Here is a 246238-nt window from a genome sequence, read left to right as displayed (position 1 = left end):
GGGCTGTGAAAAATATCACTGGGGATAAGAATAGGCAATGGGAATAAAACAATAACAGGAAAAGAATTAAGGAGAAATAAATCTTTGCTCCTTCAGCCTAATTCAGGTTACTATTTATTCTGGTGGGTTTTATAATCCACCTCCTTAAATGACGCACGTGTTTTTAGGTCAGGAACATTTCCTTTGGTGTATTAAAAATCTTCACAGTAGTCTAATGTTGGCTCACAGGAGCAAAGCTGCTATAAATAAAGTCCTGACTGACTACGCTCAAATGAGTCGGAAGAGGGCAGAGTGATAGTAGGAGGGCTTTTTCCTTCTCTCTCCCTCTCCTTTGAACGGGGCCATCTCACTCCAGCATTCATCCCGCTTCCACCAATAAGCCCAATGAGCTGAGTGCGCACCGCCCACTGTCGGTGTGTGTATTTTTTCTCCTCCTTTCCCTGCTTTTTTTTTTTATCTACACCAGAGCTGGATGTGTACTTCGTCACATGTTGTTTCCCCTCCTCAGTCCGGACACTAGCAGACATGTGTTATTTATTGCTCAGCTGTGGGAGAAGACGAACGCACGCACAGCCGGCTCTTGAAATAGAGGATTAAAATAACGCGCGTCGTTTCTTTAGCAACTCGAGGGAAAGGAAAAGCATTGTGTCTGATAGCGAAGGACACGAGAATGGCGAGTCCGCCAAACACTGGAGATCAGCCGATATTGCCCAGCAATACGACAGCGAGCAACAATGTCAAGAAATGCGGATATCTGAAGAAGCAGAAGCACGGACACAAGCGCTTTTTCGTTTTAAAAGAGCCGAGCGAAGGTTTCCCTGCCCGGCTGGAGTACTACGAGAGCGAGAAGAAATGGAAAAACAAATCGGCCGCGAAGAGAGTTATTCCTCTGGACTGCTGTCTCAATATCAACAAGAGAGCGGACGCAAAACACAAATATCTTATTGCTCTTTATACCAAGGACGAGTATTTCGCCGTAGCGGCAGAAAACGAGCAGGAGCAGGAGAGCTGGTACCGGGTGCTGACGGATTTAATGGCAGAGGGGAAAGTGTACGACGGCTCAGCGTCCAACTCTGCGTCCTCGCTGGTTGGCTTCGACGAAGCGAGCTACGGTGTAATAACGCCGGTCACTGCCGCCTACAAGGAGGTATGGCAAGTCAATCTGAAATCCAAAGGTTTGGGACAAAGCAGAAATTTGACCGGGGTATACAGACTGTGCCTCTCCAGCCGGACTATCAGCTTTGTGAAGCTGAACTCGGAGGTTGCCTCGGTCATTTTGCAGCTGATGAATATCCGGAGGTGCGGCCATTCTGACAGCTTTTTCTTCATTGAGGTCGGTCGATCTGCAGCCACGGGACCGGGGGAGTTCTGGATGCAGGCTGATGACTCGGTGGTGGCGCAAAATATCCACGAAACTATCCTCGAGGCAATGAAAGCCATGAAGGAGCTGTCGGAATTCCGACCGCGCAGCAAAAGCCAGTCATCTGGTACAAACCCCATCTCTGTGCCGACACGGAGGCACCTGAACAATCTCCCCCCCAGTCAGACCGGGCTTCCCCGGCGGTCACGCACCGACAGCATGGCTATGACCTCTCCTGTGAGCAAATTTTCCTCCTGTCGAATACGCACAGCCAGCGAGGGCGATGGCACCATGGCACGCCCCATGTCAGTGAGCGGCAGCCCCCTCAGCCCAGGCGTCCACAGGACCCTGCTGAGCAGATCTCACACCATTTCAATGCGCCCTTGTCGGACATTTGAATCCTCCTCCCTTCAGCACAGTAAGTCCATGTCTATGCCTCTGTCTCCCTCCCCACCCATAGCCACCCCGAGCCTGGGAAATCTGTCATCCTGCCCAGACAGCAGTGCTCCTCGCCCCTCCAGCTGCAGTGCCTCTTTCTCAGGCTCCCCCAGTGATGCTGGTTTCATATCATGTGAGGAGTATGGCTCCAGCCCTGCGGACGCACGAGACCTGAGGCTACCTCTCACTCTCCGTAGCAACACTCCTGAGTCTCTCAAAGCTGACACTCCCCCCTCCCGGGATGGCAGCGAGCTTGATGGCTACATGGTGATGGAACGGCAGAATGGTTACCGCAGGTTACCAGAGCTGGACAAGGCTTATCGAAAGCGCACATATTCCCTCACCACTCCCCGCCAGCAGAGGGGTCCCCCCCAGGTATCCTCAGCCTCCCTGGATGAATATACTCTTATGAGGGCCACGTACACCAGTGGAAGCCAGCCTTCTCGCAGGTGCCACACTGCCTCCCCTAAAGGGATCTATCCTGAGGATTACAGGGATGTTCAGATCGGCGTTAGCAGTCTCCAAGGTGACAGTGGCTATATGCCCATGATGCCAGGTGTTGCACCACAGACACCAGGGTCCAAGCATGACCTTTACATGCCCATGAGCCCCATGTGTGTTTCTGCTCCAAAACAGATCATCAACCCCCGTACGCACACTTCAGCTGGGCTGGCCCAACACACAGAATCCCCTGGGAGTGTTTCTCTGGAGGACAATGGCTATATGCGGATGTGGTGTGGAACCAAGATGTCAGTGGAGAGCACTGATGGAAAGCACACCAATGGAGAGTACCTGAATATGTCCCCCGTTGACCCTCTGGTGTCTCTCACACCCCCAGACTACATCCTCAGTTCTCCGGGGGGAGATCCACATCCCCAGCAACATCACAGACAGCCTTATTCTTACAGCTCGCTACCACGCTCACTTAAAGGCCAGTTGCAGCGCAATGGGTCCACAGACAAAGACCAGTATGTGGTGATGAGCTTACAGAAACAGCGGATAGAAGAGGAATCCAACAATTGTCCTGTCTCTCCAGGAGACTCTGTGGCGAGCAGCTCTCCGGGGACACCAAGCACCCCTTCCTCTGTCCTATCTCCTCTCAGAGTGGCTCGGGTTGATGGAGGTCTGGTACACCGGAGTAGGGTGTGTCGGCCCACCCGCCTGGCTCTGGAATCCCTCAGAACACTACCATGTATGAATGAACACCCACTTCCCTCAGAGCCACGCAGCCCTGGAGAGTACATCAACATAGACTTTAGTAGTGCTGCTCGTGACCCGCTGTCATCTACAGTGTCAGAGAGCTCTGAGTCTTCTGTGAGTTTAATGTGTGCAGAGAAGGGATCCTTGCCACTTTCAGACTATGCTAATGTCGACGTCAGCTCCACGGGTCACCTTGGCTCACACCAGCCTGGGGGTTCCCCCCCTGCAGGGTGCCTAAAACACAAGCCTGAAGTCTTATCTTGTCCTAGTCTGGTGAGCGCCCAGCAGAACATGCAGGGAGGCAAGGAGAAAGAAGAGATAAAAAGCTTAGAGAGACAGGCAGAGGAGAGGGGGATGGTTGATGAATATCCTCTCCAACAGCAGGTGAGCCTGGTCTGTCAGCCTGCACCGGTCAAGGATGACTACACTGAGATGACTTTCAGTCCCCCTGCCCCTCTACCTGCTCTCTGCACCACTGATGCTGCTCCCCTTCCCACCAGCCCCACTGCCTGCATCCAGAGACTCAGCCTTGACAGCACCATTGTGGACGGGGTGCCCCCTGTGCCAGTGGACTCTTTTCTCCTCGGGGGTCCTTCGTTATCTGTCACCCTCTTGGATCCACACAGGGGTGCCAAAGTGATCCGAGCTGACCCTCAGGGGCGCCGGCGGCACAGTTCTGAGACCTTCTCCTCCACCACCACTGTCACACCAGTGTGCCCATCCTTTGCTCATGACACCAAACGGCACAGCTCTGCCTCTGTAGAGAATGTATCCCACACTGTTTGCAGCTCTGAGGGCTCTGACGAGGACTATGGCAGCAACAGCCCCATGTGCAGGGAGATGTCAGCTGGTTATCAAAACGGACTCAACTACATTGCCTTAAACTTGATGGAGGGAAACCTCGGAGGGTGCCGGTTAGGAGGTTGTGATGGACTGCTGAGGTTCAAGAACGCCTGTGGCTGCAAAGGGGGCATGAATGGTTTCAACACTAGCCCCTACGCCAGCATGGGATTCAAGGAGACTGCTGCTGCTGTGAAAGGTGAGTGTTTTCATGTATGTCACACACTCATTCATTCAGTAGGTTTTCATTCATGAAGGGAGTGGTGTCAGGGTTAGGAGTAGGATAGAGATCCGCCTCAGGGCTACTGTGTACCCTGCAGAGGTAGGCTGCTCGTTGCTAAGCAGCACCTCCGAGCTCATTTTCATTCTAAAGTTGAGAATCATGATCATGATGATCATGATTAAGGGAACACGCTGAAACCAAACAGTTTCGTTTGTGTGTCTGCAGCTGAGTGTGTGTCTTTAACACTGACTGTGAATTCAACCCCCTGACTGTTTATACTGATACAGAGTGTTTGTTGTTTTCCTGGAGAGCAATATTACATCCTTGTCCACATTAGTTTAAATATCACACTACTTGTTTATGTCTTTGCAGTTAAAATTAGACATGAAGCCACTGGCCATAGTCGTTACAAATAACGACCCATAGTGTTACATAATCAAAAGAAGGAACCTACTTCCTCTTTACATCACCAGTGGTTACATACCGACACATGCTGTGTGTTAGAATGGCAGTTTTTTAGTCTGTAAACGCAGGCTACGGGAGCCGAGGGAAGTGAAGTTGTTATGAACATTGCTGTTGGGTGTAGGCTGCGATGTTTAGATAGGATTAGTCACCTACTCGTCACACCCATGACACATCGACAAATCGCAAGGCTGCTTGATACTGAGGAGGGCTGTTTACTTGGTCTTTGATCTGCTACATATTGCAGAGAGATATTAGAGCAGAAGCACCGGAATACCAGGATGTTTCCTTCCAAATTAAAGCTTAGACATAAAAAGCAAAGTGTGAAAAACAGCAAAAATACATCCACATTCTCTGGAGCATTATGCTTTTGCACTCTATGGGTGTCAATCTTCCTTTAGGGGGTCGTTTTTCAATTTTAAGTCAGGAATCACTTGATATATATAGATGCTTCTGCAATCTTATTTTGAAATCTATGGCCAGAGTTGTTCTATTTTACTCTGACTGACTTGCTTGATGCTGCTGCTGTGTGTTTGTGTGAATGGTCTGCACTGGTCTTCCCTCAGTGACGCAGTTTTATTCCACGTCAGTATATCAAAAAACATGTAGTCTGAGCCAGTGACGCATGCAGTGCTACACATGATGCGCACATGGAAGAAGCTAGAACAGGCAGAAAAAACCAACTTTAGTTTTGATTGTATAACAGTAGATTGTAGCTTTTATAAGACTGGTATGTGTGTGTGAATAAGCCATGAAATCCTTATGACTAAGTGTCTTTGTGGGGAGGAACAGTTGCCATCTAAATGTTACCTTTCACCTCATTTTGTTCAGAGATGCATCGGTGGCTTTTCATGTATCTGTAAACAGCAGGGGTTATTTACAGGGATAGATGACCTAGCAGGGGCATGTCAGAAGTTGCTGTTGTTTGAAAAGAAAACACTCAGTGTCAGGATCATCGTGAGTCAGGAGGCAGTGTTCCTGATGGTGAAATACAAGAGTTTAATTGCTGTTTGTGGTTTCACAACGAAGTTGTCTCTCTTTGTCTCTGTCTCCGCTGGCTCTCATGCTGTGAGTACAGCCAGCGTGGGGCTTGGTGCAAGTCATCGGGTTCCCCAGAAAAACAAGTGAGTCAGTTGTTTATCAATTGTCAGGTACTGGGTTTCAGGACTGGAATGCGGGCAGTGTGCAAAGGTTGCTGGGAGAGGTGAATGCTCACTTGTTTTTCTAACCTGGAGGGATGGACTCAGAGGGGGGGTGGAGGATTCTTCTTCTTCTTCTTTTTTTTTTTTTTTTTAAAGCATGAGCAACTTCACAAACACACTAATGAAACAGTTTTACACAGGAGGGGGTAGTGACTAATGTTTGTATGTATACATGACTTTTACCAGGCACATGCACATACTGGTGAGCCATACCTACAACTTATTGTCCAATTGTGTCCCGGCACTCCTGTGTGTTAGAGGACAGGACCCAGGTATTGAACTTCTGTACCCCAGTGGGGATGTTTGTCCAAGGTTACAAGAGCAGGGGAGGAGGAAGGTGAGGGAACAACAGTGAAGGATGGATGACTTGTTTTGTTTTTCACGTACAACAAAATAGACAATTGAGCTGTTGAGAGGGAGGGAGTGAGTGAGGGGGAGGAATGGAGGAGTAGCAAGGAGAGGAAGAAAAGAAACACAGTAAGAGATAGAGATCAGTGTCGTTCCGGTAAGAACTGGCCTTTGCTACTGTATCTTGGTTACATAAGCCCTTCGTAACAAACAAATACCCTTGTACATAATAGTGAATGACTCGGCTCTCTGATCAGGGATGTGACCAGGGTGGCTGGTCATTGATGCTCTCACTGAAACACAAAAACCCCTCTGTTGCTTAAGTGTGTGAGAGGAAAAAGAGGGCATGACTGTTCATTACAAGATGACAGGCTGTACCGCATTCTCTTGTCATCACTGAGTGAACTATAGTTTGCATTCCCGGCAGTACATCAATTTGACATGGGTAGATTAAGGAAATCAAATCACCTGTCCTCATTTGACATCTGAAGTTGTCCAGGGGAGGCAGAGAGGGAGGGAGACATTGCTCCTCAGCTCCTAAGCAGATTTTGCCTTCTGGAGGTTTTTTCATGTGGCTCAGTTGGGTGTGTTAGTTGAGAGTTTATACTGTTGTTGTTTGGGTTTTGGCCCTGACATGACGTGCAGGGAGAGGGGCTGTGATGGGGCAGAGGAGAGGGGCTGTTTAGCTTTCAGTGCACGCCTCCTGGCCCTGTCGACAATGTCAGTTTCTTGACCTTTGAACTAGCGCTGCGTGTGTGAGAGACTCTGAGCGGGGGGAGGGCTATCGCAAGAGGGACATTTCCAGAAATCCACACACCTCTATCTCTGCTGCGAAAACAAAACCGGGAGTTTACAACTTTTCACTCCCATTCTTTAGCTGTCCTCATCCTTTTAGAGTAAATCTCTCCCGCGACTTCTCTTTTCTCCATTTAAGCTGCCTTATCATCCTCCTGTCACCTCCTATTCCCACCTCTGTCCTCATCTATCTATGTTTCTCTCTCTCTGGCTAAAAGCGTGGGTGCAGACAGGGGAGACTGACTCACACTCTCCATGCCTTTCATTTGTGGACCCAGACTGCCCCACCACCACCACCAAAACACACACACACATTTCCACTTTGTCTGTGTGTCTTCCTCTCCTGTGTGCGTACATGTACGCAGGCATCAGCAGATGGTAGAGGGGTGGGGGGGGTCAGGGGTTTTTTGCACCTGCCCTGCCAAGCAGTGCTCACTGGTTATCTGGCCCTTCAGAGGAGAGTGACAATACGCTAATGGCTGGCCACCATCTGCCACAACAACAACAGGGGAGAAGGTGGGGGTGTGGCAAGGCAGCTTCAAGAAGCCATACACCAACCCAACCCAACCCCCCCCCCCCCCCCCCCCGCGTCCCCCTCCCCCATTTCTCCCCTTCTCTCCAGGCATTGGTTTCTGTTTTTCCGAAATCATGTGATCCAACTCCCTCCCCCCAAACACACACACACACACCTTCTCCACACCGGTGTGTTTGAGCCCTGTGTTTTTCCTGTTGTAATCTGACCTCAGTGGACTGTCTCAGATTGGCTTTTCACACCAGAGGCCACAGAGGATTGTCTAACGATGCATTAAACAATTAGCTAATCATATCTGATCAGAGCCACTAACAAGACTCTCACGCATCTTGCTGCTTTGTTTATTTGACACTGCTAACAACAATAACTCACAGCTAATTGCAAACTGGTTTGAAAGATTGATTTGCGATGTCAAGACCTGCAATGATTAATGGATAAGTCAAGTGACAGAAAATTAATCGGCAGCTATTTTCATAACTGATTTATCATTTAAGGCATTTGTCAAGTAAGGCTTAAAACTTTCTCCGCTTTCTTCCACCTTCACAAATATCAGGGTAAGTTTCTTGTCTTTGGTTTTTATCATTGAATTGTTTTGGACAGTCGATCTGATAATGTCACTTTGATTTTTTTCGTAATTTTGTGGTATTTCTTTAGACAACATTTGTCGGAGAATCCAAAAAACAATCATCAGATTAATCGAAAATCAAAATAATACCAATAGTTGCAGCCATCTAAATCTTTTGTTGTGATGTGTTCATGGGCTGACGAGAAGGTCTGACAATCAAGAGCGGGCTGCTAAACAATAGTAATGCAAGAAGAAACTGAAGTGACATGATTGTCTTCTTGGTTTGATATTTTTTGGCAGCCATGAATGCAGCAAGTTTGTGCACATATCATTATCGTAAATACCGCATGTCACATAGAAAGCGCTCTTTCTGGTGAACCTGTTATGCAAGTAATAGGTTTTCATTTTGCAGCCAAAGACTCTATTTTAAGCCGAGAACATTTGATTCTGCCAACAGTGCCGCTACTCGATTATTTGATCATGTACTGTATTTTAAAGAACATACAGTCTTTGTCCTCACCTGTCCCGTACACCCCTACCCTGCAGGCACACACACATAGCGCTCCCGGTCGTCTGATACATAACTCTTGGGAGTAAAGTAGGGCGGGATGTTCCAGCGCTAGATAAAAACAAAGTCAACCTACCATATCCTCAATTTAGCTTGGAGGTAAGACGGATTACATTCACTTCAGGATTAGACATTGTTGAGTAGCTTGTTTTGTCTAGAGGATGAGGAAGAGATAGAGCTATGTAGTGCTTACACACAAAACACACACGCACACAGCAGGTAAGCTCAGTCTAATGACATCTGGCAGATTTGTTTTTCATTCATAAATAGTCCAGCTCGTCAAACGCCTCGCAATCTCACAGGTTCCAGATACTCTACTAATGAATCTCCATAGAGGTGTAGTATATTGTTGAGCATATGATTAGCTCTCAGCTGTGAGGACTTTCTGCTTGTCTTTGTTGTATGTGATAGTCAAATTAAATTATTTGGGTTTTACACTGTTGGCAAGACATTTCAATTACTGCACTCTCAAACAGCTTGTGCAGTATAATTCAAGTCATACTTCCATGAAACACATTCATTTTCACTACAAACGTAACAGTATCAAGCACTTCCACCTGGGAGTAGTGTGCCCTGAGTGTGCCTGAGCATGCATCCACCTATGAGCACCACTTGAGCTCAAATTGCACCCAATTTAGCCGTACATGAGTCTTAAGTTACAATGTTTCAGGAAAACTGCATGTGTTTGGGAAGTACTGTGCATGCAACTGGATAGGTGAGCCTTGGCTTATACTGCACAAGTTGTGTGCATGTTGGTAAAGACATGTTTTGATATAGTTTTGCTGTTATAATATGCGGACCCCATTCACTTCAATTCACAAAGAATGTTCACCTTTTTTGGATTCTCCGTTCACCATGGAGGCATGCAGGAAAAGCAAAGTTTTCTTCATTATTTCAGGGTAACAGGCAGTGGGTAATTGATTTACAATTGGTCATATTTTTGGTGAAGCGTTCCTTTAAAAAAAAAAATTCACAATAATTAAATGGAATGTATGTAGTAATGAGTCATCAGGATAATAGAGTTGTGTTTGTGGGAGGTCAGAGGTGAAGAGTCAGTCACTGTTTGTTTGGTGGAGCGCTGCTGTAGATCAGGGAGGAGCCAGCAGGGCAGGAATGTAAACAGAGCAGATCTGAGCCTGCTGATGTGTAGGAGGAAACCTGCTCGTAACATCAGTTTCATTGTTTGCAGAGTTCCCAGCGTACCTGCAATAAAAAACGGTTGACGATCCCCTTCCTCGCTGCTCAGAAACCAGAAACACAGTTGGAGCGGTTCCCTTAAAAGCTCATTCATTAAGCTTAGCAGCAACACAGAGCTACTCGAGCAGGCGATGCATCAACAGACATGGGGACGTGTTTACTCTGCTTCTGAAGCACCAGAGAGGAGGCTGCTAATACATGCCTGTGTGTGTGTGTGTGTGTGTGTGTGTGTGTGTCCTAGTCCTGAATGGAGCATGGCTAAATTTAGCCTGTGAGAACTAAATAAATAATGAACAGAGCTTGAGTGTGTGTGTGTGTGTGTGTGTGTGTGTGTGTGTGTGTGTGTGTGTGGGTTGGGACAGGGGGCACAGACGTGGGTTGTTGGGAGGGGTGTGTGTGTGCTCCAAAAAAGAGGAGGGGTTGAAGCCATTGGGTTCATTCCCCCGCTGGACCACTGTCCCCTTCTCTCAATAACACCCCCTCCCCAAATCTCCCTGCCCACCCACACTTTTCTCCGATCAGCATGTGTTTGAATAGCAGTGTGTGTGTGTGTGTGTATGGCGAGTCTGCATACGCCACATTGTGCGATTGCGCCATTGTTCATACAGTAATAATAATATTTTTGAGCACTCATGTACACGGCTACACCTGGTTGCTAATCTGAGCTGTTAGTGATTCAGCTCTCCTTCCCGGCAGATCTCAGTCATTCTCACCCAAGTGTCTGCCTCTACAGGCCACTGACTGGCCCAGCCCCTCCAGAAACACACTCACACACCCACACACACCCCCCCACACACACACACACACGGATTGTTATGGACCGTCGGTCCCATGACCTCACTGCATTCCCGTTCCTCTCTGTCAGGTTGATTCTGTTACTGTGGTTTTTCCACCACTTCCAACCCCAGTGTTTCTATTTTCTTCTGTCTCTGATACCCATGGCAGCGTGTAGACAGAGCTCAGCCAGCACAGGTGGCCTCGGGAGGAAAATCAATTATTTTGTCGTTGAAATTAACTCTGTGGCTCCATTTTTACATCTCAGACATCCCTTAACATCTGTGGAAATGCATCTTCAACTTGTTGTTTTTCTCGCTCTGATGTTTTGATTTTGTGTCAACTGTCCATAAAGCTTTGACATTAGCTTCTGATTTTCCCCTACAGCATGTATGTATAGGCCACAGAGAGAGAACAGACGTGTGTGTGTGTGTGTTTATGGTGGGAGTAGTTGAGGAGGGGGTAACAGTGAGGACTCTGAATGAAAGGTTTGTTTTCGAGAATGACGGTCACATCCAGCTTTGTGAAAACAGCTCTTGTTCATGGCTGGGGAAGAGGGAGAGGAGACAGCGAGTGAGGGAAGAAATGCAGTCGTCGAGAGGGGCTTTGTGCGTGTGTGTGTGTGTGTGTGTGTGTGTGTGTGTGTGTGTGTGTGTGTGTGTGTGTGTCAGCCAAGACTTCCGCTCCCATTTGATAGCTCTGCATGCAAATGAAACCTCACAAACAAGTACACCAGGGCAAGGGTCAACACAGCTTTCCACTGGGAGAAAAGTGACACTGTGAAGACCCAGGGTTTTCAGAGTATTTGAGAATATACAGCTGTAGTGTGTGTGTGTGTGTGTGTGTGTGTGTGTGTGTGGGAGTGAACCTGGAGGTTTTTTTCTGTTTATTTGACTTCTGTAGGTATGCAGTCAGGAATACCTGGGTGTGTGTTTGTCGGCGCGTGGGAGTGTTGTTGCTGTCTATTTTGCCATCACTGGAGACTGCTCTGTGTCAGCTGCACAGTGCTAAATGCCACTCTGTTTTTCCCCTGCCGTGAAAGCACCTGCCACTCCAGTGTCTACCAGCTGAGGAATACAGACACACTCACACGCACACACATATACACACAAAGGCAGGCCACTTGGAGAGCACTTATTCCTTACTTGGTAACAGAGTGGGGTTATCCATTGGAACTCCACCTCTGCCTCCATTACTCCATCCTACGTAATAAATCACATATACTGTGTGTACACACACTTAAATTAAGTTTCTGAAGGGAGTATTAAACAAGAAATTTCATTCAGTTAGATTAAACTTCATGTCTGTAACTCACTTTTGTTTTTTTCTTCTTCTTTCAGAATGAGGGCTGACGGGCCCTCCCTCTCCCCCCACCTTTTCCTGTGAACGTAGGGTTTCGCTGCAGCCAAGTGACGAGGTCGCCACAGCGACAGCTGGACCATGCGCTGCAGTCGATGTCCTTTGACCTCTTTGCCGCCTTCGAGGGTCATGGGGATGGCCATCACCATGGCAACACGGACACTTGACCCTTACCCCAAATCTTCCCTCCGCTTTCCTCGGCACCAAAACATTCAGGCACCATCGCTGCTGCTGTACTAGATTACTTAAAAGAATAACAAGAACTTAAACGGACTATTAACTCTAACTATAGATAGGTACTATTTATCTCTGTGCATAGGCCTGCAAAATTATTCTGCAGTATATTGTTATTTTACTTATTGATTATTATTGTTATTATTGCCATTCACACACTTTCAGCTGGTCTTTTGGCTTCAGCCAATAGTTGCCGGATACTCTCACCTGAAAAACCTGTGAACCAAACCTGGAGAGCAAAGTGTGCACACACATACAAGCAAAAAAGAAACAAACCCTTTCATGCATACAGATTACATATATTTATTTATTTATCATGTATGTATGCATTCAATGAAGTGTGTGTGTGAATTTGTACACAGATTGTACTGCAAAAAGAGGTGGCATTTATGAACATATTTAAAAATCAAAGTTAACATTTGCTCAAAACAAACAAAAAAAAGAAAACCCTACCTCAGCAAAACCCAGGTTGGTACCAATTCACACAGTACAAATATATATAAAATATTTATTTTCAGAGGTGAATGTTTTTTAAAAATCACCAATCCAAAGCCTTACTCGAGCCATCAGCCCCCGTCTGATGGACCTTTTTAAGTTTGGACCTACAAACACGCAGTATATCAAAGATTTAACCGATCATCTTGTAGACTGAATGTTCATCAGAGCCGAATGAGAGGCAGCCTCTCTGAGATTAAGTTCCTTCTTTCTCCACCTTACATTTATGACAAGATTATGTATAAAAGATCCAGAGTAATATATTTATTAATATGCCTGAGATGGAGGATTCATACACCCCAACAGAATACTCAGAGGACTTTAGAGGAACGCCTGACATTGCATGCAGGCGTCACACATACAAACACTGCAGCATGGACCAGGTCTAACTGGACCTGAGCACCAGATCTGTGGCCTATCTGAGCCCAAGTCTCAGCACATTTACACACTTTACCTACTCAGCCACTGTTCACCTGTGATACCCTGCACAACTACACAGCCTGCAGGATGTTATGACCTGCCAGGAAAAGGGACATGAATGTTTGAAGTTATTTAAGTAACTGGACAGCGTAGAATCGTACGTTTTTCTCACCTGATGCCTCATTGCGGAGCTCTGTCACACAGCGCTGAACAATGTGGCAAATGCATCGAGCCGCTCGGTAGCTTGAATCCACTTTGAGCTGAGAGAGAGCCAGACGGGACACGCCGGAGCTAATGCATGGTCTTGCACTTACAAACTTTCTAGATTGTAACACAAGACACATTGAATGTAGTACACGCTGTGTTCCGAGCTTGGGAACACACAAGCCAACAAACACTACAGCAACTGCAACACCAACAATGAAACATGCAGAGGTACTGAATCAAAACTATGACACAGATACAAGCCGAATACAAGAAACAAAGCAGGGGAAGTATCTCTTTATTTATCTGAATTCACTGGTACTTAACCGTTGCCTATATACTGTAAATAGTGCGGTGTTACAGAGAATTACATTTACGCAAACGCTGAGAAACTTTGAGAGATGTTAAGTTAAATAACTTATGTTGTTTGTACTGTACATAGTATGTGTTTGAGTGAACTTTCTGATACAACAAAAGCACTAATTAAGTTATATGCTAACCAGTATGGTTTTGCTTTGACTTTTTTTTTTTTTTACTGTCATGGGATAGTCTTGTGAAATGGATGCCACTATGAGGACATTTTCTAATGCTGTAATTCTGAAAAAAAGATTTTAAAGAAAAATCATTAATACTTGACATAATTAATTCTTGTTATTTAGGTACAACACAAATGGCATATATGCAATATTTACACTTTTGAAAATTAGTTTACAAAGACGTACCAAATGTATAAATACTGTTAATAATGTTTGTTAAACCATAAAAATCAGATTTTTGCTGTTTGTACATTTTTTTCCTCCAAATTTGAAATGAAAAACTTTTTTTGTGTTTGTTTTTTGCTAATCGAGCCTCTTGGTGTTTTGAGCAGTGTTTTGCATTTGGATAATGTTTCAAGTTTTTATTCAGCATCTAAAGGTTACGATATGGGCTTCTCTTTGCTGTGTCTTTCATTGTAAATATTTCATATCTTGCATATTGTAATGCTAATAAGAGATGATAATTTAAACTTAGTTCATTGCTTTAGATTGTATTGATTCTTTATAGACACATGCAATAAATAATGATGTTATTTAAGAAAGCCACTCGCCTCTTGTGTTTCCGTTCCCCTCCCTCTCCTCCTCCTCCTCCCCGTCACATCACAAACAAGCACTAGCTTTTCATCTTTCATTTGAATGGGCACACTCGCCGGAGCAGATGTTTCAGTTCAGTTTCCTGCCTCTTTCATTAAGAAAACACTCATTAGGAAAGAGAGGACATATCTTGATTCTCTTTCATTTCCCATATCCCTCCTTGTTTTTTAAAGCCCTGCTCCCTATTGAGAAAGAGTTTAAGAATTGGGTGTAGGCCTAACCTTGCGTTGCCTCCAGCATTAGCATTGTTATTGTTTTTCTGCGCTTGGCTCCCAGTCCCCACCCCCAGCAATAGTAATTAGACCAGCATGTTGAAACAGCCCCTGGAACTGGGAGAGAATAAATAACACTGTGATAGGATTATGATTTTGCACCCTTAGCCATATGCTGTCAGATTATTCATTCTCACAGCCTTACTAATTAAAATGGTAATTAATGCTAAGAAAAAGGTCTAATTGTCTACTATATGGGCAGTGGTATGTGTTTGGAGAGGGAGGGAGGGGTTATGTCTGTGTACATGTGCAGGGCGAGGGGGACTTGACATGTTTGTACGTAAATCCTAAGTATGCGAGCAGTAAAGACAGAGCAAGTCAAAGAGGAGTGGACGAGAACAGCTGGAAAGGAGTAGCAGGTTATGGGGAAATGTGCAGGTTGGCCGACGGAGGCAGGGCAGAATGATAGCCTGAAGGTAGATCCCTTCCATTAGGAGGATCTGTCCCTGCAGCATACGTAGGAGCGAGGAGACTAATGAGAGAGCAAAATCCTAGAGAGCAAAGTGTGACATATTCTCTGTAAACCAAATGTCATCCATCACTGGTCTCTTCATTGCTCCTGTTCTGCCTCCTGCTCCTGAAGTTTAATTAAAGACTCTAATTTATCTCATTAAATCGTAAAGGAGGGATAGGGAGTAAGCTGCAGGCCATTTAGTGAGCCTGTCTCCTCTGTTCTTTGCTACTCAGTGTGAAAGGACGGATCAGGAGGAGAGGAAAATAATACTTCCGTTACTGTATGCTCAAAGAGTCACACAGACGATAACACCTGAGCCTCTATGTACCATGCAAATTGCTATTACAGAGATATAAGGCCAACTCAGTGAGATAGCTTGACCGTGAATATCGTCTACGTGTCAGCTGGTGTGTGAGTCCCTGTGTGTGCACGTGGCAATGTGTGTGTGTTTGTCAGGGGGGCGGGTCGTGCAACAGCAGAGCAGCGTAAAGTAGCGAGATGCCCCAGGGAGTCATCAGCCTTATGGACAGAGACCTCCAGTAGCTCCACAGGAAATGGCATGTTTCCGGAAAGCTGTCTGGGACACCGCCACTACATTAGTGGCCACGTGTGTGTGTGCCGGTGTGTGTGTGTGTGTGTGTGTGTGTGTGAGTACTTTTAAAAAGGTTTATGGATGTCCCCCACAACAATCTGTCTTCAGCGCAACATCTTTTCTGCATTACAGGCTGAGAGCACAGAGAAAGGGAGGTTACCTTGAACACAAACACACTGTAAACATACACAAACTGATGTATTCTTCCTCATAACAAGTGACTAAAAATATAAAATGACATCACCATTCTAATCTCCATGAGAATTTAGACCCCTGCGCCTTGTGTGATAACCGCAATCTTGTAGGTTCATGGCATGTCACACTGTGTGAGATTGCTTTAATAAAACCTTGGCTGTAATCTACGGCAAACTGTAAAATATAATAAGAGTCATGTCAGCTTATGTGACAAATGCTCAGAGTATCTTTATGCTACAATTTAAATAGAACAGAATTTGTTAAACCTTTCTGACACTGAATTTTGATGCTGTTTTAGTTGCTAAAGCTCTAAATCAGCCGATGGCAGATGTTTCTTGGAGTGAGATCTAGGACCTTTGTTTGTAGTGAAGACGAAAGACTTTGTCGTCCTTACAATTGTTTCGCTGATTGATTGGATAGCCTAAAAATCACAATGTATAGAGACTTTTTGCCTTGGATTCAGTACTAGACCTTCATCAGGCAAAGATTTGCCTGATGAAGGTCTAGTACCGAAACGACGCAAATAAATTATACAATGCACGTTAGACAGCGTGTGGGAGTCCTTTAGTCCTTTGTTCTAAGTGTCGTTAGGTAAAAAGTAAAAAAACTGGCTCAAAAATTCAAAACTGACCAATCAAATTTGAGTGACCTGTATCTTGTTTTTTGAAGTTCTGAAACTTGGATTTTTGGATCTGAATTTGTGAAAATTGAATAGCAAATCAAGAAATTTCATATTTCAGTTTCAAAGAGGTCAATTGGTTTTCAGAGTTGAAGTACGCTGCACATACAGTTGGTGAAAATGTAGTTACCTACCATAGCTAACGTTAGCTATCTTGTTTTTCCCGGTAATATTAATGTTGATATTAATACTGATGTTATGATAATGACATTAACTTGTCTCTAGTGGTCTGCCAGGCTTTTAAATTCATGAATCCTCATTATAAGTGGTAAGTGTCATTAATTTATTAAAAATATTAAAGGCTCAGTGTGTAGGATTTAGGGGCAGCTATTGGTAGCAATGGTATATGAAATTCATAACTGTGTTTTCATTACTTTATAATAAGATTCAGTGTGTTTTCCTTACCTTAGAATGAGCTGTTTAAATCTTCACATGGACATATGGAGCAGGAGCTCTTCTAGGGAGTCCGCCATGTTGATTCTACCATAGCCAAGAACAAACAAACCAAACACTGGCTCTAGATAGGGCTACTTGTGTTTTTGCATTTTCACATTGACCACTGTACTTCTCCTACTTTCACCTGAGTATAGATTATTAGAACTCCACCTACCACTACCTGTAAGTAATGCCTTTGAGATCTGCATGGATCTTTCCATCAGGTTTTCCATCAGCCTTTTACAAAGGAACCCTGCTGTGGATGGTAATGCTGTCAGTATTTGATTTACCTAGCCTTCTGAAGTCATTCATGATGACAAAGTTAATGATCTTGTTTGCTGGAGATGGACTTGGCTGAAATCCACGCAGGTGATACCACAATAGGTGCCTAACGCAGGATGGAACATGTTCCTCCCCTGATCACAAGCCAAATATTTGGATTCCGTCAAACTCTGTGACGCTAGCTTGTAGATGACATATGTGTTCAGGTTCCCAGTTTGTTCCCGCAGATCCTACAAGCAGGAATGCAAACACTTCTGCATACAGGAATGTTTTCACCAAATTTGTAGATATAATGCACGAAGGAGAGGAAAGAGACACAGAGAGAGAGAGCATACCCTGAGGCACACCCATTTTACCTGTGTGTGTGTGTGTGTGTGTGTGTGTGTGTGTGTGTGTGTGTGTGTGTAACAGATCCCTCTTTAACCGTGGGAACCTACACAAATAGCACTTTCTATAATGTGTGTGAGTTTCCACCATGATCAGTGACTAACGACAGCATCTCTCTCTGTCTCTCTGTCTCTCTGTCTCTCTGTCTCACCCTCACACACACATACTGTAAACATGCAGTGCTGGAACACACGTGTCATCTTTTCGGTGTTGCGTAATCGACGAGCAAAAGTGAAGTAAACAAGAGTTAACTTCCTCTTTCCAGTGTAATCTGAGAACACACAAACTGTTTCTTCCCATCCACTTTTACAGACACAAACACGCATACACACATGCACACACACACACATGCACATACAATCACACTGTGTGCATACTAAAGTGAACCTCTGTCAGTGTCTGAATCAATCAATCAATCAATCAATCAATCAATCAGTCAATCAATCAATCAATCAATCAATCAGTCAATCAGTCAATCAATCAATCAATCAATCAATCAATCAATCAATCAATCAATCAATCAGTCATTTATTTATCATGTGGAATTATATTAGTCATTTTTTGCATCTTCCATTGTTGGCTACTGCTTCATAATTGTCCATGTTTTCCAAATGGCTCTCATAATCCATGGTTTCTGATTGTGGAATGATTTAAAACAGTCCAAACTGTCCAAACAGCAAGATGGCCGCATGGTTGTTCCTCCTGAACATGGGCAGCATTGCTCTGAACTGCTATGGCAGTGATCCACAGCAGGAGCGGGACAGCATCTCTCATTCCAATCGTCACATCAGTCCCTATCACCGTAAAGCACACAGTGCCCTCCGCTCTGTGAGATGGGCATATAGAAGAAGATCTTCCTGGTTGAATGGTGCTGCCAGGAATTTGGATTTCAGGAAGTTAAGATAAATTTAGAGGATATTACAGTCCCTGATATTACAGTTGGAAAGTGATGCAGCATGGAGTTTGTCCAGTTGATTTTCATTCACCTGTACGATGGCTAGCAGGATGCTAGTCCAACAAGCACCTGTCTTGTCCATCTTTTCTTCGATGTTTACTGATGTTCACATTTGAAAACCTTGATCTGGCTAGCCAGCAGAATTCGGCAGTAGGAGAGCTTACAGACTGAGTTGGTTTCCTCATTCACTTGCCACCACTATCTAAAGCCAGCCATTAAAAGCATCATCAACACTTCCAAAATAGACATAAGAGCATAGATTTAGCACAAATTTAGCGGTGCTGACCAAGGCAACTGCAAACGTCCTCGCCTACATCATACATACTATGTATTATACATTGGTGAAGACAGGATGTGGTGATGCGGGTTGGGGTTACAATGTTCTGCAAAGTCATGTTTAATTACTGTGTCACATTTGATTAAAAGTCGAAAGCATGAAATGAAGGAATCTAACTCTTCTGTTATCCACAAGTTCCCAGACCATGAAACTATGATTCTTGAGAAATGAGTCAGTATGGAAGTCCCAACTGGGTCTGACCCAGCATGTATTTTACAGGAATGCGTGTGTAGGAGTGCCTATTGCTCACTTGCATGTATCACTGTGTGTGTGTGCGTGTCTCTGTGTGTGTGTGTGCATGTGTTTCTAAGTATATGCATGTGTGTTTGGTCAGCCTGTTCAACAGACATTCCCAGCTGTTTTCCAGGTAGTGTTCTCACGCTTCTTGTGCATCTCCTGTTTCTCACGCTGGCTGCTTTGACTGTAATCCCTACCAACATGCACACATACACACACACACACTCACACACACACTGCCCCGCCTCTTTACCTGGCCACCAGGTGAACAAAAACCCACCTCACACACTCACAAACGCACCCCTTCCTGCTTCTGATGATAGAGCGGCAGCCACAACAAAGACTCCCAAACAAACACACACACACACACACACACACACACACACACACACACACACACAATGGAGGAGGGAATAGGACGAGTAAGAGGTGAAGAGGGAGAAACAGGAAGAGGCAGGTAAGAGAGATGGGGAGACAAAGACAGAGGGAACAGGGGGAGGCGGAGATGAGATGTGGGAATGTGCGGGAACCAACATGATGAGCTCATGCTCTCTCTGCTGGCCCTGCCCACCGTACTGTGACTCATACTTGGCAGGTGCGTCTGCATGTGTGTTTACAGCTGCAGGTCAGCTCAGGGTGTGTCCTCATTACACTGCTGGGGAACATGTTTCCTCAAGCACAGGTACAGCTATTCATCACACCAGTGTTCCAACAGTTTTGCTTCTTTATTACCGCTCTGTGTGGCCTAATCAAAGTGAGCGTGAGCAACAGAAAGAGAGGCTTTCAAAAACTTTCTGGAACATACATTCAGAGAACAGTAGCCACGCAGAGTGTATGATGTAAGGATTCCAAATTTGGAAACCCCATTGAAAGTAACCGCATCCCCAAGAGCACATTATGAGGGAGTGGGTCAGCCGCTACAAGTCTCCTGCTCCCCTCCCTGCTTTCGCCTCAGACTGATGGATGTGGTTGGTGGAGATGGCACACGACCTGCAGACGGCCACCAGCTCCTTAGAAGAAAACACCATCTGCTTCTTTGGCTGCTGAGTGTCAATGAGCCGCATGTGTGTATTTTATTCTGTGATCATGTATTCAAGGAAAACTCAGGTATTACCTGTGTCAAACTCACTAGCAAATAAATATGCATCGCCCTTTTTGGTTCAGCTGATGCTTCTCTGCTTTGAAAAACAAAAATCCTTGTGTGTTGAAACATGCAAGCCCATTTGCTTCTGAATAGTAAAAAAAGAAGACAGCACACTATGTCATGGACATCCTAACCTGCCACCAATTCACTCTTCCAACACAAGGTCAACCTTGGTGAAATTCCAGTTGACAGACATTGTGATTATACCAGCCTTTACAAGCCTGTTAAACAGTTCATTCTGAATGTCTGTCAGTATGAAAATATCTTTATTTATCTTTAGTATCCTGTAAAGCAGAGAACAAAAGGTCAGATAAGTGTGTACATGCCAGCTCTCACTCAAGATTGCAATCTCAGTGCTGTCTGGTTCACTTAGTGTTTGGATCGCAGAGTGGTTTAGGAAGTGCGTGGCGACAACCATTACCCAAAATTACAAACACAACGTTGCACCGTAGTCAGGTATGCACACCTGACTTAAATGGGGGGGGACTTGGAATTCCTCTTAATTTGTCTTCGTTCTGTAATGAGACACTGGGAGACATCATCACACTTATTCTCGAGTACTGTACAGTTAAAATTGTGGGCAGCTGTGGATCAGAGGCTCAGAGGTGTATGTGAGTGTATGAATGGTTACTGAGTAGCAGGTGTCACCTTATATAACCTCAGCCACTAGTGTGTGACTGGGGGAATGGGACTCAGTGGTGTAAAAGTGAGTGGTCGGAAGACTAGAAAGGAGCTATACAAGTGCAGTCCATTTACCAAAATCAAGATGAAATTGTAATTTGGCCCAACATAGACCATCAGCTTCCTAGAGTCATTTCAAACTGACAGAGGATATGATGATTAGTGATTTAAGTGACAATTCCCATTTCATAAATGCATACAGTCTTTCAGAATGACACCTGCTCCAATGATTTCTGTCATGTCTTTACAAAGAATTAATGTGAGACAATATAACTTTTGCTGAACTGTGACCACAGGATGATGGCACATTGGATTTCCCCATATTTCCCATGATTCCCTGGAGTCAGTTGCTTTAAAGACGCTGGGTATCATGACAGAGAGAGAGCTGAATGGCACAACAAACAGGAAACCACAAACATGTCTTCTGCTGAGGTACAGTGTGTTTTCTTTTTGTTTGACTTTTGTGAAAATTCCAATGAAATGTTTATCTGTGTAGCAGGAGCACAGGAAGGTCAGTAACATAGCAGTCATATCTCTGTAAAATTAGCTAAACTTAGCTAACACTAGTCATCATAAGCTACTGGTCATACCAGATCAAGTGCAGCTATAGTGGGAAACTTCCTTAGTGTATTAAAATGGGCAAGTGCATGGTTTATAGCTTATGAATTTCACTTGTTGTTTATAAAAGAAATAGATAATGTACGTTACATATTCTTGCTTTAAATGTCAACAAACACAAACCTGTGGCAAGAAAAAAACACAGAGATCCCACCATCACTTGCTTCATTGCCACTGCATGGGTCAGCTCAACTCGACTCGACTCACTCTTGGTATCAGGTTTGTGCAATGACAACTCTAGTTACAATTATCTCTGACCAATCAGTGGTCTGCAGCGCTTTAGGTTGCTTTCACACCTGCCCTGTTTGGTTTGGTTCAATCCAACTTAAGTTTGTTTGCCCCCCAGTTGCGGTTTGTTTGGGCAGGTGTGAACACAGCAATCACACTTGGGTCCGCACCAAAACAACGGTTGCATACTAAATCTGCGGTTCATTTGTGGTGAGAACGTGTTCCAACCTGGATCTGAACCAACTGCAGTCACATGACACATTGTTTGGGTTAAACATGAGCATGTTACAGTCCTGGAGGATTATTAATGTGCACCTCCTCCTGTACTGCCTTAATATGCACATTCAGCACATCCAATGCATCAAAACATTGTTTTCTAGTTGGAGCCGTGCCTCGTTTTCAAACTGTATGGTTTGACTAAAATGAACAATGACAGCAATATAGTCCACGATGAGCAGCGCTAAAATCAACCTGCGTAGTTGTCCCTCCATTGTGACATTAGAAAGTGTCACATTTATCTTGCAAGTGTACTCTTCTTCAACATTTTGTTTGCTTCCTGGATTTTTCCCACATGGAAATTCTGACCAATCAAGAGCAGCTTTCTCGTGCAGGCATTTTATCAGGTTCACTTGTAAATGCTGCCATGAGAACACGAACCAACTCTAGGCAATTATGCACCTTTGTAACAACGTTAGTCCCCGATTTGGACCAAAGCAAGACAACTCTAGGTCTGAAAGCACCCTTAAATCCACTTTCTAGTATCAGCTCAGCTCACTTGGAACCTTGACCAAGATGGCACCAATAAAAGAACCAGACACTAACCACAACCTTTGCATATGGAAACCAAGAAAGAGCTAGTCGGGTTGAGTGGAGCTGAGCCATACATGCAATGGAAGTGAAGCATTAGAGACACAAGAGACACCATTTATGGTTCTACCATTTCAGTACCATGACAACTTCTCCACAGAACCACTAATGATCTCTTGCCTCTACACACATGTTCTTCAAATTACAGTTAAGAGTTGGATGATGTTCACACTGTCAAACAGTCCAGGAAGCAACAGTGAGGTAATTGCCATTGTAGTTAAGGTCTGACAGCTGCATGGCCAACCATGAAGCAGAGCCGAGCTAGAGCACTGTAGTGTCTTTGTTGTTGTTAATGTCACATCACTGTACCTGTAACAGTTTGCCATTATTATCAGTCACAAGTTTCACAATCTTAAAGCAAACTAAGGCCATGACATTAATGTTACATATATTTAGAAGGATGAATGGTTACACTGTGTCGTGGAACATTTATGTACATGTCCAAATGAACCTCAGAGGCTCAAATTTGTTCCTCGTATTCCTGAATAATGACTTTTAGACTATTTGTCTGCTTGAAGGTCCAGCGTGTAGCATTTAGTGGCATCCAGTGGTTAAACTAAAGCTTCTCCCATTTACCAAGCATGTAGGAGAACTATGGGGGGTGACGCGAACAAGTAAATGGCCCTATCTAGAGCTATTGTTTCATTTGTCCGTCCTGGTCTACCGTAGAACAACATGGCGGATTCACTAGGACTGGCTTTGTATGTAAATAAGTGACTCATTCTGAGGTAACAAAAACACAACATTTGTTATTTTCAGTTGATTATGAACGTATAAAAATGTAATCATGAATAAATATTTGATTTCTCCCAATAGATGTGACTAAATCCTACACACTGGACCTTTAACTGATGAAAACAAATGCTTAGTTCCTTTAATTTCTGTCTCCTTTCTCTAAATACTGTCACTTTATCTTTATATACAGTACTTACTGTTAACAGCCATCTGTTTGAACATTTATTTTCTCTCATTATGCATATACGTTTACTCCATTCCTGTTTACATTCAGTTTAATAATTTGCAATACAGTCTATACGATTAGCCCTATATTTTAACATGCACTTTTTTATGTAGTGGATTCAGATTTAGCTTTTACTTGCATTGTTGGAGGGAGCCCGAGACCTCAGATTTTCATCTCCAGCGATCGCTTCTCTGTAATTGTTGCGCATATAATAAGAATAAAGAACTTGAACTTGAACTATCTCCATTTATAAAAAAAAAACCCATCTTTGATAATGTTCTGAGTTATCAAGGCTCACGTTTTTATCTCTGCTGCTCTTCATATGACGCACAGAGCAGAGCAAGGACATGCAGTTCACTTAGACAATATCGTCGAAGCACCATCTCAGACCGACTCTTTTCAAATGTTGCTATATTTGAGAGTAACAGGCAGAGCGGAAAAGAGATAGAACGTGAATGAAAGCTGAAGGGCAATGCTGTCATTGTTTAGATTTACATTTTAAGCTATAACACCTCTGGTCACAAAAGACATATTCAGCCTGTGCACTGACCCCTGTATGGGGTCATTTATGTGTGTGTGTGTGTGTGAGTGAGAGAGAGCGATAGAGAGAGAGAGAGAGAGAGAGAGAGAGAGAGTCACACAAAAATACACAAGAAAGTGATAAACAGGGAAGGTGGATGGGAGCAGAAAGCAGGGCTCGTGAAGAGTGGGAGGAGAAGTGAGGGGGGATGGGAGCCTCATTTGGGAATTACCACATTATTATATGAATGATGGAGGCTGGTGGTGGTGAAGAGAAGATAAATAAATAATCAGGGAAACACACAATTGAAGACCTTTTCTTTACACAACTAAGTAAGACAAAACAGAGAAGAAGAAAAAAAAGGAGCAAAATCATTCATAAAACAGGCTTGGATTGATTTCCCCACTTGACTATTCATTTCAGTGACAACAATAACAAAATGGGATTCGAGACACTAAAGATTTGGTTGTTTGGCTTCTCCTGTATCACTGTAATGAAAGCTGGGTTCCATCATTGAGATCACACAGCGGGTCTACTGAGCACCGCAAAGACATTGACACTGTCTGGAAGTGAGCCATCAGTTTCCTTCAATCACCCTAATGTGGAGGTCCGTGAGGCTGACAGCCATCCATAGGCGAGTGATACCCCTCCCCCGAGCGCTAATAAACAAACACACAGCCTCCCCTGGAGTCCCCCAGGTGGTCTCAGTCAACAGATTGAATGGAGCATCACTCAATGATGGATCAAAAGAAAGACTGTCCACCCATCGCTCATCTTCTCTTCCCCCATCCTACCAGCTATCCTCTCCACCGCTCCTCTTCTCTCCCACTCTCGTTGATCCACCTTTTCTCGTTTAGCCCCCCTCTCATCCATCTTGGGTGTTCCTGCCCTGCTCTGAGCTCCAGACAGGCCGAGGAGCTGTAGACCTCATCCCTCACCCGCCTCTCCCTGCTGGGACAAATAGGTCCCTGAGTGCCCCTGGTGAAGGATGAGCCTGTTACACATACACTTTTTTTTTTTTTTTTGCTAATTCATCTTTGCTCTCTCATGCATGCACTCACACGTTCAGATAACATCAAACTCAGCTCATGTATTCCATGCAAATGCGTGAATGGGGTCCATTACTAAGCAATTTGTTAGAGATATAGCTGATGTCCTCAATGTATGTTACATTTATGTGGGCTAAACAACCCATAACATCCTCAACTGATAGCTTCACATGGTAAGTCATGTTTTCCTGCAGTTATACACACCGATGAAATGATTTTAAACGTGACCCTATTTGCTGTTTACTTTACAAAGCAGTATATGAGGTGTAGATGATCCTGTGTGTCTCTGACATTTAGAAAAATCTTGGAAGACAAATTCTGTGGAGTTACAATCACAACTAGTGCATTTGTCTTCATTTTTGTGGCAGTGAGCATCAGGCAGAATGCTGCACAGCACCATTTCTGTCAGACAGGTACATGTCACTATCAGCGCAACAAAAGGACTGTACCTTGCTTCAAAGAACATCACCTAACTACATGTTATGTCACCTCACATATCCTCATGTTGCTTAATGAGGCTGGTGATATTCTACATTTTTCTGATTGGCCACAAATCCCATCCAAAGACCAGAACTGGCAATACCTTAGTCTGTTTTTCAGCCCTCTGATATCCCTGGCTTGTCTGCCCCTTTTACACTGCCTGTTCAAGGAGGGAATGTTGCACTATTAAATCACCTCGCCATTCTGTATTAAAGATATGACTGTGGAATGGGTAGTTACAGAGCCAAATCGACATCTGTGTAAAGTGGGATTTATACTTGTGCATCAGCTCTATGCAGAGACTATGCCATAGTCTACCCTGTTGCAAGCATTTATACTTGTGCGGTGGTGTGTCTGTGACACTCTGCAGTTACACCTCCAAAACAGTAGTTGGCAGTGGGGATTCTGTGAAGTGTTGTAAAGTTCATTTGATTCAAAACACACATTAAACACACATTAAACATTGCTTAAATATATAATACAAACAATATAAAAACAACTACACAAATCAACAAGACAAAGCATTTGTCTTTTGCTCGACGTATTTTCCCCACCAATACAACATGCTAATGTTTTTAGCATAAGCCAGTGGCATTTAACATTATATAAATTAGCCTAGCAGCTAGCAGACTTTTCCTTAACCCATATGAAGACAGGGACAACAGCAACATTTAACAAAGGTTACAAAATTTGGCTCCATTACAACTCACAAGGTTCACCGACAAAACTACTATCTTAAACTAAACATGTTTTCCAAACAAATATAACATGCTAATGTTATTAGCACAAGCCTATGGCATTTTACAGTGTATAAATTAGCCTAGCGACGAGTAGAGATTTGTTTTGCTCATATAAAGCTAGGATAAATCTTGAAGTATAAATCCCTGAAGGATAAATCACACACAAGTCCTAAAATATAATTTTGTGGAAGCTTTATTGTCTTCACAATTTATTGTTTCTTATCTGTGAAATAAAAGTCAATAAAAGCTTTGTCTCCACTGAGGGAAATGGTTTCAGCTTACAAAAATTAGACTGGAGGTCTGCGTCGCCGCAGCGTGTAGTTACATTTCTAGGGAGGTGCACGTCAGGCTACAGCATAAGGTATGGCCTCGATTCGACTTAGAACTATAAATCTCACATAAAAGGGACAGCTGACAGAACGTGATGGGTGTAGCTTTTTGATGCTGTGTTACGGGTGCTACCCACCACTAGGAGATTTAAAAGCACCTAACTGCAGTTAGCAGCTAACTTGAAGAAAAACAGCAGCCAAAAATGTCCACAAATTGGACAAACAATTAAGAGCTCATTACCCTATAGGAGCAGAAAATGAGATCAGCAACCATATAACAAGGATGGAAACCGATTGTTTTTGCCATGGTATTCCATTGTTATCATTTAGAAAGTGCTGCCCGGTGCTTATATATGTCACACTAAAGGCAGACGTTGTTGTGTTTCACATCAGGCACGTCACGCCTCTTTTACTTCTGGAATGCCAGCATGCTATCTAAAATAAAACTGCTGTTGCATTATGCCTACTCTGTCTGGTTCTGTATAAAAAAGCAAAGGCAGTGTAATGAAGAGTCTTCATTGCAGCCCTGCTGTGGGATCTCTGTGTAAAAGGGGCTTGGGGCTGAGTGCCGCAGGCCCATTATTTTTCCTTCTCAAGATGTCAAGCAGGTCATGAATATATACTCTGTTAAACAGCCAACAGTTAACTGTCTGCATGTGCATTCTGTACCTGCATGAGAAGAAATAACTAGCAGAGTCTGTATTTGTGCTCAGAGAAAACATCATGAAGAAGTGAACAAGACAAACAAGCCAACCATTTTCACAGCACAGTGGATCTGATCTCATCACATGCATGCTTCTTGACTTTGCACTGGCATTCTCAATCTCTGACTTTTGCTTGATGAAGACAAAGCAGTGGATACAAAACGAAGGGACAAAATACAGTGAATTTGATCGATGTCTCAACTGATCAGCCAACCATTTACCTCTTTCTCCCCACCTTTTCAAGAAACTGAATTGTCAGCTAAAGAGGGACGGTTAGAACCAGCCAGGCTGGACACGGGTCTGCCCCACAAGATTTGCTTTTGTCTCACTCAAGGAGTGGAATGGGAGGAGTAGTGTGTGTCAGTATGCTTTCACCAAAGTGCTTGTCGGATGGTTGGACAGCATCTGACACCCCCTCCCTTCACACCTATCTAGCATCGGAGTAGAGAGGGCCGTGTCCATTAATTTTGACACAGACAGTAGCCACTTTAACACAGAGAATCTGCAATGCTGCCATAAAGAAGATCCGCCATTACGCCGGCATTGCTTTTTACACTAAATAAAACAATGCCAGCATAACGCCGCTCCAGTGTTTGATTTTAGACAGCATGCTGGTGTCCTGGGAGCAAAGGAGGCATGATGTTTAACACAACAGCATTGCTGTCCAGAGTGTGTACATGTAGTTCCACCATGCAAGCTGTCCCTTTCAAGGCTCATTTAATCTACCTTTGTGCACAAAAATAGATATTTTCATTTCAAATGTTGTAACCATCACTGCCCATATACTTCCATGTGTACTTTTTGTTGGCATAGATACATCTAACACCCCTTTTCAACAGTCATGGGCTGGCTTGGCTTGGCTACGTTTGGGCCATCAGCCCAGCACAACACAGCAGGGCTTTGCATTTCCATTACAACAGCGCTACCTTCTTGAAGGTGTGTCTTAACATGATGATGGCTTGTCTTGAGTGATGACGTTTAAAAGCAGCAAGCTAAAGTTCCGTTATTTTTGTTGCATTTGTTTTTCCACAACAGGTCAGGTAAAAGAGGTTTACCTGTTGGAGGTGAGCTGTTTGCAGAGGTGCAGTAAGAGCCTGTTGTCTGCAGCTCTTCATCAACATCTCACTGTGGTTGTTTCCGATTTTACTTTCCTCCCTGCTGCACTATTAGACTTGTCTTAATTGAAGAGAAGCTGCTAACAAAGTTCCACTGATTCAGTAATAACATATTTCATTTCCTATAGATTCTTCACAATAAGAATCTCTATTTTGTCATGTATAAACTTTATTGTGAAGCATCAAAATAAGGAAATTTGAGTTTCGAGCAACTTCTAATACTGCTGAACATGAACATGAAACAGTAAAATAAAGCAGATATGGAAAGTAAAAACAGGATGCAGGAGAGAAAATAATCTCCAAACCACAAAGAACAGGGGTCACTGGGGGTTGGCTGTGGTTGGCAAGACATTACCGCTACCCGCTTGAGGGTGGGCGACCCAGCTCTTGGACCTACTCCAGAGAAGGTCCATCTCTGGCCATCTTGGAGTGGCACGGTGCGTCTACACTGACAATGGAAACATCAGTTTTGTTCGTGTCTGGAAGCTTACAGAAAATGTGCACAAATATGGACGAAATAAAAGCAGAGTAAGGACAGAAGGTTTATATACGTATGTAAAAATGCCTCAGCTTATTTTTTCTTTGAACAGGCAGTGTGAAAGCAGCTGTAGATGGGCCAGGCTTGCACGGGTAAGAAAGTAAAGAGAGGTTAAACTTATTCTCAAGCTGTCTTTATTAATTCTTCACACATTTCTATCTCTTTTTGTATGTGCAAAGTGCAACACCACGAATGCCTCTGAGGAACGACTGTCTGTCTGGATTCCATGCAGGGCTGTTGAAATGGTAAAGAACATCAGAACTGTACATTAAAAAAAGCCAGAGAGAGCAGCACAGTTTACACTAGCAGGCCAATAACAGGCAGGCTGTTATGCAAGTGTTGGCCTGGCCTGAGCACGGAGCATCATAACAGCTGTAATGAAAACCAGAGACACAGAGAGCGAAAGTAGACCAGCAAAAAGCAGCAGAGCTCCCATCACAACTCCAACCGCACCGGGGAGAATTCACTACTCCTGGTTTACCCTTAACAATAATAGGCTGTTTTTCTGCAACTACTTTTGGCCTGAGCCACTTTTACTCTCTTTTTACATCACTCCCCCCACTTCTCTTTAAATGGCTACTTCACTCTCTCCTCTTTCTCCTGCCTTCCTCTCTTCTTTTTTCCTCGAGCATGATAGCATGATAGGTTTTTCTCCCTCTGAGCGCTAACAGAGCAACAACACATTCCTGTCCGCATTCCAGCCTCAGGAAAAACAGTGTCCGGAACATAATAAAAGGCCAAGCACGTCATTTGTTTTTAAACCCACTTGCTCGCTGGAACAAAGCTGTGCTGAGGGCAGGCTCAGGCAAATGTGTTTGTGCACAGGAGAAAGAGACAGTGAGAGGGATGTGTTTGTGTTTACATGAATCTGTGTGCATGTGTGTTTTCTGTTTTTCTCTGTGGTAATGACAGTCTGATGAGCTTACCCCTCCACCACCAACAATATATCGCACGGCCTCCGCCCCAGCCACACGACCTGAAATACAAATGAGTGGAGAAAAAAAAAAAAACAGCATGGCAGACAGACTCTGATAAGCTCATATCTCCAGTCATACAGCCTGTCAGCACTTTGTATGCTCTCATTTGTGCCATTTCTCTCCTCTGCCTGTTGTTATTGGCATTTTGTCTTGTTTATTTTCTGCACTCCAGGTCACAGGAAAATCCCCAGGTACACTGTGACCTTGTTTGGGCTACCTGCACTCTAAGGTGTCTGCTGTTCAAACATACGCACTGGACAACGGCACACAAAGAGGGATAGATACACGCACATATTTGGCTGTACACACAATAATTATCATCAGACAGCTGATAAGAGGAGCGCTGGACATTTTGGCGCTGTCCGGGTTAGGGGCAGAGTTGGGAGAGGCTTCTCAGGCCGTAGCTTCAAAATGTTTTTTTTTTAAAAGCCCTGAATCTATGCTACTCCCCCCAGAAATCTAATATAATTGAGTAAACATTTCTCTGTTGGACTAATATTCAACTGAGAGTTTTGAAGACCACATTTTTCTAGGCATTGTTTTGGATCTTTTGTCAGCTAAACATTCATTCTGTGAACTCCACTTCAATACAGTGCAACAAAAATAGGTTTTTGCATTTTTTTAGGCAGGAATGAAAATTAGTAATTTGACAAGAGATGTGCAGAATTTTAGGCATTCTATTATGACTTGAATTTTTAGTAGTTCAAACAGTGCATACGGGTTGGTGCAGGTATGCAAAAAATTGTTAGCATTTTAGCGCTCCAAGCTCCCTCACCTTAAAGGAGCAATAAGCGAAATTCATCATTTCTAGATTGAAGGAATTAAAAAATTGCTATGTGAAGAACTAGAGATGTAATTTCATCTGGAGTATAGCATGACCTCACACACCCTCTCTCTGTGTTGATCTCCAGCCCATTGTTTACAAGCTGGTCCGGCTGCGCGTTCATGTACGTTCATGTGAAACCCCCCCCCTCCCCCCTCCTCTCGGAGCCCTTGGCCCTCCCTCCCTATAAAAGGCTACAGCCAGTGAGCAATGACAGCGTTTATTTTCAAAATGAAATGGCAGAGAGCGGAACGTCCACCTGAAGATGACCAGGACTCACAGGCTCACGGAGAAGAGTTGGAACGTTAGCATGGCAGCAGACTAGTGCTAACGCTAACGTCCCCATGCTTAAGTAGGCTCCGGGAACGTTAGCGTGGCAGCCGAGTAGTGCTAACGCTAACAGGAAAGCAGGGAAATAGCTAAACACAGCAGAGACCCAGAGTGAGTGAAAGACATTGCTAACTGCTAAACTAAGTTGGCTGTTTAGATTTTATTTCCTCGCCCCTGTGGAGCACCGAGCCCTGGTTTGTTATTCAGGTTAATGTGGGAAGAAGCAGCGGGTATATTGGGCAGCTGAGTGAAGCTGAGTGAAGCGGAGCCTGCGGAAGAAACACCAGGTCCGTCTGGATGTGATAGTCCGTGGAGATGCTGCGGTACTCGCCGGCACAGAAGAGACGAGTGGGGGGTGTTGGAGAGCAGAGGTAGAGGGAGGAGTGGCTCATGACACGCTTTGTTTTGCTCTACAGGCAGTGCACAACAGCGAACCTAGCAGTGAAACGATTTCGCTTATTGCTCCTTTAAGTGTCACTGGCTGAAATAAGGTCTGTGGTTAGCATAAGCTTAAAAGACCTTCACGTTTTGTTCTAAGAGATGATAATCAGTAAATACCCCACTGATGAATTCTGTTGCCTTTAGGTGTCTTAAAAAAGATGCTTACTAACAAGTGGCTAAATGGGATTACAGCCTTGTTGTGATGGCAACGTTAAGTCATGCGACCGTTGTGTAGTACATTCATAGCCTAACATTAGTTCTTTTACGTCTGGCAATGGCATTTACACTTCAAATATCATAAAAGGAAGTTCATTCATCGATTCAGCAATTTCATGCGTGTATGATGCAAGTTATTCACGCCTATGAAGTCAACACAAAATATTCTAGCATTCAAACTCGCACAAGTAACAGTAACAAGAAAATTTACAACGTGTTTGGTGTGAGCACAACATAAGTGTCAAAAAGTCTGGCTTGCAACAGAGCTTATTTTCTGCAATCATTCAAAGTCCAGTGGAAAAATACAATTGGCTTTTTGTCAAGGGAACCAGGGTGATGTTAACTTGTGCAAAAAAAAATGTCATCCCTTGCTGCCATATTTGGAGGGAAAAAATCTTCCTGGGAAGCACGCCTCCAGACCCCCTTAGGTCTGGGCTAAGCCCCAGTTGTTTACAACGTCTGGCTCCACCCCTGGACCAAGTCTCTCTTACAGTGGTGGCAGGTTGAAGGTCAGGCCAATTTTAATGGAGTGTTGTGGCCGTGGTGTATCCTTGGTCAGAGAGCCTCTTGACCTCCACTTCCTGCCTGGAACAATATCACTTTCACTCTCCTTCCTCTGAGCCAGCCATTATTCTCCAAGAATGACTGTGACTGATTTCAGTGCCAAAGCCTCAGTGTTGATATTTCCCATCATTCATCCCTGATATGTCTTTAATCCACCCAGTCCACTACACATTCACTGCAACCCCCTCAAACTCTCAATATCTAAATGTCTCGAAGGTTGTGCGGTAACTGATACCGAGAGCTTCCGACTAGCCAATCCATAACACTGCTGACCTCATCCAGTCCTCCTCATTGTCATTGTCTGTTAATAATCACCTTCCTGTATTTGTCACAGAACGTGGTGGCTGGTGGAGTCGATGCCTTAAGGAGGTGCATGTCTGAGTGTAGTGTGTGTGAGGTGAGTCTTACTTTTCCATCTTCACCTTATCGTATCAACCTTGACTCACTTTAGAAAACTGTCTGTACACTTCGGCTCAAGTATGCATACATTCCCACAGAACATTTTGTTTTTATGAAAACTATTTTACATTTGGGAAATGGCATGTGCATGGTTTTATAGGGCTTTGACACCCATGGAAGAAAAGCCATTTTCAGAAATAAAAGTATGTGCAAGTAAGTGAAATATTATAACATGCATATCTCCAGAAGGGACGAAAGTTGACTTGCTTTGTTGGTTGACATCAAGCAAAATATAGAATAACACCAGCCTTATCTTTTATCCTCCTGGTAGCAGCTTTAATACGCATGAAATTGTAACAGCAAAGGTACGGCCACTATCTTTGTCCAATTTTAAGTGATCTCACACAGGAAACATCAAAAGGCCAAGGTTTAACAACCTACCAATAAACCAGCAGTTCCTACAGCCCGTTTTCATATGACCCAATGTCACACTACCACTCCGTTAGGACTTTAGGGACCAATAACTTGTGTCATTAATGACCACTGTTTATCCTGCCTCTTGACCTGGACATCTCTTGTAAAAGAGGAAGAAAAAAAGTGAGCTCCACCCATTTTCCCCTCCCTCTCTACTGTTTAAGCCAATGCCTGTACCAACCGTCCTCTTTTCCACGCTTTACCACACACACAGATTAGTTTACAGTAGTCTACATGTTGCTAGGCAGCTTCATCTCTTCATTTTTATTGTTAATGCCTTGGTTACAAATAGTGCTATTTCACGGAGACAACAAGGGAATATGAGGTGTTACGCAAAGGAGTGATAAATTCTGTCTTGCTCTTTCTGAGCCTGTCGCTTTCTCTCGCTACTCCTCCGTCTCACCCCGCTTCTTGTTTTCCCTGTAGTGGTCTTGATGTTGTAATCCACACCTGGACAGGCGCCAAGCATGTCTGCAGACACCTGCGTCAGACTGACTGAGAAAAACAAGAGTGAAAAGAACAGATCCCACCCCTTCATCCCTCTGCTCTCTGAGTCTCCCTCTGTGTTAGTGTGTGTTTCTCCACCCTTTACTCTCTGTGAGTTTCAATGGGTCATGTGACTTCCTTCCTGTTGTTTTGACCCTGGGGTCAGTCTGCCTCAGGGTTAGTGTATCCACCCCCCCACTCCCTTTTGCTTATTAAACACAATCTTAAAATCTCTGTCTTTTTGCCCCCCCCGGGCTGCCTCTTTGTCACGCACACATACAGCCATGAATGTGCAGACTTAGAGCAGGGCAGAGAGGGAGAGGGAGAGTGGTGGGCCTCTGCTGAATCTGATTGAACTTTAGGGGAACTCAATGACCACGCTTTACTCCTCTTTATGGTGCTCTCCAGTTGACCTTTCTGTCTGTAGAGGACGGCAGACGGTTGGGGGGTTGGGCGCTGGCCTCTTGTTATGGCTAACTCAAATAGAGAACACAATGTTTTGGGTCCAAACATTAACTACTATTAACATCCGTCAGCCACAGTAGATACATCACATTCCAGCAGCGTTGCATGAATGTTCTGCACACCGCTCTGTATTTCATACAGCTTTTCATCTCATCAGCCAGGGCAACCATTGTTTTTGTTTTTGAGGAGAAGGTGCTGAGGTCAGTATGAACAATCCAATCCAAGGTCATCGGAGCATAAAGTGCACCCAGAATACTTCTGGATTTTAACATTATCAAAGGTGCTGCTATCTCACAGTTTTCCCACAGCAGCAGGCTTCTGTTCCTATCTGAACACCATTGGCGACACTTTGCCGATTCAGAACAGGCGTCAGAGGGCCCACAGTGAATCCAGCGTGTTGTCATGGTTACAGATAAGGCTGTGCGTTATCACTCTCTTCAGCCATGGAAAGCACATGACTATGAATTGTAGTACAATTGGCTTATTTGCGCATGTGTGTGTGTGATTATGGGTACTCATGCATGTGTGTGTACACAGTTGCAGCGTCACAGGCTGCACGGACTGAATTCTTGAGGAGGAAAAAAAGGGCAATCATGCAATGAGAATTACGCTCACTGAACTTATCACTAAGCTCATAGTTTTCTCTATGAAGTAATCAGCATGTATGAACAACATATCTTCACTTCTGCAGAAACTTTGTCACTTGTCAGTGATGAACCTGTATTTGCAGGAACATTCTGTCTTGCTCTATGTTTAATCTTTCTGTGCGTGTTTGCATGTGTGTGTATGTGTGCGTGTGCGTAATGGCAAATGCTTCACTCCATGTACTTGAGCTGACTGAGAGAAAGGGGTGTTCTCCACACTGCTTTGACAGCCCGGGGGAACGCAAGGTGCTAAGGAGTCCAAATTAAACCTGCCTTCAGCTGCGTAACGTTCTGTTCCCAGCCTGGGAACGGTAAGCAAACATAAGTTTGAGTACCACTCAACACCTTATTCAAGCAGAGCAAGGTGACCTTCCAGTGTCAGGTCAGCCATTTGTGCAACAAGAAGAGTTGAGAGGATGACTTTGTTCTTGTGAATGCTAAGGTTGTGTGCTACCACTCATGAGGGAGACAGATATAGAGACAGAGAGAGAGAGAGAGAGAAACAAACAAACAGAAAAGCCTTTTTTCATAAATATCTAACACTGCTGAATTCATCTGTCTATAAAACTAATGGCTTTTGGGCTTTGAAATCTGTTACGGTGCTCTGTAATAGCTTTATGCACACATGGCAGGACCTAGATAGCTAACTTGCTGTAGTATTAAATAAGCAACATTTGACACAACATAATAATAAAACACTTTTTTGATTACAAAAAAAAAAAAAAATAGAAACCCTGATACCAGATGATCCACATGTGGTAAATTCCTTGACAGTCATGTTGGTGAGCAGTCAACCCAATCACCAGAATACATGTTGTTTACATTTCAGTGTTTCTAACCTATTCTGGTTGTTGTTGGTTATTTCCTTAAAAACTATGACTTTATTCTCATAATATTATGACTTTTTTCTAATTAAATTATGACTTTATTCTCATAATATTATGACTTTTTTCTCAGTTACGACTTTATTCTCAAAATCTCCAATTTTTTTTTTTCTTCAATGCGGCCCTAATACTCCATTTTACTCTTCTGCTGCTGTCAGCCGTCAATTGATTTAGAACTGTAGTGCCCTCCTCCACCCTGTTCACCTCCAGCCGATGTATCCAGAGTCCAGGACAAGCTCAAGCAAAGGCTCATTCCTCTACTCATCCAGATCATCAGCACTTCTCCATCTTCCTCACATTTCATCTTCACCACCTTTACCACCACCACCGTCTAGACCTCTTGGGGGTTCCCTATTATGTCATCAAAATATCATAAAAAAACTCATAGTATAATATGTTGTCAAAATATCATACAAGTCATAGTATAGTATGTCGTCAAAATGTCATTAAAAACGTCATTGTATAGTATGTCAACAAAATGTCATTAAAAACGTCATCGTATAGTATGTCGACAAAATGTCATTAAAAACATCATAGTATAGTACTAGTGCAATAAGTAAGCATATTTAACTTGGTTATGGTTAGAAAAAGATCATACCTGGTTTAGTTGCACAAACATGACTGCAAATGTCCCAAAATCTTGTTAAAAATACCCAATTTGGCACCACAAACACGACTGGAAATGTCCTGATGTCACGTTAAAAATACCTGCATTTGTTGCCACAAACATGGCTGGAAACGTCCTGACGACATGTTTAAAATACCTGCTTTTGTTGCCACAAACCCGACTGAAAATGACCTGATGTCTTGTTAAAAGTCCCCAGTTTTGTCACCATAAGCATTGTTGGAAATGTCCTGATGAATATCTAGTTTAGTTACCACAAATGCAGCGGGAAATCTCTTGAAGCCTGGTTTAAAGTACCCAATACTGTCACCTCAAACATGACTGGAAATGTCCTGATGTCTTTTTGAAAATACTTGCTTTTGTTGCCACATACATGGCTGGAAATGTCTTGACATCATGTTAAAAGTCACCAGTCGTGTCACCTCAAACACGGTTGGAAATGTCCTATTGTCTTGTTAAAAATACCTGCTTTTGCTGGCACAAACATGGCTGGAAATGTCTTGACATCATGTTAAAAATATCCGGTTTTGTTGTCACAAATGCTGCTGGAAATGTCTTGAAGTCTGGTTAAAAGTACCCAATACTGTCACCTCAAACATGACTGAAAATGTCCTGAAGCTGAAATTATATGTATGAAACATGCAAATGTAATGTATTGGTGGTTTGCTGTAAACAACAATGCCAACATTTTCCTCTGGCTGGAACAGCTGAATTCTGTTGAGGGCAGTGGAGGAGTTAATTCAATACAGAAACAATCCAGTAAAAGTGAAATCTTACAGGTCTGATCTCAAACTGTCATTGTGACTTTCACAAAAAAGTTAATCAGTCATTTATTCAAGCATGAGACCAACATGTACAATTGTCAGCACATTTACGTAACAAAGTGCGTGTCTGAGAGGGGCTATACATAAACAGAGAGTACTGCATGCAAACACAGCAAACATTTTAATGCTTTTAGGAATGTGGCTTTGGGCCCAGAAACTAGCCACAATGTTTTTACTGCAAATGGGAGCTCAGCCTATTATTGCCATGCTAGTTATGCAGTTGAATGTGGAGGAGCTGCTGTGTGAGTGGTGGGGCTCTCTTAGGTGAGAGCAGGCCTCTGTTAGCATTGCATACACACTGTACAGTCAGGAGCCAGCAAACACTAACCTCCTGTCAGTCTCTCTTCATACTCACCTTCAAGCTTCCAGGACAGGAGGTGATTTGTTTCCTCGTTATATGACCACTATGACTTCTTCATTCTGAACGACGGGCAGGTGTCCATTCATTCCTGGTAACTGGAAAATAAAAATGTGCACCTCTGATGCAGGTGTTTCTCTCAGGCGGTTTTCTCAATTTCAGGAGTATCAGGTCCAGACATTGTCCAGAGTTGCCTTTTCTCACCAGGCTGTTCTCATACACTGTTTGTATGTTTTTTTTACGAAAAGTTATGCACAAAAATGTTATTTATATCCCACGTATTCACAAACCAGTTGGGATGGTGGATGGGTCACAAAATATAGGACTTTCACCCAGGAGACTGGTGTTTGGAACCATATGAAACCAAGTGAACTTTCAGTCATAAACCTAATCTACTTAAAACTCTGCAGAGAAAGGCTCCACCACCCGGGTTCATATCAGGAACCCTCTTGTTGTAAGGTGACAATGCTTACCACTGCACCACCGTGCCACCCCTGTGTGGAGTTCGCATGTTCTCTCTGTGTCTCTGTCTCTGTGTGAGTTTTCAGCTTCCTCCCACAATCCAAAGAGATGCAGGTTAGGTTAACTGGAGACTCTAAATTGTCCATAGGTGTGAATGTGAGTGTGAATGGTTGTCTAACCCTAATCCTGTCTATGAGTCAGCTCTGTGATAGTCTGGTGACCTGTCCAGGGTGTACCCACCTCTTGCCCAATGTCAGCTGGGATAGGCTCCAGCAACCCTCCAACACTTAACAGGAAAAGCAGTTACAGAAAATGAATAAATAATCTACTTAACTTGCCTAACCCTAAAGATGCTTAACCATGTTTCTTTTCCTAAATCCAACCAAAGTAGCTCTACTTTCATGAACCTAAATTTCTTAACTTAAGTACGTAACTTTATGTTAAATATGTAATGTCATTCATAGGGTGCTAATGCGTTTGATATACAAATGTTGTGTGTGCATTTTTGTAAGATATCATTTAAACTATTATAACTTGGTCATAAAACACACCTACGCATTAGCACGCTATTTCATCACTATAAAAAGATGTAAGGAAAACATTTGTCTGTGCATTGCCAAGGAAAACCTTGAGAGAGGACAGGTGCTACTCCTCAAGCCATTCAGCATTATGCAGACCTTTATGCTCATTACGCAAACCAAGGACACATGTTGTACAGAAAGTCAGTGTCATAATTCCAGAAATCCCCCATCAAACAAACATGGGTAAATTCTCTATACTGACATGAGACATCGCTATTTACTTCTTGTTTCCCACGGAGAGTCAGTATTGGCTTCTTTTAACCATGACTGCAAACTTCCCCCTGACATTAACCATGTAGTTTTTGTGCCTCAGCTAAACAAATAATGTTGTCTTGACAACAGGGGTTGTTCGTCACAAAACGCTTACATTGGTTGTTTTGGAAGGCGATGACAAAAAACAGATTTAATTGTTTAGTTTGAAGGACCTAATTAGCCTCTATATTGAAAACAGTAACAGCGTAATAGTTAAATTGTGACCACCTGCTTGTTGCACAGTTTAGGTCCCCTAACGACCATTGTTGCTATACTACTCTTTTGTGTTCCCTGTAAACATGACACCAATTACATGATGGTGCTATCCTTACCACTCAACACTCGACGCGGGTGGTGGCTATGGCAAAGCACGGACATAGACAAGTCATTGTAGACCTTGTTTGAACCCGCAGTTGGATTCACAAAATACATGTTTGATACGCTGTCTTGTGCACTGTGGAGCAGAAGTTGTTAAAAAGTCTGGCTTGCAAAACAAAGAGACACTCATGCTAATTGCCACTGCAAGTGAGCATTCACACAACTGCCAACTGTGATGTTTAACAATTATTTTATTGTGTCTTTCTGAGCAATTTCACACATAAGTGGAAGCCTCCGAGCTGCAGATATTTAATATTTCACTTAAACTAGAAGAGAAGCTCTCAAAGGTTTTAAAATGCTTGCACATTTACTGTAGATCTGAAATGTGCTTTTCAGATTTTCATTCCTCTCCAACCCCCCGTCATCTTGTATGATCCCCACCAGATGGGTTGTAACCTCTATAAAGTGCAACAGTTTCATTCAAGCTCACTCATTAATGCTTAGCGCTAGCAGATCTATCTTTGTGTTACGTTTTTTAATAATTCTTATATGCAGATAATACCACAAATCCAACACAAGTATTTAATCCTAATGCTTTTTTCCTATGCCAATACCCTAAAGAGCAGGCATCACAATGTGACAGAAATCAGATGAGGATTGGGAAGACTAGGTAGAGCTTGAATGTGTGTGTGTGTGTGTGTGTGTGTGTGTGTGTGTGTGTGTGTGTGTGTGTGTGTGTGTGTGTCTGCATGTGACACCTGCCTGAGCCTTGTGCTATGCCGGCTGTATACTAATACGTAGATCTAGAGGGGATATGCTGATTAGGATCAGACCACTGTGATAGGAGGAGGATTTGAGAACCCTCAACTGGGAGGACTTGCACTGGAAAAGTACCAGTACCCATACACTCGCAAAGACAGTGACTGAATGTTTGACTGGATGACTGGACACGGACAAGCATTTTTAGTACATGCCTGCTATGCTGCATTGTATGCAAATATTGTGCCAATGCCGCAAACGTGTCGAGGGAGTTGTGAACACATGCAGCAATGTGTAAATGTGGGCAGCGACATTTGTTAATGTGTTCTCAGTCTTGTAAACACAGCGAGTTCTACATGTACATGTAGAAAAGTCTGTTCTGGTGGCCTTGCAGTCTTAAGATTCTTGCACTGCAAATCTCAAATTATCTAGACTTTACCCAGAGGAGCTTTATGTGAGAATGCAAATGTCCAAATCAGTTGGATTGGGCATAATAGACTTTATCATGCCAACTCCCTGGTACAAAAACCGTGTAATGTCCACTTGAGCCCATGTGTGAATACAACAGGTAATTATCAGGACACAAGTCCCAGTGAATACTGGGATTTGTGTCAGTAAGGGTTGAAGATGAAATTATCAGACAAATTTAAGGAACAGCCAAATGTTTTTGACCAAATCAAGAACTGGCTATGGGCCATGGTGTAATCCCCATCATGTCCTGCCTTACTCTCATTGAAAGCGAGCACTTGGGCAGTGAATTGCGGCGTCAGACACTGATGAAGAAAGCCATCCTTTAACGTCTGCATGACATGTGGCTGGTCACCGCCATGATACTTTAAAGGCACTCGGCAGCATCAGGGGGAAACGCGGCTGGACAAGAACAAAAGTTAAGGCAGTGAAAGTTCAAGTAGGGTGTGTGGGACAGGTGGGACAGGTGGTGGATGGGTCCAACAAACACTGACCTTCACATAAGAGAGTGGTGTTCGTGTCTTGTGAGATTCCAAACCCTGTTCTTTTTTCCTAAACCCAACCACATGCGTTAGTTGTTGGAGGCAAAAAAAACCCCCATCAATTCGTATTGTTGTACTGACGTAGTGCTTTTATTTTGAAAGAGACTGTATGTAAACGTTAAATTTCCAGTGAAAATGGAAGTGTATTTTGAAAGAAGACAATGCAGGTAACAGAAAGAACTTGACACGGTGTCCCAAGACGTCAACAATCAACACACCCAGGGTACCTTTCACGTCATATCTGGACGTTGAAAGTCCATGACCAAGCATAACAATATGTGGCAAGGTCGGAGTGAGGATAACCCTAACCCTAACCCTTCCCAGGTGTCACCCTTCGCCTGAACGAAATTTCCAGTTGGTGACGGCGCTTCTGACGCAGACAATTTTCTGTTGTGTGTTCCAAATGTGAAAGAGAACTCTGGACTTGATTCTCTGGACATTGTCTGCAGTTCATATGAGAAAATGGCTTAAGATTCAACTTCAGCATCCCCAATTAAAATTCAGTCTGCTGCATGTCGACACCTTGTCTGTCTCCTATTACAATTACAAATTTGGATCAAATAAAAACAATCAGTCTCATTTCCAAAGTAGCACCCTCAGGCCGTTAATTGCCTCTAAGCAGCTACACCCATTAACAACATGTTTTATTTAAATAATATCTATAATTTAAACCAGTCACCCAAAATGTTCCATAATTATGGAGCTACATATTAAAATTGGATATACAACCATGCATACCCCCCCAAACACACACACACAAACACAGAACCAACAATACTGATTAGCGTGTATGCATACACATGTGTCTTTGTGCAGTTGTCAGGTCTTAACCCTTAATTTTCTTGACAGGCAATAAATGCAGATGGCCTGTGGGTGACTCAAAGGTAAATCAGGATGGACCGAGCGTCTCATTGTAGCACCTCCTTTTTCACCCATACAGAAGTGCCAGCCGTGCTAATTAAATTACTCATACCTCTTAAAGTAGGGCAATTATGAGATTTAATTGGTTGGCGAGTGGTTGATTAGATAGTTAACCAATGCTTGATTAAAAAAGTGCTACAGCACTACACAATGCTGCTCATTCACTCTGGGGGGAGGGTCAGCGTGAGTGGTAGGCAGATCTTTTAGAATAAACACAGGTCTATGTATATATGTAGGATCAAAAGAAAATGGCAGGGTGGTTTCCTCTCTCCATTTGTCACTGTTTCTTCCTCAGATGTTAAGTGTATAAATTGTCTGGGGTTTGCTCTAATCTTTCATTTTACCGCAGACAGCAGAGACAAATGAGGGAAGAAAGCCTGGCTACCACACAAAGGCAAGGCTCAGGAGAGGAAGCCGAGAAACTTCGGACACTTTCCCTCTTGACCAGACTGTGTTACTCGCTGAGCATTTACATTTTCCTGAGATTTTTACTGCATAAATGTCTCTTTCTTCTGAATTCAAAGAATGCATAATTAATCTTACCTCCAAATGCACAGATCCAGGGAATCGATCTGTATTTCCACACGCCAACACTGAGTACACATACAAGCTGGGACTGGGCATATGGAATTCTCTTTTACTACGCTCTTCAAAGGCATGTAGACCACGGTATAGAGTACCATATGTTTGCTACTGGGAGCTGCGTGGGTTGTTAATGTAAACATGACATACAGCAAAGAGAGATCCTTGGAGAGCCGGCCCGGGGGAGGAAAGCAGCATTGCAGCACAATGGTTACGCTGCACTGACAAGGCCTCCCGTTGCCAAGGAAACGATAGAGGTTATTGACATAATTTCCAGAGAGTTCCCAGGAATCCTACAGTGGCATAATTTTGTCAATTTCCTTGATGCCTCTGTGGTGTAGACAGGCAACAAAGGCACCTGATGTACGGAAGCAAAAAAAAAAAAAAAAAAAAAAAAAAGATAAAAGTATTAGAACTGTTACAGCCACTGGATACTTGATAATGAAATTTAAACAACACTGAATTCATCTGAATTCATAGCACTGAAATATTTGGACTTGAAAACCATTTCTGCTCTTTAAAAATAAAATCTGAAATTTCCAAATTTTCATTTTTTATAGCTGAATTTAAATATATAATTTTTCAAGGTTCACAAATTCAGATCCAAAATTTCAAGTGGCAAATTAAAAAAAAATACAAATACAAATAATAATAATAATAAATAAATAATATAATGAGGTTGCTTATATTTGAATGGTCAAATTCAGATCCAAAAATTCAAGTTTCAGAATTAAAGAAAAAAAAATCAGGTCGCTAAGATTCAATTGGTCAAATTCAGATCCAAAAATTCAAGTTGAAAAATTTTAAATAGCAACATTTGGACTACGCAGCCTATCCTGTCCTTTGTAGCCAGATGTTGCTACTTTAAAAAAATTTCTATGTAAATTTTTGGATTAGAATTCAGGGTTCAAGGTTTTTTTTTTAAATTGCAAATCAAAATTTTTCATGTTTTGATTTTAAAGAGGCGAATTGGTCGTCAAAGTGAAATATTTCCATGCTATAAATTCATTGGTATTTAAATTCAAATATTATAAGTATGATTTATATATTCATATTTTAAGGATAATGTAAGTATCCAGTGGTTGTTACGATTTAAATTCCTTTGTCCCTTATTTGCTTCAATACTGATGCTATATGTATACCTATATCTTTTATCATTATATATAACATATAGAAGCACTGTCAGATGGGTAGTTGAGGTCTGTCTTTTGTACCACACAGGTCTGTCATATGTCTGTAGCTACATTACAGACAGGCACAATTACACCTAATTACTGTTTCCCCATGATCCCCTATGAGTACCCTACCCGACAGTAATGTATGTGTATATGTGCACGCCCCCATCTATGTGGGTGAAAAAGTGCGTCTCGGTCCGTCTGACCCTGTCAGCAATATGGAGCCTTGTTAATTGCCATGTTAATTAGCTTTATCATCAAAGACCGCCTCAGTGTCTGCTGATCTGCTGACTGTTGGGTAAAAGGGGAATGTAAAGAGGATGATTTCAGTGGCTGTCGGCTGGATTCAAGGAGGGTGGAACAGACGAGATTCATCTTCTGTTACTGATCTGCTGTCAATGATTTATCACTTTGTTTTCCTTTTCTAAAAGCATATGAGCACGGCATCATTGTGGTTCTACATCAAGACAGATAGCAAGAGGGTTTACTGGTTGTTTATCAAGTTCAGATGGGGGAAGGAATTTTGATGGCGGGTATGTCGGGAGTGCATGTTTGCTGAACTATTGACACAATACTTACCTCTGTATGGAGCCTGATGAGAACGGTGTTTGTCAGGGGTTTGGTCAGAGGGGTAAGTAATGAAGTATCTCAAATACCATACACTGCAGAGGGAAATGTACTCCTTTACCCATACAATTATCTTTGGTTACAAGGTTGTTTTTCGGTGATTTGAAGGCAGTGGAGCATGCTGAAAAACACAACAGACCTATTATTAACCTTATAACCTATAGACCTTATAGAGTGACATGCCATTGTTCCGTCGACACAAAGTTTCAAAGCCCCATTAATCAGAAAAATTTCGCATTAGACCAATATCCCGTTTCACCAACAGCTCATTATCCCCAAAACAAATGCCCACTGCTCCTAAGTCCTGTTTCTCTTAAAATACACACTCCCTGCAATTAGTTTTAGTTTCCACAGCAGTGTTTCAGCCACCGAACCCCAGTGTTTTTCACCAACTCGTCCCTGCTTTTCCAGCAGCATTTTTGCCACCAATTGTGGGTATTTTAAGCCAAAACATGATCCTTTTCGAACCATCGCCATGTGTCTTTGTGCCTAAATCTAACCACACCTTCACCACAGCCTTGTAACATATCTGTGGTTTAGAGAAATGTACAGTATGAACATTTTTTCTGATGATTGGGTTGTCCAACAGTGGAGCAGTAGCTTTGGGGAAACGGCAGTTCAGAGCAGTGAGAGTTTGTTCTTTGGGTAATCGGCTGTAGGAGAAATGGGGCATTTTTTATAGTAACTGGGCTTCTGAATTTTGGGCCATTTGCAGCCCTGTAACATTGTTTTGGCAAAAAGGTTTGCCAACAGTTTCCTGTTCATGCATCCAGCAGACACCAAGAAACATGAGCATTTATTTAAAGTTGTTGTCCACCTGAAAACTAAGTCCAATATGCATTATTCAATACTCATCCTATCTCTGCTTAGGTCTTCATTAACTCCATGAGAAAAATATCTGGCATTTAGCAGCTAGTCATTGTTCCACTATGTTTACCTGCTGGTTGCCAACTTTGTTTGGTGCTGGGCAGGTAGAGTTTATCACAGCTTTTTTTGTTGCCAAAAACACCTTCCTGTTGTGGTTGGAAACAAGGTTGATGAGAGCAAAAACAAAACAATGAAAACACTTAGAGCTGAGAAGAAATACAAAGTTGGATGATAATGCTCTGTTACTACTATTGATTCTTTTCATATCACACATAGTCTTGAGCCATTGTTTGTATGTTATATTGAGCAGCTTTAAAAATATTCGGCCACGTTCACCAATATCTTTCTAAGATTTTTCTTAAATTTTTTTTCCATGACGTGTTCTTAAACTGCATGATTGTTCACACCTGTCATTGTATAACGATGAATCCCATTGTTCTTGTAAGTTGAAAATGCCCCATACAAGGGCATACAACTACAGGGCCATGCGCACACACAGAAACTGAAACAGAAGAAGAAACGTTGAGATTACATTAAAGTCATGAGTACCCAAACAAAAGTCTGAAAAACAAAAAAAACTTCAACAGTTCAAAAGTGGAGGCACTCCTGCCAAAAGTGAACGCAAAATGAGCTCACATATTTAGTCGCGTCAGTAGTGGATATAAGATATTACGAAACATGCATTGGATGCCAGAAATACATGTTAATTGATCACCAGACTTCCCAGGACTGAGGACAGTGATGAATGCCACGGTGCTTTTAAAAGGCCAGTGTGTAATATTTGGCATGGTTTATTGTCAATCTGAATCTGAATCTGAATATTCTACCCATTAATATGGTTATACAAGTGTATAATCGCAATAAAATAAAATCTGTTTGGTTTTCATAGCCTTATAATTATGCTTTTATATATATACATACATATATATATATATATATATATGTATATAGCAAGGGCCTTGCTTTAGAGAGGTCGCCATCTTGCGCCGCCATGTATTTACGGCAGACCGAGCAGACAATCCAGCCAGCCAGAGAATGCGTTTCGCGTGTAATAAATAAACCAACGAAGACAGTGGAAGGAAGGCAGAAGGAGGAGGAAACAGCAGAGAGTGTTAGTAGTTCGTCGATAGAGAGTAGTGAAAAGTGTTTTTAGTTATAAAGTTTGCGAATGGACCACACTTACCACGCAACAGGAGAGAATGAACCCGAACCGTCACCTGCGAGGAAAAGAAGACGCAACTTCACTCCTTGTGATGCACTCTCTGCGGCGCTTTTCCTCCTGATGATATATCTCCCCAAAGATGGCAGCAGTAGCAGTGAACCCCATTCTGTGCATTCAGCCTCTCTTCTCGCCTGCTCAGCATTAAACACATGGAGTTTCTCATCTGTATGCTCCGGCTCAAACAGGTATGGCTCTGGGTCTGTGTCCGCTACAAGAAACTCTTCAAAATTGCGTTCAAAGTCGTCCATTGCAGCTACTATAGTCCGGAGATATCGCTAGGCTAAACAGCTGAGCTCTGTTTACCGGCTACGCTGTCAGTCAGTGTGCGGGCTGGAGATTGGTGGAGCAGAGAGGGGAGGGGGGTCCCCACTTAGTATGGTAAACGAGTATGTGTGTATGAAGTGTGTCTGTTACGCTTGAAGAGTCAGAGTTTGGGACGGAGTCTTTTACCCTCTGGAGTGTTACCGGAGTTTTTGGAGTGCTCAAATAAACTGGCCTTTTTCCCGAACGCTCCTCTGGTCTCCTGCTCGTTAGGGATTCATTACAATATCGTAACATGGTTTAGATTTCTAAATAAATATTCACCTCATTGCTAGATAGACCTAATCCTGAAAAACTTGTGCGCAAGGCTCTTTGTCTCTACGAGGCCACCGTCATTTACCCGACAGGAGGGGTGAGCGAGTGAGCCCTGCAATCTAGAATTTGACCACTGATGTCACTGTTTTCAACCCATTTTACACACTGGCCCTTTAAAGAAGTGCATGTGTGTTTGAGAGAGAAGGTGGAAGGTGGACTATTGCACATGTTTTTGTAAGTTAATAATAATTCATGGAGCCCCTAAAGTTTTGGGAAGTGATTTCTTTTAAATAATTAAGATTTTAAAAATATTATTAAACATGGCGGGACAAAATGTGCTTAAGAGTGCTTTTTAGTGTGCTTAGATTCTGTTCTAACCCATGGACAAATTCCAGAGTCTTTGTAAGAACTGCATAAGAGGGTTTTAAGAAGAAACTTCTTTTTCAGTAAAGTTAGCAATTTCACCACTGAGAGTGTGTTTATCAGCTGTCTGGGTGCAAGAGTCTCTGCCTGTGTGAGTTTATGTCTAATCTGGTGCTTCAAAGGCTGATCGGATGTGATGGATGTGTCTGAAGAGACAGACCTCAAAGTCGTTAATTGAAAATTGAGACAGTTGTGAGATGATGTTATTGATTTTCACACTCTCAGCAAGGAGTATACGGAAGTCCGTGCCATTGCAAGAAATGGGTGAAGAGGTGATGAGGGAACAACAGTAGGGTCAAAGGAGGATAGAGAAAATGGGATCGTGGGTGGAGGACGAGGAGCAGAGCAGGCAAAAGAAGCAGAGATGGGGATCATGAGGTTAGGGTAGGCAGTAAAATGGGGTAGAAAGACAGACATTATGTGGCCTTTAAATGCTTGGAAAAGAGCTACCATCTTTGCAGCTCAATATATGTTATGAGCATAACCCTAAACCTCTGGCTACCGTAAAGCAGATGAAGGCTCACAGCAACCCTTCTAACATGAGCCTTTTCTTCACAGCATCGATCAGGTTCGAGCAAGCCAGTCCCCAGGCTGTTTATAAGTCAACATAAACCCACAAACCTACAACCAGTGCTCAAGGAATCAATAGAGGTGGGAATTGTGTTTACTCCTGTGTTTCATGGCCTTTGAAATGTCTCAGATGGAGGGGCTCTCGCAGCTTTCATCTTCTTCCTCTCTCTCGCTGTTCTCTCTTTGTCAAACACACACAAACATATGGACACAAAGACAAACAGTACTATATGTCAGTCTGTCTCTGGTGACTTTGTAAAGGCGGTTTGTAGTCCAAAACCAGCACATGTGATCAATACTTTGCCTTTTCATTCTCATTGTGTATGCCACATACAGTACTTCCCTCTTTCCCAACACCCCCACCCACTCTGTTGGGCAACCAGTCTGTGCTCCAGAGGAACAATAACAAGCTGGGTTTAATCCAGCATGAGATGATGCAAACATTTTATGCAAACACTGACCAATAGCCTACATTTGTCAGAATGGCAAGGCTCCAGAATGCTGTGAATGGGAACTTTGTGTTCCGTTCAAATGAACACAGACATGTAAGCACAACCAAAAAAACACCTCTTGTTACAAAGGCACCCTTCTTCTTATGGCCATACACAGCAAAAACAGAAGCTGCTTTTACACTGCCTGTTCAAGGCGGGAATTTCGCACCATTTTTCCACCTCACCGTTCCTCATAAAAGGTACAATCGCAGAATGGGGGGACAAATTTATCTTGCCTTTTTAGCCTGCAGCGGAGGTACAGCGGCAAATCTGCACCTGTGTAAAGGGAATGCCTGCAGGATCAGGAACATGGCGGGTCAGGTGTGATGTACCATTGCAGAACTTCACAGTTTAAAAATTCTATATTTACGCATTATAGTCTATACACCCCACAAAATGTTATGCTAACTCTCTGCCTCAGTAGTTAGCCAGGCATGCTAACGTTTACAGCCTGTGTTAGAGCAAATAGATACCCTATTTAATCAATTCACACATCATAGATCCAAAGCTTGGCTGTCTATGCCTAGTTACAGTTGCTAAGCTATGAGTAGACAATTGCTGTTTGGGGGAGGGGTTTAGTAAATGGTCAGCTCAAGGAAAGGTGCTTTCTGCTGTCTGCTGCTATTATACTGAAGGGTGTCTGCCACCATCTCCTTTAGCTTCTTTCACAGCTTTCGTCTTGACCGTCCGCCCTTCAGCCAAACACAAACACTGTTTACATAGTCACAGTACACACCTGGGTGCAAACTGCTCCCTAAAGTGGCCCTGAGGGAGTGATGGAGACCAAAGAGAATCAGGAGAAAACGGGGATGTATGGCAAAGGTGACCACAGTTAGTGCCGTAAATGGAGGGCTGAAAGGAAGGGGATGTGTGTTTGATTCAGGCCTTATTGCTGTAGCATCGGGGGGCAGCTTGGTTCAAATTACCTCTGGCCATTTACCCCCTCCTTCTGTGTAATGGCGGACCTTTTCAACCTAGAAGGAATGACAGAGTGGCCCCTTTGCTATAGTGGTGGGAATGAATTAGGTGGTGGTGGTGGCGGCGGGTTGGATTTAGATTAATGGTCGACACATGTAAGGGAACGCCATCACTGTCCCTGTGTTAACACCTTTGAGGGGACTTTTATAAAAATATGTAAATAAATAAATAGAAGTTGTTTGAATGGAAGCATTGTGAGTACTCTACAACAATGCAGATGAATAATGGGAAAACTCACACACCCTCACCACAGTCTTTTAAATTTGTTATTCGCATTACAGAAAATGTGCAAAAATACACACACTGATGGTTATCCTGCAGCTATGTTGGAAAGCTATTGGAAAATACTTTAATTCTGAGAATATCAGGGGTTTTAGCAAAGATATATTGCAGAAAAGTTTCGATTTGATCAGCAAAAATCAGTCAAGGAAAGGAAACCACACTGTACTGTGATGGGACACACAACATTTATGTTGATATGAGGTTATATCATCATGCTGCACCTGCACCTTTTATTAGATCTAAACAAACAGTGTTTTACAAAAGAAATAAACACAAAATGTGATAGATAGCTGCATCTGTAGTGCAAGTAGGACATGGATGGTAGATGACTGAGTAAAAAAAAAAAAAGTGTAAATAGCTTATAAAACCAAAGCAAACTAGACGATGTGCAGCCCAGGAGAGCGACCTGGAAGAAGCACAGGTTGAAACAGCCCTGGGGGACGCCTTGCAGGTGCCAACACATTAGACTAACGACCCCCACCTCTGTCTGCAGACTCATGCCAACGGCAAGAGGGGATTACGTTTTCCTCCTCCCAGTATGTTACACACTGAATCTGGTGAAATATAAATGAATCCCTTGGAGGTGTAGTTTTCAAAAAACATTAAAATGGTGGAAAAGTAGAAATGATAGTAGAAGTAAAATAAGTGAAAGATAGGTGTGGCCTGTGTAGATAGACATGGTGGATCAAATAATCCAGGGAAAAAAAGAACATAACCTCTCTGATGATAATTACATTGGATGAGATTGTTTCTCTCTGCAGCACTTCAGCCATCCATATATTCATCTGCATTCATAAACCACGTTTCTGCTAGAGCTGTGCAATGTCAGTGGCTCATCTGTGAGTCTCACACGTGTGCAACATGCACAAAATATTTATTGTGATATGTTTTTGAGCTTGTACAGAACAAATTGCACCCAGTGAGTCTCCCTCATTGTATTACCCAACCAGTTTTACTGCTACAGCCTGAAGCACATTCTTTCAAACATGCACTGATGGTATTAGTAATAAATATTCACACTTGCTGAGCTCTTCTGGTGCCTATGATCAGTGTGCTGATGGATGAGCTCACATATAGTAAATGTATGTTTATCACAGAGAGGAGCTACATGTTGTTCAGTGCTTTAAACATCTGAGTTTCATAAGGAGTCTTAGAGATTCACTTAAGGTTGAGAAGCTGCACAGTCTGTTTGTTGATAGTATTAGATTACTTATTTTTGGAAGCGTATGTTGCATGAGTATGGTATTTTATGAAAGAATATACTGGAAGAGCTACACCTAAAATTCCTTGAATATACCCTGTGTAAATTGCGTGAACATTTTTAGCTTTTTAATTTAGGGATGCAAGAATCCCCAACACGACTAGAAGACATGGAAGTCTTGATGAAATGAGATGAACTGTAGCTTTATGCACCAGATGATGATCACATTTTGTTTAAATGGCAAGAATGTGTATGAGGTGATTCATGCTGGTGCAATGCTTTAATTTGTCAGTATTGTGTGTTGTTTATTTTATACTATGTGAACACATCCATCCATCCATTTGCATCTGCTTATCAGGGGTTGGGTCACGGGGGCAGCAGGCCAAGCAAAGCACCCCAGACGTCCCTCTCCCCAGCAACGCTTTCCAGCTCCTCCTGGGGGAACGTCAAAGCGTGTAGGCCAGATGAGATATGTAATCCCTCCGGCGTGTCTTGGGTCTGCCCCAGGGCTTTCTACCAGTGGGACGTGCCCAGAACACCTCTAACAGGAGGCGCCCAGGAAGCATCCTGAACAACCTCAACTGACCCCTTTCAACGCAAAGAAGCAGCAGCTCTACTCCGAGCTCCCTCTGGATGTCTGAGCTCTTTACCCTATCTCTAAGGCTGAGCCCAGCCATGACCATAGGTGAGGGTTGGGACGTAGATGGACCAGTAAATCGAAAGCTTTGCATTCTGGCTCAACTCCCTCTTCACCATCACTGCAGATGCCGTACCAAACCGCCAATCCTTCTCACGCTCCATTCTACCTTCACTCGTGAACAAGACCCTGAGATACTTGAACTCCCTCACTTGTGGCAGTAGCTCTCTCAAGAAGACCTTGATGGAACCGCATATTTGGACTTTGAACACCTCGCCCGGTATGGGGACATTGGGGCACCCCCCAGAGCTAGAATTGGAGGGGGATCTCGCCAGCAAGCATCTGGTGGCCGGGCCTGAATACAGAAAATGGAGCCATTGCCCAGTGGGCACACCACCTGCAAGGACAGGAATCAGGGTTCAGTGCATTGTGTGCCAGGCGGCAGGCGGGGGCGGGTGTGCTGATCTCTGGTGTCGTGGTTGTAACAGTGAATCTGAAACTGAAAAACAAAAAAACAAAAACGTTTTGGTACTTGCAGTTTCATGAGAAAGTTCAGTAATATTCTCATCTTTCCTCTTTATCACTTCTTTAACATATCTATCCATAACAAAGTCTGTCCATCTTCACACTTTTTTTTTTTTTTTTTTTTTAAATCTCTGATCAAACAGTGACGACTGCTCGGAGGAAACATTTCTCTAACTTACTACAGCAGATTATTAATGTGGGAAGACACTGTTCAGTTGTTCCAGCTGACATGACTTGTGCTTGTCTTGACCTGATTCTGAAAAGAAACCACAACAGGTTAGTAAATAGCTGGAGGGGCAGCCTCTTCATCCTGGGTCACTCCACACTGACATCATTATTGGGACCTGAAAACATATTAAACCTCTTAAAGGTTTGCTTCACTTAAATTACAAAATTTTCTTCATTACTACTTTCTAGCTGTATCTAGCTATATCTAGAAATCAAATAGACAGGTATATAAAACGTGAACAAATGAAACCAAAACTGTCTATCATGGCTAGTTACCACTGTGGGAATTCACACGTAGCCTGTCACCTGTTCTGCTGCTTTCCATCATTTTAAAGCATCTCTCACTATGTTGTAAAACATTCACGTCTGTGACGATGGTGCTCAGCAAATGCCAGTCTTCACTTGCAGGATTTTATACTTTATGCAAATACAGAGATACTTAAAGTGACACACACATACTGAACCACTGGCTTGTCAAGCCTCCACCAACCAGTCAAGTTACAGTTTACATCCATGCCTGCTGAGACTCATATGTAGCCATGACAACTGACAATACTTCAAACATGGATGTTGCAGCAAAGAATCTGACCAAATGTCTGACCCTCTGTTCCTTTGTTTTTTCACTGAATAATGGCCAGAGAGGCATTTTTGCAGAACGTTATGATGTCATCGTGAAGTTAACCTTTGACTTTTTGGACATAAAATTGTCATTACTTTATCATTATTATTCTATTAGACATTTGTTTGAAATTTTGTCGTAATTAGAGCATGAATCGTTGATTTTGTGAGGTCTGAACAACTTGAAAACATAATGCCTCCAGTGACGGCTGTCATCAGCGTGGAGACATAAAAATGGATCAAAACTGGAGCAGAACTTGATATATCTTTATTTATTCCATATTTATTCTTCTTCGTCAAAACATGACACCTGAATTACCCACAATGCAACTCCACCGCTGACTGTTCGATTGGAGATTAAGGTGTGTTACGCTAGCAGCACCTCAAACAGAGATGAGCAGCTACAGAGGTCTAGTAAACTCACTTCTTTGAACAAAAATAATAAGACTGAGTTAATGAAAAGATCTGATATCTGCTACCACTGCACAAAGCATACAGACCCACATACGGTGTCCATTTTAGGACATCTTCAGGTGTCAGATTTTGGTGTCAGACCTTAGATGAAAAAGCATCAGGTCTCAGGAAACCCTCTGTCAGACTTCAGATGAAACTACCTCAGATGGAATGGCCTCAGACAACAAAATCTCAGGCGAAACGGGCCTCAGAAAAAAAGGTCTCAGATTATAATGTAATTGTTTCCCCTTCTGACGCTGTCTTGTCTGGATGATGTTTCATGTATTCCCTGCTGATAGATCAATAAATAAATAAGCCATTGTTTTGAGTCTGTTCTGTCTGTGGCCGTTTTGTCTGAGGTCTGACAGATGTTTTCCAGAGACCCGATGATTTTCATTTAAGGTCTGACACCAAACTCTGACACCTGAAGATGTCCTAAAATGGACACCGTACCCACAGTATCTCAGCAGGCCACCAATGTCGTGAGACACTGATATTTGGTTTAATTTAGGTTGTAGGCCTACCGTGTCAGGACAACGTCTAATGCCAACGTCAATTTGACGTAGCATACTGACGACAGACGACATTGACATTTTGTTAGTTTTAAGTTCTGTTGTTACGTAACCAAAATCCAGCGTCTTCCAAACACTTTATGCCAACGTCATCTTGACATTTAGTCATTAGGTATGAGGGCCAAAACCCAACTTCTGCAAAACGTCATAATAAACGTCTACACAACATGAAATTCAAACATCATTAAACATTCAAAATATAGTCAACCTGAGTCAAATGTCGTTCTCATGTCATACTGATGTAAGACTCTTATAACTACATCTGAGTCCTGGAATTGACATGCCTTATAGAGTGCCCCAGGAATGAGTCCGAAAAACCACAAGAGAGTTAGCATTTTAGCACTCACGGTTCCATCGTCTCCAGGTCAGTGGGTTTTCTAAATCTATTTTTGATGCCTGAAATAAGGTCTGTAGTTAAAACAAACTTAAAGAGACTTTCACGTTTTGTTCTATGACATAAAATACGTCAGTAAATACCTGACACATTGCATTTCGAAGCTTCTGTTCTTGCCAACAAGTGGTAAAATGAATCGTTAATAGCCTATTATTAGCATTTTGCTTCTGGTGATTGCATTTAGGCTTCAGCAATCATGAGTGGTGTTCTTTTGTGAAGATTATCTTGCTGAACAAAACATGTAAGTCTTATAAATGTTGGTTTGCCACAGAGCTTAAGCAATAATTCAAAAACCCAATGGAAAAATCCCATAGGCCTTTTATCAAGAGAACCAGGGTGATGCTAACTACAGCAGTACGTGATCCCTGGGGCACTCTATTGTCACACGTGCACACACACATACATTAAGACTGGCATTGACACAATTGTGCTTTATTGCTGTACAGGTACAGTACTTATAAAACATTGGGAACATAATAATTATGAAATATCACATACAATCTTTTTTCTTTTCACAAACACATATGTATGCAGGTTAAAATATACTGTATGTCATGTACAAAAGAAAGACTACAATAAAAAAAAAAACAACACTATGAAAGGCAGTGAGATACCCCTGTTTAGGTGCTAAAATATTGTGTCTCTCCGGACAACTATACATGGACTGGGGACAGTAAAATGGCCATTCTGCACTGGCTGTAGCACCAGAGAGCTGATCTCAGAGCAGAGGATTTTTAGATTCCTGACAAACAACAATGACTGGCCGTAACCTGGCTGCCAGAGTTTGGTAATGCTTGCGACGGACTGAGCGAGGTCATTGGGGATTGTGTGTGATGGAGCCGATGTGTGTGCGATCGGTCCAGTTAGAGGTGGATGTCAATGTGTGGCGAGTGTTTGGATGGGAGACAGGGGACAGTGCAGCGATTCACAGTGCAGTGGGAAGCAGTTCTTCACATTGGACAACCTTTTTTTTTTTTTTTTTTTAATCTTTTCAGCATGAGCACGTTATAAAGGGCCAGGCCCAACATGTGGTCATGCAAGGTAAAAAGCACTGATATGCTTTAAGAGACAATAAAAAACAATCCATCTCCTCATTTCATGATTCCATTGAACATGATTATACACAAACCGTAACGCACATGACTAACCAGGACCCTGATCATAGTGAAGGACCAATACAGAGGCTATAAATTCTGGTTCATTGGCATTGGCAAAGTTTAGTAGCTCGATCTTTGTTCTTCTGTTTGATCACAGATATGTTTATATCCTTGTGTAAATGAGCTGAACCATACTATGATGAAAATGTTTGACACAGTTCTGCATTGCAGTGCTACTCATGCAACCCCAATCGCAGCACACAAGGTGTGAATCATGGAGCAAATCAATAGCTTATCAGAAATGCTGCATCGTTATTAACTTGCTCTTAAAAAAAAGGAGTGCATACATAACTTCTGAAGACGATAATCACATTAAGCAGTCAGGTACACTGTTTAGATACAGGCGCATGTTCCAGTAATAAGTTACACAGGGTTTCAGGCAGTGAAAGAAAACTTTGCATTTATACATTCAGTCACACAGTCAGTCAAAAAATGCAGCTCAGCTGATTCGCCGTCTCTGTTGTGAGTATCAGTGATCTCCTCTGATTCCTCTTGAATATCCGTGCACCTTCGCGCACTGACAGCAGCTGAGATTGATCCTGTGATGGTGCTGCTAATTCGTAAGGCTGAATCAATCAGACACATTGTGGGTGATCAGTGGGAATGAGAAATCAATTAGAGCTATTGATACTTTGTGGCTCTAACAATCTGGACCAATCTCCGTAGATCAAACAGCTTGTCGAGACACACCCAGCCCATTACAGAAGTCAACACGACACCACATAAACATTGTGCAATAAAACATCCATATACAATGAAAAACATCTGCCTTGCATCATAGGAACAGAACAACAGGGTCAAGAGGGGACAAAACAAATATTATTAAATAGAGTATAAAGAATTTCATAGCCATAGACAATCATTCTGAAAAAAAGATATTCACATTTTAAAATAAACCTCTTCTCTTTACCTCAGTCATTGCATCTAACCCAAGACATTCTTAAATCTCAGTTTCACCATCATAGACAGTATTATCTCATCTCTTCCTTGTCTTTCTATTCAAGTTCTGTGCTTCTCTGCTATAGTAAAAGATAAAACATACAACACTGGTCACTATTTACAAAGTGGTTGCCATGGAAACACCCGTAGAGCCGGTTTGATCCATTAGGAAGGTGGGGGGAGGGGTCAAAGAGCAGGAGGGGGGAGAGGGGGGTCTGTTTGTTTGGGTCAAGAGGGGAAAGGAGATGAAGGGAGCATGTGGAAAGGTGACGGGAGTCTGTGCGGACGCACCCACGGTGGAGGAATCTGTACAATAATCGAGTTCATCTGTGCGTGAGTTCCTGAGCTCTGCACAGTCTCCTGGACAACACCGAACACGTCACACTGTTCAGGTGTTGATGAGACACAATGAGAGTTAAAGTCGCTACTTTTCAAGTGTAGACCTCTTTTTTTTCTTCTTTTTGCCATGTTCTTCTGATCTATTGAGAAATGGTCCATTAAATCACCACTGAATCAAAGTAACAGCTATGATTTGGTCGTTTATGTCGATCTGTACATATAAGGGGACTACTGTATACATCAGTTTTTATAACTATGCTTGTTAGTTTAGACGTATCTTTCACAAGTTGTGTCACTTTGGCACGGAGGTTCATGTTCACAACATGAACTATAATCCTGTCAGCTAAAGCTTTTTGATTTTAGCTTTACCTTTAAACCTTTTTCTGTTGGATCCTCTTTTCCTTGTAAAGGTTAGTGCAGTAGTTTGCATTCTGGCCAGAGGTTTTTGTCCCTCAAAGGCTGGTGGTAACAATGGGGAAGAGAAGTGCACCTTGGGATATTACTGAGGTTACCCTGACCCCTGGTTGCTTGTTGCCAGGGCCACAGTAGCACTTAAGAGCCCAAATGTGAGAGGCTAAGTGAGAGCTGTACCTGAAAAGGTCCCATGTCTAAGCCAGTACACTGATGCTAAAAACTGGAGGTGGTATGAAGGCGTCGGTTGACTTGTAAACTTCAGAGAGGTCTGAGACTCAGGGGTGCACACGCAAGCATTCATGGGAACATCACAGGGCAGCACGTCAAGTATAATCAGCACCATGTTTGGGGTGGAGCTCCTTTGTGTGCAGCAGAACAACATGATAGGCTAGTATACGGACAGACTGAAAGGGCCGTTCAATATCTGACTACTATGGAAACACTGCCAGCCTCTGATTGATGGACATCATACATTTTGTCTCAGAACTAAAAATAAATAATAATCTCACTTTCCTTTTCTTAATAAAATCTTTGATCACAAAAAAACGTTCCTCGTGAACCTCTACTGTTTCTGCATTCCATCATTTTTATATACATAAAACTTGTTACAGAGTGCTGAGCTTCTATCATACAGGTTGGGGGATCCTCCCACAGTCGAGGTCAAAGGCGCAGAGGCAGGACCTTCAGCCCAGGGACGAGGCTCACGCTTTGGGGCTTGGAGCTGTAACCTAGCCCCTGGGCACTGAGGTTACTTGGTCCACATTTAAAAACAAAAAGAGCACGAGAGGGAGGAACTTCATAGCCAATACATGTGACTGCATCACACAACCTCTGTCACGGAGAGGCCTTCCTGTTGGTCCAGAGCAGCGTGGGGGGCAGAGGTGGCGACTGAGGTGGACGGTGCTTCCAGTCACCCCGCCCCTCACACTGCGCTCGCCGCCATCGCAGAAGCTCCCCAAGGGCGGCACTCTCATCCCCGTTGGACAGACGTAACCGCTGGAACACCTGGAGTGGAGATGGGGGGAGGAGAGGCGGGGCAAGCAGAGAGCAGAGTTTACATTCAAATCCCACACTAGAGTTTCCTGAATGGATTAACAGGTAGATGACAGGAAGCTGAAATGACCAGGCTGTGATTGGAGGGGAGTGTGAATGACAAGCAGTGGTTTTATATAAAGAAAAAAAAAAAATTGTCCCTGCAAAGGTATCCTACAGTAGACCCAAGAGGTTTAGAGTGTCCTCTAATCATGTCCCCATCAGAGATTACCACCTACAGTGCAAGAAAAATAGGACAGTTTTGTCTGATCCATCATCTTGAAAGAGGCGGTGATTACAGCGCCGGGCTCCTGTTCTTAAAGTAGGACAGTTTTTCTCATGAATCATTCTAATAAACAACACAAGAGATGAATCTGGCGCTGGCACCGAGCCATCTCATGGCATAGCTGATACGCAGGGAAGCAGCGGGGGGAATCCCTTCTCCGACTGACAGCTTTAACAGCGGCTCATTTCCATATTCTGCCTCTGGAATCTCTTTACCTCACCTCAAAGATGATCTTGTGAATAACGGTAGGGGGGACTGTGCAGGGAGGACATCAAGCGGCACGTGTTCTTTCAAATGCTCAGGTCAGAAAAATACAGAAAGGTGCGCGCACACACACACACACACACACACACATTATTCTGTGTAAAGCACAGCATCAGTCATCTGCCAGCAAATACCCAGGAAAATCAATCAGACAGGGATTCCAATCTGCCTCGGACAGTGACACCAGCAACAGGAGCCAGAAACATAAAGATCAGAATAGAAGCTGGGGGTTGTGATGGTGGCAGCTGATGGACTGTTGAAGTGCAAAAAACTGCATGTTTAGAGATGAGATCTAAAGGATAAGGCTGGCAAAACTATACTCGGTATAGTCTATACTATACTTGATAGTATAGTCAGTCCCATGAAAACACTAAGACCACAACCACACTGATATGTTGTCGTTTTATCTCCATACTCTCAAGCATTTTATCACTGTATCAGATTTAAACTCCGTCCAAACTAACAGGCCAGAAAACACATATCATATGACCATTCACGTGCACCGAGCATGAGTGTGCCGATGTAAACAGGAAGCAGATTGTCTACTCTACGATTTGTTTGTCAGTCATAGAAAATACTACGAAGATGGCGAAATGTAAGACCTGAAATTTCTTTGCTTGGTCTGCTGCGGACGTGGAATTGTCACTCAAGGTAACACATAAGGTGTTAAAGGCAGTGGAAGCAGTACCAGATGCATTTGCAATATCTATCCCAGGGAGGGAAAGGAAACGGAAAAATACAAGATAGATACAAGAAGGATAAAAACACAAAAGGTATCATAATGTTTTGTTTTCATCAGTCGTGACTGACAAGACCCAATTGGGGAAAAAACTGCGGGTGTCTGCGTCATTGTTTTCAAAAGCCTCCGCAGTCCAGACTAAAACATAACCTCTGAGTTTTCAAACTAAAACAGGTCTCCGTTTTTAGTGTGGACGTAGCTACAGTTATGCATCTTAAAACTAAAACATACAAGTGTGGGTGTAGCCTAAAAGCAAAAATGTCTCGTTTTGTCTCACAGTGCTTTCTGACCTCCCTCCCCTGCTATAGCACTCAGCCCCAAGCCCAGTGATTCCTACTAAACATGCATATCTTGACAGAGGCCTCAGAAATATTTAGTTTCTTACATTTGTCTGGGACTATTTTCATCTGTGGATTAATACACATTTGTTACACAGGCCAGTATTTACAGTAACATGACTGCGCATGTGGGACTGAGTCAAAATAAACTGAAGTGCTCATGTTGATCATAATGAAGGAACATGTCACTGAGTGTAAAAGTGTGACTCATTGATGTGGTTTTAATAGTTTCTGGACAACGATGGAGCTTCATGGCACAGAGGAATAAGCTACATCAGGCTTTGGCTTGTTAATAGGATCAGTTCATTGTTGGTTTTAGCCTTTTCACAGGATTTATTGATTAAATAAATCTACTGTAGGGAATATATGGTCAGCCCCGTCTTTTAACATTCTCATAAAACAGATTAAAACTTGGTTTAATGCTGTTTTCCTTCGTGATTTGTTTCCTGCAACAGTCGTTCCCTCTGCCTCCTCCCCCGCTTTTCATCTCTGCTGGAGCTGAAGCTGTGAGCTAAATCAAGTTAGCAGTACATATAATGTAACATTTTCTCTGCATATTGCCAAGCATACAGTACATTTAGTGACGCATTCCACACAGACATTGCCACAGAGCCACAGGCACACACACGCGCACACACACGCACATTGCACACATCGCATACTTCGACATACACACGTAGCCAGGATCACATGCACATATCTTGAGAACCGCACACCTGTGAGTGTCCATATGCACACGCACTCAAACACACATACACATTGATTGCCTGCACGAGCACAATGCTTAGCGACCTAATCCATAATTTACACCTCCCTGCCAGGCTATTCTCTGCACTGGCGCCAGCCAAGAACACCGGCTACTGGAACAGTAGACAAGTAGGAACACCATGTCCTTCTGCAGTGCATGACTGTACATGGACACACACACACACACACACACACACACACACACACACGCACACGCACACGCATACATACACAATCCAGTAATTGTGAGGGAAGACCACTTTGAGAGTTTTATAGTTTGTGGTCTCGATATCTGAAATAAATGGAATACTCATCTTCAGAGTGTCAAGGTGAGACGGTATGGCTGCTTTTGCAAATTACATTCATTTGTACTTAAAACTTTATCCAATGGCAAGTATGTGTGTGTTGAACATCTCATTTCAAAATCACAGGCACTATTATGCTGCTGTAACAACGTCTTGGTACCTGGCTGCAGGGATTTGCTCTCATTCAGCCAGAGGAGCTTTCGTCAGGCCAATCAAAGTTCTTCCACACCTAAGTCAGTAAAACCACGTCTTTATGGACCTCACTTTGTGCACAGGGGCGAAAGTTAATTTACAAAAGGACAGGAGCTTCCCTAGAGTGTTAAAGGTGAGATTTATTGTACAGTATACTGTGGCATTAAGATTTTATCCAATGGAAACAAACCATTAAAGGCTGTCCCACGCTGTCATAGTGTACTTTACAATTTACAAAAGGTCTGTGTTTCAAATAAAAATGTTTTAAGTGATGGCTTGTGTAGAAGTTTGAGTTGATGGAATTAATCTGTAAGTGAGTGAGAGAGCAGCAGTGCCCCCTCTTCATTTTAATGGTACCACTGAGTTGAGTGGGGATGCCAATGCAAGGCCATCTGGCAGGCTAAATGGCCAATGTGACCTCATCTGACTTCATCTCTTAAGATCATTTCCAGGTTCATACTTGCATGTTGGGTTTCTACTATAGTACCCTTACATTCACCAATGCACCCATTGCATTTTTTTTGTTGTTTAAACTCCCACTTGTATTCCTTAATATGATCTGAGTGGTATACAATAATATAAAAATGACGTAACATTTCCACAGCTTTTTCTGATTGAGGACAGCCAGACTCTACTCCTCCACTGTAGCATGCTAAATCATCTGAAATTTTAACCACGTCTCACAGGGCTCACCCAGGCATGTGGGGGAAGGAGCCAATATCCAAATCAACATGTTAATGGATTGGTAATGTTATGGTAATCATATGGTAATGTAAGATGACTAGTGGTCACTCACAGGCTGAATGTCCTGAAGCCACGTAGTGTGACAATAACCTCTGAGCTGCTCCTCAGAAAACATACACAATCTCCTGCCAAAGACCTACAGTATATATATATATACTGTGCTTGTAAGCTTTTTTTAAATTGATTCTTTCAAATGTACGTCACATATACACCCTCAGCACATAATATACATTTATAACAGTGTTAACCACAGGACTGAAATATACATGAGGTGGTAGCTGGCGGACAAGGGTACAAAAATGGTCGTGTGACAAACAATAAAAAGGTGTGACATTTAACACAATATTTATTAGGGCTGTAACGGTACGTGCATTTGTGTTGCACCGTTCGGTACGCGACTTTGAGTTCGGCACGACCCTGTACCGAATTATTGGGCACAGGATATTATTTTATTTTATTTTGTTTTATTTTAATTCCGTTTTTGCGAGCTGAACCATTTAAAATATCTAGTTCCCCGACGGACATAATTGAGTGACAGACTGAATCCCGTAAATCTCCGCTTTCACTTTGTGCAGCGCATTCTCGCATTTTCACAACATGGCAAGTGAGCCTGACGAACCTGAAGACCCACCCGTTTGGAAACACTTTGGTTTCAGGGTAAAATACGAAGATGGAAATAAACAAGTGGACAAGACAAAAGCAGTGTGCCAACACTGCAGAACAGCAGTCGGGTACGTACTTGGAAACACGTCTAACATGCTAACGCATCTAAAGCGACACCACCCGAGTTTGAACGTTAACCGGCACGACTAGGAAAAAGCAATCTGGTGCAAACTACGATATTGTCGTCGTTTAAAAAGAAAGAGCGTTTCCCTGACCATCGCGCTAAAGAAATAACCAACGCCATTGGAGCTGAGTAAAATTGTTTAAGCTGCACTTTAGATATAAGCATGTTTTGTTTACTGCACTTTAACAAGTGGGAAAGCTAAGTAAGTTCCTAGTAAAACTGAATCTGAGCAGGCTTTAAAGCTGACCAGCTGCACTATACTTTTTATTTTAATTGAGTAAAACTGTTAAAGCAGAAATGTATATTTATATTTTTCATTCAAAAAATGTGTTAAAAAAACAGCAGGATTTTATTTTTCACTTTTAGATTTCTATTTTCATTCAAACAATGTGAAAAAGCAGGATTTTATATATATTTTTTTCATTCAAAAATTGTGTAAAAAGAGTTAACTGCTGTGGCGGTATGTTTTAATAAGGTTACCAATAAGTAAAAAATATTTAATAGTTGTCTATTTTTTTCATTACTGTACCCAAAAAAACCGAACCGTGACTTGTGTACCGAGGTACGTACCGAACTGAGATTTTTGTGTACCGTTACACCCCTAATATTTAGATGTTTTTAATAACCCTATTTATTTTATAAAGCCATACAGCCATACATTGAATCATAATGTTCTTATCTAATACTAATTGCCCGTGTTAAGCCCGTGTCAAGATCTGCAGCAATAATTCCGTGGGTCGCGAGTCAATCTAGCAAGAAAACACACTTAAAAAGTACTGTAAACGTGTACATTAGAGTGTGTGTACATTAAATATGAAATAAATGATCTATGATAAGTGATAGAATGTGCATCCCATGCTTCCACATAGCCACACACACCTACAATCACACACACACACATACAGACGCGAGCAGACAGAGACAGACCTCTACATGTGATTTAAACAGAGCAGAGAACAGAATCACATGCTGACCATTATCTTCTGCCTTCTGAATCAACAGCTCATAGAAACTTCATATGATACAGTCTCAGGCTTTTGTTTAATATCTAGTGTCTGATTTCCAATCCATCGTTAGCACCGTTACTTTGTTCACTATATTACGTGAATGTCACTGTCACTGTCCTGCTGAACCCCGTTCACACTCTCAAACTCAAACTACCGCTGCAGACCATTAGCTGGTGTAACAATGAATTCTGTGACACTTCAGAATCTGTGACCTTAAAAGTCCTTAAACCCTGGCCCTAACTACTCAACAACTCACAAAACTCAGTGATGTTTTTAAAGGATCAACAGGAAGAGCCAACATGTTTCGACCACTGCAGGTCTTCGTCAGGGCTTTCCAAACAAAGACCTGCAGTGGTCGAATCATGTTGGCTCTTTTAAAGATTTAGCCACTACAGTAAAGGCTTCTTAATATCTGCTTCCTCGTTTGTCTATATTTTTACAGAATGCCTGGATTGCCTTTTTGTTGATCCTAGTTTCCCATTTTTCGTGAGCACCTGACACGAGATTTTGATCTACATTTTCATATAGAGAGCAACCAGTCGTCTCTCTCTTTTTCTGACTTTTTAAGGAGTCTGGTACTGGGTCATGGAATCTGACGGGTCACAAATTCCAGTGTTACACCCCCACTGGCAATTTGTGTTTTAGTGCTATATTTAATTACAAAGTCACTGCTTTTGATCTATGTGTGTGTGTGTGTGTGTGTGTGTGTGTGTGTATTGGGAGGGGGATTATTTTACTATATGAAGCACTTTGTGTTACTTACTGTTAAGTCTGACTGACTGATTTGGAGCATTTTCACCTCAGGTGTTGTTGCAAAACAAACGAGGTAGGTAAGTTCATTAGTTGATCAATCGTGGATGGTGTCGTTCTCTCAGTCAGATAAAAGATAAAAGTAACAATGGAAAAAAGCTAAAATGGGTAGCCAGAGATACTTTGGTGGTCGTTAATATACCTGGGCGGCCCCCAAAGTAAAGTCTATGTGTGGAAAAACACTTACTTGGTGCTTCTATTAAACTAGGTGCTATAATTTCAGTCATTAACAACATAAAAAAAACGCAATACCTGTTACAAATCTTTTCAAACAAGCTAAAAAAGAGAGGTCTCCAAACAGCTTGCTATATCCAGATCCACTTTACTCAGACAGGTTAATGGGAGGACAGAAAGCAGTGGGTGGCAAAACAGAGGGACTGATTAGAGGGAGAGATGTTGGTGGCCGCTGATGAACTACGTGTGGGCTCTTTACTGGAAATTTCACCAGATGAGTTAGGTCATGTGAGGATTTCAGAGAAACTAGCACGATACCTTTATTCACTCATTCGCTTTAACCCTGCCAAACATGGAGGAGATTCATACAGAGACACCAAGGCTCTCTGTCTCCGCCTGTCCTTCTCATCCTTTGAGTGCTGTTACTCTGAAGAGTAAACATGTGGCGCAGTCCTTCTCCCACTTTGAACATCATTACTTGTGCCTACACTTCGTCTGAAGGGAACAACAAAGAATATTAATCTCTGTACCATCCAATCATTTAGTTGGTAAAACAGACAGTCTGCCTTTTCTTTGTATGATTAGTCTAGACTGCTGTTGACTACTAACTACAGGAACCAAAACAAGCCAGTCCATTCATTCCTGACTGAGTTATCCGTCCCCCTCTTCTTCCTTCATCCTTTCCTTTTCATTTATCCCATTAGATCTGCTAATCCTACATAAACACGGTCTGGAATGCAGCTAATTGAAAGGCATTCTGGGTCACGGAGTTGTTCCCATCTCTTGAATGAACTCATGGTAATGAACCTGATCCAGACAACAAACCAGATCAGTCAAGTGAGGAACCGAGATAAAAGTGTCAAACAGTGAGAAGTCACACTTTGACAGACCAGTTCTTGTACAGAGACAGCGACACAAGAGGATGTGGAGTGACTTCTGAGGTTATACAACTCTTAGAAACATGTAACACCAGTGACAACAAAGAATCTGGAAAAAAAGATTTTTAGAAAGGTATAAAGAGGGAGTCATGTGATGGATTTAGCAACTTAAAGTCCCAGCAGATGAATAAGAAGCAATAAAAACTGCAGCTCTCCTTTGGTGCACAGACTTAATAAAAGTTTGAATGTCTGTGAGCATTTAAATCCATGTGTGTCAGTGTTGGTATGCATGCTCATTTGCATGTGCATCAGCATATGCTAATCCAAGAACAGCCTCAAAGGAAACAAAGATGCCTACTGTCCACTACAAGATGCATTTACTTAACACTGATCACCTCTCAGGTTTAGGAATGCACTCTATAATTTTTTTGCAATGTCCAATAGCCTAGATTTTCCATGGACATTGTAAGACCAGTTCAGACTAATGATTCGCGACAAGATGACACCATTTTAGAACGCTGCAGAGAAATGTTGCAGCGGTGTGAACTGGCCATCTGAGCTCGACTCAAGCCGGCTGATGGTGTCACCTGACAACTCAGCTCATGAAATCGCCGGCGGCTATATATAATAATAATATAATAATACTTTAAAGATTTATTCAGATATATGCTGACTGATCATGTGCAAATTTTTCTCGCTTAGACTGAAAGATTATAGTGTGGTTAGAATATCTTTGGCAGTGATGATGAGCAGGTGTACAGATGCAGAGAGCTGGCCTCAAGAGCTGCAGTTTCCTTTGAGAAATAAGGGATAAAAAAGGCCGGGGGAGGGGAAGAAGCAGCAGCACCAATTAGGATCAGACTTTTTGCACCCCACAGGAAAAGGACAAAGAGCACAGTAAACAAGGGGAGCAGGTAAAGCTACATGATGTCCTGGAAAAGCAGTGGTTTTCAAGACTTTCAGAAGATTTGAATGTTTGGATGAAAAGCACCAGGAATTTTGTAATTGTCCTGCTTTAAATATTGTTTTTCGCTGGAATTAATCTAGGATTATCGTCCGTTCTCCACGAAGGAGCAAACTAAAAATTCTTTTAAACCACCTTTCAAGTCTATCATTCATTCATAATCTACAAATAGACTTTGGGTGGAATATTACTTTGAACTCAGACAAAACTTCTGAGACTGAGAGGATCATTACTGTCATGATCTCACACTGGGTCTATGAAAAACACTGCTATTTAGGGTGGAGAGCAGCGAGGTTTGACACTCACCACATCCCTAAATGTGAACAGGGCTTCCACTGAACCCCCTTGCCCCCCCCTCGCTGTTTTAGAGGGCAGCCCCCGCACCGAACGGAGAAAAGTTGAGATGACCCCTCTGGAAGATAAAGGAGGGAGTGAGAGGAACAGCCAAGCTCATTAGAATCAAAGGAAGAGAGAGAAAGAGACAAAAAGAGAGTCATTTCTCCGCAGCCCAACAGTTCACATATTCTGAGAAAGACCTTGGAAACTCTATTATATTAGCGGCAGGAATGTGCTTCAAACTTTCTTGAAGGCTGTAAGAGAGCGGCTTTAAACAGGTGAGTTCCCCCCTGATGTTTAGTCAACCTGATGCCTGTGAAGTGGGTACACACAGTGACTTTGCATCTCTATTGGCAGCGTCTCGTGAATGGTGTGTCCTTTGCTTCCCTGAAAGTGGGACACTATGTGCTTTGCTCATTCTTGTGCTTCATGCACCGCTGACAGTGACACTCCATCATTGAATGCAGTCTGTGATGAATCTGAATCAGTCCTCATGTGGGGAAACTTTTTTATGACTGCGGACTGAGACAAACGGTTGCATCCTTGAGGACACGACTCAGTGACACTGAATTCTGAGAGCATTTACAATGTGGATGCCGTTATACAAGACTTTCACCTTGTATGTAACCTTTATTGCTTTAAAATGACTTACAGATGAAACCAATAGAGTGGGGAAAACAACAGCGCAGTAAAGGCTACAATGGCAACATCTGTAGATCGATCACTGTTATGACAGCTGGTGTCTTAAATAAATCTAATTTCCTGTTGGAGTGGGTTCAGTGCTCAGCCTGTGGACATGATCTGAGCAACAGCAGAGGGAAAAAAACATTTGTGTATGTGTGTATTTGAGTACACACAGACTCCATTTCTTATATTGTTTAAAGTTGTTTTGCTCACATTTTAAATGTTTTACAAGCATATCTGGGGTGGAAATCACCAGAGCCCCTACAATAAGATAATATCACAGTACTTAAATCAAGATACAGTTTTAATGCATTTTATTTTATTTGCGACATGCTGAGTAAAGACCCTTTTAGGGCCGATGTCACGATGACGTCAGTTTGTTAGCTGGAGGAAGAACATGCCTCGTCACAACAGGACCGTAGGCTACGTAGGAGTCTTAAATGTCATCTTGTTGCGTTATTGGGACCTAGAATAGGAGTCATGGCTGATGACTTAAATTTGAACACATACCAGCATACTGCCTGTCAACACAAACGAACACAACTAGGGCAATCATCAGAAATACTAGTCTCTGCAGCGCACACTTCATATCTTGTTAAGGAAAAAGTATTTCCTGTTGTAAGGATGAATAACATTATGTGTATCAAGGGTTATCATGTCCACCTCATCAGAAATTGGGGAGGTATTAAAAGGAATACTGGATTTCTCTGTATGCTAACTTTTTAGGGCGTTAGCTAACGTTAACTTGAATGGCAAAACAAACTGGAGGAAACTGCTCAAGTATCGTCCTCCTTTGTAAGATTGACATAGTAATCAACCACAAACCCAGCCATCCCACCTTCAGCATGTCTGTCCTCCTCTGTGTGCTCCCAATGGCATTTGCAAGAATCCACCACACGTAAATGAAAACAACCAATCAGAACCGAGGTCTCTAACGAAGCTGCTAGTGAACTGGGCTCAAACTGTGAAATTAATATTGAATCAAGACTCACATTAGTGTACTGTGAAGCTGTAACATGAGAAAGTCTGTGACTGGCCGCCATGTTGGACACTGTCGAGGGAGAACTAAGCAACGCCCGCTGGCCAGGTCACAAACTCTCATTTTACAGCTAAACAGTACATTAAAATATGTTTATGAAAACATCTGAGGAGGGAAATAGGCAAAGCAGTGACAGAATCTTGATTTATATTTGATCAGCGCTGCCGACAGTCTGACCACAGTCCATGAGCAGTGATTGACATGGTTGACAGCTGCATTAGAGGCTCCTCAGCTCTGACTGGCTGTTTTTCAAAAGCCATGGTAGATTCTAGCATATGCCATCAGAAGCACTAGGAGGAGGAGGAGGAGGAGGAGGAAGAGGGGCATGGTGTTCTCACAGACTGTCTCATATAATACTGTGTGTATGAAATTCAGCAAATTTGACAAAAGTTATCCTCATACAAGTTGGCAACTGTAGCTTTGTACAAGTGTTTTTTTTTGGTCTCCAGATGATGTCATGAGTATAAAATAATGATTTTATCTGCAGCTCAGCCGGTCGTTGAGGAATGCTGGCCAACATAATATTTATGAGCTGCAATCAAATGTTATACTCTTTAAGAAAGTGGTTCCCAACTGGTGCAACCATGGGGTCCAGATTTCTTCTTCGTCATTAGTTCAAGGTCCACAGAGTTTAATGTATTCGGTGTCACACTTGTGTTTGGCCATGTAATTGGGCTAGTAGCTGTCTTTGTCATGTAGCTGTCCGTTAGTCACTCACTCTACAGCAAGGAATAGCACTTCAAAGTAAAAGCTCTGTAGCAGAAATAAAACGTACTTCAAAATATAGTATGTGGTATGCGGTCCACTCAGAATGGACTTGGGACACACTTTTGGCATGGGATCCACCAGTTGGGAACCACTGCTTTAAGATGTTCAACAAGAGAAACCAAAAAACAGTCGTGAACAGGCCGTCTTCCTGCCTCACTTTTCTCCTTCTCACTAACAAACATGGAAACCTAAACTAAACATTTACAGACATTCACGAATAGATTTCACGCTTCAGAGATGCAATCTGTTCCGGCAAAAATAAATCTAGAGCGGGGAAGAGAGCTGGCTGGAATGGCAGCGGATCGTCTCTGGCAGCAGTCGGATCCTGTGTACTGGAGTGGTGAATGTATTATTTGTAACTAGATCTTGTCTTTTCTCTCCCAGTACATACTTGTCAGGTTGTAACCATTCAACTCCACTGGGATGAAATGATCTGAAGTGGAAACTGTAGGAAGCTATGAGTCCACTATAAAATTATTTGGCCAGTGAGCTACTTCTTCAGGGTGGGTTTATGATTTAGTGGCTTAAGTGTTGTTGTAATATTACATCTAGATCTTTTTAAGTTGAATGATTGATTAATAAGACAAAAGACAGCACAAGTCAAAAGAGAATCTGATGCTGGTCTTTGTTAATAAAAGACAAATCCTGTTCGTGTTTTGCCTGAGGTGAAGGTACAGCGCAGGATCGTCTTCATGAGAGCTTTATGTGTCTGTGTTGTGACTGGCTGTCCCTGTGGAGGTCTTGTAAGCTGTGCTGGTCATGTGAGTGGGATCAAGCTGCTAAGCCTCTATATATTTATGTCTTTAAATTATTTAAGCTTTCTAAAATCTATGCATTCATCAGTTTGTGTCTCAGTTATCCAACAGCTCTTTCCACTTCGTCATCAGAGTTTTATCAATTGCATACATCAAAGGCTGTGTGTGTGTTCCCACACGAGAGCATGTGTGTGAGCTTGTGTGTAAGCGTGCCGGACATTAAATTCAATCCTGTAACCATACACCTGTCTACGGAGCCAGAGAAAGCTCACATGTCAGGAGTGATGCATGTTGTTCAAAGGAGGCCACTTTCCTGTCCACTCAAAATGTCAACAAACCCACAACAGAATACAGGCCTGATACACTCAGTGTTGTCATTGTCCGTGTGTTAGCGGGAGATTGTGCTGTTAAGTGCCCGTGTTTACCTGAGTGTGATGGCTGTCCATGTGTCTGTGCAGAGAGGTGGAGGTGGAGGAGTTTGACTTGCTGTGACTCTCATCCTCCAGCGAGCCTGAACACAGAAATATCAAAGGCACATTATCAGTGCTGTAAAGTAACTAAGTACAATTACTTAAAGGAACACTTCACCAGCAAAATGACCATTTGTGTATCAGGTAGTCATGCCGTGTTACCCTTAATTCATGGAGAGAACTTTCTCTCGTAGGCCTCTATGGAAAGTTGTAAACATATAGATTCATTGATTGATTGAGGACCACATTTAACAACAGCAAAACTTTATCAATACGTAATTTTAGAAACTCTCGCATAACTCATTATCCAGTCATATACACAGCACTTCTCACACACATGTACTTCCTTTAAAACCTTCTTATTTACAACTGAACTGAAAGCAAAACTTATCTATGCTCCCTTCAAAGCCATAAAAGTCCATAAAAAAAAAAATAAATTCAAATATATACACACCTATCTTAACCCATAGGCTATGAGGAAAAATGGCGAAGCTTTTAGAGAATAATGACAAATCACAAAAAAAGCATGCGAAGTCTATATCCTCATTAAGCCCAGGATACTTAAAACATCCACTTGATGGATCCAAAAACTTCTGATTAAGTTTCTGTATTCTATCACGCCCCTCGACCACCCCTGATAATTTGCTGTTGTGAAATGCGGTCCTCAATCAATCCATGAATCAATAAATCAGTATGTTCTCCCTTTTTCATGGAGGCATGTGAGAGGAGCAATGTTTTCTTCACAAATTCAAGGAAACACTGCCTGACTAACTGATATATAGTCACATTTGTGGGTAAAGTATCCCTTTAAGTACAATTTTCAGATACCTATTCTTTATTTGAGTGTTTCCATTTTATGCGACTTTAATCTTTTACTCGACAACATCTCAAAAACAAATATTGTACTTTTTACTGAACTGCATTTGTCTGACAGCTTTAGTTTTTCATTCCCTTCCTGTCCAGTGATAAACAATGTATCTCCAGATGTGTTGATTTTACATTCTTGCGGTAAACTGAAGGATTAAGTGTTCCTTTATGTGTTGAGAAAATTCTCCTACTTCTCAAGCTAAATAAACATTTAAAAAAACCTTCTTGGAGCAGCTGGAAAATGTATCATCACAAAGCTGAACACAGGGCTGTTTTTCTGAGCTGAGAAAAGTCGACCTTATAGAAATACGTGGTTCTTACAGGACTGCCATGCTACAATACAGCAGTAACATAAATCCAAAAACATCTGATGTAACAGTCAACTATGGATAGGGAACATTTCACTGTCCAATGAGTACTTTTCATACTTGAAGAGATGAGACTTACACACTCTAACTTAAGGAAGGTTTCCAATGCATGACTTTTACTTGGAGTATTTTCACAGTGTGGAATTAGTACTTTAAGATAAGCGATGGGTCTGAATACTTCTTCCCCCAGTGCACAATACACGGCATAAACATCTGAGTGCAAGTCCTCCCACACACACTGGTACAGGCTGAAGGACAACTTACCTTTCAAACACAAGCAGGGTTTGAAAGAGCTTTTCTCACACAAACGGAAATGTTAGAAAAAGACACAGCGTTTAAGATACACTGTGATCGCTCTCTGGCTGCGGCTGAAAAAAATAGGGTCCTCTTTCAAAATAACTGTGGATTTCTGTCCTTATTTGTGAGTTCATGTCATTATGTCATGTAATTTTCCCCCTCCCTTCCTTCAATGTGTGTGTGCAGAGCTTGTATTTCAGGCAAGATGATTTTAAGTGATTATGTGACCTTGTCGTGACATGGACACAAGGGTAAAAGGGGAGTTAACGGCTTAGTCTGGCCTGCAAGATTACTTTCTTCACTTCATGGGTCAGTGGTGTCAGTCTTATTGTAGGACATTTTAGGACATTACAGCAGTAGCTTATTCTTTATTTAGAATCACATGGACTATATGGAGCCAGATATCCATCGCTTTGTCTCTGCTCATCTAGCTGCACACCTACACACCAACTTGACACTTAGATATTTTTGTAAAGACACTCACACTGTTTTCAGCCTGGACTTGATAATGCCTTCTGTCGCTCCACAGGTTAAGTTCAACAATTGTATTTGCTCAAGTATGCATTATCTGTTTCACCAAATACCCATGTCCCTTGACCCCAATCTGTATGTGAAATAAAAAGATTCAAATTATCTTTGCAAATGTATACATGTATAATACATGGGCTGTTACCGTTGGAGATCTGGTTGCCGTTCTCTACGGGGGCAGGGCTTGGGGAGTGAGGATGTGTGTGGTTGTTGGCGTTCTTGTCCTGTAGCTGCAGAGATGGCGAGGTGGGGGCAGAGCCACATTCTTCCCTCCCTGGCAGATTGATGTTAGAATTGAATCCTGGGAAAAATATAGCCAAAGGACAACACATTACATGTCAGTGCATGTCATAAAAAGCAGACAGTAGGCACAGTTGAATATCATTAAATTAAAGCTGGGGTGGGCAATTTAATTTTGACATCTTTGGACAAGAATCCCATAACAAACTTTCAGCATATTGTAATTTAAGTGCTCTGAGAGAAAACCTGCACATTATCTTGGCTTTTTTTTTAGGCTTTAGTAAATCTAGCCAGTGACGGGAGACTTTGGCCAATCAACAAAAGAGGGCGTTCTTATTGGCTATTATACAAATTCAGATGTGTGTGCACTTTCCTTCGGTAAAAGCCTGATTCAATGGCGGACTATCTTGCAGAAAAAGTTGATAATCCAGCAGTGGCAACACCTGCCTAGACTGCAAAGCAACCCAGATAAAGGAAGAAGGACTTATCAAAAAGTGAGTCTAAAAGAGAATCTGACCATAGACGGAACAAATGTGTGAATGATGGCGAAGTGTTTCAGAGATGGAGAGAAAATATTGTTCGCAGTTTAACTTTCTGCTAACAGAAGATCAAGGATGGCAGATGCAGCTTCAAGTTCATGTAGCTAACATTAGCTAGAGCCACGATCACGGCATCCGCCTCACTCCACACCGCTGCAGACCACCTCGCTGGGAGGAGAGTGGGCAGCAGCTCCGGAGATGGACTCCCAATCAGTAGCTGCAGTAACCCAAATCCAGCCAGCTCAGAGGGACTGGACAACACCAACTTCCCGCCAAATCAGCAAACTTTCTGTTGCTGCCATTACACAGGTTAGACTTGTCACTGCTGCTGTGACACCTGGCACTGGGGTGGTTTACGCTGGCCGAATTTAAGCCAATACAGCCCCTGACCAAAGGTCTGTCTATGGAGCTGCTGCCCGCTCTACTCCAGACCAAGTTTAGCAGTTTAGCTTTTTGCCTTTTTCAGGTTTCTTTCTACCCCAACTTTAAACCATACATATGTTTCATCACACAGGTAGCAGAACAAAATCCAAAACAATGCAGGGAGTCTGCTGTTTTGACTCGTAATACTGCAAAATATTCTATTTCTTGCAAATATATTTCATTTAGATATTACATATTTAGCATTCAGTAAATTGTGTGTTCATTCCTAGTATCTTCTCTCCACTTAATCCCATCCCTCCTATCACAATTAAGCCTTTTAAAAAGTATTAATCCCCTCTGTCTGGTCGGAAGGTGACTCCACATGACCTATCTCTGCCCCTGCTGCTGCTCTTGGGCCTCACATGCTCTCCCACACTAAATGAGTAAGTGACTGTGGGTGCATATGTGCATGGGAGTGTGAATGGGAATTCGTCAGCTGCCGTCCCACGCTGAGAATGTTTGCCTCCTGATCGCCCCATGGTCACAAGATGCCTAAATATAAACTTAGCAGACCCTACTATAGGTCCCACGGGGCAGGTGTGTGTTTCTAAGGGACAAAAGGCCAGGTAGAGGGAGGGAAGGGCTCAATGTGACGGCTGCATGTTTGTGAAGAGTCACAGTGAGTATGTGAATTTGTATAATGAAGACTATAATGAGGGAGAATTGGACTTTTATCCAATTTGGGGAAATTTTTATTTTGCTGTTAAGGCGTGAGGTGTCTTATGACAGTGATTTCCTGAAGCCTGGCAGGACCACCTGCCCTCTTCCCCTGGCATTCCTGTGGTTTTCTCATTCCCTGAGGATGACGAAGGGGAGGAGGAGGAGGAAGAGGCAGCTGCTCTTCACAGAGATGTCTGGAATAGCAACTGTAACCCCTGGCCACTCCCACAGCGTCAGGTATCACACTCAGTCATTTAACAGCCGGGGGGAACGGAAGTAGGCCATCCCGATAAGCCCATCGGCATCTCGCTGCGCTCTGATCTAAGAGGACCGCCTTGCTTTGCCCACTCAAAATAACAGCAAGGTTGTGAACCCAAATTTCAGGTTCCACTGTCACATACACTGTTTCCATGATGCTTTTCCTGCGCAGGTCCAGGTGCTGACAGAGTCAAGCGCAAGACGTCACGTGAGGCTTGTGCGTCATCCTGTGCACTTGCTCTCATACCGTCTCTTATAAGGAGTTCAGCTTCATGCCCCTTGAACTTGTTATGTTAATAGATGTATGACACAACTGTGTCTCATATAAATCATGCAGCTCCACAATGATATGAGCCTCTAGCAGGATGAGTGATTATTGACACCAACTTTCACTTCATTGTAATTTTTCACCTGTTTCGGGTGTCCTATTTGCTGCTGCTGGGCAGTCACACCGACTTCAGTAGAACATGAATGAGCTGTTTAATATTTGATAGCCATCCTCATCATTCTTCTGCTCATAAATTATTAACCCAGCCACAACTAATACACTTGGAGGAAACAGAGACTCCGATAAAAACACAGTGGGACGACACAATTTCTACCTTCTCTCAAGTGCCTGTGCTTTCTCAAGCTGCAGCGTCAATGGTAAATTCGCTCTCATAGAAGCACAACAAAGTAATTTCTTTGCTGGTTTGAAACCTCTGACCTGAGCACCCTCCCTTTTTATTGACTAAGCCTGACAAATACATTTGGCCTCTTTTTGCAAAGGTCAACCTTTGCATCAGTGTCACAGAGCCTATATGTGCTCTGCATGTACAAACACAGCTAGAACATACTTTCAGTGCAGTGTGATGCTAAGTGGGCTACACCAGCTAGCTCATTAGATAACATGTTAGAAGGCAGCTGCAGGAGCCAAAGGGCACCACACTGGAGACTGTAACAAATGGGCTGCCTCAAGTGGGCCAACGAGGGTGGCTGGCTACAACACCTGAATCAATGTAAGGAGTTTCTAAATGTAGAAAAGGGGGATTTATGAGGAAGGCTGTTGGGTGCTGGTCCATCTCACCTCCCTAGCACTCAGAGTACACGTGTAAATCCACATGCACACCGACCCACAACTCACACAAAAACAAGGGGGTTATTACTTACCTACAACACTACACTACTTCTGCTGTACAAGAGGTAATCACCCAGCACCCAATAAATCATGTGGCACAGAGCCGGCTGAGACTTTGATCATGAACTCATCACAGTAGATAGAACACATAATGGACACATGCACTCCCGCACAAACGTGTACATGAGCAAGCACATGTAGGCGCGCGCACACACACACACACACACACACACACACACACACACACACACACACACATACATTCAGGTTGGCTGGGACACAGCATGAAAAATTACAACAAAGCAAAGGTTAACTGAACCCCACCATACATATAACCACACACCAATAGGTTCACATATGTTGGTTTGGCCTAGTGTGGCCAAAGATGGCAAATGGAACATTTACCCATGACTGCAGATGCATTTAAAGGGATAACTCACTCCTAAATCAAAAATGCACATTTTTCCTCTTACCTGTAGTGCTATTTATCAATCTATATTGTTTTGGTGTGAGTTATCGAGTGTTGTATTGACTGCAGAGATGTCTGCCTTCTCTCTAATATGATAGAACTAGATGGCATTTGGCCTGTGGTGCTCAAAGCCCCCCGAAAATACATTTGAAAAACTCAGCTCCTTCTACTGAACTACACCCAAATGTGTCATCGCGCATCTGCTGCTAGCTCACCTAGCACCACTGAGCTGGCTAATGTTACAGCTCAGCCAAGGAGGATGTTATTTATTTTTACATCTTTTGCTGTCATGAGCACAAGCCTCTCGACTAAGAATAGATGAACCCAAACTACACACGCCAATCGTGTCACTGCACACATTTTTGCCACATTAAGCACCACAAGCTGAATGCGATCTAGTCGGTGAAGATTCTCAGTCATCCAGGTCATGGTGATCATACGTGCTATATCGTAGGCAACGCAAGCATGTCCAGTTGTCCAGTTCCACTATATTGGATAGAAGGCATCTCTAAGGACGATATCATCAACACTTGGTGACTCGAACCAAAACAATCTAGACTGATAAAATAGCACTACATGTACGAGGAATGATGAGAGGAAAAGGGAAAGACAGAAGGAGAAACAATTATTTTAGTCTCTGGTGTTCAAAACCATATGTGCTGTGATCTTCTCTCTGCTTGTGTTTCAGATATGTGTAACTGTGTGTGAGTGTGGGTGTTTTACTGACAGACCTCCATCCCTCATTTTGCGGCCAGAGGTGGACTTCCTCAGCAGGCTGCGTCCTGAGCTGAACAGCGTGTTGAGCTCATCCAGGGGGCTGGTCAGGGGTCTACCATTGGCTGGGTTGAATAGCAGGGGCGAGGAGGAGCATGAGTGTGCTCTCCGTGGCTCAGGGCGAGACATCTTCACTGGAGAGTAGGGAGGTGGCTTCCCCAGTGGTTCCCCAGATGGCCTCTGAGTGGATGAGGTTTTGGGGGAGTCTGAGCTCCCTGTGACAGATGCCGCCCGGGTCAGAGCCAGGAAGTTAGCCTCAGGCGGGAAGGGGAAGTGTGAAGGTGGTCTGTAGGGAGGAGGTGGGGCATTTGGGGGAGGAGGTGGAGGTGGAGGGGTGAGTGGAGGTGTGGACTTCTTCTCTGGCATGAGGACGGTGAGGCTGGGGGAGGAATCAGCCCTCTGGCGAGCATACTGTGGGGAGAGGGGGCTGTCTGGGCCAGTGGCATAGTTCAGGTTCGTCTCAAACACAGGCAGCTTCTTTACCTCGAGTGGGGTGAGAGGTGACTCGTCTGAGGCAGGAGAGCAGGTGACAGGGGAGGGGGGGAACACCAGGAGAGGTGGACGGTGGGGAAGCAGGTTGGGGAAGGGAGCAGGGATCTCACAGCTGCCATCTTTGCCATGTTGAGTCTTGGGAGCGCCGCTGTTGGACGTGCTCTGTGAGTGACTGATGTCTACAGTAGCGCTCACCCCGGCTGCCATCCGTTTGGTCTCCCCGCTCTGAGGGGGAGATACCCCCACCCCCACTAATCCCACCAGGCCCAAGCCTAGAGCCTCCAGTTTAGCTGCCTTGCTAACCACAGTGGCAGTAGTCGTACCATCTTCATGAGGGAAATACTTCATCTCCTCATAGACAGCCTCAGAGTCAGCCAGCTCTGGGCTATCAGGGGGCTCCTGGAGGCTCCGAGCCCGGGGCTGGGAGCCCAACATCTCTATGTACACGTCCTCTTCGTCTTGGCCCTGGTACAGACTTAGTCCGACCCCGTGTGGGGCATCTATGGAGGCTGCTCTCTGCATCAAACCACCAAATCCAAATCCCCCAGCACGGGACAGCAAGGCCAGCTTTACATCAGCGGGACGCAGCTGGTGGATTTGGGGTGCTGCAGCATTGATTTCCTCATACGAGCCTGTCAGTTTAGTGTTCGGACTGCGTTTAGGTTTGGGGGGTGGCACCTTCCTCATGGTTGTGTAGTCATCACTGTGGGGACGGGGCTTGGACAAAGCTGAGGAAATTGGAAAAGAAGCAATTAAATACAGAAAAAGTCAAGGCATTAGGCAACAGCATCAAGGCACAAAAAACACCATCTGTTGTATCTTCTAAAGAGTAGAAGCGATATATACCTGCAGGGTCTGTGGGGGACAGCTGGGATTTAGGAGGGCTTCCAGCTGGCGAACCGTACCCCTCTGGAGTGGGGCTCTCTTTGACTGCCATCGCCAACCCCGCACTAACGGCTTCATAAGATGCACTCAAACGAGTGTTGGGGTCCCTCTTTGGTTTGGGAGGAGGTTGCTTACGAGGAGAGGAAAGGCCTCCCCCGCCTGCAACGTCCTCGTTGGTGTGAGCCACCTGCTGCAGGGCTGGTTTGATGGATGGACTGGCAGAGGAATGGACCATGTTCTCCATGGCGAGGGGGATGGGTACTGAGCTGGACCGAAAGTGGCGAATAACTCGACTGCCCCCGTTAACAGAACCCTCATAGACTTTCCCACTTTTCTCCACAACCCTGCAAATGGGAAGAAAAACAACACTCAGATTTTAATGGATGAAAGAAAAAACAGATTGTTTGCACTGAGTCATGCGTTTAACAAAAAAAGCATGACAGTTTTAGGCACAGCTTTTTCCCATACAATAGTTCCGTGATCCAGATTGAATTAATGACATAAGTTGCATCACCAAAATACTCAAACTCAATGTATGCCTGCCTCAACTGTCACTCCTCAAATATGAGCTAAGGAGGCCACTTGGAGGATAAAGACCACAGAGATTACGCTTTAAATCTAATCTCCTTGCAGTAATTTGATAACATCCAGTTTGATATTTCCTTTGCTAATCTGCGCGAGCCATCTGTTGGTTCCAGGACTGCACTCGGGGGGTGGCCTAGCATGTGCGTAGGTGATGGAGGGAGGCATTTTAAAAGAGAAATCAGGTGAGTTTGGGTGAATACTAATCCCCTCTACAATATGACGCTGGCGACTCCTCTCCCAGTCCGCCCACTGACACCCCTCCTCCTGTTCGATGCATCCCTGTGCTCCTGTTTTCTGTCCAGGCAGCAGATGTTACATGTGCAAGGACACACAGAGGACACAGAAATCATGTGTGTATGTTTCTTTTCATCTTTCATTTTATTGCTTTATCCTAATATTAAAACACAATGGTTATTTTTTTTTAAAAAAAGTGTTAAAAATTGCTGTTGCAGTCAGTCTTGTATGGTGACCTTTTACATTTTTGTGTATCAACTGTGGTTATTTCTCATTAAAACGATATGCGATAGTGTTTTTTTCCCCACTGTATTGACTTTTACTTCACTTTGTCAGGGTTTTTAAAGCTGTATGTTAGTCTGTGATGATGTTTAGAAGCAAAACACTTAAATATGTCTGTGAGTTAAACTGCAGTCTTAAAAAAAATGTACTTACATGTACAGTATTTTGTCATTTTGAGAGACAGCCTAGTGACATTAGCATATTAAGCCCTGTTTCCAGCGAGCACTACGTTACAGGTCAGTTCAAGCTGCTTTTTCTCTACTGCTACTGTGAAAAGTTGTGGATGGTACCAATGGAACCGTCCCGTACTGCAGCAGCTGAAGTCTGAGAAAAAATAACTTACTCGGCCAACTGCCGGCAACTTTTAAGGTGGAATGTTAACTAATAATGTTACTCAACGCAGGAGTTGAAGACGTGAATCCATCAGCACACCTTAAATTTCACTGTGACAACTCTGACCATTACTTTAGTTTTTATATGACATACACTTTAAGTAATGAGTGGATCTTCAAGTGTTATATATATTACTTTAGACTGGGACAGCATATATCCCAATCTTCACTCAGGGAGATAAAAAAACAAACACCGGCGAACGTCGTTCTTGTGGGTTCTGGCAACATTAAACCCCTGAGCTTGCCTGAGAAGGACTAAATGCACAAACCCACTATTTTAAAATACCTTATCAACAGAGACTCTCACTGCAGCTTGTTTTGTTTTGTTCAGAAAATGTCTGCGTGCAGCCTCGCTCTGTGGATGATAAATGAGGTGCAGACTTCCATCTGTGTCATTGGTAATGAGGAAATACAGTGAGTGCTGGACGGAGCAGTGAGTGACGACATTCCAGAGTACTTCTTGCTGTGGAAATGCTAGGGTCTAGGTACCATGTCTGAAAGGTTACTTTTGGTTCCAGGGATACCATACTGAAAGTGTTTGGTGGAAACGGGGCTTTTGTAACCAGTCATTGTGAGGCTGACAGTCATTATCATTTAACAGTGGCAATGATCAACTAAACAGTAATGCTTCCTCTGCAGGGAGAAAAAGATGCTATTAAAATAATAAATGCATTTATTATTCAGCATACCATGGAAAGCCTAATATATATCACATGTACACATTTACAGGTTTAGCTGAAATGAAAAAACTGTCTTTTTTTTACCCCCCTCCCCCCACACCCCCCCCTCCTCACCCCCCCAAAAGCTGCCTCTTTTTTTTCTTTTTCTTTTTCAATTTACCCTTTCTCACTCAGTGCGAAAGGGTCATTCAATTTACTCTTGGCCTGATATGCTATATTAGAATGAGGTGAGGTGGCGATGAGGATAGCTTTCCATAGGTGCAACACAATACTAATACAATCTGATAAGGCAACTCATTATCTGACTATCCATCATGACACTTACAATTAAAAGCCTACAGCGCGCAGGGATACAATGACATCATTAATGAGAAAACGCATCACACAGACATAGGCACACACATGCAGACGCACGCACACACACACACACACACACACACACACACACACATTTAGAAAGGCAAATGATTGCCTCATACAATCATACATTCTGTGAATGACAGTAGCTGCAGACTGCTTATTTCAAGGCAAAATGATCCCGCAGTCACTACGAGGCCATCACACTGAGTGTTATGAATTATATTGTAGTGAGCAATAAAAACCATGTTTAAGTGAGATATTCTTGATTGGTTGCAATAATGTGAAGTATTCTGTAGCAAGGTACAACTCTATTATCCAAGCAACTCTTTAATCAAATGAATATTTATATTATAACTGCACATCGACGTTGCATCAATAGTCACGTATCTTTGCCTTTGTATAAGTTGCGAGGGTGTTTGCTAATTTACCTCCTGACAGGCTGATCCTCCTCCTTCCCAACCGGCTCAGGCCTCTCACCAAGCGGTGGGCTGCTGCCGAGGGTGTTGAGAAGGCTGTTGCCATGGCAGCGCAGGCGGTCGCTCTCTCGCGCGATGTCGGATGCGTTCTGGATGACCAACTGGTCGTAGGTTCGCAGCCCCATGTCTTCTGCCCCCTGCAGAAAACGCTGCACGCTGCACTCCTCTTTCTGCTGCAGTGACAGCCTGCGGTGAATGCGCTGTCTGGCCAGCCAGCCGCGCACCACTGAGACACAAAGGAAGAGGAGTAGAAGAGGATGGAGATATCAGAGGTGTCAGAGAAAAAAGGAGAGATGAACACTGAAAGAACAATGTGGTTTGTTGGTTCATTATTTTGGGTATTACCTTTCTGACAAGTGATGATCTTTTTATGGAGCTGGTAGCATCGGTCGTTGAGCTGGTCTGCCTGCCAGTATCTTAAAAACACTTTACTGCTGCCCATCTACACACACACACAACACAAGTCATCTGATCAAACACACATGTAAAAGCTTTGTTGTGCACTATACCACCATCATCATCAGCTTCTGGAGTCTGCTTGCTTCTGTTGGAAACCTCAGAAGAGTGTGGACTTGATAGGAAAGCAGTGATGTAGCAATGATGTATGGTAATAGGTGGGTGTGGAGTGTGGGGAAGACAATGAGTTTGCATGTTGACACTGCATTCACTTCCTGGATTTAGAGGGCATTTGGGGAGCAACAGAGGTCACCCTATACCAGGTGCATAGAGCTGTGGGGGTGACATACTTCCACAGACACTATTCATTCCAACACACGCTACTTGTAGGAGTGGTGTGTGTGAATATGTTGAGCAGGGCTGTTTGAAAAGGTGTCTGCGAGGCATTGTGGAGGAGTGTGCATGCGCGTGTGAGGCGGGAGCTGATGTGACCTGTGGGGTCACACACTCAGACACAACAGCAGTCTGGCAGACAGGACAGAGAGGGGGGCGGACGGGTCCATGCTGCTGCTGCTGTGTGTGTGTGTGTGTGCGTGTGTGTGTGTGTGTGTATATGTGAGGAGAATGATGATGAGGTGGGACAGCTGGAACGAGTTGTCAAAGATTCCATTGGATCTTTCAAACAGAGGGTCAGGGATTAAGTCATTTGGCAAATCTTTTGTTGCTGATGGACACAGAAAACAAGAATAAAGATATAGACACACAAACACACACACACACCTGCCATCCCTGCAGTTTGGACTGCTGCAGAACTGAGCGACATCTCTCTTCTGGTGACAGTTTCTTCTTGTCTCCCAAAGTCGGGACAACGAGGTCTTTATATCTGAGACACACAAAGAAAAACAGAAACATTAGAGCTGAAGTGCTGAAGTTAAAAATTTAGGCATGACACAGTAACTCCTCCTCTTTCCAGAAACAATGGGTTCAAAGGTCAGTGAGGTCATATGGCAGACCAGCCAAACAGCATCTGTTCCTATTGGTGTTGCCCTGGGCAACCGTTGCTATAAATGGTCAGCTGGATGGAGACAGTGGTTTGTTTGTGCCTGGGACGGTGGGGGTGAAAGGGAAAGAGAGCAGGAGAAATGTTGACACTGAATCCAATCACAGAAAATACATGGCTCTTAACATGCACATATTTGTAGATGTTTTTGTATGTGGCATGAAAGAATAAGTAGTGTAAGACAGAAGCTTCCTCATTAAGTGAAACTTATCAATTTAAATACCCATAACTTTCCGACAGAAGACTGGTGACATTTTTTTCTTATAAAGTGACCTCTTTAATCTCAGAGAATATCCTAAATTGGCTTTTACTATCCCTAACCTAACCTCTTTATCAAATCCTAACCACTTATAACCTCAACACCTCAATGTTACTAGCCAATCCATAATAAGGCGTCGTAGGGATGGGTGTAAATAGCCGAATAGCTGCTGTGTGACTATCCCCACCCAGGTGCAAATTGACGCTCATAAAAATGAAGCTCAGCATAAGTTCAATCAGGAAGACTTTCTTTGTGCTCATCCATTCACAGTTCTCTCCCTCCCACTCCCACTGCTTCCTCTAATCAGCTGACTATGGGTGTTCACTCTTCTGGCTATCCAATCAAACTTTGTCATGATCTCTCTCAGCGAATCAGGGTGCCACTGCAAGATTTTAAATCTGCTCCCTCCTCTGCTGCTGTCAGCTGTCATTTCAGGCAGAATCTTCGCGCCCTCCTCCACCCCGTTCACCTCCAGCATCGTATCCAGAGTCCAGGATGAGCTCAACAAAGGCTCACTCCTCTACTCATCCAGATCATCAGCACTTCTCCATCTTCTTCTCATCTCATCTTCACCACCTCTACCACCACCAGTGTCTAGTTCCCTTTTTGACTATGGATTCATCTCCCTCTTTAAATAATACTATCTCTACGGGGTCTAATCGCCAAAGACTTTTCATTCTTATGTGCATGTTAATCGATATTCTCTCCTGATTGAAAGATAAAGGCAAAGATTTCTCCCACTCAAATGCAATTACTTCCAAAGGGCCCTTTTCAGCCCCTTTCCACTTGCTCCAGGAAGACTCAGCAGCCACACACCACGTTAGTGTGACCATAATTGTACCAAAAACAGAAGACAACGTGAATGCAGTTAAAACTGGCTGTCACTAATATTAGACTTTTATGAAAAAATATACACTCACAGGTGAAAAGCTACAACAGAAAATATGTTACTATATCCACCTTATTCCTGAGGGCCCTACTATAGAAATGATTGTAGGTGCAACTTCAGGTGAGAAAGTGAAAGTAGCAGTTGAATGTCCATGGTTTGTCCGAGTGGCTAATCTTGGTAGTTAACTGCCAGTGATGGTTCTTTTCTAAAGTAATGTACCTTTAATTCAGCAAACACTGCTTTGTTTATTTAACCGATTTTTAAATAATGTTAAAGTAGCGTTTTCTAAAATGTCCTCATGGACAGGTGCCTGTTGTGCTGTCTGAGACTACAACGTTACTATCAACCAGAATGAGCTAAATTTGTATCTTTAACCACAATATGTTGAATATGCACCCAGAACAAAAAGGGATTATTCTCATAACAAGCAGTACAGTTTCCATGGCTTACCTACACTATTCCTCTGCACCTACAGAGAGGAATAAGTTGCCAGCTGTATTGTATAATACTGGATTGTCTCGTATTGAAACAGAAAATGCACTGTCCCTTACTGAATCAATACAGGACAGGACTTGTCCCATATTTTCATGTACACCCTACTCCCACTCACTCCTCACAAACTTGGAACAAGATAAGAAATAATAAAACCAAGAGTTTTGACAGTGGAGAAGCATTAAATCTGAATTTGCTGGAAAAAAGATGTCTAGAATGACAGGCCTACATTAAAACATTGCCTGTCGTAAAACACACCCAGCAGCATACCTTGAATTATGTGTTTAGTCATGTGGTTCTGATTTTTCTTTCATAATATATTAAATGAATGCCAAAGGTTATTTATTTTGCCACTTTATCTCTATCTGATACTACTGACATCTGCTGCACCTTGTTTCACTCAGTACAACTCCCATTAATAAATCAGCAGTTATAAATATGTGTAAACTGTGTCATCACGGCAGACGAGCAGAGCATTATCTGGGAAGCATGTTAATTCACTTAACGTGGAGCTAAAATTAACAGCTTTATGTCAGAAGTTCACTGAATGGGTTAGTGTCTGTAAGGAATCATAAATCACCTTTTAAAAGGATTAGATGTTCATCGTAAACTAGCTTGGGCTACATTAAATATAACAATATGTCAACGTAGCAAGGCAAGCTAATCGTTAGCCTTCTGTTAGCGTTATTACCATTGGTAAAAGTCGTGCACATAACTCATGCAAGCTATCATGGGGTCGAGGAAAAAGGTGGGTAAAATGACTACTGTGTACTCCTACTGTGATATGTCAAAACACTTTTTATGTCAAAGTCTTATGTTATACTAACTGCACATCAACAGCTACCTTACAAATGTTTCACATGTTAATCACACAGTATAGAACCATATTTTCTATGAGTCCTGCTGTTTAATGTAATGCATCTCTTGCTGCTTTAATGACAGAAATGTAACAATAGGCATAATCAACAAAAGCTTTCCCATATAGTTATTTTGTGTGCACAAGAACTGGTTAAACACAGTAAGTAAATGAAAATACTAACGTTGACACGCAGGAAACACAATTAATTTTAAGACAACAGCCTGAGGGTTTACCCTCGTGTTTCTGTGCTGAGCTGAATATGATTTTTTTTTTTAATCTGGAAACTCAGTGTTTCCCTGACATTTTACAAATCTCAAATAAATCTATGATAAACTGTGGTGAGGTTCATGATATCACCACCTGACATGGCTAGTACAGGAGCGACCCACACAGATCACTGTCATAGGTGCTAGTATTGACGAGCTAATACACAAAAAACCTCAAATTCATATTGGTTGGACAGTGCTTTTTGTCTGTAAGTGTTCGCCCCGAGCCAGCAGCTGATGATGTCACACATATGATGAGGAAAATATAACAAGCAGATGGCTGAGAGCATAAACCACTTGTGTTGTCAATAGTGAGTAAGTAAGTGCACGTGAATGTGGGATGTGCTTGATTTGCAGGAGTGGGGTCTGTCTGAACTCTCCCTCACCCTCTCTCTGTATGGTAATACTGGTCCTGCAGACAGCACACGCTGTCCCCCTGGGCCCATAAAACACAAAGGAACTCTGTAAACCCATGACCTCCCCTGTGAGGATATGAAAACCATCGATGGTCCCCGCTTTTACAAGACCCAAGGGGGCTTCATGTGGAGTCAGAGAAGTGAAATAACGCCTTTGATAAGAGTTTAAATGGAGGGCTACGGGGCACTAACGTGGTTCTGTGTGACCAACAGGCCATCAGATCACTGTTAGCAAATGTCACAGAAGTGGTAAAGGTAACGCAGCTGGAATTTAAACCACTCACTTCCTCTCTGAGGCTGCTCTTATCCATCAGACAAACGTTTAGTTGCCACAAGCTCGTCTGCTTTGTTTAGTCACGGGTTTTACTTAATAACCTACAAATGTGTGTTTTTATCTATCAGTCAGAGGTAATGGGACCCACTTGGAGTCAACCATATAGAAAATACTGTATGACCAACATGCTTGTGCATCATTTGTAACATGCTCTATGAATACTGATGTCTCTTTCTCTGAAGAACTGAGGCAAGAAACAGGTTCAAGTGGTAGTATTTGACCTTACACATCGGTAGAAAATAAATCCGGCCACAAAACACATAGTGTATCATAAAAGACAAATAAAAGCAACAGTAAAATAGATTTCCTCATAAATCACCCCGGTTACCAGGGCAATAATGTAATTTGCTTCAGGCGGCCACCATGACTTCGTGAAGTGACCTACGTGGTTCCAGAGTGCGAGTGTGTGTTTGTGTGTACACACTGGTGGGTTTGTGTTCGCGAGAAAATAGCAGCCTCGAGATTAATGGTTGATTTATTGTCCTGTCACTTTGATTAGTCAAGGGCCGCGGCCTGTTTTGAAAGAGTGACAGACGGAAAAAGAAAAAATAAGAGACGGGACAGAATTGCAAAAAGTGTGTGTGTGTGCACATGAGAGAAACGAGCTGCAGGAAAGAAAGGAAAGATGATGACTGAAATGAAGAAACTGAAAGGATGAAAGACATAAAAAATGTTTGGGTCAGATAAAAAGGCAGGAAGAGGAAAGAAAAAAGGAAAATGGCGGTTCAGAGGAGACAGCATGTGAGGAAAGGATAAGAAATCGAGTGAGAAAGAGCTGTGTGCAGACAGTGGTGTTGTCCACCCCCACCCCGCTGCAGCTCCCTCTTTGGCCAAGGCTGTGTTCATTCATTGGCCATGTCTGTGCTGAACCCAGTGGAGGAGAGAGGGAGAGAGATATGAATGGCACTTGGGCTGGGCTGACTGGTGTCTTTGTGAGTGGCAGCCACTCAAATTAAGCATGGCCATAATGTATAAACAGCAGAACGGGGACACACGTCAGACAAAGGCACACTTAAAAGGTCTATTTGTATGAACACAAAACACTCGCATGCAATGCGCTCAGACCAGTGCTCGCCTTACTGAGCAGAGCATAACAGTAATTTGATTACTTTTTATGTAATGTGTAGGATAACAATGTGAAATTCAGTAATCAAACTACATTGTCTTATTTCAAAAATACTGTTATTTCAACATTTTGAGGATTCAGCTTGTTTGCCCTTTTTCCAGTGGATGGATAGACTCACAAGTCAGTCTTTAGACGCTTTGCTTAACTAAAGACTGATGACTTTCTCCCTGATTTTGTGTTTAGATGGGCGGATACAATTTGAGTTTAAAAAAAACTCCCTACGTTGCAGAACCAGTAGTAAATCTGCAGGGCGGTCCTTCGGTGGCTCGCTGAACTCTTGTGCTTGTAAACGTAGTCCCACTAGAAACACGTGTAGCGGTACAAAATGGCTCAGCTGTGCTCGCAGAAAACGCCGTCAAAGTTAGTGGGTGTTTGTCGCGTTTGCGGCGACACATTCTCGCCAACTAAAAGAAACAAACATAATCTTTTACAAGGCCATGACTCATCCGTCCAGCCGGACTATAGAGGGAATCGCCTTGTTGTTTACAAATACTTCCGGGTAGAAAACCAGCAGAGCTTTTAGCTATATATATATATATATATATATATATATATATATATATAAATCACATTTTTCACATCACTGTATCACCGTTTGGACTAATCCGATGTTTGTAAAGTCTAGAAACACAATGATTGAACAAACATTACTATTTCTGCGTGCACGTTTAGCTGGGCTAACCGTTAGCTGTTAGCCCTGTTAGCCGTTAGCAGTGTCTGTAATAGGTAATAACTCATTAAACGGTCCATGAAAAAAAATATTTTTTCCAGCGGATATCTTAGTTACAACATGATTGAGCTAGCAAAGCAGTTTTGTGTTGCTATGTGTGGTATTTATTCAGTTTTGGGAAATCATGATGTCTAGATAGCATCAGTGGCTGCAGCTGACAGGGACAGCTAACAGCAGCAGCAAAGCTAACATCAGGACATCATCTGTTAAAAGCCTCCCGTTGTCGGAAACGACATGAAACTACTCCAGTTAGCTCAGTCATGTTGTAACTAAGACATCCGCTGGAAAAAATATTTTCTTCACGGATGAGCACACGTTTGATAAAACGGAGTTTAATCTCTCAGCATCCATTTTCAAGCTCTCTGTGTGTTTGTTTCCTTGCGGATGAGAAAAGGGGGAGCGCACATTTCCAAGAAGGCGTGTCCTTTTCAAAAATGCAAGAGGCTTTGCTTTGTTGACGGCCGTTTTCGCCAGTGTGTTAAACACACTTTAGAAAGGAGTGTCCGCAGACTATCAGAAGGCGGAGATCTCTGATTGTCTGGTGGCGAGACTAGTGGATGGAGTGTTGAGGCTTCACTATAATAACATTTTCCGTGAGCAATTACTAATTTATAAAGAACATTCTTGAAGTAGCTTGCCCAACATCAACAGTTTCTGTATTGTATTGCCTTGTGTCGTACATCCGAAACATGAAACAATCATTTACTGCTCTCTGGTTAAAGGAGCTCTTTATGATCTATGATTCAGAGGTCGTCTACACACGGCTCTCAACATGGAGGTGGTTGAGCCAGGGGCTAGCAGCTAACAGAGCTAACAATGGTAACAGAGCTAGCAGTGTTAACCTGGGGGGAACTGGAGGTTTTGTGATGACACCATCAGCAATAATTGGCTGTGTGAGCACAGTGCAGAGTGGCAGTGGCGACAAGTTAGCATGTGGTATACACAAAGTTGGGGTCGGACTGAAACAACTGTATAGGTGTATGAACTATATGTAGGGTCAGGCTGTATACTGTACAATCCTCACACTGACTGGACAGCTGGTAAAACAGGGGAATTGAGGCCTATGTGTCAACTAACCTGCCACGAGTCTTAGCCATGATACTTTTCATAATGTGTTTGTTGCTCTGTCACACCATGTCAACCTGTCTAGTGTTACACTTTACTGTAAAAACCTGCAGGAAGTGTCTGAATACACCAAAGACACTCTCATCATGGGGCTTTTTTTAATATAAATATTATGGTTCTCTGGCCCATGTACTGACTACCATCCTGTATATGATATCACCAAACTCCTACCTTATGTTAGCTTCAGATTTTCAACACCTCTGGGATGCTACCATTTGGGAGAGAGATGAGTGGAAGTCGTTTTTAATTACTCATGATGGACAAATGCTAGTCCATGATTCTATTCTACCCAGGGACCTTTGATGCATGTCGTACCTCTCTCCATCCTCTTGTTTCCTGTCTGCTTCTATATTGTCAGGTTCAAAAATGACGAAAATGTTTACCACACCTGATAACTGCGAGTTTAATGCCACCTTTCTGACTCTGCTGGTTAAGCTGTGGTGAACTAAGCTTTAAAAAATAACAGAGGCGATACTACACTTGTGCCTGAGTTTAAACACACCCAGACCCTTCTCAACTATTTATTCTGGAATTGGATACGTCAGATGTGGGGATTGGAGCGGTCCCATCTTCCTGCTCTTCCACTGACAATAAACTCTATCCATGCATGATGCAAAGAAACAACTTACAATACAACTGTACATCAAAAGTTGTAGAAACCAGCCTGCAGTCTAAGATAAGCTGCTTAGGAGTCACATCAAAAGCACCTCAACCTATGTCTCACCAGTTCACTGGAAATACACACATGCTCTCACACAGTTTGGTTTTAATCCAGCATAGCAATGGTTAAGTTTCCGCTTTTTGGCGACCAGCTGGTCCGTGTGATGCTTAGTTATCTGCCAGTCACACCCATTGCTAACACAGATTATCATACACACACACACGGCTTACGAAACCGCTTTCACAAAACCCTCACAAGGAATCTTTCAATTACAGCTTGAACAATGACAACGCTGGCTCTACAAGGTATATCCATCAAAAACACAAGCAAGCTGGCGGCAGCTTATGGACGGGCAACACTACAATCTATATTGGATTCATTTCACCATTTGACATGGTTCTCCACATCCAATTCCCTGTTCAGGTTTTCTCACATGAATACCTATTATATATATGATTTTTGATTATCTATTTCACTTGGTGTATGTTTTACCAGAAAATATTAAGTGTCAGACAATAAATGTAGCACAATTCAACCTCATGGGTTTTCATTTTACACATGTTCTTCATTCCGTGAACAATTTCCCATTGTTCAGTCAATTCTTTGCACATTCCATCCTCTTCATTTTAAATACAGTATAGCTCTTTTAATTTCAAAACAGATATATTTTACATATTATTTATTTTAAATTTCTGTGTTATATTTATGATTTTGTCTTTTGAATTACTTGTATTGTGACCAAATACTACGGCAATATCCTCAAATATGAAAACCTACTTGGCAATAAATGTTTCAGATTCAGCAGACTTCCCTTTCTTTTTTACCTCCCTCTGTATCATTTCTGTTCTTTTTTCAGTATGCCTGATGTTCTGCTGCTCCAGCTGTGCCAAGAGTGTGCTCTGTTCTCCCAAAGTGTGGTGTGATGAATAACCAAACAGTATACATGTATTCTAATAGCGCTCCTGATGAATGGTCGTGCTCCAAACTTTAAAAAGAATCGATACTTGGCGGCAGATGTTATCGTGGCGGGCTCACACTAATAAATGAATGTGTGGGAAACCCTGAAGCTACATGCTAACATCAGTGAAACACGTAATCTGGTTGTCGATGTTGTAAATTTCTCCCTGATTTAGGACCACATTACTGCTGCAACATGTCTGGTTGTGTTTAAAAGCTTATAATGGTAATTTTTTAACATGAGAATGTGCTGCCATACACAGTCATTGCCCAGCTCCAAGCACACTGCTACATGCAGCTACATGCTAATGTCAGGAAAACATAAATCTTGGTTGCCAATGTTTTGTAATTTCACCCTGATGTTGAATCATATTCCTGCTGGAACATGTCTGGTTGTCTTTAGAAGCTTTTGTCAGGGACAGTAGCTTTTCTCCATTACAGTCATTCCCAGGCTGTAATGATGGTGCAGAGACACTGAGATACAGAGGAACTGTAAACGCTGACCATCGCTTAAAGAGACAGGTGCTAAAATAAAGCATTTCAGACAGTGGGTGAATAACGGTGTTACAGCACAGACAGTATGAGGAAAAGAAAGTGTTTTTGACCATTAACGCATTTAAAAATGTTCCAGTATAATGCTGCGTTCCAGGCAAGTTTCTGAGCCCGTAAGTCACCACTTCAAGTCACGACTCACGATTTCATAGCGTTCCAGACAAGTCAAACTCTTAAAGCAACATGGCAGATCGTGCGGGGTTTATGTTTGTTTATGATCACTTCTGTCACCAGAGGTGCCGGTTCCTTCCTCATTTGAGCGCAACGGAGGAGGAGAAACGGCGCATAAGGTCACAGATGCTATTATACTTTTTATTTTACGTTATCCGTGAGTTTGGAAACGTATTTTGTATTGATTTATTCTTGCACTAGAAACCAGCTGTTAGAGGGGCTGCCAATAATGCGTTAACATTAGGGTTATTTTTTGTCTGTTTCTCAACGTGTATCGCCTGCATCAACACAGCATCCATGGGGGCGCCATTGTTGTTTAGAGGAGTAAGGTAATTGGTTTAGAGGGCTGTGTGACGTCAGAAAGCGTAACTGGGAGTACATCGATCTGGTACGAGTTCACAGGTGGTAAGTTACAGGTTTGACTGCCGTTCCAGTGCACTTTCACAGGTAGAAGGTTGTAAAAACACGAGTTGCAGGTTGCCTGGAATGCGCCATAAACCTAAAATAGAGTATGAACCTGAAAATGATTGTAATAGGTCACCTTTAATTTCACAGAATAAGAGCCACGGCCTTTGTTTTTTCTCAGCAGCAAAATGTTTCATTGTCTATGATTAACGCACAATAAGGAGAAGCCTTCATGCTTATGTCAGTTACAAAAATAAATACGATCTTAATTTATCACATTTTCCTTTTTGGGACATTTGGGGACACACACATCTACACTCTGTGTGTGTGTGTGTGTGTGTGTGTGTGTGTGTGTGTGTGTGTGTGGAGGGGGAGGGTATTATGAACGATGTTTACAGCGGGGTAGTGGAAACTTTTGGGGAGTCATGTGACCAGCTTTGTCCTCTCTTATTATCTGGCAGGAATGTTCATGTTAATCCCTTTATCCTCAAAAAGAGCAAGAGAGAGGCTGGGAGACAGACTGAGGACAGGAACGAGGGAGAGAAAGAGAGCGAGGGATAGAGAGAGAGAGAGAGAGAGAGAGAGAGAGAGAGAGAGAGAGAGAGACAGACAGACAGGCAGACAGACAGGCAGACAGACTTAGAGCTAAATCCTCTCCTCTCAGTATTCCACCGGTTCTCAGAATTAGAGGAACAGGAAGAGAAAGATCGAGACAACAGCCAAACTGAGAGGGATAGAAAGTAAGAAGAGTAAAGAAGTGGTGTGACAGAAACACATTCTGTCCGAGTCTTAAAAAGATGGAGAGAAAAAAAAAAGGCCAGTGAGATGGAGTCAAGGAGCGGTTTAAGTAGCGAACAGGGATGTTCCACTTTGCAGGCAACCCAGGAACATAGTAAAAGAGAGTTAAAAAGGGAGGTGATGGGGAGAAATAATGACGAGCATTCAAGCGTGGGGGCACGGAGACCTTACACACAACTGACTGGTTAATGTGTGTGTGTTGGGCTGACATGGGAAATGTGATAGTAGCATTCATCAGCTGCAGTAGACTCCCATCATACTCTAAAAAAGCCATTCGAGGTCACTTTGTCCTTCTGACAGTACGGGTTGCTTTAACAATGTGTGTCAATGCTAATGTGCCGGTCCGCATGTGAGCGCTTGATCCTGTATATTATATGCCCTCTCATTCATTTGCAGAAGTAGAGAAGACATCATGCTGTCAAGCTTTCGGTGTACTTTGACCTGCTCGCCCTGTTAACTGACAGAGATCACGGTGACCTGCTGGGAGCGTAACGTATCTGAACAACTAAGATCAGAGAGAGGAAGCAGAGCAATCCATCATCTTTAAGACCTCTCCCTTTGAGCTGAAAGAGAACAGAAGGCTGTGAAGTGAATGAATCAGCATACAGAGAGTGAACAATAACTTCAGTTGACGAGTTATGACAGTTACAGTGCTCTCAATTATGCAACATGATCTGGCACCGACCTGCTGAGGAAGCCTGGGAAGGACAGGCGAACAGGGTATCCATAACGGATCATGCGCACCATCTCAAGCACCCCGATGTACTGCAGCTGGGTGGACACATGGAAGCTGTCAAAACTGTCTGGCTGACCACTGGCGTTGGGGCGCACACACTCCACAAAGTGAGGAGTGCAAGCGTGCAGCTTACTGATGACTTCTGACAGCGAGTTCTGAGAGAGTGAAAAGGAGAGGAGATACAATCAAATGCAATCACTGGTAATCATAACAGAACAGGCGATATCTTGTGCTTTTATTAACAACATTTATTGTGCTGTCTGTGCACATTAAGAACTAGCCAAGGGAAGGAAGGGCTCTTTGTCTTCCTCCTTTTGATGTTGTAGCTCGATTTGTGAACCACAGTGACTGGAGTGAGATCACAAAGTGTTTGAGACAAAGTGGTCTGATTTTTGGGGGTGTGTTTTGCCTCTGGAGGAAGCAAAAACACAAAGAGCTCTTTGCTCTTTCAGAGGGTGTGTGAGAGAGCTTTTCTCCAAGCCCTGAATTCACAGATGCTGCATCCAAGGTCACACAGACACACACATATGCCCACATGTCTGCATTCACGTAAACGCTTGCATCTGTGTTTCTACCACTTTTCTAACTGACGTCAGTCTATGCTCTGCACTCCCTTAGGTACAATGATCAACACCTCGCCCCTCATCTTTGAACGTCACTGCCAGCATTTAGCATGCTGTCGTCCCCTCCAAACATGCGCATGCACACACACAAATGGGTGTGCGCACGGCACACAGTGGTTGTTGTTCATTGTTCATTCATTCATGTGGAGGGCTTCATGCTTGGCTTGGTACAGCATCATTCTTCAGCCCACTCTCTCCTTCCCTGCCATTCCCTGAGGGACTCGTCCACCACAAGCCCACAACTCTGATTGTGCAACACACTGCCTTCATTCAAGCCAAAGGTACTGCTTCTCTGCGCCACATTTCAGCCCCCTTGCGTCACCAGCAGACAGCGAACTATTTTTCCTCTAACTGAATATTATTGTTGCTTTATATAGTTATTAAAATCACAGTGCCTTGCAGAGATTTCTTAAAGCCAAGACTTTATTCACACAAAACCTGAAGTTTCATTAACAAATTCCTGCATTCATTTGAGATCTGATCCACACATTTGCAGGCACTCTATGAAGGGAGCAGGTATCCAGTAAAATAAAGACAAAGATACAATGAACTAAGCTACACTTGTATATACTGACTTTTTCCTAACAGCTGAGGGCTGATAATGTCAAACACTGTTTCAGTGGTTTGCTTGGCAAGATGTAGCTTAATTCTTCTGTGCATATTTCTTTACTATTTTGCAGAGGGACTGTGAGACTTCAATAAACTCACTGCATCCATGCATTGGGCAAGAGGCAGGGCACAGTGTGGGCCAGGCGCTAGGCTATTACAGGGCTAAAACATTCTGACAGACAAACACATTCGACCTGCACGCCTTTGCACTGTGAGAGGAAACTAGTGTGAGAGAAAAAACCCATGCAGAAGACATTCATACTTCGCACAGGCAGAGTCCTGCACCCTGCAGATTAGGACCTTCTTGCTCTGAAGTGCTAACGAATGAGTCAACATGCTCGTTAGACACAAATCACTCTATTGAGCTTGACTAAAGCCTGATTTATGGTAGGGCGCTCAACAGTTTTGATGAATGTCTCTCAACAGAAATTCAACGGTTGCGCATCATTTTCAATTTCAGCTTCAGCAAAAGCTTTGAAGTTGTCTCCTTGGTAAAACACCCTGCATTTTTTTTTACAGTCCGAGACTATTTCTGTCGCCTACAGTCAGTAAGATGGGAAATAAAATCAATGAAGAATAATTACGAACAATGTTGATTTCTTCCAGTGGAGCTGATTTGAATTTTGGTTCAGTGAATGTGTCCTGTCGGTCAACCTGGTGAAGGCAGTTTGGTTGGCCTCTGTACTCTCAACTCCAGAGTAGCTGCGGTTGACACACGGCTGCTTCTGCTGACAAAGAAGCTGATTGCAGGTCGGAGTCAATGTGAACTTAAGACTATAATCTCCATGATATAACAAAAATCTCCAGGTGTACAACACTTTTTCTCTTGGATATACGTCATTTCTGTCGAGTGAACATCATCAAAAGTGTCAAGCACTCTACCATTTATCAGGCCTAACCTGGCTAAGCGGGCTAAACTGACTAGCATGCTACTGCTGATAGACAACAACTACTGTGTTGCAGAAACTTTGCAGATAAAACTCATGTTCCAGAATGTTGTTCCGCATATCTACATAAATAGTCTGAATAAAGAGACTACTCAGATTGTTGGGGTCACAGGATGTAATCTAATGTATGCTACATACAAATTGAACGTCCAGTACCAAACACTAACTGACTGCTATGGAAAATAAAACCAAGCATGATGGTTTATGTCTCAGAGACCGAGAATTAGACCTGACCCTGTCATACACTAGGGAATGGACGGGAGTGGTTCTTACCCTCAGCTGGACAGCCACTGTGATGGGCCCACAGCGCTCCAGTCGTTGGAGGAAGGAGCTCGAGCCTTTCTTCTTCAAGATCTGAAAGAGAAAACACAGAAAGGAAAAATTATGAGATAGCTCCGCATCTTACTTCAAGTGGCCACTGAGGAATATGGAATCATTACGACATAATCATTACATATTAACATCAAATTAGGCTGTGTGGTTTGACTATAGATCAAAACATGAGACTTGAAAAACCCTTTTGTCTTGATTCTGTGGACGATGTTTGCAAAGCACACTAAAGAGTCCCATTAGACCACTTCTCTATCAGTCCCATTTATTCTGTTTCATGTGCTTTTCAGCCCAACCCGTCCCACGGCATCTATTGTCTTCTATTGTCTTTATTTATTGTCTTACACCCAGTATAGCACTGCAATATTACCTAATGTTACCGTATAAGGCTGCTGGGACAGATCTGGGAGGTGAAAGGGGTCTTATGTAAGCCTGTTCTCTCGATGGCTAATGAGCCACAGAGACAGCAAGCTGGACCCCCAGGAGGTTACACAACCAGCAGGCCTTTCCAGTCACATGTGCACCACCAGTACAACATGATTTCTAAAACATTAAATTAAATGGAGACGGAGATAGAGAGAGGGGGGAGGAGGGACTGAAAAAAGAATATTTAGAATATCTTTATCAGTTGTGTGATTTGTGGTTTTATGATTGTGTGTCATAAAAAAAAGTATGTGATCACATGACTGTGCGTGCATGCATGCTTGTGAAGTCTCTATCTGAAGCAAATCCAATTCCCAGAGGTTTATATATAGCACTGTGGTGGGAAGTAGCTTAAATTAGACTTTTTTTTTTGTGCCAAAAATACCATCCCTGTTTTTTCATTGATCAGCACAGCAGTCAGTTGTTCTGTTGGAACAAAGAGCTTGTGACTGATTGTCACTGATTGTGTTTGTTCAGCTCATTAATTCCTATATTTTATTACCCAGTTTTAAAAGCTTGTATGAGCAATGCACCTTTTGAGCATCAATTGCAAAATGATAATATATTTAATAGCCAGAAAATTAACATGGTCTTCAACATCCTTTGATGCTTGCGTGTATTTTTATGTTGCTATAAATTCATGAATCAGTACAACTGCAAAATATCCAATGTATTTATTTTAATTTGCTTGTTATTATTATGTGTTTTATACACCCTGCGTACGAACGGAAACAAAGGAAGAAAAACCTACTGCTACAAACATTTATATACATCAGAATATATTCACTCATGCATGCACACGCAAATACTAACATCCACATAGGCTATAAATTAACTTAAAGGGGCGTTAGGGGGTTTTGTGTGTTTCTGTTTCTCATTGAAGATGTGGGCGATAGGCTATGTTTATTTGTTTTCCCAAGCTCTGTCTCTGTTCATTTGCAGCTTATTTTGTCATCTGAGTTTAAGTAATTTCATGAATTAATTAATGGCTTCCTATGTCATTCATCTGTGTAAACAAATGTCTTTTATACTTGGTCTCTTCGTTTCTAACTATATGTGTTATCCTCTTCATTTCTGAGATTTCCCGTATGGTCTTCCGTTTTTGAACTAATGGGCCTACGGAGTTTCAGCCTACTCCTTGTGATTTGCATCAGGGCCTTGACTGTCTCAAGGTCTTGTTCAGACTGCCAGCCCAAATAGCTTCTTTTTGGCATATCTAGATTGTATCCAGAGTGATTTTAGGAAATCTGGACAGCAAAAAACGATGCGAGATGCGCTTTTTGCAAATCTGATCCACACCACATTTGGAGGTGGATTGAAATGTGATTCCAATCGGATTTCTACAGATGTGTCTCAGTCTGGATGCTCTGGATGCTTGAATTGGATCTCAAAGTGTCTTTGAACACAGCACAAAAAAACAACATCAAATCCAGAGTGATAGAAGTGCTGATCTGATCCATGCTACTACCAGCAAAGTGCTAAAGAGGACAACATGAGCAACAACAGTTTGTGGACAGACGGAAAACTAAATTGTATCGGAGGACCTTTTGTTCTCATGCTTCCACGTTGGAAAGCTGTATCACCAGTGTTGCTATGTAGATGCTGTGATGACGCCTGCGTTGTCATCATAGTAAGCAGATAGGTTGATGTCTGGACACACAAATCCAATCTGACTGCTTCCAAATAACAGAGTGGACAGTCCGTCTTCACAAAACACAGGCATTCCACTGGGACTCTTCCAAGGAGACAGGTGTTTGGAACTGTGTGAACTTTAAGTGAAGTTATTTTAAGGTATGTCATCACCATTTTTCTTTTCCCTAACCCTAACCACAGTAACTTTACTTGCCTAAATTAACCTCTGTAACTTTACAGTGAGGACGTAAAGGACGCTAATTCGTAGGATATCTTATGAACTGTTGTATGAGGGTATGTTGACTATTGAGTTGGCCATAGCTATTGCAACAGCAGACTTGCATGTGTGGCTCATGCACTCACCCCTCTGTGAACAGCGTACTATACCTTGGTAAGGTCATGGTACCTCCGGGGCTGTTGGTGAACAGTGTTGGCAGTGACAAAAAAGGCTGATGGCATCCTGTGGAGCAACAGGGCAGCTTTAGGCCCCCTTAACCCAGCACGGCTCTGGGCTGCTGGCACCAGGGAGCCAGTCTGAGTCAGCTTGGACTGGAAGAGCTGCTGGAGTAACACACTCTCGCTGGCTGCCGGGCACAAAGCACATACAGAGGAAGAAAGAGAGAGAGAAAAGAAGGAAAATGACGATGAAAGAAGCAACAGCATTGGTGGAAATAAGGGGGTGGAGGGGAGTAAGGAAAGGTGGAATGAACAGATAGACAGAAAGAAAGGAAGGAAGAACAGTAAGGAGGATGTAAACAAGGACGGAAAGAGGCATCAGAGGAGGAGTGAGGGAGGGGAGAAGGAATAAAGTTGGGCTCCATGTAAACAATCAGTCAGGCAACAAGAGGGGGTGGACCATGCCACTCGACAACACGTGGAGCGGTCCACAACAACAATGAGCTCATTCAGAAAGCCAAACAACATGTGTGTGAACGTGGGCGTGTGGCTTTCATCTGAAAGGCTGGGAGAGAGGGAGAGAAAGACAGAGAGAGTGAAAGGGGAAAGGATGATGGCAGGTAGGCGTACCGAGCAAAGGAAAACAAACACGAGTCCTGGACTCATTTAAGGACTTAATTACACACAGCTTCGAGGGCAATTGTCTTTTCATTTAAAGCAATCACTGCCACCACCTGAATATAGACTTACATAGATCCCCCTGCACTCCGGTTAGCTTAAAGGCTTAAAATTAAAGTGGGGAGGGGATGACATCCGTAAGAAGTGACCACGCGGTGCGTATGCCAGTGTGTGGGGCTGAATGGCAGCGACGCATCGACTTGGTCAGATGGAGGGACAACAGCCAAGTGTGAGTGAAGGGCTAGCCTTCAGAAGATTAGCCTCATCATGGAAATTATAGCAATTAGGCTGCTGGATGGGAGGCTAGCCTGGCAGCCACACAACGACTGCCTGTGTCCTTCTAACCACAACACCCCACATCTGGCACCTTCTATAGACAATATACACACAGACGGTGCTGTCTGCTGCATATGGGATGAAACACACACGCATACAAACACCACCACACTTAGACAAAGAGTGGTTCTGTGTGCTGTTGGTTTAAACAAGAGTGCATCTTTGTGATCAAGTGTGCTCTGACGCCACAATGTGCTCATGCCCGTGTTATTCATTGGGTACTTACACTTCATCGTAAACAGGAGATTCTGAGGGAGGGAGTCCTTGTTTCTTGTGAGCGATCCTGTGAGGTCATATGAAATCTGAGGGAAAAACAAATCATACATTTATACAGTGTGTTTAATCACATAGGCAACAGAAAATTAAAAAAAAAAAATACTAGTTAGATTGACCTTTTTAAAAGCACCAAACTAACTTTTGTTGCTATAAAATGTAGTGGCATAAAACAGGAGGGTTCCCACACCTTCTTAAAAATCAAATTCAAGGACTTTTCATGGACTTTTCAGGCCCAGCTTCCTCAAATCAAGGACCTGACACATCACAGTTTGGTGTCATGGATCAAGGTTACTGATACAAAAGAGAATATTTAAGTAGCAGGCTTTACAGAATCTAACATTCTTGCACAAAATATATAAATTCAAGCACTTTCACTTACTTAGAAAAACTTCTCAGGCCTTGTTTTTTTCAAGGAGCCTTGGTAACCTCAATAAAAAAATATTTTGCTGAAAAACCTTCATCTTCTTGTATGTGGTGACAGAATATCTTTTTTTTTTTTTATAATGTCACATTGAGCGTGGACAATCGCCACATTGTCTTCTAAAGAAAATCATTATTCAAATTATGGCAACAATTGCAGCTCAATTTTCCCCCGCGCAGTGCTTGTTAGGAACGATAAATGGAACTATTATAGCAGGTTTTTTAAATCAAGTGTCGCCTATTTTTTCAATCTCAATAAAAGACATTTTTATTTTTGTCACTGGTTAACTGGCTTTAGAAAAGTCAGGAGGTTTCTGATGTAGACATGTGACAGCCTACAGTCACATGTTTGCCACCTTTGCACAAGCACGATATAATCTATAGCAAATCTTATATTTTAATCATTTCTTACCTGTAGGGAAAATTAATTTGCTACATAGACAAGTTTAGACACAATGTTGATTGAATAAGCCAGTTTAATGTTAATTAATAATTTTAGATAAAAGATGATGGATCTAATTTAGATTGCACAGCGTTCCTACACAGTATGGAAAAATATTAAAATTTGATCTGAAGTAATTTTCAGGTTTGAATAAGTATGCAATATGCAGTATTTGTGTTTTCAGACTATTGCCCCCATTCTGTATTTTTTTTTTAACAAATAATTCCAATTTTCCAAAAATGAACTAATCATACAAGCACAACACAGCCAGTGCAGCCAAAATGTTTACCACTGTGTAAGACAGTGTGGGCTAGAGCAGATAATTGAAAGAGGAACGGTGTCCATCTCAGCGGAGAGGTGTGGACTCAATGGTCGCAATGGGAAATGCAAGTTTTCCGAGGGATAATGGATATATGGTCTGAAAACTCTACAGAGAAGTGTGGAAATTTGAGTCTGAAAAGTATGGAATTTTAAAATGGAAAATATGTAGGAACCCTAATTTTAGCAGTGGAGCACAGGGGGTCAGCTTGATAACTTCTTCTGTGTATTATCTGGCAGTTTGTTGAGGCTCTGTTGACTGAGATCTGCAGTAAACTGCATTATTGTTACATTAAGTTGTCATTAAAGTTCACAATTTTCAGTACTCTGTGCTGTAACATGGTGGTTGATCCACTGACCAGTTGCCTTTTAGAGGTCATGATATAGTTTTTATGTTATTCTGCCCAGCCCCACCAACTCTAAATACACAGATACATGTTTCTGTAATACACACAGACCTGTCCAGCATAGTGGCTGACAGTGAATGCTGGTCCCTGGTCTTTGGGTGGGGGATTTCCGTTGCCATCCTTCGTCGTGAGCGAGAGACCGTGAGTTGGATTGGAGTCCAGCTGGGTCGACAGCCTCTTGTACAGGGTCTGCTCTGATGGCCGCAGGCTCTGGCTCTCCTCATCTAACACACACAGCAGTCCCTGAGGCCTCTGGAGGAGGAACAAGCAGAAGCTCTCGTGTTATTTAGGGTCAGTCGTGTTTACAAAGCACTTTTGATAATAACACTACTAAATTGTTTTGATTGTGACATTTTTGTTGATCCCTATAGGGTAGAGTTGTCCCTCTGATATCAAATAACTTCAGTCATCTTCCTCTGTTTAGATGTTTTGGGCATTTTGTTCATTATTGAAAGAGAGTAAAGACAGAGAGGGAACACGGGATGAAAGGGTAACATGCAATTAAGGTCAAGGGGTGTTCCCAACTCAGAATTTATATTGTTGAATCTTATTGGTCAGGATTTATGGATTTATTTTTCAATTGGAAGCGCGGTTTGTTGTGTGTAGGTGGTTTGAGTGTAGGTGCGGCACTGCCCATAGTAACTGAAACGTAAAGGAGGAGATTGATAGACAGACGTAGAGAGAACGCGTCACATAGGTCAGTTTCTTAACCTGCTTGCTTTTTGTGGTTTTAAATGCAACTTTTGGCCCTGTGAGAGGCAAGCAGCTGTTTCTATGCACCTCTCCCTGCTGATTTTGAGAATCATTCATACATTTAAAAAAAGATTTAGCGCTCTGCTAGTTCTATCCTCTCATGAATTATCTGATTAATACATTTACACATAAAAAGGCTATATATCATGGTTTATAGAGCAAAACCAAGCAGTTCTATTTTAAATCAGAAATTTGGCACCCGGTCTGAATTCGACTGGTAGGCTCCTTAGATCGAACTGTAGGACTAATGGTGGTCACCCCTACGAGTCTGTAACGCAGCTGTCGATCATGTAGTTGGATGTAGTTACCGTGACGTCACCCATGGGTTTGTGGACTGCTGTTTTGAAGCCTTGAGTTTAGCATTTCAGCTGTTGCTCTCTTGTTTTTTTGGAGTCAGAAGTCACCATTTATGGGGGAGAGGTTGGAGCTGTAGAGGAGCAGCCCCACCCTTAAATTTACTAACTTTGGTCCTAATAAATTGTGAAAAAAAAAAAAAAAAAAAAAAAAACACCCCCTGTGCATTTATCATGAAGGGGAAATGAGCTATAGGGACGAAAACCTGTTTTTGTACCAGGCCAATCATATGTTTCTTTCTGCTGTAAAGTTGGGCACTTCAACATAGATGTCTATGGGAATGTTTCAGATATTTCTTAGGGCTTTTTTGCCTTTAAATGATAGGACAATTGCTAGTGTGAGGGGAGAAGGAGAGGAGGTTCAGCATGCAGCAGGGGGCAAGCAGAGGGCTACAGGCCAGAATTGAACCCATGGCCAATGCGGTAAGGACAAGGCCTTTGTACATGGGCCAAGTGCTCTCCTAGGTGAGCTAATAAGTGCCCCAGGAAATTTACCCTATTTTGGAGCCAGCCTCAAGTGGTCATTCGATGAACTGCTGTTTTTTGCTTCATTTTTCATCCCCAGAGGTTGCTGCTTGAGTGAAGCAGTCAAACTAGGCAAAGGTGATTAAAAATGAATCAACATTCTGTTACTGCATAGCTTATTTTTCCCCTTAAATGTTTTCAGAAATGTACAGTACAGGCCAAAAGTTTGGACACACCTTCTCATTCAATGCGTTTTCTTTATTTTCATGACTATTTACATTGTAGATTCTCACTGAAGGCATCAAAACTATGAATGAACACATGTGGAGTTATGTACTTAACAAAAAAGGTGAAATAACTGAAAACATGTTTTATATTCTAGTTTCTTCAAAATAGCCACCCTTTGCTCTGATTACTGCTTTGCACACTCTTGGCATTCTCTCCATGAGCTTCAAGAGGTAGTCACCTGAAATGGTTTCCACTTCACAGGTGTGCCTTATCAGGGTTAATTAGTGGAATTTCTTGCTTTATCAATGGGGTTGTGACCATCAGTTGTGTTGTGCAGAAGTCAGGTTAATACACAGCCGACAGCCCTATTGGACAACTGTTAAAATTCATATTATGGCAAGAACCAATCAGCTAACTAAAGAAAAACGAGTGGCCATCATTACTTTAAGAAATGAAGGTCAGTCAGTCTGGAAAATTGCAAAAACTTTAAATGTGTCCCCAAGTGGAGTCGCAAAAACCATCAAGCGCTAACTCCACATGTGTTCATTCATAGTTTTGATGCCTTCAGTGAGAATCTACAATGTAAATAGTCATGAAAATAAAGAAAACGCATTGAATGAGAAGGTGTGTCCAAACTTTTGGCCTGTACTGTATTTTAGTGTACTGTTTAGCTGTAAAATGATGAGCAGTGATTGACAGCTGCTCTAGAGACTCTGATTTTGTTCACGTTTATTGAAATCCTGCTAAGGCCATTAGAAGCACAAGGAGAAGGCAAAGGACTTATGATTTTTGAAATAGACTCTCTGCCTCTTGTACTACTGTCAGGATAAAGTGACAGGTTCAGCAAATATGACTAAAAGTTTTTTTTTTAACAAAAGTTAACTTCTACATCTTTAAAGATCATTTACATTACCAAGCGGGGACAACTTCCGCCTTTCTGCTCCACCACTGACTAACAGCTGACTCCACTCATTCACAGTCACCACTGCCCCAGGGCCGCTACAATATGCTATTTACAGAGATAGCACTGGCGATCTGAACCGGTCAGTGGCGAAAAAAAGCACTTTTATACGGGACGCATTTGCCCCCATTACCGTTTTAGCTCGTTTCGCGGCTCAATACTGAACCAATTTTAGAACGAGTGGTACCCATGAATCATACGCACACATACACCTGGGGAAATAGGGCCCAGGTTGAAAAATACTGAAGTTGTCCTTTAAGCCATGTGATTTTAATGCTTTTGTCAAAGCTCTGTGTGGGCCTTGCAATGTTGAAATACATCATGACACATCAAACTGGACTGGTCCAGACCAGCAACACACAGCACCTGAAGAAAGAAGTCCAAAACAGCTGGCTGGTTGCCGGGGGAGCATGGGGTCTCCATGGCGATGCCCTCCTGCAGACACTCAGCCTGCTCCTGCTGGAATAGCACCTCAGAGACGTATTGCCTCAGCTGCTCGTTGGTCATGTTCACGCACAGCTGGAATGTACACAACACACAAACACATTCGACCTGTAAACACACACTTTAGTGCACGTCATGAAATTCCTCCTCAGAGACGGGCGGCGCTGTGTGTTTGTTTTGAAAGCAAACAAATGTACTCAAATACAAATCAAACACACGCTGCTGTGGCACCAACGGTGAGGTCAATGGGGCATGAATGAACCGACTACTCGTATAACACACCTGACCCCAAAATGATGAAAGCTGTTTACAGGGACACCTCATGCATGGTATACAAAATAATGGATGTCCCTATGTAGGGTCTTTATCTATCCCAATATAATACGGACAAAGTGTTCCTGCTGGGACACATGAACTCTTCCTAACCCAGAAATCACAGCGAAGCAAATGGGTTTGCCTGGCATGTAGAGCTCTGGAGGGGAGGCTCAAGTGTGACTTGTCACATTGATGTAGTGAGAACGAACACAGAATATGAAGAGGAACAACACAGGACAGCAGACTTGTTTAAACTTCTCCTGAACCCAAATGTGTCACAGAGCAGAATACAAAAAAAGTCTTAAAGTGTTGTAGTCTAGGAATGAACTTGTCATTCTTGTACTGTGTCCCTCTTTTCAACCCGAGATCTGATGCTTCTATCTTTTGTAGTCTTAACGTCATGGCATCTTACACGAGAATAGATGCCAGACAGATGTAGCCATGTGATAAAAACATGAATCTTGTAGGCTGACAAATAAATTGAAAGTGAAAGTACTGATGCTGTGCTCAAATAAAGCCCGCAGCCCTTAGCTTCGGGGTGATGTTGTTTATCCAGTCACAGAAGGAACTGAATGTTCATTTGGTGGTGTGGAAATAAATAAACAGTTTTTCTCTTTGGGCGCTGTCATGTGATTGTGCCGGAACAATGCCATGACCCACATTTTCTTGCAGCCCGCTGATTGAGAAGTGCTGATCTAGAGGTGTGTTGTGCTGCGGTGCCGTTGGCTGTGGTCCTGTTTTTCTTTCATCCGTGTTTGTCTTTTCTTTGTCTTCAAGCTAGTTGAGTATATTAAAGGCTTAGTCCCAGCAGGTGGTTGATTGAGTTAGCTCATTAGCAAAGTGCTGAGCAGGTACAACACACCCCTGACAAACACAGCTCTAATTAACAAGCACTAATGACCCTGATCTTGCTGCGCATGTGGAGCCTGTCTATGTACGTGTCTGAACGTGTGTACAAACATATCAAAAGTGTGAGGGCTCGTTTGTCACTGACGTGCCACATCTACTGTAAGAGATCATCGAGTTTGTTTATCCAGACCTCGCTCCTCCTCTTCTCTCGTCTGTGGGTGGCGGGTAATGTGTGTGATTTGAACGGGCTGATTATTAATAGGCAGCTCAGACAGCAGCAACAATGGGGAAGATGTCTGGGGGACAGAGGCGAGCGATGCCACCGCCTGCCAGAGACAGCGTCGCCTTTTTTTTTTCCCCTTCCCAGTTTTGTTAGCCTCCTCCCCTCTCTTCCCCTACTGGCACTTGCACTCTCCGTGACCCGAAGGAGAAAAGGTCACGCAATCCCTCGCTTCCACTTGGATTAGAGGCCATCCAGGGGAAGACTAACTCCACGGACATCTCATCGCCACACACACACGCAAACCAAAGTCACACACAGGCACGCAAGCAAAGACAAACGCACACTGGCCTTAATAAAAGCTGGGGGGAGATTTGGAGTTCAACATGGGGGAAACATAAGCTCTGGGTAGCAGAAATAAGCATTTAGCCTCCTGAGTACCATGACTTAAACCCCAAGACACCCTACACACACACACACACACACACACACACACTGATAGTGATATACAGACTTGTCATCCTGGTCCCTGCTGGTCTTACAAAGGTTTAGCCTATTAACAGTGAATGCTTGATGAGCACATGATTTACAGATTTACAGCCCATAACAGGTGAGCTACAGGTTGTACTCTGTACACTACGCAGTGTAATCACATACACTGACATAACGAAAACAACCAAGCACCACAGACACCCTGATCCATCTGTGTGCATAGTACATACAAAAGCACACAGCAAAATACACAAACATCTACACATGAGGGGTGGAGGAAAAGACAACAGAAGAAAGAACAGAAAAACAGAAAATCCAGACTCCTATTTTTTATGAATCAAATCAAATTCCCACATTTGAAAGATCAATTCCTGTAAAAATGTCACTGCTTCTCAGTAAACACACTATTTTGTGCAGTCACATGTAGATGTTGTATGATTTGTATGATGCTTTGGAGAAGGAAAAACTATGTTAGCCAGTGTGAAACTTGTTAGATGCAGGATTTCACAGCCTCTCTTGGAAGAAGGAGCGATTAGTGTGCTACTGTCAGGCTCACACTTTAGTGCACTGAGCTGTAATACAAGATGGATTTACTGATGAATATTAAACACTTCTACCAAAACAGTGACAAAGACTTTCTTTACTTTGAAAAATGTAGGTAATTTCATTGATGCCAGTAGTTTTAAGTGATAATATGAACAATGCAGCCCAATGTGACAAATGTTTAAGGGACAATTCACTCCAAAATCCTTCTTATCTGAAGTGTTATTTATCAATTTACATTATTTTGGTGTGAGCTACCAAGTGTAAGAGATACAGTAACGGCCACAGATATGTCTGCCTTCCCTCAATTATCATGGAACTAGATGGCTCTTTCCAGAAACCATGTGCTGATTACTTAGGATAACCCACAGACCTTGTTGTGAGCAGTTTCGTGTCGGAACTATTTTCCTTCTACTGAACTACACCCACAAACCGCATCACAGCGCGGAAGGAAGTGTCCATCTACTGCTAGCTCACCTAGCATCACTGAGCTAGCTAACATTACAACTCAGCCAAGGAGGACGCCATTATCTCCCGCTGTCACAAACACGAGCCTCTCGTTCATGAGTAGATGCATGACCTCCTGCGCTGTGATACGGTTGGTGGTTGTAGTTTAGTGGAAGGAAAACAGTTCCTACATGGAACTGCTCACAACATCAAGTTTCATCTAGTTCCGTAATATTCAACAGAAGGCAGACATCTCTACAGCTGATATCTCCAACACTTGGCAACTCACACCAAAATAATGTACACTGACAAACAGCACTACAGGTAAGAGGAATAAAATATAGTTTTGATTTTGGGGTGAACTGTCCCTTTAATTATTCTTCAAACAAAAACAGTTTGGAGCAACTTTATTTGAAGATTTGATTTCGAAAGAAGAACAAACTGTGATTTGTATCATGACCCCAAAAATCTTAACCAAAACTCTTTCATCTAAAAATAAGATTTTCACATACATGCTCACACACACTCAAACACACACACACACACACACACACACACACACACACACGGGTCTGAAGGTCCCCATTACTCCAACATCTCACACACAGAGCAGTCATTGTGTCAGCCGTCAGTTCATTTGAGGACAGCTGAAAATCACGCCACAGTCAGCCACAGACCTCATCTCATTCATTACAAGTACAGACTAAAACGTCCGGGCTAAAATAGAGAACAGTGACAGTCCCAAATATTTTCGCAATTTGATTAAGATCTGTTTGAAACTACAATATCACATAGTGTTCAGAGGGATTTCTATTGCCCCAGGATGGCCTTCTGAGCCAATGACGTTAAACAGGGAATGCCTTAAATGCATTTGGCTTGATTAGGAGAAGTAACCTGTGGGCTTCAAGGGAAGATGAACACAGGGGGGACTCATGGAGTTGATGAGAATCTAATCAAATAAGCATATTCCCACCTGCTCAAATCCATTCCTCTGAAATTCTTCAAACCCAAAGACGTCTAAGATCCCAATTTCCAAGGCAGGATCACTGAAAGAGAATAACAGACAGACAGCATACATTACGTTACACCACTTTTACTCCAGCATCAGTGAGAGAACTTGTTTGCTTGCTTGCGTCACTGACAGGAATTATGTTTGCGTGTGTCTGAAGGAGGTGTGCCAGCATAGTGAGTACTATGGCTGACAAATTTATTATGTCCTGTGGTTGGTGTGTCAACAAGGCAAAGCACAAACACATTCCAGAAGATGGAGCATGGGTTATCTGACAGACTGCGATAAGACTTCACAACATCAACAACACCAAGGATTCCATTGGCCTCCACCTAAGAGAGTGCGTGAGTGTGTATTTAAGATTTTTGTGTGCGCAACCTTCACATAAACCTTGGGTGTGTCCTCCATCTCTACCTTGTTGCTGAGTATTTTCCATTTCGTGCATGCCATGCAATGTAAACTATTACAAACCTCTACTCTAAGCTATGCGTCATGTCACGACATCAGTGTTGTCACTCCGGAGGCCCTGAATGAGAGACTGCACTCGTGTGATGACAGACACGCCACATTGGTAGTGTTTGTGAACAGTTATCAATGCCTTGGGCTACCACAGAAAGTCATCTGCCGGTTAACATTGACAAAAAAAAAAAACAAAACAAAACAAAAAAAACCTCCTTGGAACACACACATGCACACACACACAGCTGTACCCTATGCTGTCATCCTGTCCCTGTAGGTAGTCGTTGGCGCTGTTGACCAGATAGCTGAAGAGGCGTCCGTAGATGGCCTTGGCGAGCTGGTCTTTGTACTGTTCCGACATCTCCACTGTGTGGCGCCGAGTGATCACGTCACCTGACACACAAGGGACATGGCAACACGATTTCTTAACATGTCAACCGATAGCACAGTGATAGTACAGTATTTATATGGTTTATTTTTTGGATATGTCCCAGTGCATGCAAAAGATTGATACATTCCCATTTTTAGCTTATCTCAGCATCTGTACACATATTGACTGAGAATTTGCAGTACCAATACTATCCAGTGATGCTTATTCCACTATAATTATTGATGTAATCTAAAAAATAAATGCTGTACTGTTGCCATTGTATCAGTTGTCTACCAGACAGCATCTATGAAACTATAAAATGTCTTACACTGTACAACCCTAGTCACAACAAGGGGTCCTTTAAACACATGTTTATGTTAAAGGGACATTTCACCTCCAAATCAAATGTATATACTGAGTTGCAGAGTATTGGAGATATCAGCCATTGAGATGTCTGCCTTCTCTTAAATATAATGGAACTAGATGGCACTCAGCTTGTGGTGCTTAAAGCACCAGCAAACATTTGTAAAGCTCAACATAAGTGTCTCTTTCAAGGAATCATAACCGAGTTGCTAAAGATAATCTATGGACTTTGTTGTGAGCAGTTTCATGTAGGAACTATTTTTCTTCTACTAAACTACAACCGCCAACCGTATCACCACACAGAATAAAGCGTGCACCTACTAATTGGGAGGCTCACTCTTCTTGGTTGAGCGGTAACTTCAGCTAGCTCAGTGGTGCTAGGTGGGCTAGTAGTACTGTAGATGCATGCTTCCTTCTGTGCGGTGAGACAGTTGGTGGGTGTAGTTCGGCGGAAAGAAAGTAGTTCCAGCATGAAACTTCTCATAAGCAGGTCTGTGGATTAGAGCTTAGATCGGGCCCAAAAAACATCCAGCCCGACCCCACCCAAGTCCGTGCATGTTCTGTCCAAGCCTGGCCCATCCCGTCCCTTTAACCGTAATTATGAGGCCGAGCCCGGTTTAAACCTGACATCTTTTTTAAGGATACAAACGTGGACACTGAAGGCTGACTCTCGTCTTTCTTTCGGTGGCAAGCCATCATCATGTACTTCGTAACTGTTGAGGTCCCCGTCTTTTTGCTGTCATATACCAGCATCGCGCTGCACTTGATACACTCGACGAAGCCAACACACACTTTGTCACCACTGACAGCACACCCACCGCCCCCCCCCCCCCCCAAGCTGTGATAAGTAGTTGGTTCCATAGCCTAGGTCTATTATGAGGAGCTCATCCCGTTCAAGCCTGAGGATAGTGGCAGGAGATTACGGCCCGACCTGGCCCACGGGTTTGGGCTTGGGCAGAAAATCTAAGCTCTGCTGTACATTATCTTGAGGAACCGAATTATAATGTTTGTAAAGAGACTTTGCTGTAAAGTATTTCTTTGAGCACCACAAGCCGAGTGACATCTAGTTCTATTAATAAGAGGCAAACATCTCTAGGGCTGAGATCTCCGATACTCAGCAACTCACACTAAAACAATCTAGATTGATACAGCACTACAGGTATGAGGAAAATATGTATTTCTGATTTGGGGGTGAACTGTCCCTTTAAAAATATAAATATAAGCCAATATATTGTGTACAGTTTTTTTAACCCCTTCAATATATATATATATCTTTATCAGCCTCAAAAAGTCCTTCCTCCTGACCATCTGCAGCTATTATTGTTACAGAAAATACATTTTTTCCCCAATGCGACTTTTCCCCATCTACAAGTCTTTGCATTGGAAATCACTCCAGTGGTAATCTGGTGAATCTGCTTATGTGTTTGGAGTATGTAAGGCCAAGTGATGGCGAAGGCTGGTGAGTGGATACCTTTGAAGTACTGGACGTCAGAGGTGAGGGCGGTGCTTAAGTCACTAGAGCACACCTGCAACAATCCAGCAACTGTGCCAGTGAAGATAGAAGAGGAAGAGGCGGGGGAAAATAACAGGCAGAATTACTGACAGTGACATCAAACATCAAAATAACAGCATTAATCATGACATGTGAGGATGTGCGTGTCAGAGAGGTAGCGCTGATAACATTCCAAAAATAGATGTGTTCTGTCTTGCTCTGACGATGATATCATGCTGCCAGCACAACAAGCTCTGCTTCAGATCACTCCTGCTTAATCGATCAGTAGGGCTGGCAGCAATTAGTCATCAGTGGATTTCTGAGCAGAACACATAAACAAGCAGCAGAAACAAGGTGACAGCGGCCCAGAATCCCTCTGCTGACATCACTAGCCATGACATCACATCCCCCTGACAACGACTGTCTCTTTCCCGTTCAGGCGCTGCCGTCATTTGTTTACCATCTCACTAAGGTCAGGGGTCACAGGAGCAAATGTAGCAGTTGCATAATGAGGGAGCGAGAGAAGGAGAGAAACACTAGTAGTGGGAAAGTGGGTGTTAAAGAGGACTCTTTTCTCACCGTGGCAGAAAATGCAGCTTACCAAACAGGTGACTGTCTGGCCTTTAGCTAATGCTGGCAAGAAGCCAAAAAAGGGAAACGGAGGAGTGATGACGACAAGGTAAACAAGAACGGTGGGTGTGATGCACCCCTCCTTCCTGATTCCACCTCCACGCAGGGTGGAAATGTGACCGTGGTCATGTGACGGGAGGCACTGACCTCTCTCCAGCAGCTGCAAGTCAGAGGGGAAGGCTGTATCGGCATCTGTCAATGCAGTAAAACGTAGGTCCCCAATATGGAGCACAGCGGATAGCAGCACAAACACTGAGTCAACCTCCTGGCAGACAACAAGAGAGCAAGAGAGAGAGAGAGAGAAAGAGGAAATAAATATTATCCACCAGCAGTTGGAAATGAGTAAAATAGTGGTGCAATCAAAAACATGAATTTCTCTTGCTGAGGAAATTGTTCATGATCCTAACCTCTTTAAAAAAAGAACAGGACTGGGGATATTCATATCTATTCATGTTAACAAATCCCATTAAAACAGATAATAAATGCACAAATAGAAAATCCAAATGATGCATCAACCCTCCTCCCTTCATTCACACACTTCTCCTACTCCGTCCCACTCTCCCTTCCTCTCTGCCCTTGAGTAGAGGGCGCTTAATGGAATACCCCATTACCCACTGCTCTGAATCTCTGAGAGGGGGATGTTCGTGTTTGAGGGTATGTGTTTGTACGTGTGTGTGTGTGTGTGTGTGTGTGTGTGTGTGTGTGTATGAATATGTCTGCGTGTGCACTCTCGCAAGGCAGGATATTGGAGCTGATATCTGGGAGATAAACACAAGCATTAGTCTCTGTCTGACACTCTATACACAGAGAGACTCCCCCCCCCCCCGCTTAGGAAGGAGAAGAAAGGGAGCGAGGGAGAGAAAAGGAGCGATAGGGAGCGTTAATGACGATTGACCTTTGGGTCTGGACTGGGAGTCTTCCCCTGATTAGACTTAGACAGAGACCAATGGGTGGTCTATCACTTCCACTCCGACTCCCCCTCTCCTCCATTTTCGGTCCCTTGGAGTCTCTCTCTCTTATCCAGTGGACACCGGTGCCCTCTGATATAAGACTATCTATCGCTCTCTCTCCTTGTCTCCATCCCTGAGGCCTTGCCTGCGTGTATTGACTGCTGCTGGATTAAAAGGTGAGATGTTGGTCACTCACTGCTGACAGATGCTGACTGGGAATCTAAGAATAGAACGATTATGGGCTGGGAACACGGCTGGTGGCGCACAGGACGGACTGTACCACACACTGTAGCACCCTACATGCACACAGCATGTATAAATCAAGGTCCTTGTCTTCTGCATTGGTTCACACATTTCATTTGGTCTGTAGATTGTTAATTGGAACACATGATGAGTCCCAATCCAAGAAATCCACACATGACCGGCTGAATAAAAGCCACATTTTACCATCATCATCACTTTACCGTTTATAGACTGTCACTTACTGTGTTACAGCTGTGACCTCTACATATTTATACTTATCGTTATGCACATACATTTACTAATTTCCTGTGTACATTCAATTTATTCATTTTCAATGATTGTCTTATTTGTGTCATTTTCTTTTATATTTTATATTTTATTTGTTATACTGTATCCCTTATTTTAACTGTTTTATGTTTAGGTTCCCATTTACTTTTTACTTGCAGATCTTCATTTTCCTTTTACACATATTTAATTAGCACTGTTGGAGGGCAGTGGGGACTTGGGCCGGATCAGGCTCCCTGGAAGGATGCTGGACTTTGAAGCCAATTTTGCATAGTGGCCAAACGGTGAAAATACGACTTCCAAGTCAGTCACGTGATGCCATTGGGCCAAAAAAAGACTTTTCCCATAGACTTTCATTGCGAAAGAGATGTCTGTAAATCAGTGGATACATTTTTTTGAGTGTCAGTTGGATAATGCACAATTAAATTATGTTACTCCCTTTCAAGTTAGCTAAATGCTAAACTGGAGGTAGCTGGCTCAGCTGGCAGAGGTCTCTACTGCACTCGCTGTATGGGCCCACTGGTGTGGAAGCAGTGCTGATCATCCAGGTAATTTTATACACGGCATTTGAATGTTGTTTTTGGCTTCATGCGACACTGAGCAACTTTCCCATGAATGAACGGGGTACTGTACTTTATCCAGTTCTCTTTATACATCCATGGGTGGGATGGTCTTCACACAGATACAGAAACTGATGTCAGCAGTAACTGCCATATGAGCCCAGTGCACAAACTAGCTGGTGGGATACACTTACAGGGACTCACATGTACTAACAGGCACGTGCAGTTCTACATAACATCAAGAGACAGGTAGTGTGACATCATTCTGTGCTCTGGACGCTATAACTCCACTTTATCTTTCCATAGCATGATGGTTTGCTGAGCTGCTCTGAAAGATGAATACAGAAACTTTACATACGGAACAACAGACCGAAGATGCTCGTCTCATTTCAAATACGTCTTGTGTCTGGACTGGGAGGACACACTGTTGTGTCCTTTGCATCCCTCAGTATCCCACAATCCATTATGCAGCAGTCAATTGTTTAATGGAGCGTGGTTTAGCCTCCTCAACTTGGAAATTACTTGTGACCATGCCATTGTTTACCAGGTGTTACTGGGTCATACATTTTGTTATATTTGACTTTAGAAATTGAACAGCCTATAAAATTCAACATTAGATTTGCTCTCTGTGAAGTGAGAGACACATCCTCTGGAAGATCCAGCCCTGTGACTTAGACACACTTACACACTAACCTTGGGTAAAATCTCATCAGTGACCTCATATGTGGCGACTTCAAAATCTGTGACATCAACACTTTAAATGATCCCAGCTGTCAATATCATTTGAATAAACAGGCTCTACAGAAGCCATATGCGGTGCCGATCAATACCTGCTTGTTGAATCCCAGGGCTCGCAAGGCTTGTTTGACTGCTGCGAGGCGTTCCCTGCTTTGGGTAGAGGCTGTAGCTACTGGAGGTTTCTCCCCTGGAAGTCCCCCACTTAGATACCTAGAGTAAGGACAGACAACCACAAAAACAATATAAACATAAAAGGCAATGTGTGTCTTCTGATGAGTGTACAGGTGCACCGGTCCCAAACATCTACCCGTGTACTCAGCAGGAATTTATGTGCATATCTTTGGATGAGAGAGACCTAGAACCAAAAGATTTACGAGGTGGTTTTGTGCATATGGTCCTGGTCACACTGTGCTGAGAGCTGTGTTTGGGAGGTAGGGAAAGAGCAAACAGGGTTTTAAATCTGCAGAACTGGATCGTGCACACCCAGCAAAGACACATGGAGACACAATGGGTTGGAATGATGCCAGAGAGCTCAGTGTACTTTCAGGCTTAAGAACAGTGCAGCTCAGGTCAGTGGTTATCACTCTGGTGGTGTATGGTGGATAACAGAACAGTAAGAGTAACCCACAATCACACTGTCACTCTACACGTAAGGACACACATGAGTAAAGATGTGCAACACAAACACAAACAAAAATATGATAAAGTAAGAGATGCACACGCATATAAATGAGCACATATGGACATGCAAATACACACTCTCTCTCTGAGGATTTCAAATATGAATGTATATCATCAGTATATTTAATATATATCACCTGTGATTTTATTAACCATTTATATACAGCCACGTACCTATGAGCCAGGACATTGTTGAGGTAAAGTGAGCTGTTCTCCTCTGCCGACTGGCCTTCCGCCATCAGATAGAAGATGTTGAAGTTGTGTTGGTGAGGAGGCAGGTGGACCAGGCGAGACTTCTCCAGCATGTGGGCGTAAACTCGAGCTTAAACATCAGATGCGTTTTATGCTTCAATAACAGGTGTGTCAATTGCATTTCAACAGTGCTAATGATGGTACTGAACATTCAGTCTGTGGCCTCGGCTCAATGGCCAGTGCTCACTGATCAAATTAAAGTGGGGTAAAATGAGGTGAACAGGGCTGTAAAAATGGAGCACAAATACAGACACTGCGACAGTGGACTCATGTTATTTTACTGCCCCCTGCAGGTCTTCCACTGTTCTACATCATCATACAGTAGTAGTGTGTACTGTATATTTGAACTCTTTATGTCTGATCTTTTTACTATCATCATAAAGTAGAGATCCACACGGTAAAAACAACAACTATTTGCTCAGGTATCTTGGCAATAAATATTTCATATATTTAAATCAAATTTTCAATTGTTTTTAGCCACACACCCCTGACAAGATACAGAATACACCGGGGACCACCTTATTTATGTCTGTTGGAATAATTTGACATAGCCTATTTTTTGCAACTTCTGTAGTCTTAGTTATATGAAGCACAAATCTAAACACAAGGGAAATGTATTAAATACAGTATATTATACATGTATTAAAATATTTGCACCATCTCAACACAGAGTGCCCGTTAAATAATAATGCAGCTGACACTGTACTGCAGCTGACACTGTACTTAAACTTCCATCGGTATCAAATCAGCTACATCAGTTTAAAAAGCTTTTAAAAACACACCTGTACAGACAGGCATTTCTATATTATATAGTATACATATATATATATTTTTTAACTGAATGTTGTGCTTTGTTTAATCTCTCATTTTATTGCATTTTCTGTGTATGATGTTCTTTTAATTTTTTTGTTTTTCTTATGTTGTGTGGTATTGTCTTTTGTGAAGCACATTGCAATTGAAAAGCAGTATTGATATAAAGGTCATCATTATTATAATCATTAATAATGATGACCTTGCAGGGGGGGGCTGGAGCCTATCCCTGCCGACACTGGGTGAGAGGCGGGGTACACCCTGGACAGGTCGCTAACAGTCTGTGGTTAGTCTACAGTCTATGGCTAAAGACAACCATTCATGCTCACACTAGCACATGGGCAATTTAGGGTCACCAATTAACCTAACCTGCATGTTTTTGGATTGGGAGGAACCAGTACCCAGACAAGGCCTACACTGACACAGGGAGAGCAAGCAGGCTCCACACAGAATGGCTTCCCAATCCTGGGTTTGAACCAGGAACCCTCTTGCTGTGAGGCGGCAATGCAAACCACTACACCGCCATGCCGCCATCATCATTATGGTTAATGAAACATCAGAGGAAAATCAAGAGAAAAGGGCTTATCTGTAATGCATTTAAGAACATACACACCCACACATATAGAGAGAAATGTGAAATGTTCTACTCTTAGTGCATACAGGCAAAATAAAATGCAGTTTCTGATTCAGTTTCTGACAATTTGTTACATTAGAATGGAAACTACAAACTATTCTAGATTTAAAGATTAGAGTGCTATCTGTTGAACTATGAAAGCTTTTGTTAAAAAAATACATCACGATAATTAAAATGAATGACAAAGAACAACAGATGCCTTTAGGTCCCCAGACCCCACTTTGAGATCACCAATTTGAATAATAAAGCATAAATTGTGTGTATTTAAAAAAATGAAGCAAATATTTTATGTTAGTTGTAGCAAAACTAAACCAGATTATAGACTTTAAGTGAATGATTCAGTGATTAGAATGAATGTTCTGACACTTATCAGCTTTTCATTCAACTGCTGTCTCTCATGTGAAATAAAGACAACACTTTATGAAAGTGAAAGTACAATAAGTTTCCACTGGCAGACATGTATGTTACCTCTGAGTAGTGTCCTCCTCTTGTCACAGTATTGGATGGTCAACAGCTTAATAAAGCGGCTTGAGTTGTTGTTCCTTGGAGTCTTCGCATGACCGAAGGCCTCCAGGATACAGTTAACCTGAATATTTTACCAAAATAAAGGAAACATTACCAGTGAGTCAGAATATCCTATGCACATCTTTTTCATTCTACAATTAATGAATGGAGTTCTGCTCCCATTCCACTCTCCGCCACTAGATGTCAATATGCATCCGTTATGTGGGACCTCAGTAATTTTTGTGTCCTCTGGATGATCAGAGAGTGAGCTGACCCAGATATCGACTACACAACGATGACTTCATCAGAACACAGCACTTGCAATCCCAGGCTACCCACTGCAACTGACAGACTGAGTGCAGAGCAGTGAATCATGTGTTAAGCACCACCAACATCTCACAATCTGAAACACAAGGGGAATGTAACAAGAAGCAGTAATGAAAGTGCGTCCCTTTCTTTTCATATGCAAAACAAGGAAGGATAATAAATTCTGATCTTGCCTAAATGCTTAAACAAAAAATTAGAAACTACTACTGTTTTTAAAACCAATACTCCCTCAGCAGGCTGTAAGGTGTAAGGAAAATGGACTGCCACCTGAGAATAATGCCCAAACAATCTTCTCTCTCTGTCCCAAAGAAACAACAACGTAAGAAACACAGTCATCTTAATGGAAATCTTGATGATGCAATCAAACACATGCTCAAATGGTGTCTTTGACAAATGAACAGCTATCAAGCAGAGAAGAAAACACCACCAGCAAAAGCCCCATTTTCTGGTGTATTAATCCATACACCTATTCCCTCCCCCAGCGCAGGGACAGAGGAACAGCGGGGTACATTTACACAGTTATGACTGCCGCCTCACCACACTGCTATCTGATTTTTGATCACAGATGACATGAGAGAAGGAACAAAAAGCGCAGGGAGAAATGGATGTAAGATTCAGTCAGTGCCTCGCTTTGAAGAACACACAAATATTCATGAGTTTCTCGATGAGGGCTGATTGCGGAGAGCAGAAAATTTGAAATGAAAAACAGCACAGATGTCTGCTGTAAGATAATTTTTGGGTGTTTCGCCTTTTTTACAAATCCAAGTAAAGGCACAATGGCATGAAAGTAACAAGGATTCAAGAGTCATGCCAAAGACACTGCGGTTACATCACGTGCTCCTCAGCCATATAAGCCCCCAGGACGCTCAGCCTGACGACTGCTTCAAGTGTAAAATAAAAGAGTATCTTAAACACTGACAGGTCCAGACTTACGTGTTTCATTCTGGGCTCCAGCACAAAGCCTTTGGGGCTGGAGCGGGCTGTCAGGTGTCTCACTATATGCTTACAGGCCTCTGTCTTCCCAGAACCACTTTCACCACTGGAGAGATGGAAAAATACAGATTTAATGTCATTCATTCCTCAGGTGATGTGTCACTGTCACTCTTTATACATGAACTCTTTCCAACATTGAACTGCAAAAGCTTTATAAATAATTATTATATTATATTATTATAATTAATAATTATTATAAATAATAAAATTTTGAATAAATAAAGGTCTATATTAGTTCTTAAATGAATAGCCAGGGAATAGAGCCCGAAAATGGCCAGGCAAAAATAATACAATTAAAGGGACAGTTCACTCCCAAATTAGATTAGATACTTTATTTGTCATTGTAAAAGAATTTATAACGAAATGTAATTGCACAATCAGGATGCGGCCTCATAGCTAAAAAGAAAGTAATAATAAATATAAAAGAATACGTCCTTCCATACATTCCAACACACATTCATACAGTCAACCAATCAGTCAAATCAAAACAAATCAAAATTCAAAAGTGACATTTGCAGTGCCATTGTGTGCATAGAGGTAGGTTTCATTTAAAAAAAGTAACCATTTACTTTTAGAAATAGTAATAAATAGTAATATTTATATCTAAAAAACATGAAAGTGCTGTATTATCTATATTGATGGGCAGGGTGGAAAGAGTCTTTGAAGATGTTGTGTGACTTCTGCAGACAATGTAAGGTGAAGAATCAAATCAAATGTGCACATTTTTCCCTCTTACCTTTAGTGCTATTTATGAATCTTGATTGTTTTGGTGTGAGTTGCAGAGTGTTGGAGATATCGACCATCAAGATGTCAGCCTTCTCTCTAATAAAATGGAACCTAAAGGCACGCGGCTCGTGGTGCTCAACCCCCCCAACCCCTAAAATAATCCACAGACCTTGTTGTGAGCATTTTCAAGTAAAACTATTTTGTTTCTACTACACCCACCAACTGTGTCACTGTGCAATTGAGAAGAGGCAGACACCTCTGCGGCCGATGTTAAGCCATCTAGACTGATAAATAGCACTACAGGTAAAAGGACAAATGTGCATTTTTTATTTGAGAGTGAACTGTCCCTTTAACAGGCTGCTATTAAAGGAAAGTAGACATCAAGAGTGAAAGACAGGGATGCACCTATCTAACGGTCACACATCAGTATCGGCTGATTGGATCGGTTTATCATCAAATAATTTGCTAGTCACTAATAGCAGTGGCTGATGTTTTTCCGTTTCCATCAATTTGGTGCAGGTTAAAAAGCAGGACTCCAGTCTAATGGCGTCCCATTGTTCCAGGGACAAAAGAAAATGTGTCTGGGATGAACAGAAATCTTCTCCATTACACCAGTGGGACAAAAAGACCCAGTAAACTCACTATCGATGCACCAGGGGATGCAGCCTATTGTTCCCCTGATACAGCTTCATTGTAAGGAGGAGCGCTAGTTAACGTTAGCTGGAGCTAACTGCTGATGGAGGTTGCATTGAATTACATTGTATGTTCAAGCTCTATTTCGTAAAAGTGAGTATTGGGCGTAAATTACAACGTTATCATGATGTGTTCAAATGCAATCATGTAAAATTTTGGTTTTGGCGAGTGGTTTAAAGGAGAATTTGTTTGTGTTTTCACAGCAATATAATATAAATATTAGTAAGGGAATATGATATATATATAGTAAAATGTCTTTTGAAGCAATTTTTAAAAAATGATTTCATGTGATAGAATATTATTTTTACGGTTGTTCCAAGTTCCAAAGTTGACGTTATAAAGGGCTGAATGACTTTAAAACAGTTCATATATCTTTTTACAATGATTTCTTTGTTTTTCTGGCACAAAAGGGGGAATAAATAACAACAAAAACACAATAAACAACAACAACAGTAACAAAAATCACTGGTATCCATAGCAGCCGAATTGTTAGTTAAACATCAGTGTCTATATCGGCATCCCAAGTAAAAGGCAAATTGAGCAGTGCAAAGATCAAGCATCTGTGTGTTACACTTCTCTGGAAGTGTCTCACAAGAATAGGTGTTATGCATTAGTCATCGGGGTGTTCCCCACATCTGTCACCTCAGTTGTATGTCTCCACCTACTTGACATCACCCCTTCAGGGACCTCCACCCATCAAATTCATAATCTATTCCTTCTTTCTAACACGACTAACATTGCTCTGTCCAAATGTTGTTGCTGCCACAACTTCTCTGGCAGTAGCCGCTTGTTTTTTAATTTGGCGTTGAGCGGATATTAAATCTGACATAAGGTACCTCTACAGTACATGCTCTGACACTCACCGACACGCAGAGAGTTGAGACAAGCATAGTAACATCAAACAGATGGCTTCGGAAGGTCAGAAGCCCTTGCTAATGACCGCAGTGTGCTGTGGTGAGCTGTTTGTCCGTGTGTATGTGTGTAGCTATATTTCCTACTAACAGCCCTGCTGGAGTGTGAAGTCCAAAGGCCTTTCCACTGTCTTTTCATTTACCAGTTTTTATTAGATTTCAAGGGCATTTTGTTAGAGCACTCGCCTCGGGGGATCATGGCTGCTGATTGCCTGTAAATGTGTAGGTGTGCGTGTGTGTTTATGTGTATGTGTGAGGAAATATGGAGTGAAACAGGAAGCTTGAACGTAAAGAGAAACACGAAAAGGAAGAATAAAGTGCAGTGGGGAAAGAGTGAAAACAAGTGTGTGTATGTGAGAATGCACAGTGCAATGTCCTTGCATGTGTGTGTGAGTGAGATGGATCGCCTCTGGCCAGGACATATTAACTCTCTGCCAGATTGGTTACAACTCAGCGGGAATGTCACTGGAGAGCCGGAACGGGATTTAATTGCAATCAGGGAGCTGCCACCGTCCAGCCGAGGACAAAGAGCGAGACGCCGCAACTCTCCCAGCAAACCTCCATCTCTGCATGAACAGGTCCACCGCTCAGCTCAGGCTGAGAGCTATTAATCTCTCAGGGAGTGTTTAACAGGTGTGCGGCGGAGGGCGTGGACGAACCAGGTGGCCAGCTGAACGTCACTATTATTCTCACAATTATTCCGCTCTGTTGAGATTTTTGTCTCAACCACCCGAGGCACACGGTGTTAGTGAGAGAGTGTATGTGTGTATGTGTCTTAAAGGGGGCCGGTGTACCTCAGGATGAAACACTGCGGGCGTCTCTCCTGCAGCATCATGTGGTAAGCTCGTTCTGCTGAGGAGAAGATGTGAGGTGGCAGAGAGGAGCACAGACGACCCGTGGAGCTCAGGTACAGCTGACTCACCTGGGAGAGAAAGAGAGGCAAGACATTGGATAACAACCTTATGTAACATGCATGCACACGTGGGCTGAGCAACACAGAGGATACAGTTTCAACAAAACAGTGAAACCATGCTGGGTATAACTTTCTATACCTGTGTGAGTGTGTGTATGTTCAGCTCACTAACAAGGTGTGGTTTACCACTCAGTGTAACCATGTAATTCAACCCAAAGTGACTAAGACAGCACTTAGGCGTTGACTGAAAACTGTCATCATTTTAAACACACACTTAAACAAAGTTTTCCTCCTGAATTCAATGTAACATGGGGTGAGTAATTGATATACATAATTTATCTCGCATGACTCCAGCGAACAAAGAACTAAAACAAGTAAAAACCTCTCAATAAATTGATGCTATAAGGGAACAAATTATCAAAACATCTGTTGAAAACTCAAACACACGTCATGCAGTATAATCCAAGTCTCATTTATCCAGTCATATGCTCAGTGTTGGAGCCATTTCTAGCAAGTCCTAGTTTCCTATTATTTTTTGTGTCACTCTCATGCGCCACCTGACCTGGCATCTAGGGAATGAGTGCGGAGCGGAGGATGCCATGGGATTACAGTCTAGAATCGCTGTGTTTTTGGTTAATCTTAGTTTTTATTGTTTGATGAAGTCGTTTAATACCCCATTGATTTGAACTTTGTTTTGTATAGGCCTGTTTATTTGGGGAATGTTTGTTTGGGGATTTTGGTTCATAGCGTCATCTTGCAACTCTTAATATATCATGCAAATCAGTCATCTGTAAAAACCAACCGAAGCACCTGGATCATCAAGCAGTGAGTAAAACTAAACCAAAGACAGTGAGTTTGTCATATCTCCCGTTATGGCGTCTGTCGGCGGCAATTTTTGAATTTATTTGTAAGCTGCAATACTCAGCATTTCCAGAACAGACAGCCCTTTCCTACAAAAAAACTAAACTAAAAGTGAAACATATCTATGCTCTCTTCAAAGCCAGACTCCATTTACAAAAACAGTAATTTTACCTCACTGAACACAGAAGCCACCACTGTCTCAATGAGTTTGTTTAGGTTATTGTGTGACTTTGGTGTTTGAAAGGGTTAGTTCAAACTCACCAGTGTCACACAATAACACAAACTAACTGATCGAGGCAGTGGTGGATCAGCAGCTCCCTTGTTAAACAAGGAAAAATTACTGCTTTTGTCAGTGGAGTCTGGCTTCTGGATTCTTCGTCACTGAGGAGGCGTGTGAAAAAAAACTAATGTTTTTCTTTTCACAAATTCAATGTAATATAGTGTGAGTAACTAACATATAAAGGGTCGTTTGCAGGGTGAGGTATTTCTTTAATGCCACGCCATGTTGCTGTAATAGAGAAAAGTACCAAGAATCTTTCTTCCTCTATCGTTTTAAGCGAAATAGTGTATTGGAGCATAATGTCTTGCAACACAAATTGCTAAATATAAACATGGAGAAAAAACAGGACCAAAGTATTAACCATCTCTGAGCAGCTGTCTAGTTTTTGTTTGCACATATGAGACTTTTTGTTTTTTTTTTAAGGAAACAATCTGTAACTGGTGTCTTGAAAAGTAATATTGCTAATGGAGGACCAAAACTTAAAAATATCCATTAAAACTTTGAACAATTAGACTCAACAATGGCCTAAAAGTGTTGACTTTTAGCTTTTAGTACAGATATGAAAACAGTTTTGAAGATGTTTTCTTTGGGGCCTCTGAGCAACTGAGGTGTTGAAGAATGTTACTCAGATGTTTGCTCTTTATCTTGATAAGGAGGTTATCATCTAGATATTTCTGTTTAGTTTAGTTGAGTCTTACATAGAAGACTTCAAATGTAAGTGATTCTAAAACCTGCACTTTCCACTTCAGCCAGTAACAGAAACTATAGTTTAAATGTTGCTCAACTTATGACGAAGGATAAATAAAATAAGAAATTATGAACAATCGCAATCCAACTTTATTGAAAACAGTGACCCCTCCACTGTCTGTCATACTGAACTGTGATACGACTGCACTGTAACACCCCCATTTGTCCCGGGTCCAGAGGATGTGTGCCAGTGCTGTATTTGTGGCTGTGGAAAAGCGAAGGAGGATGGGCTGTGAACCACCAGACCAGAGGGGGTGACAGACGGCCAGCAGATCACACATGTTGTGACATATGTCCTTCTCACACCGGCTCCTCCCTACTCGTCCACATACCCTGTCAGTTGGGTATGGATGCCTGGAGTGAATCCAGACGCGGGCAGGAATGGGACAGCCAAAGGGGGCTTGGCTCCATTCTGTCATGGCAGCGGAAGATGTCTCCTCCTCCATCCAACCCCCCCTCTGGGCCCACATGGGCAAGCAGCACTATACTGGCATTACTTCAGCTATTTCAGAATGAGTTATCTGCTGTTTAAAATAAGGTGACACACTGTTGTTGATTGATATCACAACAATAAACAAATAATTATGTGTAAAGAATAAGAGCCTGTCAGTTATTAGCTGACGGTCTCCTCCGGCTGTTGCATATGTTAAATATGATGCTTTTCACCAGCAGAGATAGTGTTTTAAAAATAATTCTTTACAGTGGAGACGTAGAGTAATAAAGTCTGTGTGATGATGTGTGTATGTGTGTGTGCTTAACTGAATCCATCTCTTCCCTCGCTGATGCCGAGCCAGCCTAGCGCTGTGTATCACTGACAGGAAGACTGCATTATTTATCAACCACAAGGTCCATTTCATCTGTTCATGCCCTGCTTATTATACAGCAACCGTGCCTCCTTTATAGTATGCTTCTGCATGTAAATCGTGTAGCCCATCAAATGTAAAGCCATGTGTTTTAGGCATGAATCATAGTACACAGAATTGCAAACTCAACATTAACAGAGCTCAGCGCAGCATATATCGTAAGCCTATGTCAGTCCCTCCAGGATTTAACTGGCTTTTTTTGGGATTGCAGCCTTAAATGCTTGATTTCATGGCAGCTTTTCTTGGATGTTTTATTGCAGTGAAATTGCCAGGGTAAATGAAAATTGCAAAAATAGTTGTTGTTTTTTGTTGTTGTATTATTCATTAGAAACTGAAGGCAACTAATTCCAGTGAGAACAAAACCGCACTGTTCTGAGTGTTCAAAAAGGTTCAAACATTTTATTGAATACTTATTATTCCTACACTATTTTCTTTATTACACTTACACACAACCAGGCAGGCACGCCTCTATGCCTTTGTGATTTATACAGCACTAACGTTACCACTAACCATCCATTTTCATCCGCTTATGTGGGGCCGGGGCACAGGGGCAGCAGGCCAAGCAAAGCATCCCAGACATCCCTCTCCCCAACAACACTTTCCAGCTCCTCCTGGAGGACCCCAAGTTGTTCCCAGGCCAGACGAGATATGTAATCCCTCCAGCGTGCCCCAGGAACACCTTTAATGGAAGGAGCCCGGAAGCATCCTGATCAGATGTATGAACCACCTCAACTGACCCCTTGCAGCGCAAAGGAGCAGCAGCTCTACTCCGAGCTCCCTCTGGATGTCCGAGCTCCTTACCTTATCTCTAAGGCTGAAATTACAAGGTTGTCCAATACAAGTGGGCAGAATTTGCGTTGAATTCTTACGATCCCAACAATGCGACATCCTGGAGGGGCTGCTGTGTGAAACAGAGGTCATTTAAATGTATGCTTACCAAAGTGGAGTAGATGGGCAGCTCTTTGTTTGGATTGACTAGCAGGAGGATGTGTCCGATGTAAGTCTACAAAACAGAGAAAAAGAAACACACCTGACTTATCTTTTACTCGTGAATCTAATTATGTTAAACACTTATCTTTTGGGTGTGAGGTTGACCGCTTTGACATACAAACAGGCTGAAGCTGGGTTTTAATTACTTACAGAGCGCCTGCAGCTATCACTGAACTGAAAAAAGTGCTGTGCCACTCTTTCCTTTACATCAGTATGCATGGAGGTGACAATCTCTATTACCATAAGAGTATGGTAATCTCATGGCAGAGACAGGTCAGGAGAGGAACCTCCAACGATAACCTCGGTAATGACCTTTCTCTGATAAAAAACCAAAACAATTCTGCCCGCCTACGCAGCGTACACACAAACCCTGAGGCCGTTTAGATAAAAATAACCAACTCCCAATTTCTGACCCTTTCCACTAAACTGCTAACCCTGTGTTTGTCACAAGGAGTCCCGGGGGCTGTTTGAAAGCTAACGCTCTGTCCCCTGGGAGAGTGCCGACATTGCTAACATTCTGTAACATGCTGCTCTGTCCCTAGGCCTTGGCTCAAGGTTAATGACTTGAACAAATTCCCACTGCTTGCGGACACGGAGTAGAATTTACACTACAAGTTTAGCTTTTTATTGACAGAATAAAACTCAGAGAACAACGCGCCACTTCCACACTAACTGTTGTTTAATCTTGTGATATGCTTGTCAATAATCCAGTGTCTTCTGTCACATCCTTTCCCAGCTCCTTGCCGCTCTCCTCGGGGGGGTTAGCGGCGCACTGGTCCTTCTATAATGGCAGAAGGCAGCAGACCACTCATCAAAGCCCCATCTCTGACCACCCTGCTGGGAACATATGGAGCATTCACCGCCTTTGTCCTCCCCCCTATTTCTGTCCTTCATCACATCTCTGCTTTGTCCACCTCTTTCTTGAAATGACCCTTATTATGCACTTAAGGTCATACTATAAGTATAGAATCAGGCAGGTGAAAAAGATTTTAGGTCTTTTCAAGGCAAACCCTCTTAGAAAAGATGGAAACGTCATTGAAAATGTCAAATGTAAAGCCATTATCTGCTTACCTGGCTTTATTTAGGAATATCTTTGCTATAAACAGAATTGAGTGTGTGGCTGTACTGCCTACACCTCATGACAGAGGAGTTACGCACAATGAGATCAGGCGTGTTCCTCATAGCTGCACTTTGTCCTTTCTTTCCACCTTTTCTTCTTCCAAATTGGACTGAAGCCTCAAATCCAGCCCTCATTATTCTAAATTCTAATCATTCCTCTTTTCTTCATCCACCACTCTACTGCCTTTTATTGTCATCCCCTTATCTGTTGTCCCCTGCTGCGGCTAACCCTACTGTCTGTCGCCCATCTGGGGTTCTATAATAACAGACTATTACTGCCTCTTCACGGAGAAGAGAGTGCACCGGATAGCTCCACATTGATCTGGTTCCAGTCTTTATAGAGCTCGGTCCCCGTGGTGAGGTATGGGCCAGACTACAGTTTTAAAGGAAAGGAGAAAAAGACAGGAATAAAAAATGGACCAAATCGTTGGAGATGAAGGCATTTTACTCCTGAATATAGTTATGGATTTGTCTTTTCAATCAATCTAAATGGTATTGATTTTGTAATTGTCACCAGTGTGAGTATGTGTGTGTCCGTATATATTAATATTACGTACCATAGGCTGAAACAGAAATGGGAAGGGACTCAGCTCATGAACACACAAGGGTGTACAGACTACTATGAATAATACAAATTTAGTCACGGTCAAAAAAATATTCACTGACAGTCACTGGCTGCAAAAGTAGTCCTGGGTCTAAAATTTTAATATTATCCACACAATCGTCTTCAGAATAGGAGGTGCAGTATTTGTGATGAACTGTATGTGGTGTTTTTACTTCAGAAACAGAGCACACTGCATGTACAGTATGCTGGAAGGAACCCCGCTGCAGTGCTCATGGGTATAAAGAACGTGCGATATGATCCAAACACCACACTCTGAAATTCTCAGACTGCAGACAACACAGCACTCAGCTACAAATAAACAACTGTAGTGGCCCAGTTTTACCCAAGAGAGTGTGTGTGTTTATCTTTCTCAGTGTTCCGTGTGTACTTTGTCTCCTAATGCATGTTTAATGTCGAGGGGGTCTTCACAGTTTAGTGGCACAAGGACAGCAGAGTCTTACGTAGATTTGGTCGTTGCCGAAGCGCTTCTGCATCTCATAGAGGAGGCTGCTGTCTGTCAGCTCGCTGAGGGACGCCAGGTCGTCGTTGGGAGCTGGAGGCATCAGTTTGACCTGAGGGAAAAGCAACGCAAGAGTTAAATTTCACATGTCAGCACTACGACATGCAGCTTGAGGCAGAGAGTGTTTTACATGATAAATTTAAAGTCTGGGACAGTGGTCTCCAGAAACAAATGGAAAATATAAAATTTTCTTCTAGCAGACATTTGGGATTATCTATGTTTTTACTAGAGCTGTCAGTCCTCTATAATCCCAGTCAATTTCATTCCTAATTATTAGTTATATTTAAATAATATTTGAATTTTTAAAGCTAAAATTCAGCTTATAATTGTATCTGATACAATTAATTGCTGGGGTGTAAAATCAAAACTTATCATAAATTAAATTTACTCAGCTAACATACATGAACCATGGCTTTTGTTGTACGTAACACGAGTTCCTGCCAGCTTGAATAACGTTCACTTCACCTCTCTCTCCTGTCCTATATTGTCAAACTAGTGCAACCATAAATAACAGCAAAATTCAGGAGAGAAGCCACCACTAAAGTAAATCACTCACTGCCGTATGGACGGATATTTCACGTTATTTTTTGGCATTTGGCCCACCTGGCCAAGGAGCTGAAAGTTTCTGGTTATCTGTAGTAGTCTCATCAAGGTAAATGACCATCTCTTATAACAACGTTCTTGCTGTTGGCTTTATTATATGTCATTTACAGTAAATACCACAATATCAAACAACTGATTTCAGTTTAAAAAGTAGGAATATAGCTAATAGCCTACTCACTCATCTTTTAAGTGGGTCTCTAGTCTGATCTCAGCACTGAGCTGATAGGTGAATGGTTTGTTTACATGACAAGACAGAAGTGCTTATTTAAGGGATTCAGTGTGTGGACAGAGAGCATCTGATGCGATGCGACACTTGGACGCTTGCTTGCTTGCTTGCTGTCAGGACACGCTGACAACATCCATCCATTTTAAACTGCTTATCCCAAACCAGGTCGTGGGGGCAGCAGGCCGAGCAAAGGATTCGAGACGTCCCTCTCCCTAGGGACGCTTTCCAGCTCCTCCTGGGGGACCCAGAGGTGTTTCCAGGCCAGACGAGATGTAAAATCCCTCCAGTGTGTTCTCTGGGTCTGCCCAGGGGCCTCCTACCAGTGGGACGTGCCCAATCACCTCTAGCAGAAGGCACCCAGGTGGAATCCTGATCAGATGCCCACACCTCCTCAACTGACCCCTTCTGACATGAAGGAGCAGCAGCTCTACTCCAAGCTCTCTCCGGATGTCCGAGCTCCTCACCCTATCTCCAAGGCTGAGCCCAGCCATCCTTCTGAGGAAACTCAATTCAGCCGCTTGTATCTGTGATATCATTCTTTCGGTCACTTCCCAGAGCTCATGACGACAGGTGAGGATTGGGACCTAGATGGACCAGTACAATGAAAGCTTTGCCTTCCAGCTCAGCTCTCTCTTCACCACAATGGTCCAGCACAACTCCCACATCACTGCAGACTCTGTTCCAAACCACCTACAACACTTCTATAGAAATATTTAAAAATACACACTTGAATTGTAATTTAAGAATGGAATTAGGATTAATTTTTTCACTATTCAATTAATATTTGACTCCCGAAATTCGATCCAACAGCCCTGGCTCTTACTGCCTTACTGTGTTTTTTGCAGTGTGGGAGCTGTAAGAAGCTGTAACAAGGTACCTGCTCCAGTTTGCTGGCTCCGGAGCTAAAGGGGCCATCTAGGCCATTATCCTGTGAGGGCTGTCGGCTCAGTGCTCCACCTGCCTCTCTGAACATGGCACACTTCTCCAGCAGACTGTCCCGCTTAGAGATGGAGAGCCCCAGGGGGTTCCTGTGTAATCGGAGGATAGGGGATAGAGTTTGACAGTAGATGGGGAGCAGATTTGGGGGAAAGGATGAGAGAATAATGAGAGTAAAAAAACAGGATTCACAATCTGTGGAGTAACAATAAGGCAACACTGTGCCCATGAAACTGTTAACCTACAAGTTCTTGACAGGAGTGTTGAGGTCGTGTGAACCACCATCATAGCGTTGGTCAGTGGAGGGTAGAGGAGCGGAGGGGTCCTTTAGTCTCTGCAGCCAGCTCTCCTCTGCACTCAGCAGCATATCAGCTATGGGCTCTGATGCGGAAATGTCTGGTGATAAGATACACAAGACGGGCTAATCAGTTCAGCGATTCATTGTGATATTTGAATGTCACAGAGAAATTTAACTTGATACAGATGAAACCTTCAAAATCTAATTTGTAAGCTCCAAAATTAATTTTATTACCACTCTGTGCCATTGGTGAAAAGACATAATATTTGTAATACTGTTCCCTTAAGACCATAATATTAGTCTTTGCTCTCTCTTTTGCCATACCAATCCTTCTCCACAATCAGTGTGGACGAGCCTGCACTGGTGGAGAATGTGAACCCCACTGTGGATCAATCCAACTGTGCTTAAAAGGAAGGGGGAAATAAGATCCCCGCAGTCTGTAATGAGGTATAACGGGGCACGAGGGAGGGGAATGGCTTCATCCTGTCTTTAGATTTTTGTGTGACTGACAACCCCCTAGACTCCAATCTCCTGCTCTGGCGTTTTTTCGTCATGTGGCTGCTGAGGGAGGGGTGTGGGGCTCGAGGCAAGAAAGGGAGGGGGGATTGTCTCAGTCTCTAAGGGCTTGTCTCACATCTTTTCTGAGCCTACATGCTAGAAGGAGCTATTGATTAGGACTGGAGTGAGGCAGTCAGAGGTGTGATGAAGCTATGGGAGCAAATGCTTAGAGGCAGCTGTGATATTCTATCTCACAATGGAGAGGTTTGAAGCCCAAAGCCCGTCTATATGACACATTTCATCACTATCACACGAGAGACGCCTCTTACATTTACAGTGACTTCACTACATTTGTCAGCAGCCTGGTTCAGTGAATGGTCTTAAGGCGGTTCTGCTATGGTTTGAGACGCAGGGAGTTTCACCCCTGCTGTGCGTGTGTGCGTGGGAGGAGAATTTGCAAGACTGATCGGGATCATCAGCCAATAATGGCTTTCCATCCAACATTAATATCACTGAAATTAATGAAAATATGTAAATGACCGCCATTACACCCACAGAGAGACTGAGCATTCACTGAAAGAACGTAGAGATGTCAAGACTTAAAAGGTACCCGTGGAGTTCTCTTGTAAGAAAACACAGTTGTGTTTACAACCTTCTCTTCAAAAGGGTTTGTGTGTATCTTTGATTGTTCGGAACGCCTTTATTTCTCATAAAACATTTGCAAAGCCCATTTTCTGAAAATGCTGAAACTTGCATTGTTTACGTTGGCTGCCAGTCATTTTTCTCTGTGCCTTTTGTTGGCTTACTGCCATGTTTATTTTAGTGTTATCATCTCCGACTGTCGATCAATGGAATGACATGAAAACAAGCAACATCAGCCCTTATCTCAACAGACAGATATCTGCATATGAATGCAGAATCTGTAGACCATAGGGCAAGATATTTGTTTGGGAAGCATTCTAGTTTCCATTTGTAGTCTGGCAATATTGACCAATCATGTTTGAGTGACAGATAAACCGTCTTAGATATTGTCTGATGACTGTTCAGCTTCATATTAGCTTTCTTAACAAAACAAAAAAAATATACTGTACTTCAATGCAGATTTTCGTTGACAGAGATGACCTGAAATGACCAGCTCATGGAATATGAAGTCTTATAGCTGATGGGTTAGCAGGCCTCTATGTCAGGTGAGTGTTTCATTTGTTTGTCTTCTTCTGAAAGTATTAATGCCTGCATGCACCTGGCAGGAATGTGTGCATATTCACGCATCTTTAGACGTATTGGCCGATACTTAACACTGCATATTATAACAGCTTGCACAAAAAGCATCAGATTTTACTGGTCATGTTTAAGTCTTTTATCATCATCTGTAATGTAAAAATAGATATCCACACAGTGAATGAAAGCAGGGAACAACATCAGGCCGTCCTACCATTTCAAGGTTCAAGCTTATATTTATTGTTCCCCCAGGGGAAATTTGTTTTGCAGCCAGAGTTCACATAAAAACAATAAAAGACAATATGGACGACCATCAACACAATAAATCACAGAGCCAGAGCAGGGAAATCAGAATTTATACCAAACAGGCCACATGAGCTCAAGAGTGCAAATGTGCAAGGAGTGCAGCCAAAGTGCTGTTTGAACTTTGGATGAAGGAGATGCAACATATCTTGGTTCTTCTTATGTGTGTCCTGAAACTGCATCCTGAGGGCAAAAGTTTGAACTCATCCAGGAGTGGATGGTCCTAGAATTAGCTTGGCCTGACTCCTCCCCAAAATCATACCAGCCATTTTAACAAGACTTCCAAGTCGATGCTTATTTGACAGTGTAAGTGCTATTTAAAAGTGTTTAGTTCACAATGTGCACGATGCATAATAAGGTTAAAATGTACATCCTATGTGACTGAGTTGATGTATTAAGGGTAAAATGTACATAATTGCAAAGGCTGAAGCTCAGGCACTAGTTCATTATTTACTTACTTGTACTTCTGTGGCGGAACAAATTTTCGTTGTTGTGCTGCTACTACTACTACTATTGGCAGAATTTGCTGTGGGACCGTCTATAGCACAGTGTTGAGAATGTCTTGCTAGATGGTTGGAGAGACGTTTGAGGGATTTTAAGAGCTTTGGGAAACTCTTCATGACAAGCAGCTGACGAGTTTTCACGGCATGACAAGAAGGAGATGCCTCAGAGGGACAGAAATGCCCGAATAAACGCCTGTTTGAGAGAACTGACCTGTGTCTGTGTTGCTGTGAGAGAAGCTACAGACAGATTTAGATTTCCAAACCAAGCAATAATGCAAAAGAGTCATCATCTGAGAAGAAACGTGTAAAGAGTTCATTTTTCTCAGGGAAAAAGTCTTCGTTGGACCTTTTAAGAGGTAGCATCAGCACAAACTGTTATCAAGAACAATACCCATAATCTGTCTCTATAACCATTACAGTATGTTTGTAGTACGAGCAAAAAAATTGCTCCACAGCACCTCTAGTGGTTAAAAATGTGACAGGGTACCTTTAATTTAGGATTGTAGAACTTAAAGGGGATCAGTGATTACAATATCACTGTATAAGCAGGCATCATTTTTCAGATGGTAGCAATCTGCTATGTGCAACTCATTATTTAAATCATGAATCATCAATTAAGTTTCTCCAGAGCTGCAGTGTCTACCAGTCAAAACAGGATCCATACACACAACTTGCCCCACACTGAATCAATGCAAATTGTCTTTACTCAGATCTCCTCTGTTGATTGTGTAAGATTCCCTTATTAAAAAAACAAAACAAAACAAAACATGCCTCTTGATAATGATATGATACCTTTATGCCCATTAGCAAATTAATCACACAAGCCTCTTTTGATTACTGCTAACACCCAGTTTTAATCAGTGTGTGTATGTGTGTGTGTGTGTGTGTGTGTGTGTGTACGGGCATGAGTGAGGTGCTCATGTTTTCTTTCATTAATAAATGAGTTCTCTCACACTCAAATGTGCAGATAGGCTCAGCAGAGACTTATTATGACGGAGCCTTGTATGTGTGTACGTGTGTGTGTGTGTGTGTGTGTGTGTGTGTGTGTGTGTGTGCCTGCGTGTGCCTGTGTTTCATATTAGCACAGTGATTATTAATGCATTCACAGGCATACAGTCAAAATCCATTTCTCCACTTCTTTGCTTCATTAACTCTTGCTTGCTACGACATGTTTGCCCATTCCAGGAGTAATATTTGTGTGTGTTTGTGCGTGCACGAGTGTATATTTGTGTGAATGCCTAAATATGTTACTGTACCTGAGGGCTTGTCTTGGTTGCAGTTCAACAGAGTCGGGTTTGCTCTGTGCCTCAGGAGCTGGCTAACGATGCTTGTCTGTAAGAGATGGGAGAAACACCCACATCCATTTTCATTAGATGCTAAAAAAATTCAAACATTTCTGGGGCGCCGTGAACGCCATCTACTTTCAAACCATCAGTACGAGAGCAAAAAGAAGCATTTCATGGCAGATTTCTGAAGATCCTCCTGTTAAAGGTCAGAGGAGAGTCAGCGGTTATTCCCACATGTATTGCTACAGTGCAGATGTGACAGAGACCTGGAATTTAAACACAGAGCAGACGAGACAAACACTGGGTGTCACACATGACAGGTCTATACAAGTGTTGCCCCCTGACTGAGGAGATCCTTTAATAATGAGACTATCTTCCATCACATGTCACAGTGGAAGAACCCAGCAGTCACCTACTCTCATCTCTACACACAGTGACATGTGATGGCTGTCACCTCTGTCCTCTGTTGTTCTGTCTGTGTTTTTCTTAAAGTGTAGGCTCACACAGGCTCACAGTCAGGCATGTTCTCCTTTCCCTCTCATTACTCCTTCATCTTCTACAGCCTTTTTTTTTTTTGCATTCTCTGTCACCACCCGTCTTTAACTCTGTGGAGTATTGGCTGCACTATGTGATCTGTGACTACTGTTTTGGGATTAGTGTATGCACTAGAGATGAAGCAGTATGAAAATTATGATCACAGTTATCAGTATTATCACGGTATTGTTAAAATATACTGAAAATAATCCGCAATGACACACTGAAATCATTTCGCCAAGTTTTATCCTATATTGGTGCATTGCAAAGTTAATATATTTAACTGAAACTGAACTAAAAACTAAAACTAGCCGTGAAAAAACATTATAGTTTGCTGAAATAAAAAAAAATCTAGACTAGAGAGAAATATATAAATGTCCTTGGTTGTAGTCTTTCTCAATTTGGCTAAATGTGTCAACACAACAAGCATAAGTGCTTTCTGACTCTTCTCACATTCTCCATGCTGATCATGAGCTTTTACCCTCGGGCAGAAGATACAGGATGCCCAAATTTAAACTGAACCGTTTCAAAAATTCATTTGTGCCAACCTCAATTAAGAATTTAAATAACGTCACTTGATGCTCAGGGATTGTGTTGTGTTTTGCTTATGGTGCTCTGTTGTGTGCTGGTGTTCTGTGCAATACATGAGTGGTTGATGTGCAGTTATGTGTAGTATGTTTTTTTTATGGTGTATGCTTTTCATTTTTTCTGGACTATTATTGTATAGCAGCAAAACTTGTACATCTTGAGTCCAAGACAAGTTTCCCTATGGGGACAAAAGAGTATATCGTATCATATCACATCATATCATATCATATCGTATGGTATGGTATGGTATGGTATGGTATGGTATGATATCGTATCACATCGCATCATATGGAGTAAGGAATTGGTGCATGTGTTCAATGACACTGGGATGCCACTTGCCTTCACAAAAAGCTGTGTTTGTATTGTAATACCTGTGCTGAGCTTCTTAAATCTTGCCCCTGACAAATACCCCTCATAATATAATAATAAAACTACAAATAAAACCAAAACTAATAAAAACTTAAGTAAAACTAAACATTTTAAAAAGACTAAAAACTAAACTGAAACAAGAAATACCTTTCTGGAAATTACCTAAAACTAAACTGACTTGAAACCCAAAATGAAAAAAAAAAAAAAAAAAAAAAAAAAACCTAATGAAAAATAAAAACCTCTAATAACTGAGGTGCACAAGCAGCCCAACTTTGAAATGCTAGCTCAGGTGTCTGCGTCACTGTAGATAAAGACAATGGAAGAGTAGCATCACTGGGTTCATTCACACCCACTTTGTAAAAGATAAGGCTGCCACTGCCTTCCACCATGTTTTAACTGATGCAAAACAAACCCACGTTGCATGCTGCGCCTGCATCTGGGAGACCTTTGCCAACTTTGCTTGATGCTGGACAGTATTTATTGTGAGTTTTTCAAAGTGTGGTAATCAAACACAGTTCTAACAATAACTAAAACTTGAAACACAGACATTGTCGTGAATTTCATCGTGGTCTATCGTGACACAGGTTACCATTTCATTCCGAGTATGCATTGTGTTTAAGTATCTGAAGTGTGATTCAATTTACTGATAATAGACAAGAATCTTCTTTATCACTTCTTGGTAATGTAGGAAAGATGTCATGACCCAGAAACTCAGAATCTCAGCAGCTCAACAAATAGAAAGGCATAATTTCAAAATGAAAATGAGAAGAGCGAGGCTGATACTGAAACACAAGAACCTACTTAACCATGGCACATTTTCTGGAAAACACTGGAGGTTCAGTTTTTATGACCATGTTTAGCTGCAATCCAACAAGCACCGTTTAAAGACTGAGCAAGTCTGGAAGATTTTCACTGAAGTTGTATATCAGGATCCCTCGAACATATTTCCACTTTGAAAACAAACTATTATCAGAAAGTCACAGCACTTCAGTGAAATCAAACCTACACTTGTGTGATGTCCTCTGTGGCTCTGGAGGAACATTCAAAAGTAGCATAACTTCTTTGTGCTATAGGAGAGTAATGAGACATCATCTGCAGTACAGAAGAGAGTGATTCAGCACATTGCTTAGACTGGCACTGACCCACGTCAACAGCTGTGCAGCTTTGAGTCTACAGCATCTCTACTGCCCACAACCCCCGTCAGCTGCACTCACACCCTATAAATACAGACGACACGTCAGTGGCACCACAAGATCTGAACTCTTCAATGGGTCAGCAGGATCAGGAAAAGGTTGTTACACAGGGATCAGCGGGGACAGAGCAACCTTATAGAGTAGGGTATGTCGATTCAGTTTTTGGTAAGGATCCAAATGTCCCTTTCCTATCTGTCAGACCTGACAATTAATCTTAAGATTAACATTAAAGTACTTAAGAAAATTAAACTGAATCAGGTGGTCGCTGCACTGCCACAGCTTTCACATGCGCCTTCATTATAAAACTGAATAAATTAATCCAGTCCCAGTAGGGCTGTATTTTAACATCCTGTCATTTTTGTGTGAAACTCCACACACAAAACTATTTAAAATTCTCTTCTCGAGAGAGCACATCTCGAAAAGCCTCGACTCAAACCAAGGACGCAGAGAGCAGGGGTCTGACTTATCACAAGACTGAGAGGGGGGGAGCTTAATTAGCTGCAGTAATAGGGTCATGTATCTTCTTAAAGGGTCAGTGTAGTACGAATGCCACACTGCAGAAGGGGTCTTTGGGTTTAACATAGCAGCGAGTGTTGCAGCTGCCAGCAAGTGTTTCCAGGCAACAGTTTGTGTGTGCCTCATATCAGCAAAACATCTTCTTAGCAGGACCGGTGACTGTGTTGGCTGGGTACGTACACACATCTTGAACCCGTAATATCCTACATTACTGATGTGTCACTGTCTGTATGAGGGAATGGTGACAGGAAGTGAGTGTTAAGAAGGGTCAGGGAGTAGTTGGTATGCAGGAGGCAAAAGCACTGGCACCAGTTAAGAGCCGATGGCTGAGGTGATTTAGTGCTGCAGGGGAGACCTAATCGATTCCCCAATCCTCCAGACTGCCACTCTTAGGTCAGATGCACTTAGATATCACACACACACACACACACACACACACACACACACACACACACACACACACACACACACACACACAGTAATTGCGTATGCAGATGGTCTTAAAACCAAAGACACACAAGAAGGTTATTATTCCATTTAGAAGATTGCTGTCTGAGAGATTTATACATTTAGATCTACTGAATAACAATCATTCTTTCAGCTAACAACTGCAGGAAGGAAACGTGTGAGAGCAAACAAGGGCAGCAGATCTGCATGAATGAAACAGAGAAAGGCCGCAAGGTAATAGAGAAGAAGAAAGAATTTTTAAAACACACTCTAGTAGAGGAAGAAAAACATGACTTGAGGGTAGATGAACTAAAGAAGTCGAGAGCGACTCTAAATACCAAATGAATAAATTCTTTTTGTCAGCAGCCCAAGCACACAGCCCAGAAATGTAATTAAATATCCAGTCGGGTCAGCAAGATGGGAACGTGATCACTTCCCTTCGTTCAAAGTTGGACCCCTCCCAAACCACCAGATCTCATCGCTCCCAACAGCTCACCTCCGCCCCATCTGGAAATCAATCTCTCTCCCTCTAAGAGAGACCATTAAACTGCTAATCTAAAATGCTGTAACAAATGCATGTGCGGCGCTGCTCTGCGCCAGCCGTTTGACTGTTTCTGATCAATAGGCCCAAAAAGAGCAGTTTATCAGAGTGTGTGCAGGGTAACTGGAGGCAAGTTTCTCACAGGAACAATCCATCCATCAATATTTCCCTTGTAATTTCATTCATTTCATTAATGACTGCAATCACGCCGGATCAATGCAGCTAGATGAGTAGAAATTAGAGGACTACTTCATTAATGTCAACAACATTCTGACATTTCACAGAGCGGCTGTGAGTTACCTGTCCATATTTAGCAGCCAGGTGGAGAGGGGTCCAGAAGTTGTTGTCAGCAGGATGAGGGTCCACTCCACTCGCTAACAACACAGACACCACCTCTCTGTAACCACTGGCACACGCTATGTGGAGCTGCAGAGAGACAGAGAGAAAAGAAAGGTTAAGTTATGACAGCAAAAAGAGGAGGCCACAGTATCTGGTAAAAAATGAGCTGAAGAAAGACAACAAACCATGGACAGGAAAAGAGAGAGACAAAGAGATGCCCACTTCCACACACTATAACACACACTGTGACCTCGCTTACCAGAGTGACTCCGTCATCATTGGGCTGGTTGAGGCTTCCCCCTGTGGCTACAAGCTGTCTGACATCAGACAGCATGGTGCTGGGTCTCTGTGTCTTCATGGCATGCATGGATGACACATCCACACCTAAAAAACAATCACAGTTGACACACATGTTACAGTGTGTTTGTAATTATGTGTTTTAGTCTATGTTGTGTTTAATGCTGTACTTTTGTATTGTGCGTTCTTAATGTTTTTGGTTATATGACTATGTGATTGTTTTAGTAATAGTACTTTTGTGTTGTTGTTTTTGCTTATGTGCCTTGCTCTGTGCTTTTGTCGATGGTTATATGCTTGCTCTGTGCTTACGTGCCCTTCTATGGACATGCCATCAATCCGCTTTTATCTGTGCTGATGTGCTTTCGTAAGTTATTTTAATGTCCTTTTCTTATATATAGCAGAGGTAGACACACGCATATCCATATTACCAGGTGCCGAGTCGAAAAGACATGATCAGGAAGAAAGAAAAAGACTCGCAACACTGTAGCTGCTCCCAATAAAAAAATATATATACTTTATTCTATCATCATAGTATAATTGTCCTTTTATATTAGTATTTATATAGTATAATTGTCCTTATATATTATGATGATAAAATAATGTATATATATTTTTTTATTGGGAGTAGCTACAGTGTTGTGAGTCTTTTTCTTTCTTCCTTTTTTTTTTATATATACACATACACCCTCAACCTGCCAGGGGCTGCAGATGAAAATTAGCTTATATGGCTAAATATAGCACATTTATGTGACTTAAGTAATCGTGGTAATTAATGTGCACTGTCCCTTTCTAAATGAAATAAACATAAATATCAATAATGTTCTAAGTGTTAAAAATAAGAATAATAATAATAGAATAATAAATAGCTTAGCTTAGCTTAGCTTAGCATTAGTGTTGCAAAAATATTGATTTGCCAATACATAGTGATCGACTCTGGTCATTTGAAACAGTTACAGTTCTCATTTTCTGCAGCATCGATTCACCAGTACCAGAGGGGCTTTCTTGCTCTCTGTTATTGTTAATGTTTACTACATTTTACTGTTCTCTGCTAATGAGCAAGAAAAGTAGTTGTCATCATGTTAAAGCCTTGTTATATTCATCTTTCTATAAAAAAATTATGCCCTCAATGTAAATTATTGCATTGAAAATGGCATTGAATATTGATATTTCTCTAGGTATTGTATAGACATTAGAAATTCCAGTATCGTGACAACACTATTTAGCATAAAGACTTGAAACCAGGGTGTCTACAGGTCAGACACCTTCATTTAATGCTATTCAAAATCTTTTTAACAGATTTTTGAACTTTTTTTTAATCATTTTTTTATTCAAGCATTGCGGGTAAGTATAAAGATAACTTGCATATATGTAGTCCCATGCAGCGGTAGGTTTTGTGTAGGATCATAGCTATTAGACTGAGTTTGGTGAATCTAAATTGTGCCAACAGGTAAGTGCAAGTAGAAAGTAAAATGGCGGTGGTGGGTTTAAAGATTTGTAACATCAGAAATGTGAACTTTCATGCAGAAGAAGGAAATCATATCAAAATGTTTGTGGCAATAAAGACCTCATAAATTCAAATTTTCGACTACTTTATGACTTATAAGACCCACTATCTATTAATTTGAATTTAAGACATTTTCAGACTTTAAGGACCTGCACACACCCTGCTTGAAACAGCCAGAAGCAGCTAGCCTGACTCTGTCCAAAGAAAATTGGCCCACACATCTAAAGCTCACTAATTAACACTTTAAAGTATATCTTGTTCATTTAATCTGTACAAAATCCAAAGTGTTAAGATGATAAGCTTGCTATTGCTTGCTTGGCATCAATGGTTTCAATTAAGCTTCTCTTACTCTCAGCAAGAAAACAAAAAAGTATATTTCCCAAAATGTCAAACCTTTAAATCCCAAGTTGAACTGTTTAAAACAAAACTAGTTACTTTACTGACTTTTGCAATATGTATGGATGAGTTGCATTCAGTGTTCTGACATGTTCTGCATTTAAAGATTTCCCAGTTTGTGCAGAACTGATTTTCTCAACAGGATTTGGCTGGAGTTCAGCGTGCTGTTCTCTGATAGTGCTTATGCAGTGTCAGTGCTGAATTACAACACAACTACAGTGTGCAAATTTTAGGGAGGATGATGGCTGTGTGTACAGCACTGACAGTAAAACACCCACAAACTGACGCCACACAGAAAACCCTCTCATGCTGAAACCAAAGCCTGGCAGATCAAGCGATGGCTACACGTGATCCAGATGTTGATGACACTTCAATTAAAAAATCAGAAGGTCATCAAATGCTCCTACAGAGCTCCGGTGCCTGACCTGAGCGGTTCAAGGCCACTGTAGCTTGTCTCCTGGGCTGACATTGACAAAGAGAGGTCTACAAAGGGCGTCTAGCCCAAACTATGAAGATCGATGGACTGCTCCATAATCACGTACAGACAGTGGACCTGACTTGGCTGCTGTAATGGAGTGGATTGATTATCAATCAATCTATATTTTACTTGGATAAGCTCTAGGGCACTAACTAATGGGACTTTTCCAAGTCGACTGGTTAGATTAGCCGATCAATAAGTTTGTCTATGCAAATGAATGAGGGCCACTGTGTGTGTAGCTTTTTGAGACATGCTCATAGGAACATAACCATCGCAGGAGAGGATTCTTTTCTTTACAGTGCTGCTCTCCAAAAAACAAGTGACTCGGCGAGGACAATGAAGAGAAAAAACCACCATCTCCTCCCTGATGTAGAGACACATGGACAGCCTGTCGTCTTTTTCCCATAAACTCAAAAAAACTTGATGGGGATAGAGAGTGTACAGCCAAGTTGCTATAGCAACAAAGGCAGAGCGAGCCTGTGTGAGTAAGAGTGTGTTTCATGGCGGCAAAGCCCAGCGTGATAGGGGGTGTATCAGGGGAGTGGAAGGTAGGCAGGAGGGAGAGATCACCACGGGGGCTGGCAGATAGAAGCAGAGAAAAAGTCTCAGAAAAAATTCAGCGGCTGGGGAGTCAGAGAGTGAGCCTGTGTGTGTGTGTGTGTGTGTGTGTGTGTGTGTAGGGTGGTCTGAGCTTTGATGAGTTAGCTGTCTGCAGTCAGGAGCTCGCATTTGTCATGTGAACTCGTGGCCAGTGGCAGATGGATGAGGGAAGACCCTCCATCATTGTCTATATCTGTTCCCGTCTAGCTTTGTCAGCACGGTCCCTGCTCCCCTTTCTCTGTGTGTCTTTCTGTATTTCTCTGGCACTTTTCCCTGCCTCTCCCTCTGTCACTCTGTGTCTGCTCCTCCGCCACGTTCGTCTCTGTGTGCTTCCAACTCTCCTGTGCCTTTATCTCCACTATTCGCAGCTCCTGTTTTGACCTTCTCCTTCCACTTTGGGAGACAAGTGTCCCAGTTGCAATCCACCATTAGGCCTGTGGGTGTACTTTACCTTCTCACACACACGGAACACCTTCTGTTTGACGCCACATGAGATATTAACCATTCACATTATCCCTATATTTACTTTTTCCTCACTCTTTCTCACGCTTATTTTTTCTCTTTTCTGAAAGGGTTTTGACAGCATGAAAAAGAGCCACTGTATATCATTAAATCAAACTGTAATGGAGCTCATGATAAAATGTGAAATGTCAAAGTTACTTCTGTCTTTCTTTCACTGTGCAACGCAAAACAAATGAGAGGTGCGCAGAGCCTTACCATTTTCCTCTAGGTATTTTCGGAGGATACAGCTGGTCTCAGTTCCCTCGGAGGCGTAGTCCAGAGGAATGTTTCCGTTGACATCCTGCAGCAGAACATTCACCCCGGCCTTCCGCACGCAGGGCCGCAGAAAGCAGAGAAGACACAAACAAACTGAATTTTAGCCAGGGCCATTCATCAGACTTGAATCAATGATAAAGTGGGCACAATTATCTCGGCTTCCCAGAGGCGTATACCTGAGCAGAACCATGGAGACATTAACAGACAATACAGTGAATTAAAGAACTCATTAAATAACTGCCTGGGGTGGCAGGGGCAGTGAGGAGCGAGGGCGTTGGTTACCGTTACCTGGGTTCATCAGGGTGAGCGTGTGACAAGATTAATGTGTGTTTACTCAACAAGGACCCTGCCGGATCAGTCTTCTGTTATAGCATGAGCTAACACGGGAGGCCTTCCCCTCGGGCTCTGTTAATGACTGTTACAGTGACGACAGCGCAGTCGTTGGTCACAATATGGTTATGATTGATTGCTTCTCTTTGGAGGAACTCGTTTGCGATGCAAGAAAGAAAATATTTTAATGCTTCACCAGCAGAGCAGAAATGTGTGAAATCCATGTGAACTGTACTCATGTGGACTTTCCCTCTGGTCTCCGTTTTTATCATCCACTCTTCAGAGTTGGGCACTAAACGTAACATCCATCCTTTCAAGTGGCAATTGTGAGCATCCAGCTATAAATCGCTTCCTGTTGTTTGACTTAACCATAAAAGACAAGCCGGTGTAACGATCGTAGCTGGACCAGGTCTGATAACAGGGACATGGGACTTTAAGTGAGGATCCTTATTGAATATTTACAGCTAATAGAATTCTAACGACCAAGTTGCAGTGCGGCAAAGAGATTTATGACCCAGACAGAGAGGGGAAGGGGTGGGGAAAGGAGAAAAAATGAGAGTAAGAGGACAGAAAATGCGAGGAGAGAGCCAGCTGACAGAGCAACACAAGAGCTGTTAACTTTAGTGCACTAAAAAGCGACCAGCAAAACCACAAGGACGCCGTGTCTGAACCCCTCAGTGCAACCTTGCAAATCTTAATTGATTTATAAATCACAGTTTTTTTCAATTATGAAAAATGTTTTGCAGATATCTAGAGGAAACCTTCTTCATTCAAGAAATACAGAGCAATTACAGTGTGATAAAGGCAGCACAATGCTGTCAATTACAGTTATCAGAGGATACGTTCTGGTGAGCGTTGCGGTTTTTATTATGCACCCATCCATGTCGTCTGGTGGGAGCTGTTTTCGCTTACTTATGAGGGTTAGTTAGGGGTTAACAATGGGAATTAATTAACATTAAGAACTATCAGCTGCTGCTTCGTGACTATTCATGAGAAAATAAGAAACCTTATCGCAACATGAAGCACAGCTTGAAGAGCAAGAGATGAGATGAGTGAGTCAGAGAGTGCATATTATTATGCCCCCCTCACCCGCCCTCCGCCCACCCCTACACCCACAAACATACACACACACACACACACACACACACTCCTTCCCCCCCTCTGTCCCATTTCTCCTAATGTTGAATTTGGACTGCTCCATCTATTTTCCTTAGATTTGTGCTTCGCCCCCAAACAGTAATCAACTTCCTCATAAACCTGACAGCTCCACTCAAGGTGCCTCTGTTAACGCACCAGTGTGTGTTAGTGTGCGTGGTTGTGCCTGAGTGTGTGTGTGTGTGTGTTCTGTGTAGTGGGTAGTAAAGGGCTGTGCTAACCCAGACAAGTCAGTTCAAGGTCCAGTAAAAGTCAACAGGGGTCTTGCTGGATGAAGTTATCAGCTGACAGATATATCTTGCTCTGTCTGACCGGAGGCCACTCTCAACACTGACCACCTCTTACAGCTGCATACACACAGCTGGACGAACCTTGAACAGGATGTCTACAGGTATCAGAAACTTAAATTTAATACTTTTTAAGACCTTTAAAAACAAATAAATAAATAAGATTGATTTTAAGACAAATATTGTTTTCTTATTAAAGCATTGCAGGTAAGTACTAGGACTGGGCAATATATCATGAAAATTATATCACAATATTTTTAGATTTTATCTCAAAACACGATATCAAAATCAATGTTGGTTTTTTCAGAAAATATATTTCAATGATACAATGATATTTTGGATCAATAATCATCAATAATGTGGATATAATGACTAAGTGGGTTAAGGTAAGCGTTAAAAAAAAAAGAAAAGTCTAGAAAGTTGATCAATTTAAGTCACTTTACTGTAATGTAGCTCTTAAAGCAGCTGTGCGGAACTTTCCGTTTTCGTTGATCATAGCGCCCCTTTTAGTCGAAGCGGTATGACACCCACAGCCTGGTGTCGTAAAATTCCAACTGCAGCCGGCAATTACCGCATGCATTTGTTTTGGAGAGCGAGAGGAAAATTATGTTCTGGTGTAGCTCTGAATTTTTTATAAACTGAGGACAACTGCCTGCTGTATATTTGTGTTCATGGTCACAGTCGCAGATAATTTTGTGGCCTTTGTTGTAATGTTACTAGACAAAAGCAGTTCATATCAGCTAACGTTACATTTAGCTTGCTTATAACTTCCATGTCGTCATATATTGAAGTGAAACAACGTCTAACAAGTTGCGGTATATTCTCTAAAGAAAAACAAAAATTACATACCTGTCGATTAGGAAAAGGGCCAACTCAGAATCAGTTTTAAAACCTTTCAAATCTCTCAGCTCTCTCCACTTGGTGAATGCCCGACCAAGGTTTACATGCGTTTGGGCTCAAGCCCTATCACTGTCCCGTTTAGCCTTCTTTTGTTCTTCTGTTCTTTTTCTTTTAGATGGGGAGACTGTGTATGCCATTACATGATACAAAGATATCCAAAATCTAAGACGATACATAGTCTCATATCTAAATAAGGATACAATATCTTCATATTGCCCAGCCCTGGTAAGTACAAAAGTAAGTAGTTTATATGTGGTCCTTTGCAGAGGCAGGTTTTATGTAGGAATATGATTATTAGAGTGAGTTAGGCTATTCTATATTTTGCCAACAGGTAGGTAGATCAGTGGTAGGTTTAAAGGCCTGTAACATCAGAAATGTGGATAGATGAGATAGATAAATGATATTAGATAAAATGTTTGTGGCAACTGAGATCTCACAAAAATCATGTAATGATTTTTAAAGCCTAATATTTATAAAACTGAATTTAAGTAATTTTGGACTTTTTAAAAAGGCATACTTTGCAGGATTGTTAGTTATTGTTTGCAAAAGCAAAAGCCAACCTCAGCTCTTGTTTGGTGTTTCACCTCACTATGTTTATGTTCTTTTCAGTCCTATGTCTCTTAAATGTCTGCTGGTTATGGCCCAGCAGCTGGTTGCCACCTTTTTATAAGCCCCAGTTTCACCTGAGCACTGTGGGTGTACACGCCTATAAATATCCCAAACACAGAAATATAGTCAGAGTGCAGAGTCAGATAAATACACTGCCACACAGTTCTAGTGGGCCATAGGAGGTCACTGAGAGGGATAACTTCTGTATGAGTCTATACATTGTTATTTAGGGTAATCCTGCATGGTATATCTTTAAGGACCTGCAGACACCTTGCTGAAATGTATCAGGTGCTTTGAGAATTGTTCTACTAAAATACAAAATGAATGGACAGGGTGCCCACTAGCTCACCATGTACAAAGGCTGTGTCCTTCCTCTTCCAACCCTTAGCCCCCTTGCTGCATGTCATTCCCACCCATCTCCCTTTCCACACCACAACTGTCCTGTCAAATAAAGGCAAAAAGGCCCCCAAAATATCTTAAAAAAAAAGAATAAAAACAGAATGAAATGTGGTCACATTTTATACCAGGACTCCTGCGACAGACTGTAAGTCTTATAATAACTGGGCCCTTCAATAAATCATAAGGCAGTAAACAACATAACAATGAGTTCTGTAAAAAAAAAAAAAAAAAAATCATGTGAAATGATTACACAATGTGACTACAATAAAAACCTATCACTACAGAAATAACTGATCTGAAGTTCTCTTAATAACGCACAAAAACCCAAGACCAGCAGACACAGATTATATGAAGGAAGTATGACGTGTCAGCCACTGATCCAGGGACATTAATCATGTGTCTGAGCTCACATGATAAGTGCTGACAGATATAAACGAGTCTGCGCTGCCTGGCAGCCACGCAGGCTGCGAGGGGTTAACAAGTTGACTTCTGACCTCCCGACACGCTCCCTGCCACAATATGATGAATTCACCTCTGATGTCCCCGAGATGGAAATCTGCTTACACTACACAGCCCGTGGTTCATAATGGCAGTTGTTACACACAGTGACTGCCAGAGAATCAATAACAACTAGCAGATATGTGCTGAAAGCTTTCCCCGGGGCACGAGCACTGTCACAGAGGGGTGAAAATCATCCAGAGCGAGTTCCCATGAGATTCTGTTTTTCTTTAGATCTGTTAAGAGATATATTATTTAACTGTCCTTTTAAAATTGCATGTGTTGGTTCAACATAATGCCAAAGCTTTCTCTTATTAATTATTAGCACACTCATATTGAGCATTCTACTATTCAGATTTTCTGGGCTCTATTAAAAAAAAGTAACCCAGTGTCAAGGAGCTCTCAAACTTGATTATCAAATAGCTGTAACAAATGTACCAGAAGCAATTGAGCTCTGGCCTTATTATTCTCTACTGACTGCACACAACATCTGCTCGGCTGCAATCCACCATGCTGCAGTGTTGTGATGTGTTGCAAACAACAGAGCCTGCCGGAAAAACTGTAATAATCATCTTTTTCTAAATCACCATGAAACGTTCCTGTTGCACTTCCTGTTATTGCGCATTGAGAATCTAAAGCTGAGGACAATTCTTCACCACGACATAAAAGATCTGCTCAACAAATAGAGGATTTTGTTACACCTGGTTAACAAACATGAACATGAACATATTGAAATAAAAATCTTGCATCCATGTGAAGGTTTGTACAGATCACAGACCGCAGGAATGTGCAACAACTGCTTAACAAACCACTGTCATGTTTAGAGGAGGGAGGGAGGGCGACATTGTCAACAGAAAACTCCCCCGAAATTCAACTGGTGTGAAGTGGAGTTCAGTGCAGCTGGGGGGCTCGCTGTTAATCGTTTGACTTCAAAGCACTCAGAGTTCAGACGTTTTAAATTCATCATTTACAAGCACGGAAAGTGGGTCACTTCTACAACTGTAACCCCACTGGGTTTTTGAACTGTAAGATGAGAAATAGCATTTTGGAACAGAACCTGTCTCCCAGGGATCAAATAACTGCATTGCTACATCTTCCCTGTGCAAGTTTAGAGACTAAAGCGAGTATCTTGCAGAGAAGTACGATATAAAGGAGAAGAAACGAAACTATTTTTAAAAAAAAAAAGAAAATCAGATGAAGTGCATCGGTGGTAAACAGTTTAAGGCAGAAGACTCATTTTTATGTTCTTCCAGAGTCCGTATTTTCAACACCGTGAACTTTCTCTCAAGGAGACAGTGAAGCGGAATTAGGGCAAGTCTGCAATTAACTCCAATCACTCACCGCATCTTTTCAGTTCAGAGTTTCATAAGGAATGAAATTAGGAAGACATAATTGAGGCACTAGAAAAAGTAAAATTTGATAAGTATCTTGTGGTTTGTGGCTTCAAATAGAAAGCCAGATTATATGTAACACATGGAGATCAAGAGCCTCTGCTGAAGCATCCTGATGCATGTGTATGAGCCAAGTCCAACTATTCAAGACTATGTTAAAATAAATATGAAAGCTGGATTTGGTTTTGTTTGTCACCGCTGCACATTACACTATCACTGTAGTATTTTTGCAGAATCACTCATGTTTTCATATGTTACGAAGCAGTCCACTGTGCCTCTGTGCAGCCTGTTAAACCTGCCAGGGTCTCAATGACCAACATTAACCAGAGCTGGAGCTTGGAATAGGTTTAGGAATGCATTTGGAAATGGGTTTGGGAATGAGACAGTTTAGAAATGGCTTACTCCCTCTCCTGCTGTTTGGAGGCAGGAGATAAGAGAATTAGCATTACTGCCAATCTGGACACAGAGCGACAATGCACCCAGACTTCTCATCAACCCCCCCCTTTCCCCACAAGACAAGCCGGGTAACATCTCTGTCAGCAAAAAAAACCCTCTCTGCTTCTCAATGAAGGAACTGGAGACAGGAAATCAAGGGCAGAGAAGCAGAGGACGAAGGGAGGGGAAGCAGAGACAGAGATGGAGGAGTAGGACACAATAGATTAGAACATATTTAGCAGCACTATTCCTTCCTGTGCCAATCAAAGATAAAGCTGCCAGTCAAGCTCCTCTGGCGAGACCACTGTTCCACTTCTCATTAAAATGTAAACCCGTTGCATTTGGAGGGAAAGATCTCCCATTTACAGCTCTGATAAGGCAGCAGCTTGAGAACAGAACAGAATGACTGGGCACTGGCAGAGTCTGTGGTGGAGGAGATGGATGTCAAAATGAATGAACAGTGGAAAAAGGATATTGCATCTCTATCGAAAATACAGTTGGACTGAAGCTATTTTTAACCTTCGACAGGAGGGGCATCAGGCCTGCCTGCTGACTACACCAGAAAGAGGAACTCAAGTGCTTATCTTACTCTGAAGAGAAAAAAATACTTCATGCAAATGTGCATCATTTTGCAAATTAATATATTTCAAGTCTCACATCTTACTTGGCCTGCCTCTTCATAACCACATAGTGTCACAATCACACAAGCTTGCACGAGGGCACACTCGCACGCAAGCAGACGTATACGCAGTCAAATAAATAAGCACTTTGTGTCAAAGTACACTGAAGCTGTGAAAGCTTTGGTGTTGCTAGAGTGAGCTGGAAAAAATGAACTTTTCACAGTGTTGAATGAGTTTTTGTTGAATTTCTTTGAAATTTTCTGTGTCTCTCATTCTTTACCCCCTGCTCTCTTCCAACAGGGCTGAGTTCTGTGTAAATATGACCTCATTTACTAGAGACTAGCTCTGTCTTGGTGGTGAAAGGGAGACATTTAGTTACTGCCTCCCAGGGAGCAGTATTAAATCTCTCCCTCTCCCTCTCTCTCTCTCTCTCTCTCATGGTATTGCCTATCATGAAAGCATACTCGCTGCATAAATTGCATTTGGCGTATCTATATCACACCCTGCTCTACAAACTAGAAAGCCTGCATGAATCTTGGTGTATTTGCATGCATTTAATTTCTCTCGAAGCAAACATACACATGAACCAACAGTCACGCAGTCACTACAGGCTGACAGATCCACTCTGCCTGGCAGCTCTTCAAACACATCCATTCCTCTCAGGATCGTCTCTTTCCTGCCCCGCAGACTGAAAGTCAGCAATCACTCAGGAACTAATCAGCAGAACCCGGCTGTACTGGATTCCATGGAGCTCCAGACTGTAGTTAACCCTCACTGGGTCTAATCAACACCAGCAGAACACACCCGGCCCACTGAGTGACTGGGCTGAGGATATGCATGCCCTCCCCTGCAGCTGGCCCTGCTCTCGTTATGGACCTAATCAGTACAACCGCAGCTCTTGTCAAGACAGACCCGACAAGAGCTGGAAATATCCTCCACAGAGCGCGCTCTCTCTTTGATTTCATGCTAATGCCCAAATTATAAATATTCCCATTTTCGGTGATTCAGCTGGGTGTGTGAGAGAATGGAAAGACGTGTTTCAGACCCTCTGTAATCCAAAACCCCTCATCAATGAGGGACGCTCCACTTGGACAAAAAAATCTGGATGACTAATGTGAATACAGCCAGTGGTACAAAGCTGATTTGAAACATGGAGTTAGTATGCCGACCTATTCCAAAACACTAATCTAATTTGTAGTCGACACGCTTGGAATTGCAAGGATCAACAAGAAAATGACTAAATTACAAAATGTCCATGCATGTGTGTGTGTGTGTATGTGTGTGTGTGTGTGTGTGTATTTGCATGTGTGTTTCTTACCAGCAACAGCAGCAGCACCACATCCGCATGGTCACACACACACGCTACATGCAGGGCCGTCCACAGGTCTTCGTCCTGCAGGTTGACATTCAGGCCTCGCTCAATCAGAAGTTCTGCCGCGAACACGTTGTCATGGCGAGCGCACTGCAGAATGCAAGCACAGGAGACTTCTTTATAATCAGTTTGCAGAACAGTACATGTCCTGAAGCACTGCTTACTACTAACAGTACACATGAGTGGTTCAGCTCATAGTAAGTCATGTATGTGAAAAAATGTAATGTGCAGCAATTGTAACATTAAATTCTTGTATTCCCACAGGGGTAACACGTTAGCCAGAATTAGCAAAATGCTAATGATAAAGGCATGGAGAACGATTATATATTGACTCCAACATGTCATCCTTCCTGATATTCCTCAGCCATTCGTAGTACAATGTGCACACCCTGCCAGTGCTTTTTCTTTATTTTGTTGTGACACACACACACACACACACACACACACACACACACACACAGGGGCTACTTTTCAAATTAAACAATCATCATCTGTACTCAGTCAAAAAGCTTTTTCTTACTGAATAATGAAAAGATTTAGGTAAAGTATGGAATAGGGAATGTAGCAGTTTTGGTTGGGTTGAAAGGTCTTCACATGTCCAAAATGATACACTCAAACCCAGGAAATTCTTTTTGAGATCTGATTGGATCTGATATTAGATTCATACACCCAACCTGTTTTTGGCCAAGATGTTACAGACCCGACCCTGTCAATGCCCAAGAGCCACGTCTTAGGTCTCTCTCGGGTCTATTTTATGGACTGGACATTCATGCATTCATTTTCTGTATCGCGTATCCTGTTGGGGGTCATGGGGGGCTGGAGCCTATCCCAGCTGTCATTGGGCGAGAGGTCGCCAGACTATCACAGGGCTGACACATAGAGACAGACAACCATTCACACTCACGTTCACACCCACGGTCTGTCTTTGTACTGTGGGAGGAAGCTAATGTACCCGGAGAAAACCCACACTGACACGGAGAGAAGAGAACATGCAAATTCCACACAGAAGGGTTCGAACCAGGGACCCTCTTACTGTGAGGTAACAATGGTAACCACTGTACCACCGTGCCGCCTGTTGTTGTGATGTGAGCTGCTGCAATGCCTTAATTTCCCTGGCTCAGGGACACATAAAGTACCTGAGTTTACCGTATCCTCCTCTGATCCCCCGCTACACACACACACACACAGCATATCTAAGTTTTTCTCATGATTGGTGCTAGTCATGGCTGCACTTGGGTAATACACATACTGTAATGATAAATAGACCTGGAATTAGAGGTAAAAGAGTAGGACCCCACCCCGACCCAACTGACTAAATAGGTAAAATTCATGGGTCAAGGTCTCTGGTCCTCAGGTCTGGGTAGAGCCGTGAAAACATGTAGCTGCAGGGATGAATGTAAGTCAGAATAATGTCCTTCATAACTGTAAAAAAAAGCTGCATGAATGAGTGTGTGTGTATCTTACCAGGTGTAGCAAGGATCCCCCAGAGGAAGTCGAAGTGTTGGGGTCTGCTCCCTCCTTCAGGAGACGCAACACTGCAACACAACACACATTCATATGTTAACACCTACTGTGAGTGAAGACAGACAGGGCGCTTAGGGCATGTAGTGAAGACACATTAACACACACACACAGACAGCACAGAGACTGATCTGTGCCACTCACAGACACAACCAATATTTGTCGAGTGTCCTCTGACTGTCCTTGACACGTCAGCGTGGATCAGTGTCAAGGCTGTGTGTGTGTCTGGTGGCTCCTCGTTCCCGCAGCAGGTCAGAGAGCCTCTGGGTTACACACACTCACATCACACACTGTAAGCTCCAGTGAGCCGCACAACACACTCACACTCTGACACAGATTTACGGAAGAAAACACAAACCACTACAAACAAGTTCACGCAGTCAGCCATAAACAAACGAGCAGAGAGTCGAAGGCTAAGCAAGGTCGCAGCGATTTTACTATACCACTGATATATTATTTATTCGACATGCACAAAAAGTGAATGAGGACGCTCAGCAGGAAACAGAGAGAGACAGTGTGTGTGTGTGTGTGTGTGTGTTTGTGTGTGTGTTAACTGGGGTGTGTGACAGATATGGAGAGCAGGATGGACAAACAAGCGAGGGGAGCGAGGGGAGAGGGAGGTGGAGCGCTGTGGTTTGGACATATGTGACTTCACTGACACTGACAGCACTGGATGGATACTGACTACACCCTGGAAGACCTTCTACCAGCGAAACAGCCACCACCGTCACGCAACCCCACCACACACACACACACACACACACACACACACACACACACACACACACACACACACACACACACACACACACACATACACTGATGTCTTTAAGCAAAGCAAATGGCTCTGAGAACAGTTACCATGGTAATCACGGTGGTGATAATTCCAGCCAATTAACACTGTTGATGACCCCCATGAGGTCATTTCACTTAAAGGGTCATTATGTAGACAGACATGCTTAAATAAACTCATCCAACCCACACACACACACACACACACACACACACACACACAAACACTGGTTAAGAATCCTGTCCTCATCTGAACACACAACCACTACTGATAAATATCCATATAAGAAGACCATTTTAATTTTAAGGGGTGCCATGCTGTTTACTCCACACAGGGGATAAATATAACAGCAGTGCACATAATAGTATGCAATACAACTCAAACACAATATGGCCGATAAAACTGCATATGCGGTATTTAAATCTCCTTTGACTCAGTCTCAACGGTAATTGATCGTGTATCTCTCTATCTGTGACTCGCTAACCTTCATTAACAAGCTACAGCTTTTACACTGATGTCTCCCCCACAGATCAAATGCCAAACTCTCCGCTTCTGTCAGATCTTACAAATGTTTAATCACGACTGCAAGCATGAGCATGAAATGGTTTCTAAGTTACATCTGCAGCAGGTAAAACTAATGAAGTCTTACATAAAAACTCTGCAAGAAATACGATGTAATACTGATCTTAGAAAGTTGGTTAAACATGATCATACACTTCAGCAGCCCCGCAAACTACAGCCTCTAGAACATGTATGTAGCCTATAGCTAGATGAAGTTATGTGTTTTAATCATAACAATAAATGTATTCATCATGTAAATGCATATAAATGGAGTGACGTCTGCGAGTTAGTTCAGGCAGTCAGCTCGAGCTGCATTGATTCATACACACACACGTCATACGTCACTCTCCATTTGTCTTCTACAAAACACACCCTCCAAATGTGGCGGTCTATTTAAGCTGCAAAATCTTCCCAGCTCTCCCTCTGCCATGTGTATGCCGCCGCTGCCCTGCATCAGTACTGCTGCTTGCTTGTTCAGCCACACCTCCACCTCAGCATCCTTCTACAGGCTCCGGCTTTACGTCTGGAACCTCCCATCTACAAAGGGCTTGAGTCGCGTCCTTGTTAAGGACTTGCCTCAGATTGCAGAGATACTCTCTTATCCTGAAGCCCCCTTAAGGAATCTGATCCCGTTTGATTCTGCAGTGGGAAATAAACATTTAAAACATTAGTTGTCTGACTGAACTAGTATTGCCAGTGACATAAGTTGGCAAGTAAACAGTTGTATGCTATCCCATTTAAGGGTCAACCCCTATGTCATTGGGCTGATGTCATCTGTTCCCTTTGTTAAGTGTGGCCTATAAAAAGCTTTTATTTTTAGAGTTGAAACAATTAATTAGTTGACCGAAAGAATATTAATCAGCACATTCGGACAAAATTCCAAATATTTGTTGGTTTAACGTTTTCAAATGTGAGGGCATGCTTTTTTCATAGGATAGTCCAGAGGTCGGCAACCTTCAATATCAAAAGAGCCATTTTTGGCAAAAAAAAAAATAATAATAAATAAAAAAATCTGTCTGGACCCACAATATATATTTGTGGCTTATAATGATGGCAACACAGCCTATCTAATCTAAATTAGCCTATAAACATTCCTAATTGGTCTAAATGAGCACAGTGTTAGTGGTGAATCAATAGCTAGCCTCACTAAGGAGACACATTTGTACAATTGGAAAGTGCAAGAATGACTTAATGGCTACTAGAATGATAAATGAAAATTAAAATGTTAAAAAATAACACTGATTTCCATATAATTTTTTGTCAAAGCCACAGGGAGCCACTGGAGAAGAGCCGCATGTGGCTCCTGAGCCAAAGGTTGCCGACTCCTAAGATAGCCAATTTATACCCTTTTTCCATTGTCACTCTTGGCCATGCCGCTCCAATTTGTGTTTCCAATGTCAGTTTAGACGTGCCATGCCACACCAAGCTGCACCAGAGATGGACCTTCTGAGAAGTAGGTCCAAAAGCTGGAACACCCGCCCTCAAGCAGGTGGCGGTGATGAAGCCCTACTGTTTTTGTCTGAACAACAGTTTTAAAAACAGCCAAATTCTGACAAGTACTTAATATACAAAGATTTGATTAAGGCAAAGTATTAAATTATAGGCTGTAACCAGCAAATGCCTGGCATGTTTATTTAAGAAATGACTTACACGTTCATCAATTATTAATACTGTCATTAGTTAATTCTCTGTCTGTTGACTAATCAGTAAATTGACTAATCATCTGAGAAGTGCTTGTGCACATAACAAACAGGCCAAGCTCACACTGTGCACAGACATTTCCCCACTCTTCTAATGGCATTCAGTGCCTAATGGCCTTTAAATGGTTGATGAGAAACAAACTGGCCAACCTTTCAGTCAATCAGCACAATTACCTCCCGCCTCCACAACATACTGTCGGGGCTCAAACTGTAAACCACCAATTAAGGTTCATCTAGCACTGAAGTCGTTACCAGGGACTAGACAATGCTCTTGCTTTCCTGTCCATCAAACAGTATATCACTGGGCTGCTCATTAATGTGAATGTGGACCAGCCATTTTTAAGCATGCGGGGTGTCATATGATTTGCTTCTTAACAAAAATGAACAGTTTGGTGAGTGTCAGTGGTCAGGAGAGTGTCATATGTTAGAGCCAGTTTTTGTTAGTCTTTGATAGAAGAACTTAACACAGTTTTATGGCACATTATTGAATATGTCTAAACAGAGGTCAGGAGTCAAGAGCTACATATTGACCCTCAGGCAATTAAAGAAAAAAAGCTAAGCGTTTGTCTAGCGATATGGCCATTGGTAATCAATAGTGTTGTTGTACCATTGGCGGATTTGTCAAAATCAACTACTGTTCTAGTTTGTTTGTGGAGCCCAGGTAGCCATTTTGTCTGTTTGCTTTGCTTAGCTTAATGTAACTTAAAGAACAGGCTCCCTTTTTCATGTCTGTTTTAAAATAATATTCAGGAATTCATATGAACACTGGAACAGGCTTTGCTTGATTTACCGTAAAACTTCAATTAGTAGTCCAGGGATTTTAAAAAGCAGCATTCTGTGGGACTGAAAAATTAAGCCAAAAAAGTCCAATGGCCACTTGAGGCTGGCTCTAAAAGCGAGTCAATCCCCATAGACACCCATGTTAAAATACTCAACTGTACAGCACAAATAAACATGTTTACAGCCTAGTACAAAAAAAAAAAATAGTTTGGGTCTGTACAGCCAATTTCAAACTTCGTGACAACTGTAGGGGGTGTGTGAATTTTTATGCAACTCACTCATTCAAATTTTCGTAAGGTTTAAAATTATGCATAATAAAATGCAGTGCTGCTTAAAGTAACAGGCTTTCTGCGAGGACTCACAGTCCGAGTCAGATCCACCCCTTGCCAGTTCACAGCAACCCCTCTCTTCCAAATTTGGTCACCTTGAGTCACTTTTGGCTCCAAAAATCCACGACAGCTATGGCCAAAATGCTGAACTCAAAGCTTCAAAATGGGAGTTAACAAACCAGTGGCTATACTCATTATTTTTTTTATACTCCATGGATTTTAACCACACAGAGGGAGAGCCATATGTCAAGTCAATACAAGGATAGATACAAACGACTTTCTTGCTTTGAAGCTCTAATGCTGCTGGAAATGGCAACTAGTCTGATTGGCTTAAGGTGAAGTCCAGCTGTGTTGATAAATACCAATGACTGCATATTAAGATAGACAGCATGACAGCTTCCCAAAACATCTAGGTGGCTGCAGTATACTGTAGGTCATAAACCCCATTCACTCCAAATTAGCATTGGTTTCTGTCATTTTGGGTAGTTATTATCATGCTGATGTACGTTTTTTTCTGAATGGTTTGATTGTAATTAAAAGATATTTGACGCAATACAAAAGGGGTTTGACGGCATATTGGTATGCCTTCAATCAATGGCGCTGCTCAGATTGGGTCAGAGGAATGTTTGGGCCAGAACTCAATACATCAGCTCCACTTCCCAACTGCTAATGCGCAAACTCTGACTCCAAACGATGAGGATGGCAGCCGCCCTATCTGGGATATCAGGCTTCATTTTTGTACAGTGGGAAGAAGAGGAGACATGTCGTCCATCTTTATGTACAGTCTGTGATAAATACTGTAAAACAAGGACAGCCTGCTGTGGCTTTTCTACAGTTATATTGTAAAGTTTCATATTATTTAGAGATAAACGAGAAGAGTACCATTAAGATACATGAGGAAAATGATCTAATTAAGAGCAACATAGAGTGCTGTTGCTTCTGTTGTAATGTAGCTCAAAGGCAGAAGGAACATTGGTCATCACGGAGATGTGTATCTTTAGAATAGCTATATGCTTGTCCCACAGCAACAGCAGCAATTTTCTCTCAATGTTAAGTCTTTATATGTCAGTTGGTATTTGATTATATGCTGATCTCAAGCACTGATCTTGGGAGAGTGTTTGTACGTGTGTGTGTTACTCCTCTATCAGGAGGCTGCTGATAGGGGAATGGAGAGTGGGCGTGAGGCAAAGTCGGCTGTCATTTTGTGGAAAATTGCAAAACAGCTGTTCGAGACATATGTGGAGTTTCCATGGCAACCAGATAGGACCTGGTAGCAAAGTGGAAAGAGGGAGAGGGGAAGAGAGGACAAGAGAGACAGAGAAACCTAAATAAGGTATAGATTGATGGAACGACATGTGGCAGGAACTACAATTCAGCCAAACTGCAGCTCAAAGTTAATTAGTACTTTTCAGATCTCGGATGACTCACCTGCTCGCCTCGAAATCGTTACCGTCATTCAGACTGACAGATATTCTGTCCTTAACCTGTCTTTGTGTTACGCAACACCTGAATACAGCTCTCTTTGTTCAGAATATTGCAAAGTAAGTACACTTGACACATAGAAAGAGCACTTCTCGCCTGAAAACATTTAGATATACTTTTTGCCTGCAGCAAGAAATAATATCACAAACCTCCACAGCAGGCCATGTAAGTGATACGAATATAACTCGCTGTTGAACTTGAACTTGTTGAAGTAGATATGATGTATGTGCAGCTGAATGAGCATGCTCTGTAGACACAGTACAAGATTAAATGTACTTTTCTTCAGCTGCTTTTTTTGATTCTTTGTCTCTTCTTTATCTTACTGGACCGTGATGTTCCATGAATTTAATAAAATCTCTGTAATGTATCCTCCATAATGTGCCACTTAACAGCAGTATTGCCAATTTTCTTCATCTAGCGAGCAGACATATTCTCCCCATGTACATCATCATTCCTTGGCAGTCCCGTATGAGATTCTGTTCAAATCCCTCATCCTTATAAATGCTCCTGTCTCTTTGGTCCTTATCACACAGTCATGGTCACGAGAGGCACCGTCTCACCTCACTGCCCCATGTTTCTGAAATGAGCTTTGACATTCTTCCATGATTTCTTTCCAGATGAAAAAAAAATACTTGTACAGTCTTCCAATAATTCTTAACTCTAAATGCAGATTATCGTGTGATGGGTTCTGTAAAATGGAATAGGCGTCTTCTGCCCACTTGTGCAGAAATTAGATGATTTCATGGATTTCAGGTGTTAAAGTCTCTGCAACAAAGCCATACATTTACAGCAAACACACCAGGGTGTTAATGCATTTTCACGAGATAACATTTGCCAAAGTATTTCAAGAACTGATCTGAAAAACCCTTGAAGAAATGCTAACTCAAAACATTGTACAAATAGCTTCAGTGATTAGGGAAATCATTATAAAACAGTATTATGGCTGCAACTAATGATTACTATCATTATAAAATAATCATTTCGTCAATAAAATGTCAGAAAACAGTGAACATGCCCTGTTAGATTTCTAAGAGCCCAAGGAGACGTCTTAATGTTATGTTTTATGCAACCTACAGTCCAAAAATTCAAAGCTATTCAGACTACTGTCATGTATGACATAGAAAACCATTAATATTTCACATTTAAGGTCTTATTTATGCTTGTCAGAGTGGGACACATGTAGAGCCTTCTATTCACTCTGCTTTCAATTCATCTGTATTCATGGAGGTTTTCTTAAGCCCCTTTTATACTGCCAGATTTTCCGCGAATGTTGGGCCGATTTGCCGGCAAGCTGCGAGTGTTCAGATACACAGAGCCGGATTGGCGAGTTGATCTGAGGTGCCCAATTTTCCGCCTCGTAGGGTAGACATATTGACAAAGGCAGCCTTCCGCAACGGGAGAGGCTGTTGAAGACTTGTGGGAGGAGCTGTTGACGATGCCGTACGTGCGAGCCACTGGCAGTGGATAAACAGGAAACAGCTGATAGCAGGAATTAGCGAGCAGCTAGTAGCAAGAGGGAAACACAAACGTGACAGACACTGTAAAGATGAGCAACTGGGGAGACAAAGAATTGCGTGCCCTCCTTGCCCTCGCAAACGAAGAGGCCATTAACCGTCAGATGACGGGGGCGGTGAAGAACGGGCCGACCTACGAGAGAATCGCAGAAGGACTGACCAGCCACAGCTTCCCTCCCATGTCACTGTTTACGTCACGCTGAGCCACACATTTTGTTACTTGCTCACGCCTCCCATTGCCCCGATAAAGGCACATTCTGTATAAACGAAAGTAGGTAGGCGGCATTCTGCCGCACTCCCCGATTTTGTTTTTATACTGCCAATGCTGAAAGAAGACCAATTGGGCTTTCCTGCAAATTTGCACAATTCCTATCTAAAAAGGGCTTTAGAGTTTATGGATACGGACAAAATGAAGCAGTACCACCAAAGATCACGGGGGCAGTTTAATGTAGTTCAAGCGAGATACAATCATGGGAGACGATGAAGACATTTAAAACTTGGCTAATCGGAAAGAATCAGTGATATAGTGAAAATAGTTTTCCGTCCACATGTCGCAATATATTTAATGCCGTCACAGTCTCACGCCATCTACAAGCATGATGTGATCTTGCCAAGTGGGACATGGTCCTGGATCAACATCCTACATCCTGTTCATGGACCAACTTTGTAATCAACCAATCATGGCCCTCTTGCATCATCAGTGTGCTGCTCCTGTGCTTCTTTCAAAATTCCTTTGTGCTTCTTCGGAGCTAAGCTAGCTTTCCAAATTGAAGTAAATACAATTAAACAAAATCCTCAGTAACGCTGAACAAAAGCCTTATAAGTTAAAGCAGGGTTAGCAAGTTAGCTTGCTAACTGGGCTGGCCATGCTAACAAGTGAGCTTGCAGGCAGACAAGAATACTGCCGAATTAGCTTGTCCTGTCCTACTTGGCAAAATCACGCCGCGCCAATCTACAACACTGCCCCTGTTCAAAGACACACTACCACGACTCCCTCCACAGTCGCCTCATTTGTTGTTGTATGAGATTTTTGACTCTGCCCTCTAGTGCCATCTATTGGATGTATATATACCACATAAAAGATGCATAAAGTATGAGGGAAGTGAAGTTTACAACATTTGCAACGGACGTAAATGTCTATACAGGGAGTATAATGAGTCTTAAGAAGCATGAAACCAGCAAATGTTTGGCCGTTTTGCTTTACAAATGACTGACACTATTAATTAATATTCTTTTAATTGACTAAACAATGAATAAACTAATCCTTGCAGCTCTAAACAGTATAACTGTACAATAATAAGATTATTTTGAGCTCCAACAATGAAACCACTTGGCAGCACTGCATTGTAGTACACTGCATATTGTGCATTGTATTGTTGTACTGTAGCTGTACTGTTCTTTTCAGGCCAGCAATCATTGTATAACCTTGTGAGTATCTTAATACTGAAATGACACTCTTCCTCTGGCCTACAGACTGAGAAGGAAAATGCTGTTGCCTGTTTGTGAGCAGCAGTAGAGAGAAACACTCCAGGGATTGCAAATAAGTGAATGTGTTTTAATCCATTTTCTCTGCTGGCCATATTTAGGAAATAAGTGTCATTACACTCTTCTCTTCCCTCTTGGTTTTAATGTTAATTGAAATACTCAAACGCAGAAGGAACACATTGAAATTGAATTTAGCTTCAAACTGGGCAGGGTAGACCTCTGTGAGAAAATGAGTTCACAAAGTGCTTTTATTTTTCATGCTCTCCTACATCTTTTGCTCCCTCATATAAAAGATGCCCTGATGAGTCACCGAGTGAACCAAAGGTTTAATATTAGAGGCTGAGATAAACACCACTGCCAGTGAAAAGTTTCAATATGCTGCCAGATGACGCAGTTGACATTAAAGAGATCCCACAGTATCAGGCAGAGTCTTAAGGTTTTAAATTGGATTCCAGTGAAAGATATCATGACATCTTTCTCTCCCTCCTCTGTGGGCCTAGGCCCCGTTATGTCAAAAACATGACAGGTGTTTGACGTGCCTTTAATCCCAGCATGCTCTATTGCAGAGAGATATCAATGTATTCTTCTGACATCCATATTCACCTATTTCTCCATCTCTCCTGGAGGAAGGGAACTCTGGTTTGCGATTTCTTATCTGGGGGGATTTTAAATATATAAATATATATATCTAAAACTTAAAGTGGCTTGCAGTAATGGTGTGACATGTTTTCTCTACTGAACAGGACACCTGGGTGTTGGATCAATGTGAGGTGGTGATGGCAAGCTGACTGATAAATAAAAGACTGGCAACATGTCTGTTTCCCATCACAGAGAAAAAATCACCAGCACTCTGAGTGGTTCACTGATTTTTAACTTCAGCTGAGGTGCCATCCAGCACATCCATTACAATTTCCACTTCAACAGAGAATATGATTTCCTTTGAAAGACACACAACTTAAGAAAATATAGAGAAGGACACAGTTAAGCATATGCCTTAATCTCCATGAAACTATCTTCACACTTGATTGCAAATAATGAAATTTGATCTTTATATGATCTATGATCATTTAAATATGGATCTTGGTTGAAGACTGACAACTAATGCTATGTTCAGAGCACACGATAGCAGCTCAATTTTAGCCAACCTTGCTGTTATAGGGTGTCAGCTCAAAGAAGGGACTGACAGTGGGTGTTGGTTGTGTCAGTTGATCATTTCACCTGTGTAGTGTGTCATAGTAGACACCTGACAGTTTCCTGGCAGAAAGAATAGCATGAGCATGACTCAGAATTTGACCAACAGGATCTAAAAGCCCACTTCACTGACGTCCTAGTAGGTTACTTCAATTCGCAGCTTCGCCTGGATCATGCCGACTACTACTGCTGTTATTACTGTCATACTTCTACTTTTACTATACACATATGATTATTATCGTCATACATGTACTGTCATATATTAATATATACTTATATATGCTATTAAAATACTATCATTATTATAATATTACTACTATTGTCATTACTGTCTGCCCTGCATCTCTCTATCTCTGTCCCGTTAAAGGGTTTTTTGGGGGAAGTTTTTCCTTATCCGATGTGAGGGTCAAAGGACGCAGGAATGTCGTACGCTATAAAGCCCTCTGAGGGAAATTGCGATTTGTGATTTTGGGCTTCATAAATAAAACTGAATTGAATTCAACGATGTCGAAGCAAAACAAGAACAAAGTGAAAGATAACTTAAACTAACATAGTGACCATCGCAATGGACAAAAACATGTGTAGTCTCATGGTAAATGGAGCACTTTTCTCGTCTTAAGACCACTCAAAGTGCTTTTACACTACTGAGCCATATTCACACACACACACACATTCATACACTGGTGGCCGAGGCTACCAAACAAGGTGCCACCTGCTATTCAGTAACCACTCACACACTTACACACCATGGAACAGCCATTGGGAGCAATTTGGGGTTCAGTATCTTGCCCAGGATACTTTGACATGCAGACTGGAGGAGCCAGGGATCGAACCCCCCCCCCCCCCCCCATCTTCCGATTGGTGGAGGACCAACAAATGGCTGAACACTGTGTAACCCTAGACACTGTGTTGTTATTTTAGCAATGTTATGATTCAGGTTTACAAATTGTGTCCAAAGCAGTGCTCGACAACACCACTCAAGACCGAAAGCTATTACCTATAAACTATTACCTTGGCCTGTTTCACTTCCCCACTATGGAGGACTGATTGGAGTCTGTGAGTCCCTGTGCTGTGCCTGCAGGATGGATCCATACACTCGGATCGATAATGGTAGGTCTAACTGATGCTCAAGAGCTGAATCGCAGGTGGGGCTTGATAAAGAAAGGAATGCAAACCACATATGCACACACATACACAAATACAAAGCAATAAATCATAACACTGAAACTAAACAAGTGCAGCAATTTCAGATGATATAACAGCTGTGTTTATCCAAGTGTGATAAATGCATCAGGAGGAATCAGGACGCAAATTCAAGCTGGCTGCAACACTGGATGAGGGTTTGATGTTTTGCTCAAGAACACACATGTGCTGTTGGTGCCTAACCTGTAAAGTCATTACATAATGGGTTTCCAAACCATACATGCAGCCTCACAGTTACTTCCCAGATGTAGTGCTATAACAGTCTGCTTTACGTCTTACATTCACCTGAACTGCTGCTCACCTTCTTTAACCTTTTAAAAATAATTTACATCAGTGTCTAACACTGTGTGTTTCCAGGAATCGTCATCTCAGTAAAAACCACAGATGTCAAAATGTCATATTTAATATCATTATTCCACTGAAAAGGGAAGACATTATAAAAATAGACTGCAGGTTCCATAGCTACAGGGCAACAGCTGCTGCCGTTCCACTTGTGTCTTGCTTTGATGAAGTTAAGAGATTGGTTTGGGAAAAGCAATTTCACCAAATGTCAAAACGCAACTGAGCCAGATGTTTGCATATGACAGATAGGAATGGAGAATGGAGATGAGGTATAGAATGCTCCTATCTAAATATAGCGCTGCATGCTGTTGGTACGTTTTTCACCTTAACCCCACAATATAGTCCCTAACTAGATGCTTCCTTTCGGCTGCCTTTCATTTTCTTTGGCTCTCCAATTTTTCATTTTCCCACCATGTTCACCCGTTCCTTTGTTCTCTGGCCCGCTTCCCTTTATCTCGTTCTCCTTCATTTTATTTCCTGTACAATGCGATAGATAAGAAAAAAAATCCTTGTGTGACTGTATGTGTGTGATATCTCAGATTACCTTGCTGCCTTGTCAGCAGACTGAGTTTCTGCACTATCTGAGAATCTAATTCTCAAGCCAGCTCACTGAAAACAGGCTTTAATTAGACAGGACATAACAAGGGTTCACTAAATCTCTCTCACTCCATTTCCTTCTCAGCCGCTCTGTTTCTTTGTTTTCTTTTCTCTGGGTCTAATTTGGATAATCTCTCTCTTTCTCTCTTGCGCGCTCACAAGTTCTTAAAAACAATAATGAGTCACCAAAACGTTTTTCCATCAATGTTTGCATTAATTATCACCATATGGGGGACACGAACCTGAAAATTGAAAGCTAATCAAGTCGAGGCGTGAACAGTTCATTCAAGATAACAGCAATGTTAAAGATATTGTCTATCATCTAACTGACGCTCATTTCTATTGGCCTCTTACGATGCTTCGACACACTCCATCTGACTCATTTCACACTCCAAATCTCATCTCGTGGAGCGCTTAAATGGTAATACTGAGAGCATAAAATAATCAAGAAAGCATCATATTTTTCTGGTAGTCATATCTGACACAGATATAATGAAACTACTTGCATCATAAAGACAAAATCAGCACTCACCCTTTTAATATTTCAGTCGATGTCTGCTTTCCAGGCAAGAGACTGAGGTATCTTGGCATTGTCAATGAGTCAAATGTAAATCCCTCATTCCTTTACCCCTAACCATCACATTAACCCCTGGGCTCTCACTGCAACAAGTGTATTTACACAATCCCTCCTCTCATAAAATACTTCAGTAGTAAGGGGGAAAGATTCAGAAATGTTCTCACATTACTCTGGGGAAAGTCCAAGCCTGAGGCAAATTCTATCACTCTGTACAAAAAGAGGAAGAGTGCTAACTTAAGCAGCAACAGTGAGGAAATACTGGTATTACTCAGCTCACCAGGACCAGCGAGGAACGCTCAATGACTATTGTCAAGATGCAGCAAGTGCTGATCAAGTGTTACAAAGTGTTACCTCAAAGTGTTTAGGACGGATCCACAAGGTCTCATGCAGGGAAAGACACTGTAATACAGACAGGAACCACACAGGCCAAGCAGTCACATGACTCGAGGAGTCTGACAGAAGTGAATCTGTCACCCATGCAGGGACTGCGGTCAGGGGGCCTTTCCATAGCAATGCAAGCGTAAGCCTGGTACCAGTTCAGTGCCACGGCGGCGCCTGGTCGCTAGGTAGGCATTAGACGGAGGGGTAGCAGATCTGATTCATTCCAGGCCAAGAAACCCTGGTTTCTGTCTGGCTGTTGCAATGCCACACCAGCTGCTCCCACAGACCCCAGCTGAACCTCATTGGCAGCCAGAGAGCAGAGATTAACACAGTGACCTGCAAAGACTGCTGGTAGGACTGACACAGATACGCCCGGACAGCTGGATAAATGACTGGCAAATGACTGGCACGGCCAAAAAGAAAGGTTGGACATGAAAAATCAATGCCCTTTAGAGCAAAGTGTGAGGACCGAGTTCATCAACTATCTGATCTCACAAACACAGCCTGAGTACCTGTGTGTCCAGAGTCATAGCAAAGGATCAGCAAATCACGGTTTTCATTTTGTTTTCAATGCTCCAATGCATCCATGTTGATTATTTTCAATGTCATCTGCATTTATAGAAAACAAAACTATTCGAGCATACTCAGTATTAGCAAGCTCGCATTTGTTTGAGATAAACGACTGAATGGTTGAAACAATGCCCAGTATGTATTGTCCCTGGGCTAATATTTTAACATGATTATGTTTGTTTTGATGCATTCTTGTGTGTTTGTGTTACAAATGTGAAAGCACACATGAAACTGTGGACCGACCAAAAAGCTGTGTCATATGCTCTCTTGTTTGTTTTGGCATTTGTTTATCTTTGAAGAGCATTTCAAATCCCCTTGTCACGGACACAGAACAGTGCAGACTCTGTTATCTAAGGTCCAACAAAAAGTGACTGCCTCTGTTACAGCATTTTGTCCTTGAGAGCAGTTTGTATCAGGATAAAAGCTTTGCTCCGTTCTCCTCAGTCAAGTGGACAGCTTCCAACAGAACAAATTATGTGACCTGCAGTCAGAAGCACTGTTTTGGCCCATTTGGTTGTGTGTGTGTGTGTGTGTGTGTGTGTGTGTCAGGCTACACCAACACCAACACATTCTGGTTTTAAAACATAAAACTACTACTCCGGCATTCTGGGACCTCAAAAACAGACCTCTGAAAACACTGCTGACCCCATTTTTGATTGAAAACTCTGGAGTTGCGTTTTATTGTGGCTGGCTGGAAAGAAAGATTTTTGTAAACACGAACGCACACACCCAGATTCACTTCCTGATTTGGTCTTACCAGTCACCAAGTGTCAAGCCAAAACATTATAGCTAAGCTTACAAATCTTTTCTGATTTCAGACATTTTCAGATATGTAAGTGCAGACGGAGATTGTTCCTGAAACGGCGCTAAAAACTTGTGTGTATGGAGATCGTTTTCATCTAAAACAAAAATGTAGACAGTGCGTGAGATAAGTGAGCCAGCACTGCAAATCTAGTAGCCAGATCACACCCTAAAAACTGTGTACACATCCACACACTACTACCTTTTTCACTAAACCATAAACAGACACACATCCTCATACATGCACCAACCTTCTTTGTCGTCATGGCGAATGATAGCATCCTGTATGACATCAGCCAGGCCGAAGCGGACGCGATGCTTCTTGCGGTGTGCGGGCGGGGCTCGAACCTTGACTCCACCTTGCTGGCGCTGAAGGCTCTTTTCCCTCTCGTAGTACGCCCTTATTTGGTCACAGCGCATCCTCCTGACCAGCCGCTGGCGCTGGCCAATGGGGAGAGACTCCAGCAGACACTGGTCTATCTCCATGTTCTGACGAAAGACATTACATAGCTGGAAACAACCTGGTGAGGAAAAGAGGCAGAGACTGAGTTAATGCGACAGTATCAAACTGAGGAGGAAGGCTAGGCTTTCAGCTTCATCTCCACCATCTCCAAATGTGTTATTGTTTTCGTGTTCGTGCATTTACGTTTTGCATGTCTCTGTGTGGACACTCATTTAGCACATTTGTTGTAAAGGATATTTGCTGTGTGTGTTGAGCCGTGGGGTTGGGAGAAACATCACAGCATTTTGTGTCCCATCTCTCCTGTCCCAGTGATTCTCCTGACTCCGCATAATCTCTCTGCCTCTCAGTGGAACTTAGCCAAACAGATCTCATCCCAGGCAGCTGCTAAACCTATTATGGTTTGCTTGGATGATTAGGATGAATAGTGCTTGTGCAGTAGGTGGGCTCAGAGTGAGATCCACTAAGTGCGCTCAGGTAAAAATCAAGAGACACGCATACAAAAAAACCCACATTACATAAGGTAGGTTTTGAGGAAACATATGTGCGTCAATCTGGCATTGGTAGCATTGATAATTTGACAAATTCAGGTCACAGCCACCACCAGAGGACAAGTAAAATATGAGAGAAAGGATGTCTTTGCAGAAATAGGGGCAGTTTTTCTTTCTGACTCACCAGCTTATCCCTCTTCAGCCCAGATGTCTCTATATCTCATTCCTCCTTTTATCAAACTTTGTTGCTCTCTTCTCTTTTGGGCCCATTTTGTTTTAAGTATCCCCCCTCTGGAGCATATTTGTCTTTCCACTGATCTCCAGTGTCTATGTCTCTACTCCACACCTCTCTTTCTATTAGGGTGATGGAGCGCACATCTGCCTACTAAAATATTTGGCTTCGCAAGGGCACAGAGGGTTGCTAGAAAAACTCCAGCTGCTGAACCAAGTGCACTACCTAGGATATGAGATCTCACAAATGGACAACTGGCAAAGATAGATTTCAAGCAGTGATGTTAAGCCTTAAACAAGTGATAAAAAAAGAGTTGTTCTTTTTTGGGTGCAGAGACTACTGCAGGCAGTGGGCCTGCGAATATGCTGAAGTGGCACATGCGACAATACTGACTGTACATGACTCAGTGACTTGGACTCTTGATGCTACGGACTCTTTTGTGAAGCTGAAGGACACTTACAGTAAGCTTCTGCCCTTATCTGTCTGTCTGAGACATAAAGCGCTTGTCAGCTGAGCAGCATTTGACTTTTCAGCATAGAATGAAACCCTAAACATGTTTCCTCAGCAGAGCATGTGATTCTCATCTGACTTGTTTTCCAGTCATTGACAAACATCATGTAAGTTAAATATGACCTGTTTTCAGTCTCCAGTTTCCAGATGAACAGTGAGCATAGAGTACAGTACTCAATACTAAAAACGAAAAACTAATGTTTTATACAAGTTTAATTTCACATGAAAATGACAATCTCAATGCTTAAAGCTGTAATTGGTAACGTTTATATAAACAACTTTCTGTCACATTTTCTGAAAATGTCACTATATCAACAAGGCAGTACATGAGATAGATAATCTGTGGAAAAAATCATGTTCTTCCTTTTCCTAGTGCTTCTAATGCCATTTGTAATAATCCAGCACATGAGCACAAATGCCCCTTTTCGACAGTCATGGGCTGGCTTGGCTTGGTTTGGTTTGGTTTGGGCCGTTAGCACAACAGGGATACCTCCTTTAAGGTGTGTCTTTAATTGATGATGGCTTGTCTTGAGTGATGATGTTTAAAAGCAGAGTGCCGATCCATGGCTAAAGTCCCCTGTAATTATAGCTGCATGTGTTTTTCCACAGCAGGGCAGGTAAAAGAAGTTTACCTGTTGGAGGTGAGCTGTTTGCAGAGGTGCAGTAAGAGCCTGTTGTCTGCAGCTCTTCATCAACATCTCACTTTCCTCCCTGCCATATAATCAGACTAGTCTTAACTGAAGAAAAGCTGCTTACAAAACTCCGCTATTTCAGTAATAACACATTTCATTTCCATTTCCATTTCCATTTCCAGCAGCGACTTCACACAACTTCTTATACGGCTGACAGCAAACATGAAACAGTAAAATAAAGCAGATATCTAAAGTACAAACATGTTGCAGGAAAGAAACTAAACTCCCAACCACAGAGATTCAGTTAAAAGCTATAAAAGTACTGAGAGACTTTTAAAAATGGCTGTCTCTCTGGTCTCCTGCAGACAGAGGTGAGTCGAGTCTTGCAACACAGATGCTTGTTTAGAGGGGAGAAGCGGTGTCGTTGGGGGTTGGCTGCAGTCGGTGAGACATCATCGCTAACTGCTCGAGGGGAGGTGGCCCTGCTTTTGGACCTACTACAGAGAAGGTCCATCTCCGGCGTGGCTTGGGATGGCATGGCCATGGCCTATTTCTTGCCTCAGATGTTGTCAGAAACAATAGTGTATGGTTTAGCTGTAAAATAAGAAAGTCTGTGACCTGACCGCATAGTTAAAAAGGGTCTAGCGAAAACCAAGCACTGCCAACTGGATCGGTCACAAACTTTCTCATTTTAAACAGTGCAGCTAACAACAGCTAAACAGTACACTAAAACTTGTTTGTGAAAACATTCTCAGTTCACGAGAAGTGATTGACATGATTGACAACTGTGTTAGAGACTCCTCTGCTCTGATCAGTTGTATTTTGTAACAGCCATGGTTCATTCTAGCAAATCCCATTAGAAGCACAAGAAGTGAAAGGAGGAACCAGATTTTTTCACAGACTATCTGTCTCATGTAAAACTGTGTGGATGTAGTGACAGCTTCAGCAAATATAACAAAAGGGTATTTTTCATAAAAGTTAGCAACTGTAGCTTTAATCTTTCGTTCCTTTCACATGAATGGGACGCCTTTGAAGTACCACATTGCCCCCATGTTTCCCACAGGCCTGTCTGTCTTTCCCTCTCACTGTTTTACCGTCTCTCTTCATCGTTTTGCATAACCACAGAGTGATGTGTCTTTGAACAGTACCAACATCCAAGAGTGAAAAGCAACACAAAAATAAAAGGTGGCCTTAACAGTCCACCAACGGCCATGAGTGGACTGTTTCTACTTTGTGTCTAATTTATACAGTAAACTGCCGTTTCTCAACTGTAGAGGCAGAGGTGTGTTTGGGCTAGATCTGTATCGGGTAGAGACAAAGCCGTCCAGGCAGACAAATGGAGCTACTGCCTCTCTCACATCTACACATTATTTCAAACACCTGCCCCCTCCACCCAGGGTTGGCCACACATACACAAACACACACACACACCTCCTGCACAATACACCAGTGCCATCTGGTCTGGTTAGACATGTAAAAAAGGTTCTTTTGTGTTCAAGTTCCAGACAAGGGGGGGTCATTATTGTACTGTTCATGCCAGGTGTCTGCTTTGACTGTATTTTATTTTCGGAACTTGGCCACACGTTGAGCGGACACACACATACAAACACAAAAACGCACTCAACCTACTGCCTTTTCAAATATCATGCCACTCCATCTCTCCACAGTCCAGCTCCCTCCGTCCCCGGTTATTGCCTCCTTATTCCTCTACTCTCACATATTTCTCCCCCTCAGTCACCCCACTTTGATATGTGACTTGGTGGCTGTGGTGTGTGTTCAGTGTGTGTCCACTGTAGACACCTATAAGAGTGGGTGCACCGATATATGTTGCTCTGATCTATCATACACTGACACATAACTCACTGCAGGCTACAGCACAGAACATCAAGAGCAAAACTCTTCAGCACTGCTGGAACATACTTTATGTACACTACCTTCACACACACACACACACACACACACACACACACACACACACACACAGATGCACACTCTAGATGACTAGCCTTGGCCAGTGTGTCAGTGTAACAGCCAGAGGTAAATATATTGTGAGTGTAAGCCTCAGGGAGTGGAAAACTGCTGTGGAAAACTGAGTAAAAACTGAGGAGCTAAGGCTGCAACTACTGAGCTAAGGCTGTAACTACTGATTCTTTTCATTGTCAGTTAATCAGACAATTATTTTTTTGATTAATCGATCTGTCAGTCAGTCTATAAAATATTTTTGCTGACAAATGGTTATTTCACCTCTGAACAGAACCCTTACTGAAAAAAAAAAACAACTGGCGCTGGCGCTGGCACTGGCAGGGCTACAAGCACAGGGATGAGAAATTGTCACATCATTTTTCATATTTGTCTTGACTGAAGGGAGAGATTTGCCACACCAAAAAAAGAAATCACCACGGCTGCAGATTTCATTCTGTTTCTTTCTTCTTTTGAACACTTAGGTAGCAGCATGAGTGACAGTAAGAAGCGGAGATCATAAAACACACTAGATCTCACTGATTCACCACACAAAATGTTTATATGGTGAAAGTGTCTGTCTTTATCTCTCCCTTGCCTTTGTGACTGTCATCTCATCCTTGGTTTGGTCACATTCTTCATGCACTCTGTCAACCCTTGTATGTGCAACTATACAGGCATTCAAGGCTACAGTCATATGAAGCCATAAACTCCCTGCACATGACAAGACGTCACATATCATGGCAGCATATTGATACAGACATGACTCACACATTAGATATTAAAGGTCCAGCATGTAGGATATGGGGGCATGTATCAGTAAAAATGTTTATATTTATAACTGTTTTCATTAGTTTATAATCACCTGAAAATAAGAATAGTTATGTTTTCGTTCCCTCAGAATGAGCCGTTTATATCCTACATACGGAGCAGGTCCTCTTCCACAGAGTCGGTCATGTTGCTCTACAGTAGCCCAGGGCAGACAAACCAAAACCTGGCTCTAGATAAGGCAATTGTTGCTTTTGTGTTTGCCATTGTAGTTCTATGACACGCTTGGCACATGGAGAAAGTTCAAGTTCTGCAACCTCACTACTAGATGCCATTAAATTCTTCACACTGGACCTTTAATGTATAGCTTGTAGTAGATGGGTGTCCATTAAACTAAAAGAATATATCAAGAACAACAGGACACTGATTTGAAATAACAATTTGTTAGCAAAGATATTTACATTAGGTGATAAGAATTCACTTATCTAAATAAATAATGAGGTAAGCTCAGTATGAGGATCACTTTAAGTGCACAGCCGTTCACACGTGGCGCTAAATGTTGTGATATGCTGCTACTATAAAACCTGTCCCTTATGAGTCGTCATAACCTGCTGTGTGTTGCTATATGTAACGTGGCTGAATGTGTTGTTAATATAAAATTATTGGTTGGCATATGTGAGCATTCCCAGGAGCATTTCTTTGTCTTTCTTCTATAGATGGAAACATCAAATATGGCCAGCGCTGACAGCGGAGATCAATAAGATTTTGCCCTCAGTCAATAAATACTTGAATTTCCATTTTTCAAATGAAAACAGTATGCAAATTAAATTTTCAGCAACCTAGCTGATGGAAACACACACCACTCCTTTTTAAATTCAACATTTGCAAAAACTATGACATAATGTCTGCAGTGGCATTTGCTACCGGGTGATAAATGGCTCTGGATAGGCAGATGAAAAGTGAATGAGAGAGGGAAGGACAGTGAGTCTAATGGGAAACAGGGCTGAATGAATCTGAGAGAGATGGAGTGAGTGGAGAGATGGAAAGAGGGGGGGGGGGGGGGGGTGAGAAGGATAGAGAGCAGTAGCTTTCTTCTGCTGCCATCCCATCACCAGGCTATCAGTTATTGATTGAATGTGGAAACATGCCATGCAGGCTCCAGCTAATAACACTGACAGCACTGCAGGAGCTTGTAAATCAGAAAACACAACACACACAGGCTGCAAACTGGAGACACCATACATGTGCAGGATGTAGATAGATGTATGTAGTGGGAGGAGATTTGGGGGTGAGACAGGTAGGGTTCTCAGAGTCAAGGAGACACTATATGACAGCCTTCATCACCCATGTGACAGAATTTACTTATTTCTCCTCTTTTACCTCCCTTCTTCCTTCCTTCCTCGCCATCACCACTCTAATATCAGCATCACGCTCCCTCATTCCTCCCCGAGTCTGCTCATCATTCTTCGCACCACTTGGCCGCATTCTTCACATGTCACTCATCCCGTCCTCACCTCCTTCCCATTTCCCAATCCTGCCATTCCCTCCCCTCTCTGCACCGCTCCTCTAAATCACCCTCAGTTTCTCTCCATCTGTCCTTCTCCCTCTGAAATGACTTTCTCTCTCTGTCAGTCTGTCGCTGTGTTATGAATATGCCAGACGCTCATGGGATCTGCGTCTCTGTGGCTCCATTTCATCTTTCTTTCCCTTGTGCCGGTACCTGCCGCATTCACCGGTCAACTTCACACATCTGCAGCAGCTCTCTGCAGCAAGCTCACACACCCACTTACTGCGCACACACACATACACACACACACACACACACACACATACACAAAGGGACAGATACATATTTGAAGCTTAGGTTGTGCTGCTGTGCTGGCAGCTGGTGACCAGAATTCACAAGGATGTAAACTTATACAGTATATGACACCCTACATATATAGTAAGTGCTGATACGACAGGCACGCATCCATGGCTGAGGCACATGTAAGTATACTTGCATGCACAGAAAGAGGTGGTGAATGGCTACTTACAGCATTTGATGAAATGGTAGTGAGACATTTTCTAAGTCAGACAGTCCGCGGTCAGGTAGAAAGGATGGCAAGCAGGCAGAAAGGTAAGCAGGAGTCAGTAAGTGAAGCAGGCAGGCAGACAGTAGGCAGCTACAGGTTCCAGCAAAAACTAACTAATGCAGAGCTCGTAACCCGGCAGGATGCATTATTAATCGGGCTCCCTGCATGCTATCCAAACTCCGTTCCCCTGTCTGCATTATTCACCAGCAGCAGCTCCGGTTGCAGCCCATGCAGCATCTACCATGTCACTCATCCCGTCCTCACCTCCTTCCCATTTCCCAATCCTGCCATTCCCTCCCCTCTCTGCACCGCTCCTCTAAATCACCCTCAGTTTCTCTCCATCTGTCCTTCTCCTCTGAAATGACTTCTCTCTCTGTCAGTCTGTCGCTGTGTTATGAATATGCCAGACGCTCATGGGATCTGCGTCTCTGTGGCTCCATTTCATCTTTCTTTCCCTTGTGCGGTACGTCAACTTCACACATCTGCAGCAGCTCTCTGCAGCAAGCTCACACACCCACTTACTGACACACACACACACATACACAAAGGGACAGATACATATTTGAAGCTTAGGTTGTGCTGCTGTGCTGACAGCTGGTGACCAGAATTCACAAGGATGTAAACTTATACAGTATATGACACCCTACATATATAGTAAGTGCTGATACGACAGGCACGCATCCATGGCTGAGGCACATGTAAGTATACTTGCATGCACAGAAAGAGGTGGTGAATGGCTACTTACAGCATTTGATGAAATGGTAGTGAGACATTTTCTAAGTCAGACAGTCCGCCGGTCAGGTAGAAAGGATGGCAAGCAGGCAGAAAGGTAAGCAGGGAGTCAGTAAGTGAAGCAGGCAGGCAGACAGTAGGCAGCTACAGGTTCCAGCAAAAACTAACTAATGCAGAGCTCGTAACCCGGCAGGATGCATTATTAATCGGGCTCCCTGCATGCTATCCAAACTCCGTTCCCCTGTCTGCATTATTCACCAGCAGCAGCTCCGGTTGCAGCCCATGCAGCATCTACATGCACACAGACCTCGACTCTCTCTCACACACACACACACTCACACACACTCACACAGACATTCACTCCCTCTATCAGCCCGTCGGCAAGGGGAGCTGCGGCTGTTTCTAGCTCTCCTCGCCTACAGCCAGATAACCGCCGCACAACGTCTTCCCAGCCATGACCGACGCACGTGCTCCACTCGCGTCACTGACTGACAGCCGGCTCGGCCCACCTCCCGCTCAACACACCCCCAATGACGCAATGCTCTTCACCTCCTTACACACCCCCCTCTCAGTCTCCTTCTATCACACATACACACACATACGCAGTGACTCATAAGGATGCACACCTCTTTGGACTATCCTCTACCTTCTCAGACAAAAGATAATAAAGAGGGGAGGGGGATTAATTTAATTGCAGCTCCTTATTCTGTAGATTTCGGCGAGAACGAGGGAGGTCATCTGAGAAAACACAATGATAGAGATAGGAATACAAAATTGAGGAAATGCAGATACAGCAGGGGGAGCAAGAGAAAGAAAAATAAGCAAGAGATGGCAAGAGACAGGGAGAGAGGGAGCGTTAAATTGGATAGAAGACTAGCTAAAGAGAGAGAGCAAGAGAAAGAGAAGCTGCTGCAGTGCGGCTTTTGGTGCGGCGGCAGGTTGAGTGCTCATCAACGGGCTTAAACTGGCCACAAATTACCTACACATAAGTACTGTTTACTAGAATGGTTGGGCTTGAGACCAGCACATTCACACACTCTAATATGCGTTTATCATGCTCCAGCACACACACACACCCACAGTGAGTGTTTAGTGACGCAACATGCACTATGTGCTTGCAGTGTCAGTAGGGCAATCTCTATGACTTTGTGCTTTAAGGCTGATTTGCATACATGAATATCAAAGCTTTGCATTAAAATGCAGATTCGCACAAGGCGGGTGAGAAGGTGAGCGCGAACGAAAGGAGGAGAGGGAAAGAAAGAAAGAGAGAGAAGAGGGGAGGAACAGCAGACTAAAGAGAAGAAGATAAAATGAGATAGCAAGAGAGACTGCAGACACACAATGTGGATGAGCGTAAAATAGCTTAACGAGGCGTGCAGTGTGTGACTAAAGCACGCTTGTGACACACATTTTGGCAATCTGTGCCACGGTGCTCACACATCTGCAGGTTATATAGCATGCTGCATATTATATGGGGGTGCAGGGGCGGGTGGGGGGGTTGAGCTGTTATCTCCCATCGCTGTCACACACGGCATTTGGAGATGGGATAAAAGTACGTGAGAAGCAGGTGAGGTTTGTGAGAGTATCGAACGGAGAGCAGCAGCAGAGGAAGCTTGAAAGGGAACGAGAGGAAGATAGAGACCGGGAGATGGATGTGTGTGTAGATGTGTGTGTGTGCGTTAGACTGAATGCTCGAGTAATTCCTGTCATAGGAAATCAGGTCACAGAAGTAGCTCGCTGCATCTTCCGCAAAACACTGCCAGAGCAACTACTCTAACATCTACCTGAGTAGAAAAAGACGGCACATTTGTGCATGTGTGCATGTTGAGTCTGAATGCTTGCAAAGATCCCACTATACCAACCACTAAATAAGTCATCGCTAACACCACTCATGCCATGCACATGCACATACACCAGCCAGATACTGTAGTATTTTTGGTCAAGGATAACACAATGACAACCCCATTAACACTTTACCCCTGACATCCAGATGTCAAGAGAAGATCTACCAGGAAAATGGCGTGCGTTTTCATCCAAATGCCGCGAAACATTAATGGCTCATGTGAAATCGGCGCCTGCAGCGATACACATGTAACATGCTGTATCAGAGGAGCAGTGATGTGTCAGAGCATTCAGGACAAAAGGTAACACGAGGTCTTGATGTGAGACAACCCGCTGCAAGGCAAGTCATCTCTGTTGTGACAGCAACAGGATAATGGGCTGGAGTTTCTTCCTAATACTTTCCTCTCCACAGCTACAATTAGGTCAAGCACCTAGGCAGGGAGGCAAACAGAGTGCACATATAGAGAGGGAAACGGAGACTGAAATATGTGAATCCTTGTTTTACGTAAAAAAAAAAAAAAAGCTGCAATTACTGGTGAATCTGATTTTTAAATACATTTACTCCACTATAGACATGTGTGACACTATACATCCGTGCATGTGTGCATAGTATCTCAGCTAATGCTATGAATTGTAGTTCATACTGTAGCAAATGCTGCAAGGAGAAGGTGCCTCCCTGCTGCCACAGAGCAGTGACAAACTCTCATTATAGCAGCTTTTGTCCCAGAGGAGATGACAAATTACATTCTCTTTGACACCGCTGTCATGCTGCCATCATCACCCTCAGGTGTCAGTCAAAACTATGGCTGTGTTACCACTGCGATCGCTATGGTTACCACCCTGGAGTGTGTGCATATGCTCGCATGCGATCGGTTTCACTGATGCTGATAATGCGGGATGCCTGATGCAGGAAATGTTCCCAATTACGGCAAAGCCAAAGGCGCTCGGAAAGTTTGGGGGTGATGCATTATATATGAAAAGAGATCTCCTCAGATTAATAATTCATCAAATGTGATGTATTTACACAAATAAATATTTATTTATTTTACCAGCCAGATTGAAGATTTTGAATGCTGTTTGCATGTATTGTGGGTTGTTTGATGTTTACGTGTAAATTACGTGGTGTGTGGCTCGTGCTACGTACATGTCCCTATACAAATATACATTAAACGAATAAAGCCTTGTGCACCTGCATCCACAAAATACAGCTTTTTGAGCAAGGAAGCATAGAGCATTTACCTGAATAAGAACCGCTCAAGTCCCAACGGACCAAAAGACCATGTGATTACACTCTCTTGTTAATGAGGAACTCCCCCCTCCCTTCACGAAGACACACACACACACACACACACACACACACACACACACCATTCAGGTTAATCCAGTGCCTTTCTATTCACTATATTACATTATCTCTCTCACCTCCTCCTGTCTCTACCTTCACCCCTTACCTCTCTTTATTTGCACGGCCAAAGTAATTTCCTTGTCCTGCAGCTATCTTCCAGCAGCATTCACACTTATTCAGTTGATTTCACGGACACGGCACTACTGTATATTGCATTGTGTTGCTCCCTACAAGGTTCTCCATTAAATACACAGTGATTCTTTAGAGTTTACTGTGTGTATTGTTTAAACTCTTCAGCAATAGACAGTGCTGTTGTTGTTAGGCTGTGGTGACAGCTTGTGTTTTTGTCACTACATTGGGTTTTATTGTTTTGTTGCCAACTGCACGGTTGTTGTTTTTGTAAATTATGCTGCTGATGAAACACCATGAAATGCCCGTAGTTTATTTCTTTAGGTGAGACTTTATGTGAGATTTTTCTATATTTATTAGGTTTTAACTAATGGAAAATGGAACTGTGAGGCACATTTTTAGGCGATAGGCTGAATCATTACACCACCATAGCATATGTTGTCAAAGTGAATGTTGAGAGTCGTCTCAGACGCAGTTATTTTTATGCCTCTGCACTGTTGACAGCCGTAGCCAGAGGCATTATGTTTTTGGTTGTCCGTCCGATTCTGGTGGATGCAATATCTCAGAAACCCCTGAAGGGAATTTCTTCAAATTCAGCACACACGCCCACTTCAACTCAAGAATGAACGGATTAGAAATTGGTGGCCAGTGGTCAAGGTCACTGTGGATTACAAAACACGTTTTGGGCTATAACTCAAGAATTCATCCACTAATTATATCAATATTTCACACAAATGTTTAATAGAATAAAATTATAAAGTCACTTAAGGCAGAGACATTTAAGCCCTATTCGGATGGGATTAGTTTAACGTGGAGGCGTGGGGCAAAGTAATTATTACCAGGGATTTTAGTACCGTCCGAATGTGCCATGTCTGTAATCATTACGGATAATGTCAGTAAAAATGACAGCGACTTTTACCTGTTGTAAAACAGTCCGGAGAAAATACCTTGGGTAATATTAATCCCGCGCGAACACGATTCTCTGTCAAAATGTATGTAAATATTTCGTCACGTCCTGTTTATAACCTTTTTTTCCGTGTTTACAACTAGTTTTCCGTGTTTTTCCGATGATGGAGGCACTTGAAGAAGCATTCGATGTTGTCGGCAGTCGTGATAGTGGACATTCTTCTAATGATCGCATAGCCCTACGTGGGACACCAATCAAAACGGCACGTCTTATTATTGTTATTTTATTATTATTTTATCCTTCAGCTGATGCTTACAGGAAGCAATGTAGCACGCACATGCTGACAGGGAGGTGACACCAGGGCGCGCACTGAGTCACCATTCCCATCTCTGATAGAATTACAGAGATTTCTTGTCCTGTGCGAATCTGACATTTATATTACAGACATCCTGTAGTAAACTGACATTAGTCCACATCCCTATGTAAAACTAATCCTGCCCGAATAGTACTTTAGACACTGAGTTGCTGACACTAATCTTCAACTGTGCTGATTGTATAGATCCTCTTTGCTGCTGGGTTGAAGATGTGTGTGAAGCATCCATGTTCTACAATTTGTAGCTTCTTTGCAGCAACATCCATATTCAAAGCACTGCCTACTGTCATGGCTACGTATGAGTCTAGAGGGACATGGACGTGAACTGTAGCTGCACTTGACTGGTTCGAGGAGGCGATAATTACAGACGACACCTGAACTGAGTATTTTCAGATTTAAGAGACTTATGATTTATGATTATTATGGCCTCTAATTTCTGTAAGCTGACCCTGCCAGCATTTTTCACCACATGTTTTTAACCACATGATTGTTGTTTTAGAGGATTAGTTCAAACATATGTTAGAATATGTAATGACTGGGTCTTATAGGGAGCTGAGCAGCCATGCATTAACAAGGGTGTTGACAGGCGTTTTCTACACGATGAGTTACACCCTTGCTGTTGGATATTTGCTTGCTACTGAGGAAGAAAGAGATGAAAATGGGTGAGAACAAAATGGATGATAGAAATATTTATGAGCAAGTGCAGCTGAAGTGGTAGTCTAAAAAACAGAACAAATATCCTTTGGCGATGCAAACACAAACATTTCAACGGCTGATTTGAAGGTGTGTCCTGTGTAACTGCTTAAGTGCGTGCTTTGTATCGCAAGTGACTGGAGAACTTGTCAAGTTTGTAAAAAACACACTTTATTTTGAAGTACAGTGAATTTCTGGCACAAGCTTTTATTTTAAAGTGTTGTTTCCTGCTGTAGAGTGAGTAAATAATGGACACCTACTTGACAGAGACAGCAAATTAGCTCCACGACATGGCCAAACACAAGTGTGATGCTGAATATATTAAACTGTGTGGACCTTGAACTAATGACTGAGGAGAAATCTGGACCCTGTGGCTGGACCTGTTGAGAACACGTGCAAGCACAATATACTTTTCTACTTTTGCACTCATATGTTTTTTTCCCATGCAAAGACTGTATATACAAATAAATCTACAGTTCATCTCACTTGTATATTTGTCAGGAATTGTTCTATCACATTAATCAAACTTTGATGAATGACTTTAAAATACTACAAATGCCGTGTTCTTCAAGTGCACAGACCTCTGTGTGACATCTCTTCATAATCTGGGTATCAACCTTTGGGGTGGATTATATTGTAATCCAACCATTTTCCCTCCAAAACAGCAGCTCAGTCCAGGTTTAAACTCAACAGCAGGGATTACTATTTAATATTCATAATACTAGTTAATAGCCTAGCAGCAATATTGGTCAATTCCAAGGTGGGTCTTTGCCTGCATGAGGAGGATTTAAACACTTCTCTGCATAATGCTGCAGAGCACCGAGAAACTCCACTGAATCAAATAAAGGTTTATATACCCTGCTTAAGTCCATATAGATGGTAATTAAAGCTGCATCATGCAGTTTATGACCACTCAGAGGCAGACCAACTCTCAAAAAACTTACAGCAATAAGCTTTGATACAATATGAGTTTAAAAAGTTCTTATGGATAACAAACAACTGCCTACTTATAAACCTAGAGAAGTATTTAAAAATATCTCTCTTCTCCAGCTACAGCTGAGCCTGTCTCAGTCTGTCAGTGCCATTAGCAGCCAACATATTAAATGCATTTGTTGCGAAACATGATGGACAACAGGTGGACAGATTAAGGTAAGCATGCCATCTATGTAAAAACCAGCCATCTGTACAAAGGAGATATCCTCTTGCCAGTGTGACTCAATCTGAGACAGTTGTTAACAAGCCGAGTGTCGCCTTCCACAGCTCACAGGCACTGATCGAACTGGCATGGCTGCAGACGGACACATTTCCTCCTCATGAATCTGCTTTATGGGGCCGACACACAGCAGGTGATGTCCCCTTTGCTCCATTTGTTTCAAATAGAAAGAATATAAACATGTGATAATTGTAAATCCTATTGCTGCAAAGTGACATTATGCTCAGTCTGGTGGAAATGTGTGCACAAAAACACTGTCCAACAGACAGTAGGGGCTGAGTGTTTAACCAACTAAAATGTGTCTGTAGCAGATAGTCAAGCCTGTGAAGCACCATCGGCTGATGTCAATCATTAAGACTGTATTTTATTAAGGGAACTTTATATATGTCTCCTTGCATTAAAATATTTTACATTTCTGTCATGATCCTGGGTTTTTGTTAATATTTTGTTATCTTGTAGACTTAATTTTGGTGTTTTCTGTCTGTGTTCTTCCTTGTTTTGTTATTCATTCATGTTTAATCTGTTTCCTGTTTTATTATGTAGATTCTCTCTCCTCATGTGTCATGTCTGGTTTTACTTCCTGTCTTTGTGTATTTCTGTCACACCTTGCTTCCACAAGTCTCGTTAGTCCTTCCCTGTTCCCTGAGTCTTCCTCTCTCACCTGTTCTGTATTAGTGTTTCGAACCACACCCTCGTTGTAGGCCAATCCCCATTTACCTCCTTTTGCCTGTGTCCACCTCCCTCTGTCTCGTTCTTTTGATTAGTTTTGTGTTTTGTTTTGGATTTCTTCGCTGGTTTATTTCACTGTAGTTTTGGTTCACCTTTCTTTTGGACTTTGTGTTTTGTTGCCTGCCTATTTTGAGGATTTTTTTTTTTAATCAGCATTAAAGCTCGCTTTTTGTTTAACCTTCTGCCTCCTGCTCTGCATTTGGATCCTTGCTGAACTGATTCCTGACACATTTCAGTAGTTTAGCTTCTTTTCTTAAAAAAGTACGAGGCAGCGCAAATTCGCAACAGCTACGACCATGTACGCACATACATTCCCCCATAGGCCCAATGAACACAAACATACACACTAACCTCCTTGAATGCCAAATTTTAGCCTCACAGGGTGAAAACTGTGGCCACCAAAGGGTGGGACAATTTTTGTGAATTGACTAACCAACCAACCAACCAACCGATATTTTACCAGAAAATTACTTTGGAAGTTAAAGTCACCTTTTAGAATATTACCTGAGTAAAAGTCTTACTGTACTTGAGTATGAAAAGGAAGTTAATTTCAATATATCAAATGTGCATTAGTACTGAAAGTACTAATAAATAAAGCAGGAGAATCGTGAATTTTGTTTCTTCTTAAATATACACAAATGGGGCATCCATTACACTTTAAGAAAAAAAGAGGTCTTTTTCGCAAGGATTGAAAGAACAAAATCCAGTTTTTCCTTCCCTCCTATTCCCTTATTCCTCTATCCATCTCTTCCTTCCTCCTTCCTCTCTTCCCTGTTTTGTTGTAAGTACCAAAGATGCTTCACAGAATGTATTGGAGTTAAAATGAAAGTTGACAGACAAAATTCAAGTAAAGTACAGACACTCCCAAACGTGCGGTAACAAAGTAGTATTACTTCATTACATTACACCACTGCAACCAACAGAGTGAGCTATACAGCTGCTGCTGGTCACAGCTAAAAAATAATTTTTGGACAGAAGGTATTGAAAAAGTATTAATAGAGTAAAAACTAATGTGTAATACTGCCAATAATAATAATACCCTGCCAGCACTCAAAGGCTTTTTCCTGCTTGTGACTAAGGGCTATTGCGTATAATGTCTTTATAATATTCCTTGCTTTTGAACCAAGACTTGTTTGTTTCCAGGGAAACACTCAACCACCAGGTGGATGATGGATAGAGCAATCTGCTTTGAAACAGCCTGTCCATCACGTGTCCCAGGCCCATTGGTCTGTCATTCAGCTCCAGTCCAGTCATAAATGTGTGCAACAACAAACCCTCGCTGACAGGCAAATCAGTCTGTTTAACACTCACTCAAATGTAGTGAGAAGCTGCCTAATCTTCAAACTTTTGTAGACTGTCATACAAGATGACAATCAAAAAGGATGGACTCTCGCTGAGGAGTTGATCAAGACTCTCAATGTTTTAACTTTGTTATTCGCTCCTACATTGCAGCATAGACAGACTGGACTGTGCAGCTGCCAAAATAAACAGCTGGATGGAAATAGAGGGTGAAGGGATGACAGAGAGGTCACAGCTGTAGCATCTTCCAGTGGGTAAATTGCTACAAGTGCAACAGCGGTGGACTGATTCAGCTCATTATCACCGCTGACTGTGGGGAGAAAGAAAGGGACATGATGGAATCGGGAGCGAGGGGAAGTAATGTGAAAAATCTGTCAGAGTCAGGACAATTTGACAGACAAATGAAGTAAATTAGTATGGGACAAAGGCAGAGAGACACAGAGGGGAGCTATAACAATCAATAACTTATGAGCCAGTTCCTCTCTGCTCACACATTCTCACACTGAATGTCTCACTTTCTACCTCTAATTATGTTTCTGCTTCTCCCTCTAAATCACCTCCCCTCTGCTGGTCAACCCCAAAATCCCTCAAACTGGAAGCGAGTGCCTTTGTCTCTCCCTTACTACCCGCTCGCCCAGCTCCCAGTTCCAAGCAGCTGGCACAATGGGCAACATGGGAACATAAAGGATGGCTGTGAGCTTTAGCGAGAGACAATCAATAACCAGACAAACAAAAGCGCAGCACAGTCCCGCATGTGAGAAGCTCCCAACTAAAGCGGCACTCATTGCAGAGGAGGCGTCCTTTTCGTGCTTTGTTCTGTCCCCGGCTGACTAAGAGTGAAAACCATGACCACTGCCTGACACACACTGTATTAGTGACTCACAGTGAGCTAACAGACGCATGCACAGTTGGGTCTAACTCCTAACTCACATCACCGTTCTGCTTATGTTATCATGCTACGCTCACAGCTGCTCAAATTCAAGTAGCAATGTTCCCTAAGATACCTGCTGGGTGTGTGAGCAAGTGTGCAAAAACACACACACATACACACTGTACTGTACACACTCTCCTGATCATGTACAATCATACTTAACCAGCTGTTTGTTCCCTTCTTGGCAAAGCTGAGGCACTTGCCGAAGTAACAATAACATGACCCAAAAGTAGGAAGAGAAGAAGACTTAATTACATAATTATCAGTGTAATAATTTGTTTCAGTTCAATGATCTGAAGAAAACAATTTTATAGCACTGCAGTGTTTCCTTTAGGATTTTTTCCAGCAGCGGTGCTTAAGTGTGTGACTTTGATTCTACACCACCAGAAGACTTTAAGCGTGTCCGCTGACACGAGAAAGGATTTAAACACAAATTTGTATGCAGCTGTAGATGTCAAATTGCGTTCAATAAAATGCTTCCCATACCCCGTACAATGTTACAGTCACCCCTGCATGTGGTAACAGATGTAACAGTCATGTAATTTTTGACATCTAGTGTTTCAATCAATATTGTGACGCTAACATTGCTTGTAAAAACAACTGAGTACTGTTAACAAGTAGAACACTGATACAATTTACTTACATAAAAATGTACTTCAATAGTTCAAGAGGTTTTTAAGTGGTTACATCAAAACCAAAAATTGTTAGAATTGCTCCCTGTCTCCCAACAAGCCAACAAGCAACCCAGCATTTCCAGTCACAGAGACAAATCAAACTCTAGAGAAATTCAGTTGAAAAACAGCTGGTAAATATAAAGATGCCACGCCATTAAAAAAACAGAAAAAGAAGTAAACAGATCGAATCACCTTGACAAGGCACTAACAACACCATTCACTTCCAGGTAGAAAACTGGCAGTTGATTACAATTACAGAGACATTATAAGTGGTTACGGAGAGTGAATGAAGTTATAGTAAATAAACATTGTGATTCGGTCTATTGCAACCTCTAGACAGTGTGTCAGCACTCACGACAGGCAGGTGAGACAGACGTCAGATTGGCAGTAAACCACAACTGTAACAGTGAATGTTCAGCGTGAGCTACAGTTTGTCAGAACCACAACACCAGTGCATAGAGAAATTGTCTCACATGGTTTCCATCATCTGATCAACTCTTCTGATCAGCCTTCAGACAATTCAGGACAAATATCAGCCAATTACGATCAGTGGCCGACTGATCAGAGCACCCTTATCTGCAGGTGTTCGATTTAAAATCTTTGCTCGTCCCCGATTACGGCTGCTTATATTAGAGATAGTGAGTTAAATTGTGTATAAGGAGACATTTTAGCTGCTGCTAAATGCATATAGGGGAAACACTGCACTGTCTGTGTCTTGATCAAGCTGTGAGTGTTTTTAAGTACCTAGAAAACATGAAATCAAACTTTGAGATGTATGCAGATATTCAACAACTATTGACTGTGGATCAAGATGTGGGATTAGACGAGACTGATATATTCTTTTCCAGCAAATGGCCTAGTTTGCAGCTACACTTGCTGGAGTCGTGTCAAAATCCAACATGCAAAACAAGCTTCCTATCTTGCTGTTATCCCCATGATTTGCAAGTTTTCCCATCTGGCTTTAAGAGTTGTTAAACAAACAAGTCTTAAGGCAAACACACACAAACAGACATTCATGATGCCGTCAACACTAGTTCAGTTTTAAACGCGTTTAGTTTTATTAAGTCATTCTGCAGCCTCCTGGAAAAGAGACAAAGTCTTGATAAACCACTGCACAACAGAAACACAAAGAGTGGAGACATAGTTAAAAGCCAAGCATGATGGAGAGATAAACTGTAACGGCCTTTTTCAACCACAACTGTTCCAAGAACCAACTTCTGCAAACTAACTTTTATGCTGTTTGCATTTTCCCATCTGAATAACACAGAGGAGCAGTATCAAGCTGATAAAATATTTAAGAGTGACAGATTTGTTTGAGGCACAATTTTTGTACAAGACGAGACAACAGCACAGAGTCATTCATCATTCTTCCTAATCTAATGTTCCATGACTGCGTGATGTCTAAACTGATTTTAGAAAGCTGCTGTGCAGAGAGGGGGGGAGAGGGAGACTGAAAAAAAGACATCAGTCTCTGAAGAACTGAAAACTCACTCAGTGTTTAAGTTGTTTTTCTGCTTTAGTACAAAACTGCACTGAAACAAAAGGAGGTACATCTTGTCTCACCCAGTCCCTCACGTCACAATAGTAACAAAATGATCCCATAACAATTGCAATTATCATCCAAATTTCTAATACAGATACTAATAAAAATCACTCTGTGCCTGGAGTTGAGTTTTAACAGTCAGCAACATTTATTGAGGCAGATTCCACCCCATCAGTTGCTGTCCTGTGTAAGAAAACACTACGGGAGAATAAACCATTAAGAAGGTAAGAACTATGGCTCGTGAACAAGAATGGAGCAAAGACTGCCAGGTAGTTCAAACAGGCAAAACTGCTCCACCAAACCAATCACCTGAATGAAAGCTGGCATTGTACGCTTCTGCAAACCACAGATATTTAATATTTGAATGTGCCGGATATGCTGAGACTTGATGTTTCAACAAGGCTGTGGTTAACATGTGGTTATGTTCAGGCACAAAATCCACTTGGTCATGGTTAGGAAAATATCATGTTTGGCTTAAAATCCCCAGTTTTGGTGCCACGGTCGCCACTGGCTGGGATGTCTGGCTTAAAAAACACCCATTTTTTTTTTGTTTGTTGGTCTTTTTAAGAATATGGATACATCTTCCATTGGAATGGGGACAAAGGAATTGACAGCCTGTCTAGCTTTGGAGAGACTGACATATATTCTTAAAAAGAAGGACAAGAACTTTATATGTGGAGCCCTTATTTGGACCTCTTGGGCACTCATGATTTTGAATAAGTTGAAGCTTTTTGCAATTAATGCACTATTTATCTTTTTCTTTCTTGCCAAAGTTGGGGATATCATACTTATTTTCTCTGTTGAAATGTTGCTGTTCACGTTTATTATTTAAAAACTCAATCAAAAAAGATTGTTAAAAGGAAATCATCTGCAATTTGGCAGCCATCTTTCATAGATGTCACTCTATCCATCATTCTCTCCAACTCCCTATGACAAAGGCAGCTCATATACATGTAATCTCAACTACGTCACTTTAGAAACATTGATGTGATACACATGAAACGTACAAATGTAACGTATCCCAGGTTTGCAGAGATGTACAATTCCAACATTTTCTTCTGACAACTAGGCAGGTAACACACATGAATACACATACAGGACAATGAATTCAAATCCTGCATTTGTGCGTCTTTGATCACTCTAACTCTCTGCCATGCATGCTGCCACACCTCTCACCTGGCAACTGTTACTGCTGCCGCTGTTTAGTGTCGCTTTGAGAGGAGTGCCAAGGTCAAACATCATACACCAAATAGCCACTGTACTCTACATTCACACTGCTGAAGGTTTTCCAGTGTTGAGCAACAGAGGTTAAGTAAAAACCATGCTACAGCTAAAGTTGCTGATGTTTTAAGATGTAATTAATCTCTGTATGACAGATAAGGCAGACCTAAATGCCAAAACCCTCCACACAGTCTGTGTATGTGGGCATCTTTCAATGTGGGAGTGTTTGTGTACAGGTCCAGTCACCATATCAGACCACGGCATTGCCAACCAGCTGACGCCACAAGCAGGAAGAACTGATTGCACACACTGACTTCAGTATGGTGTAAACACAACTCGTCATGTCGCTAAGCAACCTGAAAACGCCTCCACCTTCCCAGTAGCCATGAACAGTGAACGAGAGTGAGCTGTACGATAAAGAAACTAACTCAACTCACGTAAGAAAGAAAGCAGAGTAGAGTGGCTTAAATTCCACTTCAGACTATTTAACTTCCAACAGTAGAAAAAAAAACATTATGTTGAGTTGAGTTTTCGCTACAGGGCTGTTCTGTTCTCAGAGTGGAGACAAAGAGCGATCGGAGCTGGCGTGGCACTACACGACTGACCCACTTGTGCCCCCAACCATGCCATCCAAAAAGCTGGCAGACTCACAGCCGTTCACTCAGCTGGCTTTTAAAGTGACTTAAGAGACTTGCCAGCACTGCTTTATTTTGACTGTAGTGGAGCCCTTTGATATCCACACTCATTACTCCTCACAATACATTCAGCGAGCCAACTACTACTTTACCTAATGTGTAAGGACTATGCACACACAAACACACAGTGACCACCACCTACAGAGCAGCTTCCTACACCTGCCAGGGACATTTTTTTCTCAGTTTCAAATTAAACTGTCTGAAACTGCTTCATGTATATTCATCCCCTCCCTATTCATTATTGATGCTCTGAGCCTAGCCACAGCGCTGAGGCCAGACAGATTGACTTCTGGCATCTCACGCCTTCTCAACACCTTCACCTCCTCGTCATTTTCACAGCATCAACTGCTCCAATAAAACCTGCCTCGGAATAACACCACAAGCAATAATGACATTTCTTATTTTTTTTAAAACTGAACTTTCTGAATAAGGGGAGATGTAGAAGGGAAATTTAGGCGAAAAAAAAACCCAACACAGATTTACTGGGCAGCATTGTCACCTCACAGCAAGAGGGTTCCTGGTTCGAACCTGAAGTGGGGGAACCCTTCTGTGCAGAGTTTGCATGTTCTCCCCATGTCAGCGTGGGTACTCCAGCTTCCTCCCACAGTCCAAAGACATGCAGGTTAATTGGTAACTCTAAATTGACCATAGGTGTGAATGTGAATGTGTGTGTGTTGTCTGTCTCTATGTGTCAGCCCTGTCCCTCATTTGCGTATTTAAACATAAAATTTCTGAAAACTTGTAATCCAAAAAAATAATAGCCTTGATATGAGTCATTTGTAGTGTCTTGTTTTTGGTCTAAAAATGTATTGAATTTTACTATACGTATCTATGAATGCAATTTTCTCAAATTAAGTTTTTTCCCTCATACTCTGAAGCAGAAATCTGCACTTCAGTAGCAAATCAAATCTTCCAGTTTTATTCCTATCTACATTCTGAAGGTTTTTGCCAATGGGTTTGTTTATACACTACTCACAGCCTGATTTCTGTAGTTTTTTCCCCCTAAAAACATGGTCAATATCTATTTTTATGGCTGTTAGCAGTATTTTCTGATTTATGCAGTGATAAAAAGAGATCTCTCAAAACCTTTAACAAAATGTCAACATAATGAAACAAGAATTTTGTATCTGGCTTCATCCAGTGTTCGGATTTCTCCTTTAAAAATATTTCATTAGATAGTGCACCATTTGGACATTTAGACATAACATTTTGGAAATCAGCTGGGGAAATTCCATGGTCATTTCTGTTAGTTAAATTAGTGAAATTACCAGAATACACACTGACAAAAAGCTTTACTTGTCTTAATATCTATCTATATCTCTTAGTTAAAACCTCTTCCCTATTCACCAGCAGTGTCTCCCTTTAACTCCAGTATTTATCAGCATACAGGTAAATACATGACATGTACGGTCGTGGCCTTTGCCCTCATACTTTGCATTTGGCTGTTGTGATTTTCTGAATACAAAAGAATAATCTGGTCGAGAATGGCAACCTAATAACTAAATGCAAATTCAAATGTAAATGTAACTCTTTGCATACTCTCCCTTGAACCAAGCAGGCAGAACCATTTATACACACCTGTCACAGGAGGACAAAGTACTAGATTGCCTGCAGTATATTGTCCTTGGAGTTTAAACGCTCTGCTCAACAACAGCGTGGCCTTGATGGTAGCCACTGGAAAGACATCAAACCAACCACCATCCCAAATTCACCTCCACACTGTTAGACAGCAACATTCCAACAGAGCTGTACATCAGCTGATAGTCCTAGTAATGGATTATGTTTCCCAAATCTATCCGAAATTTTGATCCTTTGATCCGCAGTGTAATCTGTTTCCCCACTCTGGATGCTAGCCAAAGGGAACTCTGAGCTAAAAGATTCTGATTGGCTTTGTCGTGACCTCTAGCACCCACCCTTCAACTCTAGCTGTTTGTCTCTCAGGGGTCAATGAGGGTCAGCTTCGTAATTAATCACAGTCGGATGAATGGCAGGACTTTGCCCGTAAACTCGCAGCACAGTGGTGCACTACGAGGGAAGACCACCCTTTAATCAGAGGAGGTTTACACTCCAGCGTCAGGAAAAGCAGCTTCTCTGCACAAGTGTTCTTTAGCGATACTTTATCAGCACCAAGGGTGCTGTGTAACGGCTCAGAGGGGCATCAACACACGAAGTTGCTTGACAGCAACACCACCACAAGACAATGTGTCTCTGTCTAACACACATAAACATTAGTCCCAACAGACTCATGATCAAGTACAGCCTTAAAGCATGACACAGATACTAAGCGAGGATATCTCACGGCACACGGAAATCATTCTTGCACAATCAGCTGTTCATTCCCAGCCAGAAACACACACATTCTTCCACACTAAGCATCTGATGGTATATTTAGAGCAGCGACAACTGCACGGCACATCTGCCTTTCCTTTCGTTCCCAGTGGCACGCCGGGAGCACCACATGACATCCATGCACATTAACACACACGCATGCCCTCACTCTATGTCCGTCTCACATGTTGTCAAGACCTGAAGACACTTATCAGAGTGAAATAAATCACACTTACACTTGCCATCATGCTCAGAATCTTCACTCAGATGAGAGGAGAGGGCACAGAAAAAAAGCAGAGCCTTACCAGTGAGAGCCCGTCCACAGGAGACACCAGGGTACGGAGGAGAGAGAAATGTGTCTGCCCGACGAAAACCCAACAAGAGCCGCCTCCCCGTGCTCCGCCACCAAATCAATTTCACACTCTCTCACCTCCCCGCCACTGTGATGTCATTCATTCATCCGTTTCCCCCGTAGCCATGGCAACTCTGCCGCTTGGAGCAGTTCATTCTTTTACATCTGTCTTGCTCTCTCTCCTTTTTACGTCCCTCCCCCCTCTCCAGACCCCGGTGAACCCAGCCCACTTACTCCATCTGAGGGGGTACAGTTACACCCCCATCCTCACAAGCACCCACCCCCCTCTTCTCTGCTATCACATCGCTGGTATAAAAAAACGAGTAGGAGGGTACAAAACACATAAAGGGGAGGCGCCTGGATTCACCTCATGAAGCGCACACGCCCTTAAGAGTTTGTGGTCAACGAGCGCACTTTTGTCAAGGCTCTCCCATAAAGACAGAAGTGGCAGACAAAGAGAACTGGGAGACACAACAGAGCCTAAATAGGTGCGCCTGGAAATCTCCCGTTTTGGCGTGAGCCAGCTGTCTCATTTCCACAGAGACATGCAGACAAACAACACATAAGAGAGCCTAAATGCTGATGCACAGATGTGTGTACGTCTGCATCTACCTCACACACTCAGACACACATATGCACAAACACTTGGCCTGGCACTGTAGTGTGAGGTGATGAATAGTTAATGACCACCACCATAATTACTATGGTGCCCCTCTGCTAATCATCCCCATGTTGACCTTGGGAAAGGGGGAGGAAAATCTGGTCACTGAGAGACAAATCAAACAAAGACGCACACTTGCGCACACCACCACCCTGTTTGAAGCTGCCTGCTTTATTCAATTATGAGCCCCCAGTCCGCATTTCCCTTCCCAGCAAGCCCTCTCTTCAAAACCACCACAGGCTTCTGATGTTCATCGCTGCCTTACTTAGACCACTTCACCTTGCACTCCTACCAATCACCACCCTGCTGTTTTCATATTTGAAATCTTCCGTCTGCATCTCCCTCCCCTGCCTACTTTCATCTTCACCCGCAGGTCTGACACAGACGCTGAAAAGTATTCAACCACATGGACGAAGACAGGCACATTAAAAACAGGAACAGTAACACATATAAGGGTAACAGGGGATTATGGCCTGGAGTGGGACAAAGGACACAGAGGGAGAGGTTAATTAGGAGTTTACCAAGTAAATCAAGAAATGTTAAGAGAAAAAGAAAAAGAGGGGTCTCTCTGAAAAACAGGGATCTCCTCTCTGCAATATCTCTTCACACATCATCTGGTTTTTAATTAGCTTCCTGTGCTTTCCCCTGAAAAATCTCTCCATCTGTCTGCATCAGTCCCGTGCTCGCCATTCTTAATCTCTCTGTTGCTTCTCGCATAATAAATGAAGCGACACACTTTCACTCCTCCGCTTTATTTTCATGTGCAGTCAGTTTACTTCAGCTGTTGATTGATGAATGCTGACATAAACTTAAGTCTAATAAAAGTTCTGATTTGAATACATGCATCTTGCAGTCTGTTCTCCTTGCAGAAATTTGAGCCCATATTTTCTGTTGTAGCTCAGTGCACTTTGAGACTTATCTCCAGCACTGATGAACACATTCAACCACAATGACCTAAATGAATTAACTTACTGAATTAATAGTTTTAATGGGTTAGATAACTGGCCAGACTAGGAAGCAAAGTGCTCCTCTCTTCAGTCTGTGACTTGGTATAAATACTAATATTCAACATACAGCAGGCCGGCTGTCGAAATGTCTCTTGGGCTGCATTGAAAGGATGGCAGGAGACATACCTGCACACCAAAAAAGGATCACAGGCTGAGATCAATGCCAGAAAATGTCAATGTATTCAGAACATCCATGCGCAAAAAGAACGGTGCTCAAAGGGCAAAAATAATAAAATAAGCAAAGGTTTCAGTCCTCGACTATCATCAGCGCTACTGATATGTGTGCTTCACAGAACAGATATGGACACAGACAGAGCGACAGGCTTCATACACACCAAATCAGGTGCAGCACAGTCTCACTCCCCCAAAATAAGCCAAGGCTTGCTGCAAGAAGTTGTGACAGATGCAACTTTTAGAAAACACAATCTGACGTCACGCTGTGGTGTACAATCACGTACTGTAACAGTGATCAGACCCAAAGACGCTGCAGTCCACAGGAATATGTAATACAGTCTCTTTCTACCATTAAATATTCTAATAAGGTAAAAACAAAGTATGTAGTAACAGCTCATGTGTACAATCCTACAAAGGAGAGTGCTTGATCTTTAAAGCCAACATAAACTTACACTTAGTCTCTGAGACGAGGAGATTGGCTTTCTCCGCTCCCTAAAAATGGGTCATTTAAGTGGCACTTCCACACTGCCACACATCCCTGCGGCCGCAACACCAGATTTGTTATGAATGCAGCCTTAGTCTGTAAGAACTGTCCTGATATGAACTCTGACTTTGCAATAATGCCAAGAGTCTGACTGCAGACTCTTCGTCTGTAGACACAGTTACAAAGAACTAGGCAGTGTCTGGCCTCACATGAAGCTGTAGCAGTAGCCAGGCTGCAACACCATGAAAATCAGCCTTAACCTTGACCTTACTACACTTTCTTACTCTTATCAGTTCGGTGTTACTGTGAGGTACGGTCATGGCTCTAGTTGAGCTGAACTCCCTCTACCCTGGAATAGGGTCAATTGGCAAATCTAAGAAGGATTAACAGAGGTGGAGGTTAAAACACAGATAGAGAGGCAGGCGAGGTTCAGGGGTGAGTGTGTATTTAATCTCTGAATTACGGTCCATCAGAGGCATGAAATTACCTGACTAGTGGTTCAAATCACACACATACGCACACACCTGAGGAGGGAACCTGTAATCCAAAGCCGAGGCAATTCCCTTCACAGTATGGTTGGAGATGTAGCTTTACCTTGACATCATCATCCCTCTCTTCAGAACCCTTATCTGCACTTACAGAAATGAGCAGAGAATACAACGAATATGAAACTGACTGACAGTCTTTTATCGCCCCTTCTTCCATACCTTCTCTTCCTCTTCACCACTCGCACTACCCTTCACCTCGATTCCTCTCTCTTTTCCATCACTGCGCTCCACCATCAATCCCGCTTTGCTGCATGGCAGTCTTTTTCTCAACTATCTTCCTCACACGCTCTACTTCTCGCCTCGCTCTTTCATCCACACACCCTCCAACTCTCTCATCCCCTGCGCTGCAGACAACAGTCTGACAGGGGCCGTAGGAGATTAGCATGATAGTAGGTGGGAGTGTATCATAGCATTGTAAGAGGGGGGGCATCATGCCCCATTAATCATTGACCTAATTTGATTAGGGTTGAATGTGAGCGATGACATGTTTGAAATCAAACACACAAACATCACAGCCAGACGTTATCTTTCATCTTGGCGTAAACTCCCCCCATGGCTTCTCACATAGATCAAAGCCACATTTTTTTTTAAAGGGAATGCTTAAACAGTCCTGTTCATAATCATTTGCATGGCGCTGCAGCTGGGCTCATACTCAGCCATCTAATATACACTGTCTAGCTGCAGGCAAGAGAACCTGGTAGGTGGACAAGTGTTTATAATGCAAGGAGGAGGGTCCATGTGCGTGTGCATGTGTGTGTGTGTGTGTGTGTGTGTGTGTGTGTGTGTGTGTGTGTGTGTGTGTCTGTGTGAGAGAGTATGAGCTTGTGCTGGAGGCTTGATACTGATGGGAGCAGGAAAGCGATTACATTTCATGCACCTGCCCTCATACACCTTCCAAAGAGGGGAGAGCACCAGCTGCTCCTTGAGCTGCTCTTCCTGCCTCCCCACCTTTTTCTAAAAGAGACCTTTACTATCCTTCTATCATCAACCTTGCCATGTCACACAATCAAGTCATTTCAGCTCCCACTCCTACACACAGGATTACCTTCATAACATAACATCCAAGCACCTGTACCTATCAGGTGCTCTTATTCCCTCTCCACAAGCACAAATCCAGCACCGTTTGCTCAATTTTTATATAAAACACAGCTCTCCCACTCCATTTTAGGGCACAAACAGGCTAGAAATGTACATACATGTTCACATACACAGCATAAATGAAGCAGGAACAAGTCCTGACAAGCCCAGACACTGACCCTGACACTGATGTCCCTTATTGACACGGTGTCCAATAATAACCCTGGAAAGGAAACAAAGTCTGCAAGGCCGCCGGTCACATGCCAGCAGCAGCAACCCTGCATTAAAATGAGGAAGTCTTCTATAGAAAGATGAGGTCACACAGGGAACGCCCTCCCCCTCCTCTGACAAAGACTACTATCATATAGAGCCTGGTCGACCGGTGCAACTGTTTAGTATTGGATCCATGTAGACTCCTCTGCTTTGATGACACTGTTTCATCAGATGCGGGAAAATCTCAGACCAAAGGTTTGGATTTAATCTTAGCCTGCTGGAAGTGTTCCACGCCCAAATGACATGTTGCTGCTGCTGCTGCCAGCAGTGCTTCCCACCACCTGTCATTAGCTTTAGCTGCTGTTTGAAGCTGCCAACTGCCCGCTCCCATGGCCCTCACTTATAAGAATAGTCTGGGATTTCGTCTTCATCTCAGGATCACTTTTCAACTCATGCGGTCACCTGAGATAAAGAGGAAGAAGAGGAATGCCGATAAGAAAGGTTTTAGATTACGTCTGCTGTTTATTTTATCTCTATTTATTACATTTTCAGCAATTTAACACCCTCTAAATGGGCTGATAGGACATTATTAATTGACTTGATACTGTCAAAAGACTCTTTGAAACAAAGATTAAGTCAAATAGATTAACCCCAGACAATTTTGTCTTATTTTATTCAAGAAATAATCATTGACATAAATGACATTTTCTTGAGTTTCTTAAACATGAATTCCACCAGGTCAAGGCTACATAAGCCGCTACTAAACACCTGAACCTCTAACTGTCAGTGTTTGCATTATGGTTAATGTAGGCACAAGGTTTTTACAGGTAAGGGGCCGCACACATGCCTTGTCTTTAACTGCCTGACAAACACGAGATGGGGCGCTGGGTGCTACTTTAGTGCCTTTGAGCCAGCTTTCAAGAGCGCGGCGGTAGGATGCATCTGAGGCTGCTAAGTAACCTTAACAAGTACTGTATCGTAACCTATTTGCCTGAAATCCTGAGTGCAGAGTTGATCTTCTTCCAGGCCATGTTTGTGTGGGCATATCATCCGTGGGACAGGTGTAAAGCTCTGGTAGCTCTGCATCAAAACGATCAACTTTTCCATATTTATCACAGACTGATATTTACGGAACAAGGGAGAGATATCTGTCGGCTGTGATTGGTTGTTCCTCGTCACATGACATGTGGTGCGCACTGTTGCGTTCCAGAAGTTGAACTCTTTAGTTTATCTCCGGGTGCTGCCATTGCGCCCTAAAAAATAGGCGCTCAAGAACATGTGCGTGCTGCAACGGCGTCGCTCTGGCGTTTGAGCCCGCAATCCTCATTGAAAACAATGAATTAGAGTGCACAAAAAAAATGTGGCATGTCTAAGAAGACTGTGTCAGATCGGAAAGCAGTGATTTTGATTTTTTTTGAAACTGTGTATTGTGAGTCTGTCAATGTTATAATGCTGAGTTCACACGGGATGCGAAAGTGTTGCAAAGCATGGCGATATTCCATGGAGCACTGCCTGCTTCCTTTCAGCGCCCATGTTAACCAGTTAAACTGTTCATATGATATGCTGCAGCCCTGAGCTCTGTGACTGGCTCGAGATTTGTAGCGATAGTTTCGATGTCTGGTCTATATTTTTCTGCGAGCCATGATCAAATCTGGCAACAAAACACACTGATAAGCTATCATAAACGATATAAAGGGTATTTTAGATATGATATAAATGATGTGATTGTTTTTACATGATAAACTAAGTATCCCATGATTCCAAATTTTTGTCAGTTGTATCTAAACAAAGAGACAAGCAGACACACACACAAGCAAACAGAGACAGAGCTTTACGAGTGATCAGAAAAGAATAGAAGAGCAGAATCTCTTGCTTGTGGTGTCTGACTGCTAATGGGCCGCTCCACGACAATTGATATATTGGGGCTCCATGTCCAGTCTGAACAGGGTGTCAGAGTGCTCTGTTTTATATGTGAGGATTTTCTGAGGTTTTTTCTCTTTTATATCACCGTAAATGAAGTAGCGTTCTTGTCAGTTGGACAAAATAATTACAGCAAAATATCATATTAGGCTAAATTACCTTTGGACATTTATTTCTAAAATTGTAGGCTAAAAATATCCTTAATCAAAAAACAACCCATACGACAAATAAACTAAAACACATTGCCCTTCACTTATGCTCAAAGGCACGTATCTCATACAGATTGCGCATTTCCAGTGATAAATGACACACATCTGTCTCAAGTAATAACTCATTAATTATAAATAGCCCGTATTGGTGTGGATTACATTTTGCAATAATCAGATTTAAGGGTGAAACTAATCTAAGGCTTCCCCAGATGAATGGTAACCCACTTAATCCCACCCCAACCCCCCTTCTGTCTGCCCAGTCAGCTGTCTGCCTTCTGACGTCAGGCCCATGAAATGCATCCATCTACTCAGTGTACATGTATGTGTATGTATGTGAGTGTTATTAGAAGAGCTGCAAAGGAAATCCAGTAAGAGTGGTAACTGGCCAGTCCCATCTAAGAATAGATCAGCTGGTGGACAGACCAAGGGTTAGACATAAAAAACATGACAAAAGCTTTTGATGAACAGGCTCACAGTTAGAGGTGTTAACAAACAGGAAGTCTTCACCAATTTGACTCGACTGATGAGACAGCAGACAGGAATATTCCAGGTAGCAGGTGGTAGCTGTCGTTTCTAGTTTATCCGCTCTGAATTTTATGTAGCTATGACTTTCACGACCACACCACACTACCTCACAGACCTCTGTGTGAACAAGTATTCCCCTCCTTAATCATGCATAAAAGGTGCCATTTAAATCTTGCCAAAGCCACGGGGCCTCAGCACCGCTACACAGTCGGTGGGCTACTTTACATGAGTGAAACAGTAGGGGGGAGGGCTGTATATTCCTTGAACACCTCTGGAGCTCTGACAGCAGCAGATCCATCAAAAAGCTTTCTTGCGGGGAAAAGTCTTTGTGCAGCCATCCTGTGCTCCTCCACCTCCTGCTCTTCGTCATCGTCCCGTCTTGCTCATAAATCAACCTGTAATTATCAGGGAGGGTGGTGACTAAGTCTTGAGACCATGTGGCTCAACAGCTGACCACAGCACAGGGGACTGGGCTGCGTCTTTGACACAGACCCACAGACTGCAGCTTCAAGACATCAGCCTCTTGCCGGCTACACCCAGAGACCAGCGCAGCATGCTTTGCCATGTTTCAAAGAAGAGAAATATTAAAGAAAAAAAAGACAAGCCAGAAGGCAACAGCTGGAAAATAGCATTATGGAACCATGTGGCTGAGATAATCTTTCCAGTTTAAAGAGAGTGATACCTCCATGCAACGCTGCCGCACACAGAGGCCCGCAATCTGGCTGAGCAGGAGGACAGATGGGTGAAGCACACGCACAAACACACAACTTGCTGAAAGGGTGGCTGTATCTAAAATGGCTCGTCCACCCTCTAAACCAGTTTAGCGTGATTGATTTTTTTACACAGTGTTTAACAGTTACAACTCTGCATCATATTGTCCCAAGGGTTTAACGCCAACAACTTCAACACACATGCACACACACTCTCTCAGACACAACCACACACAGCCCTCAGCCATCTGAATGAGCCCATCTGTGAGCTCCTGTGAAACAAAAGCAGAGTTTTGTGGGTTGACACGGGCTGAGTTATGTTCTGTCTGTTACTCAGCAGCGTTCTGTCACACCAAGCAGGGGTATCTTTACACACTGTTGTCCTCTCCATCACCTTATAGCTCTTTTCTTTTTCCCCGTACAATGTTTACTTTTCCTGGTTTTTTTTTACCTTTCCTGCTTTTCTGGTCTCTAATACAACCGACACACCGGCAGAAGCTGCGCACATCACACAACCGCACAGCATTTGGGTGAAAGCCGCCCAAGGTCCTCTGAATCTGGGACGATTCCCAACTGACATCCAGCACCCCAAAGGCTTTTTGGAGGAGAGTTGTGTTTGTGTGTGCAGTGATCAAGCCAACAAACCTGTTTTCCTTTTTCTGTGCTGCCAGCCGGCACACATGCAACATCTCGGGGCAAACAACAGCACGCAAGATGGGGAGAAAAAAAAAAAAAAAAGGAGAAAGGAATAAAAGGCCAGTCTACAAACAGACAGTGGCCATTTAGGAAGAAGAATTGGTCTTTAACTTGGAAACCGTATAAAGCAGAACGGACGAAGACGCAGGCACGCATTTCACTCTTACAGAAAGACATTCGTGCAAAGAATAAAGCATTGAAAATCATGGTGAGGACAAATTGCCAGTGGCTGAACACTGATCCATCAGGCCTTGTGTGACTAGTAAACACAGAGAAACTCACACACAGCTAAACAATGCTGACGGACAAACAGGAGACAAGTGGCACCGTACCTCACTGTAACAGTTCCCCCGTAGTTCTTGATGCTTTCTTCCCAGCTAGGAAACAACATCCAGAGACAATCTGGTCTCAGCTGCAAAGATCTGAAACACTCAGAGAGACAGAGAGAGAGAAAGAAATCAACTCCCAGCTCTCTCTACATCTACACCCATAGGCTAAAATCCTCCACTGACATCCCATCAGAGAAAAAGGGGAGAGAGAGGGGAGTGTGCCAGTTTGGGTGAATGAGGGGGGGAGTAGTTGAAAGGCAGAGAGAGCATGAGTCAGTGAGAAAGAGAGGGAGAGAGAGAGAGATTTAGGAGTTTGTCAGTGAGTGAGTGAGTGAGCGTGTGTGTGTGTGTGAGAGAGAGAAAAAAAACAGAGAGTGAGACGGGAGTTTAAATCTCTAATTACAACTGCTTATCACAAGCCCATAAGCAGCTGGTGGGAATGGGTGACACTGGAGTTCATACACACGACTACACTGTGTTGCGTCTGTATTGTGTGTGTGTGTGCATGCTAGGGGGAGGAGAACCAAACATTCAAACAATGGACTGAAAGTGAAACCGTATAGTGAAAACACAGGGACAAAAAAGCAGCGCAGAGCGAAAAGACAACTCCAACCTACTACGTGCCTTCTCCTCCCTTTCCTCCCATCCTCTTAAGGATGGAAGGAGAAAGAGATTATTTGACTCAAGTAAAAACTGGGTCAGTAGTGTTGTTTGAATGTTTTATTTTTATTTGTTATACAGTGTTTTGTTTTATTTTCCAATTTTTAGCTATTACAATTTCTTGTATTATATGATGCACCTTCTACTTTTTAATCATGTTAACATGTATTGGGGCAGATCCTAACCCATCTATCTCAACTGGAAAGCACTTTGGCTCAACTCCTGTTGTTTTTAAATGTGCTACATATACACTCACCTGCCACTTTATTAGGTACACCTTGCTAGTACTAGGTTGGACCCCTTTTGCCTCCAGAACTGCTTGAATTCTTGGTGTCATAGATTCAACAAGGTGCTGGAAACATTCCTCAGAGATTCTGGTCCATATTGACGTGATAGCATCACACAGCCGGCTGCACATCCATGATGCGAATCTCCCATCAGCAACAATACTCAGGTAGACTGTAGTGTTTAAACCATGCTCAGTTGGTACTAAGGGGCCCAAAGTGTGCCAAGAAAATATCCCCCACACCATTACACCAGCAGCAGCAGCCTGAACTGTTGATACAAGGCAGGATGGATCCATGCTTTCATGTTGTTCACACCAAATTCTGACCCTACCATCTGAATGTGGCAGCAGAAATCCAGACTCATCAGACCAGGCAACGTGTTTCCAATCTTCTATTGTCCAGTTTTGGTGAGCCTGTGTGAACTGTAGCCTCAGTTTCCTGTTGTTAGCTGACAGGAGTGGCACCTGGTGTGGTCTTCTGCTGCTGTAGCCCATCTGCTTCAAGGTTGGATGTGTTGTTGGTTCAGAGATGGTCTTCTGCAGACCTTGGTTGTAACCAGTGGCTATTTGAGTTACTGTTGCCTTTCTATCATCTTGAACCAGTCTGGCCATTCTCCTCTGACCATCAACAAGGCATTTTCACCCAGAGAACTGCTGCTCACTGGATATTTTCCCTCTTTAGGACCATCCTCTGTAAAACCTAGAGATGGTTGTTTGTGAAAATCCCAGTAGATTTGGCCACATTCAACGTCACTTAAATCACCTTTCTCCCCCATTCTGATGCTCGGTTTGAACTTCAGCAGGTCATCTTGACCATGTCTACATGCCTAAATACACTGAGCTGCTGACATGAGATTGGATGATTTTCCATTTGTGTTAACGAGCAGTTGAAGTGTAACTAATAAAGTGGATAGTGAGAGGAAATTAATTAAAGTGACTTGACAATTATCAAATTAAATAGCATCTTTCAGCCACAGAATTAAGTGCATTGATACAAAGGAAAACACTAGTGTTATAAAAATAGCAATGTATGGATACATCTTGATTCTGAATATTTGAAACTGTTTCAATACTCATTTTCAGCAGTATTGATACACTGGCACCAGCTGTGCTTTCTAACTCTCTCTGATTGTTAATGTTTACAACAGTTATTCTGCTGTTCTCTGCTACTAACCAAGAACAGTCCTTGTCTTGATATGACTTTGTCTTACCCTTTAATAAAAAGTTTAACTTGTATGCCCTCAATGTCAAATTTTCCCTATGGTATTAAAAATCCTATCAAATACTCATATTTTCAAGGTATTGTATTGAAATTAGAAATTTTACTGCATGACAACACTAGTGCATAAAACTGATAATCAATTATCAATACAACCTCCTTTCTCAGTGTAGCCTACCAAGAACTAACCAGAGAAGGCGACACAACTGAAGACAATGACATAAAAATGAGCAACACTAAGACCCTTTCAAGACACCTTTTAACCAGATTTAGGACAGGTTTTTGGACAAATCATGTTTTACTTGATTAAACATCGCAGGTAAGCATTGCAGGCAAGTGTATATGTGGTTTTGAGCAGAGTTAGTTTTACCTGTGTAAAAGATCTGAGCACTCCTTCCACCACAGTCAAATTAGTCCATTAGCTCGATGCTAACACATAATGGGAATTACCATTAACGCGCTACTGAAAATTAACATCGCGATAATATTATCCTTACAAATGATCCATTTTTATTTCAAATGCTCAACATAAAGAGAAATATGTGCTCATACTTAGAGGCATAAATTCCCCATGCTCTATAAAAAGAAACTAATAGCGGCTGACTTCTGTCCCCGTGTCCAGTTGTTGCTAAAGATGCTAATGCTAGATAGACTCCTTGTTTTAGCCTACTTGGTTCAGTTAGCACATCTAAGGGAATGTCGCCACCTGCTGACATGGCGGGTAACTGCACCTCAGATATGTTTATTTATTTTGTTGAAGTATGTTTATGGAGTAAGGTATGCGTATTTGCAAATCACGTTGTATTTTTGTGGATATGCCTTAAGGCAACACAAATATAAAAAGACAAGTTTGTGGATGGTGAAATATTTGTGAACCTTGCTAACTGTCGTCACCTAGCTTTAAGCGCGCGCGAGAGTGAGCCTTTCACCAGGTGTGTGTGAGTGCGGTGGGAAAATGCATGTGTCCAAATTGAGTAGAAGCATGTGTGGTCACAAAAATGCAGAGCTAGAGAACATATAATTTATTATGGAGTGAAAACTCTATGATATCAGAGCCTGGCTCACACGGCTACTTCTGGAAAGACTGTTAGCTACGTCCCTAGCAACTGCTGGAGCTAGTGCTAGCAAAAGTTAGCTGCTAGTTAACTTTAATGGAAGTTAGCAACACTAAACAAGTTTGTTGTAATGGTACTCACCTGTCTGAAGGTGTCACTGTCAGAGCTTTCTGCACCGTGAAGTCCTTCTCAGTCTGCTTTAGGTTATTTTTCTTCATGTTCATTCTCACCTAACTGAAGGTGGAAGTTTCCAAGCAAATGTAGAGATCACTGGAGCAGGAGCAATGACAGGTTAGACACACTATTTCAAATGGTCCCAGCATGCACCTGTGCTGTGCACATGCTGATCAGGTGGTGCATTAAAGCAGTGATTAATTAAGGTAGCAATAAATGAAAATATCTTAAACATTTAACTAAAATCACTTTTTATGGTTGTGATGGTTTTAAATAATGGCTGAGGAAGACATGGCTTTATTCTATTGTTTAATTATAATGTTTAATTTTGGTGCACAAGTTTTAGCCATGCTAGCGTCATGAGTCAAATATCTTAAAAACTGGCTTATTGGATGGATTGCCAGGAAAGAAGTACTGAAGTGTGCGACTTGTGTTAAGTGCTAATTGACAAATGTTAAAAACAAATAACATCAAATGTTAGCATGCTTAACCTTTTTAACCCTAAGCTTATTTTATAGGCCTCTGCTCAAAAATTGCATACCCATAACAAAATGAATATATCTCTGCAACCACAAGGTCTATTTGAATACTTCAAGTGTCATGGTAAAGGGAACACTTGTGAGATTTGTTAAGATGTGTAAATATCAGCATGTGTTATCAGGAGCGAAAATCCCATTTCATAGTTGGGGGGGACAATAAACAATAAAATTTTAGAGAATAATTCCGGGGGGACAAGGAAAAAAGTTGTAGCCTGTCTTTTATACAGCATCTTTTACCGCAATTTGATGCTTTAATCTTCTCTCTATCTCTCCAACAGGCAGAGTGAATGTCTATACCTATGACAAATGGCGTAACAACTAAACATTTCCTGCAATTAAGCTGGTAAACTGGTTTATAAACAGTGTGCTGTGAGATCTGCCGCTGCACACCTCACAACCATGTAATAGTCGCGCGTAATGACCGCTCCTCGACGGTTAGACTGCACGTCTCTCATGTTTGTCTAACTGACAGGTGGAGAGCCTACAGACAGGTACCCATTAGCTACGAGCCGCTCCGCCACTGACTGCTCTTGTCCTGTCCTCTCCCTCTTCTGTCTCTCCTGTCCTCTCTATCACTAAACTCTGAGCTTAATCATTAGCCTTTAGCTTAGCAGCACTCGTAATTGAGTAGGCTTTTGAACAATGCAGGAGAAATGTTGCAGACAGTTTATATTATCAGCCTGGGCCTGTGGCTTGTTGTAACAGTAAATGGGATGTGTTGTAACTTGTGTAAGTTAAACTGTGTCTGTGTCAGTGAACATCTTACCCTGCGATGCGCGATGTGGGCAGCGGTTCCAGCCACATGCTGCTACTGCTGCCAAGCAGCCCCGCCCGTTGGAAAGAGTGTGGGATATACCACCACTACTAGGAATGGGAGGGGGGACTAAATCTTTTAAGATTTAAATAGCACATTATTGCGCGATTATAATGAGCACCGCTTACACTGTGCTTTCAATAAATACTACTGCATTGTTCAAAAATTATTAATTGTGTCTCAAATTATTCTGGGGGGGGACAGCTTTACTGAAGGGGGAGTCATGTCCCCCCTGCCCCCCCCCCCCGGGATTTCCGCCCCTGTGTGTTATATGTGAAGAGTAAATGAAGATAGTGCACAGCACGAATGAAACATTTTGAGGTTTGCCTAAAAAAAAGCATGTTTGCATGTGATTTTTGTCATGTACAAAACTATATCTTTCATTTTTTGTTTTTGTAAATGTTTAGGATATACACATACTGTCCGTTTCATTTTTTTCATGTATTTCCCACTCCAAACTGACCAATACACACCTACTACATGTGAAACTGATTTTCTCTTCTGTGCTTTGGAGGCTCTATCTCCGCAACGGCTTGGTTAATTGGTTGTTGTTCAGTCTTATCCTTAACGACCGATCGTCAATCAATTGCTATCATCCCAAGTAAATACCTAAAATTACGTTCATCTTCCTTCGTATAGGTTTCATCATAGGTGATTAGTTTGTTGTTGTGTTAACACTTTGCAGTGTTTGTGTACTCCCTGTATGTTTTTTTAATGTTTTTAAATGAACTGCTGGAGAGATCAGGATACAGTTGGCGAAAGCAGTGTATGAGAGAACATTATATTTACAGTGTATACAAACTGCTCACTCAGTCCTGCAGCCCCCAGTGCTGTGTGAAGGAGTGGGGACATTTAAGCACGACACAAAAACAGAGCTAGACGAATGTTACTGGCTCTCTGTGTGCCTCTGCCAAAGCTCCATCTTGGAGCCATAAAGCAGAGTGTGGGAGTCAGGAGATGGCGAGAGGAAGGGGGGCAGAGTTGTGGCAAACCAAAATCCTTCCCTCCTCTCATCCATTTGATGTGTTCCCTCTCCTCTGTAACAGGCTGATGTCCTTGAGAAAAAGACAGAGGGGGGCAAAAAAGGCAAGATTCACCAAAGATGAGCTCCAACGGCAACGGAGACAACTTCTAAATCTGTTCCTACTTTTCTTGCGCACATGCAGATTGCAAGCCTGCCGTTTCATCGCAGTTTGATCCCAGGCAGAGGCAGAACCGTATGAATTATAGATCAGCTTATATTCCAACAGATCCTATGTAGTCAGGGGAGAAGAAGCTAAACTAGATGTAATGTCAGCGCCATTAAAAACAAATAGACCTCTCATTCTGCGGGGTCAGTCCCATTTTTCAGATCAAAACCAATTAGTGTCATCTTAGGCTGAATCGATTAAGAATCTACAGCGTGGCAGCCGCGGAACATGGTGCTTAGACTTTAGAGGAACGGATGGCACAATCCAGTTTGCTGATAAACCAAATCCTCACTTAAATGAGAAATCCACGCAGTGCTGCTGCCAGTTCAGCTGAAGGGCTCTGGATCAGCCTGATTACTTTGGTCTGACTGCAGCAGATCAAAGTAATCCCCAAATACTAAAGGAGTACGTACACAGAGCAGCCATGTAGTACACTGAAGCACAGTGAGACGATGTGAAAGCTGTACGTTGTGTAAGTCTTTAGGGGATGCATATGAATGTGTGTGTATGTGTGTGTATGCGCATGTGCAAATCTATGTCTACAAAAGCCGCAGTATGTGTTTGTGGTGGTCTGCTGCAGAAGCAAAGCACGCTGGGTTTTTATAATCAGGATTCAGGGATCACCTTTAGCCCCCGTCATCAGTCAGACCTGTCCTAAAGCTCCAAAACAGGCAGAGAGGGAGGAGGGAGGAGATGAAAGGGACAGATGGGGACACCGAGACGCTAAGGTCCTCGTTTCACACAGACGATGCAGCCTGAAAATTGGGTGAATTGAGGACTCTGAGGGAGTGGGGCTGACGATACCACTGAATTTTACCCCTCTCATCTACAAATGAGCAAAATATTCTATACTCTTGAGAAATTTGCTGATATCAAACAAAAAAATCTAAATATCAGGGTTGTTTTCCCACTTACTGTATCTCCTGTGGATACAAAGTTTTTGCAGTGGAGACTGTGCCTATTAAAACATAAAAAGAAAGGAACATTTTGAAGGTTGTTTTTCTTGCTTGGTTTCTTGAGATTGGTTTGATTCTTCAAAAAAAAATCCGTCTTCATGCTTGACAGATGGTTTTTTAAATTAGTGTGAAAACCATTCATCATTTCAGACTCATTTCTTGTCAGCTCCAGCTAAAAATAGATTTAATAATGTTAAATATTCTAATACAGATTCTGTTCAAAGTTACTGGTGTGCTAGGATACAAAATCTAATCATGGCAAATATTACGACTTTGCTTCTCCCTTTTCACTCCGTGATATATATCTGTCCGCTTTTTTCTGTGTGTAATAATACGACTGTGTGCACTCACAACATGTGTGTGTGTGTGCGTGTGTGAACTATACACAGTGCCAGCATGTGTACACAGCAGGTCTCATTTCCTGATTCTCCGGTCAGATGCTGGTTTCTCTTTTGAGAGGCGAGCCCACAATGACATCAGCTTCCGCCAACACACCAGCCGTCGCCATGGCACCACACAAAGACATTTCTGACCAAGAGGGAGGGGGAGCATCATGCTTGACACGTTTATAGGAGAGGTCTGTGCTCCCCTCTCCTCTTATACCCTCCTCCTCCTCCTCCTCTTTCTCGATGGCTGTTTGTACAGCCGCCTGCTCTGTTTACCAGATCATCAAAGAGCTTCTCTGACTTGCATGGCTGTAGTAGCCCAGGCCTGGCCTGCTCTCTCTATCTGTTTTAGCCTCACAGCATCTCTCTTCTTGCTCTTCCAACTAATGGCTACTGCTATCCATTAACTCCATTTGAAATCTTTCTTTCTCAGTCTTCTATTTTAGACCCTCTTCCTCCCTCCCCCTCTTTTGGGTCTCTCTTCTTGTCGAATGGAGCCATGACTCCAAGGGCAAAATGCCGAGTGAAGAAGTGACCACCCACTGGGCTTTGTCTAACTCTTTGCCCCAACGGACAGAGGGCCTGTGTGTGTGTGTGTGTGTGTGTGTGTGTGTGTGTGTGTGTGTGTGTGTGTGTGTGTGAGTCACACAGAGAGGGAGAAACAGACGGGACAGAGAGTGACAGGTAGGGGAAAACCCCATTACAAAAATATTTCAATACCCATCTCTTAAAAATGAACAATGACAATATTTGGCTGAAAAATATCACTTATTACTTTATTGCAGTTTCAGGTTTAGGCTAGAAACAAAACAAAATTAAACATATTTTCATTTACGCCACCTTTTTTCCATTTAAAGACAGGTCTAACACTTAAAGGATAACTTAGCAGAATGAAACTGCTATCTAATGACTAACAGATATTCAGATAAAAAAAGATTAGTTAAGACTAAAACATACTTAAAGGATAACTTGGGCATTTTTCAACTTCCTAGTTTCCCGTGTGTGTCTTTAAGAGACTGCTGTAAGCAACCGTTTTTGAAATCAGTCCAGTATTGAGCGAAAGGCAGCAGCTGACAGCCGCACAACAGGCCACAATGTAAGTATATGGGGCAACTGAACACCGTCACTGTACCTACATCAAAGGTGGTTATTATTGCTGCAGACAGGCTCAGATTGTTATTATAAGTGGCTGCCTGTTGTCCCCCCCTCTTCTCTTCTGCTCTTAAGTTATTAGGTGCTCTTTATCCATATACTCCGGCTCAAATAAATGCAGACGCCCATCAAATTCAAGGCCTCGTCCTTATTGTCGAAATCATTTAAATTATCATACATACACTGCAACACATTTTCACTCTGACCTCGTCACATATCGCCACTTGATTGTGGACTTTCCACGTCTACATGACATGCCACACAGCCTGGGTGTATCTGTTGTTGATGTTCTGGGAGGCCATGTCAACTTCAGCCTGTTAAATGCATTGTGTCTTTTCAAAATACACTTCCATTTTCACAGGAAATGTACAGATTGCGCACAGCCCCTTCAAAATAAATACACTACGTCGGTACAACACCACAAATTTACGTTTTACATTCATACGTGAGGCTAACACTGGCCTCCTGGGTGAAAGTCAGTGATTGTTGGACCCATCCACCAACCCTCCCAACCAACCTACTTGACATTTTCAGCCACGCTAACTTATGTTGCTGTCCAGCTGCATTTTCTTTGACGCCGTCAGACAATGTTACACAATGATGGCACCTGGCTGCATATTATTCCAATGTAAAACGACATCTTTTTATGTCAGTGTCTGTTGTGGCTTCAGAATGATACCAGGCTGTGCATGGAAAATCTTTTACATACTACATTTCTGTTTTCTGTACTCCACAACAGACTATTCCCCTTACTATTCTCTCCAAATCTCACTCACATTTCCATTGTTGTTTCCCTGCAATAGGTCACACATGGTGAGATTTCAGAACGAGAATTCCGCCTGATGGGACAATAACAGACTGGATCAAGTGGAAGGTAAAGAGACACTCCAGCCACTTATAGTAACAATCTGAGCCTGTCTGTGGTGAAAATAACCACTTTTAATGGAGATACAGTGTGATACACTTCAGTTGCCCCATATGCTCTCACTGCAGCCCCTTTCTCAGCTGCTGGTTGCTGCCCTCTTGCTCAGTACTGGAGCAATTTCAAAAACTGTTATTCACATCAGTATGTTAAATGACAATACATGGGAAAATAGGGTCCAGGTTGACAAATGTTATCCTTTAGATATGATTTATTCTTCATTCATCTTTTTTTTTAACCTGAATATTAGTTGGTTTTTAGTTAGCAGTTTTGTTTTGCTATGAGCATAAAAAGCTAGGAGCAGAGAATAAGTAAGATGTACAGTACAAGTGTGTGTAGGCAACACATAGAAATCAGCTCCACTGACACTGCATAAGCTGAATTACATGTGGGTGGGCTTCTTGCCTTGGGGGGACATCTGACGTCGAGCACACCTCTGCAAAATTAAGGCACTTAGATTTTTCAGCAGAGTTTTAGTTGTTCCGTGGCAGCAGGTAACAGCCAGAGATACTGTTTAATCAAACTATTTTGCCTGTCATTAATTTGTATTTCTGTAGAATGTATTGTATACTAGGGGCGGGAGTTTGAAATGAATATCTTGGTATTTATAATTTTCCATGTCACCAAATTTATGCAAAGTCATGTAATGGTGCCCCAGGTGTACCTCTCCCTCTCCCTCCAGCTTAACATGAAGAATCATCCATTGAAGACATTTCTCTGTTTACTAACCACAGGCTCCTCAATTTCATTGAGCAGCAGTTCCTTTGAACGCGCAGACATTTTCTGCCTGCACTGTTTTTGCCTCAGTCTAAAAATAGGCACTTTTACCTAAGTTCCACTGTTCTCGCTCAACCTCAGCTCCATGTGTGTCTCTGCTGCCTGACAGGATGATCTGCCACACTGAAGTCTCTCCTTCTTGTGGCCGACAGAGGAACAACAACCTCCACCCAGATTCCAGATGATGTCATAGCTTGTACTGTCACTTTATTGCATCTACATTTTTAATCAGTTAGACATATACGGTACAGGTAAGCTTATATAAAATCATGGCACTCAGGTGATAAATCAAACCACTCTTGCTTATGTGAAAATATCTAAAATAATAAAGCAGGTGAGAAGGAGTATTTCAGTGATGCTGCTGCTACAGGATGAAAGACTTATTGATCATTACAGTGTAAGTAAAACATCTCTTACAAGTCAGACAAAGTCATGTCTAATAAGTCAGATCTTAACAAATGTTTGTGATGATTTAAAGAAAATATACTTGGCGGTTTTATATCTTGTCTTGATGTGTGGTAGAAATTAATGTAATACAGCTGTAGCTATAAGTTGAATACATTTTTAAATGAACAGTTCATCACAAAATTAAAAAAATACATGTTTTTCCTCTTAACTGCAGTGCTATTCATTGGACATATGAAACGTGCATCTAGAGGCTAATGGTGTCCTCTTCAGCTGAGCTGTAACGTTAGCTAGCTCAGCGGCGCTAGGTGAGCTAGCAGTTGATGGCCAACTCCTTCTGCGTGGTGATGCAGTTAGTGGGTGTGGTTTGGTGGAATGAAAATAGTTCCTACATTAAAGTGCTCACAACAAGGTCTGTGGATCCTCTTGAGTGACTGGGTCATGAGTTCTGGAAAGAGACGTTGCTGTTGAGCTTTTCAAATGTATTTTTGGTGCTTTGAGCACCACAAGCCGAGTGCCATCTAGTTCCATTATATTTGAAAGAAGGTGGATATCTCTACAACACTCAGCAACTCACATCAAGACAATCTTGATTGATGAACAGCTCTAAAAGTAAGAGGAAAAATACATATTTTTTATTTTGGGGTGAACTGTCCCTTTAAGAGTAAAGCTTGCGCTACAGCTCACAGTCCCCTTCATGTTCCCTCAGGCTCAACATGCTAGGAGTCACACAGTCTGTCTCTCAGCCAGCACAGGATTCGCTGCTTCCTGTATTCTTCTCACCTCACATCACATATTTCACATCACCCAAAGTCACGCGAGGTCACCAGAACTGTGCCTTGTTGCTCACTCCCCTCCCATTATGGCACCTCTTCCCCAACACAACAGAATCCCGCAGGGTCCAAAGTGAGGCGACACACTTTAAGCCAGTTTGACAGCACCCAGGAAGGTGGCGTCTCCATACAGGGACACGTTGGCTGTGGAACGGGGGATCAGCAGCTCCAAGTGGTCGCCGGCCTCCAGCTTCACGATACCTGAGGGATGCAAACACACACATTAAACCTTGACTTGCCATGGTCCTTTTTTTCCTGCCACGAACAGCCATACCAGACTGCTGACACACATGTGCAGCCAACCCACAGACACACACACACACACACGCTTGAGAGCTCAACAACAAAACACTGACTGACCTTCCGTAACAGCTGTTGTAAAATAGGGTGAACATAGCTTGACATAAACACTAACTCAGGCTCACCTCCTGTGAAGCAGGTGTTGTACGGGTGAACAGGGTTCATATTCTGGATGCAGCGGAACAAGATCACAGACTGAGGCTCGTCTCCCACCACATTCCTCTTCCTCCGAATCACCACGTGACCCATTGCAAAGGTGCTGTCTATGTAGTAGACCTGAGCACATCAGAAATACTGGGTTAAATATACTGGGTTAAATATATGGCACAAGGCACAGACTTTAACATGTATAAACAGGTAGGTGGGTGCCACTTCATTTATCATGTAAGCATCATTTGCATTGTTTCCTCTTGGTCTGACCTTTCTTCAAGGTCTCTTAACCAGCGACATGCTTAGATCAAGCAGACCCTTTTTTTCCTGCAATGTATGTAGACATGTTCCCCTCCTATGTTAAACCTGGTGATTAGCAAACAGGCAAGCAGCGCCTCCCTGTGGAGAAACTATGGAATGACAACAAGTACACCTACCTGGCCATACACAAAGTAGAAGCCCTCCTCTCTGACCAACATGCAGTCTCCGTCTGCCTCCAGGGCCGAGCCTCTCCTCAGCCCAGCCTGCCAGGGGATACCTGTGTGTGGCTCCGACTTATATTCTGTTTCAATAAATAAGAATATATCAGAAAACACATCAAAGAGGTTGCTGATGGTGGTTTCTGCATATATGTTTATATACATTTTACAGTAATATTAAAGCTGCAGCTGCAGATTTTATAAGAAATAACTTCTTTTAATATTTGCTAGAACTATTACTACATACACACAAAGTATTATATGAGACAGATAGTGTGTGAAAAAAAAGACATTTCCTTCCTCCTCCTATTGCCTAATGGAAATCGTTAGAATCTACCACAGCGCACCAAAGAAAACCAATTACAGCAGAGGAGTCTCTAACGCAGCTGTAAGACATGTCAGCCAAAGCTTGCGAAACGCATCCAAACTGTCAAACTAGGCAGCTCTGATCAAATATGAATCAAGATTCTGTTACAGCATTGCCTATTTTTCCTTCAAATGTTTCCGGAAACATATTTTAGTGCACTGTTCAGCTGTAAAATGAGAAAGTTGGTCCGGGTTGTGGGAGTTTCTCTGTGTTTTGCTTGACTGTGTCCAACATGGCGACTGTCTCAATACTTTTTCATATTACAGCTGAACAATACACTATAGGCCCGTTTCCACAGAAGAAGTCCCTGGTAGTATTTGGGGGGCAGGAACTTTACAGGAACGTCCTCTTGCTCGGCCCTCTCAGCCACTGTGTCTCCACTGTGCGGCGGAGTTGGAGGAAGGTTACTGTAAAGTTACCGGGCTCTGGATGTGACGTAGTTGTTGCGCGACCATTTTAACCGGGATGACGCGGCAAAGAAACAAAGAAAGAACAACAACAAAGAAGAAGAAGCAGAAGTACGAAGCAGAAGTAAGAAGAAGAAAGCAGACATAAGAAAGACGATAATCAGCATGGAAAGAGCTGAGGTGGTTGCTGGGTTTCTGGCGTGTCTCTTCGTTTACATGGCAGTGGAAGCTATGAACGAGCTAACCCTCGTCTGCTGAGTTTTAAAAATGCCGGCTATTTTGTTGTTTTCTGTTGACGTCACATCCCGCCTTGAGTATATCCAATCAGCACCAAGTAAACACCAAGCCCCAGCCAGGAGTTTTTCGAGGCCGTTCTGAGTACCTACCCCGAGGCAGGGACTTGTTGAGCCCCTGTAAAAGTTCCGGAACTCTGCCCTTCGGGGGTGGAGACACACACCAACAGCCCCGGCCCCGTAAAATTACCCTGAAGTTCCTGCGGTGGAAACGGGCCTTATAACTGTGGTTCCCAACTGGTCCAGGCAAGGGGTTAGTCATTAGTTCAAGGTCCACACAGTTTAACAAATTCAGCGTCATACTTGCAGTTGGCCAAGTCATTGAGCTAGTCTGCTGGCTCTATTAACTAACTGTCTGTTAATCACTCACTCACTTAACAGCAGGAAACAACACTTTAAAATACAAGCTTTGTGCCTGAATTCACTGTACTTAAAAATTAAGTGTGTTTTTTACAAACATGACACATTTCCCAGTCACTTGAAGTCCAATTGAAATGGACCTGCGACCCACCAGTTGGGAACAACTGCACTATATCATGTTCGGTTATGATGGCAGAGGAACACAATTTGTCACACATTATTGGTCTCATACACTTCTGTGTGGATAAAGTGACCGTGTCAGCAGATATAACAAAAAGTTGTCAGCTACAGCTTTAATGTCAACTTCCAAAGTCCAAAACTAATATGAAATGGTAAAATATAAACTACATGAATTTGAAAAAAAGTGCAATCATAAATCACTAAGCTATCATAGCCCAGGATGGACGTACTGTACCTTTCCTGAAGGTTTTCCTGCTACTGTTTGCCAACAACTGCAGGCAAGGCTGAGAAACTGTCACAAAAGATAAGAGAAATTGCTTATTCCATGACTGTCTCTCTTTGTCTGTTTTCTGCTTCCCCTTTTCCATTCTGGGTATAATTCCACTAACATAGTCAACACTAAGAAACAGTACAGTATACTGTAAATATTGGTGTCCTGTACACCCCAGGGATATACACCGTATAGTAAATAGTGAGCACTATGGATGGAAGCTTTATCTCTCCACATCTGACTGGTTATTTTTAAAATGGTTTTCACCAAAAGTGATACGTCATTCACATTCAGCTATTAGTCCGCATTAAGACAGACAATATTTAGGGGAGTTTTTTCCTTTTCGGAGTAACAGGTCTAAGATCACATGGTATATACAGATTGTGAAGCACTCTGAGGCATTTTTAATGTCAGAATCTTTTTGCAAAAGTACCACGGGGTTGTGAAACGCCACCAATCTTGCATTCCAGGAAAATTTAAGCAACTAATCTGCATCTCATACATCAACAGAGAACTGTCAGACTCAGGTGTGGCCTACCGTGTCTTACCTAATGTCTCTGATCCAGAGACCAACCTTCTATTCCTTGTCAGGGTGAACGCATCTTGAGTCCCAGGTTGGTGCAGAGGCTCTTGGCTGCTTCTCCTACTCATGTTCTCGGTCTGAACAGACAAAATGAAGTGTTTAGAACAATACGTGCAATCTTGTGCAGATGAAGGTGTCTTAAAGACTAGTTTGTTGTCTCTCACCTGTCCTGCATGTTTAGCCTCCTGTCCCTCTTCTCTCCTGCGATACACCTCTGATTTGAGTCCCTCTACCTCAGCTCTGAGAGCCACCAGTTGGTACAGGGACAAAGCTGAAAGAGAGGAGGAGGTGACAGCAACCAGCGTCAGCAGGAAAACTGGCCAGGATAGCCTCCTCTCACCTGTCCTTGGTCCAGTCCCAGACTCAAAACCTGCCAAAGCTGCCATCGCGGGGCTCATATAATCTTGAGAGATCTCACACTGGCAGCATGACCAATCCGAGGCCGGAACTACGCCACCTCTCTTCTGACAGACTTGGGCTAAGTGCAGTGGATGTTTGCTTCCTTCATCAAAGTTGTCTCTAGAGCCTCTGGCTTTATCTTAATGGCCCTCTTAAAGCACCACTGACTTCCTTAACTCTCGTTTTGTCCTTCAGTAGCCGGTTCCAATTCAGTCCGAGCGACTACGCAGAACGTATACTGTACAAAAAAGGGCAAAACAGCTTCCTGTCTACTGTTCCGCTCAGCTAACCACACCACACACACACACAGCTTCCTGCCTGACCAGCAGCCCTGACAACTCTTTCTCTCTTTTCTTTTCATAATGCTCCATAAACACATCTCAACTTGTCCACACTGTAATGAAAATCCCATGTCATTTTTACAAAGTGGAAACAGGAAGGACAGGTTGCCAGTTGGACAAGTGACTGGTAGGGAAACACGGGGATAGAGAAAAGGAGAAACAGGCATGACTAATGCCACTCTCACATTTGAAATTAACAACCACGTACTGAAAAAAAGGAAGTGCAAAAATGACTTCAACTTTAAACAGCAACATTGAACAGAAAAACAAACAAACTGCGATTCTAAGAATATAACAGCTGAAGTGATGACATGTTGCATAAATTAAATTGTAACTGTTACATCCCAAAAAAAGCTTGTTTACACCAAAAAAACTACCAAAACGGGCAATTTTAATGTATCAATTTATTGCATGTTACAGTACAGAAAATAGAAAGTGAAAATGTGTGCTTACAAAAGAAGTTGTTGACATTGTTTTGAAATAGAAAAAAAGAAAACAAGGTAAATGGAAAATCCCCCAAACTAACTGACTGCTTCATACTGACGATAAAGATGTATCACTCAGATATCCCATCAATGTTCCCTCCATGTAGAGTCACTGTTAGTCACGGTGGACGCAGACAAGTAACGTCAACACTGTGCAGGTCCGGTACAGAAATTTGAGACTCAATGCAATCACACGTCAGCTTGCAAATGCAAATTCCTAAAATTGTGCAGACACTTTCAACAGCCTTCATTCCACTCTGTTAACAATCATGTGAATACATAAAAATATGCTCCATAGTGCATTTGCAAAATACCTGGCAAAATGATTTTCTTTATTAAAAAAAAAGAAGAAGAGACATTCAGTTTGATTCCACTTCATCAACAGGGTGTCGGACAATAACAATACATTTGGCTAGCAAAAAAAACACAAATTCTCGTTGCTATTAATTTCGCTTTAGGCCAGCCAGAAAAACAATAACTCAAATGAAAGATGAAAAGTTCCTAAATCTTTTCTTGAATGAAACAAACAGCAGAAGTGTGCAAAGCAAAACTTGAGGGGAAAAAAACAAGTGTATATTCACATGTTTGCACGGTGTACTCTCACAACATATGATGGGATAAATCTAACTAAGCTTATGGATTTGATATAATACAAAATGTCTGAAACTGTTCGGTGCCGATGGAGGCGAAAAGTCACACACAAAAAAGGAGAAAAGACCATCTATACATTATTTCTTGTAAAGCACACTTGTTAATTTAAGACCACAACTTACATTCATAGTAGCCTTATTTAGACCAGTATTTTTTTTTTCAAGTTCACATGGACACAAACAAATTTGGTCTTCTGATATTTGTCAAATTTCATCGCGCATACTGTTGACAAACAGTATCAAATATGGCTAAGGAGATCTGTATTCAAATGGCTTTAAGACCACTGCAGTGCAGCATGCTGCATTTGGAAAGCGGGAGCAGAGAACGGTGATTTAATCGTCGGGCTCCGCTCCACCCCCTGGAAGACATGCAGGAAAGGTTAATTAGCTCATTAAAAGCCCTCCAAGTGAGTAAAGCCATTTTGCCACACAAGCACGGGGTGAAACGAGAACACAAGATCGTCCAATTAATTAATTATGGTGCTGATAATAGCAAACAAATAATCACAGCCTTTGATTAAAAACACTTTATTTTTAGTTCTTAAAGGGTAGGTTTGTTTTTTTCAAGACTATCTTGATACATTACCCATGTGCCAATATGTGTGTGTTGGTATGACAAATGGTTGTTGTTATAGCCCCTCTTTTCGACACTGGTCATTCAGAAATCCCTTTCTTGTGCAATTAGAGTGTAAGAGATGGGGATAAAAGCCAGTTCTCTAAATATGAGGTTTCAGTCTGAATAGGGCAAAGTTTTTTCTTCACAAAATCTCTATTGGAATTTGCCAGACTGTGTTTCCTTGTTGATCTGGATGGAGAAACAGCAATCTTAATATCCATCGGCTATCAGTCGGACGTTAAGCCTCTGGTGGCGGGGGCCAATGTTTTGGGCTGATCCAGTGAAGCCAGCGGATATCAGGGCCAAGACTTACTCTACTGTGCCTTGGTCATCCTGGCTTATCTCTATTCATTCATTGCATATGAACGCAGTTAAAAAGTTTTCAAAAAATTTTTTAAGAATTAAAAAAAGCTAATTCATCGTCAGACAATAGCTGATGGATTCTGAGGTTACATTGCGTCCAATGCATTCCGCCTCTCAGACGACAAACCAAGTACAGGCGGAAACCATTACACTTCCGACATCAAAATCTTGTCCAGTTGCCTTCAGATTCTGCACACGTATGCAGAATCTGTTTATAGAGATTAGAGGAACAGTTACACATAGAGGACATTTTCTACTTCATAGAATTGGAAAATACCCACTTGATTTATCGTACTCCAACTGCTGAAGCCTCACATTAGCTTCTGCTCAATTTTGGAATTTTTATTTTAAATGAAAAAGAGGACTATTTTGCCTACCATCGCTTCTTGGATTACACTGAATTCACGTTAGAAACATATCCCTTTACGATCAGTATAGACAGGAGAATTACAGCAACTATTAACATATCAGTGTACGTGAGGGCACGTGTTATGGTGTTGTACTAAGACAGACTTGAAGAAATCCGCATCCATCCTTCAATAACAAACCACACATAGAGCAGCAACCAGACTGCTGTGTTTTAACAGGACACAGTGACGGGGAGAATATCTTGTAGCTTATTAAAATCGAGAACAGAAAGAGTCAGACAGGAAATCAAGTTGTTTTGATAGGCGGAAGTAGCAAACATGTCAACGTTAATCATACTGACCACTGCACCTCAGCCAACACGTTCTTATGGCTGAATGTAATTATTCAACAGCAGAAGTTTTATGCTATTGTGCCAGACAAAAATGTAAGGGTATATATAAATATTAACCACTACAATGTCATGTCATGCCAAGCTGCTGCAAGGACTCTAAATATGAATGTTCCTCACCTAAAGGGGAGAAATAAAAGATCCTTATACTCCTCACAGTATTGCTCAGAAGATGTTTGCCTACAGAACTCAACACTTGGGTAAATCTGAACAAAAAAGTGCAATGTAATGTATTAACAAAGATATATACATTTTAGGCCTACATATTAGCAGTGTTTCATTTTGTTTGAGGTGTATTTTTAATACCAGTAGTAAACAGTGTTCACTGTAATATTGTAGGTCCTAACATGGTCACCTTACTTAGAGCAACTGTTTCGGTTATTTTAATTAATTTCAGTAGACCCATTACGGCAAATATTTTGTGGTTGTGACATGGTTGTCTTGCAGTGTGGGCATGTATGCTCTGGCTTCATTCATTTAAGGTCATAAATACATGCATTCATAGCTGCAACACAAAAGAACCCATGAGAGCATTGTCACCCTCTCTTAAAACTTTGAAATAGTCAAATCATTTTAACAAATATGTTACATTTACAGAAAGGTAGAAAGAGTGAAATAAAATAGAAACCCAGACAAAAGCATAAAAAATGTACATTCTTCCCAAAAATCAATTAAGTCCATCCAATCAATTCCCGTTCACTTCCTCCAGCCCAAAATCTGTAGTCAACAGTCAGTCCATGACTGTTTATTTCAGATAATGGTGACACTAGCTGAGGGCTGAGCACTCTCCTCGTGGGCGTGGCTCTTCAGTAGGTCTTTCATGAACTGCTCCAGAGCAGCGAAGTAACCCTGACACTGCCACGTGTCGTTGTGTGTGCCCTCTGGAAAGATAGCCAGACGTTTAGTCCGTGCAGGAGACAGCTCATACAGTTGTTTCATCATGACTGGTGGGATGAGCTGGTCCGACAGACCAGACACAAACAGCGAGGGCATGCGGCACAGCGCCACCTGTCGGTAGGACAGGAACTGATTCCTGTAGCACCACAGGGGCAGCAGGCGCATGGGCATGAAGGAGAAGAGTGTGGCTGCCATGTGGGGGATGCTGAGGAAGGTGTTTTCAACAATAATGGCTGCCACACGGTGAGGATTAACTGACGCCAAGCGCACAGCCACAGCACCCCCGAGTGAGCGTCCAAACAGCACCACCTTCGTCTTGTCCAGATCAGGACGGGTCATGACATAGTCCAGTGTGGCCTCGGCATCCAGGTACAGCCCATCCTCACTGGGCTCACCCTCACTCTTTCCGTAGCCGCGGTAGTCCACCAGCACTACGTTGGCTTTCAGATTGACAAGCATAAGCAGGGCGTTTGGCACCCTGTGACCAATATTACCTGCATTACCATGGAAATAAAGGATAGTAGGTGGAGCAGAGGAAGTGGGGCTGCTTTGATTGCCAGGGGTGACTCCAGGAGGCGTGTCCCCTCCTGTGTAGCGAAGCAGGATGAGGTTTAGCTTAACACCGTCCTTGGTGCGAATGTACACATTCTCATGTGGGATTCCTGTTGGCATTGGAACATAAAGGCGGGAGGAGGAGGGCTGGTCAGGGAAGTAGAGAAGCACATCCTGAAATTTGTAGAGGATGCCTGCCACAGAGGCTAGGATAAGAGCTAAGAGAAAGAATCCTCCGTACAGGTGGAAGGTGAGGATGAGGGCCAAGAGGGAGACTCGACAAGCACCCCAGGACCAGGAGGCCAGAGTCAGGGTACAACGCTCCATTGCCCCCCACAGCCTCCAGGGCTTTTCCATGGCTACACAAGAGCTGAGTCACACGACACACACTCTGCAAATAGAGAGAGTCAAAGACAGGAAAGAGAAAGAGAATGGGTTTAATATATGATCAAGAAAAACATTCAGGAAAACATAATTAGTAACAGGTTTACAATGCAGGAATTATAAACAGTATCACCAATGAAAGTGAAAGCGAACCCTAGATCTATATTTGCAGGGGGTTTTAGCACAATTTATGTAGCTTCCTCTTGCACGCGTGCTGCTTATGGTCTGGCACTTGGTCGCTACCTTTTTGTTAGGTCCTGACCTCAGCTGTGTACTGTCCCCTGGAACGTTCTGAACACAGAAAATCAAACAAATATAAGAAACTAGAGGCAGAGGGCAGAGGGCAGAGTCTCTGCAGATAAATACACTGCCTCACACTTCTGATGGGTCATAAGTGATGACTGAGTGGGATTACTTTTGTATAATTCTTTATATTTTGTTGTTAGGAAACCCCTGCGTAGTATTCCTTTAAGTTTTAATTTGTCTGTGATTTCTTTAACATAAAAAATGATGGGAATTACACATCAGAGCCCAATGTGATAGTTACAAAATGCTTATTTAATCTAACAAAGCAAAACCCCAGTATACAATCATATCAATACAAAGAACAACAACAAATTCTCACACTGAAGAATCTGTAACTATCTAATATGAGCCATATTCATGCCAGGAATGCCTGATTATTAAAACTGCCACCTAACAATGCTCATCCAACCAGGTCATAACCTCAATAAGGTTGTGGAAGGCAGCGCTTATTCAAAAGTATAGTGTCCAGCTAGCTAACTGCTAGGTTAACGTGGGTTAGCTCAATCTCGGCTGTAGATGATATAAATCCTATTTCAAGAGCTACTGGTATTAGGCCAGCTGAATTGAATTACAGATAGTAATAGGTGTATCTGAAAAGGTAAATGCTAAAACATACTGACTTATTTCACTTGAATTACTCAAAGCTTATTTAATAATTATAAGTGTAAGCTCTTTGGTATCACAGACTAATATTTCCTCTTGAGCTGAATCATTAGCTGAAGGTACAACAAGATCGCTTCAACACACAGGGCCTTGCACAATAGCCATAAAAAGCCTCGGAAGGTCTGACCCCTAGCAGCCAGTTGATTAACACCCTAATAACTAAATACTCCACTTTGTGCTGCTACTAATCCTGTCACTCAAACCATTAGGCAACTCGGAGCAACACTGTCATTTCCACCCTGTATTCAAGCCAGATTGCCACATAACTGACTTTGTGCCTTGCACAACTGCAATTACTATCAGCTCCAACCATTTCTTGTCTGTCAGCCTGTTTGAAGCAGATGGAGCTGGTGGTCACGCCTGGCACTGGAGAGCCCCACTATAGCACAGTTAAGCTGCTGCACCAGCTAACATTCAGGTGTTTTAGGGGTGTTTAGCCAATTCAACAGCTGGTTGACCCCAACTCTTGATGAACTGACACCCCAAACTTTGCCTTATCAGGTATGGGCAGTGTAGAAACAGCTGTAACCAGAGAGAGTAACGTTATGCAGTGGAGTAGCTCTCCAGGATCAGTGAGCACCACCGAAGAGAAAACATTGCTTTAACGCTAATGTTGCTCAGTACAATCTGAGGATAAATTCATAAATATTACAGGACTGAAAAATGTCTTGACCCCACCCACAAGGAAGAGATGGTGACAGCTGCTGCTAGCTTAGAGAAAAGCACGTAACTAACAGTTGACGTTAGCTGCGACTAACGTCAAGAGAGCTTTGACAGGTAGCGTTAGCCAGCTAATCTTAACTAACGTTTAACGTCAGCGACAGCTATCACTAACGTTAAGCAATCTTTCTCTGAACTGTCAAAACAAGCTGTTTCCGAGACGGTGAAACACCAAGCTTTGAAGTGACTGCTCATAAAACCACACTAATCCCTATCAAAATCGACGTTGGCTAGCTTAGCTGCGAGTTAGCTCCGTAACAGGCATGCTAACTATCAAGCTACCTTCTATTCCCATAGCTACTAGTGCTATCAGCATTGTTACACCGTTTAAATTTAGCCACCTATCTTTCAGTGGTTAGCAAGGTGGCTACATACTCACCCGTCTCTCATTTTAGCGCCTCAGCTGCATGAATGTTTTGCAAGACAGTAACAGCACAGCCACTGTCATGCAGCTCGGAAGCAGTTAAGTAAATAACAGTGAAAGTTAGCTGGTGAAAACGCAAGGTGAACAACTGTCAGTGATAACCGGCGAGGCTAGCTGTACAGCTGGTTAGCATTACTGGTGTAGCCTTCGTGAGTTCCGTGTTTGGCTCAGCGCTAGAAACAAAGGTTCCGGTTCCACTCCCAAAGCAAAATAAAACTATTTTGAAATATTGAATCCATCCACTGAATTATAACGACAACAATTTGGAATTGAAACTAATTATTATGTATTTTGTAATATCATACTAAAACTACTAATCATATATTTTTTCAACCTATGTATTCTGAAGCATTTTTACTTCATGTAACTGGCTTTGCACAAAGTTTCGTCAACTTGAAAACTCTTCTCAAAAGGACATTTTTATGGGCTCATGGATAACTTATTTAATTAAATTTAATTAATTTATTTATTTTACCTTCCTGGAAATGTTTATACACACAAATCCCAGTATACTGAAGTGAAACCTAAGTTTAGTGTTATTCATAATGAGTTTCTTCCTCAAATAAAAGCCCTTAAAGTCGTGAAAAATAAAAATGCAATGAATCTTTTTTGCGGTATAGAAATATATATGATTAAAAAAAAACAAGTAGTTTTTTCTGTCTGTAATATGCATCTATCAATGTAATGCAAAGATCTTAAAGCCATGACGTTTGTAAATGAGAAATTGTTAAGTTTTCTAAAAAAAGAAACAAAGGTTCTTCTTTGAGGTTTACCAGCAGCTGGCATCCTCAGTGCTGCACTACTGCCATCCTGTGGAGTTGGTTAACGCCGACAGTGTCTGGTTTGGCATGTTTTTTACATCATGGGAAGCTGATTAATCATCATCAATGTGTCCACTTCCACTACACTCCCGTATGTTTTTGCATCCTGACAATGTTCACAGGGGCAAGACTGATGCTTTCCTATAATGCGAAGTGTGTCATTTGAGATGTGCCATTCTTAGTGTGGTCATTATTATCTCATCTTTTCTATTCCCTCCCCTATTTTTCACAATACCCACTCTTTTCCATACAGTGTTCTTTCCCTATGATTTTTAAAGGTCAATACAGTTGTCTGTGTTCTTTCTTATCAGCTTGTTTGGCTATTTTGTCCACTCTCTCATTACCCAGAATGCACGAATAAGTAGGAACCTAAATGAATGTGACCTCAGTGCCCTGCTGTGAATGTACTGCCATTATTTTTGAATAGTAAGTCCTGGCGATTTTTGGATGCACTTGTCATAAGACTGGACAGAGCAGAGACTGAGTCACTACGGACAAGGACTTTGTTTGGTTTTATTTGTGCAACCCATTTTAAAGCCAACAAAATGGCATGCAACACAACAGTATGTAAACAAATCTGAAGTTTATTTACAGATTTCAACTCTTTGCAAGTTTTTTGCTGCTGCATCTCTTGTCCAGCAATATTAACACTGATTTTGGTGTCTTTTCTCTTTCCCAGCAGGACTGTAGCACTCTTTTTGGTTGGGTTACTATCTCCATGACTTCTCACATTCAACCAATAGCTCACTAGGTGCTGTATTCTGTGTGGCAAGTCTGCTGTCACACAATCCTGTCATAACCTTAGAGCCCAGGCCTGCATCATATCTCATTCTCCAAGTACAATTTTTCATGCAGATCCATAAACTACTCTCCCATAATCTAACCTTGATCTCATTACATCTAAAGCCAAAATACACTCCAAGAATCAAAATGTCTCTGCTCTCCCTAAATTACTCCCTTACAGTTTTGCCGGACATATGATCAGCACCAATTCTCTTAAACAGTGTTGCAGCATCTTGAGATATCACAATAGCGAGAGCAGCAATCATTACTAATGTCTCATATCAATCATATGATATCTTTAACACTGTATCATGCACATCACAATGCACTGAAAGTTGATCATTCACCATTGCATGTGCTGTTCCATATTTGCCCACCAGGTGCTGCTGTTGGAGAGAATATGATCCGGAATATTCACCATGTAAAGGTTATAATTTTTCAGGTTAGACAAAAATAAGGTTAAAGCTGATGTTGATGGTGGCCTAAAAGAATCAGCACTGCCCACTAGAAAGCTTGATTCCCAGGAGATAGAGTCTCAAAGCTAAAGACTGTTTGTAAGCAGTTTGTTTCTAAAACCATGATCCTAATGTATTTTATAACTTGGGATACTACCTGCTGCTCTGATGTCAACAACAGACTACAAATGCATGGAGTCCAAATTGTCACATTTCACACACTACATAAACGGATCAAATTGCCAATGTAACTGCTGACAGGTGCAGTGTGCTGAGAGAAATTTCATTTAATTAAGTGTCCCTTGATGAAAGGACAGCAAGGACAGTAAGCATGACAATCTGTAAACAATATCTCAGTTCCCATTTACCCTGGAGAATGACTCAGTGTCTGCTCTGAAAATTGCTTGTACTGCATAAGCTGAGGTCAACAAAACTCACAAAGGCACGCCAACTAAGGATTTGAGCAGACTGATTGTGACTCTATGTTTTCACACTGGCAGTGACTTTACATACAGTCAACTGATGATCTCTCAAACTCATCAGAAAATAAAAACTTAACATGTGGACCATGAAGCAAAAGCCTCGTTAAATACACATCTGAATGTTACTTGTTGATTTTTGATCCTCTTCCCAGTTTCACTATCCGTGTTGCTGTATTGAACATCTTGCTCACAGTCAGTGTGACCTTGAAGGAGAAAGACAGATTATGGGCAGACTAAGCTGTTGGCCATTCAGCTCTGTCCTTGAGGTTTGTTGGTTTGATTTGGTTGTGTCAGAGTCAGCATCAAAACCCTAGATGGAGCACACTTCTATTCTGTCAGATAAAGCTGTAGGCTACCAATACCTCTTTAAAGAAGTGTTGAAAAATGGGAAAGATGGTGTTTTTAAAATAAAAATAGACTGTCTATGAAGTAGAAAGATGCTGCTTTTTTGTTTTACTCTTTAAATTGGTGCTATATGACCAGGGAAAACAGAGTAAGAGAAGTGTAGTACTCGCTTTTTCTCAAGAGACAGAAAACCTACAACTACCAGAATGGACTGCACCACACGGGACCAGTAACCGCTCCCGCTTTTGGGTGATGTCATACGAGTTTGCCTGTTTTGACACTGGAAACAATATAGCTGGTGACAAACAATTTCAAGTTACAGTTAAAAGGTAAAAACAACCCGTGAACATCAAAAAGACAAAGGAGCTCTTCACTGACTTCAGACGGCAACAGGAGGAGCATCTACCATTTAGAATAGGAGAGAAGGAGGTGGAGAGGGTCCCTAGTTTTAAATGCCTGGGAACCCACATAAGCGAGGAGCTCCTGTGGACCATAAACTCCACTGCTCTGGTGAAAAAGGCCCAACAGAGACTATACTTCCTCAGGATGCTGAGGAGGACCAAACTCTCTTGAGTCTTTCTATCTTTCTACCACTGCTCAGTGGAGAGCATCTTGACGTACTGCATCACGGCCTGGTATGGGAACTGTTCGGCAGCAGACAGGACAGCTCTCCAGAGGGTGGTCAACACAGCACAAAAGAGTCTTGCTTCCACAGCAGACCTTGAAGGACTGATAAAGACAGTACTCACCCCTTTCCTGTTCACACTGCTGCCCTCCGGAGAACGCTTCAGGGCCCTGAAATGCCGCACCTCCACACTGAGGAACAGTTTTAACCCCAAAGTCATACACAAACTGAACTCTCTCCCCCCAAATCCCCCTCATGCATCTATTTTCATCTTCTTATCTGGGGCTGGATCGCACCCCAGATGTTCCTCTCCCCAGCAATGCTTTCCAGCTCTTCCTGCGGGACCCCAAGGTGTTCCCAGGCCAGATGAGATATGCTATCCCTCTAGCTTTTTCGTGGGTCTGCCCCAGGGCCTCCTACCAGTGGGATGTGCCCGGAACACCTCCAACGGGAGGCGCCCAGGAGGCATCCTGATCAGAAGCTCAAACTACCTCAATTGACCTTTTTGACACCAAGGAGCAGCGGTTCTACTACGAGCTCCCTCTGGATGGCCCAACCATCCCGTGAAGGAAACTCATCGCGGCCACTTGTATCCGCAATCTCATTCTTTCAGTCACTACACAGAGCTCATGACCATAGGTGAGGGCTGGGACATAGATGGACCAGTAATTCAAAAGCTCCCTCGTCGCCACGACGGTCTAGTACAGCGCTCGCATCACTGCCGAAGCTGCACCATACCGCCAATCCATCTCATGCTCCATTCTACCCTACTCGTGAGCAAGACCCCGAGATACTTGAACCTCTCCTATTTTAGCCTTATCCTATTTTAATGTGTGCGCATGTGAGCGTATGTTGAGCAAATGGAACAGTTTTTCTTTTATGAGAGACAGCAAATTTGGTTGTATGTGAACATGCAATGACAATAACGATGTCATTTTTTCAGCCTCTGTTTTTTACAATGCAGGCGGAAGTATGGTGCCAACTTCCTGACCACAAATTTTTGTATCACAGCCAAACAGTGCACTAAAATATGTTTGTGAAGGCATCTTAATCTTGGTTTATATTTGATCATCACTGCCTAATTTTATAGTTTGCTTGAAATTTGGTTTGATCCAAATTTACTTGGAAAATGGCCTCTAAAGGGAAAGTTGTCTATTTGAACTAAATCATCCAGACTGAGGAATGAGAACAAAGAGCTGCATTTATTAATTACTTTATTTCAACTGGAACAGGTTGGCTTTAAGATTATGTCCATGTTCAAACTCATTATTCAGACTCTATTTAAAAAAAGAGGGCGACACTAATAACAGGGAGTGCTGCATTCTGATGGATTCAGTTTATACCATAAGAGACTGACAGCTGGCAAGTTCACTCTCTCTTACCTACGACTCAATTACCTTTGACATGCCAGTCAAAACATCTATTACACACACGCTCTTGCACACACTCCAACTCTCATACACACTTATACAGGCACGCTCTGTGGCTCAACCCTCGTATGCCACGACTCAATTACTTGAAATATAGCACTCCAAACAGCTGGAGGGCCTGAGCTCAATAATACAAATTCAGAGCCGCTACAGGACGAGGAGTGACTGTGATGACCTCGCTGGGAATATGATATCATCAGGCCAGAGGACATGCTTGTCATTCACCTCACGCCAGGCACCCAATGGCCAAGCAATTGATACGCATCGATTTCTCTGTCAGTCAGCATCTTTTTGGACTGGTGCTGCGACTTTATATCTTCGCGTGTAAGACTTGCCATCATTGCATTTTTGCGCTGGGTTTGTGAAAGACATAGTTGAGATCATCTGACATCATCATGAGTGATGCCTCTTTGATTTGCAAGTCACACTGAATGCCATGCACAGGGTGATAGATGTGGTGTCCATGGCTACAATGTAAATGTGTTGTCACCTTGGAGACAGAGCATTGCTTTGAGTCAGAGAGGACAGCGACATAATGGCAAGTCCTCATTTTAAACACATCTCAGATGCATCCAGGAGTTACATGTCAGAGCAGAGCATTAAACCGCTTTTTTTTCCCTTTTATGTTCATTCATAAGCAACAAAGCGGGAGCCGCTGTGGCTCTTTTGGCTCTTTTCTAGTGTCAGTCAACATGGTTTAATGAGATTGCGCATTGTACAGTGATGGCCTAATCAGCTAAGGGAAATAGGCAGACGTACCTGCAGCAAAGAGTTGCCTATACACCATACCTGCCAAGAATAAATTGGGTGGAAATTGCTGTATGTCTCAGGCAGCAATTAGGAGCCCTCCTGTGGTGAAGAGGCAGGCATTTAATAAAGGCTACATTTCCCTCATTTCCCTTGTAAATAAACCTTCTGTCACACCTATGATGATATCTAGTCCTCTAATTAACCTGCAGATATAAGAATGTGCGTATGTGCATGTGTGTGGGTTCCTGTGCGAAATTCGGGACCCATCTTGTTAAAGTTCAGGGAGTGATGAGGATTTGGGGACTAAGGCATTAAAAGAGCAATCCCAAACTAAAGCAATTCAGTGAAGTAAGATGTAACACCAACACAGAGGGACCGGCCATGGTTTCCTGTTGCACTGGATTTGAATGATGTGCTGGGTTTTGTGTAATGATGAACTATACTTCATATGACTTGCGGCTCTTTCTGTTCACATCTCTCACTGTATTCGGTATACCCACCACGATAGGACATTAAAGTGGTCACCAGGTTGCCTACAATGCTTCTATCATACCTGCAGCATCTTTAGAGTGTGGATGATCTCATCTAAGCCATCATTAATTTCCCAGTCTTTGCCCAACCTCCTCCGATGGTAGAGATTATAAGCACATTTGTATGGTGGCCCCGAGAGATCAACGTACTACAAATGCACACAACACAATTATATGAAGAAACATCTTCACCGACGTGACGACACACACACATAGCATTGAGAAAACATTCACTGTCTCAGTGACAAACAAAAACATCAGTTTGGTGACACCTGAGCAGCACTAAGAAAAAGCATTGCAAGAAGCTAACAACTGTTTGCAGGGGACACATATAAATGATGCATATACGGCCAGGAAACACTTGTAGTTGCTGTGGTTTTTGGCTTATGAAGTAATTAAAGTTGGCTCTCCGTCAGTGTTGCTGGGCAGTCACCAAAAATGTAAGTTTTTTTTGGTCTTAAACATTGTAATCCCATGATTGATGAGCCTGTTGCTCATAGAGTGCTGCAGAGATTATGTTACTTTTTTGTGGGTCAACCCAGCAGTTAGCGTCATTAGCATCGTATTTTTAGCGCTTGCGGTTATTTATTTATTTGGGTGGCATGGAGGTGCAGTGGTTAGCATTGTCGCCTCACAGCAAGAGGGTTCCTGGTTTGAACCCAGGGTGGGGGAGCCCTCATGTGGAGAGTATGCATGTTGTCCCCATGTCAGTGTCAGGTGGTGACTCTAAATTGTCCGTAGGTGTGAATGTGAGTGTGAGTGTTTGTCTGTCTCTATGTATCAGCCCTGTGATAGTCTGGCGACCTGTCCAGGGTGCACCCCGCCTCTCACCCAGTGTCAGCTGGGATAGGCTCCAGCAACCCCTGCAACCCCTAACAGGATAAGCGGTTACAGAATGTTATTTATTTATTTTTGTTTGTGTGTTTCTTTTTGTTTTGTATTTGGTTTGTTATTGTTACATTTGGTGTATAGTGTTGATTTTTAACTTTTTTTTTTTATATTGTTGTATATTGCATTTTTAAGGCTGCGGTATAGGGGAAGAGCCCCAGACAAATTTCCCACTTTGTGGGACAATTAATCTTGATCTGGAAGACATCAAACCAGTAACTCATTCAGAAACACATATTTTCTATTGGCTGACACAGCGTCGCCCTGGTTCCCTTGTAAAAGATTTTTCCATTGTTTTTTGTATTATTGCAAAAAATAAGGTCTGTGGGAAATAAAATTTAATGACACTTAGACCTTTTGTTCAGCAAGATAATCTTCACAAATGAACACCACTTTTAGGATTTCTGAAGCCTCAATGCAAAAAAGTAAAAGCTAACGTTAGGCTATAAACAAACTACACTACGGTCACATGAATTAAAATCCTAAACACAGCAGGGCTGTAAAACCATGTTCAGCATGTTCTGTAGTCTTATTTAGCCACTTGTTAGCTACCATCTTTCATATAAATGCTTCAATAACCACAAGAGGGGTATTTACTTACAAGTTTTATGTTGTAGAACGAAATGTGGAAGTCTCTTAACCACAGACCTTATGTCAGGCATCTAACCAAAAACCCACTGACTCTGAAATGAGGGAACTAGGAGTGCAGAAATGATAACTCATTTCCAGGTTTTAGCACTCTGTTATTACTGTCCCAACACAGTGTACCACTAGAAACAATTTCTGTTGTGAGCTCCTGGCAGTGCTTTTTCTAAATGTGTTGTCAAATTTCTGTTTTCGTTTATCGCCAAGCAGGTGATTTTTTTCCCCCCTAAATGCTGTGCATGTGTTGTCAAGTAAATATTTTTGTGTGTCATCAGGCTGGTGAAGACGTTTCTCATTTGCTTGTGTCTATTTACAGTGCATCGAGCTCTCAGGGCCACCGTGCATTTGGCCATTGTGCCAAAAATAAAGATAAAAAGATGACTTTCACAGAAGGCTTTTTTTGGCTTGCCAGACACCTTGAACAGCCTCCACAGTGGTAACATCACTTGCCAGACTTGCTAAATCAAGCAGCCTTCAAGCGGTTTGATAATGTGATTCAAGTGTTTATTTACAAATGCCAGCTTTTGTCAGATCAAGTCAAGTTAATGTTATTTATATAGTCCATTGTCACAAATGACAAATTGCCCTCAAGGGGCTTTACAACCTGTATAAAATTCTGCACCTGCAATCATTAGATCCTTGATATAAAAACAACAAAACAAACAAAAATCCCTTTAATGGAGAAAAATAGATTAACAAAGGAGGGATCCCTCTCCCAGGACTGACAGACAAACAATATGTCGGTCAAAGGCATCATGGAGTTCCAGTTGAAGGAATTGTTTGACATTAAATCAGAAGATCTATACCACTATACACTGTGCATTTAGTATGGAGCTAAAGCCAGGAGGCAATTAGCCTAGCATAGCCTAAAAAATGGAAGCTGAGGACAACAGCTAGCTTGGCCGCCACACCTCTAAAGTTCACGCATCAACATGCAAGCTTCAGATGTGCTGGCAGCTGAAGCCTTTTTTTGAACTTTGGAACGAAGCCTTGCTCTTTCCTCCTGCGTCCAGTCTTTATGCTGCGAGCTAATCACCTGCTGTTTCCAGCTACAGACATGAGAGTGGTATCGATCCTGTCTAACTCTGAAAGCGAATAATCATATTTCATGAAATGTCAAACTATTCCTCTTGGGCAATAACCACCTCAGCCGCCCCCACCGCAGTAATCCTCATCATCGTTATCATCATTATTAATCCCAGTTACAGTAACACAGTAGCAGCTACCTTGTGTCCAGAGCTCATCACATTGGGAAAAGCCTAAACACGTCTCCCTGTGAAGGACGTTTTCTTTTTGAAGGTGGTGTAACCATGAAATAGTGTCAGCAGCAAGCCCTATTTGAAAAAGTGCAATATCAAGGGCATGCTGTAATTACAATGTGTTCAATTTAGCCTGTGGAGACTTCAGTCTCTGCAGAGAAGTAGAACCTGCTGTCCTTGAAAAATGCTGCCACATTGTCTGAGGGAAGTCAAGAGGTTTCTAAAGGTGGGGTAAGCTGTAGGAATTTGAGTGCATAAGCCTATAGGGTGATGTCGGTAACCGCTCTCCACTTAGGGAGCAAATTCACTCAGTTTGGTGAAAGCTCAGTCACTTTGTGAAGGTCAGTCCGATCAGTAATAAGTGATCGATTGAGATGTTTTGGGAGATCACTCCTGACTGAGCTAATACCACAGGACATGTGGACCATGGTCGCCAGTAGAAAAAGACAGGGCTGTGGTCCAGATTAAAGGTTACTGTTTTATCCTGTGGGGATGGAAAGGCCATCTTTCATTTCTCATTTAATAAATGTGTTAGTGCATGCAAGTGTGGGCTTGTATGGGTATGGGTATGTGAATGAGCAAAAAATATTTTCAAATGGAGAGAGTAAAGAATCTTCTCCCACATTTAGGTTTTTGACCTTTAGTAGACTAACAGATAAAGCTGATAACAGAGGTCAGTCGGTGGGGTTTGGATCATATAGAAGATTACAAATTTACAACTGCCTCACACCATATTTACACACAAATGATGAAGGCCAGGCTGTCTTATAAAATGTAAACACACTTTTTAAATGCATATATGGTGAAGCGGCAGTCATTATATAGGCTTTAATAAACAATATTTAAAACCATTAATTTACTAATGCATGCACTTATCTGACACCCTTTCATCCGCATCAATTATTGCTATAATTAAATAACTGACTATAAAAAGCGTCCCAGTCCTTACCTATAATGGACTTTATTAGAATATCCATATTGAAATGTAACAGTTTTTTGTTATTATTTCCTGTAGTGATGGCTACTTCTATTTTTAGTGTCATGAAATTGGTATTATTACTGTTATTATTAACAGTCAGGCATCCAGGGAGATTCAGATAGCACCTCCAAGCAGGTGCTAAGATGGCATAGATGAAGATGGCCCTGCTGGAAGACATGGCAGCCCATGGCTTCACGAGAGAGCACATCTTCAGACACTAATATAGCATGTTTGAAGAGACTGGCGAATGGCTAATCAGCTGTTTTTGACAGCCAAGACATTCACAGACGCTCACCGACAGCTCGCCACTGGTGTGTCAGGGCCTTAACATGGGCATAGAAACAACTTCACTACTTTCTCAATGATATGCCTTTAGGCAAATGTGTTTCCCGTAACAGACAGGGCTCCTATAGTGATCAAATTCCTGGAAAACTTATGAAAAGAATTTCATTGTGCAAACCACTGAGTTTTCTATTGTGTATTTGACAATGAACTTCTTGAATCTTGAAATTAAAAAAGTTGTTTTCCAGGCCTGGAAATGGTTTGGAATTAACAGAAAGTTTTGAATACACATTGTTCTGGTTATTGCTTAAAATATGCTCATGATAATCCCCAAACATGTCTCCTGTAATGGTAGGTAACAGTAGTAGCAATTTAAGCAATAAAAAAAGTCAACCAGTTAGTTGCTAATTTAAGACACATGGATCAATTGGTAGAATGTTGATTACTATATTAAGTGATAGCTGCAGCCCTAATCCGAACACCAGTCAAACTGCATTGACATCAATAGGCTCTTTGGTTTTCTATCCCCAAAAGGGGCACGGCCTTGACAATTTGCAATTACCTGTATGTGTGAGTCTGGTCTGTTGGCACATGCAGCTAGCTGGCTGCTGAAATGTCAAACGAGCAAGTAAAGTTAGCAAGCGCTCACAGTTTGCTTATAAGCAAACGCCTGGAAAGTGCATGTTTAACTTTGAAACCTGAGAAATTTTTCAAAATCTTTTAAAAACATGGGAAGAAGGCAATGAACAATGATAAAAATAGCAAAAAAAAAAAAAATAGTAAAAAGAGGAAATTAAAAACAAGAAGATTAGTTTAAAAAAGTGAAAGAAAGAAAGAAAGTAAAAAATAAACATCTAGAAGAAAAATGACCTGGAAAGAGTGCTTAAATATTATAATAATTCTGTAACATAATTTTAAAATGTAATAATTCTAATAATTATAAACAGTTTTCCCTTTTTTTCTTTTTTGTAGTTTTTTTTTAAAAATTTTTTAAAAAATTCTTTCTTTAAAAGAAAGAATTCTTTTTTTTCAATTCATGGGACATTTCTAATCAAACTGTTCAGTGCTTTTTCAGCCCATGTTTTTGAAAGAAATCGCACCAATTTGCTCAAAGTTTAAGCAGCACAAGAGAAGTGATGTTGCTCCAGGTTTCAAAGGGTTAATATTGTATGCATTTAACGCTATATAGGCCTATCAGTTTGAAACTACTTAAATAAAGTCATGGAAATGAGGTAAAATATTACGGAAAAGTTCTGGATAACTTTTGAAAATGAGTTGGTAAAAAAAAGTGTTGGGACCCTGAATTGAGAAATAGGGGCGTGGCAGCGTGCTGATTGCAGATAGCGGGCATGCACCTGACAGTTTAGGGTTATTCTAAATCACTAACATAGTAACAGTGGCAACAGCAACATCTTCTGGTGCGAATATGTCATGAATCCAACAGTAATTTTGTGTGCACACATATTGTATGCATAGTAAGAACATTTCTACATACATATTAGTGAATGAGGCCCATTGTAATTTACTAATGCATGCTATCATTGGCTTGGAAGTAATGCTTCATGTGAGGTAAGTGGCAGAGGAAGGTACTTATTCATCAGTGTGTGTCAGCAGGTCATGCTTTAAAGAGATCCTGCAGAAGTGTGTTGCAAATAAAGACTAATAGCTCAGCTGGGGGCAAATAAGTCTACTAACACCAAAACAATGCTTTGCAGGCACCACAGGTTTAACAGCTATCAGTCCTATTAAGATCTCCATGTGTACACACTAGACTGACTGACCAGTGCTGCTATTTATTCATCAAATACAGCTTACATAAGGTGGCTGCTGTAAAGACAGAATAAATGACCTGGGAGTAATTATGGCACAGCATGCAGCTTTCGAGGCATATTTACCCACACACAGTCAGTCTCCAGGTATAAATGGCCGCACAGAGGAGGCTGTGTGAAATGGGACTACAGTAAGAGACAGAAATGACTGAGGAAGGGCCAACACAGAAGTCCATGTTGTGATATATGTGTCCTGCTTCCTATAGCCCCTCGTTTTCAGTGGTATGACCTTGTAGTAAGTCAGTGTAATAGCCATTGCTCAGGGAGCCTTGTGATTTAAAGACAAGAGTTTCCACCTGTGAATCTGGACTATATATCACTGAGTCTGCGCCTCGTCTCTCATCTCCACACTTGACCCTTAGTTGTTGTCTGTTTCAAGCTGTTTCTCGCCCTCTCTTGTCTGTGCTCTTTTTCTGTTGCCCTCTCCCACACTCAAACACACACACACACACACATGCAGGGAGACACACAGTCCCAGGCACCTCCCCGACTCACCCCTGAGGCCCACACAATAAGAGCTTAATGAAAAGGTACTTCACACTGGCGGCTGTGCACTGGGGAGATATCTTTAAATGTCACTGTTAATGGGAGGAATTAGCAGAGAGCAGAGTGTTATGTATCTGTGTGCGAACGTGTGCATCCTGATGGCGGCATATGATACCTGGATAAATGAGTTACACCTTATTTGTCCCTCTCTGTGCGTAAAAGAAAGAGAGAGCGTGCATGTGTGTGTGTTAGTCCACCACCCAGCAGTAGAGGCAGCTCATGCGGTTGATTTATGTTCCCCAGGCCTCGGCTCTGCGGACCCTGGCTTGATTACAGTGTATCACTGCAGCTACAGCCATGACCCCACTGTGACCCCATAAATTAGCCCCGCTGCATGATGGGAGCTTGCAAAATCAGATGATGCCAATCTTCTCCAACTGATTGATTTTAGTATAGCCATAATTTCGGCATATCATTTATTCCGCCCTAGTCTCCTTCCTGTGAATCGAGCATCTCGGTGGTGCAATGCATCACAGCTCCAGCGAGCCTAGAGGACCACGGTGAAAAAGATGGATGCTCCTCCATGGCTCATTGCTGAGAGGGGTCTGTTTAATGGTTACAGTAATGGTTTACATGCTTGATAGGCAGGTGTTAGAGAAATGAGGCTGGATCATGTTGCTGCTGTCTTATCATCTCCACTGATAAAACCCCGATACACTGAGATGGAACACTGGGTACTTTCTTAAACTCTGGTTTTACACTGATACATAGTCGACAGTGCCAGTACGGAATTTATCACTTTTGACCTTTTCCTGAACTTTACTTTGTCTGTGGCGGATATTTACAGAGCCTCACAGAGAGGAGCATGACTGATGGAGAGAGAGGGATAAGTGTCCAGGAGAGAAAAGAAGGGTGGTTGTTTAGGAAGGAAGGAGGTCACAAGTGTGTGTGTGTGCTGCGACTGTGCTGCTGTAGAGGAGGCAAGCATCCTTCACATCAAAGTAGCTTTTAGGGAGCAGTTAGCAGAGCTGCAAAGAGCCGGATAACACAATTAACGGTGACACAATCTTTACATTTAACACGGCCCCAGGTTAACTGAATTTACAGTGGCGCATCTGAAAAGCAACTTGTGAACAGTTGCTAATGGATGGCACTCCTTCTTTGATTGTTTCACTTAGGCGCAGATTTCAGATTGCCAGGAGAAGCACAGATGTGTGCTGTGATCAGAAGTAGAACAAGCCACCACAGGGAGAGAGGGAGAGATTCGCACGTGACTGGTAGACTGCAGAGTGTGTCTGCAAAGTCATCTGAGGTCGGCCAGTCTGTGCGATGAGAAAGATGACGCAGAGTAAGGGCTTAGGCCGAGTACAGCACAGTGCCATACGGGCCCGGGCTCGCACACACAACGCCCCACCTTGCATACTAGATTAGATAGCAATTGAACCTCGGCTTTATTTGCAAACAAGGATGCCACACGGAGTGAAACGGGAGGAACTGAGCTACATCAGAGGAAGACTAATAGTCTACAGCCCAGTAGCAGCTTTGTGAGGGTGTGTTTGGGGCATAGCAGCGCTTTGAGCTAAATTCAAAGGTCAACATGCTAACATGCTCACGATGACAATGCACACATTCGCAGGTATAATGTTAACCATGTTGCCATCTTAGTTTAGCATATTAGCATGGAGCATTCGCTACAGATTGGGATCAGTCCCCCAGGAACAGCAACGGACTTTGAAGCCAATTTGACATAGTGGCCAAATGTGGAATTACAATGTCCAGGTTTGTCATGTGATACCATAGGGCCCAAAAAGACTTTTTCTATAGATTTACTTTGGTAAAGAGTCAAAATCAGTGGATACATTTTTTGAGCATCCCAGTGACTTGTTTCATTTGATCCATTTGGCTCAGTAACATTTCGCAAAGTTTATGAGAGCAACACGATAGACGTTAGCTGCTCGACTGCCTTCAATCTCTAGTGCACTTGCTCTATGGACCCCACAATGCACAAGATCTGGATAATTTCATACCTAAATCTAGCTCTTTGGCTTCACAACCAGCGCTGTACTGGATTTTCTTTATAGATCCATGATGGGGATGTTATTTTCTTCGCTAACAGAAATTTAAATGTTGGCCGAATGACAGGGCAACCAAAGCTGAACAATCAATTTTGTGGAGAGCATGAATGTTTGCACTAACTTTCGTGGCAATCTGTTCAGTAGTTGTAGAGACATTTCACTCAAAACTACAAATTTGAACCTCATGTGGGGGCTGGAGGAGATATCCAAAGTTTGAGATTCATAATCTGGGAGCCAATAATCACTGTACAAAACTTTAGTTCAGTTCGTGTGATAAATGTAGTAAAGGAAGAGTCAGGGGCTCACTAAAGTCATTAGGATTCATCCTCTGGGAACCATGAATGTGTCCCTACAAACTTTTATGGCAATCTATTGAATACTTGTTAAGATATTTCGGTCTGTACCAAAGTGGTGGAGCCACCAGTGAACTGACAGCATGTGACACTAAGACAGGAGCAGCTCGCAAGGCTAAAAGTGATAACAAGATGGTCAAACACTAAGTGAAAGGCTGCCAAAAAAATCCAGCAACAGCACATTTAATTGTAAAATAAATCACCTTTGCTGATTATATTTTATCTGATCTAAGCAATTTCCAATGCAGATCATTTTTGCAATTACCCAGTAAGACAGTGATGACATGACTGAGACAGAAATTGAAGAGAAGAAAATGGTATGTAGCAGTCTGATTAGCCCTGTGAGCTGTGTTATAACACAGTGGCAGGGACTGCTTGGTGATGTTGTAAGGCTCAGCACGCTAACACTCCGAGCGGAAGAAAGGAGGAGAGGGAAGGAGAGATGAGGCTGGGGGATTGGAGCACAGCTACCCTGGCCTTTCTCCAGCCCCATCCCAGGCACAATCTGGATAGTAGCGGCTGTGTGTTTATTCCTGCGAACACACACCACTCCTACAAGACGAGAGGTGACTAGATCTCGGCGCTGGATGCTGCTCAGGTTCCATGTTAGCCTGGATTTGACTTCACTCCCAGTTCTTCAAAATGCCCCCCCCCCCCCCCCACACACACACACACACACGCGCACACGCGCACACACACACACACACACACACACACACACACACACATCCACACTTTCCTGTTGGATCCAGGAGCAGACATATCCCTTTCATCAGGAGGTGCTTTTCTCTGACAGCAGAGATTAGTGAGAGGCAAATGCATTTAGAAACGCCAGGCTCATTTTCCTTGCTCTCACACTGAGCGTTTACCATGCTTTGCATTAATAAATGGTTCATCCAAGGCCTTCTATCTGTTGTCCCATTACATTCAGTATATGAAATTTTTATGTGAGCTCACATCATGAGGAATACTAAGCTCAAGTGATATCAACAGCTCTGTGCAGATGAACAGCTACTTCAAATCAGTTTGATCTCTATTTTTAAGCCAGCAGAACTTAATGTACAGATAGAGTTGGAGAGGAGGATAGACAGACAGACGGGGAAGGTTATGTAGGTTCAGCTCAGGTTGGTGTTGACAGCAGGGATGCTTGGTGACAAAACCCCTTTGGGCTCTTCGCTGCTGGAGTGTGGAGTCTCAGCCCTGGAGTTCCTGTAAATCCTGCCTTCTGCTGTTTACACTGGGGCTGAGGCTGATGTTGCCGGGGCCTACTCCTTCCATCTGGAGGAAGAGGGCCCATGGTGCTGATCAAGACACTCCATGAATTCAAGATCCCCCTCAGATATACATTTGTACATGTCTCTGCTTTCTTTAAAATACTGCTGCAAATTGATACATTGTCTTTAAACCATTTTGAGTAGAATTGTATAATTTCTTACTGTGGTGCCCTCTTTTGGGGAATCATCTAAACTAGTCTTTAGCCATGCAAACGGCACTGTGAGGCTCTGCTCTGACTTAACGTAAGCATGCCCACATGCTCAAAATGGAAACGCTGACATCATCAGGTGTACTGTTTACACATGAACCCCAGGAACATCGCCGGACTTTAAAGCCGAATTGACATAGTGTCCAAACTAAGTAACTACAACCTTCAGGTCTGTCACATGAGGCCACTGGACCCAAAAAGACCTTAGGACATCAACTTACTTTGGATAAGAGATGTCTGTAAATCACTGGGTACATTTATTTTCCAGCATCGTAACCCACGTGGAATGACTCGGGATTTGATCCATTCGGCCCAATAACATTTTGACAGTCTAGAAGAGCCACACAATTGAATCATTTCATCTGCTAATCTGAAAGTTGGCTGCTCAACTGCCTTCAGTCCCATTGAAGGCCTAAACCAGAAGTTAGCCACATGGTCAGCAAAGTATGTAGTGGACTTGTTCTATGGGCCCAAAGATGCGAAAGCTCCAGGTAATTTTATCCCGGGGAAGTCAAACATTTTTGGCTTCATTCACCACTGAGCAGCTTTCATATAAAAGAATGAGGCGCCTCCTTCGATGCTGTTTGCAGTTGTCTTAATACATCCATGGTTTATACAATGTTCACCATCTTATTTTTTTTTCACAGTAGTACAGTAACATTCGCTAATTGGCATAAACACAAAATACAGTTGAGGCTGATAGAACTTCAGTCGTGTTGCTGGTTGACCATAAACAAAAGTACTGAACAAACTGGAGTTATGACTTGATGGTTGTTAGGAGCCAAGCAGTGAGACAACAAGGACCCAGGCGTTGGGGCCACAACATTGTGGGTTTTTATCTACCCAAGAAATGCATGAAAAATTGCAAACTAAGAAATGAACAATTAGGCCTATTATAGAGGTCAACGTAACATACTAAATATAATAACTACACAAGGTGTTGACTGAACAAACTGACCTGTCAACATGACACACGAGGGAGCATATATAGTGGCTTGGCCAAACCAAATAATATGCCAAAATGGAGGGCAACTACAACTAGATACAAAGCAAAACTAACTAAATCCAAATCCCCCCCGTGACATGGCATCACATGGTTTGATCCAATGAGTTGGCTCCAGGATTTAAGAGTCCTCAGCCCTCAGCCACACCTTTTGCTCAACCAGGAAGGAACCTCCCCAAACAACCATGGTAAGCACACCCTCACTGAGCTGCTATGTACACTTAAATTAAACAATGCAAAGCAAATAATAAAAAAATCAAAAGTAACCTGTGTAGATAACAAACTAATGCGTGTAAAGAGTGTGGATTGGGAAAATATTACCATGTGTGGCTGTGAGCATCCCAGGTGGAGCTCGATGAAAGTCAGGGAATCACCAAATTGATTACAGTTTATCCTTAGGGGGCTTGAACGTGTGTGGGAATTTTCACGGCAATCCAGCATACATTTCACTCAAACCACAAACCAAGTATTCCTCATGTGAGAACCACACATGTGTGTACAAAATGCCATGGCAATTTAGCCTGGACCAACTGACATTATCCTTAGACCTATGCTGCTAGCATGGCTAAAAATAAGACCTGTGCACCAAAATTTAAATATTATGAGGAAACAGTAGAATAATGTCATATCCTATACAAACTCATTTTAGTTGAATGTTTAAAGGTGTAGTATGGAGTTGATTGTTGAGTCTCATTCCCAGGACATCAGAGATCAGTGCTTTGGGTTGATGGTTCAGCCCAACTACCAACCCAATCTCGTCTGTATTTTACGACCAGGGAATCCGCAATAAACTATCCTTCTCTAGAATTACATTAGAATTACATTCCGCACCTTGACGATAACTTCACATTACAAATCTTGTGCAAAAAGCATTTGACTTGCTGCTTAAAGAGACAAAGTCTTTTGAAATTGTTATGCTGTTAGAGTAGGAAGAGTTAAACCCACTGTGTGATTATCATTTCTACAGCTTTCTGGTCCTTTCCCAGAGAGAGCGATCATTCCCAGTGTAAGAGATTGTGTAGAGACTGTGAGAGCATTAGGATACAGTCTCGGGCCATCAGTGATGTAACATCAGAGTAAGAGAGGATGAAGACAAACACACCCTAACACGCACAAACACATTCAGGAATGTTATACTCATATTCAATAGTGTTTTATTTAACTGTTGTGATAGTGTTTTCAGATCAGATAGAGACCACAAGAGGGCATAAACAGGGTAGATATGTGCTGTTTTAGCTGCTAGTCAAACATGATAATACACATAATTATGCAAGGGGCTTGCGTCAGTAGGTTTTAGTCCCCTCAGCTATGTATTTGTATTCTGTATGTTTCCTTGCCAGTCTATAAGCTACCTTCCCTGACAGGCACATTCCCTTTGAAGCTGGAGACAGGGTGAGTGCAGAGATCCGGGTTGCACGGTGGGAATATAGGCCAGGAATCCAGGATCACGGATATGGGAATAGGCTGTGTCCTTGGGAAAGTAAGCTGTGTTGATAAACCGCTGAGGGATTCCTGGAATGGAAATGGGGTGAGTCAATCGATCATGAGAGTAAAGCCCTAAGGCGGAGCAGAGGTGGTGGTGGGTGGGGTGGTAGGTTGAACTGCATGATGGTATCTCCATCATTGGCTTAATCCCCCCCTCGAGTCCAGTGACCAATTGAACAGTCAGTACAGTGTTCATTTGTTTCATCACATACATGCAAGGACTGTACCAGTGAATCTGTGTATCTGATCCCATGCACGGTAGATCTTGTACAATTTATAATGGCAAATTACGCTGAAATGTTTAAAAAAAAAAAGAAATTCACCTCCATTCATTTCTGTATGGTTGAAAATCAATTGTTGGACTCTCTTGGTTGTGTAATCCATCACGGTGAACAATGCATTTGTTTGTGTCAAAGTTGTATTATAGTTGTGAGGCGGTGCAGAGCACACTGTTTAATAAATGTACTAAAATAGCTGATATAAAAAAGAGATGTGATGTGACTGTAATGGAAAAAAGACTGGTTTCAAGAATACTTTGATTTCCATACCATACCATACCATATGGAAATCAATGGCTGACTGAAAAATACATTGAAAAATCTAAACCTTTATAGCATACTTTGGAATTTTATTTTCACAGCTATATTCGGATTACACCTGGTTTGAAGAGCTAAAGCTTGGAAAGATACTGCAAAAACAATGATATTTTAATGTACAACTATCTAATCAATATTACTCAAATGACCCCCTGTTATAATACTCATGCTACATGATGCTGACTGACCAAGCAAAATTAAGTTCGTGAGATGCAGTTGAAAGCTTGTTGATCTTGAGTTAAAGGAATACATCACTCCAAAATGACCATCAATTACTCATCCTGTGTTAAACTGACTTTGTGAGGACAACTATGCATGCTTGTGTGCCTTTATGGTGAATAAAGAATTAAAAAAAGGAGAAAATTCCCGATGAGTTCAAGTAACAGGGGTCCATGTTTAACAAGTAGAAAACATCCCTTTACAAACTCTTACACTACTCCTGCAGTATAATCGAACTGTGTCTCAAATCACATACTTCCGTTACTACACTTCCATGTAGTATACTATGTGCACTATGTACTTATTGGCGTAGGGCGCAAATTTCGACAGGGTCGTGTTGTCTCAAACCAAACATGGCCGTTGTGCACTTACTGGAAATGACGACCGCAAATGTGCAGCTGTTAGCTAGTTAGCAAACTAGCATTAGCATTCACGTTATGGTTCGCGGTACCAAATCATTACAGATTGCTAAATTAACCCAATAAACATACTGCTGGCTTATACCCGACAACAATGTAGTGGTGCTTAGTGCAAAAAACCCCTTTCCGCTACATAGCCAAGATGGCAACCATTGAGGGCGAGAAGTGTCCATAGTTCCACACTCAACTTCTTGTCCAGTTTGAGTGCGCCATCCGGGTACTCATAGTGCACTGCATTTCTCCATACTTCTCAGTGTGAACGCACTTGTGCACTCAAAATATTAAGTGTAAGTACAGAAGTATGCGATTTAGTGTGATCTAGTGTCATTTCTCCAGTCGTATGCTCAGTACTTCCCAAACAGATGGCTCTTTCTGATGGGAACTGAATGGAAAGTAAAACTTATGCGTGCTCTCTTCAAAGCCAGACTCCATTAACAAAAACAGTAATTTTACCTCCCTGAGCACAGGAGCTTCTGGTCTACCACTGCCTCAATTTGTAGTTCGTCTTTGTTATTGTGTGACTATGGTGACTTCAAACTAACCCTTTTAAACACCAAAGTCCCACAATAAAACAAATAAATTAAATGACTGAGGCAGTGGTAGATCAGCAGCTCCTGTGTTTAGCAATGTTAAATTATTAGTTTTGCCAGTGGAGCCTGGCTTAAAAGAAAGCGATATAATGGCTTCAATTTCTCATCAGAAATCGCTGCAAAGTAAAGCAGTGAAAATATTCTAAATATAGCATACACTTAAACTGATTATATAGATGTTTTTGGTGGCTTAAATAGGTTTTGCTGCTGACCCCTCCACAGGAGTACATCATTTAGCTTCCATGACGATACTCCTGCCTGCTTCTCCAAACTGGGAGCATGCTGCCTGATGCTAATACACTGACTATGGATGAGTAACCCATATAAGCCTACTTCAAACAATCCAAACTACCCCTTTAATTAACACAGTTGCACACACTCAGAACATTAGAACACGAAGGGAAAATAAGCACACACACATATTTGCAGGTGCATACACACATGCACTTGTGTGGGATAATGCACTAACCTTAAACCACACATCTCTCTGTCAAATCCTGACATCCACTCAGGACAGTAAGCCAGGGCTGAGGGTGCTGTCTTCTTTGACCAATCAGAGAGGCTGAGCCTGTCTCTTTCTCCTCTCTGACGTCAGGCAGATGAAAGCACAGAAGGAGGGTGAGACTGAGAGACAGTGGAAGACAGCGAGAGCTTAAAGAGGAGTCATATCAGAAGAGTCGAATAGGGTCAGCTGAGTGAGAGAAGAAGGGAAGGATGGAAAGTGACGTTGGCAGTAAGAAGGGAGAAAGAAAATGCTGACAGATCATTAAAAAGGAGGAAAAAAGAGAAAAGGTGAACTCAGAGGAGGGGAAGAAGAGAATGAAGAGCATGCATCTTAAAGCCAGCTGTGAAGGGCAAACAAGACAAGAAAAGAGATATAGTGACAGATTCACTAAAGAGGTCCATTTCGGCGCTGACACAGTGCGCAGGAGGTGGGAAGGTTGTGGATTTGACACAAGTTGGCACAGTTGGCTGATGTCACCTGTCTCTTTCCTTTCACTCCATTCTCCTCCTCCTCTGATTGTCGTTGGGTGCAGTCTAGCAACAACCTCTGTCCTCCTCCCTGGCTGTCTGTCTCCGTCAGGAATGCCGATGGGTGGGGAAACACATTGTGATGACGAGATAGTGAACATCAGGGTGCGAAAAGGTCTTTCCAAAGCTTAGGATGCTCATGAAATATTGATTGGTTTAAAGAGGCAACATTGTCAGCATCAATTTAAGCTTCCTGTGTGACTCAAACAATACAGAATGGGGTTACTTTTTATAGCTGGATCAGATTCAGAGTGACTTAAAAAACTTCAGAGAGCTAAAAAGGCAATGAACCCTCCACTTGGTTATTTTGGATTTGTTTATAAAACATTTTTAAATAGGCACTTATAAATAGACGGTTGAGCTTTGACAAGCCAGACAGAGCAATGATGTAAAAATAGATATAACAGGGGGTTTGGATATTGAATGACACACTTATTTGCGTTTGATTTCCTGCAAATTTAAATAGAAAACGAGATGCAAATTACCTTCGATTCAGCAAGAGTGGCTGTGTGAGTACAGCAAGATAATGCAATCAATTCTACATGTATGTACAGTTGTTTCAGAGAGGACACACGCAGAAACACACACACGTTCCTGGGCATGGATAGTGGATGAGTCATGTCTGCCAGCCCTTACTGTTACTGTGATGGCTCCAGATTTAAGGGCCAGCAATCTGCATTCATCTCACAGACCTACACTCTCTTGCTCTCTCTCCGCTGTCTCTCTACTCTGTCTCACTCTTGCCCTCACACTACTTCTGTCTCCATTACACACACACACACACACACACATGGATACACAAACAAACACGCAGGTAGGGAAAGTGTTGGGAGTGGTGTGAAACTGACAACTCTCTGCTGTGCCAGCCACACACACCGTATGTTGTTGATTGGCCACCTCTCAGGAGCTGACATAAGTCAGGCGTTCAGCTCGAACCAATCAAATTGCTGATCTGGAAACGGCATTATGAAACTCCTGGCAAGGTCCCTATATCCATATGTCTACCAACAGTGCAGGCGAGGGGGGGGCAGCCACACACATGCACAAACACACACACAATCGGGGTCAAAGACAGAGCATGAAATTGAGCAACTAACTACAGTTAAAGGCAGACTAGACAATCCCAGCCGAAGTAGGACATCTTTCCCCGCGAGGCATGATCACAGCATCCTGCAGTGACATAATATGTGAGAGCAATGAGTGATGAATGATGAGCATTCAAGCATCCTTAGCAATGACACAACAGATGTTTGCCACAACACCATCCGCTGTTCCAAATTCAGTTGATGTTCCTACCAAAAATCCAGGCCCTGCATGGTGGATTATTCAGTCACCGTTGCGATCAGAGGTGAATCAGAGAAGGAGGACTTCAAAAACATCACGCAAATCGAATCTCCTTGTGTGAGCTGCACCTGCTGACATTTTGTGATAAATTTGCAAATTACGTTAGTGGTGGGACATGTTCCCTCCACTGGGAACATTTTTTTTAGGTTAAACAGCTCTCTTAAAGGTCCAGTGTGGAAGATTTGGTGATGCTTCAAAACTGTTGGGGATGGCGTTGGAATGGTTAGCATTGTTGCCTCACAGCAAGAGGGTTTCTGGTTCGAACCCAGGGTGGGGGAGCCCTTCTATGTGGAGTTTGCATATTCTCCCCGTGTCAGCGTGGGTTTTCTCTGGGTACTCCAGCTTCCTCCCACAGTCCAAAGACATGCAGTTTAAGTTAATTAGTGACTCTAAATTTCCCGTAGGTGTGAATGTGAGTGTGAATGGTTGTCTGTCTCTATGTGTCAGCCCTGTGATAGTCTGGTGGCCTGTCCAGGGTGTACCCTGCCTCTCGCTCAATGCCAGCTGGGATAGGCTCCAGCCCCGCCACGACATGATAAGCGGTTACGGAAAATGAATGAAATGAATGAATGAGCTCTCTTAAAGGTCTAGTGTAAGATTTAGGGCATCTAGCAGATTGCAACCGGCTAAAACTTCTCTTGGTTAGAATTCTTTGGTGTTCATTGTGCGCATGATTTAACTGGGAGCCAATTTACCCGCAAAGGTTTCCTACAAAACAAACTGACCACGGGCCTCATTTATAAAGCAGTACGTAGGATCCATACATCCATAAAAATGTACAGAAGGCCAAAGCAAAAATGGCTTGCGCTAAAAAATATGCATCAATTGCAGGCTTCCACCTTATCATCCGTTTGTAAGCAAGTTTCTCCCACCAAGTCTGTCTTCATAGATCGGTGAGAAGTGGTTTACGCCTCTTTCAGGCCTCATTTTGTGAGTATGCAATGTTTATAAATGAGATCTTGCTATTTTAAACAGTAAAAACACTGAATAAAGAAGTTTAATATTACGAAACAGTGTTTCCTACACTGTTAGCCGAGCACCTGCTAATTTGTGCTCACCTTTTTTCTTTGATGATTTAAGATCCAGACGTTCAGGGGATTTTTCAGGAGGAGCTTAATTATCCGCAGAGGTCTCTTCCTGGTGATTTCAACTTGTAAAAACACTAGATGATGCAATTTTACATTAAAAAAATCTGTGTTTTTCCAACACTACTCATCGCAGACAAACCAAACACGAGCTGTCTGGAGTGTTTGGTTTGGTCGGTCTGTTCTGGGCTACTGTAGAAACATGGTGGTGCAACATGGCGATATCTGTAAATGAGGACCCCCTCATTGCGTAGATATAAACAGCTCATTCTAAGGTAACCAAAACACAATTTTTATTCTCAGATGATAATACACTAAAGAAAACATACTTACTATACTGTATTCCATTTCTGCCAATGTATCACCCTACATCATACACACTGGACTTTTATACACTCAGTGGAAGGTGCAACAGAAGGGATAAACACCTCTTTATGTTGCGTTTGAGGGCAGTTTTACAAAGTAAACCTCTGCAACAGGCAGTTTAGTAAACTGCAGCTTCCACACAGACAACCCTGAGAGGTGAGCTGTCCATGGTGCTGAAACTAAGTG

General features: G+C 42.5%; 4 protein-coding genes and 1 long non-coding RNA gene across 9 annotated transcripts; 2 read left to right on the top strand and 3 right to left on the bottom strand.

Moving 5' to 3' along the window:
- The first annotated feature begins 295 nt into the window (after positions 1-295).
- On the top strand, positions 296-14294 carry irs2b (insulin receptor substrate 2b). Its single transcript, XM_049593760.1, has 2 exons — positions 296-4037; positions 11845-14294. The coding sequence occupies exons 1-2, from the start codon at positions 671-673 to the stop codon at positions 11847-11849; spliced, it is 3372 nt and encodes a 1123-aa protein (XP_049449717.1). The 5' UTR covers positions 296-670; the 3' UTR covers positions 11850-14294.
- A 7106-nt stretch (positions 14295-21400) lies between these two features.
- LOC125899831 (uncharacterized) lies at positions 21401-33943 on the top strand. The gene is made up of 5 exons (XR_007450778.1): positions 21401-21428; positions 29198-29237; positions 29325-29390; positions 32831-32893; positions 33796-33943. It is a non-coding gene; the product is annotated as an uncharacterized LOC125899831 (long non-coding RNA).
- A 20852-nt stretch (positions 33944-54795) lies between these two features.
- myo16 (myosin XVI) lies at positions 54796-190545 on the bottom strand. Of its 4 annotated transcripts, XR_007450790.1 has the most exons (36): positions 174285-174726; positions 166664-166933; positions 152050-152120; positions 150532-150675; positions 142530-142638; positions 138797-138921; positions 138499-138624; positions 133981-134056; positions 130150-130300; positions 129846-129996; positions 128081-128191; positions 125844-125909; positions 122037-122164; positions 118853-118958; positions 117557-117674; positions 115567-115714; positions 114804-114921; positions 112083-112200; positions 111285-111356; positions 109332-109473; positions 108586-108658; positions 104669-104821; positions 101594-101794; positions 99906-99981; positions 98657-98853; positions 96158-96238; positions 93655-93860; positions 82650-82752; positions 81819-81915; positions 81426-81699; positions 78426-78808; positions 77045-78307; positions 72753-72908; positions 70503-70588; positions 66802-66907; positions 58095-58233 (listed from the first exon to the last, which is right to left on the bottom strand). XR_007450790.1 is itself a non-coding variant. In XM_049594620.1 (35 exons), exons 2-35 carry the CDS (start codon positions 166896-166898, stop codon positions 58063-58065), a joined length of 5835 nt encoding a protein of 1944 aa, XP_049450577.1. In that variant the 5' UTR covers positions 166899-166933; positions 190499-190545; the 3' UTR covers positions 54796-58062. The 4 variants fall into 4 exon arrangements, 3 of the variants coding, with proteins under 3 accessions (XP_049450577.1, XP_049450574.1, XP_049450576.1); XM_049594620.1 differs by lacking the exons at positions 66802-66907; positions 174285-174726 and adding an exon at positions 190499-190545 and having other exon boundaries at positions 54796-58233; XM_049594617.1 differs by lacking the exon at positions 66802-66907 and having other exon boundaries at positions 54796-58233.
- Positions 190546-209433: 18888 nt separating this feature from the next.
- Positions 209434-214612, bottom strand: tnfsf13b (TNF superfamily member 13b). Of its 2 annotated transcripts, XM_049594691.1 has the most exons (7): positions 214197-214612; positions 214021-214127; positions 213822-213933; positions 213238-213294; positions 211354-211478; positions 210892-211042; positions 209434-210667 (listed from the first exon to the last, which is right to left on the bottom strand). In XM_049594691.1, exons 1-7 carry the CDS (start codon positions 214252-214254, stop codon positions 210555-210557), a joined length of 723 nt encoding a protein of 240 aa, XP_049450648.1. In that variant the 5' UTR covers positions 214255-214612; the 3' UTR covers positions 209434-210554. The 2 variants fall into 2 exon arrangements, with proteins under 2 accessions (XP_049450648.1, XP_049450647.1); XM_049594690.1 differs by having other exon boundaries at positions 214021-214604.
- Positions 214613-214991: 379 nt separating this feature from the next.
- abhd13 (abhydrolase domain containing 13) lies at positions 214992-221561 on the bottom strand. The gene is made up of 2 exons (XM_049594616.1): positions 221369-221561; positions 214992-219307 (listed from the first exon to the last, which is right to left on the bottom strand). The coding sequence occupies exon 2, from the start codon at positions 219271-219273 to the stop codon at positions 218218-218220; it is 1056 nt and encodes a 351-aa protein (XP_049450573.1). The 5' UTR covers positions 219274-219307; positions 221369-221561; the 3' UTR covers positions 214992-218217.
- Positions 221562-246238: the final 24677 nt, after the last annotated feature.

This window comes from Epinephelus fuscoguttatus, linkage group LG13 (assembly GCF_011397635.1).
Source record: "Epinephelus fuscoguttatus linkage group LG13, E.fuscoguttatus.final_Chr_v1".
NCBI classification, from domain to species: Eukaryota; Metazoa; Chordata; class Actinopteri; order Perciformes; family Serranidae; genus Epinephelus; species Epinephelus fuscoguttatus.
The sequence above is the reverse complement of the archived record's forward strand: the minus strand, read 5'-3'. Positions and strand labels throughout refer to the sequence as shown.

What these genes read in the sequence shown, in the direction of transcription:
- irs2b (XM_049593760.1), top strand. Translation starts at nt 671, where the DNA reads ATGGCGAGTCCGCCAAACACTGGAGATCAGCCGATATTGCCCAGCAAT.
- myo16 (XM_049594617.1), bottom strand. Translation starts at nt 174,312, where the DNA reads ATGTCTCACTACCATTTCATCAAATGCT. An exon ending in TGACGTCCAGTACTTCAAAG is followed by an intron (nt 109,474 to 111,284) that starts GTATCCACTCAC and finishes CTTGTGTGTCAG; the next exon opens with GTGACGTGATCACTCGGCGC. An exon ending in GGTACCATGACCTTACCAAG is followed by an intron (nt 96,239 to 98,656) that starts GTATAGTACGCT and finishes TTTCTCTTTCAG; the next exon opens with ATCTTGAAGAAGAAAGGCTC.
- tnfsf13b (XM_049594690.1), bottom strand. Translation starts at nt 214,254, where the DNA reads ATGAGCCCCGCGATGGCAGCTTTGGCAGGTTTTGAGTCTGGGACTGGA. An exon ending in AGGCTAAACATGCAGGACAG is followed by an intron (nt 213,934 to 214,020) that starts GTGAGAGACAAC and finishes TTGTCTGTTCAG; the next exon opens with ACCGAGAACATGAGTAGGAG. An exon ending in CTCTGGATCAGAGACATTAG is followed by an intron (nt 213,295 to 213,821) that starts GTAAGACACGGT and finishes CTTTTGTGACAG; the next exon opens with TTTCTCAGCCTTGCCTGCAG.
- abhd13 (XM_049594616.1), bottom strand. Translation starts at nt 219,273, where the DNA reads ATGGAAAAGCCCTGGAGGCTGTGGGGGGCAATGGAGCGTTGTACCCTG.